The sequence below is a fragment of the Pinus tabuliformis genome, chromosome 4_2 (assembly GCF_031772625.1).
Source record: "Pinus tabuliformis cultivar Carrire ecotype Pingquan chromosome 4_2, CPIR1, whole genome shotgun sequence".
NCBI lineage: Eukaryota > Viridiplantae > Streptophyta > Pinopsida > Pinales > Pinaceae > Pinus > Pinus tabuliformis.
In genome coordinates this window covers 679,681,192-679,969,549 of record NC_142304.1, presented here as the reverse complement: position 1 = coordinate 679,969,549, position 288,358 = coordinate 679,681,192, and positions in this window count along the sequence as shown.

The following is a 288,358-nucleotide window of genomic DNA, read 5'->3' as shown; positions in this document are numbered from 1 at the left end:
CTCTACTTTGACAAGTTTCACTCTCTTCCCAATGAAGCCAAAAGGTATGTGATCTCTCCTCTCAAGTTTAACTAGGAAGTCTCAATTCCAAGAGCATTTACCCTAAAAAATGTTCAGCTTCTAACCTCCCTAGCAACCAGGCCAATGCCTTAATTTATAGTGCAATGGAGGGAAGTTACTAGGTCCTCCTTCAAAGGGATAAAGCCCTCCTTCAAAGGGCTAAGCTCCTCTCATCAAGGGATTAGCTCCTTCACTTTTGGGATGCATGAACCACCTAGGAGCGAACCACCCATGTTGTAGGGAAAAGTATCCAATTCGGATGACCATATCCCACTCTAAGGGTGATAGTACCTCAGCAACAACTATAAAGAAAACTACTTAAGGTTTACTTCTTTATGAAAGCAAGAGAGAATGAAGAAATGCACTAATCGTCGCCTTGCGCTTAATGTCGAATCCAAACTCTTCTCTTTGCTTGCTTGCTCCCAGCTCCTTGCTCTTTTGCTGGCCCAGCTACAATGAGATCCTGCAAAATAACAAAGAAGGAAACTACAAGAAGCATGCAATCATAACTGATTCAAGGATTAGCATAAATCAAATATACAATTATCACAACACATCATTGAAACAAGTGCATATAGAAGAACCTCAATAGCTTTTATTAATGAAGAAGTAAAGTTCTGAGAGAGTTACAACCATTGAAGGCCCCAATCCAGCAACACCTCCCAGCAGAAAGAATTTCTCCTCTTCACCTCCTTCAAGCAATCACCCAATAGCTCTATAGTGAAACCAACAGCATATCATTACTTTACACAAAATTCCAGCCCCCTGAGCTCATAGGAGAGAGCTCAATATATAGATGAATTGAGAAAGGATGAGTCAGCTTGCAACTGATGTGTAGCTGCCTTGTGTCCTCTCTCTCTTCAGTTGATCTTCAGTTCTTGAGTCCACTTGGAGAACCTTGCTTCCACTTGGAGAAACAGAGCCTCTGACTCATCACAAAGCGAAATCCCTGATCCAAGTGTCATTTTTGGAAGATTCCAGAGCAATGACTCAGTGTGCCACTTGTCCCATCTCGCTCAGCGCAGGTGGCCTTTGTTCCACTTGCTTTGCAACGCAGGTACACCATGGAGGAGTTGAGTTTCAGCGCAGAAGCCTAGTGGAGCACCTGCTTTGATTTCAGGATTGCTTGTTTTTGAGTGTTTTCAGGTGGAGAACTGATCTGAGAGCTATTGGTTTGCTGACCTTGCTCCTCTAGGGGTAGGAACATCATGTTTAGGGAATTTGGATCCCTTGGATTATTGACAATTCATGCCTGATGCTGCAAGGCACAAAATTGTCTATAACAGATGCCCCCTAAAGTATGAGGTCATTTATCGGGTGAAATGCTTTATTAGGAGGATCCGAAGTTCATTCAATCTGCTGAGAAGTGTCCTGTAATAAGATACAATACAATACATTATTTTTCATTCTTTTTCATGATCTAGCTGAGGCGGGCATTCCCATGCTCAGCTTTATAAATACATTTTGGTACATAGAACAGACGATCGTCTGATGATAGACTGATAATTCTCTGCTGTAATTATCATCCTTTGAGAAGGATGATCATCTGCTGCAATGATGTACATATCAAATGTCTTTATATCCTGAATATATATCGCAGCCCGGATGGATGAAACTAGATCCGAGGTCTTCAATCTCTTCCAATCTTCACTCGATGTACAAGTCAATCCACGTGAGAATTTCTTGAAGTCGAACATGGAAAGACATCGCTTGATTACCGGTCAATGATGTAAACCGTTAACAAGCGCGAGAGGAATCACCGATAAGGATGATGACCCTCAAGGTACGGCAGTACAATTCACATGGTGGGAATAAAGGACTTGGCGTCGACCACCATGCAAAATCCTCTGGTCGAAGGTCATTGATGTATACCTGTCGCCGGAAGTGAGAAACTTGCCATTGAGGCATGCAAGCTTCAAAGTACTGAAGGGGTTGTTCCTAGATCAACTCCTTGGATAATGAGTTGATGTCGACAAGGAGCGATCCGTCAAAGGAGGGCCTTAATGAATCCCACATCAGTGACACGGAACGGAGCTAGTGATTGTGATGAGGTGAAAACAAACTGTGACGTATGATTCAGGGTGGCGGTCATGAAATGGATGAAGGACAATGTATGGCAGTGGATGGGACTCGGTTGACTCTTTCCAGAACAACATCTCTTGAACATATAACGACACTGATGTGATGGATTGGTAGCATTACCCCAAATTTGGATGGTGTGGCGAGGACCATGGTGATGAGACCGGTGAATGAAACAACCCAACTCGATGTGATACGGAGGACAAAGTGTCATGTTCAAGAGTGACTTGCTACCATTAAAGCTGTGAGGTTCTCCCAATTTTTCCCTAGTCATTGCTGACCAGTACCTCTTTATTTTTATCAAGCTTGAGGAGGATAACATATGCTTGTTCTATAACCTGCCCTTCGGGCAAGCCCATCGCTATGTTTTAACGAGCCTAGCGATAGGGAAACTCATTCTCGTCTAAAGACAAGTTTGTCGCTATTTAATGAATTTAAAGAGTCTAACGACAAGGATAACTCGGTCCTTTTCATTTTTAGAGAGTCTGAAAAGGTACATAAAGTCAACTCCAAAATTCCTTTTTCGTCATCTAATCCCTTAAGTCCGAAAAAGTATAAAACAATACAGAAGGGATGAATTTTCGATTGCTTTAACGAGCCGAACAAAACAAGCGCTCGATCTTTTTGTGCAATAATCCCTCAGGTCCAAAAAGATTAAAATCTAGAGGAGGGATAGCTCTTCCGGTCGTTTAACGAGCTGGAAGGCCAAAACTCGGCAAACTTTTCATATTTTACGAGTCAAGAGAAAAGAGCTCAAAGAAGACTTGTCTTTTGAGGAACGAGTGATAAACAGGGATAGCAGCAGATTCCAGGTACAGGTTGGAATTTTCCAATCACGGCAGTGTCACAAGGATGGCTAAGTGAAATCACTCTTCGCAACTGTTCCTCAAAATGGGTAAACAAACATATGGAGATGAACGATTGGCCAAATGAACGGATGGAGGTGAGACTGCAAGAACACGACCAAGGGCTTTAAAATGGCTGTCAAAGGTTACATTTACCAAGGTTATTTACCGGTTCAAATTTTCTGAGTGAGCTTGAACTCTAGGGGAAGATTGCTCACAACTTATGTTTATTTTTTAACGAGCATGAACTATGTGCTAAAACTGCTCGGATCTTGCGTTTATTTTTTAACGAGCATGAACATTGCTAAAACTGCTCGAATATACCAGTCTTAATACAAGGAACGCCTCAGGTGAGGTAGTCATATTTAAGGAGCTATACCTCACTAGTTACTCCAATTTGGCAAGTTTTAACTTTTTCCCCACATCCTTTCTTTATGCAAGCTGGAAACGGCTAATCCTACGAGCTTAACGGGTTAGACCTACAGGTTTAAAGGGAGGACCTAAAAATTTAAAAAATAAATAGTCGTCCCGTGCTTGCACTCCAAAAGGTTCGCATGCCCCCAGGTATAAAGTATAATTTCTAGGATCTTCCTCTTACTTATTATCCGAAAAATGGTTTTGTTCGCTGCCGCAAACTAAACTCCTTTTCGGGCGATGTCTATTACTAGGTTGCTAAGGATGGTGACTACTTGTTGCAGCAATTTCATCTCTTTCTTTGGAGGCTTCCCCTACTTATCCTTCAAAACATATGTTTTAATGGGTGAGGCTTGCCTTCAAAGATGGTGGCTACTTGCCGCCACAAATGGATCTCCTCCCAAAGGAGAGCCTAATTTTTAGACAAAGGGAGCCGATTATTTCGCTCACATAACTTTGACAAAAGAACTTTATCCTAGAACAACCCTCTCTTCCTTCCTTCGGACGGGGTACGGACTAGTCCCATTCTTCTGCGGAAATTAACTTTATACCCAAGGTTTTCTCTGCCCAAGGCAGGCCAGGGTGCATGCCCCCTGGGTCCCAGTTCTTTCTTCCGAATCACTCGCATTCATCGGGAAGTAGAACCGGGGGTGGAGGCATTCCTTGAGTGAATAAACCGTTAAGGGATGGTATTTGACTATTTGCGATGCGTGATCCTGGAAATGAAAGTTGGTCTACGAGCTTGACCATTCTTCCTTCGTGCGGAAAACACATAACTCTAAAGAGTGAGGACACTATCGCCTCCATGCAATATATATAGTCTCGTCCAAGGAGTAAGTTATAAACCAAGGGTCCCTGGACGACCATGACGTTCATATGAACTGTCTTCCCCTTCAATGTAACTGGAACATTGGGGAGAATCCCTAACGGGCGACTGGTTCCTTTATCAAAACCCGATAGATTTCTCATCTCAGGTAAAAGCGCTGGGGAACCCAGTGCTTTCCAAGCAATAGAGGAAAGGATACTCACAGATGCCCTTTCATCAATGATAGTTCTAGCCATCACCATTCTGTAGATTTGGACGATGATTCTGAATGGGATACTGGCTGGTAACCGGGGTCTGCCTAGTTGATTCCAATCAAAGGATACAATTAGGTTGCTTGGTGGTGGGACCGAATACACGGCCGAATACGACCCTGACGATGTTCCTTCCTGCGATAAAGGAATGGGCGCATTGCCCTGATGCTCATCAGAGTCTGTGTTGATGAAAAGAATATGGACGGTGTCATCCTTATCCTCTTCAGTGAGGGTGTCATTTGAAGATGGGTCTTCAATGACAGAGTCATTTGAGGATGAAACCTCTGAAGGAAGAACCGGGTCAACTGCCGTTTCGACCTTTAGACTTTCGTCTGGTCTGGATTCAGTAGGTTCATTCTCAATGACTGACACTTCAGCTGACCACTTGAGCGGGCCAGCTGGATTTTCAACTATCGAGGGATTAGGCACGAGTTTTTGGTATCCAGGAGGAAGTCGTAACGGTGATACCGGACGATCTTCCAAAACTCTCTTCGCCTCATCTAAGAATGGACATCGGTGGATGGCGTGATCGCCTTCACACAGCATACAGGGTGATCTTGGTCTCCCTTTTCGTCCTTCACTCTCGCTAGTTGACGGACTGCAATCAACATGACTACCAGAGGTTGATGCTACCGGATTGTGCAACCTGGGGGACCAGTCCCTTAGTATCCGGGGAATACAAGGAAAATCACGATGGAAGTGGGTCCCTTTGCAAATGACACATGGCGATTTAGGCCCGGTCGGTGCAGTGTGTGGATTTTTGTCAGATGTCTTTTGCTTGCCCCCAGTCGCCTTCGCCATAGGCCCCTTCTGCTTCTTTTCTCTCTTCTTCTTTTCCTTCTTCTCCATGGGAGGCTGACTTTTGCCGGCTCTACCTTGCGAAGATGAAGGATCAGAGGAAGAATTATAAGAAGTGGAAGGCTGGTGGGTAGCTCTAGACTGGTCTGACTGTTGATTCGACTGCTCAGGATTAGTGGTGATCTGAACTACATTAGTTGAAAAGAGCCATACAGGTAGGCCAATTGTCAATCCTGGAAGTGACAATGTGGCCATATGGGGCGCACCAACATCTCCCCAAGAGGAGAAGGGACTGGGACTTCCACCAAGGTGACTTCCTTGGTTGGTGGGCTCCATACTTTTCAACTGAAAGATCAACGTGGGAATAACAGGTGATTATGTTTCCGATTAAAATAAATTTTATTAACGACGCTTTAGACACAACTTTGCTTTTTCATGTTTTAAGAGTCGAGAAAAAGCTAAAGATGACTCTAGTCCCCTTCGATGTTTTAACGAGCCCGAAGTGACAAATGCTCGGATGGACTTTTTCAGTTATAGAGTTTGAAAAAGGCCAAAAGAAACTGCTCTGGAGTTCTAGGCAGAGGGTGTGCCAAACTTTTCGCGAAACCACAGAATACGTTTTACGGTACGGGTGGTCGATCTTCGTGAATGCTGTGTTCACTGCATCGCGATCAGTAGGGCGGCCGACACGGCTTCCTATGGATAAAGGCTTTGTTCCTATAGGGGTCTCCCAATATATACGCGACGGTACGTGGGAGCACAAGTCCGTATTAGTGCCACCGACTCTCAGGAGGAATCACCCACCTTCGTAGAGATCGACAGTCACTACGTTTAACGACGCCGGAACACGTCTCTACCTAGACCTCTATGTGTTTGCGTTATTTTACAAAGCGTTGTTATGTAAATTGAATTTATTTTAATGTTGATCTTGCTTAGCAGTTTGCCTTTAAGGATCACCACGAGATGTATGTAACAAATTCCTGAATGCAGTCTAAGATGAGAAGCAAACTTTTCAATCTTTCAACTTTGAAAATCTTAACTACTGAGGAGAAGAAAGGAAAATCTTTTCACACAGATCATAGAGCACACACTAATGCAAAATTTCCTAAATCAGCATGCAAACAGTCAAATGCAAAATGCACAATGCATGTATTTTCTTTTCCCTTTCTTAATGTTGATGTATTACAAAAAGAAAGTTGTTATATAACTTTGATTTCGTTTTAAAGTGAAAATAAACAAGCTTGTCCAAAATCAAAAGACACCTTAAGATTTACTTGTTTAATCACTGGAAATACATGAAATCAAACCATAATGACGAAAGTAAAAAGACTAATCAGCTATGGACAGCAAACAAGCTAACTCTTTAGACCAGCAAAAATGCCTAACACAGGTTCAGATCTAAGAGGCCAAAGCGAGACTAGTTCACTTTCGTTATGGGAAATTGTAAATGACGTAAGAAATACAAAAGAACAAGTACAATTTCGTTATATAACAGAGGCGGAATGATGGCAAGTAAGGTTGGTTTCAGAACAGGTACAAGACTGGTAACTGGCTGCAAAATCTATAGTGAAAACAGGCAAGAAAAAGGGAGGAAACCCCACATGCACAAGGCAAAATTGGGCCAACGCAGGTGCTGCACAGCCAGTCTGGCTCTCAGCGCAAGTAGCCCCTTCGGGACCTGCGTTGCAAAGCAGGTAGCCTGTGTACTACCTGCTTTGGAAAACAAAAGTTGCGTTTTCTCAGTTTCCGGGTCACAATTTTCTCAAAAATGCATAGTTTTTGCTCAAATCAGAAGCAATCAGTCAAGCACACACTAAGGGATGACAAGGAAGGTGAAAAGCTATCACTAAGAGCTTACAAGGATCCTTGTAGATCATCTCTTCAAATCATGAACAAGCTCAAAAATGAGCTAGAGTAGCTGCCCTCTACTTCGCTTTTGATATAGTCAAAAGCTTTTCGATTTGGTACTCTTTTGTTCAGGAAATGAATAGCAAAATACTACAAACAATCAAGCAGATACGATCCCCAGCGGAGTCGCCAGTTTGTTGTAGGGAAAAGTATCCGATTCGGATGACCCTATCCCACTCTAAGGGTGATAGTACCTCAGCAACAACTATAAAGAAAACTACTTAAGGTTTACTTCTTTATGAAAGCAAGAGAGAATGAAGAAATGCACTAACCGTTGCCTTGCGCTTAATGTCGAATCCAAACTCTTCTCTTTGCTTGCTTGCTCCCAGCTCCTTGCTCTTTTGCTGGCCCAGCTACAATGAGATCCTGCAAAATAACAAAGAAGGAAACTACAAGAAGCATGCAATCATAACTGATTCAAGGATTAGCATAAATCAAATATACAATTATCACAACACATCATTGAAACAAGTGCATATAGAAGAACCTCAATAGCTTTTATTAATGAAGAAGTAAAGTTCTGAGAGAGTTACAACCATTGAAGGCCCCAATCCAGCAACACCTCCCAGCAGAAAGAATTTCTCCTCTTCACCTCCTTCAAGCAATCACCCAATAGCTCTATAGTGAAACCAACAGCATATCATTACTTTACACAAAATTCCAGCCCCCTGAGCTCATAGGAGAGAGCTCAATATATAGATGAATTGAGAAAGGATGAGTCAGCTTGCAACTGATGTGTAGCTGCCTTGTGTCCTCTCTCTCTTCAGTTGATCTTCAGTTCTTGAGTCCACTTGGAGAACCTTGCTTCCACTTGGAGAAACAGAGCCTCTGACTCATCACAAGGCGAAATCCCTGATCCAAGTGTCATTTTTGGAAGATTCCAGAGCAATGACTCAGTGTGCCACTTGTCCCATCTCGCTCAGCGCAGGTGGCCTTTGTTCCACTTGCTTTGCAACGCAGGTACACCATGGAGGAGTTGAGTTTCAGCGCAGAAGCCTAGTGGAGCACCTGCTTTGATTTCAGGATTGCTTGTTTTTTAGTGTTTTCAGGTGGAGAACTGATCTGAGAGCTGTTGGTTTGCTGACCTTGCTCCTCTAGGGGTAGGAACATCATGTTTAGGGACTTTGGATCCCTTAGATTATTGACAATTCATGCCTGATGCTGCAAGGCACAAAATTGTCTATAACAACCCATGCCAAGATTCCTTCTAGAATCATTTAGAATTAACCCAAAGTGAGTTTTTAAGAATAAACTTGCGCCTTTTTGACTTTCACAGGGGTCCTCACCCACTCCTTTAGAGACAGAGCGGCCAGGTCCGCAGGTAACATGAACAGGGGGTGCGAGACCACAAGCAACAATGAGAGAAAGTGCGAAACCAGAGCTTTATTGATTTCTAAGGTCTTTCTCTCATTTTCAAAGCTTGACATGAAGAGCTAAGGTTTAGGACGTGCTAAGGTGGACAGTATGAATGATGATAGACCCATACTAACTGCAAATAATCATGGTGACAATATTTTGTGTAACATGTAGCCTTGCCCAACTCACCGTTTCATCCTGAATACTGTCTTCGTGTGGAGTCACCCGTCGTGCGGGTTCATGACCTGTGGCTACCATAGTCACCTTTGCCCTTCACACTTGCTACAACTCCCCAACTCTCTCGCACTTCACTTTGAATGATTGTTCGTTGGTTTTTTGTTGATGCCTTTCCATCCACCGCACTGCGTATACATATGGTTTGGTGGTGGGTCATGCCACCCGGCCGACCTATGTTATACCACCCGCTTCACTCTCCACTTATGTTATGTGTTCGGTTGGCCCGCCCAACTGGTGGGTGGCCGCACCCTTTCATCGTACTTTGGTTCAAGTCAGCCAGCGGGTTGAGCCCAGCTCGCCCGCTATAAGTCCAAAACCATACTTGCTTGCACATCACTTTCACCGTGTGTGTCGCCCGTTTTGACCACAGCTCATCCATTTCTTCAACTCGTCCGTTCAGTGGGTGTGCCCGCCCGTCGCATGGACCGTAGGGCCTTACATCCTCTCCCACCTGAAATCATTGTCGTCCTTGACAATATCTCATCCCAGTAACCATCTGCCACCAAGATAACAACCAATCTTTGATCCATGATCTAAACCATTCCATACACTGCAAACATCCCTGCAACATATGAAAAACGACCATCTCCACCATGTGTCGTCCCATCATGAACTGTGGTCAAGATACTCCAACATAATGTTGACACATCTCTGCACACTGTTGACCCCCATGACTCAAACTAGTTGGGTGATCAGTCCAACTGTCACACTCAAATCATAAGAATGTACATCCTTATTCCTACACCAGTCTTTTCTCAGACTTTGCCACATCCTGGACTCACCAAGAATCTCCCCATGCTCAGGTCCATGGAAACTCCATCCCATCTGCAACATGTCATGATGCTAATGCCAAGCCACTCCTGCATCATCCATATGCCATACCTGCTCAACCTGTTTAAAGGACTCACTGCCATGAGCAGCTAACAATGAGCCCCATATTCTATGTCATCGAAGAAGATGTGTAGGGAGTAGGGCCTGAAGGCTCACCCTCACTAATCAGCTCAATCCACCTGTCTAGATCTTCTATCTCCATCCTATATAGATATGCAACCCGATCCTCCTCCTGGACATTTGGTCTCACATAAACATCATCGTCATCGTCATCCTCAACTTCCTCCGGCCTCCTAGACAAATCCAAGATACTATCAGATAGTGTCATGATAACCTGTGACTGTTCCGTAAGCTTTGCCTCAGTAGTAGACAATCGCTTACACACCTCATTCGTCTGCTTCTCGTCCTCCATCTGCATCATTGCTAGCTTACACTCATGTCTTGTCACACCAATGGTTGGAACACCAATGGCTACATCTTCCCTTCCATTGTAAATGTATAGCTTCTTCAAATGTGTAACAATCATTGCATCATATTGTCTCAAGAATTTCATTGTCAGCATAGCTTCATAGTCATCAATCCGCACTATAGTGAAGTCAACTTTCCCGGTCCACTCACCTAGTGTTGTGTCCACTCTTTCAGCTACACCAATCATGAAATTAGGAGGAGAATTCACTGTCTTCGTTTGTGCCTTCACTGGTACAAACTTCGGCCCAATCCTTCTTGCAACATCCTCACTCATGAAGTTGTGAGTAGCCCCAGTATCCACCATAGTGAGCACATCCACACTCCCAACCTTCATACGAACATACTCCAAGCTATTCCTTTCTGGATCTCTTCAAGATACCGCTTCCGTAGCAGCTGTATCTCCAAATATCTGCATCAACCCCACAGAAGTTCCTTCTCTCTTCGCATTAGACTATGCCATCGTAGCCACTTTCGGTCTGGAAGGACAATTGTTCACTGTATGTGGTTACACACATATCCAACACTTCAATGGTTTCTTCATCTTCGACTTATCATCTGATTTCAAAGAATCATCTTTCTTCTCTTTCAGCTTATTGAGCTTCTTATTTTTCTCATCAAAAGTTTCATCATAATGCTCCACCAAACGATCCACATCAGCAAAAACCTCCCCAAGTGTCTTAATCTTCTTCCTCTTCACTTCATTTCATGCCCAAGGTTTCAGCCCAATAATGAAGTTGAACACCTTGTCGCTCTCTGCCATGTCTAGAAGTTCCAGAACTACACTTGCAAACTCCGGCTGATATGTCTGCAGACTTCCCGTTTTCTTAATATACTTTATCTTCATCCTTGCTTCCCATTTCTCATCCTGAGGACTGAGGTGGGTCTGCAAAGCCTTTTTCATGTCATCCCACGAAGTTATGTCATCAGAAATACCACTGGTAATCTAATCCATCCTCCTTTGCCACCACATGTTAACATCCTTTGTCAGGAATTGAGTAGCCACCTTCACTTTGGTCTCCTCATTTGGTAAACTCAAGCGTTCCAAGTATTGATCTAACCCATAGAAAGTTACCAAGAGTCTTCACACTTCTTGTACCATAATAAGATTCTAGCTCCTTGACTTTCACATGAGGCACTCCTCTACCTGAGTTATGTCTCACGGCCTTCTTCAACACCACTATCTCATCCTTTGCTTTGTCAAGAGATTTTTGTAGGTTCAAGATTTCTGCCAAACCTTGGTCTCTTGACTTCCTAATCTCCTTGAATTCTTCTTAAAGTTCTGTATACTTAAAGTTAGTATAATCATATCAGTCTCGGAGTTCATCGAATTCCTCTCTCATCTTTTCATTGCCTTCTTGATCTTCGATGACCTCGGCCACTCTCGAAGTCCAAAAAGAATCCAATTCTTCCATCCTTTCCAATACCTTATTTATGAAAGCCGCGGTTGCATTGTGGCTAGATTCACACATAACATGAGATTCACCTACCATCTCTACCATCAGCTTCCCTCTTTGTGAGCTAGTATAAACCATCCACCATTCAACAGATTCCCTTCAAACTGAACCAGCTCTTTATCAATGATTAGCTTCTTTCACCTGTAACTTTCGAATCAGTTTCGACACCACTGTTACTTCACCAAGTTTCCTGTAAAACCTGAACCAACTCCGATACCACCTATCACACCCCTACACTGCCATTATTCTTCCAACCGCACTATAGCGAGGTGCGACACCACCGAACACTTTCTTTTCATTAATACTTATGTTCACTAATATTTGTTCTTTATACAGATGAAAACCCATACACATTCATCATCAACATCATTATACAAGAGAAATGCACAACAGTATAAAGGGAGGGGCAACTCCCTACAATATGAGTCTACCCAAATCAATATATATAATTTTCACTTTTACAAAGTATAAGATAAATCTTGGGAAACCCCAAATTTACACTTAGCCAAATTTCCAACTTCGTCGTGTCATTTTCCCAACTTGGGCGCACCTCGTTGTAATCGTGTCACCTCACCCAGGCACCCTCCCCATGAGTCACACCTTCGTTTCACCAAACTGGCACTCCTTGGTTTCGTCGTGCACAACACACCCCACTTGGGTAGCCCATCGACATGTTCACCATGTCAACCGTTTCGTCGTGCACGGCTACCCACCGCACACGTTCACCCAACGTTCACTCGCTCAATTCATCGGCGGTGCACCCATTGTGTAGCCCTGCCCAGCTCGCCGAACTGCCCACCCAAACGCCTTCACCGAATGCCTTCACTGAATGCCCTCACCGAATGCCTTCGTTCCACCGTTCCACTGTTCCACTCGTCTACCAACTCGTCGTGCAAGCGCACCCACCGTGCAGCCTTGCTCGACTCATCGTTTCATCCTTAATGTTGTCTTCATTTGGAGTCACCCATCGTGCGGGTTCATGAACTGTGGCTACCGCAGTCACCTTCACCCTTCGCACTTGCCACGACTCCCCAACTCCAATACACTTCACCTTGAATGCTTGTTCGTTGGTTTTTTGTTGATGCCTTTCCATCCACCGCATCGCCTGTACATATGGTTTGGTGGTGGATCGTGCCATCTAGCTGACCTACGTTATACCGCCCAGCTGACTCTCCACTTATGTTATGTGTTTGGTTGTCCCGCCCAATTCGTGGGTGGCTGCACCCCTCCATCGCACTTTGGTTCAAGTCGGCCAGCGGGTCGAGCCTAGCTCACCCGCTATATGTCCGCAACCATACTTGCTCGCACATCACTTTCACCATGTGTCTCGCCTGTTTTGACCGTAGCTCGTCCATTTCTTCAACTCATCCATTCGGTGGGTGCACCTGTCCATTGCATAGACCACAGGGCCTTACAATGTTGGTGGTGGGGTGATTCTGGGAATCACCCATCCACCTTGATGAGTCGTTTCGTCGCCAGGGTGGGGAAGAGGCTCGGGGTGGCGGGGTGATTCCATGGAGTCACCCCACCACCCTCGCAGGTCGTTGGGCCAATGGGGTGGGCAGAGGCTACCCACCCCATCATCCCAATGGCCCGCTGGCACCCTCCGCCCCACCCCGGTGGCCCAACAGCCCACAGGGGTGACGAGGTGATTCCGGGAATCACCCCGCCCTTCGCCCATGCTGGCAGCCCAATGCCTTGCGGCAGTGGTGGGTTGATTCCGAGAATCACCCCGCCCTCCTCCCCACCCTGGTGGCCCAACGGTGGGCAGGGTTGGCGGCCTGATTCCGAGAATCACCCTGCCCTCTGCCCCACCCTGGTGGCCCAACGGTGGGCAGGGTTGGCGGCCTGATTCCGAGAATCACCCTGCCCTCTGCCCCACCCTGGCAGCCCAACGCCCAACGGGGGTGGCGCGGTGATTCCAAGAATCACCCCGCCCAGAATGATCCCACCCTCCGCCCCACCCTAGCAGCTCAACGGCCCGCATGGTGGAGGGATGCTTACGGGAATCACCCCCCGATCCACCCCACCCGAGCAGCACAACGCCCCGCGGGGGTGGTAGGGTTATTCCGATAATCAAATAAAATAGTTTAAATCTAAAACAAATCGTTTATTACTTTCCTAGTTAGGTATTTAGAGGATTAATTAATTATATTTAATTTCTTAATATCTTAATTTCTTAATTAATTAATTAATTTTTTATTATTATTTTTTTCAGTAAAAATTAATTCGACTTATTATTTATTTTATATATAAAAGTTTAGTAATCCATATTAGGTTAAAATAAAAATATGAAATAAAAATTGAATAGTATATGTAGTTTAGTTTTTAAATTAGTTCGCTTCTATTGAATTTATCATCCATTATGTATTTATTTATCTGTTCTGGTCAGTAGATTCTTCTCTCACTCTATCATTCATTTTTTGTCCTGAGGATGGATCCCCATTGGGGTTTGAAATGTCGACATAATGAACACAGTATTGTGGATAATCCGGATCTTATTTTTCCAACATAACGTATGATCACAACAATAATACATTCAAATTTGTTGCGGTAGGCATACCATTCAAATCAAATACGAAAGCTCTTACCTAATGATGAACTCGCTTCTTTGTACCTGTAGCCAACTACACTAATAAAGATTTCACATGCAATTCCTTTTTCAAACCACACTTATCCACCAAGTCAGGAATAACATAGCTATAGTTAGATCAAGGGTCAATCAAAATAGAAATAACTTGATCACAAAGTCCATCTCAATGATACATTTGTGTTCTAATAATGAGTACAGCCCTCGAGGCAAGGCACCGAGGCTGCTTAATGATGAATTGCAAAGCTGGAATAACGTGAAGTCGTGGGAGTCTACAATTATTGCTTATAATGTCGCACAAAGACGTTTCGCATATTCGAGGAATTAGGGGTCCTGCCCATTGTAAACCTTGGTTGTGTAGTGTCGCATCAAGTGTTTGAGACAATTGAGAACAGAAGAGACACAAGGCATATTTTGTTTGACATTTTTTCTCCATCGACTCAATTCTCCGAGTTTGATCACTTGCAAAAGGCATGAATTTCCAGGGCAAGGATTTTACTCTTGGCTCTGTATACAAATAAATTTTACCCTCATTCTGAGGGAACTCGTGCAAATACTACTCTCCTCACGTTTTCTGGACTTTGGTCTAAATTAGTTTGTGCGTGGTGATAATGTTACTAAGTTCACGATAGGACACCATAAAATTTGAATGCAAACATTTCAATTCTGAATTTTTTTTTACAATATATATCTTAAAAATTTATATATATATGTGTGTGTGCGTGTGTGTTTGTGTGTGTGTGTGCGTGTGTGTTTGTGTGTGTGTGTGCGTGCGTGTGTGTGTGTTTCATGTAACCTCAATACTTTTTAACTTCTTCCCATTCATTTTCAAATTTAAATAATTAAAAAAAAAATTAAAACTACAATTTTGCTACCCAAGATAATAACCACACCTATATATTATCTTCAAAATATGTCTTCTTTTCAAAACTCTAAACTAAATCTTTTTGTGTTCAAATTTTATCTAAAATCATTTAGTAATTAACATGTAATTAAAACTTAAATGATGATGATGATAGTGGTTAACGTCCACTGTGACCAAATTGGTCTATTGGACGTATAATTTTCTTAGTTTTTAATTGTCTGGCTCCTCGTCTTTCTTGGCGAGATTGATGTTGTAGCTTTCCTTTTTTTTGTCTTCCAACTGCCTTTATCTTGCATCTCCTTCATCTCTTCTGGTTCTTGGGACATTGGTGTCTTAGCTTCGCGATCTATTGTGTTCATCCTATTGAAGATAGACAGAGAAGAAGTTTGGTATAGGAGATCTGCTTTGCTGTTAAATGAAGATTTATTTTGTGCAGTATTCGAATCCTCAAAACTGTTGATGCTTGAGGGGTTGTCGAGTTCACTTTTTTGTTGCTAGTCGGGGCTTTCTCCACGCTTGTCTTGAGAGTCTTGAGAGTTGTTTCTTTCTTTCCCGATTTCTTATGATTCAGAGTATTCTTCTTTGATGACTCAAAACTACATGCTCACTGAATTTTGATCATATATATATATATATATATATATATATATATCTATATTCAAAACTATATCTCTCTTTAATTTGAGATCTTGTTTTCGTAATTAATACATATTTAAAAATTGAATATTCAAAATTTATTTTTATGAGATTCTTATTAACATAAATATATATAAAAAATAATTTCTTACCATAAGTATATATAAAAGAGATAATTATTGTTATAAAATTTGTTCAACTTCAAGATGCTTTTCTTTCCTTGTTATCTCAATTTTTTTATCCATTAAAAGCTATACTGAAATTGAAAATTAGGAAAATATCTCCGCTCACCATTATTACCCATTTTACCTACATATTTCTGTTTAGGAATTACATTTTATAAAACTTGTTCAACTTCAAGATGTTTTTTTCTTGCTTTGTTATCTCAACTTTTTAAACCATTAAAAGCTACAGTGAAATTGAAAACTATGAAAATTTCTCTGCTCATCGTTAGTGTCCATTTTACCTGCTATCTCACAACCATTTCCATATTTTTGTTTAGGAATGATCCCATTTACCATTCCAAACATGCAAATTAACAAATCCCTGTCATAAACTATAAACCATGAATTTCCATTTATCCACGCAGCCTACCATGAATCTAATTGAATTTGTATCAAATTATTAGGCATACAAATAGAGCTCTCTAATTTTTGTATTTGTTTCCTTGATTCTGGTGTATTTAACTATACCTTTCAATGGTAAGGCCTATATCATGGACTATTGATCAAATGTAAAGTCGAAAAATATCTCACTAATTAGATTATGGCAATTATATAATCTAATGGGTGACATACACTGTCGTCGTGCATTAAGAAGCTAGTAGCCCAAAATATATTGGTTACCCTTACGATATGGTCACTCAGCACATGTCTCTACCTTCTTTTAATGTTTGTACTTTCTTTTAATGTAGAAAGCGTTATCGTTGTTAGAATCTCATCACATATCTGAACTATCCTTTAATGTAGAAAGTGTTACCATTGTTGGATGTAAACATGACTGACACAGAAATAATTAACCACTAACACAACCACACTGACAATACCAACTTCATTGCTATATCCTTCACCACTCCGACTTTTACAACATAATTAACCAGGCTTAAAAAAAAAAGTCCATGATAAAATTAGATATAAATCTTTCTCTATATATAAGAAGGATAATTACGCTTCACTCATTTGATTTCACCAAGTAATCCTACTTGAATTATCAACCACCTAACTGTCAACCACTAAAATTTTAGTCGATTTCTTTATTTCCACGGTATGCCTTCCTTCTGCTTGAACTAGGAGTTCATTGATCATCCTCATCAAGCTTGGCATGCAGGTGGACGAGATAGTCTCCACGCTCTTCGACTACATGAAGACTATCGATTGCATTGTCGACCGGGGGCAACACATGTCATTGGAAGGAGTTCCTAGTGCCCAATTCCTAAAGTTTGTCTCTTATTATAATGAATATTTTATTTTGTTTTCTCATCTCTTACTGTGATGAACAATTTATTTTATGCCTAAGCATTCGTCTCAATTTTGGGGGATTTATGCTCTTCATTACAGCTCTGCCATTCTCCACCCATTGTCGTGTTTAGATCACCTAACGATTGAGTCAGTATGTGGACTCGAAACAATGGTTAAGGGACCTCGTTTCCCTCTGAAAACAATTCCCTTCCTATGCCACTGTGTATAAACATGGGCCATTAGATCATTGTGTTAGACAATCAAACTAACATGATCCATTGGATTATTATTATCTTAACCACTACTACACAATATTTTCTATTATGAAATTGATTGCTAACCTAAAAAGTAGAGGGTCGTCGAGTTAATTTGGCGTGAATGGTAGCGCCGTCAAATTAGAGGTGCTACTACACGATATTTTCTATTATGCGGTTGAGTGCTAACTTAAAAAGAGTAGGGTCTTTAATTTAATGCGGCGAGACTGGTAGCCACTTCAGATTAGATGATGAATAAAACCAGGTGCCAAGGAAATGGCCATGAGGGTTAACCCGATCTTGATGTATCTAATTAGTTTCTTTTGTATTTTTGTAAACGGATCTGCGATTCCAAAGTCATACAGTTTTGGCACTTCAGGAAGTTACAGAGGCCTATCTAGGATACAAGCTTGTGCACCATTCATGCAAAGAGGGTCAGTATCATGCCTAAAGGGTACATGTATGTTAAAGCAGGGAACCTCTATTCGAAGTCACATACACAGGTCAGATATATACGGTTTTAACAATTTATGAATATTCTAAATATTTCTACCTGTCAAGCATTTCTGCTAAAGTTGTATTGGAGGCTTTGCTTTGGGATTTAGTGAGAATGGTAAAAGGAACAGAAGGCAAGACTAAGAGATGAATATCATAGGTCTGCCATAGATTTTCTTGAGCTCCACCCCCGTAAACTGGAAGTTGGGCTCCTTTCATAACATAAGTTCGGTTGGGGTGAGGTAGTAACAGGAAATAGGTGGTGTCCACCATACACTACGGTGATCATCATATGCATTTGTATAATAATGTTTACTAAACTAGAGGCTGCAGTAAAAATGGGAAGTTACAGATGAATTGACATCACTTTCTATCCCATTTCTGTGCATTTCATTGGTGTCTATTTCTATAAATGAGCACTACAACTATGTGTTGGTTTTCAATAATATCCAAAACTAGAAGTTTGATTGTGTATATGGGCATTGTCCATGATATTATGAAATGAAATTTGTTGTTTCTCAGAAGTGTCTTACTCATAGTTGCTTTTGGGAAATAAAAAAAACAAAATCTTTCTTAAGGTTAGTCAATTGATAAGGGTTGATAATTCATGATTAATAAAATTTATGCCTAAAGGAATGGTTTATATCGCGTATTAAGCACTCCTTCATTCCATATCTTCAACTATAACATAATACACCTTTAGTCGAAAATATATCCTCTACTTTGTATTTGGTTAGATATTTTAACTCTTATATCAGTTCATTGGACTAGGGTCATGTAATGGCGACTTATTTAATGATCATAGTAACTCATTTCATCATGTTTTCATTTATTTGGAATATTTTCCCTACTTTGTATTTGGTTAGATATTTTAACTCTTATATCAGTTCATTGGACTAGGGTCATGTAATGGCGACTTATTTAATGATCATAGTAACTCATTTCATCATGTTTTCATTTATTTGGAATATTTTCCCTCCATAATTGAGATTCGAGAATTTTATTACACTATCACAATTTTTTTAAATGTAAGAAAAAGTGGGTTAGCTTAACCGATCAAGTCGGGTGATTAAAGTATTTTTTTCTTGCCACTCTTGGGTTTAGGCTTTATCTAAGTGATCTCTTGTAAGGAGGCATCTGCTTGGTTCGTATATATCTGAAATGCACTATAAATATTAGTAGATATCTCTCCGTATTTAGGCTCTATGGTCTATTTTATATGTTAGATGGTTTTTGGGTTGATTTGGTGGGAGATTTGAAGCCTGGAGCTGTAGAAAATCACTTCAAAGATGTATAAGAATCACGCACAAAAGAGTTTCTTTAACCTCCCATCATATAGGTGTATCCAAGAAGGGCCAGACCATGCCTTGAGAATCAAAGCCACTGTAAACTATAATCAGGATATCTTTGAATTTCCCAACTATTGTTATACTCCAAGACAGTCCCGGCTTAGAGGGATAGAGGTTCTATTGTTTTAGCATATTCTCAGTAGTATGTGCACTCAGAATTAGTTCCGAGATTTCTGTCCCATCAGTCCCTACTCCACCTTATGCTTCCAAATTCTTGGCTATTTGTATGTCCCGGGATTACTTCAACATGACCGTCACCAATCCCCATGGGGTCCTATAATGTGATTAACAAGAAGACCGAAGTTTCCATTTTTCCAACTATCCCATGAATAATAATACTGCAATCACGAAAGTCTGCCAACTTCCTACAGCTAGGTTGCCAATCACTAGAAGTGAAAGAAGGGATATTCCAATTCCTTTGGAGGAACACCGTTGAGATAAAGATGAATGGCTTCACGACACTGTCACTTCAAGCAGCGATCAAATTGTTCTAATCCAAGGCTACGAATTGATTGATTGGAGAAATGCCGCATTTGGGTCTGGAAATACTTCATCTAGATTGTCTTATTCTATCCAAACTCTCCACAATTTTAGTTATAGAAATCCAAATCTCAATGACCTCCAACAAGAGGAATCAAAAACCTATAGAAATAGCCCCACTTCTTCTCTATCTCTAGTATTTATATCTTAATTAACAACTTTGAAATATCCTATTCCCAATCAATATGTCTCACCCTCTTCTCTCAGATCCAGTGAACAGATGATTGAAGTCAGTAGGTTGTCCTCTCTCTCTCGAGCCCTCAACCTCTTCCAATCCAATCAATGGGTCGAGGTTGATACCATAGGGCGCATAACAGTCCTTGTCCTGAAGGCTAGATCAATCCATGGACGGATTTGAGACCTGCTCACTTCGCTTTTAAGGAATCCATTTTATAAAACTTACAAAAATTTTAGTAGTTAAGAAATGCACTGTACATCAAGATGCTTTGAATCTTAGAAAGATTTATCATAGCTATTAGATAGTTAGTAATAATATTTTATCATAGTTGTTGCTTTGAATCTTAGAAGGCTTTATCATAGCTATTAGATAGTTAGTAATAATATTTTATCATAGTTGTTAGATAGTTAGTAATAATATTCACTATGATGGTTGGAAAATTTGTATAAGTCATTTCCTTAGTTCTAACTTAATAAAATTCTAATTATTTTGCAGAAAAATGGATAAAACTCAATGACATTATTAATAGAGTTAAGCTTATTAACACTTTAAATGCACACACATTTGTTCAAATGTGGGAAGAGATATATGTGATGTGTCTAAAACTCCCAACAAAACTAACACATTGTATGTGATATCTCTCTAAAAAGGACAAAAAAACTAACACATTATAATAGAAGAAAAGACAACTATTATGGAACCATCACAATCATAAATTAACAAAAACCACAGACCCTCTATTTTGAATTAGGAATATTAATAGTTATTAAGTAATTTCATATAGTATTTCAGTGACCTAGGATAAAGTCCAACAAAGAAGAGGAAACTCGTGACAAAGAAAGAAATATGAGCCTTACAACTTTTTCATTGTAACATGTGATGCAATTGCTAGTATAAGTTCAACTAGAAGAGCTCTAATTCTCAAAGGAATCATAACCAAAGAATTTTAATGATTTTAGACTCATTGCTCTTTGCATTTCTTTATATAATATGATTAAAAAACTTAGCTAACAAAATCAAGGAAGGTTTATCAAAAAACATGTATCCACCTCACATTGGATTCCCTAATAATATATTCATTCATGATGTTGTTGGAATCCCTAAAGAGGTGATGCATTCCATTAAATCATGGAAGTTTCCTCAATCTATTTGAATACACTGAATATACCCAACATTTCATGAGATACAAAATTTTTGGTTCGGTTATGCAATCTTTAATAATAAGTTTCACTTGAATAAAATTATTTTCAAATTAAAGAAATTGTATTTTTTTTATTATTTGATATAAAATAACAAAAATAAATTATTTCTTTTGAAACACATATTAATATTTTAATGTTTAATTTATTTATATATTAATCAAACTATTTATTTTCTTATTTTTAATTATAAGAGTGCACAATAAAAACCAATTCTTAGACAATAATGAAAAACCATAAAGAAATAATACCATGAAAAAACATCCATGGTCAGTATTACATGATACAACTTTCCTCAATTGAACTAATTTAACAAACAAACAAACAAAAATTGGTATACAAATTACTTTAAGGAAAATATTTTTTCTTGGATAGTTATTAAATAAAAAATTAATTGATGATAAAACAAAACATTGTGATTTCTTATTTTGAATTTCTATTCCATTTCTACCTATATAACTTATAATTGGAAAAAGGCAAGAAGTTTAACACTAAAGTGACCTAGCCACAGTCTCTGCATCACCCACACTATTTAACATTCACCTTTCACTATAAAAAAAAATCTTGATGTTTGATAGAAAAATAAAATTAGAAAAGAAATATCAATCATCACTATTAAAATTAGAAAAGAAATATCAACCATCCCTACTACTGTTGAAATTATATGGGGTAGATGGCACAGGTGTTGGCCACTATCCTCTATTGGGCAATACAATATTTGTTGAAATTCTATGGGGTAGATGGCACAGGTGTTGGCCACTATCATCCATTGGGCAATACAATTTTCGTGCAATACGTGACAGCGACCGGTGACCTAGTGCAGTTGAAAATCTTCATGGAAACTTATGCACTAAAAATTAATTCTATTTATGTCAACATGTGAAGTAAACTTCCCTCTACTATAGGATCTTCATCTTCATGGCAAAATGGGCACTAAAAATTAATTCTATTTATGTCAATATGTGAAGTACACTACCCTCTACTATAGGATCTGCATTTTAGACACTTTCAAAAGAAGGATAATAAAATTCAAATGATTTGAAAAAAATGTATCTTATCTCACTTTCATCTTGGTGTGAATGAACATAATCTTTATTAGGATCTTCCTCATAGACATGATCTTTTTTTTTCATTAGAATTTCCCCTAGAATCATGATCTTCAATATGATATCCATCAATATCCTCAGCATGATCTTTAATTTGAATCAGGACTTCTCCTTACTCTCAGTAGCTTACTTCATGAGTTTATTCTTCTATAAATACTTTTATATCTTGAGAATAAAGATCACCATCAAATTTCAAGAGATGCCCTCCCTATCTTTATACATGTATACACACATTGTTTGAAAAACATAACAAATTAAATTTTGCATTATTGTAACTAAATCATTTATATATATGTGAAATAACAATTTCTTAATTGGTGTCTTTCTATAATTATGATTTTTTTTTCTTAATCTTATTTTTATGTGAATATTTACATACAATATATGTAAATTAAATGATATAGGGACACATCAAATTGTTATGTTGCAGCAATTAGTCATGGTGGAGAATGATTTGATAATTTCATTTTAAAAATTATAATAATAAAATTAAGAAATTAAACTGGTTTACAAATGTGAAAGTAAAGGCCAATAACTATATCTTAATGAAAAACAATATCATGGAGAATGACACTCAAGCAAAGAAATATTATTTTAATACAATGATATGTATATAGATAGTTGATTTATTTATATTTACAAGAATGATTTAAGTGCATCTAAATATTTATTTTAAAAAAATTGTTTAACTATTTTTATGTGTTTAATTACGTTAATTTAAAATTTATATTTAAATTTTATTTTTATTTTTTTAATTAATTATTTATTTATTTTTTCCGAAGAAAAAGCGAACTTTTTATTAAGAAAAAATAAAAAGTTACATTGCATATGCTGAGCATTACCAGAAGCAAAAATGCATTCCGTAAACTGCCACAAGGGCTCAAGTGCTTTCGCACCCCACGCAACGTTATAGGACTAACGTGCACAAAAGAATAAGAAAAATAGAAAGAAGAGGGAGGGGGCAGGGACGCATCAGGTTTTCCTCCCCTTTTTCTTTTCAACCTTGCGCCACTCTCCCACAGTGGGCTCGGTCGAGGCAATGACTAACTGGGTTGATACATTTTGTTGCCCTGTTTCTTTGTCTGAATCTGAAGTATCTGAGTGATGATGCCGTTTGATGCCTCCAATGCCTTGATCCACGCTTGTCATCTCTGCCTGATTTTGCTGGGTCTCTGCCTGATTTGAGTGTGACTGTGAATCCTTGTTGACTGTTATATTTTCCTTCTGGTTCTCTATTTCAGCCTCCTCAATGGTGGTGTCTTCCTCCTCTGCTTCTGTTTCTTCGTCTTCTGATACTGGGGGGGCTTTCTTTCCCGCTGTTCTCTTCTTCATGACAGAGTCTATGTTCTGCCATCCTTTGTGCTTCCTTTGTTGTGGCTTGCTCTTGTTTAGACTTTTACATGCATTGAACAGGTGACCTGTTTGTTGACATCCCCTGCATCTGAATGCTGTATTCTCATAATCCAGAGATTGTTTCCACTGTGTGTTGTTGAAATTCAGGATGATGCTTTCTGGTAACCCTTGGCTGAGATCTACCTCTACACATATTCTAGCAAAGGTAAAAATTCCTTTTAAGTGTCTTTCTGTATCGATCTTTAACATTTTTCCAAGAGTATTCCCTATAACTGATAAGGTCTTGAAGTGCCAGAAATGTATCGGAAGGTTGTGCATCCTTACCCATACCGGCATCCTTGATACCACCATGGTATTTGGATCAAATTCCAGAAACCAAGGGGTGAGAAATAATCCCGCACTGCCCCAGAACCATGGTCCTTCAGTGAAAACTTTTTCCCTTTCTTCTTCAGCGCGAAAAATTACTATGAAGAAACCCTTCGAGCATAGGTGGATCTGGCAGTTTGTTGTCCAAGCTGTATGGATCCATTGATACAGAGCATCTGTTCTAGGCCAGAAGCCGTTAAATCTACAAATAACGGCTTTTTTTTGTAGATCTGTGAATATGCATTCTACCTCTGGGATATCCAGCGGAATGGAGGGGCTCTCTGGTACTTCATCCACAATATACTGCCCTGGAGGTATATTAACAGCTGCATGTTCTTTCCCCTTTGCTGCGTCGTGGTGGGGTCCTGTAGATTTTGACTTCCCTTTGACAGCATCTTTAAAGGAATTTATGCCTTTAGGCCCTGGGCCAGAGCTTCCCCCTCTCAGCCTTGTGCTTACAGTGATGGTTGAGTCTCGACCAATACCATAATGCTGTACTGTTAAATTATCCTGCAGGATTTTGCCTGCATGTATCAAGCTTAGCAGATTTGATGGGATGCCTGTATCTGCCTGTATTTCTTCCTTTATATTTTTTATCAAAGCTCCTGTCCAGAAATGCTTACAAATAGATTTTCTTGACAGGATTCTGATGAAAATTTGAATGCGGTCCTGTTCTGGGTTCTGCAGGGCTGGATTAGATTTTTTATCCACTGAAACTACTGCTATTTGGAGCTCTGTCCCTCCAGTCGTTGATTCCCAGATCGGTCGTTTGATGTCGTCCCTCGTTGAGGCGATGGGAGGCTTAAGATCTGTATTCACACGAAGGCGCATCTTATGATTGATGGCCAGATCTGTTAGATAAAGGCCCGAACTGCAATCATGGTGATAAAGGGGGAGCGGATCCGTTCCATTCCGCCCCTGAAATCCAAGAAGGGGCAGAGGGTTTGGCCTTCGACTCTTTTTCCCCTTTCCGCGGCCAGGGCAAAAAGACCAGGGTAAATCACCCGTTAAGGAGGCCGAAACACTCAATGGCTGTGTGTGGATCGAAAGATGTAATGCATAAAAACCCGGCCAGTGAAGGGGGATGACCAGAGTCGCCCTGAGGATTACGAAACATGCCGTGAAAGGGGAGAAAAAATCAAATACCTGTTTCATAAGGTTCGAGACCTGTTGTTTCTTTCCGTTAAAGATTCCAGACCACGTCTTAAGGAGATCTTCCAGCGCAGAGGGTCTCGCAGCCAGTCCCCAGTCCGTTCCTGCAGCAGCCAAAACTGTGGAGGCGTCGATGGCGGCAGAAAACCTTGCTGGAACCCTAATCGCACCGAACCCTGCCATCGCTCCCCTTCCTCTCTTTCTTCTTTTACTTGTAACATAATATATCGAGTGCATCATATTAATTATTTATTTTTAGTAAATATTAAAGTATTTTTCTAAATCTTTTCACATATTTTAGGAAAGAATATTAGATTAAATCCTAGGAAATTTCACATGTTAGCAATAGAAGAGGGAGATGTTCAATGGAGAAGCACTTTATTCTAGAAACAACAAATTTAGCTAAAAGAACAATAAATGTATTCTCAATTTTTTTTTGTAGGTGTGAGTTTTACATGGTTTAATGTGAATGCATTACCAATTATCTTATAATCTGAAAAAAGAGATATCTATGGGTCCTTTAAGGAATATTGAAAACAATACATATGATTTTCCACATAAGAGGGTGAAAGGGGAAATATTGAAAGAACAAGAACTTTACTAGGAAATAAAGGGTAGAGAAAATTGGCTATCATATGAAGGAAGTGAAATTTCTTTACAAAGTGGTCAATTATATATGGGAAATTCTTTCGTCTAATCCATCAAGCCTAATTTCTACTCATAATCACATCTCTTGTGAAGTAGTAGATATTTTTAGAGATTATTATGAGTTGAGATTTATTAGAATTTATCCTATATTCCTTTTAGATGAGGAATCAAAGTTGATTGCCTCATACACTAGTGAGGAAGATATTATATAAATTATTAAAATGATTTTGAAAGGCAAAAGGCGAAGTCGTAATGGATGGACTTTTGTGTTGTAATTTTTGTATTTTTTGTTTTGTTAAAGTTGATGAGGTTATACATTTTAGAAGCGATGAAAAATTCAAGGAGAAAGTGCTCTCTTTTGAGTAATATAAATTCAACTCTCATAGATCTTATTGGTAATGTATGATAACACAAGAATTTTAATGATTTGAGACTGGTTACTCTTTTCAATTCTTTATATAATATGATTTAAAAAAAAATAGCTAATAAAAGTTGATGCATTCCATTAAATCATGAAAGTTAACTTAATTGTCTCTATTCTTGAATTATGTCTTCTAGTCTATGGTCAATGTATTTGAGTATACCAAACTTTTCATGAAACACAAAATTTTTGGTTTTGTAATGTAATGTTTAATAGTAAGTTTCATACGTGTGAATAAAACTATTTGTAAATTAAAGAAATTGTAACTTTTATTTGATATAAAATTATATATATATAAATATAATATAAAATAGAACGCTGCATAATAAAAACCAATTCTAAAATGGTAAAGAAAAACCATTAAGCAACATTGAGCACAACAAAGCAATAATACAATGGAAAAACATGAACGGTCAATATTACATGATACCACTTTCATGAATTTAACAAAAATTAATTCATCTACAATTAAATTACTTTAGTTAAAACAAATTTTCTTGAATAATGACTGCAGGGGAAAAAAATAAAACACTGCTTAATAAAAACCAATTATAAGATGGTAAAGAAAAACCATTAAGCGGACATTGACCACTGTGAAGCAATAATACAATGGAAAAACATGAATGGTCAATAGTCAATATTACATGATACCACTTTCATGATTTTAACAAAAATTAATTTATCTACAAAATTACTTTAGCTAAAAACAAATTTTCTTCGATAGTGACTACAGAGAAAAAATAATCGATGATAAAATAACACAATGTGATTTCTAATTTTGCATTTCTATATAGGTGGGAAAAAAGCAAGCTGAATACTGAGAGGTTGGTCCCAAACTCGATAGACAAATAAAATTAAAGAAGAAATGTCAACCATCGCTAGTAACGTTAGAATTCTATCACTACTACCACGTTGAAAATCCTCATTGCAAATTGGGCACGAAGAAGTAATGTTATTGCTGTCACGAATATGTTCGCCTGTTAGTATCATTAATGATTGGGGAAACACATGATCTACATGCACTGGAAACATTCACGGTTCCTCGTTTATGTGTGCTCCGCATAATGGACAATTTGGCTGCGCTGCCGCCGATCGGAAGATGCATGTCTGGTGGAACCTGTGGCCGCACCGAAGATCACGTGCCACTTCACCAAACAGAAAATTTTCTTGACAAATTATGCAAAAATCATTATTGGTATTCCCCTCTGGAATCGTTATTGGAGGTAGCTGTAATAGCGGGACGGCTACATCCTGTAACCACCTGAACGATGGAGTAATTTCTATTTCTACCAGTTCTACCAGTTCTGGTACCTCGTATATATTTACTCGGCATAATGGACAATTTCGTTGCACTGCCGCCCATTGGAAGATGCATGTCTGGTGGTACCTGTGGCCGCACCGAAGATCACGTGCCACTTCTCCAAACAGAAAATTTTCATGACAAATTATGCAAAAATCATCATTGGTATTCCCCTCTGGAATCGTTATGCGAGGTAGCTGCAATAGCGGGGCGGCAACCTCCTGTAACCACCTGAACGATGGAGGTTGCTCAGGAAAACGTTGAGATCGCTCGCTCAATTCTACCATTCTTTGCTCTAACTCCAACTGCATTTCTTCTGAGCGAAAACGAAGCCAACGTTCGATAAATTGAAGTATTCTCTCATTTACTCCCTCAGTTTGTGCGCTTCTATCTTCAGGTTGATGATTAAGAGTCTGACATCGTTCCTCAATCTCCCCCAGTGATTTTATAATCTCCGCTATTTCAGCTGATAATTCTCTATATTCTCTTTCTTCGCTGCGTTGTTGTTCTGGTCGCTGTTCTTCCATTTCGCCGAATTCTGAATATCCAACTCAAACTGCAAGGTAATTACTCTGCCCAATTCACTCAAAGTCAATCGAGACTAATTAATAGTGGAAAATGCAAGCAAATTGTTTGCTTGTGTCGGCCGCCTGGGCGTCCGTCATGATGACTTCATGATAATTGCGTTGGTGTGTGTCCGCTAAGATGGTGTTGGAGGAACATTCATCCAATCAAAAGTAATCAAATTTCTAAACATTATTTTGAGTGTAACTGAATACGTCTACGTCTCCCATTTGGACGTTTGATAGTGAACAGCTAAAAGGTACTTAGGCTGGATTTGATATATTGTTAAAAAATAAAAATTAGATAAAGGAATTCGTTTTCAAAATATATAATTTTTATTATGTTTGTATAGAAAATATGTTAGGGAAATATTTTTACTGAGTTTAAAAAAAAAATATATTATAGAAAAGTTTTATCATGAAATATGGATTGGACATGTTTCTAAAACTGTCTATAATTATGGGAATTTTGTTAAGAGAGAATTTTAGAATAAATTGTGTGGATATTTGAAAGTTCTATGTTTTGAGTGGACACTTTACCCATTCTTAAATATTAAAAAAATTATAAAGATATTTGGAAAAAAAAAATTCTTGCAAAACTTTAAATTTGTAGTTTACTTTCTATCACTATTTTAAAAGTAGAAATGGATTCAACTTCATCAAAAACCCATGGGGAAAAAATGAAATGAAGATTATGAATGCTGACAATGTTGATCAAGTTGATAGAGGAGATTCTAAGATTACCTAACTCTATAATCATCTTCCCATTAAAAGTGTTCATGATGAAACTCAATTTCAAAAGCTTCATGAATACTGGAGTCATAAGGTGTTTAAACAAGTGTTTGAAATTGGAAATTTTGGAAATGTAGTAGTATTTTGTGTCTCTTATATCTTCTTTGAGACAAACATTGAACATTGAAATAAACTCACGAGATGTATGACTTACAATAGGAGAAAGGAGTTTAATAAGTTGATATAGTCATAATACCAGGCATATCCTAGGCATAATCAAATAAGTATTTGAGTGTTTTGTGAGGTTTAAATAAGGGTTTAATATTCTTTTTAACTAAGAATTCAGAAATAAGGTTAATATTTCCTTGGATGTAGGGAAGTGAAATGAGAGCCTATGGAAGAAAGCTATAGTTTTAGGGTTCATAGCCCCATACTAAGCTTTGTTAATTTAGAGAATGGAGTGGCCATTGGACATTAGGGTTTTCATAAGGTGACTTTTTCTAATGGTATTTCATTTTTCATTACCAAGCAAGATTCTGCATGCACTTCTTTTCTCAAACCACACTTATCCACCAGGTTGGGATTAATATAAGTATAGTTAGATCCACGATCAATCAAAATAGAAACAACTTGATCAAAAAGCTTACCATCCATCCTAATGATCTATGTCTGATGATCTGCGTGCCTATTCTCCATAGATCCATAAATCCGAAGAATGCTATGATTAACATCTCCAACTGTATGCGCCTCATGAGCACTATAGATATGTGGTCTACCACCACTACGATACCACACACAATACCTCTTACAATGATCCTTACCACATATCCAACAATGTAATGGTTCCCTACCACTACTTCTAGCCTGCTGCTGCACTCCATGTCCCTTCTCAGTTGTATTGAATCTCTTCTAAGGAACTGCAATATCTTTCTCCCTTGCATCATGAGGTCTTCCTCTCTTAGGTGGTTGTTTTCCTTTAGATTTCTCGTTTCTCTTCAAGTCATGCTTCAGCTCAACTTTGCGCTTTGAATGCTCATAACAACGCTTCAACTTTCAGATGGCCTCGTCCATTGATCCAAGCTCATCAAACTCAATTTGATCTATGTATGCAACTGGAAATCCACATATGAATATATGAATCTTGACCTTCTCTTATCTGAGGTAAGGCACATATCTCAACGACTCCAAAAATATGCTAGTATACTCCTCATCTGTCATAGAACCCATCCGCAAATCGTAGAACTCCTTAGCTATGTCATCCTAATACCTCTGAAACAAGGAATTCTTCTTGAAGAGCCTTTCAAATGCATGCCATGTGAAATCATCCTCATGTATGTCCTTGACATTCCTCACATCTTCCACCAAATATCTCCTTTAGATTTGAGACTGAAAAGTGTTATCCTTTCTTTCATGTTTTATGAGTAATGCAATCTAAAGAATTTCCTCATGATAAGCAACCAAGCCTTCGCATCTTGTGGTTTATTCATCTCTCCATCAAATGTAGGTGGCTTTCTCTTCTTGAACTCATATGGAAAGTATCCCCTATCATTCCTCCTGGATGGATGATAATGCTGACGACGATGATGTCTATGAGAAGCAGAACTAGAGTAATACCAGTGTCTGTCACCCCTCCTATTCGAAGTGTACAGCATCTTTCCATCCCTGACAGTGTTAGATCTATCTGACCTATGTCTACTACGAGACCTATTGCAATATGCCCCATTGGTTATGTCCTCATGTCTATGGCTGATCCGAAGAGGACCTTGTTGCTACAAATCTGAAAATCTCTAAAGTAATATTGCATTCACCTCCATTTGTTTCTCTTGTGTCTGCATGATTTTGTCATTGTCTGCTTTGCAACTCCTTATTTCTTCCTTTAGGCTTCTTAATGTGTCTACCAAGTCAGAAGAGTGCCCCACATCTGATGCATAGGGATATTCTATGTAGTCTACCACCTTTCTAGCCATATGATCTGTTTCCTGCCTGTCATCCTATGCCACGTAACTCAGGGAGGATATTGTGTCTGCAAGATCATCAAATCACCGTGATGCATGTACAACATAACCATAATAACATATAAACATATATCAATAAGTGCATCAAAGCATAACCATCATACTAACTAGTGTATAATCATCAACACAAATTCTTATCAACAGTGCATGTTATGACCTCGTGCATGACAACAACTAATACTCGAGTATATTGATGACCACTTGTATTGCAGCAAGGATGTTGCAACTCCCGGGCTACCAGTTTTACTTGTCAACCTGGGGTTCGTACAAACTTAAAGGAGATAGTGCTATATGCACACGTAAAAGTGAAGGTCCTGCCTGTTGTCATTGTTCATGCTACGAGAGATCCCAAGGCTGCCAAGCCAAACTTCTATATAGTAAGAAGAAACTTAATTCTTTGATGGAAGAAGAGAAAATCTATTCTAATAAAGCTACTCTACTGCAGTAATGAGGAAAATAACATGTAATCCTATGTCACACTATATCCTAATTAACCATTTAAACAACTATGCTAAGCAGAATTGCTAAACAAACACTAACCTAATGCTACTATCTAAGTTATAGAAGTAAAGAGCATCAAACCATACTAATGTGTGAGCAAGAAAACTAAACTAAATCTGTTTTCACTTTTTTGTTTTTTTTGGTAAAATCAAGCATGCAATTTAATTGTTCTTGTGGATGTGACAAGTGAATGGAAGGTGGCTGAGGATGCTAAAAGGATTATACAGTGATTGGATGGGGTGGAAGGGTCGTAGGATGATTTTTGTGACTTCCTAGAGGTTCCCCATCAACTCGGCCTCAAAACAAGTTGTTTCAGGAAAAGCTACAACATGTACTAGAAACTAGCCGAGAGTTAATTGTGAGATGTTGGAGGTGTTGGGGAGCTGGAAAAAGGTGTGTGATGAGTGACAGAAGGTGTTAGAAAGTCTAGGAACACTCAGGAGTCCACATCCAAGAGAAGAGATGGCTAGACTCACTCAATGTGTCTAGGGGGATTTCAATGAAAAAGGACAAAAAAACTAGTGAGGGTGATGGTGGAACAAGAGATGGTTAAGGTTGATGAGGTGGAAGATGGATGCTGGTGATGAAGTATGGAACCCTCTTGAAGTACCTGTAGTGCCTAAAACATGTGTGTCTTTCAAGAACTATGCAACAAGATACATCTTCATAAACTGAAGAAACATGAATCAATTTCCCATATTATGCATGAAGAAAGTGTTGAAGGAAATGACAACATGAGTGAGATCTTATAGCAAAAGTAGAGTAATGGAAAAAGATGACAATGAAATGAACCAACTCTTTAATCAAGACAACAAACTCCAAATCTCATGCAAGAACTAGAAATCTATGTTTTTGGGGGTACTGAAGGGTCTCTTCCTCATGTCATGGTCCCAAAGGGAGGAAGTGAGGCCGAGGCACCTGCTGACAACCTTGTGGTGATCCTTTTTATTCTTACTAGCCTGCTAACTAAAAGAAGGCTCAAATGGAAGAAAACTAACATACAACCAATCTAATCTATACTTCTCAAATGGAAATGCAACTACTTAAGCAAATGAACAATCAAACTATGAATCTATCCTAGCATACATGTACAATAAAGAGGAGCTTTGGCTACTAGGATTGTTCACTAACCCAAGAGCTTCAGCTCTTTGAGCTAACTCAATAATGGCTCAAAATGAAACTCATTCTTATTATCAAAACAATGGATTACACCAAAAACTGTCACAACTGTTCCAGCTTGATAATAGAGTAGAGTTTTACAATCAAAAATTTGAATCCTACTGACGTCCTAGGCCTATCTACTTATATATCTAAAGTCTCCAATGACTTCCTTAAAATTAGGGGGGCTTGGTTTCCAAACTCAAGATAAACTAGTGCTTTGTCTTTCACTTTCTCAATTGCCTTCTAGTCTTCATGATTTCATTGTTTTCACTTCGAGTTGATGGAGGAATATTCGAATGGAGGGGTAGTAAATGAGGATGATTTACCTCCTATAATTCCTCTCCCTTGTCCCATTCATGTTTTGACCAAGGTCTTTGCCAAAATTCCTTGCTTGTATACTTTAATCCTGCATTAAATTTACATTAGACTACAAAGAAAAATATCCAACTCTAACTCATCTCATAAAAAAAAATGATCAAAAGTATGCAATAAGTTGTGAGAATAGTTGGTTTGACTAGGCTAGGAGGTGAATTAAGGCCCATATAATTACGCATTGATGAGGCTCATCATCACTCCCCTACTGAAAGTGTTACGCATCCTCTGAGCAACTTAGACAATGTCCATGTCATTCATGGCTCTGGTAGCCTCTCTGACATCCCATGCATGCACTATGGTCTCTTCTTCTTGTTCTTAGAAGCATGCTTTCGTTTCTACTTATTCCCACTTCCTCTTTTCCTCTTCTTGTTTTCTCCCTTCTAGCATCCCTAGGAGTAGTGGTGGACTGAGTTTTAGGCCTATCCAATTGATCTTCAACCTTTGCATTGATTTCTAATACATAGGTTTTATATTGAGTGCCTCTCTCAACCTTTCAGGGGAGTGATATTCCCTGATATTCAAGTTGTGTGGCAGTATGTTCCATCTCCTTAGGCAACCATGTATATTGTCATCTTCTAGCAGCCTAAACATATCCTAAAAATTCGAAATTGCTTTATCTTGGGCAGCAAGATATCTAGGTGCCAATTGATGATCATTTGCAATCAAATTATGGGTGTTGATTCTGGCCATGGGATTTGATTGTTCAACTCTGATGAAAAGAGGTTCATTTTACTCTCTGGCCAATATTATTTTCATCTTTGCAGCCCTTGACTCCTCATGGTTCATCCATGATGCCAAAGCCATTTATTGTAGATCTCCTACCTTGGCAATAGGATCCCAAACATTCATGTCTGTGAGTGCCCTGTTGTGCAAATAAAACCCAGCCATGTTGGCCATATCCTCTAGTGTACTTTGATCAAATATATCAATAAACTTCATGTAGTCCTCAAATGGCATGGTGCCCCTTTGTGCTAGTCTGTTAATCTGAAACTATAGCAACTATTATTTGAGGTAAAAAGCATAGGAATTAGCTGGCACCCTACAATGGATGGCCTCGAAGGAGAGGCTAGCAATACATGCTGGTTGGTTCTCCCATTCCCATAGTTGTCCCCTCAGCCACACATTTTCCCTTTCAAGTTGATCTCTCATTATTACTTCTCTGTGCCTTAAGCCACTTATCTCCTTTCCCATTTGTTTGAGCTTCTATTCCACGTGTTCAATGTCTTCCACCCCTTTTGACTTGGCGATTTGAATCCATCGGTGGGTTCTGGCCCTCCCCTTCTGAAGTTCGAAAAACAATAGGATGGAAAATTAGGTATCACCCTACCTCCTTCAATAAACCAGTAGTAGGAGTCTAGGCTAGGATGGGGGATTCGTTCCTTTCTTTCAGGGCCTTCTTCTTTTGTTTCTTGCTACTCCCCTACCTTGCCTTCCAATTATTGAGCTTCCTATAGGTTTTGCAGAGTATCTAGTAGGACTATTTTTGCTTCCCGTAGGTTTTTCTGTGGATCCTGTAGGAGGGACTTACCCTTTAAGGAAGTTGATTTGGTACTAGGCCTCCTTACATAGGTTATTGGTGACTTAGGGGAAGGAATTTTGTCAATTGGTGTAGGGTAATTCTCAATCCTAATTAGAATTTTTGTTGATACTTGTGGCTTCCATTCTTTGATTCTTGTGCTCTTGATTGTTCTGAAATATAGTGGGGATTGCCTCCTTCTTTTCCCTTTTTGCTTGACTGGGGTGCTGAGAGAAGTGAGGGTAGTTGTTTCCTCCCTCTCAGTAGCCTCTGGGGCACCCTGGCTGACTCCTCTTTGTGTTCTTCCCTTTCTGTTTCAATGCCTTCTTCCTCTCTGTTTTTCTTATCTCCTTCCTCTTGTTGTTCTTCCTCATCTCCATCCGTTTCTTCCTTAGTTTCCTCCTTTGTTCCATCCTCCTCCTCCTTCTCTTCTCCCTCTTCTTCTTTTGGTTCATCATGTTCCTTTGTATCAGTTTCTTCTTCATCCATCTTATCCCTATCTAGCTCTGTATCTTCTTCTTCTTTTTTTGCCTCCTGCTCACTGACAGAGGGACTAACATCATAAGTGAGGGTTTCGATGTCATCTCTAGTAGCAAGTCTCTAAATACTGACCATGTTATAGGGATTCCGAGGTTTTTGAGCGCATCACCAATGAGGACCTTGATCAACCCATGGTGAGTCAATTGTTGGGAATTCCCTTCCTTTACTTTGTTTTTGGAGTCTATGAGTGATTGCATCAAGAAATAGGTTATGTTGAGTCTTTGGTGAACTAGTGTTTCTACTTCAATTCTTAATTATTCAAGGATCCTAAAATGGTAGCCATAAACAACACTATATCTACCCTCACATGAGATATATTTGATGAGTTGGTAGCCTACTTCACTCCATGGGTATGCCAGACTGTCCCCCATTACTCCATTTTTTTCCTCTGTGGGTTCTTCACCTTCTAAAAAGAATTTCCTTTTAGCACCTGACTGCCTCCTTTGTCTTCTTTTCACCATGGTATTCCTAGGGGAGGTGTGGTGACCCTACTGATGACATCTGCGGTGACATCTATAGTGAGGCCTCTACCTAAAACAGTGGCATGGATTCTTCTATGTGAAGTGAGGGAATGAGGAAATTCTTGAGCCACCTCATCATCATACCCTGTGAATTTTTTGAGAAACCCCATCCAATTGTGTCTTGTAAAGATTTCAAGCACTTGGGGGTGTTGTTATATCCTCTCAATGTTTGTGGGTTCTCTCCTATTAAACCCCCCTGTCATTTTACTCATGAGGCTTCAGGAGAAAAGGAGAGGGATGACACACAAATTTTAAATTCAAGAGGAAAACAGAGTTTACTATGTATGTAATTCACCTCCCACGATTGCTAAATTCACTAGATTTTAGGGAATTTCTAGTTCATTTGCCTGTAAATGGGGATGGATTTTGATAGCCTACCTCTTTAGAATGGTGGCAATGGAAAATTCCCGTGATATCCCCTCTTGAAATCTTCTCTCCCTATCCTGTAGACTACCTGTGTGTATCCTGTAGACTGTATCTTATAGACTCTTCCTCTAGGAACTCCTGTGGATGCTCCTATAGAAATTCTCTTGCAGAACGATGGATCCTTGATTTTGGTGTGTGGCGAGAGTTATGAGAGCGACTTGAGTGAGGGAGTTTCGAGAAGGTGAAATGCATGAATGCATGGAAATGATGTTTTATTTCCATTTATGGTGTTTCGGGGTGAGGTGGTGTGCTGGCAGCAGAGGTACGTTTCCATTTTTGGACCGTTGGTCCCCACTACTCCCTCATCATTACCCACTCCTCGTAATCAGCTCCCACCTCATAGATTTGCAGTTAACCACTTCTTTTCCTGCTCCTCCTCCGCCTTTGAGTTGATTGCAGCCACGTGTGAAAGGACACCCAATTTTGCATGTGATGACTGAACGAAGGTGGCCAAGTTAACTGGCCACATTTTCACTTATAAACCAACTATTTGTAACTTCTATAACTTTTGATTAAATGATTCATATGAGTGAGTGAGTGAGATACTTACCTGTGGTGTTGATGTCATGTTTCAATTGTCGAAGATCAGAGGTGTTGTGTTGTTTATTTGCTGCATAGTTATTCTTCTTCCTCCTCTTCTTGTCTGTTGATGGTTTCTGGGATTTTGCAGGTACTTCTGACTAAAGATCTCATGTTTCTTCTTTTAAGGAGATCCTAGATCATCCTAGTGAAGACGTCTAGCTGATGATTGACATTATGTATGATAGGCTGCTACAGGATTTGCTGCAGGATGTCCTGTAGCTAGTTCTCCCTCAGAATTCCTTAATCATGTCACTGGCTGTGGCTGTGAGGATGGTGAAATGAATGGATAAAAGGAGTAGGAGTATGTGTGGAGCAAGGGACACTCAGGTAATTCTCTTACTCTCCTCTATTTTTCCTTTTTTTTTCTTTTTTCATAACTCACTGAAATTGATCTCTTTTTGTTTTGAATGGTGAGTGTAGGGATGACAATAATGGAGAAGGTGAGGTGTTAGATCATGTTTAGGATGAATTTTAGGGACCTGGAATAAATAACATGTGCCCTCAGATTGCTTCCTATAGGTTTTCTGGGCCACTGTAATTCCTACATGATCATCCTGTAGGTTTTGAGGGGATCCTGTAGGAATACAGGGGATCCTGTAGAAAACACAATATTTGCATAAAGTGAATCAATGGAGTGGAAAAATGATAGGAATCATGGAGGGATGCATGGTAGGGAGTGTAGGAGATGGATATGTGTGAGGCAAGGTTTACTTTGGATCCTCTTTTTTCTCCTTCACTGTCTTTCTCGCCCACCTGCAATTAACATGTATATCTTTTCCTCTCCTTTTCTTTTTGAAAAACACATAGGTTGCCTCAGAGACGTTTTCACCCTAGATGTTTGCCCTAGCTACCTCAAGGAAGGATTTCACCTTGGGAACTTCTTATTATTTTACTTCTTTCATCATTGGGCCGCCTCCCGAGGTTTTCAACCCAAAGATGGGACTCAGGTGCCTCATGGAGGTTTTCACCTGAGTCCTTATTTTTTTTTCTTTTTTCAGTGACCTAATGAGGGAGGAAATCGAACTTGCTCTACCATCATCATTGTTTTATTGATATTGTCAATGAACTCTTGCTTTGATAAAGGCCTCTTTTAGATTTTCAATCAGTGTCCATTGATAAGCAATAGAAGTGCTCCTTCATCTATAGTTCTGATTTGCACTGAACCATTGTCATGACATCTCTCCACCACATATGGTCTGAGCCACCTTGTCCATAGCTTGCCTTTGAAGTCTTCATACCTAGAATCATATAACAATGTGGAATCACCCTCTTGAAATTGCTTCTCCTTAATTTATGTTTATCATGCCAGATCTTCCTCTGAAGCTTAATTATCTCTATATGTAGGAGGACCTGCATTCTGAATTCATCCAAGCCATTCAATTGGAACAATCTTTCTTTCTGTGCATGATTGAGATCCAAATTTAGTTGTGCTAACATCCTCAATGTGTTATATTCAAACTCAATGGACAATAAAGCCTTTTTCCCATAGACCAACTCATAGGGTGTAAATCCAGTGGTGGTCTTCCATGTGGTATTATAGGCCCAAATGGCCTCAACTGGTCTCTCTACCCAATCCTTCTTGCTGCTTCTCACTACCTTGGTTAAGATTCCCTCCAGTGCCCTGTTGGTCACCTCCACTTTCCCATCAGCTTGTGGAAGATAACGAGTGGAGGTCTTATGCTTGATTTTGTGATGGGCGAGTAGTTCTTCAATCATGTTGGAGGTAAATTGGCTGCCTTGGTCTCTGAGTAGCTCTCTAGGGTACCCAAATTTGTAGAATACATTCTCCCTTAGGAACTCAGCCACCTTCTCTTCTGTTTCTGCCTTAATTTCCTTAGTTTTAGACCACTTAGTCAAATAATTAGTGCACACAATAATGTACTATTTTTTCTTTGAAGGGGGTTGATAGGCCCGATGAAGTCCATGCCCCACTTGTCAAATTGCTCAAAAGTCACTTAAAGCTGTAGGGTTATTTCATCTCTTGGAGTAGGCTTTCCCATCCTATGGCAGCGATCACACTCACTAGTGTACTTTTTCACATCATGATGAAAAGTGGGCCAATAATAGCCTGCTTGTAACACTTTGAATGTTTTCCTCTTTGCTGCAAAGTGACCTCCACAAGGCTTATCATGACAGGTCAGAAGGATGTCAAAAACTTCCTCTTCCCTTACACACCTTCGCAAGACTTGATCTGGGCCAATTTTGAAAATATTGCCTCCAATCCAGGTGAAGGGGGCACATTTCCTAACTATCCTGCTCTTTTATTTGGAGGGCAAGTTTGGTGGGAAATTTGTTAATACCAAATAGTTTCCTATATCATCAAACCATGGAGAGAGAACTAGAACAGGAAACAAGTCCTTGTTTGGTAATTGATCATCCACCATTCCTTCTTCACCTGCAGGAAGATTCACCCTAGATAAAAAGTACAGAACAACATTTTCTTTGCAGGGTTATCAACAATGGTTAGAACAAACTACTGTAATGAAAGCAACCACCTTATAATTTGAGCATTCACATCTAGTTTTTCCATTAAATATTTGATTGTAGCATGGTTAGTATGTACAAATGTTTGATAAAATGTAATGTAATGCCTAAATTTGTTTAACGAATGCACAACAGCTGGGAGTTCCTTTTCGGTCACTGTATAATTTAGCTCAACCTTTAACAAGTTCTTATTGATAAAATAGATGGCACAAGACAGTTTCTCCTCTATTTGACCTAAGGTTTCTCCTATGGCTTTTTTTGAGGCATCAACATAAATATCAAAAGGGAGGGCCCAGTTTGGGCCTTAGAGAATTGGTGGAGTGGTTAACTTACCCTTTAGAATGTTAAGGCCTCTTGACAACTTTTTGACCATAAAACTCAGAATCTCTGGCCAACAAATAAAATAAAGGAGAGGCCAACTTGCTAAAGTCCTTTATGAACCTTCAGTAGTATCCAACTAACCCCAAGAAACTCCTGAAATCTCTCTACTTTTGCGGAAGTGGGACCCTTTGGATAATTGTTATTTTGTTTGGGTCCACCTATAGTCCTTGTTGAGATTTTGAATGACCTAGCACGATCCCTTTAGTCATTAAGCATTCACATTTTTCTGGAGTGAGAGATAGGTTCATTTCAATTCATTTGTGCAATATTTTCCTAGGTTAGTGAGGGCTTCTTGGAAATGACAGCCATAAGGTGTAAAATCGTCCATATAAATTTCCACTGCATCATGCACTAATTTGGCAAAAATACTCAAGACTTGTCTATGGAAAGTGGCAGGAACATTGCATAAGAAAAAGCAAACGAACGTATAGGCAAAAGTACCCCAAGGATAGGTGAATGTGGCCTTATATTTCTCTTCTGGGAAGATTTGGAATTGGTTGTACCCACTCAATCCATCTAGGAAAGAAAAAAAATATTTCCCTGCTAGGTCGTCTAACACTTGGTTGATGAAGTGTAGGGGAAAATGATCCTTCTTTGTGTTTTTTTTCAACTCCCTATAATTGACAAAAATCCTCCACTTACCATTTTTTTTGGGAACTAACACTAAAGGAGAGGCCCACTCACTATCGGAGACAGGGTAAATGAATCTTGCATCTAGTAGTTTTTGCAGTTCTTCTTTGACTATATCTTTAAGAGTTGGATTCATCCTCCTTTGTGGTTGTCAGACTGGCTTGCAACCTTCTTTGATGTATATGTGGTAAGTACACACTGAGGGGTGTACTCCCTTCATTTCCTTGGAACTCCAAGCAAAGGCTTCTAGGTTTTCTCTCAACATGTTGCATAGCTTTTCCTCTTCGAGAGTAGAAAGAGATAGATTAATTTTCAAGGTTTTCTCTGGGCCAAATTATATGGTTTTGACACGGAGTGGGTTGGAATCGGCCAAGCATAACTCAATTGGATGATTGTTCTTGGTTTCCCTTACCTCTTCTTCTAATGGTAACAAACTAGGAGTTGGACTTTGGAGCAGGTGTTTAATTAAGTCATCCTCATCTTGTTGTCCTCCTCCTATGGGTTCCTCCAAATCATAAAGTTGGCTAGAATAAACCTCATCTTATTCCTCCTCCTCCAACCATAAAGTTAAATCATGCTCTAGAGAAGGTTGAGCAGGAGGGTATACGACTAGCTATTTGGACATATGGCCATTCTTGATGGTCATATTCCTAGCTCTGCAGCTAATGTAAGCATCATCTGTGGCCAACCGTGGTCTCCCATGGATGAGAGGATAAGCAGTAATTTTAGCCTTATGTTGGAGAACTAGAAAATCTATAGGGTAATCCCAGGAGTCAATGCATACCATCACATCCTCCATAATTCCCTCAGCGGTGACTATGGAACGGTCTGCAAGTTGCAAAACTGTTGTTATCTTTCTTAATGACCCTTGGAGGTTGAGCTTGAGAATGGTGTCCTTGGTCATCACATTAATGGCAGCCCCAACATCGATCAGAGTGTGTGGGGCGATGGTGTCATTGGTGTGCACATCTAGGGCTTCCACAGTCCAATATTTCAGACATATTACCTGCCCTAGCATTAAGTCGGAGAGCTTCCCAATGACAATAATTATAGGGCATCCCTTTTTCTTATTCTTGGATGCTTGAAGCATTTATCCTTAATCAACTTATTGTAAATGGGAACATATTTTATTGCATGGAGAAGGGGGATCTTTACACATAGATTTTTCAATTCTCCCAGAAGTTTAGTTTCTTCTGGGGTAGGTTGGAGTAGTTGGGCTAATATCTAAGGAAAGGGTGGATTTAATTTAATGTTTCTTTCCTATCTTTCTTCCTCAACCTCCCTATGTGGAGGGGGAGGTTGGTTATTCAGGAGAATTCTCCCATATCTTTGGTTGATCTCCTAGAACTTATATACCATAAGTTATATATGATGTCTCTCCATTGTATACTTGTTGAGCATACCTATTGTTCAGGTTCAGATTTTGCTATGTAGGCATCTAGGGTTGCTTGGGTGGGGAAAATTGTGGGATTTGTGGTTGTGTAGGTGGTGGAGGCAATAGGGTTGGACCATTGTTGTATTGGGGCCTCCACCCCAAGGGTGGTGTATTCCATTGAGGTTGTGGTGGAGCGCAAGGTTGAAATGGCTAGCTGGTTGGCTGGGAATGATACTAAGATGCATAGGACCAAGGTGAGCCCATATACCAGGAAGGATGAGAACGGGGTCCCTATGAACGTATAACTGTGGTTTGGTTGGGATTGTAATATGCATGGGACGACCCTTGCATGCCCTGCTGGTATGGTCTAGGCCCAGGAGGTCCCTTTTGGTTGATGTAGAAAACTTGCTCAGTGACCTATTCAGTTCCTTGATATACCAGCTTTGAATTCGGGTAAAGAAGGGCAATTATCTATGGAGTGGTTTTCTTCACAGACCAAGAAAATCTCAATATAGTTCAATGGACATTCATTCCTAGGATGCCTCCTAGTGCATCTAGGGAAAAAGATGGCCAAGGCTCTCTCTGCTTCCTCTTGCTCCCTTTTAATGTTCATGGTGTCTAATTACAAAGCAAATTTTTGCAACATCTCACTTTTGAAATCTTCCAGCATATTTCCAATTTCACCCATGATGGATGAGTTGGAAGATGATGTAATCGCTATATGTTAACTACCCCTACCCTTTTTCATGGTTGCCCTAGAATGGTTTCTAAAGGCAGTCTTGATATCCTCATAGGGTAATTGATAGATATCTCTTCCTGCTAACAAATGTAAGGTATCCAAAAGATCTTCCCTTACTCCTATGAGGAGGACCAGCTTTAGTGACTCTGTGTCAAGTGTGCACCTGGCCCTTTTGTAACTGAGTTGGAATCATTCTTCATAGTCTTCTAAGGATTCATCATGGACTATGGTCATCCTAAAATTTCTTCTTTAGTATCCTTTGAGCTATAGTAGTCCCGATACTTTTTTTTAAAGTCCTACTCCATATGAGCCCAAGTTGTGATGCTATCTCTAGGTAAACCCAAGAACTAGCGTAATGCTGCACATCCTTGACGGTAGATGGAAATAGTTTTAATTTTTCTTCATCATTTGTATATTCATAGGTTTAACATATAACAACAAACTCAAATAGGAAAGTGTTGGGGTCATCTGTGGTTAGACCATGGAAATGAGGTAGGGAATAGGGGCTTATATTCTTCATCTTAGTGTCCCCATTGGTTTTCTTGATGGGGAAGGCACCCTCAACTCTCTCTCTATTCCCTCTTTCATTTTGGTTTTAATCCATTGGTTCAGTAAGAATGGGTTCTTCTTCTTCCTCTACAGGTTCTTCAAATATATTAGGTTTCTCACCTAAAGGTTCCTCGAGTTCACAACCACTGAAGAAGGGAGAAGGTTGGATGTTGGATGCACTGGGGGTATTTGGCAAGAATTTCCCTAAATTGTCCAGTTTCCTATGAGGCATGAAACAAAATTTTTATGGGTTGGTTTTTGTAAGATTTTTTAAGATGGAAAGTACTTTGTAGAAATGAAATTGTTGATTGAATGAAAAAACACTAACATAATGAATAAGCTACTTGATGAATTGAAATTCTACTTGCAAAATGGAAGCGAAAGCAGATAATGAAAGGTGAAAGGAAGGAAGCTACAAGATTAGTTTTCCTAAAGTAAACTAATGGAAGAAAATTGAAGACAAGAAGTAGAAGAAAAGAAAGCAATAACCACATTCTACTGAGACACCTCCCTGGAAACGACGCCAAAAAGTGATGAGCGCCAGTATTGTAGAAAGGATGTTGCAACTGTTGGGCTACTAGCTTTACTTATCAACCCAGGGTTCGTACAAACTTGGAGGTGACAGTGCTATATGCACAAGTAAAAGGGAAGGTCCTGCTTATTGTCATTGTTCATCTGGAGAGAGACCCCAGGGGTTCCAAGCCAGACTTCTATAGTCAGAATAATCTTGATTATTTGATGGAAGAAGATGAAATACATTCTAAGAGAGATACTCTACTGTGGTAATGAGGGCAACATGTAATGCTAAATCACAACATATCCTAATTAACCATTTAAACAACTATTCTTGATAAATAAGCACTAAACTAATCCTGCTATCTAAGTTATAGAAGTAAAGATCATCAAACCATACTAATGTGTGAGCAAGAAAACTCAACTAAATATGTTTTCACTTTTTTTTTTTCCGTTTTTTGGTAAAATCAAGCATGCAATTTAGTTGTTCTTGTGGATGTAACAGGTGGATGGAAGGTGGTTGAGGATGGATAAAAGGCTTATGGAGTGATTGGATGGGGTGGAAGGGTCCTAGGAGGCTTTTGTGACTTCATATAGGTTCCCCATCAATTCGGCCTCAAAACAGTCCATTTTAGGAAAACCTATAGGATGTACTAGAAACCTACATGATGATCCTGTAGGAATTACAGGAAACCTACTGGATACAACCGAGAGCTAATTGTGAGGTGTTGGAGGTGTTGTGAATATAGAAAAAGGTATGTGATGAGTGGGATAAGGTGTTAGAAGGTCTAGGAACACTAAGTAGTCGACATCCAAGAGAAGAGATGGCTAGATTCACTCAATGTGTTTAGGGGGATTTCAATGGAAAAGGACAAAAAAAACTAGTGAGAGTGATGGTGGAACAAGAGATGGTTACGATTGATGAGGTGGAAGATGGATGTTAGTGATGAGGTCTAGACCTCCTCTTGATGTACCTACAGTGCTTAAAACATGTGTGTCTTTCAAGAACTATGCAACAAGATACATCTTCATAAACTAAAACAACATGAATCAATTTCCAATATTATGCATGAAGAAAGTGCTAAAGGAAATGAGAACATGAGTGAGATCTTACTGAAAAAGTAGAGTAATGGAAAAAGATGACAATGAAATGAACCAAATGCTGAATCAAGACAACAAACTCAAAAGCTCATGAAAGAACCAGAAATCTATGCTTTTAGGGCTGCTAAAGGATCTCTTCCTGAAGTCATGGTCCGAGCTGGAGGAAGTGAGGCCAAGGCACTTGCTGAAAACCTTGTGGTGATCCTTTTTCTCCTTTCTAACCTTCTAACTGAAAGAAGGCACAAATCGAATCAAACTAACATACAACCAATCTAATCTATACTATTGTAATGTAAATGTAGCTACTTAAGGAAATGAACAATCAAGCTATGAATCTATGCTAACATACATGTACAATAAAGAGGAGACTTCGCTACTAGGGTTGGGTCCTAACCCAAGAGCTTCAGCCCTCTGAGCTAACTTAATACTGGCTCAAAACAAAACTCATTCTTATTATCAAAACTATGGATGACACCAAAAATTGTCACAAATCTTGCAACTCGAAAATAGAGTAGAGTTTTAAAATAAAAAATATGAATCCTACTAAGGTCCTAGGCCTCTCTACTTTTACATCTGATGTCTCCAAGGACTTCCTTAAGATTGGGGGGGGCTCCCAAACTCAAGATAAACTGGCACTTTTTCTTTCACTTGCCCGACTGCCCTCTTGTCCTCATGATTTGGTTGTTTGCACTCCGAGCTGACGGAGGAATATTCAAATGGAGGGGTAGTAAATGAGGAGGAATTACCTCCTGTAATTCCCCTCCCTTGTACCATTCAAATTTTGACCAAGGTATTTGCCAAAATTCCTTGCTTTTATCCTTTAATATTGCTTTAAATGCACATTAGACCACAAAGAAAAATATCCAACTCTAATTTATTTGGTAAACAAAATATAATCAAAAGTATGCAATAAGTTGTGAGAATAGTCAGTTTGACTAGGCTAGGAGGTGAACTAAGGCCCATATAATTACCCAATTATGAGGCTCATCATATACGCATCAGCTCATGCAATTATCCATCTGTATAAGGAAACCCAATCAACTACGCATACACATAACCACATGTAGTTGAGCATAAGCGATCAATTATTGTAATCAACCTACAAGACTAGTGCATGTAATCAAATAACCAAGAATGCAACCCAACATATAAGGATGTAATCAAGCTGCGTATATTTGTATAACTTGTCATATACCCATGATGATGCATTCCATAAATTGACATCAAGTTCCTCATGATAACCTCACTACTACCATGATCAATATGATGCAGTGCAAAGATAACATGGAACACAAGTGTAAGAGCCCCACACACAACTAACATGCATGCATGACAAACACGTTCACCCATATCTATAGCCCTAGATATGACCCAAAGAGAGCGTAACCATGATCCGATACGAATGTGTAAAACCCCCTCCCAGGTATACCCAAAGTAACCATTCCGATTGGGTTAAACATGAGGAGAGATGCTACTACATTCAAATTTGACCTCCTATGTAACCTTAAGGATGTGGAATCAACAAAACATCACATACACTCATCCAACAACATCAACAAAACCCTCAGGAGACATGTCGGCCACTCAAATAGCCTATCACTAGGTCCCACTGCAACTCTGCAACTCTTTTTCCGTAGTCGCTCGCATCCTATAGGCAAGGGAGCATGCAACAACCTAAAGTTGCTTTGATAGGCCTACCTATCAGTGACTGTGGACCATAATTTCCAGTTATGTGCTAACAACGCTGGGATTCAAGCCACATTTCTAACCCACAATATTGTCCTCTCCCCAAAACTTGTTGTAGCTTCCCAAATTCATTAACAAAATTATAACAATGTTGATCAATCAAAAATAACCCTCAGGACTATGATTGAGTATCCCCAACTTGGACTAACATTCAGTGAAACACTGGGCATCAATGTAACCTACAGGTCTAGGATACAAGACAACAAAAACGACTTAGACAACATATCAAACATAACCAGAAGAATCACATCCTTCTCCATTGAACTCCTCCATCATCAATTAGGTCTTTCATCTATCCATTTAAAATTTACAAGTAAATACATGAAATAACCATGAAATGAACAAGTCATTCAACCATGCATATAACCAACATAAAACCATATAAATATAAGAGGTATGGAAGCCATTAAATCCACATATAAATTAGTGCAAAAGTAAGAGAACTTAGGTTCTATTGATCATAGGTAAATCTGACGAGGTTCGACACTTCCACGTAACACCCGACCATAGACATAGCTAAACCAAATCTCTCTTTCATCCAATCAGCCCCATGCCATATTTCAAGCATGAATATGGGATTTCATAGAACAACTAATCCAAGAACAACCAAGGGAATCCATACGTTAAACCACCTCCACCCTCACCAAATCGTGATCACACCAAAATTGGTGCTTCGATCACAACTGAACAAAACTTGGAATGCCATCTAGAATCCATCACTATCCTTGAGGAATTTTCCATCTCCTTACCTCTCAGGCTTTTCTACAATCCAAACCCAAGTCACTAGGCCCTAAACTAAGACTTTTCCCTCAGGCTTTACAATGTATCCCGCAAAAATGGGTGAAGGGATTCTTAGGCCTTTGGGAATGAACATTGAGATGACATCCACCACAGATTCCGAAATCCATCTGACAATTGCAAATTTCTAGAACTGAAATAAACATCCCAACATACCATGGTATTCATAAAAAGGTTACGTTAGGATAAAATCCATTGTCATAATCTGAAAAAAACATGCCACCAACATTAATAGAACCATATATGAACATGCAAAGCCATGCATCTCCAGACTAGATAGGAAATTAGACATGCAAAAGGTTTCCTGCAAGTATTCCTGCTAAAGTTGCTTGATCCTTCTTTTCTTTCCTTCCTTGTTCCTCACTTGCTTTTCCTTTCCTTTGCTACAAAGTAGATTGCTCCAAGAAAACTCTAAGTGAACAAGAGTGAGAGAGAGAGAGAGAGAGAGAATAATGAGAGAGCTCCAAACTTGAACTTGAAAAAAACCATGAATTGATCCTTAGATGACCTTTTATGCATGAGGCCTCTAATTTCTTTTTTTTTGCTAATGCAAGAGTCGTACCTTCTATTCAAATTAACCAAAAATGATTAATTACATAAATTACAACCAAAAGTTGTGCCATGGGTTGACACCCCTAACTAAAAATCCATCACAAATCAGATGTAGATTTATCCATTACAATAGAGCGAAAAAAGGCCTACAAGTTGGAACTAAACCAAAACCCGAAAAGAAATTATACACCAAACTATTCAGATTACAGGTCTGAAAAGGGGAATAAACATTGCGTATGTGGTTCACCTGAAATTCCTTGATACATGCCATGAAGCTGAACGAGCACAGAGGATAACAATGAGGCATGAGTCTGACCCAGACTCACCAATATGCATAATGCATCTGAGCCGTTGATCCAGATCGCAAGATCCAACAGTTGATGACCATATCAGAAGGAAAAGAACCCCAGAGAATACCCATCCGATGAGGGCGTTATTCTCTCTCCTACTAAAGCCACGTGTTGCATGTTGAATGGCATTGAGCTCAAATCTGCGAAACCACTTTCGGTGTTGAGAGATTCGGATGAGCCGAAAACCACCTTGAGGGCATATTGAAACCAAAGGTTGTCATGAGGAAGGTTTCAAGTCCGCCGAGGAAGCAAAGACTCTGACCTGAACCTGTCAATCTTCCATTTGAATCTCCATCCTTGATCCTCAGTCATTTGATCCAATGGATGAGAGGATTCTCCATTTGAATAAAACTAGGAGGGATTCCCACCGTCTGAGCACCCAAAAAACTGTAGACCAAACACGCTAGTTAACTATATCCCTTGCCAACAGTTATATATCTATGGTGGGATTCTGTTGTACCTTCTAACTGAAGACTCTTCACCCCCTCTTCCCACTGAGAAAAACTGAGTTGATCTGTGTTAGGAGAAAGTTTTGAAAAAATCCTCAAGTTGCAGATCATCTCCCAGTCAAGAACTCTATGTCTGAGCTGTTTTGGAATGATAAAGCTAACAAAGGCCTGTGTGTCGCTTTCAAAATTACCTCTGCAAAACCACTTCATGTTGATTGTGTATCTACAAAACCCATCCTCTACTAATAGTAACATTCCCTATTCTGATGTATCTCTTGGTCCTCATTCACCTGGTTGAGACAATCATCCCTCAATCTACCCTCTGGAACCTCTTGCCATCTGTACTTATTGCTACTTCTAGTGCAGAGAGCACCTTTATTGGCAAGTATGTCCACCAATTTATTGGTCGTCCTGTGCACATGTGTGAAACTTATGGTTCTCATGTTCTGAAGGTGGAGATGGATTCTTTGATAGACTTGAAGAAGCCTCTAGTGTCTCGATACCTTTTTCGAAGCCGAACCACAATAGATTCTCTTGACTGAATTGATCATCAGCTCAGAATATGCTTCAATTATGATATTCTGAAGATTGTTTTGCTTCAAGATTTTTAAACATTGCTATAGTGCCATTAGCTCCACCACATTGTTTGTAGCAAATTGAAATGAAAAATGTATTGTATGCAACCCTTTTCATCCCTTAACACATCACCATAACTAGCTATACCCAGATTTCCTTTTGAGGCCCCATCTATGTTCCATTTCATAAATCCCTAAGGGGGAGGATCCCAGAAATCTTTATCAGTGACCGATTGCTTTACCAACCTATTCTTGCCCTGACGAATAAGCCCCTGCATAACAAACTTAAGAAGTATCTGCACATCAGCATTTGAAGGGAGATTTTTAGGGGGTGTTTGCATTAAAGTTCCAACCGTCTCCTTAAGATGTCTTAAAATTCGTTCCATGATTCTCTGGGAAGAACTTTTTTTATTTTTGAAAATTATATTGTTGCGCTCTTTCCAGAAGTTCCAAATTAAGAAGCTTGGAGTTAAAGCCCAATATTTTTTTATCATTTCACAATTAGCGGAGTTACTCCTGCACTTTCTTAGGGTATTGGTAATTATTCCTTTGTCCCTATTTGTTTGTTTGAATATTAAGGTGACACCATCCAACAATTTGGAGGTAAATATGCAGGTGTTGAGAAGGTGCTCTATTGTCTCCTCTTCTGACTCACACAACTAGCATTTGGATGGGCCCAAAACGACCCTTTTCCGGATATTCTCCCAAGTCAGAATCTTCTTATCATGTACCAGTTGCATGAACGGTTTGGTTTTCATCCATCCTTGGTTCTTCAAGAGATTCTTCCAAACCCATTCTGGTTTAGTAGAATCAAGCTCAAGGGCTATGCATTTTTCCTCTTTAAGGTAAAAGGTGCCTTCATTGTTATTTCCCCATCTGATTTGGTCATGATCAGCTGATATCAATATCTTTCTTTGATCTAGAATGGCTATTAGAGCATCAACCTTTGCTTTCAAGGGGCTATTATCTCGGTATTCCATTTTATTCCAGGTTCTCCATTTTCCTCTGCTATTCGTTTGATCCCAAAAATCACTTACCCAGAGTAACCCTTTGGTATCGGTATCATTCTTGAGATCCGCAAAGTCCTCTCTCAACAGCTTAGGTTCTTGTTGCCATTTATCCTCCCAAAACCATGCCAAGTCTCCCACTCTAATTTCCCAAAAGAATTATTTTGAACTATGCCTCTATTCTCCCAAGCTTTATTCTAGATGTGGGAGCCTTTTATGATGCCAGACATCCTTATGTGGTCCCTGTTTTTTGAACTACTTGCCTATTTCGGGTTCCAAATTTTAGCCCAAGGAGCATTTGAATATTTTATCCATCTCCACCATAATTTTCCCCCAAAACTTTATTTAGCACCTGAGGATCATCCACTCCTAAACCTCTGTGGCTTTTAGGTTTACAAATTTTCTCCCAAGCTACCAAGGCCCATTTCTTCCTTTCTTCCCATTTACCCCAAGGAAAATCTCTTTGGATATTTCTGAATTGTTGCATAACTCCTTTTGGAGCTAGAAGGGCTGAAAACATGAAGATGGGGATTGTTTGAAGGACAACTTTTGTAAGCACTAGTCGGCCTGCCAAGTTCAAAGGTCTATTTGTCCATACTCGAGTCTTGTCCCATAGCTTATTAATCATAGATTCCCAAATAGTCTTGTTCAGAGGTTTTTCTGTGAGTGGTACTCCCAAATATTTGGAAGGTAGCATATCTCTTTGAAAGCCCAGAATTCTGTAGATATTCCGTTGAATATCAATGTGAGTATTGAGGAAGAAAATCTTTGATTTGAAGAGGCTTACCTCTGCACCTGTCGCCATACCAAAGTCACTCAGGATTTGTTTGTAAGCTAGTTCTTATTTGACTATGGGAATGCCCTGTAGCATGTTATCATCTACAAATTGTTGATGGGTCAATGCTTACCCATTCCCAGATAGTTTGAGACCCTAGATCTTACCTGCTTATTTAGAAAACTTGATGGCTCGTCCTAGTCCTTCCATCATAAGAATAAAGGGAAAACTAGAGAGAGGATCTCCCTACCTAAGGCCTCTTGAAGGTTTGGAGGTCTTAGAGGGAGAACCATTTACCAAAATTGAAAAACTAGAGGAAGTCACCAGGGCCATTACCCATCTTACCCAGTTATGGTCAAAATTAAAGGCTAGAAGGACCTTCCTGATATAGGTCCAATTTAGCTTATCATAAGGCTTTTCTAGGTCTAATTGCATAATCATTCACGTCTACCTTTTACTCATCAATGAATGACCCACCTCATGCGCTTGAATGATATTATTGAGAATTTTTCTGCCCTCCACATATCCCATTTTCTCCACAGAAACCAGAGTAGGAAGAAGGGGTTTAAGTCTATTGGCAATTATTTTTGATATTATCTTATACACCACATTGCATAAAGCTATAGGTCTGAATCTGTCTGGAGTCATAGCATTGTCCTGTTTGGGAATCAAGGAGATGAAGGATGTATTGAGTGCTTTCAATATAGTTCTATTATTCCTAGAGTCTTCCACCACATTCAGAATATCTTGCTTCAAAATACTCCAACAAGCTTTAAAGAAATCTGCATTGAAACCATCCGGGCCTGGTGCTTTTCCATTCTACATTTCTTTGATGACTTCACTAACCTCCTCTTTAGTCATCGACATATTAAGATTATAATTATCTTCTCTTGCTACTAGTTTATGAATGTTCTCTATGAAGTCCCTGATAAATTGTGATCTATCTAAGAGACGTTCCTCTGCTATGTTTTGAAAATGTTGAACCAACACATCTTATATTTCTTTATGGGCATTGAGATGTTGGCCTCTGGAGTCCTTGATAGTTGAGATCCTATTGTGAGACCTGCGCTCCATTATAAATCTATGGAAAAACGTTGTGTTTCTCTCCCCTTCTTTTAGCCATTATACTCTTGATTTTTGTCTCTAGAATATTTCATCTTGTTTGCGTAAGTCCTTCCAATCCTTTTGATGCTTGTTGGCTTGTTCATTTCTTTCCCCATCAAAGCCATCTGTGATAAGGGCTTGATTAATCTCCTGCATTTTTCTTTCAACAACTTTTTTGGCTTCAAAAATATTGCCAAACTCATTCTTATTCCAATCTTTGAGCCCGAGTTTGATGTGTTTTAAACTTTTGTGTAATAGAAACATTCTCGTTCCCTGAATCTACAAATCTTACTTCCACTATTTTTCAATGTTGGTATGCTTCCTTTTGCTTTGTAGACCTCTAATATTCCAAGATGTGAGCTTCATTAAGAAATATTTGTAAAGGAATACCTGGTTAGATCTTTAATCTTACCTAAATCTATCATTAGTTTTCCACATTCTATCAGTAACTCACTTTGTTTTTTTCTACCCCTCTTCCTTCCTGGGTTTCTGGGAGTGAATCTTGATGTGGTTTTCAAGGTTTTCACCCCTTAGTTGTCCTGCCTTTTGAGGTTTCTTTTCCCTCATAGCCCTTTAGCCTAAGTTCTCCACAGAAAAATCTGCTGCACTCTATTAAACTCCTCTTGAGGTAGTGAATCCATACCTTCCGTGGTCCCTTGTTTCAGGAATCTTTCCAAATCTAGGTGTTCTATTTCAAGAATATCCTGGAGTTAATGATCCTCCATTCCCACCTAACTCGGGGTTATTTCTTGGTCCATTTCAGGTTCCATATTGCTCAACTTTGTCTCATTTTGTTGGCTAATTTCCTGTGTCTTCTCCCTACTTTCTTCCTTTTCTTTCTCCCCTGGGTTGTCCTCCATGGATTGATCTGCTATTGTTACCTCTTCCTCTTCTTCTAGTATTTTGTACCTGTTCTGACTTGCATGTTTCTCCTCGCTTTGGTTTTTTTTTTTTTATAACATTTTCCCTCCTTTTCCTCTATTTCCCACTTATGAAAGCTCTTATTTTCTTTCCCTCCTATAACTTTACTTCTACTCTTTGTGTAGTTGAGAGGGTAGTCTTTGAATAGATGTCCATGTTCATGGCATTTACGACATATAAGAGGAACATGTTCATAATCCACTGTTTGGACCCATTCTTCATCAAAAACTTCCAGGATCACCTCATCTAGTATAGCTCCAGAGAGATCCATCTGCACAATATACGTGCAAAAGAGGTGTACTTTCCCCTTCTAATTTCCTCAAATATTTTAACAAAGCACCATAATTTATTTCCTATTGCTGATAAAGGTTTTGGTTGCCAATAATCTAGAGGTGAGGAATAGATTCGTACCCAAACCAGGACTGAAGTGAAAGTCTTGCGCTCTAGGACAAAATTCATTATCCAAGGCCACATATAGAGGCCTGCAGCTGCATAGAAGTAGTGCCCTCTTTCAAATACCCTGTCTTTATCCTCGATGTTAGTAAAGACTATAGTAAAGAAACCCTTCGACCCAAGATGCAGGTCTATATCCCCTTTAGGTTTCCAGTGATATTTAATCCATGCTTGTAGCGCCTTCTCTATCGGCCATAACCCCATGAATTTACAAATGATAGCATAAGTTCTCATGTGATCCCTATGTGCCTGTAGTGCTGGATCACTTAAGACCACTCTAGGAATGACAGTGGTTTTAGGCTTACATGGACCATTTTGTTTTGTGTTTTCCATTTTTTGTTTCTTGTCCTCTTCTTCTTCTTCTTCTTTTTTTTTATGTCTTCCTCCCTTCTATGATTCTGCTCCTATGTATTGTCAATGTCCTGTTTCCCTCCTCCTGAAAGACCTTTTTCAGCCTCTAGTGGTTTCTTGCCTCGGCTGGAGACTGCCTGACTATAGGAGGGAGTGGAGCTCCCCCCTTTACGCCCCTCCATGGTGTTCAACGTTTGAATAATATTTGTAAACCCTAGCTCTTACCAGTCATTGCTGAGGCCTCTAATTTCTTCACTTTCCATTATATTCCTTTAATTTCCTCCTCACATGAAACTTGTGACCTTTCACCTTACTTTTCTCCTAATTTCCTTTATTTTCATAAATAAATGTGCCAGAATGCCTTTATTGACTTTTATTACATGAAATTTTCATTACGTTTGTTACATAATGTACCTTAGTTTGAAAGAAACTTCCCTTGTTGAGTGTAGCATACAACTGATGCTCCATCAACAACCTACACACTGCGACTAAATGCCTAGCATGCTCTTCCTCATTTTTAGAGTACACCAATATGTCATCAATGAACACAATAACAAACTTATCCAAATACGGATGCAAAACACTATTCATCAAGCACATAAATGTAGCTAGAGAATTAGTCAAATCTGGTGGTATCCCAATCTCAGATAAATCTTCGAGACCAATACTACTCCCTTTAACTTATCGAACAAGTCATCAATCCTCAGTAATGGCTACTTGTTCTTGATGTTCACTTTTCTCAACTGCCTATAGTCAATGCATAATCTGAGAGTACCATCTTTCTTCTTGACAAACATTACTGGTGCACCCCCAGGTGGTACACTTGGCCAAATGTATCACTTGTCTAACATTTCCTTCAACTGCAACTTAAACTCTGCCAATTTAGGTGTGCTCCTCCTGTAAGTTTCTTTTTATGCTAGAGCCGCCCCTAACACTAACTAAATAGAAAAGTCTACCTCACTGTGAGGTGGAAATTTTAAAATTTCCTTAGGAAACACATATTGAAACCATTGTATGACCGGTTGCCTTCTCAAAACATCTACATCCTTATCTCCCTTACCATTCTCAGTAGAAATATGTACGACAAATAACAAAAACCATTTCCTGCGACTGTGCTTTGTCTGCATAGTTGTCACCATCCGAACTAATGTGGCTTTATTCTTTCCTTATAAGACTCTTCATTCCCCATTATCATCCACACAATCAATAGCTTTGTCATAAAAATCCACCGTGGTTCTATGAAGATACAAACAATTCATGCACAACAACATAATGTATGTTAGACTTGAAGCTTATGTGGTCATTTTTTGGAAAATTATGATCTGGATTATCCACAGTAATATGTTCATTATGTCGACGTTTCAAACACCAAAGGGGATCCATCATTAGGACAGAAATGAATGATAGATTGAGAGAAGAATCTAGCGACCAGAATAGATAAATAATAACCTGATGGATGATAAATTCAAGTAGAAGTTGAGTAATTTAAAAACTAAACTACATATACTATTAAATTTTTATTACTTTAGTTTCAATTTTAATTTAGAGACTTAATTATTTTATTTCATTTTTTATTTCATATTTTTATTTTAACCTAATATGGATTACTAAATTTATGCATATAAAATAAATAATAAGTTTAATTAATTTTTCTAAAATAATTAACTAATTAATTAATTAACTAATTAGTTAATTAATCATAATTAATTAATCCACTAAATACCTAAATAGGAAAGTAATAAATGATTTGTTTTATATTTAAATTATTTTATTATTATTATTATTATTATTTATAAAAATTTATAGATAAATCTTATTTAATAAATAATTAATTCCTAAGTATCTAACTAAAAAAGTAATAAATTATTTATAGATTAATGTTAACGTTAAAATCTATTGTCACTAGAATTTTTTTTGTTTTTTTGTTTTATTAGTTACTTAATTTATTTATTAGTTAATAAATTTTCCTGAATTATGAAGTTTCCTCATAATCTCAACAGTGATAATGGAAATGAGACTAGTGGAAAGTGGCTTCCCTTGATTAGACATATCAATCCCTCGAGATCTTTCGAGGTGTAGTATCATTGTTATCTTCCTCCCCCTTCCGTAATTAATAGCATTTGTCTTAGGGGTAATTTTTATTTATCTTTTTTTTTAAGAGTTAATAATTACTTACTTGACATAATAACCATTTATTTGTAAATAGATAAATAAATGATTATTATTATTAATAAATAATTATTAAGATTATTTTAATTTAATATAGACGAATATTTATAAAAATTTATTAACTAATAAATAAATTAACAAATAAAAGAAAATAAAAAATTAATTCTAGTGACAATAGATTTTAACATTAAAATTAATCTATAAATAACTTATTACTTTTATGAGAGTAGTCTTTAGCGAAAATCACATCATATTTTATTTGTCGACGCGTTTTGAACACAAAACACGTTGACAAATAAAATATGATGTGATTTTCGTTGAAGACTACTCTCATAAACCTGATAGGGATGGCAGAAGCCTCAATTCAATAATTTATAAATTATTATAAATAATAATAATAAAAATAAAATAATTTAAATCTTTAACAAATCATTTATTACTTTCCTAGTTAGGTATTTAGTGGATTAATTAATTATATTTAATTAATTTATTTATTTATTTGAGTAAAAATTAATTAGACTTATTATTTATTTTATATATAAAAATTTAGTAATCCATATTAGGTTAAATTAAAAATATGAAATAAAAATTGAAATAAAATAATTAGTTTTCTAAATCAAAATAAAAACTAATTAAAATTAAAAACTAATTACACAAATAAACTTATTACATTTAATCTATTTATTTATTTGTTATTTGAACTGAATTAATTAGCTTATTATTTACTAATTCATATTAGGGTAGTTAAAATAAGAATTAAATTAAAATAAGTAAATAAAAATTGAAACTAAAATAATAAAAGTTGAATAGTGTATGTGGTTCAGTTTTTAAATTAGCCGGCTTCTACTTGAATTTATCATCCATTAGGTATTTATATATCTATTCTGGTCGATAGATTCTTCTCTCACTCTATCATTCATTTTTTGTCCTCATGATGGATCCCCTTTGGGGTTCGAAATATCGACATAATGAACACAGTATTGTGGATAATCCAGATCGTATTTTTCCAACATAATATATGATCACAACAGTAATACATTCAAATGTGTTGTTGTAGGCATACCACTCAAATGTGTTGCGATATGCATACCATTCAAATCAAATATACAAGCTCTTACCTAATGATGAACTCGCTTCTTTGTACCTTTAGCCAACTGTACTAATAAAGATTCCACACGCAATTCCTTTCTCAAACCACACTTATCCACCAAGTTAGGAATAACATAGCTATAGTTAGATCCAGGGTCAATCAAAATAGAAATAAGATGATAAAAAAGATTACTGTCCATCTTAATGATACATGCGTGGTTGTCTACCTATTTTTTATCCAATGCTGCATAAATATGAGGAACTCTCTAACCAACATCCCCAATAGTCTATGCATCCTAAGCACTATATATGTGAGGCCTACCACCCTAATTCTATGGACAATATCTCTTAAGGTGATCCTTTCCACATGTACAACACTCAAACCGATTAGTACGATCACATCTATGCTGTTGTTGTGACCCATGTGCCTATCTAGATGCATTGAACCTCTTTTGTGATGCCACATTTTCTTTCTTGTCTACATTCTGAGGCCTTTCTCTTTTCATCTGCCATTTACGTTTAGCTTTTTCTTTCCCTTTACCTAATTGCTTAGATCCATTCTTACTCTTTGATTGTTCATAGAGATGCTTCGATTTCCCAATAACTTCATCAAGTGACTAAGGCTCATCATACTCAATATGATCTCTAAATGCTAATAGAAAACAATTGACAAATCATTGAACTTTAGCCTTCTATATTTAAGATATTGTGCATACCTCAATAGCTCCAGGAACTTGTTCATGTACTCTTCATTTATCGTTGATCCCATCTTTAGCCCATAGAATTCTTTGGCCTTACTTCCATAGTACCTTTCTAACAAGTACTTCTTCTTGAAAAGCCTCAGGATCTCAGGCCAAGTCAAATAATTTATCTTGTTGTCTCTGACCCACTTCACATCTTCCCACCAGATGTTTTCTTTGCCTCTCATATTAAAGATAGCTATTACAACCTTCTTATTATATGTGTACTCATGCAACTAAAAGAAATTATTCATCGAATGTATCCAAGCCTCTGCATCATCCATATTGTTTAGATCTCCATCAAAAGTATGTGACTTTTCTTCTTAAACTCATGAAGTAAGTATCCATATCACTCCTCTTGTAAGGATGATAATGATAATGATCATGATTTTGATCAGAACCAGAACTAGAATAGTATTTGTATCCATCATCTCTCATATCCGGAGTATCAAAAACCCGTCCATCTCTAACCATGTCATGTCTATCTGAAATGTGAACACCATGAGACTTACTACCACATTCCCTACTAGTTTTTTCCTGCTTTCCATGGCCAATCCAAATATTCCCTTACTGTTTTAATTCTGACAAACTTTGAATAAGTATACTATTCACTTGTGCTCGTTTCTCATGTGCCTATATGATTTGTCATTGTCTTCCTTACAACTCCTTATCTCTTCCTTCAATCCTCTCAATGTGTGTTCCAAATTATAAGAGTGTGCCACAAAACTCTTCTCATATGATTCAAAGGGAGAGTATTTGTGGTATACCATCTTGCTATTCATTTTGATCTCTTTTCTATAGGGCATACCATGTCAGCTAAACCAAATCACAATAATTGAACGTACCTTAGCATAATTCGGGGAGGATATCTCATCCACAAGAACAACCAATCAGTGTAATACATGTATAACATAATCATAATAACATATATACGTATAATAAATAATCACAGAACCATGTAACCATCAGTCTAGCTAGAGTCAAGTAATCAATGCATGACCATATCAACTACACATGCCATGACCTCATGCATGAAAAAATAACCATAATAATGTACACTAATAATACATAAGCATAAACAACATGTAACCAATCATACAGTCATTGTGATATACTTCATAACAAAAACATCCTCTTTCACATGGCGACATCACTACAATTACGACTAGCACCATGCATATGCAACAAGCATATAGAACACAAGCATGGTTAACACGCATGTAAATAACATGAACACAAGACCAACGCACTGCCCATGTAGTACGAGCGATGAGACATCCTCTCACACCACTCTGTAACCCCCTCCTCCCACATCTGCCCAAGTAACCAACCATCTGGAGTAAACATGTGATGAGAGGCTAATATGATTGGATTCAACATCCTATGTGACCTTAAGAAAGTAGAAGCAATAGAAACACAACTTACAGATCCACTAGAGGAATCTCAGGAACCATCCTAACCACTTAGGTAGATAGCCCATGGGTCTCAAAAAGGTTTTAGACGACTTGACCTCTAGACGCTCGTATGGTATGGGCCTGACATCATCCAGGAGGACTTGGATGCTCTCATCCCAAGGCTTGCCAATGTCCAGGGACTATTGTTTTGAGTGTTGTGCCAAGGTCCTAGGGATTTGAGGCACTTTTTTAGGCGTGGAGCCTAGGTCACTGCCCATAATTGCATGACACCTTTAGAATAGAAGGATAATATGGAAACAATGATGTGAATGTAAATACTTGAATAATCCCTTAACTAGACTCCTACCAGCCATGACAAGAATTTCGTCAAACATATCATGAATATGTAATCTATAGGTGTAAACAACAGATTTAAGCATAGGGGTCACATACTTATTTGACAATCACTATGAAGCATTTTTCCCTTATATCATTTGCTACATTATCGTCTATTAGTTGATAGATACATTATTCATTCATTTTCAAGTGAAAACATGATCAAAGCAATACATAGCTATTGTCAAAAAGCATATACATCACCAACATAATAGCAACAAAAATACCAAGGAAATCACAACCATATGATCCACATATAAACCAATATAATACTCATAGAAATATAAGGAGAAAGACCCTCATATTGATGATGAAAAATCCAAATCTGGGATGGGACTACCACATTCCACCCAACTATAGATTAGCTGAGCCAAATCTCTCTTTAACCATTGACCCCTGAGCCATATGTCAAGCATGAATGTGGGAATCAAACAAGAAGAACCAACCAGATAATCCTCAAGCTAAACCACCTCACCCTCATTAATAGAAATCATGATTTATTGTAATCCATCAAGGATCATTAGGCCAGCATAATAAACATGTAATAACAGGATTTACCATTGTTTCCACCTAATCACTAGGTCAAACAAGCATGGATGCCACCCAATTTGTCCACCTACAACGCGAGGAATCTTCTTGTATCCTAGTCTCTTAGGATTTACAGTAATCGACACTCGATCACTAGGACCTAAATCGATACCCACTCTCCAGGCTTTACTGCATATTCAAACATTGGATTACTATGCCCAATGGAGAGAAATACACCTCTCCACTTTACCATATATCCTATCATTCACTGGTAAGGATTCGTAGGCCCACTGAGCCAAGAAACTCTTGGCTTTACAATAAACCATAGTCTAGAAAAGGAGTTCCTAGCCCTGTGGCTTTAACTTGATCCATGGTTCGGTTTAGGGACCACTAGGAAATGTCTACTATCATTAAAAAATCCACCTCACTTAGCTTCGAATCCATCTGGCAATCGATATCATCCAAAACATGATAAACTTATCACACCATGGTAATCCACAAATGGCAAGGTAGGCTGAAAACACTATCACACATGGCAAAGCACATGCCTTAATAGCAAAAGAACCATATGCAATAACATGCATGCCATATCTAGCAAGGAAAATACACATTTTTTTTTTTTTGTTAATGGAAAAACCTGTGAGCAATTTAAGAAACCGACGTTTCGGACTAGCTAGGTGAGTCCATCATCAGGGCAATGATCCTAGGTGATTGTTGTCGCTACTTGATCCTAGACTTCCTTACTGACTCCTTCCTTCCTCTCAACTTCTTTTCCTTTCTTGATCCAATGCCAAAGTGCTCCAAGAAAAATATATGTCCAAGAGTGAGAGAGAGGGAGAGAATAATGCAAGAGCTCTAAAACTAAACTGATAAAAGGTTACAAGTTGATCCTGAGAAGCCTTTTTATCAACTAGGCCTCTATTTTCTTCTTTTCCATTACTTTCCTTCATTTTCCTTCTCACATGCAACATGTGACCTTTACCCTTCATTTTTAGCTAATTCCCATTATTTTCATAAATAAATGTGCCAAAAATGCCATTTTTCCTTTCCAAAGAATTTTCCTTTGCGTTCGCCAATTTACTTGACCATAATAAATGAAATCAACACCCACTAGGATGTTTTTCCCAAAATTAAGCTTCGACTAAGTGTCCCATCAACTGTGGTTATTATTTTTTCCCGTATTAACTTTTATTACATGGAATTTTTATGAGGGCTATTACATGTAGGCTTTTTCTTACCCTGTAAGATTCTCTTCTCTTTATCATCATCTAAGCACTTAATAGCATTATCAGAGCAATTTGCCTAAGTCCTATGAATGTGAAACCAATCCATACCTAACAACATATTATATGATCCCAACGGAAGAACATTTATATGTGATGATATAAACATGTCATTCCACTGAAATATACAAGACCTTACCCAATGATGAACTATTTTTCTGGTACCTATAGCGAACTGCACCAACTAAGAATCTGCATGAAATTGTTTATTCAAACACCACTTATTCATTCGGCTAGGGCTGATATAGCTGTAGTTAGATCCATGGTCAATCAAAATATAAAAAACTTAATGAAAAATCTTACCTTCCCTCTTGATAATAGATGTTTCATGATCAACCTTCCTATTATCCAATGCTCCATAAATCCGAGGAATACTCTATCCAACATCCCAAACTATGTCTGCCTCCTGAGCACTATAAATTAGAGGTTAACCACCCTAATCTTGTGGACAACATCTCCTGCGATGATCCTTGCCACAAGTCCAATGTTAGAAAGGATTATTTCCATCACGCTTGTTCTACTCCTCAAACTGAAATCCTTGTCCTTTGTCAATTGTATTGAATTTCTTATACGATGTTTCATTTCCCTTGTCATTTGTATCATGAGTTTTTCATCTCTTATTATCCCACTATCCTTTATTATTCTCATTACCTTTCCAATCCTATGTAGACTCAGACTTACACTTCGATTTCTCATAACAATTCTTCAAATGTTTTGATGCCTTCCTCCAGTGATCAAGGCTCATCAAACTCAATCCTATACATGAATGATATTGACAACCCACTAATGGGTCTCTAAAAAATTTATTTCGCCTCCTTAAGGTAAGGCACCTATCTCAATAAGTCCATGATCCTACTAGTATAATCATCATTGTTCATTGATCCCATCTTCATCTCATAGAACACCTTTTTCCTATCATCACAATATCTTTCACATAGATACTTCTTCCTGAAAAGTCTCCCAAAATCAATTGCAGTCACTTCCTATTCTCTAATTCCTCTGAAATTCTTCACATCTTCCCATCAAATTTCTACTTTTCCTTTAAGATTGAAATTAGCTATTCTGTCTTTCATACTTTCTAAATAATCAAGTAATCTAGAAAACTTATTCATCCTAAGAAACCAATCTTCTTCACCTTGTTAATTTGCAAAATTCACCTTATATAATCTATCACATGATTTTACTTTCCTTTGATGTGCCTAATTTAAAATTCAAATTCATCATTTAGGGCTAGCCACCTAGCTTTCCTAGCATTCAATCAAGGTTTTTCAAATAAATCCTTCAATCCGCTATGATATGACATCAAAATAAATATATTTCTATGTAGATAATGTCACCACATTTTGAGTGCATGAGCAATGGTTTCTAGCTTTAAATAATGATTCACATAATTCCTCTCATGCTCCTTTAATTAACAACATTCATAACATATCACATACCCATATTGCATGAGAACTCCACTAAGTCCTTCCTTGCAAGCATTAGTGAATACGAAGAATTGTTTTCTTGGGTTTGGAATTCTTACCACACATGCATTTCTAAGAAAGTATTTCCTCTACTAAAACATTTCTTCACATTTCCTACACCAAGCAAAATTCACTCCCTTTATCTACAATGAAGTAATTAGATGACGAATTTGAGAGAATCATTTGATAAATATCTAGTAGTACCATCAAATCCCTTGAATGATCTCACTTCTGTGACATTTATTGGGGCAGGCCAATCTATAATGGCCTTTATCTTATCAATATCCAAAGCAAATCCTTCATATGAAACTATATGTCCTAAATAACATTTTTTTTGTAAAACGTGGCATATATCTTTTACTATCTTAGCTCTGGTAATGCCATTTGAAGATTATCCTCGTTCCCTCCTTTTGTATCTGAATAAATAAGGATATCGTGAATGAAAAAAAAAAACAAATACTTGTTTAAGATGGTGTTTATCAAATACGTGAATGTATTCGGTGCATTAGTTAAATGAAAAGGAACCATATAAAACTAATAATGAACATCTCGAATCTACAAGGTTTTTTTATGAATATCTTCATCTTTGATTCAAACTTGGTGATTCACATACCTTAATTCTATCTTCACAAATATTGTATCTCCTATAAAGTTGTCAAACAAAAATCAATTTTGGGTGAAGGATAATTTTATGAATGGTTACTTTTCTTATCTTCCTATAATATATACATAACCTGAGAGTGTCAACTTTATTCTTCTCAAATAAAGCTAGTGCGTCCCAAGGATATACATTTGGTTTTAAATACCATTTGTCCAATATTTCTGTCAAATACAAATTTAACTCTATCAATTTAGTAGTACTTATCCTATAATACTACTTCTGGGATAATATCGATGGAAAAATATATATCTCTTTTAGTTTACAATCCTAGTATTTCTTTTGGAAATATATCTTGCATTTCTTGCAAAAAATTGAAGTCTTTAATATTTTCTTTTGTAGTACCTACTAATTCCAAAATTTGTATAACATGCAATTGCCATCATTTTCTATAACATTTCTTCAATTTCATTGTTTATATTTCTCTTATATTAACAGGTTTGGATATGCGTTTTAGAGTTTTGGGTTGCCAATTCATATCCACATCTTCTAATGTCTTATGCTAACAATCCAACTTAACTTTCCATGCCTCTAGCTAATCCATGACAATGAAAACATCACGTGATACTAAAGGAAGCATATTCAAAGTTACTTGAGTTTGATCCTCATTAATGGTAATTAGACATGCTTCCAACATTTTAGTTACCTTCCTCTTTGTGCATGTAGCTATTCGTGCTAGGCATGATTTCTTATGCTTACTTCTCCAAAGAATACATTCATCAACAACTTGATGTGCAACATAGTTAGTGTCAACTCTAGAATGAATCAAAATGGAAGTATAATAATGAGTAATTGTACCTTCTACTTCAACCACAAATCTTTGATGATCTACTTATCAATTTTCCAAGGCCACATAAATCCTCAAAATCACTCTTTCTACATCATTAATTTCTATAGCATTTTTTACCTGGTACACCTTTCTCTTGTTGTACTCTTTTATAAGGGGAAATGTCATAGTAAATTCTCTTGTCCAAAGCCCCAACATTTCAAAGTTCACTCTTTCTAATCCCCTGCCTATTCTTACACACATGTTATTTGCTTCATCTCGCTTAGCATAAGAGAGTTTTGTTGAAGCTTAGTGCTTACTGGAAAACACTTATTTGGAATACTTCCATTAGCTTTACGGTATTGAAATCTTGACTTCCTTTCATCTTCCAAGACTTTTTCTATTCTTCTCTATTATTTGACTATTCATAATATCAATTAGCCTTTCTTATGCTATCATCCAAATTCTTTAGCTCACCACACTTTATCCTCTCTTGGTAAGATTGAGTTATAACATACATGAAGTCATTTGGGAAGGTGTATTTATTATATTCCTTGGAGAGGAAGTAGGGAAGGATCCTCGAACAAACTATTGAAGCCAAAAAAATCCTTTATAGAGATAAATTCCCTCTATCACTTGTAACTGTTTTGCAATTTCTCAAGTGTACCTCTCAACATCATTGAATTAGAGGCCTTAATGACCACCATTGAAATATCGTGACTGTACCAATGGTAGGTGATAAGCTATGCGACTTAGGTACGTTAGGGGTACCTATTCTTGTGCCCTAATGAAAGGTGTAAATAAAAAAAATAAAATAAGAAACATGACTGAGAAGAAACAATTTGTCTTAGATCATCCATTATAGTAGCTTCTCTTTCTTTTTTGAGCCACATATGAGACATTAAGACCACCTCTTCACTTCTTATGATTAGGAATAAGGAACAATGGATGAATTTGGTTGATGTTTAACATCACTACACAAGGCGTGAGTGAGGTGGAGGGTGGAACAATCATGCCTTCCCCATAAGTTAAGCTAGGTGGCATGATCCCACTAAGTTAAGCTAGGTAATGGCCCTAGGCCTGATCACCATTCAAACTCTTCCTCATATCAGCCCCCCTCACCTCAAATTAGCATTTACAACATTTCTCACCCCATCCTCTAGGAATAAGTACCATATTAAAATTGGTATATGTTAATTTATTATGGTGAGAGGCACTCTACAACCCAGTATGGAGTAGATCACAACCTATTATGGGGTAGATCTCATGTAAAAAGGTAAACATGTAAACATAAACATAAATGTAAACGTAAATGTAAACATAAACGTAAATGTAAATGTAATGTTTAACATTTAACATTTAACATGTTTAATCCCTATTTAAAAATTGATATAATTATTATCATGTATAAACACAATATAACTTTAAAATATAAAAATGTTTAAGAACACTAGAAAAAAAGGTACCATAAATAAATAAAAATATAAATAAACTAGAGGTATGGTAAATAAATATTTATTTTTGTTTTTTATATTTACTCAAGAGGTATGGTAAACAAATAAAACTATAAATGAACGAGAGGCATGGTAAATAAATAAAACCTCTTTTTATATTTACTCCATAAACCTCTCAAAAAAGAGGTTTTATTTAGGTGAGGCCTATGGGACAAATACCATGGAACAAATAATTATTAATACCATGGGCCAAATACCATATTTATAAAAGAGGTATAAATAGATATGGTAAATAACTAAAACTATATCAAATAGGATTAGAAATCAGCATCTAATTATATACCATGCTGTTATTGGGAAAACTAGTGTCTATTCAGAACTGCTAGTCCCACTAAGATGGTTGCTATCTTAGAAACAAACAAACTAAAGTTACTTGTGTCTTCCTTTACAAGAGATAGACGAGAGAGAAGCAGAGAGTACCAACCTCAGTCTTTTGCTTGGCTCCTTACTTGTTCCCTTCCCCTTTGACAGAATCTTATTGCTCCTTCCTCACTTGTCCCACTTCAAAGAGCACCTGTAGAGTAAAAGAAGCATAATGCCATCAAAGCATAGAGATCCATCACTATAAACAACATAGGATCAGATATATATTTACCATACAAATGCATATATCAACAAAATATTCAAAGATATACAAGAATATGGAGGAAAACTCAAATAGCTTTATTGATAGAAGTAGTAGAAGAGAGAATTACAACCACTTGGTCTGACTCAGTGCCATCCTCCGAGCATGAAAGCCCTATTCACCTCATATAAAGCAAGATCACCAAACAATGTCTTCAAAGAGAAACCAACATCACTTCCTTGCTAATTACAAAATTCTAGCCCCTTGGATCTCTTGGATGAGGGATCCATATATAGATGTTTATAAGAGAGTGAGTCAGCTTCTGGGATTTTGATTAGTGTCATTTCACTGATAGTTCTTGTTTCCACATGGAGATTTTAGATCTCTTACTCATCCCTGGGCGGACTCAAAGAGGCAAGTGTCAAATGAGCAGTTTCTAGAAGATTCTCAGGGTCTCCACCTAGCAAACTACTTGTGCCATTGGTCTGCTCTTGCTCACCGCACCCTATAGAAGGGCTTCCTAGTATGCATCATACTTTTTGCATGTGGCAGGTGAGATGCATCACACCCTTAGCACTGGGAGATCTGTATGGTCCTACTTTGACCAGTTCTGAGCATTTTTTCACGGAGAACTTCTGGGAGATGATGTAATCCACTGACCTTGCTCCTTTAGGTTATGAAACAAAACTTTTAGGGACCTAGAAGCCCTTGGTTTATGGACATATGTGATTGGGGTTGAAGTGCCAAAATATGTCTATAACAGTTGCCCCCTAAAGCTTGAGGTCATAAATCCTTTTGATGTCGGGTGAAATGCTTTATAATGAGGATCCAAGTTTTTTCGAACTGGAAGGTGACCTGTAATAAGAAACAATACAATAAAATACATTATCTTTATAATATTTTCATGATCTAGCTGAGGCAGGCATTCCCATGCTGAGCTTCGATAAATTCATTTTCATGTACATAGGACAGATAACCGTTTGTGTGTAGACTGATGATTCTGGTACAGCTATCATCCCTTAGTTTGGATGATTATCTGTGAAGCAATGATGTACATTTGATGTATTTATTTTCCTAAATATATCGCAGCCCGAATAGATGAAACTAGATCCAGGGTCTTCAAAACTCATTCAATCTTCGCTCGAAAGTACAAGTCGGTCCATGTGAAAGATGTCTTGATGTCGAACATGGAAAGACAACACCTCATTACCAGCCAATGATGTAAGATGTTAACAGGCACGAGAGGAATCACCAATGATGATGATGATGACCCTCAAGGTATTGTAGTACAATTCACATTGTGTGAATACATGAGTTGATGTCAAACACCACACAAAATATTTCGATCGAAGGCCAATAATGTAAACCTGTCACCGGAAGTGAGAAACTTGCCATTGAGGCATGCAAGCTTCAAAGTACTGAAAGGGTTGTTCCTAGGTCAGCTTCTTGGATAATGAGCTGATGTTGACAAGAAGTGACCCATCATAGGAGGGAATTAATGAATCCCACATCTACGACATGCAATGGAGCAAATGATTTTGTAGAGGTGAAAACGATCTGATGATACAAGCTTCAGGGTGGTGGTCATGAAAGAATGAAGCGCGAAGGTATTGTAGCGGATGAGACACAAGCTAGGTAGGTGAATTCTCTGAGCGACTTCTCTTGAACATATCGGCAACATTGAAATGGATTGGTAGTGTTAACCCCAAAAGTGGATGGTACGGTGGACCAATGGTGATGTGACTAGTGAACAGAATAACCCAGCCTGACTCAATCATGGCGATGGAGTGAAAGTGTCATGTTCAAGAGCGACTTGCTACGAATAGTTTTTTTTCAAGTTTTCTTCCCAATTTTCCCCTGCCATTTCTTACTAGTACCTATTTATTTTTGTCAAGGTTGAGGAGGATAACATATGCTTGTTCTATAATTTTCTCTTTGGGAAAACCCATTGCTATGTTTTAATGAGCCTAGCGACAGTGAAACTCGCTCTTGTCTGAATGGACAAGTTTGTCACTATTGTTTTAATGAGTTTAACGACAAGGATAACTCAGTTCTGTTTAATTTTAGAGAGTCTGGAAAGAGATAGAAAGGAGACTCCAATATTCCTTTTTCGTAATATAATCCCTTAAGTCTGAAAAAGTATAAAACAATGCGAAAGGGATGACTTTTCAATAGTTTTAACGAGCCAAACAAGACAAATGATTGATCTTTTTGTGTAATAATCCCTCAGGTCCAAAAAGATTAAAATCTAGAGCAGGGATGGCACTTTCAATCGCTTTAATGAGCTGGAGAGGCCAATTTCTTGGCAATCTTTTCATATTTTATGAGTCAGATGAAAAGAGCTTAAAGGACACTCTTTTTTTGAGGAACGAGTGATGTTTTCGGATAGCAGTTGGTTCCAGGTAATGTTTGGAACTTTTCAAACACAATAGTGTAAAGAAGGTGGCTAATAGGATCACTTGTCGCAGTTGTTCCTCAAAATGGGTAAACAATCAAATGGAGGCATATGATCGGCTAAAAAAGAGTGGAGGTGATGGTAAGAAAATGACCAAGGCTCAAAAGATGATAATAATTTGATCTCAATGGTTATTTACCGGAGGTGGGTTCATTTTTTAATGAGCTTAAACTCTGGTGGAGCATATGCTCATTGTTAGGTTTATTTTTTAACGAGCTTGAACTTCACATAAAACTACTCGTGCCAGTCGTATAATAAGGATGTCTCATCAATAGGCTCATTTTTTAGGGAGCTTGCACCATTCGAAATTTTGGTCTGACTAATTTTATTATGTAAGCTAGGAACGACCAATCCTATGAGTTTAAAGGGTTAAGAACCTACAAACTAAGGAAACAAATGGTCACTTTACACTTTCACACAAAATGGTTTCTATGCCCCCAGGTATAGTGAAGTATAGTATCCCAGGTTACCCTTCAATTTGCGGACAAAACATTTATTATGTCGGGAAAGGAATACCTTCTGACAGAGGTATCTTATTCCGGTCTAATCCCATTTTCCTAAATGGATGGGTGTGTCAGAATAGTCATATATCCTCCGTGGAAACCTACCCTATACCTGAAGTTTTTCTATCGAAGCAGACTAGGGTGCATGCCCCCTAGGTTTCAATCACAACCACCGAATCACTCGCGCTTAGCAGGTGGACGGAATGGATATTGATGAGACATTCCTTGCACAAAAATACCTATTAGGGATGGCATTTGACGATTAGCTATGTGTGAATCGGGGAATGAAAGTTGGTCTATGAGCTAGACCACTCTACCTTCATGTGGAAAACACATCACCCGGAAGAGTGAGGAAACAATAGCTCCCATGCTATAAATGTAGTCGCGCCCAAGGAGTAGATTATAATCTAAAGGTACTTGGACTACCATTATGTTTAGATAAATGGTTTTCCTTGTCAAAGTTATAGCCAAATTCGGAAGGATCCCTAATGGTCGACTGGTTCCTTTTTTGAAGCCTGTTAGATTTCACATCTCAGGAAAAAGCGATGGAAAACCAAGCGCTTTCCAAGAAATTGAGGAAAGGATACTCACAGAAGCCCCTTCATCTATGATGGTACCAACCATGACCATTCTGTAAGTTTTCACTATAATTCGGAATGGTACATTAAACGGTATACGGGGTCGACCTAGTAGATTCCAATCGAAGGAGATGACTAGGTTGCTTGGAGGTGGGACCGAATAAATGGTCGGATACATCTCTGATGAACTTCCTTCCTACGGTAAAGGAACGAGTAGATTGCCCTCGTGTTCATCGGAGTCTGTGCTTATGAAAAGAATTTGAACGGTGTCGTTCTCATTCTCTATGGTGACTATATCATTTGAAGGTAAATCCTTTGAAGACCGGATGGGGTGGACTGCCATCTCGACATGTTGACTTTGGTCCAATGTGGACTCAGAGGGTTCATCTTCAGTGATAGGTGCTTCAATCGACCAAAGGTGTGTCCATCGGATTTTCATCTAGAAATGGACTTTGCACGAGTTTCTTGTATCCAGGAGGAAGTTACTGCAGTGATGCAGGAAGATTTTCCAAGATTCTTTTAGCTTCATCCAGGAAGGGAAAACGGTGGAGGGCATGATCACCCTCACATAGTCTATAAGGAAATTTAGATTTTCCTTTCTGTCCGGTGACTTCATTTTCACTAGTTGACGATGTACTCCCAACATTATCATCGGAGGTTGATGACATCGAATTGTGCAAGCACGGAGACCAGTCCCTTAAGATCCATTGTGTGAGGACCTCTGGTTGCGGGTGCAACGGGCGCCGGTGAAGTCGTGCATGAGGGCACGCGGGCGGGCGCGCGGGCACATGGGCAAGCGCGTTGGGAAAGGAAAATGAAAAAGTGACGTTCTAACGAGCTGAAATGCGACGAAAGAGGAAACGACATGTGACACTTAGAAATGCAACTAAGTGTTGGGAAAAACTTATACGATGGCTAAGGGGGCTTACAAGCCGACTTGTAAAGGAAGCTTTGTGGGTGCGTTGTGTATGGTTTGGGGGTTGGCCAAGGGGCTGCACACCCCATGTAAACTAAGTTAAGAAGCGTATATATGTGTGAGCCTTAGAGCTCATTTCATCATCACATTCTCTCATCTCTTCTACGCATAAGAGTCAAGGGGTAAACTAAAGTGCGCAAAAATAAGGGGAGCTGCGCATATCTCATGCGCTCCACTTGAAGGTGCACTTGGAGGTTGTCTTGAGTCGGTCGAAGAGTGGGCAAGGTGTGCCTGAGGTTCAGTGGATGTGCAGATTTGTGTAGGACTTGGTAAGGGTATCTAGGTGGCTCGGGTGAGCACCACCCTTCGTGCAAGAGGTGCACATGTATTGTAAAGGCTAGTTGCCTGTTTTGTAAAAGAAACTAAGTATTGGCTTAGAGCTTGCCAAGCATTACTTGTATTGTATTATTGAAGAAAGACTGGTTATAATATATTGTCGGGCAGACTTGTTCGGGAGTTGCCCCTCCCCTTTATACTTGTTGAAATTGTTGATGTTCTTGTTATAATTGCTATGGATAATGAACGAGTATGGGCTTCATTAAGTATAAAGCATAATTGTATGTTTACTTGGTTGCGAAACACAAGCTAAGTAATGTTAATGTGGAAGTAGGCGTAGTCCATGAATGTTAGTATTGGTGAAAAGAAAGCGTTCGGTGGTGCCGCACCTCGCTATAAGCAGTTGAAAGACTACCGTAGGTGTAGGGGCGTGACATTTGGTATCAGAGCAAGGTTTGCTCGTGATAGGTTGAAGCTTGTGAACAGGTTCAGGTGTTGAAGCATTGAAGCTGGTATACACTTGAAAAGTGAGAACAAGACTTCGGTTTGAAGCTGTTGAGCAGGGTTGCTCGTGACAGGTGCTTGCAGGTGAAGGAAACTGTTTCACACAAGTGGAACAAGGGTTGGTTCTAATCGCAGGTGACTTGGTAAAGCTGTTGGGTGGTCGAAACTAAATTGCAGAGAAGGAAGAAGCTGTTAGAGATGGCAGTTGAATCTCACGCTGGGTCTAGTCACGTTGTGAAGGATACTACTATTGGGTTCATTGAAAAAGTGTTGGAAAAGATGGAGGATATGGAGACTTCTTGGGATAAGAAGATGGACTTGTTCGCTAAAGAGCAAGAGGCCAATTTGAAGATGAAAGAAGAGCTCGATGAACTCCGAACACAACATGATGAACTCCGGTCACAATACGAGTACACGGATCTTATGTGTACACAACTTGAAGTAAGGGTCAAGGAGGTTGAAGAAGCAAGGGATCAGGGTCTTGCAGAGATCGTGAACTTGAAGAAAACTCTTGACGAAGCCAAGGATGAGATCACTGTGTTGAAGAAGGCCATGAGGCATAACTCAGGTGGAGGAGTGCCTCATGTGAAGGTCAAGGAACCAGAATCTTATGATGGCACAAGGAATGCAAAGACTCTTGGCAACTTTCTATGGGAAATCGGGCAATACTTGGAACGATTGGGTCTATCTGATGATGAGACAAAGGTCAAGGTAGCTACTCAGTTCTTAACAAAGGATGCTAAGATGTGGTGGTGAAGGAGGTTAGATCAGATTGCCAATGGTAGTGCTGATGACATTACTGTGTGGGATGACATGAAAAAGGCTTTGCAGACTCATTTCAGTCCTCAGGATGAAACATGGGAAGCAAGGACGAAGATTAAGTACATAAAGCAGACCAGAAGCCTACAAGCATATCAGCGGGAGTTTGCAAGTGCAGCTCTAGAACTTCCTGACATGGCGGAGAGGGACAAGGTGTTCAACTTCATTATTGGGTTGAAGCCTTGGGCACGCAATGAAGTGAAGAGGCAGAAGATCAGGACACTTGAGGAAGCTTTTGCTACTGTTGACAGGTTGGTGGAGCATTATGATGAGACTTCTGATGATAGGAAGAAGAAGTCTGATAAACCAAAAGATAAGAAGAAGGAAGATGCTTCGAAATCAGATGATAGTTTGAAGACAAAGAAAGCCTTGAAGTGTTGGATATGTGCTGGACCACACACAGTGAAGAATTGTCCTTCGAAACTAAAGGTGGCTGTTATTGCACAATCTGATGTGAGGAATGAAGGTGCTTCTGTGGGGATGATGCAGATACTTGGTGCTTCTGCTACTACGGAAGTGGTCTCTAGGAGGGATCTTGAAAGGAACAAGTTGGAGTATGTTCGAATGAAGGTTGGAGGTGTTGATGTGCTCACTATGGTGGATAGTGGGGCCTCTCACAACTTCATGGGTCAAGATACTACGAGAAGGATTGGGCTGAAATTTGTACCAGCTGGTGGGCTCCAGTATTATAGCAATAATGCTACAACTCCTGGGGCTTTCTTCTCTAATTTTATCAACCCGGTAGTTTGTAACAAACTTGGAAGCGACGGTGCTATATGCACAAGTACTAGCTCTTGTCACAGCTGTCACTTGGTCATCTGGTACAAGTCCGCTAGGGCTCAAGCCAACTTCTATATGTTCTCAGAAGAAGCTTTTTAAGTGACGAACGAAAGCTATCTCAAAGGAAATTAACCTACTTTTTAAGAATGAACTGAAAGCCAACAAAACATGGAAACCCTAGTAAACCCTAATTTTACCAGCTTAATTCTTACGATGCAATGGTGGGAATGCAACTTCTAAAAGTGATGTCATTACTTCTATTGAGATGAGATGCATGTGTCTAAACTAATTTCATCTGAAGAGAACATGTTTTTGTATTTTTGCTCAAGTGGTTGGAGTTATTATGACTGTGCAGGGGTAGATCAAGGGGAGGAAGGCTTGGAAAAGGTCAGGAGGACTTCTGAGAGGGTCCAGGGGATCCCTAACATCATTCCTTAGAAGTTCACAAAGTTCTGATGCCTGGCAACCGTGTTTGAAAGCTTCTACAGGATGTCTGCAGGGGATTCTACAAGAAGTTCAGGATTTCTACAGGAAGTCTGCTAATTTCTATAGGATGTTCTGCAATCGGAGTTTTGGGTGATGGATGAGTGAATGAGCTGTGTGGGTGGATAGGGAGGATGAGAGGGGAGCTTGTGATGGCTTATGGACAGATAGATGAGATGGAGAGGGGGTGTGCAAAGCCGGTTGGTCGATAGGAGGGTAGAGGCAATGGAAGGTCGAAAAGATAAAACAACATGGATAACAGAAGAGTTGGGAGGCAAATGATCTAGCTGGGAGATAAGTAGATGGCTTGGGTACGGCTTAGAAGGATAAGGAAATGATGGAGTGGTGCTGCGCAGTGTAAATGAAACAAATCACCTCTGTCTTGCGTATAACCGAAATGTCATCAACCTACTCTAATTGTTTTATTGGAAACCAAAGAAAAGCAATGTAGTTTAAAGGGAAATCGTGCATGGTGTTGAAACAGAGAGTTATTCCACAAGATCTAAATGCATGGAAATTTCTACAACCGAAAACATTACCTCAAGACTTGCATGAATATGTAAAACAATGTTTTTGGTAGTTGGCACGGTCTGCACTTCTGGTCCCGAAACAGAGGTGAAAGTGAGTGTGCATTCAACCTTTTTTTGAACTCTGATTAACTCCAATCCTCTTACTCTAATCTAAACTACTGAAGAAATTGTGTTCATAAACCTAACTTACCTAATCACATCAAAACAGTCAACTCAGCAAACTGTGTTTCCAAGTGCATGTAAAGGAAAAGAAATATAATGCTGAAAGAAAGACAAGTAATAATACAAAGAAAGGAGGCCTATTGCTCTCAGGTTGGGCCCAACCCTGAGAGCTATAGCTCCTCTAAGAACTCAGAACTGAACTCGAATCTGTCTGCCTTTTATTAAAAGATCATAGTCAAAAGTCTAACAACATGCCAAAAATGGCTTACAAAAATCAAAACAGAGCTATAGCTCGTAAATTAGAATCTGCAACAAAGGTTCAAAAGTTCCCATCGAAGGCTACAACCTCAATATTTATACATTATGAGGGTCAAGCTGGCCTCCTAAATTAGTGGGGCTTGGCTGACCAACTAAAAGTAAACTGATGTTTCCTTAGAATCCATTGGCTGCCTTATAGCTCGGTGGTGATAGCTGTTGGAGCTCGGAGTTGGGGTGGAGATCACGAGGAAGGTCATTCAAGGTTGTGGACAACCTTCCTACAAAACCGCAATGCCACCTTGGCTATCTCCTTGCCTTCATCTACGTGGTTTTACTCCATTTAATGTCAGAAAAACCTGAAATAAACATGTATTAGCCACCTAGGAATAGTGACTGCCCTCCTTCCTACAAATAACATGAATATACTAAGAAATGATGCATAAGTGCTGAAAAATGAAGGGTTGAGCAAGGGTAAGTAGGCCAAATGAGCCCAAAATTTACCAAAATTGGGGCTCATCATCACCCCCCAGCTAAAATATTTGCTCATCCTTGAGAAACTAGTCCAACTCCTAATCCTTCATTGCCTTTACTGCCACCCTTACATCCCAAGCCTCTGTAGTAGTGTCCTCCTTGCTGATGTGAAACCCAGCCTTTCTGTTCACCTCTTCCCACTGTTCATTATCATCCTTCTCTGTGCTGCCTTCCATTAATCCTAGCAGCAATGGTGGGCTTAGTTTGAGGCCAATCCAGCTGGCCTGGAGGTTTTGCATGGATTTCTTATAGAGGGCCACCCGTACTAGAGCTTCCCTCATCCGAGTTTGGGTATGGTACTCTCTGGTTTTCAGACTGTGGGCCAACGTATTCCATTGGCGGGTGCAAGCTTGGACAGAGTTGTCTCCTAACAGTCTCTCCATGTCCTCAAAATGCGCTATGGCTTGGGCCTGCTGATCCATATATCTCAATGAAGCTTGAGGGTCAGTGGACAAGTGTTGGTGTGCTGAGATTAGTGCAACTGGATCCCTTGGTTTTTCTCGAATTAGCAATGGCTCATTCAGCTCTCGATTCATGACCGCTTTGGCTTCTACTGCTCTTTTGTCCTCATGGTTCAACCATGAGGCAAATGCCATTAATTGCATATCTCCTAAGGCCGTATTGCGATCCCATGAAATTACATTAGGCAGGGCCAAATTATGGAGGTAGAACTCCGCTAATTTGGCCTTATCCTCTGATGAACTAGTACTGCATACTTCAGTGAATTGTTGTGGGTCTTGGAGCTGAGAGATACCTCTTTGCACCAAGGTATTGATTTGAAATTGCAGCCATTGGTCTTTTAGGTACAGGCCATAGGATTTGGCCGGCTGTCTGCATTGTATAGCATCCATGGCCCAACTAGCCATGTAGGCCAATTGTGCCTCTTTCTGCTGCAGCTCTTGTCTGAGAGCTTGCACCTCAATTTGTGCTTGCTGTTCTGCTTCCTGTAGATGTGCGGTTGGCTCCCCAAGACCACTATGCAATTCCTTTTTGCCTTGCTGTTCTGCTGTGGTGTCATTGGAGGGTGTACCTTTTCCTGTCCTCACCTCCTGCAGCTGCAATCTAAGCTTTTCGTTTTCTTCCTATAGGAACACTCTTTGGCAATTTGCCACGTGTTTAGCCATGGCTAATTCACTTCTGGCCTCCTTAAGTTGCTCTTGCAAGGGGCCTATGTCCGCCACACCCTTTGACTTGGCTATTTTCATCCACGTGTGCATACGTACTCTCTCTTCCTCCAATGCAAAGAACAGTGGCACAGTGAATTTCTGAGGTATAATTTTTCCAGCTTCTAAGAAGTTGTAATATGAACTCAGGCTTGGCTGAGGGCTAGGCTCTGGAATATGCTATTTCTCCACTTCTTTTGGTGGCTCTACTTCGCCCTCCCTCGGTGGTGATGAGGGTGCTTCTCCTTCCATTCTCTCCGTTTCCTTAAGTCGGGCTAAGGTTTCCTGTAGAGCATCCTCAGTATCCTGTAGACGAGCTTTTGAAGCCAGTTGGTCTAACCTTTCTTTCCAAGTACTTTTCTTCGGGCTCCCCTCTCATAGGTGACTGATATCCTTGAGGGGGACCTCTCCTTGGGCAAATTAGGGGCATCATCTATAGTGATTGGGTTGCTGGATGGAGGCTGTGGCTTGCTTGTCTTTATTCTCACACTTCTCCTAGCTTTAAAATATAGAGGGATCTCCCTCTTTCTCTTCTCCTTGGGCTTAGGAGGTGTACTGAGGTCGGCCAGCACAGCTGCTGCCTCCCTTGCAAGAATGTCAGCTTTCTTCTCCTTGGGTTTCGCTTTATCAGGGCTTCCTGTAGAAGAACCTTTTTCAGTTGATTTCTGGCTTCCTGTAGAAGGCCCTTTTTCAGCGGATTTCGGGCTTCCTGTAGAAGCCGGTTTCGGTTTTCCTGTAGAGACAGGTGGCACCACTTTAGTTTGCTTTGCTGAGGGTATTTTACTTTTTGACTTGGTTGCAGATGCTGACAAGGTGCCTTTGTTGATGTGGACCTTCTCAGCCTTGTCCACTCTACTTTGTAATCTTTTCTCTCTGGCCATCAACATGGGTGTGTCATCCTTCTCTTTGGCACCCTTTTTCTCTTGTTTCTTCTCTTGCTTTTTCTTTTGCTCCGTGGTCGTGGTCTTTTGGCCTTTTTCTTTCTTCCCTGCGGGCACTGACTCCTTCTCCTCACTGCTAGATGAACCGAGCTCTTCGGTCAACATCTTTATATCACCATCCTTGGTCAAATTTCTGAAGGCTTCCCATGAGAGAGGAACCTTGTATGTGTCGAGCGCATCCTCCATGAAGAGTTTAATGAGTCCATGGTGGGCTACCTGGTCTGGTGTGCCTTCTTTTAACTTGGTGGCACATTCAATCATAGACTGTAGTAGAAAGTAGGGGATACTCAGTTTGGTTTCTATAGGTAGGTCCATCTGGTGCCTTAATTCCGTGAGTAACCGAAAATGGTACCCATATACAATGCTAAAACGACCTTCGTAGGTGATGTACTTCATAATCTGGAGGCTAACTTCACTCCACAGTGGCAGTAAGCTGGTTCTACGAACCCCATTTTTATCTTCTGAGAATTCCTCCTCTGGTGGAAAGAATTATTTCTTACCCTTCTGGCCCAGTTTCCTTTCTTCTTTATCCCATGGTAATCCCATTGGGAGCTCAGTAACTCGGCTAATGAATTGTGGGGTGAGTCTGAGACTCAAACCCCTGAAGTTAACGGTGGCCAATGTTTTGGATTTCGGTTTCAGAGCTTGCAAAAACTCCTCTGCCACCTCATCATCATAGCCCTGCAATTTGTCACAGAACGACATCCATTGCGCTTGCGTGCACAACTCCACCACCTCAGGATTTTCTCTTAGCTTGGTTGAGTCGGTTGGTTCCCTTCTGATGAACCCACCTGGCATGGTGAAAAACTACTGCGTTAGCTGGAGGTGGTGAGTGCGGAAGAAAATTGGCCTACTGGGACAGAGCGTAGAATTACGCCTTTGTCACTCATACAATTCACGAAAACTTATCTCCCGATGACCTTAACACAACTTAATTATACTCACATCCTGTAGGACGACAATTCATGCAAACAACAGACAATACTTGCAATTGTTTTACGACCAGATTGTAGACGTCGACTCTGCCACCCTCAAAACCAATTGCATGGAAGGTTCAGGCTTACCTTTTTAATCCGCCACCTTTTGATGTGAGAAACCCAATTTCCTGTAGAAGCAGCTTTCCTGTAGAAGCAGCGCACGAATTCTAGAGGATACTGCAGTGGGTCTACGATCTCTGTGCTACTTAACAGGCATTCGAACGACCGAATACTTGGAGTGTCGAGCTTCAGAGGAATCCGGATGCTCACTCTACTTTCAAACGGCGAATGATAAATGTGTGGGGTGGCAATCTAGCCGATTAGATTTGAATCCGGCGGAGTCCGTGGCGCGGGGGTGAGCTGTCCCTGCCGGACCGTTGGACGACGTCACTCCATCATTCTTCTGCAAGTTCCCTTACTGCCGCATCATTCCCCGCAGATCCGCCGCCGTCATTTTTGTTACAACTCGTTTCTCCCCGACTGGATGGCTCTCACGTGTGCACTGCCCGTTCCTTTTGCCACGACCACCGTTTACCATCCGACTAGACCATCTGACTGGTTGACGTGGCCATTCGATTGGCCATACAACCACTCAACCCATTCACTTCACACTTGCAAACATTTTCAAAGTAAAATTCATGCAATTCGACGGAAGAAAGGGTGGAGGCACTTACCTGTGCGGCCGCGACGCGATTTTTCAGGCTCTTGGACGACGATGAGTAGATTTGTTTGCTGCTGATGGATTGCACAAGCCCAGAGGTTCCTCTTCACAGGCCGCTGACGATGAATCTTATGATTCGGCTGCATGTGCCTGCGTTATCCTTGCATGTTGCAAGCGATGGAATGGTGTACACTCTAGTTGGCTTAACTGCTACGGGACTCCTGCAGGATGTCCTGTAGCAGTTTTTCCTCCTCGGGTGCATGTTGCACAACGAAGACAGTGGCCTCACAATCACGCTCACAGAGCTCATGGATGGCTGGGATGGGTATGGCATGGCATCTCAGCGTCTTTTTCATTTAAAAATTGCTTTCTCTTGATAACTCAATGATCTGGTTTGATGGTGCAGGTATCTTCATTGCATGTCGACAGGGGTGGTAGAAAGAGGTGACAGAAGTGTGTGAGGGAGAAAATGGTAGCTTGCATGCGTCCATACCGGACCTTGGTCATTAGATCTCCTCATATAATCAGTTCTGGGCTGTCCCAAACTTCTACAGGAAGTTTCCTTTAGAAATACAGAACTTCCTGTAGAAAGTCTGTAACTTCCTGTAGAAGACTAAGCTGTGATGAAATCGTGCCCATACCTTGGAGAAGATGAGTATTCTTGGAGGAGGTGCTGGTGAGGTCTCCTGGTAGCATGATAAAGATCCTTGACTTTGAGTTGAGAGACCTCCTCTCCTTCATAGAACACCGGCAACCTGCATGCATTTCAACATTATAAACTTGTTGTCCCTGTCTTTCTTGCTTATTGTTTTTTTCTTTCTTTTCTCTTTTTTTTTTTTTTTTTGAAAGATAGCAGGGGTGCCTCAATGAGGTTTTCACCCTTGCCATCTGCCTTAAGCGCCTCAGAGAGGTTTTCACTCAAGGATCTTTTTTCAAATCTTTTTTTTTTTTTTTTGAAAGACAATAGGGGCGCCTCAATGAGGTTTTCACCCCTACCACCTGCCTTGGGAGCCTCAGAAAGGTTTTCACCCAAGGATCTTTATTATTTTATTTTTTATTTTTTATTTTTAGATCTTTCAGGGTATGCCCAAAGCAGAGGCAGAACCCTTCTCTATGACCAGCACTGACTTCTCCACAGTTTTGATGAACTCTTGTCTTGAGAGAGGTTTCCTATAGATCTTCAGTCGATGCCCATTGACAAGCATGGGGATGGCCTCCTCATCAATGGTCCGAATAAGAACAGATCCATTGTCATGACATTTTTCTACTCCATATGGTCCCAGCCATCTGGTTCTCAGCTTCCCCTTGAAATCTTTGTGCCTGGAGTCATACAACAGCGCCCAATCTCCTGGCTGGAATTGCTTGTCATTGAGGTGTTGGTCATGCCACACCTTTCTCTGAAGTTGAACCACTTCTGAGTGAAGTAGGGCCTGCATTCGGTGCTCGTCCAGTCCATTCAGCTGCAATAACCTTTCTTTTTGTGCATGGCTGAGATGTAGGTCCAGCTGAGCTGCCATCCTCAAAGTGTTTTATTCAAATTCAATGGACAGCAAAGCTTTCTTCCCATAGACCAGCACATAAGGTGTGAAGCCGGTTGTGGTCTTCCAGGTGGTGTTGTAAGACCATGTGGCTTCAACCAGGCGATCTGCCCAATCTTTCCTACTGCTGCTCACCACCTTAGTCAAAATCCCTTCCAATGCTCTGTTGGTGAGTTCCACTTGCCCATTTGCCTGTGGATGATAGGGGGTGGAAGTCCTATGCTTGATTTTGTGATGAGCTAGTAGGTCTTCAATTAAGTTGGATGTGAACTGGCTTCCTTGATCGGTGACTAGCTCTCTTGGGTAGCCAAATTTGTAGAAGATGTTCTCTCTTAAGAACTCAGCCACCTTTTCTTCTGTTGTTGCTTTGATTGCCTTAGTTTCTACCCACTTTGTCAGGTAGTCAGTGCACACAATGATGTAAGACCTTTGCCTTGAAGGAGGGTTGATTGGACCCACAAAGTCCATACCCCACTTCTCAAATGGCTCAAGAGTCACTTGAGGTTGGAGAGGCATCTCATCCCTTTGAGTGGGTTTCCCCATTCTTTGGCATCGGTCACATTGGCTGATATACCTTCTGACATCTTGATGAAGTGTGGGCCAATAGTAGCCTGCCTACAAGATTTTGAAGGTAGTCCTCTTTGCTGCAAAATGTCCTCCACAAGGCCCATCATGACAGGTGAGGAGGATATCAAAGACTTCCTCCTCCCTTACACAACGCCTTAAGATCTGATCAGGGCCAAGCTTGAACAGGTTGCCCACGATCCAAGTAAATGAGGCACTTTTTCTGATGATTCTGCTCTTCTCTCTTGAAGATAGGTGTGGAGGGAACTGTGCTGAAACAAGGTAGTTCCCTATATCAGCAAACCATGGAAAGAGTATTGAGATAGCAAACAGATGTTCATCGGGCATCTGGTCATCCACTAATCAGTCCTCATCTGCAGACAAGTCCAATCTAGATAAAAAGTTAGCAACAACATTTTCTTTACATGGTTTGTCAACAATGGTCAAATCAAACTGCTGCAACAAAAGTAACCATCTAATAATACGAGCATTCACATCTGGTTTATTCATTAAATATCTAATTGCAGCATGATCAGTATGTACAAATGTTTGATAGCCAGTGATATAATGTCGGAACTTGTTCAGTGCATGGACCACATCCAAGAATTCTTTCTCGGTTACAGTGTAATTCAGTTCAGCTTTGGATAAGTTTTTGCTAACAAAGTAAATGGCATATGGAAGTTTTTGTTCAACTTGTCCTAAAGCTGCCCCTATGGCTTTGTTCGATTCATCAGTGTGGATGTGGAAAGGTAGGGCCCAGTTTGGACCTCTCAAGATTGGGGCAGACACCAACTTGTCCATTAATTCATTCAAAGCCCTTTGACAATCGTCAGTCCATTTAAACTCCACATCTTTTTCCAACAAGCCAAACAATGGCGACGCTAGCTTGCTGAACTCTTTAATGAATCTCCTGTAATACCCTGCTAATCCTAAGAAACTCTGAACATCCCTTACCTTTTGGGGAGGTGGAACCTTCTTGGTGACAACAATTTTGTCAGGATCCACTTGTAACCCTTGGCAAGAAATGGTATGGCCTAGCACGGTCCCTTCAGTCATCAAGAATTCACATTTTTCAGGACTAAGGGACAGGTTCATCTCAATGCATCTGGTTAGGACTTTTCCCAGGTTGGACAATGCTTCCTGGAAGTTGGACCCATAAGGAGCGAATTCATCCATATAGATTTCCACCGCATCATGGACCAGCTCCGAGAAGATGCTCAAGACAGCTCTCTCGAAGGTAGCAGGAGCATTGCATAGCCCAAAGGGAAGAACTCGGTAGGAAAAGGTACCCCAAGGACAAGTGAAGGTGGTCTTATCTTGGTCTTCCGGGATGATTTGGATTTGGTTGTACCCGCTAAACCCATCTAGGAAAGAGAAGAACTTCTTTCCTGCCAATCCATCCAACACTTGATCTATGAAAGGTAGAGGGAAATGGTCTTTCTTGGTAGCTTTGCTCAGTTCTCGGTAGTCCACACAGATTCTCCACTTTCCATTTTTCTTGGGAACCAACACCAGAGGGGACACCCATTCGCTATCTGAGATGGGGTAAATGAATCCGGCATCCAACAGTTTTTGCAATTCTTCCTTCACAATGTCCTTAAGGGCTGGATTCATCCTCCTCCGGGGTTGCCTAACTGGTTTACAATCCTCTCTGATGTAGATGTGATGGGTACAGACCGAAGGATGGACTCCTTTCATCTCCTTATAGCTCCGAGCAAAAGCATCTAGATGATTGGCCAATAGGCTACACAGCTCCTTTTCCTGAGAAGGAGATAGGGAGGAGCTGATCTTTAACGTCCTCTCAGGGCCGAACTCCACATTTTTTATTGTGGGAGTGACAGGGTTAGTTGCACAAAGGTCCACTAAGGTGCTGGCTTGGGCATCCTCCACCAATTTCTCTAAGGATAGTGCACTGGGAGGTGGATTCTGGATCAAGGTCTCAATCAAGTCATCCTCGGTTGGGGGGTCTCTTCTAGTGGTGTCTAGGGTGCACACAGGTGCTGAGTACACCTCATCCTCTTCTCCTTCCTCCAACCAAAGTGGTAAGTCATGCTCTAAGGAGGGTTGGGCGGGAGGGTATAGGACTAGCTGCTTGGCCATAGGACGATTTTTTATGGTCATGTTTCCTGCACGACAACTTATGTAAGCATCTGCAGTGGCTAACCAAGGCCTTCCCAAAATAAGAGGATATCCAATAAGCTTTGCCTTTGGTTGCAGAACCAAGAAATCTGCAGGGTATTCCCAAGAGTCGACAGAGACCAAGACATCCTCCACAATCCCTTCGGGAGTCACGGAGGAGCGATCTGCTAGTTGCAGGACTGTCGAGGTCTTCCTCAGGGAACCCTGAAGATTGAGTTTGAGCATGGTATCCCTGGTCATCACATTAATGGCAGCCCCCAGATCAATCAAGGTGTGAGGTATGATGGTGCCATTGATGTGGACATCTACTACAGGACTCCCAGGATCTAGGTACTTTGGGCAGATGACTTGTCCTAACATAAGGTCAGACAGTTGTCCTAAGACATTGATGGTTGAAGCATCTCTCTTTCGCCTGTCTGGGTGTCTGAAACACTTTTCCTTAACCAGTTTGTTGTATATCGGTACATCTTTGATGGCTTGGAGAAGTGGTATTTTCACACACAACTGCTTGAGCTCTCCCAGAAGCTCGTCCTCCTCTGGGTTGGTTTGTGTGGTGGTTGTTAGTCTCTTAGGAAAGGGTGGAATGGCCTTTGGTTCACTTTCCTGTTTGTCTTCCTCGTCCTCTGGGGGAGGAGGTTGGCGATCCGGAAGAGTCTTTCCAGATCGAAGATTGATCTCCTGGATCTCCACAGCATAGGTAGGGCATGATGTTTCCCCAGTGTATACCTGCTGGGCCTGTCTGTTGTTGGGGTTCGGGTTCGGTTGAGTAGGCATTTGAGGTTACCTTGGAGGAGCAGGAGGTAATGGTTGAGGTTGAACTGGTGGTGGAGGCAAAATGGCGGGAGGAGTGTTGTACTGGGGCCTCCACCCAGATTGAGGTGCATTCCACTGAGGCATGGCTCGGCATGTGAGTGATATGAATGAGTAGTGGGTTGAGTATGGTACTGAGGTGGATAAGACCATGGAGGGGGTGCAGACCAGGAAGGATGAGCAGGGGGACCCCAGGAAGGCATAGTAGTGGAGTGGTTGGGGCTGTAATAAGCTTGGGGTGCCCCTTGCATCCCCTACTGGTAAGGTCTAGGTCCTTGTGGCCTCCTTTGGTTGAGGAAATAGAGAGGTTCAATGGGGGCTTCTGTCCCTTGGTACATGGCTTTAAGCCTAAGTAAGGTTGGACATTGATTTGTGGGATGGTCCTCCTCACAAACGAAACATACCTCAACTGAATGTAATGGGCATTCGTTCTTAGGGTGTCTCCTTGTACATCTAGGGCAGAAGTTAGCCAAGGCCCTCTCAGCTTCTTCCTTCTTCTGCTGGATCCGGAATGTATCAAGTTGCATGGAAATGGTCTGTCTCACCTCACTTTTGAGATCCTCTAATTGATTTGCAAACTCATGTGTGGAGAAAGGAATACCAACTGAGAGGAGGTTTCCTTTACCTCGTTTCCGGGCTGCCCTAGAGTGGTTTCTAAACATAGTCTTTATGTCCTCATAAGTCAGTTGGTAAATATCTCCTCCAGCTAACATGTGAAGGGTATCTAAGAGGTCTTCAGGGACTCCTCGGAGAAGGGCCAACTTGATGGATTCAGGGTCAAGTGTGCACCTAGCCCGTTTATAGCTAAGTTGGAACCTTTCCTCATAATCTTCTAAGGACTCATCATTTCCCATGGTCATCCGAAATATTTCTCCCTTGGTTTCCTTGGACCTACAGTAGTCTTGGTACTTGGTATTGAAAGCTTGCTGCATCTGAGCCCAAGTGGTGATACTGTTCCCAGGTAAGCCCATGAACCAGCGTAATGCTGCATCCTTAAGAGTTGAAGGGAAGAGTTTCAGCTTCTGCTCATCTTCAGTATAGTCATAGGTTCGACAAAGGACAGCAAACTCAAACAGGAAGGTATCAGGATCTTCAGTAGTCAGTCCATGGAAGTGAGGTAAAGCGGAGGGGCTAATGTTCTTCATTTTCATGTCTCCATTGGTCTCTCGGATGGGGAAGACACCTTCTATTCTCTCATCTTCTCCTCTATTGTTAGCCATAGCTTCAGATGGGATGGTCTCTAATTCTTCTTCTGCTATAGGATCTTCGTATATCTCAGGAGGTTCACCTATAGGTTCTTCTGGATCACTGTCACTGAAGAAGAGAGAAGGGTGACTCAGTGATGCGGTGGGGGTGTTGGGTAAGAATTTGCCTGTTTTATCTCGATTCCTACGAGGCATGAAATGGAAAGACTTTTTTGATTGCTTTTTTTTTTTTTTTTTTTTTTTTCTGGTACCTGCAAAAACTGAAACAGATTGATCTAGAACTAACTATCTTGCTGAAGTGAAAATGCAAAATTGAAATGAAAGCAGGAAAGAACTAATCTACTTTGCTCAAATGGAATTGCAGGAATGGAAATGCTAGTCTACGCTTGCAGAATTGAAATGCTAATCTATGCTTGCAAAATTGAAATTTCGGAATTGAAATGCTAATCTATGAAAGCAGGAAATGTCTATGCTACTTTTGCATAATGGAAATGAAATAAACTACTTGGCAAAAGGCAAGAGTAGGAAAATAGAAGAAAAGCCACAATTACTAATACTCTGACGCTTCCCCGGCAACGGCGCCAAAAAGATGGTGGGCTCCAGTATTGTAGCAATAATTCTACAACTCCTGGGGCTTCCTTCTCTAATTTTATCAACCCGGTAGTTCGTAACAAACTTGGAAGCGACGATGCTGTATGCACAAGTACTAGCTCTTGTCACAGCTGTCACTTGGTCAGCTGGCACAAGTCCGCTAGGGCTCAAGCCAACTTCTATATGTTCTCAGAAGAAGCTTTTTAAGTGATGAACGAAAGCTATCTCAAAGGAAATTAACCTACTTTGCAAGAATGAACTGAAAGCCAACAAAACATGGAAACCCTAGTAAACCCTAATTTTACCAGCTTAATTCCTACGATGCAATGGTGGGAATGCAACTTGAAAAAGTGATGTCATTACTTCTATTGAAATGAGATGCATGTGTCTAAACTACTTTCATCTGAAGAGAACATGTTTTTGTATTTTTGCTCAAGTGGTTGGAATTATTATGACTGTGCTTCTTACTAGGTCTTGACTGTGCAGGGGTAGATCAAGGGTAGGAAGGCTTGGAAAAGGTCAGGAGGACTTCTGAGAGGGTCCAGGGGATCCTTAACATCATTCCTCAAAAGTTCACAAAGTTCAGATGCATGGCAACCGTGTTTGCAAGCTTCTACAGAATGTCTCCAGGGGATTCTACAGGAAGTTCAGGATTTCTACAGGAAGTCTGCTAATTTCTACAGGATGTTCTGCAATCGGAGTTTTGGGTGATGGATGAGTGAATGAGCTGTATGGGTGGATAGGGAGGATGAGAGGGGAGCTTGTGATGGCTTATGGATAGAGAGATGAGATGGATAGGGGGTGTGCAAAGCTGGTTGGTCGATAGGAGGGTAGAGGCAATGGAAGGCCGAAAAGATAAAACAACATGGATAACAGAAGAGTTGGGAGGCAAATGATCTAGCTGGGAGATAAGTAGATGGCTTGGGTATGGCTTAGAAGGATAAGGAAATGATGGAGTGGTGCTGCGCAGTGTAAATGAAACAAATCACCTCTGTCTTGCGTATAACCGAAATGTCATCAACCTACTCTAATTGTTTTATTGGAAACCAAAGAACAACAATGTAGTTTAAAGGGAAATCGTGCATGTTACTAAAACAAAGAGTTATTCCACAAGATCTAAATGCATGGACATTTCTACAACCGAAAAAATTACCTCAAGACTTGCATGAATATGTAAAACAATGTTTTTGGTAGTTGGCACGGTCTGCAATTCCGGTCCCGAAACAGAGGTGAAAGTGAGTGTGCATTCAACCTTTTTTTGAACTCTGATTAACTCCAATCCTCTTACTCTAATCTAAACTACCGAAGCAATTGTGTTCATAAACCTAACTTACCTAATCACATCAAAACAGTCAACTCAGCAAACTGTGTTTCCAAGTGCAAGTAAAGGAAAATAAATATAATGCTGAAAGAAAGACAAGTAATAATACAAAGAAAGGAGGCCTATTGCTCTCAGGTTGGGCCCAACCCTGAGAGCTATAGCTCCTCTAAGAACTCAGAACTGAACTCGAATCTGTCTGCCTTTTATTAAAAGATCATAGTCAAAAGTCTAACAACATGCCAAAAATGGCTTACAAAAAGCAAAACAGAGCTATAGCTCGTAACTCAGAATTTGCAACAAAGGTTCAAAAGTTCGCATCGAAGGCTACAGCCTCAATATTTATACATTATGAGGGTCAGGTTGGCCTCCTAAATTAGTGGGGCTTGGCTGACCAACTAAAAGTAAACTACTATTCCCTTAGAATCCGTTGGCTGCCTTCTAGCTTGGTGGTGATAGTTGTTGTGGCTCGGAGTTGGGGTGGAGATCATGAGGAAGGTCATTCAAGCCTGTGGAAAACCTTCCACGTTGGCTGTCTCCTTGCCTTCATCTGCGTGGTTTTGCTACATTTAATGTCAAAAAAACCTGAAATAAACATGTATTAGCCACCTAGGAATAGTGACTGCCCTCCTTCCTACAAATAACATGAATATACTAAGAAATGATGCATAAGTGATGAAAAATGAAGGATTGAGCAAGGGTAAGTAGGCCAAATGAGCCCAAAATGTTATCAAAATTGTGGCTCATCACTAGCAAAGGCACAAATGAAGACAGTGAATTCTCCTCCTATTGAGATTTTTGGTATAGCTGAAAGGGTGGACACTACACTTGGTGAATGGACCGGGAAGGTGGAGTTCACTATAGTGCGGATTGATGACTATGAAGCTGTATTAGGGATGGAATTCATGAAACAATTTTTATGATATGATTGTTCCACATTTGAAGATGCTCTACATTTATGATGGAAGGGAAGATGTACCCATTGGTGTTCCAACCATTGGTGTGACAAGGCCTAATTGTAAACAAGGAGTGATGCAAATGGAGGATGAGAAAAGAATGGGAAACATGAGTAAGCGATTGTCTACTATTGAGGCAAAGCTTACTGAGTAGTCATTGGTCATTAGGTCACTTTCATATAGCATCTTGGATTTTTCAAGAAGGCTAGAGTTGGTTGAGGATGATGATGATGATGAGGAGGTGTATGTGAGGCCGGATGTCTAGAAGGAAGACCGGGTTACTTATCTACAAAGGATGGAGATTGAGGATCCTGACAGATGGATGGAGTTGATTAGTGAGGGAGAGCCTTCAGGCTCTACTCCCTCTACATCTTCTTAGATGGATGGAGAAGATGGGGCTCATTGTTAGCTGCTCATGGTAGTGAGTCCTTAAGACATGTTCGAGCAGGTATGACTGATGGTGCAGGGATGGCTTGGTGTCAAGCATCATGGCATGTTGCAGATGGATGGAGTTTCCATGGACCTAAGCATGGATATGGAGGTAGATTCTTGATGAGTCAAGGATGTGGCAGAATGTTTTGAGGAACAACTGATGATGGCATGAGGATGTTCACTCTCATAGTTTGAGCATGACAGTTGGATTAGCTACCCAACTAGTTCAGACATGGGATCACGAAGTGTGCAGAGATGTGTTAGCATTTTGTTGGAATATCATGACAGAGGTCCACATGGTGACACATGATGAGGTCAACATGAGATGTTGTAGTCGAGATTGTGGCAGAGGGGTCGATGATCATGGATCGAGATGATATCTGATGGAGAGCATACCATTGAGGTGCATACCTTGCTATGGTGAGCTTGGTGGTAGTTGGTCACTAAGTCGAGATATGATGGAGATGAGACTCTACATATGTTGCAGGGATGTTTGCCTTATGTGGAGAGATCGACATCATGGACGATGATGATCTTGGTCGATGGCTACCGAGATGGGATGTTGTCGAGGACGACAACGATTTCAGGTGGAGAAGGATGTGAGGACCTACGGTTGCGGGTGCGACGGGCGCCAGTGAAGTCATGCACGAGGTCAGGCGGGCGGGCGCGCAGGCGCATGGGCGAGTGCACGAGCGAAGGCAAACGACAAAGCGATGTTCCGACGAGCTGAAATGTGACGAAAGAGGAAATGACATGCGACACTTGGAAATGTGACAAAGTGTTGGGAAAAACTTATACGATGGCTAAGGGGGCTTACAAGCTGACTTGTAAAGGAAGCTTTGTGGGCATGTTGTGTATGGTTTGGGGGTCGGCCAAGGAGCTGCACACCCCATGTAAACTAAGTTAATAAGCGTATATATGTGTGAGCCTTAGAGCTCATTTCATCATCACATTCTCTCATCTCTTCTACGCATAAGAATCAAGGGGTAAACTAAAGTGAGCAAAAATAAGGGGAGCTACACATATCTCATGCGCTCCACTTGAAGGTGCACTTGGAGGTTGTCTTGAGTCGGTCGAAGAGTGGGCAAGGTGTGCCCAAGGTTCTGTGGATGTGCAGATTTGTGCAGGACTTGGTAAGGGTATCCAGGTGGCTCCGGTGAGCACCACCCTTCGTGCAAGAGGTGCACATGTATTGTAAAGGCTGGTTGTCTATTTTGTAAAATTGACTAAGTATTGGCTTGGAGCTTGCCAAGCATTACTTGTATTGTATTATTGAAGAAATACTGGTTATAATATATTTTCGGGCAGACTTGTCCGGAGTTGCCCCTCCCCTTTATACTTGTTGCAATTGTTGATGTTCTTATTATAATTGCTATGGATAATGAATGAGAATGGGCTTCATTAAGTATAAAGGATAATTGTATGTTTACTTGGTTGTGAAACACAAGCTAGGTAATGTTAATGTGGAAGTAGGCGTAGTCCATGAATGTTAGTATTGGTGAAAAGAAAGCGTTCGGTGGTGCCGCACCTCGCTATAAGCGGTTGAAAGACTACCGCAGGTGTAGGGGCGTGACACATTGGATGCAAGGAAAATATTGATGATAGTGATCCCATTTCCAGATGACACATGGGGATTTAGGTTTGGATGGTGCAGTGTGTGGATTTTCACTAGATGATGTACGGTTGCCCCTTTTCGCCATTGGCTTCTTCTTCTTCTTCTTCTCCTTCCCTTTCTTCTTCTTCTTAGCTACTTGGTTTTCAGTTTAACTAGCTTCACCAAGCGAAGAGGAAGAAGGAGAGGGAGAAACAAATGAAGTAGAAGGTTGGGGGTAACTCTAGTATCACCTAGTTGTTGATTTGATTGCTCAGGAATCATGGTGCTTTGAATGACAGAGGTCGAGAAAAGCCATATTGGCAGGCCAATTGTCAATCCTGGGAGGGACAATGTGGCCATATGAGGTGCACCAACATATCCCCAAGAGGAGAAAGGACTAGGATTTCCCCCAAGGGGAAATCCTTGGTTGGTGGACTCCATTTTCTCAACCCAAGATCAATGAGGGAACATTGAAGTTATTTCATCTAAAATAAATTTTAGATGCTTTGACACAACTTTCTTTTTCACTTTTTAAGAGTCGAGAAAAAGCTAAAGATGACTCTAGTCGCCTTCAATTTTTACTGAGCCTGAAGTGACAAGTGCTCAGATGGACCTATTCTTTTAAGGAGTCTGAAAAGGAATGAGAGAGACTACTCTGGAAATCTAGGCAAAGGGATTACCAAACCAATCAAAAAAATGCATAATACCTTTTATGGTACAACAGTCAATCTTCTGAATGCCGTGTTCAGTGCATTGCAATCGATAGGGCGGCAAACACGACTTCCTAGCGATAAAGGATATAGCCTATTGTGGTCTCCCAATATATACTTGACAATACATGGGAGCACAAGTCCATACTGGCACTTGTCGCCTCAAAGAGGAGGAATCACCCAACCTACGATGAAAGTGACAATTACCAGGCTTTACGACGCCAGAATATGTCTCTAGCATAGACTTCTAGATGTTCTGCATTAGGTTCCAAAGCGTTTTTATGTTCATTGAATTTATTTTACAGTTGATCTTTCTTAAGAAGTTTGGCTTTAAGGTTCACGACGTGATGTGGATATACAACTCCTAAATATGCAATCTAAGATGATAAACAATCATTTACTCTTCTTTTTTGCAATGAAAATCCTAGCTACTAAGGAAAGAGAAATGAAATCCTTTCAACATAGAGCAGAGAGCACACAGTAGATGCATTGTCCTAAATCAAAATCAAAAAGCAGTCTAAATGCAAATGCACATGCATGTATTTGTCTTCCGCTTTCTTAATGTGTGAATGACAAAAAGAATGCTACATACAAATCTTAATTATCTCTTATTTCAAAGTGACAGTACTAATGATTTTCTTTTCGAAAAATGACAAGAAGGCAAGACGACACTTTGCGAATTTGAATTGAAAACTGCTTTCGACACTTGAAATACAATAAATTCAGATCAAATACAAGAGTAATAGTGTAATCGACTATCAAAAAGAGAAGGATTCTTTTCTTTGGCTGAAAACAACACTTGTGACACTTTCAAATCAAAAGACGATAGTTCGATTAAGCTACTATTTTGTAAATGAGAACTGTGAATGGTGAAAAATACATAAAAACATTCACAAGTCTTTATACAGTGGAGGCTGAATGATGCAAAGGAAGGCGGTTTCAACAATGGTCTACTAATCATAGACAACAAAAATCCTAAATAAAACTAAATACAGTGACGAAAAACCAAAATCTAGAGGCAGAAACAGTCTTAACTGATAATCGCACCTATAACATAGGGAAATAGGGATGCATCTCACCTACTACACATGGGAGAGTCTGCCTAAAGGAGAGGGTGTGATGCACCAGGAACGAGACTTTAACTTGGTTTTTGGTCATAGTTTGCAGTTTAGTTTAGGGATTTAGGCCGAGCTAATGATAATCAGTAAATACAAAGTATAGCAGTAATCTAATGAGGTGACTTGAGCTACCTCTAAGACCTTTAAGATGTTTTCAAGTCAGTTGTTCAGTTCATAAAAAAACCCGGAGGTTGACTGAGGAAACATTGATATACTTTGCAATTGGATAGCAAATGCATTTTGAAGGCTAGCTAGCTTGACTTCAGGCTCCGTCTGTGGTTTATGAATAAAAAAAATAGAGACAAGCAATCAAACTAATCGCTCCCCAGTGGAGTCACCATTTTGTTATCGGGAAAACTAGTGTCTATTTAGAACTGCTAGTCCCACTAAGATGGGTAGCTATCTTAGAAACAAACAAACTAAAGTTACTTGTGTTTTCCTTTACGAGAGATAGATGAGAAAGAAGAAGAGAGTACCAACCTCAGTCTTTATCTTGGTTCCTTGCTTGTTCCCTTTCCCCTTTGACAGAAACTCGCTGCTCTTTCCTTACTTGTCCCACTTCAGAGAGCACCTGTAGAGTCGAAGCAGCATAATACCATCAAATCATAGAGATCTATCACTATAAACAACACAGGATCAGATATATATTGACCATACAAATGCATATACCAACACAATATTCAGAGATATACAAGAATATGGAGGAAAACTCAAATGGCTTTATTGATAGAAGTAGTAGAAGAGAGAATTACAACCACTTGGTTTGACCCAGCGCCATCCTCCCAGCACGAAAGCCCTCTTCACATCATATAAAGCAAGATCACCCAATAATGTCTTCAAAGAAAAACCAACAACACTTCCTTGCTAATTATAAAATTCCAGCCCCTTGGATCTCTTGGATGATGGATCCATATATAGATGTTTACAAGAGAGTGATTCAGCTTCTGGGATTTTTATTAGTGTCATTTCACTAATATTTCTTCGTTCCAAATGGATATTTTAGATCTCTTACTCATCCCTGGGTGGACTCAGAGAGGTAAGTGTCAAATGAGCAATTTCTAGAAGAATCTCAGGGTCTCCACCTAGAAAACTACTTGTGCCATTTGTTTTCTCTCGCTCATTGCACCCTACAGAAGGGATTTCTAGTACGCATTGCACTTTTTTCATGTGGCAGGTAAGATGCATCACACCCTTAGCACTGGGCAGTCTGTATGGTCTTGCTTTGACCAGTTCTAAGTAGTTTTTCATGGAGAACTTCTAGGAGATTATGTAATCAACTGACCTTGCTCCTTTAGGTTATGAAACAACACTTTTAGGGACTTAGAAGCCCTTCGTTTATGGACATATGTGATTGGGGTTGCAGTGGCCAAATATGTCTATAACACAAGCCTATGGGCCAAATTATTATTAATACCATGGAAAAAATATTATTAACACTAATATTAATATTAAAAGATTATTATTATTGTTACATTATTAAATATAATATTCATATTAATATATTATATTATTAATATGACTATCTTTAATAACTTTGGATTAATACAATATTAATTTTTTTATATCATAGTATATATTAATATATCATGATATATATTAACTCTAGATATATATGGGAGGGAAGAAAAAACACATAGAGTAATAGAGGTGGAGAGATGGGGGGGTGAAAACGGAGATATGGAGATAAACTAAAGGTGAGGGGAGAGGAGGAATGAAGAGAGAGAGGGAGAGGGAGGCACAAAGATAGAGAGGGGAGAGAGAGAAGGAGAGAGGGAGGGAGATAGTGAGAGGGTTTGAGGGCAGAGAGAGAGAGAGAGAGAGAGAGAGAGAGAGAGAGAGGACTTGCAAGAGATGAGGTGAGAGGGAGGGAAGAAGAAAGACGTAGATATAAAAGTGGAGAGAGAGAGGGAGTGACAAGGGAGAGATGGAGAGAGATAATGTATATTTAGGGGTGAGATAAAGAGAAAAATACGGAGAGATAGATAGAAGGGGCAAGAGAAGGAGTGAGAAGGAGAGAGGGAGGGATATAGTAACATAGTTGGGTAGATAGAGAGATGGGGGAGAGAGAGAGAGAGAGAGAGAGAGAGAGAGAGAGAGAGAGATGGTGGAAGAGATAGGATTGGATGGAAAAGGGAGGGAGAGGATTTGAGGGTGATCACATATTGATCCACGACCTAAATGGTAGCTCATATTTCAAAGTGTTCAAAAGAGTGTCGAACCTGAGCGACTGGATAGATCTCGTCTTCCTGATTCCGACGATGGAAATGGTTTGAGAAACCAATATCGTATGAAGGATTTATCACAATCTGAAAAGTCCATTAAACTACAACTTTTGGACATTTGACTAAGATTAATTTGGTTTTGAAAATATTAAAAAAATATATATTCCTTGGAATATTCCCTATAATATTCCCTTTTGGGGTAAGCACTAAACCTTTCCTCAAATGTATTTCTTTAAGCTCAGTATTGAGCACGTGGGTAGTATTTGGAAAGTGGGAAATGTATCTCATTCATACAAAAAGATTTAAATGGTATTCTATGAGTTCACGTGATTAACCTTAGTGGTCGACATGTAGCATGGGAAATCTACTTTTCTTGTGTGCTCTTGACCTGATATTGGTCATGCAAGAATCTGTGTGAGATTACGTGATAGCCATTCGGTTAGATGAGTCACATCAATGGTGGAGATCATCTAGGTTAGTTGGTGAGCGGATGACGTGATATCCGTTGGATCCAGTGGGATAGGTCAATGGTTGCAAACGGTTGACACGCAGTTGCATGACCACCAGCTCTATGGAGGATTATCCTAAACCGTCGATATTATACCACCTGATATGCATGCCCTAACAATTATTGTAAAGACTCACCTCTAATGGTCATCTTGGCTGAGTAACTAAACTTAGAAGGATATGCCAAGTTTAACTGGAGTTAGGTGCAGTTCACCAAACTAGGTGGAGTATCCCTAGGGGATATTGACTAAATGCACTCCAAGAGCAGTCTTCGACCAAAGAGAGTGAAACAAGAGGCTAGCTAGGCTAATGGGAGCCTTTTGAAGCCAATGTAATAGTCCAAAGAAGCTGAAGAAGTCATCTTCATAGAGATTTTCATCCAGGGAGATTTTGGAGCTCAAGGCCACTAGGGGTTGGAAGCAGTTGTAAGTGATACTAGTACTCGTTCTTAGTGAACCAACAGTCATTCCTAATTGTAATGAGACCTCTTATTGACAGAGCAATAGGTTTCTTGATTGTCAGAGTAATTGTTATGAAACCAACTCAGAAAAAGATAGAAAAGATTGATCAATGCCTTAGAATTCAGCCTCTTCAAGGGGGAAACCTCCTTTACATTACAGAAATGAACAATTATTGGATGATACAAATGACAAGACCTACTTTCCATATATAGGATTCTAATGGTTCATAACATAATCAGAGCCGACATAATAATAATAATGTAAGGGAACAATAATAACAATAGAGGGTTTCTATGGGGCACACTAATAACAATATGGGGACTACATGGGCACAACAATATAATAAGGGGGTTGTACTAATAACAATAAGGAGTTACACTAGTACTATAGCGACCTAACATGCCCCTCTCCTTCAAAAAGTGTTGTCCTTAATGCTTGAGTAGTCCTTTATGCTTTTATATAAAATTCTTGTCCTTCCATGTGGAATCTTGAGCATGTAAGTTATTCGACTTGATGAGATACTCTAAAATTGATCGATTTTGTAGCTCTTGGGTGCTTGTTTCTATGACTGCTCCAAGCTCCAATATGATTTTTCCTTCTTTGTTAAGTTCTTGCAATATTGTTGGAACTTTGATATTTTGTAACTTTCGAATGAGTGGCCACACTTCTTCATCCTTCTTCCATTCGTCCCTTGCTTCACTTATCCAATTAGGTTGGATAGTAGAAATAGCACAAAACAATGCTTCGACATCCTCATCCTTTCTTGAGAGTGCATTTGCAACAACATTTTACTTCCCGTTTTTGTAGATGATTTCAAAGTCATAACCCAACATATTTGTGACCCTTTTTTTTTGTTCTTCTAAAGATAATATTTTTTCTAGAAAGTATTTAAGACTATCATGATCCATTTTTACCTTCAAGTATCTTCCCATTAGTTAAGGTTGCCATTTCCTAAGTGCATATAGTATTGCCAACATTTCCTTCTCATAAATAACTTGCTTGAGATGTAGCCATAAAAATACCCAATCATCTACATCAAAACTTATTTCACTGCAATGTTGATCTGCTTGTTGTTTCATTCTGTTCTGCACGAAAGTTGTGTTATCCTTTAAAAGTTAGAGAACTTGTTGTTGATGCTCGATGTGATCTTTCAATGCTTGAATCTTTATCTTCTTGATATGTCCTTCTATATTTAGAGTTTGAGGAGTGGTAAATTCTTCCAATGCATTACAAGATATGGCCTGATTCATTTCTTGATGCGCGATGTCATCTTTCACTTCTTGAACATTTTTCTTTTTCATATGTCCTTCTATCTTGATAGTTTGAGGAGTGGTAATTCCATCCAATGCATTTTAAGATATGGTTGGATTCATTTCTTCTTTCTCTAGGGTTGGTTCGTGGTGTATATCCTCTTCTTTTGATGCTTCTTGATCCTTTTCTTCCTCCTCCTCACAATCAATGTAAAATAATTTTTTCTTAGCACACTTATGACCTAAAATGTATTTGTTATCACAATTGTAACAAATCCCTTTTGCTCTTTTCTCTTCCAATTATTGTGGTGTCACCCTTATATGTTTTGGAAGGCTAGGAGAAACAACACTTCCATATTTATAGTTGTGAGGGATAGACTTCCTTGTTTCCATAATTTTTCTCTACCATTGAACACTTTTGTTTGAGATTTATCAATTGGCTAAAGAAGGTCTTTCCCTTTGTATCATCATAAAACAATGTGAACTTTGAAATAGGAACTATAAACTCAAAACGGGAACACTAGCCCAAAAACCATGAAAAAAACATAAAAAACAGTGCTGAAAACGAAAAGTTTGTATACACGAACGATGCTTTTTTTTTTACGGTCAATTTTGAACATGTTTTTAGAATGGCAGTGAAAACGAAATTTTCGTGCAAAAAACACCCTGAAAATGAAAAGTGTTGATACTGGAATGAAGCTTTTTTTTAGGGTCAATTTTCAACATTTTAAAAAAATGTTAGTAAAACCGAATTTTTATGTGCAGAAAAAGAATTGTTTATGAGGAAAAAAAAACTAAAGCTTTTGGTAGAATAACATTTTTCTTTCCTAGGTATAAATTCAACATGTTTTAGTAATGACCATAAAGATAAAATAATGTGATCCGAAATACATTAAAATTCTATTGCCTCGGAATCACCCTGCCACCCCTGCAGGCCATTGGGTCATTGAGGTGGGGTCAAGGGCTATCTGGAATCACCCTGCCACCCCCACAGGCCATTGGGCTGCCGGGGTGGGGCAGATGGCTACAAACAGCCTCTACCCCACCCTGGTGGCCCAACATCCCCGAGGGTGGGGTGGAGGGCTGCAGATAGCGTCCGACCCACCCTGGTGTCCCAACGACCTGCGAGGGTGGCTTGGTGATTCCAGGAATCACACCGGCCTCTGCCCCACTTGAGCAGTCGAACAGCCGATGGGGTTGGTGAGATGATTCCAGGAATCACCCTCCCAGCCTCACGGGCCGTTTGGCTATTGGGGTGGGGTGAAGGGTTACGTATAGCCTCTGCCCCACCCGAGTAGCTCGACAGGCCCACGGGGGTGGCGAGGTGATTCTCACCCTGGTGGACCAATGACCAACAAGGGTGGTAGGAAGATTTTGGGAATCACCCCGCCACCCTCATAGGGTGTTGGGCCACTAGGGTGGAGCGCAGGGCTGTGGATAGCCTCCTTGGCACCTTGATGGACCAACGGCCTGCGAGGGTGACAGGGTGATTCCGAGAATCACCTCTCCATCCCCGGGAGCCTTTGGGCCACCGGGGTTGGGCGGAGGGCTACAGACAGCTTCCACCCCATCCCAACAACCCAACGACCCACGGGGGTGGCAGGGTGATTCTAGGGATCACCCGGCCCTTCGCCCCACCTCGGCGGCCCAAAAACCCACCGTGGTGGTAGTGTGTTCCCAGGAATTGCCCCGCCACCCCTGTCACAACCTCTTTAACACATTATATGAAACAATAAAATTAAAAAATTTTAATGGTAATGGTGGTCAATTCATGAACCCACCCTTCTAACTAATAAGGAACATAACTTAGTTATGAACCAAGTTTAAGTGCTGCATGCATATACCTAACCTTTATAATATGCCTACCCCACCGAATTTATGTTATCACCTGCACATATACACATGGGCGTTGGCAACCTTGGTGACATGTTAACCTTAAACGTTTGACCCAACACGCATCATTTGATTTACGCCAGATGGTGAATGGAGATTATCCCAGCTCATTCCCTCCGTAGCCAAGTGGCATGTGATCACGTGAAACCATGTGGTTGACCCACTGTGGTTTCCGCGCCAGGTTTTCCCGCTCTGATGGACGATGGAGATCTTTCGGACCCATCGTGTGGCTCAGATCTGTTCGAGGGTTCAACAGCCAATACATAATGTGCCGGGTTCTTCGGATCAGCTCATTTGTTCACTACGCCTCAGCTGAGCGCTTCCTCAGCTTGTCAAACCCTCCTGCATCACCTGCCGTTCAGGTATTAATCATTTGCATCCCGCACCTGGTATTCATTCACAGTCTTGTATTACAAACCCTTGAAGTTATTTGGTTTTTCGACTATTCCAGTTACATATCGTGATTTTTCAATGTGCAGGTGGGTCGGCCGGTTGCAGTCTCCTTCTGCCTGCAGGGGTTTTGCCGCCTTCGCTCCACAGGTATGCTCATTCGTTCTTATAGTCTCTGCGTTAAAAGGCGAAGTATATTTGAGAAATGGAATGCTTGTTCTCTGGTCTGAGGCATGGCTCATGACCCTTTTCCTTCATGTCTCAGGTCGGGTTATTGTTTTCTCAAAACCCTGGTTACATTTGCAGATGACCTCCTCTTGCCGGGACCTATACTGCGTTGATAGTTAGGGTTTAGCTAGGGTTTAATCATGGCTTCCATGCCGTCCATAAGATGTATATTTGGTCTTGACTTTGGTCTACAGACATGATATGAATGTATTGAAGTTTGTATATTCTATGTTAAGCTTCCTCTGAGCTATCTACAGTTTCATATAGCTGCAATGACTCAATACAGTTGTTTATCTCATTTTGGTTATAAGAGTTCTTTAATCCTCTACAGAACTCCTTAATACTGTGTTATCAGTTTACCTTTGATTAAAATGAATGTGTCACTCCGCGTTCACGGGTTTTATTCATATATTTAATGGCCGTCTTTGCTATGAACGATTTACTATTCCAATGTTATTATTGTTATGTCGTTTCCCTTTTACTTACTGTACATTACTACCCTAGAGGGTTTATGAGGCGGTCATGCCTTTATTTACAGCAGCTATTATATTTTACAGGTTTGGTTTAGTCTTCGCATGCATTCGAATCGACTGTACCCTTATACGTTTCTTATGGTTTAGTGCGGCCTTAAGGGTATGTCTTGCATTCGGTAAATGAATGTATTGGCAACCCTTCTTCGCGTATACTGTCATTCATAACCGGGATTCACCGGAGTCTGATATACATATATATATTGTTTATTTCATGGTTCTGTTAATGTTACTCTCTTCTTCTGGTAAACCGAGGATAGATTTCTGTAAGTTTAACCTGTATGTTTATATGCTGGCTACTTACTTCGGGTTTGTCTACCTATGAGGTAAACCTTTGATGGCGTTTTGCTAATATGTGCTGGCTTACGCCGTGTTCATTTCTTTATCAATCTCTCGTTTACAGCATCGTTTTCATGATATTCACTTGGTTCACACAGTATTAGTTTCTGGTAATATTTCTTAACTTCGCACTGCATTATTATTTAATGACCTTGCTGGGGTTTACATAGTGTTACAGCTATGCCATATCTCTATGATTTATACAGTGTTTTAGCTATGCTATATCTCTATGTTTATTCAGCATTTCGGTTTATATATAAGCGCGGGTTTTAGCGCTGGTTCTTGACTGTGCTTTCATTAGGATCAGGTGCTTGTCTAACATTTCCAGAATGCCTAGCTCGGCACCATCTCGTAGCCGAGGCTCTGACTATTTTATTTCCTTCCTAATAATTAATAAACTACTGCGGTCTCTCCTACCGCCAAACCGCCCCTTAGGGTCTGGTTCTATCATAAAAAGTTATATCCCACAACCAGATTTTTATTGCAGATGAAAAATGACACTGATACAACATTAATCTTTTATAACGACTACCATTAATCAATGGAAAGAACACAGATTTAGTCTGTTCACCTTCAGTATCTGCTCTTCATTCTATAACTCGGTTAGAAAGTGCATACCTGAGTAGCCTGCTACCGATATTTCTATTTCCAGAAGTCACCTGCAACTGGTTTGCTCTTATCCTCCCAACCTTGCAGCCCTCAACAAGACACATGCACTACTGTGCTGGGTTATCTGGTCTCTACCAGACTTAACCCCCTTTTCTCTATCTGCTCTCCTCACTGGAAATCTTCTCTTTGTCTGTTCCTCAACAGCCCAGAGGTTTTCCTTCCCAGGACTTTTCCTTGGGTGAGAAGCAGTTTTTTCAGTTTTCTAACTGATCTTCTTAAAATAGAAAATCCTCCACCAGGAGGCTGCCAGCATTTCAAGAACATACACATGTAAAAATAATCTAATATAACAACTTCCTCATTAATAGTGTCATTCAAAAATAATGAGTAACCACTCATACAGTTTCTTACCACAGTAAGTATTTCAGAATTACAAGTTACCGGGGTCATTACATCTCCCCCCCCTGGGATTGGACATCGTCCCGATGTCTATCCCCATTAAATAAATTTGGATAAGCTTTTCTAATGAGTTCCTCGTCCTCCCATGTAGCCTCCTCAGGCCCATAGTGCTGCCACAGCACTTTAACTTGGGTAATAACCCGTTTCCGCAGCCGCACTTCTCTCCGGTCGAGAATGCTCTGTGGTTCGACCAGGACCTCGCCTTCCGGTTCGACCTGCAGACAACCATACCTTTAATCAGTTTCCTATTGAGTATACCTGCATAATCAAAACAACCGGATTAATTCTTACCCACACATCTGGCCATCGGATAACATGTTTAGGGTCATATACATATTTCTTTAGGACAGAAACATGAAACACATTGTGAATCCTAATATGACTTGGCAAGGCGAGTTGGTAGGCCACTGGCCCCATTCTAGCCAAGATCTGAAAAGGTCCAAAATATCAAGGTGCCAGTTTGGCGCACCCACTCCACTGCAGTGTGCTCCTTCTGGTTTGAATCCTCACAAACACATGGTCACCCACCTTATACTCTGTGAATCTTCTTTTCCTATCCGCAAAGCTTTTCTGTCTGTCTTGTGCAGCCTTTAAGTTTGCACGCACTCTTTTCACCATATCCTCCATGTATTTAAGCATTTCTGGACCCAAACTCAGCTTGTCTTCAGGTCCACCCCAACTTGAGGGTGTGCGGCACTTTTGTCCATACAGGACTTCAAAAGGACTTAGCTGGGTTGAAGTGTGATAACCATTGTTATATGCAAATTCGACCAGATGTAAAAACTCTTCCCATTGGCCTGGTTTCAGCATCACATACGCCCTCAACATGTCTTCCAACACTTGGTTAACTCGCTCAGTTTGACCGTCGGTCTGCGGGTGGTAGGCCGTGCTAAAGTTCAGCTGAGTACCCAACTCAGCAAACAGTGTCCTCCAAAAAGTGGAAGTGAATTTCACATCTCGGTCCGATATAATTACCTTTGGCAGCCCATGCAATCGGAACACATTTTGCATAAAGAGGTGAGCAATTTGTACCGCCTTGTAAGTGGACTGCATAGGTATAAAGTGTGTTGCCTTAATCAATTTGTCAACCACTACCATGATAGAGTCATTACCCTTCTTTGTTCGTGGCAACCCAGTTATGAAATCCATGGAAATGGTTTCCCATTTCCACTCCAGAATAGGCAAAGGCTGTAGCAGTCCGGCTGGATGCTGATGTTCTGCCTTAATTTGCTGGCATTCTAAACACCGCGCCAGGTACTCAACTACCTGTTTCTTTATTCCTGGCCAATAATACTCCTTCTTGAGTGCTGTGACCATCTTTTGGTACCCTGGGTGGCCAGTGTAGTGGTTGATATGGAACTCATCTAAAATCAGCCTTTTAAGGTCATTTGAATCAGGTACATATAATTTCTTATTGAAACACAGCATTCCATCGCTATCTAGTGTATATCCTTGCTGTAATCTTTCCTTAACAGCTTGCTGTACCTGCTGTTTTAAGTGCTGGTATTCAGAATCACGACTTGCTGCTGTTTTTATTTGTTCAACCAGCGAATTCCACCACTTGCTGACTGATAGTTCACATAAACAATGAATCTTTCGACTTAGCGCATCAGCCACTCGGTTTTCTTTGCCCTTTAAATGCTTTATTTCAAAATCAAACCCACTTAGGAAATCTGCCCAATGGCCTTGTCTTGCATTCAAGGTAGGTTGGCTGAAATAATGTGTCAAACTGTGATGATCAGTTAACAACAGGAATTTCCTCCCTAGGGGGTAATGTCTCCACATTTTCAGCGCATGAATAACAGCTGTTAATTCCAGATCATAAGCAGAGTATCTTTGCTCATGCTCCTTTAGCTTCCTTGATTCATAGGCTATTACTTTTCCTTCCTGCATTAATACTCCTCCCACACCCTCCTTGCTTGCATCGGTGCACACCACATAATCCTTATTAGGATCAGCTATACTCAGGATGGGCGCAGTGGTGAGTAAATGCTTCAATCGGTCAAAGCTCTGCTGACATTCTGATGTCCACCTAAATATCTTCCCCTTTTTCTGCAATGAGGTGATAGGATAGGCTATCCTAGAAAAGCCTTCCACAAACCTCCGGTAATAGCCAGCTAACCCCATAAAAGATCTGATATCAGCAACATCTTTGGGTATGGGCCATTCCATAATAGTTTTTATTTTCTCAGGGTCTACTGCAATTCCTTCTTTAGTGATCACGTGGCCCAAATACTGGATTTCTTCCTTGATGAAATCACATTTACTGAACTTAGCGTATAGCTGGTGTTCTCGAAGAGTTTATAACACCATCCTCAGGTGTTCTTCGTGTTCTTCTTGAGAACAAGAATATATCAGAATATCATCTATAAATATCAGCACAAACTTGTCCAAAAATCGGTGGAACACGCTGTTCATCATACACATGAAGGTGGTAGGTGCATTGGTCAAACCGAAAGGTAGCACTACAAATTCGTAGTGCCCATAGCGTGTCCTGAAGGCGGTTTTAGCGATGTCCTCATCTTTAATCCTGATCTGATGATAACCAGATCGCAGATCGATCTTGGAAAATACTTTTGCCACTTTCACTTGATCAAAGAGTTCATCTATCCTGGGTAAGGGATACTTGTTTTTGACCGTGAGCTTATTCAGCTGTCGATAGTCTATACACATACGTAGGGTGCCATCTTTCTTTTTCACAAATAATACTGGAGCTCCCCATGGTGATACACTGGGACGTATGTACTGTTTATCCAACAGCTCTTGTAGTTGCATCTTCAACTCTGTTAACTCTGGTACGCTCATTCGGTATGGTGCCCGTGATACTGGTGCTGCTCCCGGTATTAACTCTATAGTAAAGTCTATGTCCCTCTTTGGGGGCAGCCCTGGTACCTCTTCAGGAAAAACATCTACGAATTCCTGCACCACCGGGATATTGCCTAATGCAGACATCTTATCTTTCTGGTTTGCATAACCAACTTGAATGGCGTAGATCTGACATTTCTTTCTAAGGCACTTAGCTAACTGAGAAGCAGTGATAGGCCGAATCTGGACAGGGTGTTTAATCCCCTGCAATTCTTGTTGCTGCCCCAAATCATCCTTGTAATAAATGGTTTTGGTTTTGCAGTTTACTAGGGACCAATACTTTTCCAGCCAATCCATACCAATCAGGATGTCATAAGATCCTAATGGAAGTACATTCAGGTCTGCTGTTATTGGCTGTCCAGCTATGCTTAAGGAACAATTATTAATTTTAGCTAGAACCCGTCTCTTGGCACCCGTAGCTAACTGTACCAACCATGGGTTTTTGAACCTTTCCGAAGATAGCTTACAATGTTCCACTACTTTTGGGCTAACATAACTTAAGGTAGCTCCTGGATCAATAAGAACAGCTATAGAAAGGTTTGAAATCTTACCTTCAAACTCCACCATAGTCGGTTGGTATTCTGCTTGCCGGTCCTCCAAGGCTGCGTTAATTCTTGGTACGCTGTGTGCCACATCCCCAATGGTTGAGGCTTCGTGGATCTGAGATATTTGGTCGACTCCTTTACGCTGCGGGTAGTTTTTAACATAATGCGGTCCTCCACATCCCCAACACTGGACTGGAGGTCTGGTTCCTTCAATCTCTGATCTGGCAGGCGGTTCACTAACTCTGCTTTCACTTGGCTTGGCTCGGAAGGTACCCTTAGTTGTATTTCTGTTAAACTGCCCCTTTCCAGCACTCTTACCACCATTTCCACGACTTCCTTTGTTATTACTAGCAACTCTGTTGCTTTTTCTGTCATTCCATTTTTTTCTTGAAATATCTCCTTTCTGTTTATTCTGCTGGTAACAAATTCTTGCCTTACGAATTGCCTCGTCCATGGTTCGGGGATTGTCAAACTCTATTCGTTCCCTTATATAGGCTGGTAGGCTGCTCACAAATCTCTGCACTTTAGCCTTTTCTTCTTTGATATATGGCACATAGCAAAGCAGGGAAGTAAAGCGGTTAATGAATTCATCCATGGACTGTTGTCCCAGTCGTAAATCATGGAATTCTCGTGCCTTCTCATCATAAAAACGCTCGGTTAGATATCTCTCCTTAAAGTATTTCTGGAACTTTTCCCAAGTGATGTTCTGCTCACTCACTCCTTTTACAATTTTAATCTCTTCCCACCACAAGGTTGCTTTACCCTGTAGCTGGAAAATGGCCAGCCGCGCCTTCAGATTTTGATCATATTCATACAGTTGGAAATACTTGTTAATGTTTATTAACCAAGCCTCTGCCGCTTCTTCCTGCTCTCCATCGAAAAGTGGAGGTTTGATTTTCCGGAATTCTCCCTATAATTCCATTTTCTGTCTCTTTGAGGTCTGCTGCTCTAGTACATTGTCAGAATGGTCTACCTTCTCCTCTGAAATCTCAGGTGCGTAATCCCGCTCTTCAGTTCCCCTTTTCTGTTCCGCACTGGGATTGGCTAGTGGTGGATTTTGTTTATCTGACAGACTCTTTAATATTCTTTCTTGCTTCACTGTTAATCGCGCGTTGTCTTCTCGCAGACGCGCCATCTCACTTTTCAGTTCTTGAACAGTCTGCAATATCGCCAGATTGGTACTGCGTGTCTCAGCACCAAGCTGTATCCACAGCTCTGGATTTTCCTGAGGGACGCTGCCTGCTCCCTGCATTTCCTCCATCTTACTTGTTGACTGCTAGCAGATTGTTGTTTCTGTATTGATTTCCTAATTGATAAACAAGAAATCAATTTAGTTACCTTTGTTACTTCCTCATATATGCACTATATAATTTTTTTTCTACAGATGGGCTTCACTACTCCAGAGGCCACAGTTTTGAAACCTCTGCTCTGATACCACATTGTCACGACCTCTTTAACACATTATATGAAACAGTAAAATTAAAAAAATTTAATGGTAATGGTGGTCAATTCATGAACCCACCCTTCTAACTAATAAGGAACATAACTTAGTTATGAACCAAGTTTAAGCGCTGCATGCATATACCTAACCTTTATAATATGCCTACCCCACCGAATTTGTATTATCACCTGCACATATACACATGGGCGTTGGCAACCTTGGTGACATGTTAACCTTAAACGTTTGACCCAACACGCATCATTTGATTTACGCCAGATGGTGAATGGAGATTATCCCAGCTCATTCCCTCCGTAGCCAAGTGGCATGTGATCACGTGAAACCATGTGGTTGACCCACTGTGGTTTCCGCGCCAGGTTTTCCCGCTCTGATGGACGATGGAGATCTTTCGGACCCATCGTGTGGCTCAGATCTGTTCGAGGGTTCAACAGCCAATACATAATGTGCCGGGTTCTTCGGATCAGCTCATTTGTTCACTATGCCTCAGCCGAGCGCTTCCTCAGCTTGTCAAACCCTCCTGCATCACCTGCCATTCAGGTATTAATCATTTGCATCCCGCACCTGGTATTCATTCACAGTCTTGTATTACGAACCCTTGAAGTTATTTGGTTTTTCGACTGTTCCAGTTACTTATCGTGAGTTTTCAATGTGCAGGTGGGTCGGCCGGTTGCAGTCTCCTTCTGCCTGCAGGGGTTTTGCCGCCTTCGCTCCACAGGTATGCTCATTCGTTCTTATAGTCTCTGCGTTAAAAGGCGAAGTATATTTGAGAAATGGAATGCTTGTTCTCTGGTCTGAGGCGTGGCTCATGACCCTTTTCCTTCATGTCTCAGGTCGGGTTATTGTTTTCTCAAAACCCTGGTTACATTTGCAGACGGCCTCCTCTTGCCGGGACCTGTACTGCGTTGATAGTTAGGGTTTAGCTAGGGTTTAATCATGGCTTCCATGCCGTCCATAAGATGTATATTTGGTCTTGACTTTGGTCTACAGACATGATATGAATGTATTGAAGTTTGTATATTCTCTGTTAAGCTTCCTCTGAGCTATCTACAGTTTCATATAGCTGCAATGACTCAGTACAGTTGTTTATCTCGTTTTGGTTATAAGAGTTCTTTAATCCTCTACAGAACTCCTTAATACTGTGTTATCAGTTTACCTTTGATTAAAATGAATGTGTTACTCCGCGTTCACGGATTTTATTCATATATTTAATGGCCGTCTTTGCTATGAACGATTTACTATTCCAATGTTATTATTGTTATGTCGTTTCCCTTTTACTTACTGTACATTACTACCCTAGAGGGTTTATGAGGCGGTCATGCCTTTATTTACAGCAGCTATTATATTTTATAGGTTTGGTTTAGTCTTTGCATGCATTCGAATCGACTGTACCCTTATACGTTTCTTATGGTTTAGTGCGGCCTTAAGGGTATGTCTTGCATTCGGTAAATGAATGTATTGGAAACCCTTCTCCGCGTATATTGTCATTCATAACCGGGATTCACCGGAGTCTGATATACATATATATATTGTTTAGTTCATGGTTCTGTTAATGTTACTCTCTTCTTTTGGTAAACCGAGGATAGATTTCTGTAAGTTTAACCTGTATGTTTATATGCTGGCTACTTACTTCGGGTTTGTCTACCTATGAGGTAAACCTTTGATGGCGTTCTGCTAATATGTGCTGGCTTACGCCGTGTTCATTTCTTTATCAATCTCTCGTTTACAGCATCGTTTTCATGATATTCACTTGGTTCACACAGTATTAGTTTCTGGTAATATTTCTTAACTTCGCACAGCATTATTATTTAATGACCTTGCTGGGGTTTACACAGTGTTACAGCTATGCCATATCTCTGTGATTTATACAGTGTTTTAGCTATGCTATATCTCTATGTTTATTCAGCATTTCGGTTTATATATAAGCGCGGGTTTTAGCGCTGGTTCTTGACTGTGCTTTCATTAGGATCAGGTGCTTGTCTAACATTTCCAGAATGCCTAGCTCGGCACCATCTCGTAGCCGAGGCTCTGACTATTTTATTTCCTTCCTAATAATTAATAAACTACTGCGGTCTCTCCTACCGCCAAACCGCCCTTTAGGGTTTGGTTCTATCATAAAAAGTTATATCCCACAACCAGATTTTTATTGCAGATGAAAAATGACACTGATACAACATTAATCTTTTATAATGACTACCATTAATCAATGGAAAGAACACAGATTTAGTCTGTTCACCTTCAGTATCTACTCTTCATTCTATAACTCGATTAGAAAGTGCATACCTGAGTAGCCTGCTACCGATATTTCTATTTCCAGAAGTCACCTGCAACTGGTTTGCTCTTATCCTCCCAACCTTGAGATCCAGTTTACGCTGGATTCTCCCCCCGAGCCGTCTTGCAGGCCTGCAGCCCTCAACAAGACACATGCACTACTGTGCTGGGTTATCTGGTCTCTACCAGACTTAACCCCCTTTTCTCTATCTGCTCTCCTCACTGGAAATCTTCTCTCTGTCTGTTCGTCAACAGCCCAGAGGTTTTCCTTCCCAGGACTTTTCCTTGGGTGAGAAGCAGTTTTTTCAGTTTTCTAACTGATCTTCTTAAAATAGAAAATCCTCCACCAGGAGGCTGCCAGCATTTCAAGAACATACACATGTAAAAATAATCTAATATAACAACTTCCTCATTAATAGTGTCATTCAAAAATAATGAGTAACCACTCATACAGTTTCTTACCACAGTAAGTATTTTAGAATTACAAGTTACCGGGGTCATTACAACCCCCGTGGTCCATTCGGCTATCGAGGTGGGGCATAGGTTGTCCACAACCCTCCGCCCCACCCCGGCGGGCCAACGGCTTACGAGGCTAGCAGGGTGATTCCTGGAATCACCCCACCACCCTCGTGGGCCATTGGGCCACAGGGGTGCTACGGAGGCTGCCAACCCCGATAGCCCAATGGCCCGTGGGGGTGGAGGGATGATTCTAGGAATCACCCATCCACCCTCGCAAGCCATTTGGCCTTCAAGGTGTGGCGGAGGCTGGAGGTGGCGGGCTGATTTCCCGAAATCACCCTTCCACCCCCGCGGGTCGTTGGGCCAAAAGGGTGGGCAACCAATCATCCCAACGACCTGTGGAGTGGCAGGGTGATTTCGGGGAATCATCCCGGCCTCCGCCCCACCCCGGTAGCCACACGACCCAGAGGGGTGATGGGGTGATTCTGGGAACCACCCCACCCTCTACCCACCCTAACGGCCTAATGGCTTGAGGCCGTGGTGGGTTGATTCCGGGAATCATCCCACCCTGTACCCCACCCCGGTCGCCCAACGGCTCGCGGGGGTGGCGAGGTGATTCTAGGAATCACCTAGCCCTCTGCCCCACCCCAACAGCCCAATGGCCCACGGGGGTGTCAAGGTGATTTCAAAAATCACCATGCCCTCTGCCCCACCCCGGAGGCCCAGCGGCTGGCGGGGGTGGTAGGGTGATTCACATAAATATGTAAACGTAAACATAAATGTAAAGGTAAATGTAAACATAAAATTAAATGCAAATGTAATGTTTAACATTTAACATTTAACATTTAACATTTAACATTTTTAATCCCTATTTAAAAATGAATATAATTATTATTATGTATAAACACAATATAAATTTAAACTAGAAAGGGGTTTAAGAACACTCGAAAGAGAGGTATGGTAAATAAATAAAAATATAAATAAACTAGAGGTATGGTAAATAAATAATCTTTTTTGTTCTTTATATTTACTTGAGGTATGGTAAACAAATAAAAATATAAATAAACTACAGACATGGTAAACAAATAAATCTTGTTTTTATATTTACTCCCAAAACCTCTCAAAAAAGATGTTTTTCTTAGGTGAAGCCTATGGGACAAATACCATGGAAAAATAATTATGAATACCATCGACGAAATACGATCTTTATAAAAGAGGTATAAATAGATATGGGAAATAAATAAAAATATATCAAATAGGATTAAAAATCAACATCTAATTATATACCAAGCCTATGGGCCAAATACAATGGGCCAATTTATTATTGATACCATGCAAAAGAAATATTACTAACCGTAATATTAATATTAAAAGATTATTATTATTATTAAATATAATATTCATATTAATATATTATAATATTAATTTTATTGACTTTAATAACTTTGGATTAATACAATATTAATTTTTTTATATTCTAGTATATATTAATATATCATGATATATATTATCTTAGATATATATGGGAGGGAATAACAAACACATAGAGTGATAGAGGTGGAGAGATAGGGGGAGTGACAAGGGAGAGATGGAGAGGATTAATGAAGGTGAGGGGAGAGGATTAATGAAGAGAGATAGGGAGAGGAGTGAGAGAGGTAGGGAAGTATGAGAGAGGGAGAGGGAGACACAAAGATGGAGGGGGGAGAGAGAGGGAGAGAGGGAGAGGGAGACACAAAGATGTAGGGGGGAGAGAGAGAAGCAGAGAGAGAGAGGGAGATAGAAATATGGAGGGTGGAGAGATTGAAGGAGAGATGGAGGGAGATAGTGAGAGGATTTGAGGGGAGAGAGAGAGAGAGAGAGAGAGAGAGAGAGAGAGAGAGAGAGAGAGAGAGAGATGGGGGAAAATAGAGGAAGGTAGGAGAGGAAGGATGAGAGAGAGGACTTGCGAGAGAGGAGGTGAGAGGGAGGGAAGAAGAAAGACTAGACAAAGAAGTGGAGAGAGAGAGGGAGTGACAAGGAAGAGATGGAGAGAGATAATGTATATTTAGGGGTGAGATAAATAGAAAAACAAGGATAGATAGAGATAAGCAGGGAGAAAAGGAGGAAGAAGGAGAGAGGGAGGGATATAGTAACAAGTTGGAGAGAGAGAGAGAGAGAGAGAGAGAGAGAGAGAGGGAGGGGGGAAGAGAGAGAGAGAGAGAGAGAGAGAGAGAGAGAGAGAGAGAGAGAGAGAGAGAGAGAGGTAGTAGAGAAAGGGAGAGAGGAATAATGAGATACGTGACTTGAGAGAGAGGAGGGGCGTGATGGGGGAAGAGAGACAATTGGAGGGAAAAAAGAGAGAGGGAGAGAGATGGGGGAAGAGAGAGGGAGGTAGGAGAGAAAGGGAGAGATAGGATGTACAAGAGAGTGGATTTGAGAGATAGGAGGAGAGAGGAATGGAGAGAGGTGGAGAAAGGGAGAGAGGGAGGGATGAAGAAATACATAGAGAGTGAGAAGTGGAGGTAGAGAAGGAGTGACAAGGGAGAGATGGAGAGATAATTTGTATGTTTGGGGTGAGATAAAGATATAAAGAAGGATATATGGAGAGAATGGGGTAGGGAAGGAGAGAAGGATGGATATAGTTGTAGAATTGGAGGGTAAATAAAGAGAAAGAGAGAGAGAGGTGGGAGAGAAAGGGAGAGTGAGGAAGGAAGAGAGAGCAGATGTGAGAGAGTGAAGAGAGAAGGGAAAGAGAGATGTAGTTGGAGGGGGGGAGAGATGGAGGTAAGAAAAAATAAATGAGAGAAAGGTGGAGAGAGAGAGAGTGTGTGTGTGAGAGAGAGAGTGGTAAAGTAGATGGAGAGAGAAGGAGAGAGGGAAACACAATGGAAGAGAGATAGGAGCAGGGGAAAGGGAGAGAAGGTGAAGAAAAAGATAGAGAGGGAGAGGAGGGAGGGATAGATAGATAGATTTGAGAAAGAGAGTGTATGTTTTGGGGGTGATATAGAGAGACAAAAGGATATAGAGATATAGATAGAAAGTGAAGAGAGGGAATAAGAGATATGTGGAGAGAGGGAGGGAGGGACGAAGAGATTGATAGATATAGAGTGAGAGAGCATGAGTGTTTAGCGGGTTGATATAGACAGGCAAATAAGGAGATATGGAGGGGAATATAGAGATATATGGAGGGGGGAGAGAGGGAAGAATATTTCTTGCACTCGATGCATTGATTTTAGTGTAGATGGTGACTATTTGATTGTTTGCACTAGATGCATTGATTTTAGTGTAGATGTTGACTTCTAAGGATATTTGATTGCTTGCACTAGATGCATTGGTTTCAATGTAGATGATTTCTAATAATATTTGATTTCTTGGACTAAATGAATTTATTTCAATGTATATGGCGATTTATAATCCTCTTTGATTGATTGCACTAGATGTACTGATTTCAAAGTAGATGTTGATTTCTAATAATATTTGATTTCTTGCATTAGATGAACTGATTTTAATGTGGATGATTTCTAACCCTATTTTATTTCTTGCACTAGATGCATTGATTTCAGTGTAGATGGTGATTTCTAATCATTTTCCATTGCTTGCACTAGATGCATTGATTTTAGTGTAGATGTTGGTTTATAGTCATATTTTCTTACTTGCACTAGATGCATTGATTTCAGCGTAGATGTTGGTTTATAATCCTATTTTCTTACTTGCATTAGATGCATTGATTTGAGTGTAAATGCTGATTTATAATCCTATTTGATTGCTTTTCAGTGTAAATTCATATTTATTTTTGTGTTATAGTAATTCAAGTTGTTAATATCATAGAGAAATAGAGACAAGGTATTATTTTTACTACAACAACTCAAGGTAAAAATTTAAATGGTTTACAATTTAACCTATCCTTTTCATATAATCGATATGAAAAAATGACTAAAGTAACAAGGGTGACAAAAAGAGAATAGTAGAAGAAACTATTTTTAGATTAATTACAATGAAGACTATTTGCAATTGACTATACTCTTATTATTCACATTTTCTATCATTCAAGACTATTACATTATCTTTAACAATATTTATCATCTCAAGAAAGTGAGGTAACTAAGCAAATTTAAAATTAAAATGACCAAATTAATGTGAGACATATTTAGCATATTCAAAATGATTATATTAATATTATATGAATTTACATATTATTGAGAAAATACATCATATGTTTGTGACATTTTCTTTGGCCACACATGATTGAAACCAACCCTGATCCATCTTAACTTTGGATCTATTAAGCATGGAGAGGGATGCAATCTCTCAAGGTGCAAAACTTTCCTCATGTTTTTCACTCAGAAAAGAGGTTTTCTCCTTGAGGGATTTGATCCCTCTCAAGTTTTGCACTCAAAAATGAGGTTTTCTCCTTGAGATACTTGTTCCCTTTCAGTGCTTGATAGGTCCGAAGTTATGATGGATCTAGGTTGGTTTATTGTAATTTGACATATTTAACTTCCTTTTTATAGAAATTCTCTCCCAACTTATAGGGCATTTATTGGAAAGTATAATTCTATTTGTGTGAAATTTAAGTATGCAAAATTGATTTTTAATATTTTATTTACTTTAAGATGAAGTAAATTATTAAGTTGGAAAAAAAAGGGAAAAAAAGAAAACAAAAACTAGTTTAACTATTATTATTTTGGAAAAAGAAAAGGAAAAAAGGAAAAGAAAAACTAGTTTAACTATTTATTAACTCATTGTTAAATAAAAATGAAATGTATCTAATATAAAGGTACATTCATCATAGAGTTATTTAAATAAATTTTGACTTAGCAAGATTTGAGACACACCATAAAATCATATTACTTAGAGAATTGAAATACCACTAAGGTGCCTCACACCAAATCATTTTTCTACAACTATACCATTAAGACTATATCCAATAGTCTCTAAACCAGATATACCAATAAATAATATCTAAAAACCAAATTTATTATATTGAGCTCATTTTCTATTGTGGGACAAAGATATTCCTCTCCACAACTATTTAACTACTAAAATTTAGAGAAATATAAATACCTCATGTTTAAAACCTTAAATTTGTTAGAGATATACTTACCTTACCCTTCCCACTAAGTTACATATTTATATAAGTATGATTAGAAATCCTATAAATACTTAATTAATTTCTAACCTCACAAAATTTCAAATCCTACAAATATTGGATTAATTTGTTACCTCATTTTACTTGATTTGGATTTTTTTTTAAACTTAAATTTTTTTCTTCGAAATTATACTTTAATATTTTCAAACAATGTAAAAGAATACTTGGAAGTTATATTTCTACTTATGGGTGCTTGAACATATTTTTTTTCCTTCCAAAATTCAAATTTATAATTAAAAAAAAAAATCATATTTATTAATTTACTTTTCTATAAAAAGAAAATTCATCATAAAAAAAATACCAATCTCATATGAAAAATAATCATAAAACAATTTTTATGAAGTTTTTATGATTTTTAAAATAACCTAATAAAAAAAATTTTAAATATCGAATTAATAGAAACATTAATTCTAATTTGTATAATAAATAAAAATATACCATTGTCATTTTAGTATTTCATCATAATCATTAAAATATAGTGGTTTTTAACTCATTAACCATAATTTGTTTATCTAAATATATAAATATTTATCTTCTCTAAAATTAATTTAAAAAATTATAATAATAAAAATAATATTAATAATTTTAAAATTATATATAAAAATAGTTAGGAGGGGTGAAAAACAATATCGGGTCAAATATGGCTTCAATAAACTAGGGGCATTTAAGCTATAGAAATGGCCTTGGGACCACACCTTGCTTAGGTAGCACAAGCCTTTTTCATGGCTGGAATATCCCCCTAGAGTTTCCATTGCATGAACTCATTCCATTTATTCTCATTTATTTATTATAATTTAAACACTTTAACTTCCTTTTTATAGAACTTATTTTCAACCTTCATTCGGAAGTCATTGGGAATTTGTTGGAAAGTATAGTTTTATTTGTGTGAACTTTAAGTATAGAACATTTTTTTTGTATTTTTTATGTACTTTAAGATGACACAAATTATTAAGTTGGACAAAAAATGAAAAAAACAAACTAGAATATTTTAACTATTTATTAGTTCCTTACACACACATATCCAATATAAAGGTACATTCATCACAAAGTTATTTTAACAATTTGTGACTTGGCAAGAGTTGACACACAACATATTACTTTTTAAGAGAATATAAAATTGATTAATCTGAGCTCAGCCTAAGATGAAATCATTTTGCTACTAATATAACACTAAGGCTATATTCAATAAGCCACATGTCAAATATACCAATAACTTATGACTAAACACCAAATTTCAATATATGAAATTCATTTTCTTATTGTGGGACAAAAAACTTCCTCTCCACAACTATTTAGATACTAAAATTTAAAGAAATACAAATATATTATTTAACTACTATTAGGTGATAAATATAGTATAAATATGATTTGAAACATTAGATTAATTTTTCACCATTTTAATTGATTTCTATATATTTTTTTTCTAAATTGTTTTTAAAAAGTGATTGGAAATTATACTTTAATATTTTTCAACCTTTCTAACAATGTTGTATAATGTCTTATTTCTATTGTACCGGAACATAAAACCTTTTTTAAACCAAAAAATAAAATAAAACTAATTTGACCATTTATTAATTACTCTCGTATAAAATAAAAATATTATTAAAAACGCTAATCTCATATGAACAATATATGAAACAACGTCTTCTCACAAGGTATATAGAATGCATTGTAAATTAATTTTTATAATGTTTTAATCAATTTAAAATATCTACTTAATAAAACCATTAATTCCAATTTGTATGATAGGAAAACAATGTCCATATAACTAGTCCATCTGAATCATTAACTTATAAATTATAACATTTTCTAATTTAAGTATAACAAAATATATAAATATGTAATTTATTTTTTTTAAATAAGCTCAGATACGGTAATAATAATAATTTTAAATTATATATTAGAATAGTTTGGAGTGGGGTAAAAATAAATATTGATTAACATGTGGTTTGAGTAAGTTATCAAAATCATGGAGGGAACTCATCTAGCCTAGGCCACACCAACTACTTTTTTTTCATAGACTAATTTTTACTCAAATGAATTTCTTAGCAAACCCCAAGCATGAAACTGGATAAATTTAAGCTAGTCCCTAGATGAAATCAATATCTTACCACTATAACACTAACACTATATCCAATAGTCAACAAGATAAATATACCAATAAATTATGACTAAATACCAATTTTTAATATATGAAATTCTTTTTTTTAATAGTGGGATAAGACTTCCTTCTCCACAACTATTTGACTAGTAAATTTTAAGGAAATCTTAAAAACATATTTTGATATCTTAAATATGTAAGAGATGTATCTACTTACCATACCCACTACCATTAGATACCACATAAACCTACATCTATTTGATTAATTTCTTCATTTTAATTGATTTGGAAAGTATTTTTTCTAAATTAAAAAAAAAAACAAAGTGTTGAATGTTATATCTAATATTTTTCGAATTTTATAAAGAAAATTGATAAAACTTTTATTTCTAATTATTGATACTTAAGATAAAAACTTTGTTTTAAATTTTTTATTTATTTTAAAATAAATTTAATTTTATAATTAAAAAAAACAAAATAAAACTAATTTGATGATTTATTAATCTAAAACAAATTTGATGTTTTATTAATCTATTTATGTAAAATCTAAAACTAATTTGATGTTTTATTAGTCTATTTATGTAAAATAATTATGAGAGAAAACACTAATCTCATATGAAGAATATTTTGGAGCACGATTTTCTCATAATGTAATGTAAAACTATTTTTATAAAAAATTTAGCAAAATTTTAAAATAACGCACAAAAAAATTAAATTCCCGAAACATTAATTCTCATAAATTATACTATTATAATTTAACTAATCCATCAGAGTTATTAACATATAAAATATAATGTTTTTTAAATTTATTAATCATAATATGTTTAATTAAATACAGAAATATTCATTTTCTTTAAAAATAATTTAAAACATTATAATAATAAATATATCAATAATAATTTTAATATCATATATGAACATGGTTGGGTTGGGAAAAAAATATTATGTAATATGTGGCTTATCTAGCCATGATTTAAGGGCATTTAAGCAGCTAAAAATAATGAAGACCTTCACCATGTTGGAATTTTGTCTTTAGAATTTCAAACTATTGACCTTTACAACATGGAGTGTCACTATTATTATAAATTATGAATAACCAATATATGAGTTAAACATATATACATTAAGAAAAACATCATGGACATTCATTTCCACTTTACAATAAAGATTTATCCACACTTTAAATATGATTACTTTAAATAGAGTTTATTACAATATTATGGGATAATATCATGACTTATTAATACCTTTGATTTATGGATAATACTAAGAATATTTTAAAATATTTGGTGAAGATTAAGTTTCACAATAGACACCCTTATTGGGGTAATTTTTGTATTGAGTAAATTACCTAGTATGGATGGGGTGAATCATATATTGGATATATTTGTCCAATGTTTTACTTCACCCCTAATTTACAAAAATTTTGTCCAGCCACACCTCAAGTGGACCCTTGTTGTCACATGCATTTTCTATGTATGTCTAAAGAGGGAAACTCCACAATTCAAGACTGCTATTCCGTTGCGACGCCACTAGTAATTTTAACTGCCCCCTATGTCATATAATTTTGGTAGTTGTCTTAGAACTCCTAATTACCAAGGCCACAAGCACATTATCTTGTTGTACTATTGAGTCTTCTAATGCCTTCATTCTCTATTTTGTTTTTGAAAGGCCTTCTTTTATTTCTTCTTTAGTATGGTTGTCCCTTGGAAGTTGTGAAGGTGATATCTCTAAAGTGGCTCTTTCATCCTCACTTCTGAGGGCATCCTTACAAATCTCTTCATCATTTTCCTTCGCTTTCATCATTTCCTTGTCAAACAAGTGAATTTTCAGTTTCCTTGCTTGTACCAAGTTGTTTGTGTGACAATAAGTTGTACTAAATTGTAAGGAGCTATTGAAATAATCTATTTTTATTTTAGTACAAAGACATAATAGGATACGAAATCAAATAACTCTCATTAATAATAGTAATCATGATAGCTTTTATGTGATCTTGAATGGCTATACCACAAACTTCACTAATCGTATCATTAAAGTGATAAAACATTTGTAAAATAAGATCATGAAAGTATACATTATTTTTCCATTGCCATAACTGTAAACCCCTAGTCCTCTTATTAAATGAAGGCTTTCTATGTAACTTAGCCCACAAAAAAATTTGTAGATAACATGCAAGACCTCCCACAATTTATCACCCCTAAATGGCGATTTTTGTGTGGTCGCCCTTAGAAGCACACTTATACATTGAGAAACAATTATTCTTACATCCTTATCTTCATCTTTTAGCAATATGTGTTCACTTGAGCTATCACTCAAACCATAGTTTCTTGCATTAACTAAGAAGGTGAATGTACCATTTGTAATCAGTTTGCCAAATCCCCCAATGAGGTAAATAAGGTGTATTTTCATGGAAATCATTGACCCAAATTTGGTTATAACCCTATTTACCACTCCATTATAGTGAAGGAAACCCAATCTCAACTTACCTTAGTTGTTAGGCTAAAATGCATCCCTTTTCACTGTTCCTTTTACTTATGTGATATTTGTCCCATGATAAAGTGTGGAATTACATGATTGAGTTATTTATCATAACTAATTTGCCAAAATATTATAATTATGACATAATATTTATTTCATAATTGGAAAATTTAGAAAAAACTCATATTTGTGGAAAGTATTTCTAGAGTTTGTCATTCCCAAGGAGATCAACTCAACCCACTTTTATATGAGTTGGCTAGGGGTCCATTATTGTAGAATTTTCCTAACTTCTCAAGCCCCTATGTGTCTAGATATATTCTCCTCGGGGATAGAATGAGCCTATATAATCCCACCAAGATGAAAGGGAGTAAGGGAGAGTATCAAAACTATAGTGTGAGAGATATGCAACACACGAGACCATACTAGAAGTTTGAGGAGAGGATATTATTTGTTGAAGGTATACATTTTATGTACTTTCATTTATATGATTAATAAAAATATATGTTCCCTTCCTTACATGAATTTATGTTTAGTATGTTATATGTTGGTATCTATTGCTTTTGATCTAACAATCATCCAAGGAAGAACAACTCTTGTCCTTGTTGGGTGCAGGAATTACACTTAAGAAAACTCCACAACACTTAATTTGTCAACCTGGGGGATTCATAAATTTAGAGACAAAGCACAGGCAATGCCAGAGATGGTATGAATCTTTCTAATATAAATGCCTACTTTCTTTAGAGGAAAGATTACAGAATCAAATTAAAAAGAGAAAAAGGAAACTTGAACCATCAAAATAATCGAAGACTAGAACAAGGAAGAATGCATTTGCAGAAGGGAATTAAAGAAAAAGGGCAATCGATCTAGCTAATTATTGTTTAAATAATGAGTGTGTGCTTTTCTTTAGCAGAGACACTTAGCAGTCTCAGAAGATGGGCCCTTAAACCTGCTCCTTTAGAGATTTCCTTCTTGCACTAATATGTCCTATACTATCACAGTCTGCTTGCACTAGTGCAGGAATAGAGACTTATGCAGAAGGTATAAATGGTGTCTTTACTAAATGCTTTTTGCTTCTTGCAAGGGCTTGAACTTTTGCAGGTTAAAAGCTCTTAGATCTTGTGGCAAGAAACTAGTTCTTGCACTCGATCAGAGCTCCCTGCACTTAGCATTTAATTCTTAAAATGAGTTCTTAATTATTGCAAGTGCTATTATACTATTAAATCAAATTTCACACATAATAGTGAATGTTTCGTATCTTGAAAGAGTGTAGGAATAAAGAAATAATCAATATACATTTATCCTGTCATAAGAATTTAATGAAAGAAAGAAGATTGTGGGAAGTAGACTAAGACGACTTGCTGCATCACACCAACGTGCAATGGTGCAGGTTCATTTCTCCTTCTTGGACCAGGCAGGGAAACCCAATCAAACAGAATTGCAGAAAAGGAGATATCACACCAACATGCACTGGTGTAGGGTTATTTCTCCTCCTTGGACCAGGTGGAGGAAAACCAATCTGAAATGAAGTGTAGGAAATTGAATCTATATACTTCACACAATAGATCCGCTTTCACTTAGATACAAATGAATGTGCTTAAAATAAAATCACACTTGACAATGTAAACACAAATTACAAGAAAATGGGAAACGGGGTAAACGGGTTGGGTTGGCAGGGCCCTAGCCAACCAGCATGTTTCCCCTTTAAATAAAAACGTTACTCAATACTTCAATCAATTCATCAGCTCAAATACCAAAACGTGATTTGTGAAACATGAGGCAGAGCTCCCTTTTATTAATTCACTAAGGCAAGTACATATGTTAATACATCGTCCAACCCAGATTCGGGCGATCACAAAATAGAGCACTCTGTTACCGCCTCTATGGCTATGTCTCTGTTTTATCCAAAAACTTCCTCTTTTCCTATTTACATTCTACATTATATATATCTTTTCCCATAGGTCAAGATATGTCATTCAACTAATTACATAACCAAACACAAAATTTAGCTTTTTGGCATTTAAAATTAGATAGTTAGCAAAACTGCCATAGCCAATCTCCATATTTCGTTCTTCACGGAATCGATTCAGATGCCTTTCGATTGATCTTGCTGTCGTGGTTGAAGCTATCAAAATGAGGTGGTGATCAAGGAGGTTTGGATTTGCTGCAAGGATTTGTTGTGCTGGTAGTGGTGCAAGAACCAATCTTGCACTAGGTTCAACGGTCACAGTAAGTACTCTAACTACCAAATAAACATTGGAGATATCGATAAGTTATAGAGTGATTAAAAGTAACAAATCATGTAATAAATGATTAATTAATGCTAAGTTAAATTAAAATTATGAAAAATAAAGTTTATACGAAATATGTCACTGTGCTTGGACTGGTGCAAGATGAGGGTGTATAAAAGAGGTAAAACAATGGTAAATGGTTATGATTTAGTAAGGGGAAAATGGAAAAAAGAGAGAAAATTAGAGGGGTAACATCCTCCCATCCATAATTTGTTGTGTGTCCTTACACAACTCTTTACCTTTGCGAAAATACCATAAAAAATTTGAGCATTCCAGCTCAATCCTGCTCTGGCATACCGACATCAACCTGCAATGTTTCAGACTTCTTCTTTCTGAAGTTATTTAATTTCTTTATCATCTTTTTAAGTTTCTTGAAACATTGCACAACTTGGTACTTCCAAACACTAACTTCTCCTTTCTTTTTTTGGATTTCCATAGTTAATTCTTCCTTACTCTATCCTTTATCCACCTGTGCTTTACCCATGAGTTGTTCTAGGTTCTCCACTTGAAGCTCTAGTTCAACTATCCGAGTAGCAGGAGTTATCAAATCTTCTTTTTTTTTGTCTCAGCAGGGGTTGTGTCTTCCTCAGGGACCTCAATATCCCTCATGGTTACATTAGGAAATTCTTCTTCTTCTGGTTCTTCTTCTTGCACTGGTACAAAAGGGGATTCAACGTCCTGTTGGGATTGTGGTTCTTTGCCTGCACCAAATTCTTCATTCTTTTTCCTGAGCCTTTTAATGAAATTTTCCAACAGAGTGTCACCTTCGACCTCTGCAAATTTTTCTACGTCTACAATGACTGACAGGTTATCTTCTTCAGGGGTTTGTGCCTGTATTAGTGGTGTAGAAGGAGTCTCCTCAACAGGTGCATAAGCTGTCTTATTTGGAGATGGGTCCCTTTCTTCTTTTGATTTTTCAGGTCGCTTACTTTTTGCACTGGTGCAAGAAGGATTCCCCTTTTCATTCTTACTCAGACCCTTGCTTGTGCTGGTGGGGTCCTTTGTCTCCTTTCCAACAACTATTTTTTCATGTAGTTGTTTTAACAATGCCTCCCAGGTCATGCCTTTAACTTCTAATTGTTTCTAGACCAAAATATTTATCAGGTCATGGTGATATAACTTCTTGTCGACCTAGTCTGTTAGTCAGTCCTGCACACCCTTAGCCATTTTTTCCAAGCTCTTAAGAAAAAAATAGGGGAAATTCCTCCTCCACCGTATGTGCCAAGCAACTTTCAAATGCTGCAACATCCTAAAATGGTACACAAAAGTGTAGGAGTACCTTCCCTCACAGGTTATGAATTTCTGTACGATGAAAAGGAGGTCCTGCTACTGTCCCAGTAGGGCACTGTGCGGAACTCCTTCTTTCCAATCTACCTTCATCTTCTTGTTGACAACGAAACACTGCCATCACTTCCTTTCTATTTTATTATTTTTAAACCACTGCTCAGCAGTATTTTCCAAGCATGTCACTACTGCTATAAACTCTTTCGTAACCTTAAATTTTAGAGGCCCAATTTTTACTCGGCGAATTTTGAAACTTTGGGCAAACTGTAAGGTCACTTCACTGTCATTCCTGTCAAACTTTTGTGAGAACTGAAGAAAGCCCAAGTGGCAAAATAGTGCAAGACTATTGCGATACTCAACAGTCTGCTCTACCCTACTGAGAGTTGAAGGTTCGCTTCGAACAGGTAGCATCGCTGCTTAACAGTTATGAACAGTCGAGAATTTACGTGCAACACTGGGAAAATTGGTTCTTATAGATAGGGATCCAATCGTCTACCATCCCTTCCTTGTTATCACCCATTCATTCCACTAAAATAGTCATGGATGCGTGACATCTTTGAGATCATGCTGGATTGGTACTTGCGGCTGCATTTAAATAGCTAGGTGAGGTAATCATTACAAGTGAAGGACATCTACGATTATGGAGGAAAGGGGAAATTATATCCAAGCAACAGTTAAACACTTCCGCACTCCTTCATAATTCAAAAAAAGAACATAGCATTCATTACAAAATTATCATGATTCTTAACTTAAAAGCACCTTGTACTTTAAATAATTTTCTCCTAGTTAATATGATAGCACAAGTATTCATTGACTAAGTGAAAGAACTTCTTATAAACTTTCATGATGACCACTTTCCTATGATGTATGCTATGAAAAGAACAAATTGTACTATGTTTTTGACAGGGTGCATGCTTGCACCGGTCTGCTTGCACCGCTTAAACTATGCTATTCTACTGGTACCATTTTGCTTGCATTATTATATAGGACGACACGCTTGCACTAGTGCAAGCATAATATCTAAAAAACAAAAACATGGAATTTAAGTAAAATATAGGTTGGACTTCCAACACTTCCTCAACTTATACTGGAAATTTGCCTCGCACTTTCTTGATGCTTCATAGCATATCCTTTTGCTCTTTGTGCACAAGATCCTGCAATGAATTCATGATGGAACAAAGAAGTGGGAAAAGGTAAATTTCAGAATGGGAAGGAATTTTGTTACAAGGATTCGAGGAATAGTATCATAAGAGGGGATAAACAGAAGTGGGATAGGGAAAAAAATTCAAGGGTAAAGTGGCTTTTTACGAAACGGACAGGGTAAATTCAAAAGAATATGGGAAGGTTAATAATTTTGGGATTGAAGAAGAAAACTGAGGGAATATTATGAAAGTGGAATATGAAGAAAGGTAGACAATTTTCTGGAAGGTCTGCCTGCACTGGTGCAAGAAAAATAATTGCAAACGTTACTTGAATAAAAATATCCATGCTAATTACCCCAATTGTATAAAGGTTGGCTCTGCTGATCCTTCTTTTACTTGGTGGTCACTATCATATCTATAGATCAAGCAACATTCTCTTTTTATTAGAAATTTTTGATCTTCCTGTGAGCAAGTTGGATTTTAGGTTGATCCTTCTGCAATCATGTCAGCGAACTGACTTTCATAATTACAGCAAAATGTTTTTTTCTTTATTTTTTATTTTTTATTTTTTTTGTATTATTTCTTTTAAGAAGAATAAGAATTCATGTTTTCAAAAGGTTGGTATTACCATTCACCACTACCTCCCAAATTGTTGTTGGACTTGCTGTGTAAAATCTTTCCTGGCAAGTGGCTGAAAATACTTCTTTAATCTTTGTCCATTTACCAAGAATACTGAATTTTGTCCATCAATAGTTTTAACTTATATTTCTCCATTCTCGAACACTCGGATGACTTCATAAGGTCCCATGCAATGTGTATGGAATTTCCCTTTAAAAATTTTAAATCTGGAATCATAAAGGATCACCCAATCACTTGGTTGGAATTTCTTTTTCTGAATAGACTTGTCATGCCACCTTCTGCATTGCTGCTGAATTAGTATGTTCTATTGAACAACATCCCTACGAAATTCATATCATTCATCTAGTTGGAGAAGACAATATTGTTGTACCTCAAAGAGATGTAGTCCTAACTGACTTGCAGTTCTGAAAGTTTTGATCTGGAATTCAATTGGTAATAGAACCTATTTTCCATATACCAGCTCATATGGTGTATGTCCCATGCTATTTCTCCAAGTGGTTCTGTATGCCCACAAAGATTTTGGTAACCTTTCAGCCCAATCTTTCCGATGCATATTTATTGTCTTTGTAAGAATGGAGTCAATCACTTTGATTGTGGATTCCACCTGGCCATTTTCTTGCAAGTGATACGGCGTGGATTTCCTATGCTGGATCTTATATTTCTCCATCAGACCCTGTACCAAATTAGAAATAAATTTTGGACCATTGTAACAATTTCTCTATGCACACCAAATCTAGTAAATATTTTAGTGAAATGAAAATCAACAACAACTATTTTTGTAGCAAAGGAAATAACTTTAGCTTCTACCCATTTTGTAACAAAATCTGTACAAACCAAAATATGCTTTTACTTAATGACGTTGGATTTATTGGCCCTATAAAATCAATAGCCCATTTTTCAAATAGCTCAATCATAACTTGGGGGCATAAAGGAATTTCATTGGTTTGATTAGGCTGGCCCATTCGTTGATAGCTATCACATCGCCTGACAAATTGTTTGGCATCCTTAAACAAGGAAGTCCAAAAGTAACCAGTACACAATATTTTATATGCAATCTGCTTATCAACGAAGTGGCCTCCACAAGGTTCATCATGAGAAAATTTCAATATGTCAAACACTTCCTCCTCTCTTACACACTTACAGATAATTAGATCTAGACCAATGTAAAATACATCTCCTTGAATCCAAGAGTATGCAACACTTTTCTGAATAATATTCCGCTTTTCACGAGTAAACAAGTGGGGTGGTGTTTTCCAAGTAAGCAAGTAATTAGCAATGTTAGAAAACCATGGAGAATCTGTTTACATAGAAAAAAGATGTTCATCCACAAAATAATCATTAACGGGAGTTGCTTCACCAATATTATCTAATCTAGAAAGAAAATCTACTACAACATTAGAACTTCCTGGTCTATCAACAATAGTTATATTAAATTCCTGCAACAATAGTAACCACCTAGTCACTCTACCACTAGTCAATGGTTTTTTCATAAAATATTTAATCGCGGAATGATCAATATGTACAAATACTCCATATCCTGTAATATAGTGCTTGAACTTATTAATTGCAAAAATTACAGCTAAAAAATCTTTCTCTATAACTATATAATTTAATTCAATAGAAGATAAATTCATACTAATATAATAAATAGCACGAGATTTCTTATTTTCCTCTTGTCCTAAAGCTGTGCCAATAGCCAAATCTAAAGCATAAGAGGAAATGTGAAAAGACAAGGACCAGTTAGGACCTCTCAAAATTGGTGCATGTACTAACTTTTCCTTCAATGTTTCAAAAGACTGTTGGCAAGTTGTGGTCTAAGAAAATTCACTATCCTTAGCTAGAAGTCGGAAAAGAGGGGCAACTATCTTAGACAAACTTTCAATGAATCTTCTATAGTAATGAGCATGTCCTAAAAAACCTCTTACTTCCCTTTGAGTTTTGGGTGCAGGAAGATGCAAAATGATTTCAATATTTGCTGGATCAACCTAGATACCTTCATTAAAAATCAAATGGCCAAGTACCACTCTCACTTTGCACATTAATCTACATTTATTGCCACTCAAGGCGAGATGGGATTCCTAACAATGAAGAAGTACTTTCTCTAGATTTTTGAGAGCTTCCTTAAAAGAATCACCAAACATAGAAAAGCCATCCATATAAATTTCTACAAATTCTAGATCAGCGAAAATGGCCAGGACTGCCCTTTGAAAGGTAGCCAGGGCATTACATAAACCAAAGGGAAGCACTCTATAATAACATTTACCCCATGGAAATGTAAAAGTAGTTTTATCCTGATCTTCGGGTGCAATCTGTATCTGGTTATAGCCACTAAAGCCATCCAAAAAGGAAAAATATTTATTTCCTGTAAGGGTATCAAGAACCTGGTCAATGAAAGGGAGAGGGAAATAATCCTTGAGAGTGGCTTTGTTTAATTCTCGATAATCAATACAAATAAACCAACTTCCATCTTTCATAGGTACTAGCACTAATGGAAAGATGCACCGACTGTCAGAAATAGGATAGATAAAACTCGCATCCAAGAATTTATGTACTTCTTCCTTCACAATATCTCTTAGAGCTGGATTCCTACACCTTTGGGGTTCTGGGAAAGGTCGGGTTCCTTCTTGAATATAGATATGATGTGTACAAGTTTCAGGAGGAATACCCTTCATATCTTCATAGCCCCAAGCAAAGGCACTAAGATGGTTTTGCAACAAATTCACAAGCTCCTCCTGCTGAGATGACTCCAAATCTAAACTAATATGCAATGATTTACCAGGGCTAATCTCAACAGGAGTAGTATCAGGCTTTGGAGTACTCAAGGGAGTGGTCAAATACAGTGGTATAGAAGAATGTGAATCATGATTATCTTGAAAATCTAGGCTAAAAATCTAGCTCAATGGCTCAAAATTAGGCATAGTGTGTAGATTATTCACGAAATCTTGAATCTCATCTTCATGTGAAGACCCAGAATAATGATGGATAAGGGAAATGGGCTGAGTCTCCTCATCACCACTTTGATCCAACCATAAAGTATCTCTAAGTTCCTGAATGGATCTTGTAGGGGGGTATAAGGTAACTTTCTTCCTAAAATCTCCATACAAAATATACATATAACCGGAACGATATCCAATATATGCATCGACTGTAGCAAGCCATGGTCGACCCAAGCTCAAGGGATGTCCTCCTACTAGGTTCTTTGGCTGAATCACAATGAAATCAATAGGATATACCAAAGAATCTAATGAGATGATCACATCATTCAATACTCCTTCTGCCGTAATTTTAGATCTATCTGCTAATTCAAGCACAACGGGAGTAGGGAAAAGAAGAGATAACCGAAGTTGATCCATGGTTTGCTTAGTCATGACACTAATGGCTTCCCCCAAGTCTATAACAACATTAGAGACAAGGAAATTACCAATCTGAACTGAGACAACATGGTTTCTGGGATCAGTATATTTTTCCATAGGCACACATCCCATCATCAACTCTGCTACCCTACCAACAAATTCAATGGTTTGGGGTTCCAATCTCTTCCTCCTGGGTTTCTTGAGACAGAGTTCCTTAATAATCTTTCTAAAAATGGAGATCTCTTTGATGGCTTGAAGCAAAGCTATCTTAATGAAAATATTCTGATGCCAAGCTAGTCTCAGAAATAGGCTCACTTCTTTCCATTACTAGCCTCTCTAGGAAGGGAGGCTGGTTGGAAGAAGATGGAAAGGATCCAGAGGGTAAGGGTTTCTTAGTGACAGATTTCAGAGAATGGTTAAGAGTTTCCTCTTCTCCTTTCTCTTCAAGAATCACTGTAGGCTGCTTCTAATTTTCTGATGTTATAGTCCTTCCCGATCATAATTGAATATCATGAACCCTGACCGGAATAGACTAGTACTTGAATGGAAAAGGTGGGTTTGTTACATAGATCATTTGAGCTACTTTATTATTCTTAGGATTCGGCATAGGTTAAGCAGGAAACTGAGGAGGTCGAAAGGGTGTAGGTAAAGGCAATGGTGGAGTATATTGACTCGGAAGTTGAGGCATTGAATAAGGTGTATGCGTAGATGGATATGACTGCATAGGTGGCTAGTAGGAATATTGAGAATGAGTTGGCCCTCTTCAACCTTGTTGCCATGGCTGAGAAGGTTTCCCATGCTGATATTGAATCCCATACTACCACTATTGATTAGTGTTAGGATAAGAATACGCATGTGAATTATAATCAAAATAGTCTGGAGAAATTTCAGGAGCCATACCTGCACCTACCTGAGGCCAATTCCTTCTTGCTCCCATAGAATACAATTATTCAAGTTCAGGATGCCCCCCTGTAAATATAGCTTTAAGTCCTGTTATAGAGGGACATTTTTCTGTGACATGGTCTTCTGCACAAATAACACACTTATTAGTTTCTTCCAAATTAAGAGGACATTCTTTACGAGGATGCTTGTCTCTACTTTTAGGAAAGAAAATACATAATGACTCTTGTTCCTTCATGAGTTTTTGCTGAAATTTTAAAGAGTCCAACTGTTTGGTAACAATATTCATTATATCAATTTTCATTTTTTCCATTTTATTTTCTAGTCCAATAATCATAGCATTAGTAGATTCAGTTTTTCTATTTCTATTTCGAGTTTCTCTACTGGATCTATACTGATTTCTTGAAAATTTCCTACATAATTCACAAATTTTTCAAAAGTTTGCTGAGAAATATCACCTTTTCCTAACATATTTAAATTATTTCTAGCATTATCAGTAAGTCCTCTTAAGAACAAGGTTTTAATAGTATTTGGATCAAGCTTAAGTTTCAACCTTTCTAGAATATACAGAAATATTTCTAGGTAATCTTCAAGAGTTTCATCATCATCCCGTATGATTGTAAAAATCTCATCCTGCATGTCTCGAGTTTTGCAATATTCTTGATATTTAGACAAGAACACTCCCTTCATCTGATCCCAAGAGGTTATAGTGTTTCCTCCTAACCCCATAAACTAGCGTAGAGCTGATTCCTTGGGAGTAACAGGAAATAATCTAATCTTCTGAGCGTGAGTTGAATAATCATAGCTTCTACATAGAATATCAAACTCGAATAGGAAAGAGTCAGGATCTTCATGAAATTTACCATGGAAATGAGGGAAAGCTGATGGTGGAATATTCTTCATTTGTGCCACAGTATCAGGATCCACAATTGGAAACACAAAAGTGGATTGTTTTCCACTTACCTAGTTTTCACCAGTCCCTTTCACATGATCTTCATGGTCCACCATTGTTTCCCTTTTACTTGAACCGCTCTAAATAGGCTGAACCACACCTAAGCTATTGTCACCAAAATCCAGGACAATTGTTCCTGTGTGATGGATTTGAATTGGATTGGGCTTCCTGCTTACAAAAGGAGATTGAATATGAGAATTGTTTTCAGAATTCTTTCGGCCCTTAGTGGGATTCAAACCCTTACCTTTTCTAGGCATTCATTTCAAGAAATAAAGAAAAATAACAAACAAACTCTAATGAAAAATGTTGTCGTAATCAATTAACACCAGTAAAATTCCTTCAAAGAAGCTTTTCCAAACAATACTATAAAAATAAAGAGAAAATTACCTATATCGTAAAATCAGAAAAGTTCTTACCAAATCAAATAGCCTCCTTGGCAACGGTGCCAAAATGTTGGGTGTAGGAATTACACTTAAGCAAACTCCTCAACACTTAATTTGTCAACCCGGGGGATCCGTAAACTTAGAGACGAAGCACAAGAAATGCCAGGGATGGTATGAATCTTTCTAATATAAATCCCTACTTTCTTTGAAGGAAATATTGCATAATCAAATTAAAAAGAGAAAAAGGCAACTTGAACCATAAAAACAATCAAAGACTGGAACAAGGAAGAATGCATTTGAAAGAGAGAATTAAAGACAAAGGGAAATCGCTCTAGCTAATTATTGTTTAACTACCGAGTGTTTTCTTTTCCTTAGGAGAGACACTTAGCAGTCTCATCAGATGGGCCCTTAAACCTGCTCCTTTATAGATTTCCTTCTTGCACTAATCTGTCCTGTACTATCACAGTCTGCTCGCACTAGTGCAGGAACAGAGATTTATGCAGAAGGTATAAATGGTGTCCTTACTAAAGGCTTTTTACTTCCTACAAGGACTTGAACTTTTCCAGGTTTAAAGCACTTAGATCCCATGGCAAGAAACTAGTTCTTGCACTCGATCAAAACTCCCTGCTCTTAGCATTTAATTCTTAATATGAGTGCTTAATTATTGGAAGTGTTATTATACTGTTAAATCAAATTGCACACATAAAAATTGAATGTTTCTGATCTTGATAGAGTGCATGAATAAAGAAACAATCAATATAAATGTATCTTGTCATAAGCATTTAATGAAAGAAAGAAGATTGTTGGAAGTAGACTAAGAAGGCTTGCTGCATCACACCAACATGTAATGGTGTAGGTTCATTTCTCCTGCTTGGACTAGGCGGGGAAAACCAATCAAACAGAATTGCAGAAAAGGTGATATCACACCAACGTGCACTGGTGCAAGGTTATTTCTCCTGCTTGGACCAGGCAGAGGAAAACCAATCTGAAATCAAGTGGAGGAAAGGGAATTTATCTACTTCACACAAGGGCTCCTCTTTCACTCAGACATGAATGCATGTGCTTAAAATTAAACCACACTTGACAATGTAAAGACAAATTATAGGAAAATGGGAAAAGGGGTAAATGTGTTGGGTTGGTTGGGCCCTAGCCAACCAGTGCGTTTACCCTTTAAATAAAAACGTTGCTTAGTACCTTAATCAATTCATCAGCTCAAATACAGAAATGCGATTTATGAAACATGAGGTGGAGCTCCCTTTTATTAATTCACTGAGGAAAGTACATACATTAATAGATCATCCAGCCCAAATTTGGGGTATAACAAAATACTGCACCCTGTTATTGCCTCTCTGGATGTGTCTCTGTTCTATCCAAAAACTTCCTCTTTTCCTATTTAAATTCTACATTATATAGGTCTTTGGCCAAAGGCAAAAATAGATCATTGAACTGATTACATAACCAAACGTAGAATTTAGATTTTTGGCCTTTAAAATTAGACAGTTAGCAAAACTAGCCGTAGCCAATCTCTAGCTTCTGTTCCTCACAAATTCGATCTTGACTGCCTTTTCATCAATCTTGTTGTCATGGTTGAAGCTGTCAAAACAAGGCGGTGATCAAGGAGGTTCAGATCTGGTGCAAGGATTTGTTGTGCTGGCAACAGTGCAAGATCCGATCCTACACTAGGATCAACGGTCACGGTAAGTACTCTAACTACCAAATAGACATTGGAGATATTGATAAGTTACAAAGAGTGATTAGAAGTAAGAAATCATGTAATAAATGATTAATTAATGCTAAGTTAAATTAAAAGTATGAAAAATAAAGTTTATATGAAATATGTCATCGTGCTTGGATTGGTGCAAGATCTGGGTGTATCAAAGAGGTAAAACAGTGGTAAATTCTTATGATTTAGGAAGGGGGAAATGGAAAAAAGAGAGCAAATTAGATGGCTAATAGTCCTTGTTGAGTTGTGTTTGTGTGCAGGGATAGATATCTGGTGCAGACGTGCTGGATCGTTGAAGTGGAGCACAAGATCTACATCTAACTAAAAACCATTCCATGACATGCAAGGATTCTTGGTGCGATCTCTTACCTTTATAACATAGATCTGACTGCTTGTTTCATGCATGACCATATGGATTCAGGATCATTATTAGATTATATTAGCCATATATTTTGCTATTTGGTGATTTTAATTGGTCATGAGACCATGGAGAAATAGATCGTTGCATAATTCAATGTAACAATTTTCTTTTGCAATGAAAATCTATGGAGAAAACCTCCATATTCCTAAAGTACTCATCAACATATCCCACTTATATTCTTCTCCTAAATCACTACTTATTTGAGCTCTCAAAAATAAAGAAATCAATATTTGGAAAATGAAAATGCATCCAAAAGTAGACCCTACTCAACCTCTTTGAATATGGAACTTATTCTCTTAAATAGGAGACACCAACAACAATTTTAATATCCCCTTATTTAAAGAGAAAAGTTTCACAAACAAAGATTCTAAAACCCACAACATTTCAACAACAAAATTTTGGAAACCCATAGATGAATATTACAACTCTAATACTATTTTTTATTTTAGGAATTCTTGGAAGGGATTTACAAAATATCCCAAAAAATTGTCTGTGAAATGTGTTGAATTGAGATACCCCTCTCATTGGAAATTTGGTCAGGAAGCATCACCAATGATTTAATCTCCTTTGGCTACTAATTTGGCCTTTGACATAACTCAAAATCCATCCAAATTTGGTTAGGTAGTGTGGCTAACGAATGCATCTCTTATGTCCACTAATTCATCATCTGATATCCCATAAAGTTTGCCCACATTTAGCCAAGCAATGTGTCCAATGAGAAAATTCTCCTTCTCCCACCCTTAGATGCACTTCAGTCTTATCCGATTGTTATGAAACCAACCCTCTAACTTAGTTGTTGTAAATTCATTTATTTTATCCCTTTTCACTGATGAAATCAATCCCCAACAATACCCGAGGTGTGGGTATTGAAACTAAGCTTTTTCCACACTAGGCTTGGGTGTGGCCTCACTCATTAACTAGGATACTTTGAGAAACTTAGTTCCTCAACAAGGGTAAACTTATAACCTACTAATTTAGTCTAGTTAGAATGTATACCATAGCTCCAAAGGAGAAAATGGACATGGATTTCAAATATCAAGATGAAGTTTAATGGTTCATGTGCAAAAAATGCTCTCCGGACTACCTAAGCTAGAGCATTTTTGCCTGCACATATTTTTATTTTTTGTAAGAAATATTATCCTAACTTTGTTTCTTATCCATTCATTACCATTATTGTTTAATGATTTTGGTAAGAAATCTTATCTTAGCTTTGTTTCTCCTTCATTCATTACCATTATTTTTTAATGCCTATTTTTCTTGGATAATAAAAAAATTCTCTCTTTCATTATAAAATAAATTCACGTATATATGATTTTCTTCACTTCATGTTGTACAAAAAATAATTACATAAACTTGTTGCCTATTACATAACTTTTTGACAATATCTATCTCTCCATACTATCCTACATCTATCTCTATGAAGACAACTTATATTTTTCCCATTACATATAAAGGTAACTACCTCTAATTAGACATCAAAAAAAAAAATACAATATATGTATATGACGATTATATACCCGAAATAACAATTGATATCACATGAAACTATAGTTTGATAATATCCCATCATATAATGATATATGCAATCCCCTTAAGGCATCCATTTTCAAAATCCTAGAAGTTGATCTTCCTTGTTTTTACATCGCATCGTTCTTTTGACAACATTTTTTCCTTGCTATTTTGCTGTCTATAGATACGGGAAATATAAACCATTTTGAATTCATTAATGAACACCCTAATCCTTCTCTTCTAGTTAGAAAGCTCATGAGTCTCCAATTTATATCTCTTCCTTTCCCTTTCAACAACTACCTTAGAGTCTTTCAATATGATGATATCCTCAATTCCAAGACATTTGGAACAATATGAGATTCCCCACAATGCAAGAAGGTTTTCCTTGGTGTTGGATTCCTTACCACTAGACCTAACGAAATGTTAAAAGTCTCTAGGCCCCAAATGTATGTCCATATCGATACCATAGGACTTGAAAGATGTGACACTATCGAAAAAAATGGTTGGATAGTAGGCAAATAGGTTCCTTGGACACTAACTAGATTGTGGTTTCTTGTCCACATGGAAGCCATATTCCTTAAAATATGTCAAAAAATTAATGCAATTATTCCTCACATCTTGTTTCGCTTGCTAAAGAATGAGGGTGTTAATTTCCATCCATAATCCCCATAGGACAAAAAACAAAAAATGTATGTGAGACATGAAGTCAACAAAACACTTCCTTAGACATGTCCTAGGGTCTATCCTATCCTAGCCTGCTCTAAAGTTCAGAATGTTGAGCACTTGAAACCAAGCTAAAATTGAAAAGTGAAACTGTAGGAAAAAATGATTAACATATTCTACTTAAGTGAAACATAGATTGAACCTATGTCAGCCCTAAAATCCCCTCCCAATGAGGATATACCACGCTGAAATTCCATTGTGAACCACTAAACATACAAAGAAATTGAGTTTTTATGGCTTATTCCACCTCCATGACCTATTGAAATAGTTGCAGTGAACATCTATAGATGAAACCTATTATGGAGTACGCTTCATTTACCTTAATTTGACCTTTATGAAATCCACCACAGTAAGTCTATTTGTCTTCCTTTGGAGTTAGCTTTATCCCTACAAACTTCAACTATAATATATATTATTTCCATTCTTTAGAAAAATGTCTCGTTAGACCTAATTCGCAGGTTCTTTCCAAGAGGTTGAATGCAATAATGTATTGAGTGTACTAGCTATTCCTTCAGAATATATATATCAAATTCATCTAAAAATTAAATCAAGGATAAATATTGAATATGATTACCTTCAAACTCCAATGAATTCATACATTCTGATTTCCGGAAGAGAACTTGAGTTGATCTCCCATATTAGGTTCCCAAGGAACCATTATTTTTTGTAACAAGCTTCTCCAAGATCGTGAAAGCACCTGAGGATCAGGAGATCGAATTCAAACTGAACAGAGATGTAATCTCCTTCATCGATTCCCCCTCAGGCCATGTCTATCTTAGCATCAACTTAATATAGTTCATAAATGGACCAAAAAGCTCTCAGAAATATCTTATAATCTCTAATAAATCCTTCCATTTGTTGAGCACTTCCTTCCCAATCGCAAGAACATCATCCATGAACATCAAGTGTGTAAGGATAATGGCATATGACAACCTACATCCTATAATTATACCCCTTTTGCATGCATATGAAATCCTTCTGCTTAGTCTCTCAACCAACTACGAGAACATGAGAGGAGATAGGACACATCCATGTCTAATGCCCCAAGATGCCTTGAAATTTTTTTTTGGGGAGACCATTCATGATGAAAGAAAAACTAATGGAAAATATACAAGCCATGATCCACTCCACCATATGTGCACCAAGAGCTATCTTAATTAGGATCTGTTACATTCTGGTAATTACTTAAATATTTCATATAGCCCATTTATAAATTTGTTTCTATTGAGAATCACATAAATCATCACCATATTGACAGTAATTGAAGAAATAACACAAACAATAAATGAAGAAAGCAAACCAAGATAAGTGAACACAAGGGTATGGCACAAGCAAGGGAAGAACTCAATTATCTGGAAAACCCTTCATCAATTACTCTTATTATTAATATCAAATGACCAATAGAAAGAGAGTACAATAATTCAAGGTCAAAATTGACTTTCCAATTTTGAAGATTAATATAATTATTTCTTAGATAAATATATGGTGAAAATATGGAGCATACAAATAGTACCCTCTAGTGATCATGTCATACAGTTGTAGAGGCTTCTTCTTTCTAGTTATCTCGTTAGGGCTTGTTGATAAGTTACTACAATCCTCTTTGACAACACTTGAATGCCCTCTCTGGCTGTGACCTCCCTTTATGCTAGTCTGCCCCCATTCCTATGTCATCCAAGGATATTTCCAACCCTCTAATATTCCTCACAACATCAAAGAAGAAGGAATATAAGGCATGTGACCCTCCCGGAAGTGCTCCTAAATAATGCAGTTTTCTTCTAGGAGAAAGACTCCACCTCAAATAGTCCCAAACCATCATAAAAAAAAACCTCAACAAATATAACTCCTCCCCACTGAAACTAAGATTTGTAATCAAGATAAAAGAGACCAAAACAATTCACAAATGTGGCTAGACCAATCTTGACCCTCAGCCTAACGAACTCTGGCCTTAGAGATGACTAAAATGAAGCCAACCTTGCCCTCATCTCCTTCATTTGAGATATTATTCTTTTGTAGCTATTTCAAATAGGAGAAGACTCTGATATCGATTTTCCTTTAATAGACTACTTATATCCTTCATGTGTAGGCCAACCTGGTCACTTTAAGAGGAAAATTCAAATTTAAAATTTACAATTTTTCCCACCTTGATAAGGTCATGCCTTATGAAATTTATTTTGAATGAATAAATATTTTGCCTTATCTAAATTTAGTATCTTTAGGTTGACTTTGGTACTTTCAAAAAGAGGAATTCAATTCAATCATCAAATCGATCAAATGAGCTGTCCAAAGTGGAATTTTGGTATGAATTTCCAATTTTAACACTCACTCTCAACTAGGGCGATCTCCACCTACCAAGCAATACATCATCATGCTAGCTTGAGATCATATTCCATTCCTACATCTCGTCTCAACTCTATTGAAAAATGATATAGGTAATGAAGAAGAATTGATCAAGAGTGAGTCAGAAAACCTTGCCACTCTCTACTGACAAAGGTCAATCTTCCTAACTAGGGACATAACCCCAATCAAGCTTGATCCCAGATCGAGTAGATGACCATCATGCATCCTAGACATAGCGAGTACAGCAATACACAATGCATCCATCGATAGTTCTATGGTCCATAACCACATTTCCAAACTCATTGGACATATGAGAGGTACTTCCCATGTGTCCTAGACTAGATGGGTAGGATGATGTAGGAACGCAAATAGGGAACGAATATATCACATCCTTCTCAGAACCACATGTAGGGAAAGGAGAAACCACATCATAGAAACACATGTCATAACCACACGTAGGGAAAGGAGAAACCACATCCTACAAACACATGTCATAACTACATGTAGGAAAAGGATGAATAACATCCTACAGTCACTTGTCCCAACCATCATAGAGAAAGGATAAACCATGTTCTATGCGCACACAAACCACCAATGGTAGCGAAAGGACAAACCATGTCCTACATTTATGCTAACCATCAATGGTAGGAAGGATCCTACATGTGGGGAAATGATGAACCACGTCCCACTGACATGCAAACTATCGATCATAGGTAAGAGCATACTACATGGGGAAACAATGAACCACATCCCAGTGACATGTCCACATGTGACAACCAACAAATGCTTATTTTCATCTCTGAGTAGGGTGTCTGTGGGAGAAGGTGAACCACTAACCCTGCTTATATGCCATATGAGGAGGTGAACCACTCATCCTGTGTATATTTCATCAATAGTAGGGGAAGGTGAACCACTCACCCTACATACATGTGTCATTAATCATAGTGGAAGGTGAACCACTCACCCTACATACATGTTTCATTAATCATAGGGGAAGGTGTACCACTCACCCTACATACAAGTCAACCGTTATGGGGTACCATAGGCAAAGGTGAAGCACTCACCCTATGATCGCTCATAACTCCAAGAAATAGCTCAATCCTCCAGGAACTCTGAGAGCTTCATGTTCAATCGAGACCCTCCTAGTAGGGTGTATCCATGACTCCTAACCTCTCTCGATAGAAGGATAATATTGACCTTACCAAGACAATACATAAGGATGATAATAATCTTCTCATCCAACCAAGAATGATGGATTTTGGTAACTATCACATAGCATATCGAAATAAATTGTACCCAATACTTGTAGCTATCATGGAACATAGATTCTGTGAAAACATGAATCCCACTCAAGAATATCACAATATACAACGATGTTACTAGCACATGATGAAATGGAACTAGAGTATTGTTCTTCATAGTAAGCCATAGTTGTTGTTATATACATTCAACCTCAATAGTGCTTCTACAGAAACTAAATCATGAGATATAACACTAGATGTGCTCTTCCCATCCATCATAAGAATAAAAAAAGAAACTAAACCATATAATGAGATCAACATGATATAAAGCAAGGAACGATTCAAAATATAGATGCATGACACATAATCCTACCTTCTTGATGTTAATATAAAAATAAAGGATTAAATATAATCATACATCAAATAAAACCATAATAGCATATTATTATAAAAATAAACCCTACCCTTGTGCTTAATTATTAGATAAAAGAGTCATATATGGAGGTGGTGATCATAAGTGGGGATTAATATTAGGCAATGAAAAAATATATGATTGAACTCGTGGAAAGGAATGATACAATCACACTCAGATTGAAATGTTTTTTGTATCAATTTTTTAGTACTACTTCAATTAGTAAAAAAAGGCCTATCCTAGGTCCAAGAAGGATTCTTATGCTGCAACCTTTGAATTCTACAGGGATGATTTACAAATTTCAAGAAATCACCCTTTTGGATTCCATTAACACAATCCTCTAACTACTAAGATGGGGTCATAATAAGTATGAGCAATAAGTTATGCTTGCGCGATAGTAATGAGGATGAAAAGAGAAGGACGGATTTAGATCATTAAAAGAGACATTGGCCCTAATTTTAGAGCTTTTTGTGCATTCTGGTATTATTTAATCTTTTTTTGCAAGAACTAATCAGTTGGAAACATTCCTATACCATTGTTATGTCAACAAATAAAAAATGCACTTTATAGATGCATTTTTAGTTATAGGTTGATGATGTTAAAAAATAGATGTTTGGATATCATCACGAGAGAGAGATATTAAGTCATCCTTTCTTGGTTGAATCTTTTTTGTGAATATATCCTCTTCATTTTTCCAAAAACCTTGATCATCACTACATATGTGTGGTTATAAGTGGTCATAAAATTCCCCCCAACATGTTCTTATAAAGGATTGTTTCCACAAAGGAAATTATTTTATACCCTCTACTATAGAATCATCATCAATGTCATAAATTAAATGTCAAAGAAAACTATAACAACTAAAATAAAAATTTTCAATCCCCACACCACATGTAGAAAATAATCAATATTATTCTATATCTCTAATGTATTAATAGTATCTTCATTTCAGATGTTTTGAGAAGAAGTATAATAAAACTTAAATGCTTTGAAAAAATGGATCTTATCTCATCCTCGTATTCCTAGGAATGAGCATCATCTTTATTATGATGTTCTTCGTAGACATGACCTTCATGATTCATTAGAATCTCCCCTAGAATCATGATCTTCAATATGATATTAATCAATATGCCCCTCATGATATTTAATTTGAATGAGGAATTCTTTTTATTATGGGTAGCTTTCTTCATAAGCGTATTGTTTTATAAATACTTCTATATCTTGAGAATAAGGACCATCATCAAATTTCAAGACATTTAATTTTTTACAAACACCATTACCTTTCTACATTAGCTCGCTCCATTATCTCGCTTGTCAAGGTTTCTTGGTTGTACATATTAACAAATCACACTAGTTATGACCCTTAAATCTATTTTCTTTATGGAGGAATATTTCATACCTTGGTGAAATAATATAAACTATCCACGAGTCTATGATGCCATCCCAAATTCAAAATATCTAGCACCTCTCAACCTTCATAAATTTATGAATATTGTAAAATTCCATTATATTTGGTTGTGGGTCCTTCATTATTTCAATTTCTAAAGAATATTGAAGCATTCTCCTTATTTTGAAAATGCATGTCTTTTTCTATCAAGAGTTGAAACAAAAGTCTAACAAACTTTATATTAAGCATATTTAGGAAGAGATAGGAAATATACCTAAATGAAACCTATGATGTTTAAGAACATATGGATTTTATACCAAAATTCTAAAAAATGATTTTTAGTGATTTATCTAAAAGAAATTTACAAGTGTAATGAAAAGTAAACATTGAAATCTAATTACAATTAGTTTTTTCTATTGATTTTTATATGCGTCATACATATTCCTTTATGTAACCCACTGACACTCTTCCTTATGTTATGTCTAACACCAATGCAGGTAATGCTCAAGCTACAAATAACACTACAAAAAAAAGGTCATTAGTGAGGGTCATGCATGTGACAAACCTTTAAGGTTTGTCACCAATGTCGCATATGGCGACAATCTTTAAAAAAGTGTTGTTGTAAGTGTATATAGTGATGGTCCTTTAAGTTTTTTCACCAAAGCCATTTTCAATGACACTTTTGGTGAGGGTAAGTAAAGGCCCGTCACTAATTCTCTCTTTGGTGACACTTTTGGTGAGGGTAGTTAGAGGCCCCTCACTAATTCTCTCTTTAGTGACATTTCTAGTCACGATCTTTTATTAACCCTCACCAATGCTCTTTTTGGTTACTTTTGGTGACAGTCAAAGAATATTCATCATCATTTATCATTCCAATGATTTTTTGTTGATGCTTCATGCCTGTGACACACCTTTAAGGTCCATCACCAATGTCACATATGGTGATGGTCTTTAGAAAAACATTGTTGTAAGTGTATATAGTAATGGTCCTTTAAGGATTGTCACCAAATCCATTTTCAATGAAACTTTTGTTGGGGATCATTAAAGCCCCATCACTAATTCTCTGTTTGGTGACACTTTTGGTGAGGGTCACTAAAGTCCTATCACTAAATCTCTCTTTAGTGACACTTCTAGTGACGATCTTTTATTGACCCTCACAAATGTTTTTTTTGGTTACTTTTGGTGACAATCAAAAAATGTTCATCATCATTGATCATTCCAATAAGTTTTTGATGACGCTATGTACCTGTTACTATATTTTTTGTCGAAAGAAAAATATTTAAGACCATTGTTGTTGATTCTTTTTTATTATGTGTCCAAGGTTATAGTGGTTATAATCAGTCAATTTGTTAAGAAGTAAGTAGTGTGGATCATTTCCCTCATAAGAATATAGTTTTCCTATGAGTCAACTCATGAACTAGGAAAAATAGTGTTATGCAAAGCGGACAATAAAAATAACACCATAAAATTAAATCAAACCATCAGACCACAAAACTATCTGGCATGTGTTAGCATGCTTTTTCATTCCTTAGCACATCTTAGCACTCCTTAACTATCATGCCCTCACAACTACCCTTACATTTTTTGCAACATGGGAACCCAAAAAAATCCTACCTCAACTATAACAACAACTTCACCAAGTTACAATTACTACAACTATTCTATGCCTTGTTCAGCTAAGAGCTTCCTATAACTCATCTTAGGCTACTCATGTATAATTTCAACTTATCCAACTTAACAAGTTATGAAGACAAGGCTCACATCCACCTGTGGTCATAAAATTAAATAAATAAGCAACAAATTTTACATATTGACATGCCATAACATCTGGTACGCCTAATAAGCTCTTGTCACTATGTAGCACATGTTAGCATCCTCTGCATGTCATGGCATGCTTTGGAACTCCCTAACACTCCCTAACACTTAGCACACCTTGTACTTGTTAGATAACACTCTATGTCACACTCTTATTCATTCATTTCTAGGCATTTGAAACTACTTCTACCTTGTGTTTCCCTAAAACATGGCCCTAACACTCCCTAGCATGTGTTGGCGCCACACCTTGGTGCCTGGAACTTATTGGCATGCCTTAGCACTTGGCATGTCTTTCCATGACTAAAATGCCTTGGAACTATCTCGCATGTGTTAGTACTTCCTGGCATTCCCTAGAACACCTTGGAACTCCCTAGCTTTCATGCCCTCATAGATAACCTTACCTTTTTTGCAACTTGGTAACCCAACCAGGTCATTGACAAAACAATGTTTTGCCCAACCCAAGTTCTCCCTTTGCCTGAAACTGCCTTTTACACACCTTATCACAATCATAGGCTTGCCTCCTTCAAGTACTATTCTAAGCTTATCCTAACAATTGTCCTTCTGACACCTGGAATTCGCTGACACTCCTTCGCACGCTACACTCTTATTTGTTCATTTCCAAGCATTTTGACCTAGTTCTACCTTGTGATCCCTTGGCATTGGTTGTTAGAAAATTATATATTACAGAGCAATGGAACACATAAAATATTGCAGAAATATAAACACAAAAAATGCATAAAACATGAGAGACATAGATATACATGGTTCACCCAGTTTGGGCTACATCTGAAGAAACAAGCAGTCCTTCTCTTATTATATTATCCAGCAAACTGAAGAGATACAACCTACAACAAATCCTCTGTAACACCCTCTTTGCTCTAAATCTCCTCTCTCTTTCTCACTTAGAATACAGATCTACATAGACACAATACAATTCCCTCGTACATAGTGAGGGGTTTCCTTTTAAGGAAAAAACCCTAAATTAAACATAACATCTACCGTCAGATCATCTGCCTAGTGAATGGCCCAGATTGACTAGAAATTATTAGACTTTTACAAGGCAATTTTACATCTATTTTTGGCTTCAGGGGTGCTTCCCCCGAACCCCCGTCGAGGGACTGCTGGCCCCTGGACCCCCCAGCCAGGGGGGATTTACCACTCCGGACCCCCGCCGGGGAGGGGGGAAGTCCCCACCTCACCCCACCATTTGGAGGGGTGTATAGTCTTCCTGGGGTATACATCCGGCTGAAATCTTTGAATACAGAAGATAATCAAGCTCCACACCCAACACTGGCTAGTATACTTTTTATCTTCCTCCTTTGCATAACTGGAATTCACTGAAAGATAATTTCCATGCATTTGAAATCAGTTATCCCTTGTGTTTCCTTGGAACTTGGCCCTCACACTCCCTAACATGCATGGATATTTTTTTTGCAAACTTTTCCCATATCCTACTATCTAGGGTTTGGTTTTTGACTAACTAAAAATGTGATAGTTGAAGATATGATGATGGGATATGATAGAAAAATCCTCAAAATTCATTATCCAAATAGATTTCAGGTCAACCATGCCAAGTTGGAGGTCCACCAAGTCGAATTTCAAAAATTTCTAGAACCCTACCAGGAATCCTCACCTGGAGAAACTATGAAAAATGGGTCTCAAAGTGCCACCTATAACTCCAAGACAGTAACTTCTCTGTTAACAATGAGAGAGGATTTTTTTTTAGATGTGTTATGAACAAAAAACTCCTCCCATTTTCAAAAATACTTTCCCATTTGTTCAAAATCTAAGCTTGAAGTTGGTCACACGAAAACGCAACAAATCCCGGAAGAAGCGCAACAAATAGTTGACTTGAAATTTTGATTACTTAAATGAGGTTTTGAGTGTTTTTGAAGATGTATGAAGGAAATTCGAGATTTCCACTACACCTTGGAGCCTTTAAACCATGAAAAAACAACATTTTAGCCTCTTCAAACTTGATTCCAAAACTGATCATACAGATGCGCAGCGAAAAGAGAGGCAAGGAAGAGAAATTCATATCTATTTAACCATAACACCTGCGAAAAATTGAAGGCGGTTAATTTGCTTGGCTCCATGCTTAAATAAAACCTCCTTTTTTTTTTTCCAAAATTCATCTCCATTTTGTCATACATATCTTTCGAAAATGATGATAAAAATAGAGTGAAAAGCACAAAAACTCTTGTGTAGCAATTGTATTTTGGGAATATATCCCAAATGATAAATCCAAATGGGCTGGAATTTAAAAGAGAAGAAGTTAATATCATCATAATGAACCTCGACAAAACATTTCAGCCGAGTTAGAGTCACAAATTTCAAGAAAATCCCAAAAAAGTTATAGATGACGATGGCTCATTTCTCGAAAACATGTATCATTTTGAGTTGAAATTGAGTAGGTGTTTTCATTTCATCCCCATGCATCTCCTGTAACAATTTCATGGAAAATGCATGTGAGGTTTAATAGATATGATGAGAACATGGTGACTATGTAAAAGGGAAATGTAAAAGAGCAGAAAATTAGGGGAAGGGAATGAGAGGGAAGGGAGGTAGCAAAAATTATGGGGAAAATATGGGGGATAGATATGGGTGTTATGAAAATACTAGAAGTGTAATTTATCAAAAATAGTGAGAAAAAGGGGGGGGGTAATGTCAGAACACAGACCTAGGGTAAAAGCGCAACAAATTTCTTTGGTTTTTGGTAAAATAAGGAAATGAAAATATTTTGATGAGCGGAATGATGGTTAATGGTTAGTGAAGGATGATGAAGGAGGTATAAGCTTAAACAAAGGCCTTTGAATCCTAAATGAAGCTAGGAACCATGGAAAAGGGAAAGCACATAAAAAACCCTAGTAGCAGAATTTTGACTCAATCTCTGAGGAAAGAGGGTGAAAGTATGATTGATAGGGTTTGACTAACCATGATTAATTAAAAGACTCATGAAATATGGAGATGACCTACCATGATGAAATGATATTCATTTTTTGAGTGGGATTAGCAATGATATCTATACAGTGACTCATACTCTTTTCTTTATAACTTGGAAAAATTTGCTAGTATAGACCAAAATTTGACTTTTCACCTTGATATACTTGAAAGATTAACAAATCCTGATTACTATGGAACATAGGACCCTAACAGAGACCGTATTGAATTTTTATCAATATCACCACATTTTAGGCACAACTGTCATGCTTCTACACATTGAGTACACATATGTAAGAGTCGTTATTTAATCTAGTATTTAAGAAAGACACACCATGCACATTATTCCAAATATATTTCTACATCTAACTCTTACTACCGTATTTCTGAATACATGAATTCTACTTTCTAAAGAAGAGCTCTTATCTAAATATGTGCATACCTCTTTCCTTCATTTTTTCATCTAGTCAACCTCTTTCATGAACTGCCCCTTTCTTTGAAGAAAATTTCTATGATGAGGCTTCTTTCTAAAGATGATAAAATACTTCAATTATGCCTTCATGCTACAAATAAACTAGTAAACTTCTTTGATAATTGCTTCCATAATATGCTAGACTACATCCACAAAATTCTAGTGGAATATACACTTTCCAAAATTCTTCCATATATTGAAGAACCTTCTCATCAAGGATCCTTGTGATCCTTTCCTGCTAGAAGACTATTTCTATAACATGCCATGTCTGCAAGAGGACATCTCTGAGGTAAAAAATATTTGTCAATGTTTCATCAGTGAGAAATTAGGCTTGTTGCAAACAAGGCAACGTCCTTGTCCCTGCTATAGTGATATGAAACACAAATAAGGATCCTCAAGGTCTATTTTCAAGATAACACTTTGTCAAGTATGCGAATTCCAAATAGATTCCTCAAATAGTGCTGGCCTTAGAAATTTATATCATAAGTTAAGCATCAAAAGACTTGAGAGAAACATTGTCATGATAGAGGAATTCACAAGAAAGGAACTAGTGTTCTCAAGATCGTTCAGAAGTATATGAGTTATGGAATAGATATTGAATACATATGTTAGCACTCAAATCTACAAATTAGTGTGTATGAAAAACAATTTTCGAAGTTAGCAGTATTAACATAGATTCTAGTAAATTAGTGTTGCATTATATACAGGCCAACTTCTAGAAATTAAGCTATCTTTGTGTAGTACACTTCCCTGGATAAGGGGTGAAGCCATAGCATAGAGAACATAGAAGTGCGTGTGTAGAATTTTGAAACATCCCATCGAGTAAACCAGATCGAACCAAAGAAAAAAATAAACCCAAAACAATTATTAACACTTCAGCTTGTCCACTTCAGAATTGCATTGAAATTTTAGAACAAGTGAATATCTATGTCAACAAGGCCACAATGATTGAATACTTGATAGAGATGCCTCACGTGTAGTGTAGTCTTTTAGTGGGGCCAGAAACTCTATCTCTGGGATGATTACATGGCTGTAGAGTCTTTTCATAATTACGCTCAATGCTTCTTGGCATTGTCCTCAACTTGGCTCTGATACCATGTTAAAGTTAGGATCACATGTTCTTTGCTGAAGACAAAAGCTTCAATATCTCATTAGGCCAATTATAAACTCACTAGCTGAGAGATCCCTGTAACTTTTCTATAGAACATAACCTTTGAAAGGATGAAAATCAAGCATTCCATAGTTCACATTTGTCTTGTTCAAAACTTCGATTGTGAACAAGACTGTAACGTTGTCATCAATTTATAGGAATTGCAACATATCACCATTACTACTAAGTAGTATCGATTTCATAGTTAATGTTGGACCATAAATAATGGTGAGCTTGAGGTGACATACATAGAATAGTACCATGTACATATAACTATGAGGGAACCAAGAAAGATCGTTGCTCAGAATTCTATTTTTTTTACTTTTATGATAGCTTTAGATCTTGCAAACTTCCAAGAGGACTACATCTTCTTGAGAGATAACTTCAATAAAATTCCTATTCTACTACTTGATGCTGGGTATAGAAGATTTCACGGAGACTAATTATCCTCAAATTGGGAGAGGATTGTCTTTGCAAAAATCAAATGCTTCCATTGCTTGTGACCAAACATTTATTGAGGTCTATTTCTGGGATCACAATGAACCTACTGTATTTCAACATCTCCATTGATTGACTCACCTAATATAAGCAGTTTGAATTATGAATATATATATGTGTGTCGATCAGGTGACTGTAGGAAGTGAAAGATTCATACTGTCAGCACATATTCTTATCACTGCATTAGTCTCCATATATGTTATTTCCCTCATCTAGGAAAGTCACTGACATTAAAATTTATGAGGTTAAAATAGATTATTGTCGAGAATTTAAGTCACTGTTATGATTTTTCCTTAGTGTTACTGTCCATATGACATATACATCGCTAATAACTTATTGACCGTGTCATGGATAATATAGGACGACCAATAATTGCCATTAACAAAGTCTAGAGTGCAGGTCTGGAGGATAAACACAAGACTTAGATAAGCCATACCTTATAAAAATACAAGCCTTAAATAATAACATCTACATTTGAACGAACTTCTTGAGAAGGTGCATATAGAGGCGATATGTCGTCATAGTGAGTTACTGCCACACCATTATAGATCCACTTTGATGAACCATAGAATATAGAAGAATGAATATGTTGAATCTATCATGGATAGTGGTATAATGAGGCATTGCTAATATAGTGATGCCAAATAGAGTGATGCATGTAGCTTGATTTTGAGGAAATAAATACTGCCTGAAGTGAACCCATAATTTCTAAGGTTAAGTGTCAATGCCAATTCCTCTCTCAAGTCCATTACCACAATTAAACAATGCCCTTTCAATGTTCACCTTCATTCAAATTATTACATACTTTTCCTCAAGACCACACATTCGGGGAGCTATTCATTCACTTTTATAGGCAAATCTGTGCAAAATCAATTTTAGTAGAGAGTCTTGACAAGTTGGAAAACCATATTGTGGAGACATTCTGCTTTCTTGAAAAGTACTTCTTCATTCTTGGATATAATGTTGCATTTGAATGTAAATTTGGTACGTGAGCTTCGATATTGTGGCCTGGTTGCATAAAGATGGATGTAGCCCTTTGAGGGGTACGCGAAACTTTACTTTTTATCAAGCACAAAAACAAGATGATTTCTTTTTTAAGCTTTTGACATTACTTAATTCTATTTTGTTGTTTTTGTAGGAACATAAAAGTATATAAGAGTTATGTTAAGAACAAAAATAGGCCTGAAGGATGCATTGTTGAAAGCTATACTGTGTAGGAATCAATAAAGTTTGTGGAGTTTACTTGAAAGGTATGGAAGCTATTGGATCCACACATGGTCGAAGTGAAGTGTGGGATGAGGAAGTTGAAGAAGTTATCCTTGATGGAAAGAGATTATATTCTCCAGTTCCTTCAGAATTGGATGACATTAGTTGGGAAAAGCCCATAGATGGGTTGTATTTCAAAGAAACGAAGTTGATCGATGGATAGAGTAAGTAACATATTTGGCTTGTAATTTTTTGTTTGTTTGTTTATGGTTTAACAAAAAATAGATCCATGCATAGATTAACATATTTTACCTTTAAAAATATTTTATTCATATTTTATCAAAACACATTAACCACCATATCTATTTCCCATAATTGTTGAATTAGGATGCACAAAATGGAGATTGCCAATTCAATTACCCAAATGAAAAATGATGAAGCTCTATTGCAGAAACTCCAAACCCATAATTTTACTAGTTGGTTAGAACAACACGTAACAATATTATTTATATTATAAGTGTACTTAAAAATTAGTATAGGGGAATATTTTCATGTAGGAAATTAAATATTTTTTCAGAGGTTGAATGTATGAATTCTAACTACATTTAAAAATCTAAAACTATACAGGCGGAAGGAGATGGAAAGGTGTGTCATACACTTAAATGGATAGTGTGTGGCCCCAAGAAATTCGTGAATAATTACAAGGGATTCCTAATCAATGGTTATAGATTCCATACAAAAAACATAGAGAATGAGAGAACAATCATTGTGGAAGCTCAAAGAATGATGAGGTCAAGTTCCAAAGATACAAACCCTGTACTTCGAAAAACAACATTTATGGAGTGGAGAGCTAAGTATCAGTTTCCAACTGAGATACATGCATCTATATGTAACTCATGGATGTATCATTTGTTTGATGACACCTTTCCTTGGCTATCTAGGACCCTAGGTGTAGGAAGAGGTTGCTTTAGCTACCACATTTAGCTTGATATATATGATCCATGTGTATATGGCGTCTTCAATGTGTATTTTTTTTATTGGATCATTTAAGAACTCTATTCTAACTCTTAATGATTTAGTTATACATTATAAGCTCTATTTTTCAATGTTGTTTCATAATTTTACTCAAGAAGCATGTCATTTTTATGGTCTGGGAATATACTTGGTGAATTGAGTAAGTGCTAGACATCGATCTTACTGTACCCCTAATTTCCTCTAGTCAAACTTTATCCCATGTCATTCCAAAGGATGTTCATTCATTTTTGTGAGATGACAATTTTACGATTAAGCATTCATAGATTTTTGACAAATTATTTCCATTTTTGTCATTTGTGATGAAAGAAAAGAAAAAATCGAAATCGAAAATCATTAAAGATACACTAGAATGTTGTATCTAAGTCTAAACCCAAAGGTTGAAGTGGAAATTCATGTCAATGTTATATATATGAGTTGTTCCATACTAATAAAAACATCATTCCCTGAGTCCTAGATATAAGAAAAAAGAGGAAGGAAAATAAGGCCCAAGGAATGGTAACCCATGATAATGAAATAGAAGATCTCAAAATGACAATTGCAAATATTGCTAATTGTTTCCTTTGAACACTAAATGAGTGCAATGGTGAAGGAAGTATCTCAAGTAGAAATAAACTAGCCTCAAATGAATTCTAAATTCTTGAAATATAATAAAGAGAAAGGGTGGATGTTGGGTAATATCTTGGTTGATAATTCACATTCTATAGTTCAACAAAACATCCTTGAATCCCATTTATTTTTATTGCCACCAACATCAATCTAATAGAACAAGGGTAAAAACATAGTGTTGATGATATAAAATAAGTTTGGGTTGGAGAGCCATGTTGAATGCATGGAGGGTTGAAATGCGAAATGGAATAGAAGTGGGCAAATGTTGCATTTTTCTTCAATGTTTATGTAATAAAATCTTGTTGTGAGGAATATAACACAAAGTAAAGGTGAGAGGATTGGAGTGGAGTTGAATAACAAATGAAGCACATAGATATTGAGAAGAATACATTGGAGTGAGGAGCTTCCTCTTTGTTGATAATGATTATGTTTACAAAGTTCATCAAATAAATGGATGAGGGTTGCATGCTAAGTTTTTTGGGGGAGGGAAAGTAATTTGAACCCTTGGGTGGTTGTAATGAAAAGGGTTAGACATAATCCACATTAGATGTGAGTGTGGATTTGACACAATATCACTAATTTACTATTCCATTAATTATTCTCCAAAGATGGGCTAGGTGTCTAATAGTCCAGAGGGTTAGTTTAAGTAGCCATGAGTAAGGTGTGATATCTGTCTCCTCATTTTGGTGAGGTCACAAGTTTAATTTTCTTGGTCCTTTAAGTGCAAGATGCTTGGAAATTATGCATTGATGGTCAACCTAAGTTACCATCCATCAAAGGTGGTGAAATCTATGGAATTTTCCCATGCATATATGTATGTAGAAGAAGGCCACACATAAAGTGGGTGCTCTCCTTGTTCTTGGACCCCATTAACACAAGCATTTATGCCACACAAGGCCTACCCTGCTTTGTTTGAATATTATTGTTGAAGGCGAAACATAGAAACTTGGTGGAGAAGAAGCAAAGGTCCTTCTCATTGGAGGGTTGTATTTTGATCACATGAAGGACAACCAATTCTTGTGGTAGTAATTGGCCTTAGGATGCAATGTTAAAGGTATCATGTCTATTAGAGTTCGATGGAATTTTGTAGAGAGAAGGGATTTATTAAATAGTGTAGGCATGATATAAACACAACCAAATCACTTAATTGTGAAAACTCTAAGATGTTATGTAATACACACCCTTTATAAACAAAAAAACAAATAATTATTATCGTCAACATAAATAGATTATTATTCTAATTAGATTTTAATTAAATCCTTAAATTTATCCACACATATTACTAATTACACCAAACACGTTTTTTTTTTGTAGCTAGGTGGAGCCTAAGTCAGGGCCAACATGCTTATTGGTTGAAAGAAGACTGATCTACCGACAATGGGATGTTTATCACCAAGATTGTGTGAGGCTTTGGTCAAGCTTGGATTCCCCTTAGAAAGTTTAATTCCCCCAAAGCGATTTCCACTCCTCAACCCCTCCCCATGACGTTTGACCTTGTGACGGGGATTAAACCCCACATAAACAAGATTGTGTGAGGCCTTGGTCAAGCTTGGATGCTCCTTGATAAGTTTAATTTCCGCAAAGTGATTTCCACTCCTCAGCCCCTCGCCATGAGGTTTGACCTGGGGATTAAGCCCCACATAAACTAATTGGTCTACTCCTTATGAATACACTACACATTTTAAAATAAAATAAATTATCATCTATGACTACAAGAAATTTTTCCTCAAAAAAATTTAAAAAATAAAAATAAATATTATTTACCACTTAACACCAAATTATAAAAAATCTAGTTAGACTCCTCCCTATTTACAAAATTTCACACCCATTACCTAACCACGTGATACCTCCACGCACAATGTCTAATGGTGGAAAACAAAACATTTGAAAACCACTACCTGACACCCGCTACCTTTGTGCACAATAGTCTAAGGGTGGGAAACAAAGAGGTTTCATGTCTAAAACCTGACTTTTCTATCAGACCATTGATTTCGAGTCCATTAAGAAAAAAAAAACATTTTTAGTAGTCTAACAGAGTTTTGGGTTCGGCCGATTACCCACAACTAGCTTCTGAAATCAAACCCTGATCCCATCTCCCATATCTACCATTGTTTCACTCAATACATGACCCAAGCATAAAATAATTTTACTAGTCTATCAGCGTTTTGGGTTCAGCTCGTTACCCATAACTAGCTTCTGAAATCAAACCCTGATACCATCTCCTATATCTACAGGTGCTTAACTCAATACATGACCTAAGAATAGGGCTTCTATGTATGTCTACATCTACCTATTTGAACTTGTACTCATGAGAATGAGAGTGTGATTTAGGAGTCAGGGTTTAAATTTTCTTCTCTACATGTAGGGACAAGACAAAATTACCGATCTTCTACCATCTCGAAGTGTTGGAAAATGACCCAAGCATAGGGCTTCTATGTATGTCTACATCTAACTATTTGGACTTGTATTCAGGAGAATGCAAGCATGCTTTAGAAGTCAGGGTTTAATTTTTCTTATCTATATGCAGGAACAAGACAAAATTACCGATCTTCTATGATCTCGAAGTGTTGGAAAACGTGAATCCACATAGAGAATATGTGGGAAATGTTAATTGTATTTCAAAAACTGAGAAGAAAATTCCAATTTTTTGGGATTTTGAGATCCCCCTCCCTCTTTCAGGGAAATACCATGGGCATCTGAAGAATCGAACCTTTGACATTTCCATTCCTGTGTTGGCTCAGAGCCACCAAATCTTCTTATTTTGAGTTTTTAACAGAAAATAAATGTATAGTTTTTCTTTCTGGCATGTAGTGTGTTAGCACCTAAATCTGCCTTAGGCTGAAGGAAGGAAAAAATTAGGGTAACCAAAAACCATGCTCAGTCAGGTAGATAGCCCTACTAGAGAAGGAGAGGGCTCTCTTCGAGTCACGTTCAGTGAATAGATAATCGAAAATGGTTTGAGATGACTTACAATGAAATTTTACCTTAGGCGAGTAAGTGGATGGGGATTCTGGAAGCAAATTTATGAATGACCAAGCTTCTGGGATGTTATGGGACCGACGCTCAGCAAAGAACAGAGAATTTAATACAAAGGCACAGATTATTCCGTGAGGCAAGGTAGGCGGAAAATGTAACAATTTAGTTTCAGGTACCACGTCATGAATAGATTGCTGAAGAAAGTGAAAAGGGCATAGTGACATTAATCCTTTTCAACAGAAGAATAACACTGAACATGAAATTTTCCCACACGTAGAGCAATAAAATTGAATTCTACCTAATCTCACTCAGAAAATTTCACTGGAAATGAACATGAATCGAATTATGAAACATAACGAAATACATATGAAAACATAAGAGACACATTTTCTACACTCACAAGCACAAGAATCTCATGAAACAGAGCTGCTACCTTTCATTAATTCTCTGTAAAAAATACACAGTGAAGAAACAAAGTTTCTTTCCCACAGTCTCCCAGAAGATACAAGCCAACCAACCTTTTGCAAATAACTTACATACAATATATAGAATGTGTGAGGAAGAGATAGAATGCCCAAGGGTTGGGGAGTTACTTGAATCATTGCAAAATGGAGATGGAGAGCCAACCATCAGCTACAGGTGCAGCGCTGCAAACATGACATTTGGCTTGGGGTGACCGTTTGACTTCCTTTGCCACTTGGATAGAAGCCAATTTCGAGAAAAAAGCACTTTAAATGCCGCCTTTGGTGCCAAAAACCGAAGTGTAGATGAGTGGGCCCACTTGGAGAAGTCGCGAACCGAAATTTTACGAAACAAAAGCAAATTGGCAATTTTTCCTTTGTGCGCCGCGCCATTTTCTCTGTGCATCGCGCTACTTTGGGGCCTGTTTTGGAGCACTTGTAGGTGTCCAAAATGTGCCAGAGTGGGCTTGTTGGAAATATTTTCCTGTCTACTTTCTAGCCCCACTAGATATTTTGAATTTGGTGCTCATTTGCCTCTCCAAATTTTCATTCTCCCAAGACTGCTTTCTATGTGTCAAAAAAGTGGCAGAGAGGCCATTTTTGGGTGTTTTTTGACCTTTAGGAGACTCAGATCTTGTCAAAATTTCTTGCCCAGACACCATTAGTCGTTATTTTCCATGCTAAATCCAAAAATTCAAGCCATTACTCATTTGGATCTCTATAATTTTAGGTAAGCGCCAGTGGCGCGACGCACAAGGAGAAAATCCCTGTTTTTTCCCAAAAAATTTCCATGTGACCCAAAATTCCCCAAATTTCTTGAAATTTTGGCTGGAGGCTCCCTATGGGGTGTCATGCTGAGCTAAGAAAGCCTCAGCCAAGATTCTAAGCCTATCTTTCTCTTTTGCCTCTTTTTCCCTCCTTGTTGCTTTCCTCAATTTTGCTTTTAAACTCTTTATTCGGGCCTTGGCGCTCATGTTTCGTTCCCTCTAATGAGATTCCATGTGTCTCAACAGAGCAAGGTCTTTTTCGGCCTTGTCTATCAGCCTCTTCAAATGCATGTTGACCCTCTCAAGATTGGCCTGCCTATCCTCATTGATTTCTTGCTCCAAAGATGTGAACTCAACCCTTCTTCTTTGAGCAGCTTGGCAATGCTCTCGAATGTTTGCAGCTCCATGATCGCCTGCTGGTCCTCAAACTGCTTGTTTCTCTGCTCCAGGTACTTCATGTTCCACTTGGACCTCTCCAAGTTAGGGGACGAGGCCTCAATCTATGATTGTTGTTCCTAGATGACCTCTCTAATATCTGCATTTGTTGGCTTTGTATCGCTCTCATCATTGTGAAGGAGAAAAAACTCGGTCTCTCGTTCACCTGATGGCTCTCCTAAAAGCCCCTCATCATGCATTGGCTCCTCATCTCTGTTTTAGGAGAAAACACAATCCTTCTGCCTCTTTGATATGTATTGGTCACCTCAGTACTAGGTGCCTTGCAACCTCATCATTCTTTCTTGATGACCCAACCTCCATTGACTGTGTTGACATAGTTTGGTGCTGGCTTGGTGAAGTAGTTATATGCATGTTCAAAGCTGCCCCAATGAAAGTGTCCGATGTCATGTTATTTTTTGTCAACTGATGGAGAACCATAACCTTTATCAAGATATTATTAAAGAGACTAGGATAATGCACTTGTCCTTTCAATTTCACCTTTTTAGACATCTTGGTTAAGCTCCTATACAAGTAACTACTCAAATTGAGCGACTTGGTTGCTGTAAAGTGCATGAGCAGCCTGATGTGATATTGATGCAACCTAGAAAATTTTCCCTCACACGTGAAGAATTTCATGACAACCTTCATTAATGGTGCATATATCTCGAAAAAATATCTGAATGGGAAAACATTTGAGTGAGTTTCTTTATATTATGATTTCAGTTAGGGTTTGTACTCTTCTAGGTCCAGGTTCATGTCTTTGAACCAATTTTCACCATGGTTTGGTATGCCTGTAGCTTGAGAGATGGAATCTACTAAAAACATGAAATCATTCCCTGCAATGGTGATTTTGTCTTCCATCAAGGTGAGGGAAATATACATCTGAGATGCTCATGGTGAAAAACTTGTTCTTGGCCTTTTCTTGCCACATGTTCTTCATGGTGCTCAATGTTATCATGGTCCACCAATTCCTTTCCCTTCATCTCTTGTTCCTTGAATTTGAATTGTTCTTTCTCCATAGGTAGATTTTGTGCTTTAAGCTGACTATTTTCTTCATCAATGCATGAAATGATAAATTTGGCCCTTATCACATTGTCCTCGACCTACATGATCGGAGAATACTTCTCTTTGATGACTTGTTGTATGGATTTATGCTCATCTTGTGCCTCCAAGTCAACTAGGTCAAAATCATGCTCAGTGAGCTCCTCATCATGCAAAGAAGCCTCATGATGTGATGATGAACCCTGTTCTTGTTTTCTTTTTCCAACAGTTTGTCTAAGTGGATGTGGATCCTCTCGAGTCAAATCTCTCAATCAGCCTCTATCTCCTGCCGAATAGTTGTTTTCTTGTGGTTGTCTTGCAATTTGATGGGATTCACAAGAAATTTGAGGCAAAATGGCACAATTTTAGGCATTCTTTTCCCTGTTCGCCGCACTTTCTATGTGCGCTGTGCCAGTGTAAATTTACACTAGAAATTTCCTCCGAGTTCACCGCGCTCCCTCTGTGCGCCGTGCATTTTTCTAGGTGACTTTTGGAGGCCTTCTCGGTGTCAAAATTGGGTGCAGGATAGCTCATTGGAAAGGTGATTGAGTCTAATTTCCAACCCAACTAGAATTTTTCAATTTGGAGTTCATTTTCAATGTCAAACGTAGAATCTCCCAAGACTGTTCAAAATGTGCCCAGTGAGGCTTCCTCAAGGCAGAGTGTTGTTATAGTCAACCTTTGAATCCCTTCATCAACTCCAAAGTGAGTTCATGATAGCTCATTAGAAATATCCTGGTGTCTAGTTATCATTTTACTCATCAAGAAAGTCATTTGGCCAATGTAGCTAGGAGAAAACTTGATTTTACCAAGGTCACTTCAGAGGTGTATCAATTCTCCTGGGGCAACTATATTTTTGACATTTCTCCAAAACCATGACACCTGTGTAAAAAGTGAAGGAGGTTTTTCTTTCCTAGCATGTGTTGGACAAAAACCTCTCTAAATTTTCCCAAATTCATCATTTATTCCTCAAAAAACTCATTTGAGTGAAACCTATCCCGATGTGTGGAACAAGCGATTTGTCAAAATAAAGCGAAATGAAGAGGATAGGGAGTTTCTAAATTCTTGAGGAAATTTTGGGAAGTAGGGAGGGATGTTAGGAAGTAGGAGAAAGTGTAATCTCAGGGATTGAGTGAGGGGAAGGGGTCCAAAAAGGAAAAACACAGGTCCAACCTAGAAAATTGCCAGGTTGTAGCAAGAAACTCGGGTTTGTGCGAAAATGAGGAATTTGGGGGATCTCAGTGATGGGAAGTGTTTGATAAGGTACTTTAAGGATAGGGGAAGGTGTATGAACATTAGATACAAGTTTTGCCGATGATTTGGCCGTCCAAGAGAAATTGCCTTCAAAACCCTAGGAGAGGGAAATGACCTTACCTAGGCGCAACTAAAGCATGAACAAGGTGTAAAATGACCCAGTGGGACTTTGACATGATAATGACAACTCTCTGAATGATGCTACACTCATCTGAACAGTGACATGGACCGACATTTGGACAACTTTGACAAGGGTAAAATCAAACACTAGACCTAATGCCTAGTGATCGAATTTTACTTGAAGACTCACTGAAATGACAAAATTTGACCTTGACACCTTAAAATCACTTTGTAAGAGCATGTTTGATCACTGGAGGAAGGCTGCAAAGACTGACACTAACATTGGCTCCAATAGGGATGGTAGCTCCTTGGAGGTGCCAAGAACTGCATATCTTTGGGTGAGTAGACAGTGCCTTCGTCCATTGGGCTATGGAGTCCATTATTCCGACAAACCAACATGACTCAATTTATTGACTGAAAATTGACTCAAACTGACTCAATGCAAACTGAAATGACTAAAAAACTTGACTCTATGCAAAATCAAATGACTCATGACTGAATTAACTGAAACAAGAACTGACAAAACTTTTTCAATGGCAACAGTTCATCAAGATTCGAGGGTTTCAAATCATGATGATAGCCACCTGCGTACTAATGCAATATGTACAATCATGTGTAATGTGTCTTCCAATGTAACCAATCAAGTAGATGCCTCCTTGATTGATTCTCCAGACCAGGTCTTCTGGTCAACAACAGATACTGGTAACTGGGCTTCCAAAAACATAAATGACCATGATCTCCTTCATCACTGAATACTGCAATAATCACCTTCACTACTGACTGCAACAAATCTTCCATTGGATCCTGAAAAGGATGAATATTCTCCTCCTGCTGAAGAAACAAGGTGTATATTTCTTGTGATGCTGATCTCTTTTCACAAATAAGGGTATGTTCTTGGTCCTTAAAAAATTTGGAACAAGTAGTTGAGCATCTCTCCGTTTCAAAGAACATTTCAAAACATGAGACATATGAAAAAGAATTTGAAAGGGAATCCTAAATGATCTGATTTTCTGTGGTCTGAATATACTGTAGGTCATCTTCATATGATATGACAGCCATATTATCATGTTCCTCATTACATTGATCACTCAAGAGAAAAGAAACTTCAAATGATTCTTGAAACCCAACATAATCCTTTACATCATCTACCACAAATTCATCTAGAGGAATGTTTTCACTTACTTGAGCAAAGATCTGAGCTGACTGGATTATTTCTTCATGAAGACTGTGTTCTGATGACATAAGAACATTTGGATCCATAACCCTACCTTCTTCATCCCAGATGATTTTAATAGCAGAGTTCTCTTTCATGGGACTTAGTACAAGGTTTTCTTGGTCATCACAATTTGAATCTAAATCTGAAATGGGTGACTTAACATTATCACATTCTGGAATTAGAACTAGACTTCCTTGCATGATGTCTTCTTCTATGGAAAGATCTGAACCAACACTTTTTCTTTCATCACTTTCAGCCATATGGAACTCTCAAACATGCTGATCTATTTCATGTAATTCATGTTGACTGTCAAGATGCAAAATTCCTTCCTCTTCCACCGTACTACAATCTTGATCATGCTGCAAATTTTCATGATCGTCTTTACGCTGCTGAAAGGGATTTTCATCCAAGGCTTCCATGATCTCATCATCCATAAAATTATCATCCTCATAGTATTTTTCAAGGCTTTCAATAAAAGTAGAAGCATGTTTGCAATAGTCATGGACTACATTTAATGATGGATAAGAGTCTTCATATCTTTCAATGAGCATGGCATGAAAATCCTTTAAGCAGTCAATACAAGCAGGCAACAAAATTTCATACCAAGATTGGGCTTCACCTTCTAGAGTGGCCATGAATATCTTCACTAAGCAATCTTAAGGAAAATCAACCTTCAACTTGCGAATATGCATGTGAAATCGAACTAGATGTAAAGCAACGTCCTTCTTACCATCATCTTTAAACGTAGGAAAATTCCTTGACCAATCTACTTTCGGAATCTTATTTGGAAATCCCGGAATGTGATCTTGGCTTATGGGAGCGTATCTTCTTGCAACCCGATCCATCTTGAAAATCTAAAAACTACTGACCTCTTTGCAGTGGAGTCACCATGAAGCACTGATTGCTGGATTCTTCAGTGAGTGGAGTCGCCAGGTGAATGATTTCAGCCGTCTTCTTATGTCTGATCGTTGTCCACCATCAACAATCATCTTTGAACTTGAGAAATGTATTGGGGCAAAACAATCTTCAAGAAAACTATTTTCGTTCCCCAGTGGAGTCGCCACTATGTTAGAACCTAAATCTGCCTTAGGCTGAAGGAAGGCAAAAATTAGGGTAACCACAAACTATGCTCAATCTGGTAGCTAGCCCTACCAGAGCAGGAGAGGGCTCTCTCCAAGTCACACTCAGTGAATAGATTATTGAAAACGGCCTGAGATGACTTACAATGAAATATTTACATTAGGCTAGTAAGTGGATGCGGATTCTGGAAGCAATTTTATGAATGACTGAGCTTCTGGGATGTTATGGGACCAGCGCTCAGCAAAGAACAGAGAATTTAATACAAAGGCACAGATTATTCCATGAGGCAAGGTAGGCATAAAATGTAACAATTTAGTTTCAGGTACCGCGGCATGAATAGATTGCTGAAGAAAGTGAAAAGGGTGAAAAGGGCATAGTGACATGAATCCTTTTCAATAGAAGAATAACACTGAACATGAAATTTTCCCACAGGCAAAGCAATAAAATTGAATTCTACCTAATCTCACTCAGAAAATTTCACTGGAAATGAACATGAATCGAATTATGAAACATAACTAAATACATATGAAAACATAAGAGACACATTTTATACACTCACAACCACAAGAATCTCATGAAACAGAGCGGATGCCTTTCACTAATTCTCTGTAAAAAATACACAGTGAAGAAACAAAGTTTCTTTCCCACAGTCTCCCAAAAGTTACAAGCCAGCCAATCTTTTGCAAATAACTTGCATACAATATATAGAATGTGTGAGGAAGAGATAGAATGCCCAAAGGTTGGGGAGTTACTAGAATCATTGCAAAATGGAGATGGAGAGTGAACCATCAGCTACAGGTGCAGCGCTGCAAACATGACATTTGGCTTGGGGTGACCATTTGCCTTCCTTCGCCACTTGGATAGAAGCCAATTTGGAGAAAAAACACTTTAAATGCCACCTTTGGTGCCAAAAAAATGAAGTGTAGATGAGCGGGCCCACTTGGAGAAGTCGCGAACCGAAATTTCACGAAACGGAAGCAAATTGGCAATTTTTCCTCTATGCGCCGCGCCATTTTCTCTGTGTGTCACGCTACTTTGGGGCCTATTTTGGGGCACTTGAAGGTGTCCAAAATGTTCCCAAGTGGGCTTGTTGGGAAGCTGTCCTGTCTACTTTCCAACCCCACTGTAATTTTTGAATTTGGTGCTCATTTGCCCCTCCAAATTTTCATTCTCCCAAAACTACTTTCTGTGTGTCAAAAAAGTGGCACAAAGGCCATTTTTGGGTGTTTTTTGACCTTTAGGAGACTCAGATCTTGTCAAAATTTCTTGCTCGGACACCAGTAGTCGTGATTTTCCATGTTGAATCCAAAAATGAAAGCCATTCCTCATTTGGAGCTCTAGAATTTTAGGGTCACGCCAGTGGCACGACGCACAGGGAGAAAATCCTCGTTTTTTGCCCAAAAACTTTCCATGTGACCAAAAATTCCCCAAATTTCTTGAAATTTGGGCTAGAGGTTCTCTATGGGGTGCCATGTTGAGCCAAGGAAGCCTCAACCAAGATTCTAAGCCTATCTTTCTCTTTTGCCTCTTTTTCCCTCCTTGTTGCTTTCCTCAATTTTTCTTTTAAACTCTTTATTCGGGCCTTGGCGCTCATGTTTCGTGCCCTGTAATGAAATGCCATGTGTGTCAAAAGAGCAAGGTCTTTGTCGGCCTTGTCTAGCTGCCTCTCCAAATGCATGTTAACCCTCTCAAGGTTTGCCTCCCTATCCTCATTTATTTCTTGCTCCAAAGATGTGAGCTCAACCCTTCTTCTTTGAGCAGCTTGGCAATGCTCTCGAATGTTTTGCAGCTCAATGATTGCCTGCTGGTCCTCAATCTGCTTCTTTCTCTACACCAGGTACTTCATGCTCCACTTGGCCCTCTCCAAGTCAAGGGGCAAGGCCTCAATCTCTGATTGATGTTCCTGGATGACCTCTCTAAGCTCGGAATTTGTTGGCTCTGTATCAGTCTCATCATTATGAAGGAGAACGAACTCGGTCTCTCATTCACCTGATGGCTCTCCTAAAGGCCCCTCATCATGTACTGGCTTCTTACCTCTGTTTTATGAGAAAACAAAATCCTTTTGCCTCTTTGATATGTATTGGTTACCTCAGTCCTAGGTGCCTTGGAACCTCATCATTCTTTCTTGATGACCCAACCTCCATTGACTATTCTGACATAGTTTGGTGCTGGCTTGGTGAAGTAGTTATATGCATGTTCAAAGCTGCCTCAATGAAAGTGTCCCATGTCATGTTATTTTTTTTCAACTGATGGAGAACCATAACCTTTATCAAGCTATGATTAAAGATACTGGGATAATGCACTTTTCCTTTCAGTTTCACCTTTTTAGACATCTTGGTTAAGCTCCTATACAAGTAACTACTCAAATTGAACGACTTGGTTGCTGTAAAGTGCATGAGCAGGCTTATGTGATATTGATGGAAACTAGAAAATTTTCCCTCACATGTGAATAATTTCATGACAACCTGCATTAATGGTGCATATATTTCAAAAAAATATCTGAATGGGAAAACATGTGAGTGAGTTTATTTATATTATGATTTCAGTTAGGGTTTGTACTCTTGTAGGTCTAGGTCATGTCTTTGAACCAATTTTCACAATGTTTTGGTATGCTTGTAGCTTGAGAGATGGAATCTACTGAAAACATGAAATTGTTCCCTGCAATGGTGATTTTGTCTTCCATCAAGGTGAGGGAAATATACATGTGAGATGCTCATGGTGAAAAACTTGTTCTTGGCCTTTTTCTTGCCACATGTTCTTCATGGTGCTCAATGTTATCATGGTCCAACAATTCCTTTCCCTTCATCTCCTCTTCCTTTGAATTTGAATTGTTCTTTCTCCATAGGTGGATGTTTTGCTTTAAGCTGACTGTTTTCTTGATCAAGGCATGAAATGATAAATTTGGCCCTTGTCGAATTGTCCTCGACCTACATGATCTGTGAATACTTCTCTTTGATGACTTGTTGTATGGATTTATGCTCATCTTGTGCCTCCAAGTCAACTAGGTCAAAATCATGCTCAATGAGCTCATCATCATGCAAAGAAGCCTCATGATGTGTTAGTGATCCCTGTTCTTGTTTTTTTTCGCCAACAACTTCTATAAGTGGATGTGGATCCTCTCGAGCCAAATCTCTCAATCCACCTCTATCTCCTGCTGAAATAGGTGCCTTCCTGTGGTTGTCTTCCAATTTGATGGGATTCACAAGAAATTTGAGGCAAAATGGCACAATTTCAGGCCTTTTTTCCCTGTGCGTCGCACTCTCTATGTGCGTCGCGCCAGTGTAAAGTTACACTGGAAATTTCCTCCCAGTGCGCCGCGCTCTTTTCTAGGCGACTTTAGGAGGCCTTCACGATGTAAAAATTGGGTACAGGATAGCTCGTTGGAAAGGTATTTGAGTCTACTTTCCAACCCAACCAGAATTTGTCAATTTTGAGATCATTTTCCTAGTCAAAAGTCAAATCTCCCAAGACTGGTCAAAATGTACCCAGTGAGGCGGCCTCAAGGAAGAGTGCTATTACAGTCAACGTTTCAATGCCTTCCTCAACTCCAAATTGAGCTCATGATAGCTAATTGGAAATATCTTTGTGTATAGTTATCATTCGACTCATTAGGAAAGTCATTTGGCGAACTTATCTAGGAGAAAACGTGATTTTCCCAAGGTCACTTCAGAGGTGCATCAATTCTCCCAAGGCAGCTATATTTTTGACATTTCTCCAAAACCAGGACACCTGTTTAAAAAGGAAAGGCAGTTTTTCTTCCTTGGAATGTTGTGGAAAAAAACCTCTCTAAATTTTCCCAAATTCATCTTTTATTTCTCAAAAACCTCATTTGAGTGAAACCTATCCCGAATCATGGAACAAGAGATTTGTCAAAATGAAGCGAAATGAAGGGGATAGGGAGTTTCTAGATTCTTGAGGAAATTTTGGGAAGTAGGGAGGGATGTTAGGAAGTAGGGGAAAGAGTAATCTCAGGGATTGAGTGAGGGGAAGGGGTCCAAAAAGGCAAAACACAGGTCCAACCCAGAAAATTGCCACGTTGTAGCAAGAAACTAGGGTTTGTGCGAAAATGAGGAATTTGGGGGATCTCAGTGATGGGAAATGTTTGATAAGGTACTTTAAGGATAGGGGAAGGTGTATGAACATCAGGATACAAGTTTTACCGATGATTTGGTTGTCCAAGAAAAATTGCCTTCAAAACCCTAGGAGAGGGAAATGACCTTACCTAGGCGCAACTGAAGCATGAACAAGGTGTAAAATGACCGAGTGGGACTTGAGATGATAATGAAAACTCTCTGAATGATGGTACACTCAGCTAAATGGTGACATGGACCAACATTTGGACAACTTTGACAAGGGTAAAATCAAACCCTAGACCTAATGCCTAGTGATCAAATTTTACTTGAAGACTCACTGAAATGACAAAATTTGACCTTGACACCTTAAAATCACTTTGTAAGAGCATGTTTGATCACTGGAGGAAGGCTGCAAAGACTGACACTAACACGATGAACCCCTACTCTACACTGCTTCCAAGGATCCAAGACCCTGTTTGAAGAGGGGAAGGAAGGGTTATGGAATTTGTCAATAAAAGAATGAATTCAGGGTCCAATCACCAGTTTGAAGAGGGGAAGGAAATGTTCTGGTACTTGTTAATTATAATACATGTGTGGAGAACGAGGCTCTTTTCCCTCGAAAATGTTCATGATATAAAATGAATAATATCGATAGCCTGTGTTTATTCCTAGAAAAAGAGAATACATGTATGGGACAATGGGGCTTTTGGCACTCAAAAATGGTGATGGCAGAAATGAAATAAAATCACCAGCATGTGCTTACTCCTAGAAGTTGCAAGGTTCGTATCCCAAGATAACTTTTATTAATAAATCTTTAATTTCTGTTAGTCGACTTACAAATTTCCTTTCTGAATGTGACAGAGGTTGTTTAGTTGTTTCTCTACCATGAGCACGGTGCACTTTGATTTATGGCATATAGGTCATAGTGCTATCTCAAAGGATCTTTTTACTACGAATCAAATTAAAAAACTGCTAACCCATTTTGTTCACAAAAATCATTACCAGCACTGGTTCCATTATCCACAAAATTTTGATGTAATTACCTTCTCATTGAGCCCCTATTTTCACCAATGTTCGAAAGATCTGCCCCCACCGGGCTTGAAGATTTTTTTTGCATTTCTTCCACTAATATAAGATTACCTACATGAAATTTAAGTTTCATCTAGGATCCATTTCAATGGATATAACCAGCCATATTAGATTTATTCAAAGCCTCAGATGAACCCATTTTTCTTCGGCTGGCCTTCGCCTCAAAATCTAAGATACCTGTTACTGACTGCAATCTAAGTGTATTGGAAACATACAAAACCTCTGTGAACTTTCTACCAAAAGAGGCTCCTCACCAACAATCGCCATTGCTGGTCTCATTTTCATACTAATGGAGAGATTCTATACTATAGTTGGTGAACAAGATTTCTTTATAAGTATATAGGTTTATGCAACCCGTTAAAATGTAGGTCAATCTGATCCCAATATAATTTGCATCTCTCCAAAGATTCAACAAGCACATCTAAGCACAATGCAACCGATATTGTCAATTCCATGATTTCTCTTCGAAGGATATTTTTAGGCCCAATCACCAACTTACCATTAAGTTCTTCAATGATCTCATCAATTTCTACCACTACAGGTGAGATGGACATCTTATGTTGCAAGACCCTTGTGCTATCTTTTATATTGTCTTTAATTCATTTTGATATTTTTTTTTTCATACTCAGGGAAAAAATTAGCTGAGTTGGAATGAGAATTAGCTCAAATTTAGGTAGAAAGACAATCAATGAAGCCTCTAACTTAAGCATTAGAGCGTAAAATGAAGTAGTTGTAGCAAAAAAATTTGGTCCTAAATAAACAACAATCTAATTTGCAGACTGAAGTGTGAAATCTCTAAGATAAGATTACCATGAATAAGAAACAATATGATTTGTAGGTTGAAGTGTGGAATCTCGAAGAGAATATTAGTGAGTATAATAATAAGGTATGATCTTGGAGTTTATGGGCTCTTTTCTTTTTGGAGTATTACTTGTGTAGAACTTGGAAAATCTAACTTGGATTCAATTTCAGGTTAATTTTATTTTTGAAACCTTTAAATCTATCATCTTTTGTTTAAATGTTATCACCCAATACTTATGAGGTTTTGAGGTTTTGGATCATTACCTTGACTATATTGTATCATTTTTCTGCTAGACTTTCCATGGCTTGAAATACCTCTCATTTATACTAGGTAGAAATCAAGTAGATATTGCTTCTTGCCTTGCAGTTCTTGGTGTTTGAAAAACAAGATATGTTCACACAAGTTGAATACCTTAAGGAAAATGTATCACTATCTATCTAGAAATTTATCGCAAATTTTCTTCAAAGTCTTGTATTTTCTTTAAGCAAGCATTGGAAGGCCTTCGTTGGTATACCTACACATGGTTACCACTATAATGACCCTAAAAAGGAGTCAACGAAACATTTTTAATGTAACTGCTAATCTAAAAGAAGGTTTTTTCTAACATCCCATCTTCATTCTTCTCAATTAAAACACTATGGACATCACATTTTATCAAACTTTAAGAGGTTTAGGCTTTCGATATATATATGAAATGATTGTCAATGCCACAAGTTTAACTACCTAGCTTTTAAGCTTCAGATTTTCCTTCCTTATTACTCGTGGTTGTTAAACGATCACCTTGTAGCCAATAATACATCATTAAAGAGAGAAACTAACTAGATCTAGAGTAAAGGGAATCGACATCCATATTTGAAGTGCAACCATTTCTATGAATTCCCTCATTTCCAACGAACTTAGTATCACTTGTTCTAGTTCAATGAGTTTCTTAAGGAAATATAGTTCAATGACTTTAGTAATGCAAGAAGTCTATTTTATTTGCAACCATGATTCACAGTTTTGTACCTTGAACATAAAACTCAGCATAAGTTAGACTACATGCAAGGTTTTGCAAGTTTACAGGTTGAATATCTACTTAAGGTTCATTTCTCAATATAATCTACATTACCATCATGAATGGAGCACATAAAATATATTGGTAAAACAACTTGGTGATGATGACTCAAGGACTTTGGACTTGGAAAACTAGATCAAGACTTTTCAGTTTCATGATGCATTGACTATTGAAAGTTCATTAATCCTACACTTTCCTCTCAAAAGAGGCCCCAAAAACATTACATACATATTATATTTAGAAACAATTCACTAAACTAAATCCAAAGCTTAAAGACTAAAGTAAAAGGTTTGTTTCCATAGAAACACGGGACAAGGTTTGAGAAATGTAACTACTTATGAATTGTTTAGTCCCCAACAATTGCTGAACAAAATTCTGAGAAAAATAATTAAGCGTGGGTTGGTTCTCATTGGCTTAGAGGGCATAATTCTCTCAGAAATATCTAGGATTCATTACAAAGATTTTACAAGGGTAAAATATCATCAAGAATGGCACATAAGTTCATTAAAAGAGGCACATTCTCTTAGATGTATTGATTGTTGTCACTAAGAATAAATTGTGGGTCATGTTGACCCTCTAAGAAAGGTGTATTAGTCAAGTTTTAGAGGGTGAATATCTATGTGTTGTTTATTGAGTGTTAACAAGGTGTATACTTGCTATATTGGTCAAGTTGTTATGCCAAAAGGGCACTCTTACAGGTTGTAGTTGTCCCTAATTAATAATAGATAGTTAGAGGGCCTTCATTAGCATAAAAAGGGGATCAATTTGAAGAAATGATATGGTTGCACCAACTGGTATCATTAATATTTCATGAGATAAGGGTGAAAGAAGATTTTTTAGGGTCATCGGAGTCTGAAATATAGTGGAAATCAGCCCATACTTCTCATTATTTGCAAATAGAACTAAGGTACCTATTATGGGAGGTACATACTTGTGTTTTAGAGATGGAAAGTGACAAAGAATAGAGGAACACAACTTTAGTTTAAGCTTGGGGGTGATTTGGACCAATAATAGTAATCTAAAATAGCCATATTTCCATATCCATAAAAACAAAAAGGGGACAACTGTTAATGCATTGGTTTATAACAAACACTTGGCCATTATCTATATGCAAATTATTGTTGTGTTGGTGTATTATTATTAGATTTAATTTATCTTGTATTTTTAATTCCATACCAAAATTTAAGTTGACACCCATAACAAAAAAGAGAGAAATAGTCAAATTGTTTGATGAAATTCGAAAACCAACAATTTTGTGAAAATAGTGAGAAATTTCCAAACCTTGGAGGGATAAGGGGTTGGTGCACTGTAACAATCTAAGTTCCTAGAGTATTCTAGAGTGCTGAATCCATTTATGCATTGAAAAATGTATTTCAAACAATGAAAAATCCCAATTTTGATCAAAATTCTATAGTTGAATTCCAATAAAAAAAAGTCAAAATGTAGAACAATTAGACTTCACCATTATTAAGCCACCCACAAATTTCCATACATTTGGTCCAGGCAACCAGAATGGCATGTCAAAAAGGGATGGGTGAAGTGAAAGCATTGGGTGATGTTCACAAAGTACTTACATCTCAAACTTGGCATATAAATTGCAGGAACTCTATTACGTGGTGCAGACTGCCATCAAATAAGTGTGTTTCTCAAAATAATTTATAAAATGGAAACATTGAGCTCTAGAAATTATCGACACTTATGTATCATAAGAGATATCACTTTGTTATAAATTCTATGAAAGTCTTAATACCAAGGGAGAGAAAATATTTCAAAGTGATAGGTTCAAATTGATGGATGATATGGAAGGTCCGTTGTTGGTTGTCAAGGTCATGTGTTTATTGTAAGCGACAAAGTAAATGGATTGATTGCTATGTTTTCTAGTGGATGCACTAGATCTTGGTGCTAGTTGAATGGTTGGTTTCCCCTTGCTTTTGCCTTTGTGAAGCCAACTCTATTGTTTCAGGTTCCTAAGATAGTTAAATTCCCCAACCATTTTTCTTATGTCCCTTAAAGAATCTATATTAATGATGTGGTCTATGAATCTAAATGTTCATTAAAATTTATTCAAACGACAAAAGGAAAATGAAACAGTCAAAGACAAAAATTCACCACGGCTTCAAATAAAAATCAAAATAATCTCATTCCTTCTGCTCCAAAAATGTTTTTCGAATTAAATGGAGCTGCAGTTGTACAGGTGGCTGCCAAATACTCAGGGGTGGGCACGTCTTCTCCTCCAGTTCACTGATAAGAGATTCCAGCTTGTCCACGACTTGACAATTGGCGTGGAGTTTGATGCTCGCATGTTTACCATTGATAACAAATCAAATAAAACTTCAAATCTGGGACACAGCTGGATAGGTGTCATTCCGAGGAGCAGTTGGAGCATTACAGAGGAGTAGCTGGAGCGTTACTGGTTTATGACATCACAAGGAGAGAAGTCCAATGATGCAATGGTTTCTGGGCCTAAGAAAGTTGAGTTTCCCAAGCTGCCCAGATACATCGATACTCGTGTTGCTGATATTTATCCTGTTACCAAGCCTGGTGATAGGCTTAAAATACTTAGCTCTAGAGACAAGTTTAAGGATGCTCCTTTGCTTCATAAACAGATAAAAGAGACCAACCAAGGTTCCGCACCATTTGATGTGAAGCTTTCATCAAAATTTATTTAGAGAAGGAATGGAAATCACACTTCATCTGGTAATCCAGATACCCCCATAAATAGTGCATATACAAATAAGAACGTTGAACTGAAGGCTGAGTGTCAAAAATATAACAACTTTCATAATGTTGTTGAGCTCTCTTCGAGTTCTCCTACTTTGTCTTCAAGAACGACTGTTGATATGGCCAAGGCATTTAAGGGATTAGCAAATAATAAGGCCTCAACTGTTGTCACTCAACCTCATGACCCTCCAGGTTTATTGAGAAATTTATGATCATCCTTGCATGCTAACAGTTTTGGACATGATTTTCAAATAGCTGGAGATAGAGTACCTTTGGATTTGAGCCTGAAAGTTAATATGCACCTAATTTCTTCCTCTTCACTTAACTGGTGCCATATGTTGAATAATACTAGTAAGTACATGGGATAAAATAATTCATGTTTCGGTTTGATTGTTCACATGATAAAGTACATGCAAACTATAATTGTTGCTCACAGTTCTCCCAACAGAAGGAGATTTCCTTTTGGAAAGCGTTGCACTCATGGGTGTACCCATAATCTATGTTACCACCATCTCTTATTTCTACTATGGCATTATCTGCTGCTCGTGTCAATGTTGTAGAGAGTGAGTTCCTATCAAAACGACAATCAGCTTGGGTAGATTCATTTCGTTCCATCTATCACAGGTTTAGGAAAAAGACGTGATATCTTTTATTTTTGCATTCAACAAATTATAGTCATGTTTGTGGGAGGTAGTTTAAATGCGAAAATGGAGAATACATGTGCTGCATATCTCACAAGATCCACTCGTGGGCTTCGAGCTTTTCTAAAGAAGCATGATGTAAGCTTCTCTATGCCTCTCTGTAGCATGGAAGTGGAGCAAGTTACAACAGAGGATTTGCAGGAGCTAAACCACTTACTCTATGAGAAGTTAGAAGGTAAAATGAAGGGCACAGTTGTTGAGGATACAATAAAGCATCTATTTGAAGGACATCATATGAACTACACCGAGTGCATAAATGTGGATTATGAATCTACAAGGAAGGAATAATTTTACGATATACAGCTTGATGTTAAAGGCTGTCGAGATGTCTATGCTTCATTTGATAAGTATCTTGAAGTTGAAAAAACTTGATGGTGATAACAAATATCATGCCGAGCAGTATGGACGTCAGAAGGCAAGAAAAGGTGTTCTTTTCCTTGGTTTTCCTCCCGTACTACAACTTCGGTTGAAGTGTTGAATATGATTTCATGAGAGACACAATGGTCAAGATAGATGATTGATATGAATTTCTACTTCACTTGACATAGACAGAGACAATGGCAAATATCTCTCTCCAGATGCAGATAGAAGTGTGCGCAATTTATATATACTCTTCATAGTGTTTTGGTTCACAGTGGAGGTGTGCAGGGTGATCATTGTTACGCTTTCATTAGACAAGCTCTCTCAGACCAGTGACATAAGTAATTTCTGCAAAATAGAGACACGTGTTGAGCTTAGCAAATTGCAGTTGGGTGCGTTCATTAAAGGCAAATTTTAGTGGAAAACCGCTTTTATTGAAAAATTAGTTTTTGATTCAAAGGGCCAGCGTAAGGTGAAAAGTCACCGCAGCAGAAAGATAGGAAACGATGGTCTATTTTTAACTACAGCTGCAATTCAAATGGTCCAAGCTCCAGATTCTGTCTTTTAATTAGACATCAACAAACAAAATGTAACGCTGCTCCTTTTTAGAGCAGACTTTTCCTATTCTCATGATTTTAGGTGAAACGGCCCCTATTCTCATCGATCTATTTTCCCATTCTTGAGTCTATTTATTGTATGAAAATTTATGTGTAAAGGGTTCTGAGTTCTGAGAAAAGTGTGGGAAGAAAAAACCCAGCACTATCACTGTACAGTTTTGACAGAGAAATAATTAAATGGTGCAGCTCTGATTTATAAGATTCTTGCGGTATGATTTTTGGCATGTGTTTTTTCTTTCTGTTTCATATGTATCCTGTGGTTTTTTGCAGTTCATTCATGATCGTTTCCAGCTGAATACTTTTAAGTGAGAAAGGTAGAAATCAGTCATTGCTCTGCCTTGAGGAAGTGTTCAGTCTTTATGTGTTTTCTTCTACCTGGAAAGGATTCATATATTAATGCCCTTTTCAGCTTTCTTAAACAGTCTTTTCACCCCATTTAATTTCAATTCAATTGCTAAAATCTCATGCTTATCTCGCCTTTCGAAATATCCTGTGCCTTTGGTTAAATCTCTGCTCATGCTGTCCTTGTCCCATACAGCCCAGCAACTTAGTCATTAAATCAAATATCGCTCATTCAAATTCATTTACTAGCCTAAAATCAGTTCCCATTTTAAGTCATCTCGCACCCTATTGCTCATTTCATCGAGATAGATCCGGAGAGAGCCCTCTCCTGTCCTCGTAGGGCTAGCTACGAGGCTGAGCTTGGTTTGATGTTGCATTGAACCTTGCCTTCCTTCAGCCTGAGGCAGATTCGAGCACTAACACTATGACCTCATGCATGATAACAACCAATACAATACTCCAGTATACTCATTTCCTCATGCAACTATCCATGTGCATAAGCAATGCCTGATCAACTAGACATACGCATAACCGCATGTAGTCGAGCATAAGAGATCAATTCTTGTAATCAACCTACAAGACTCATGCATGTAATCAAATAACCAAGAATGCAACCCATCATACAAGGATTTAATCAAGTTTCATATAATTGTATAACTATTCATATACCAATGACGATGCATTCCATAAAACTGACATCAAGTTCCTTGTGATAACCTTACTACTACCATGATCAATATGATGCAATGCAACAAGCACATGGAACTTAAGTGTAAGAACCACACACACAACTGACATGCATGCATGAACAACACCTTAACACATATCTGTAGCACTAGATATGACCCAAAGAGAGTGTGACCATGCTCCGATAGAAATCTGTAGAAACCCCTCCCAACTATACCCAAAGTAAGAATGCCAACTGAGGTAAACATGAGGAGATATGCTACTACATTAAGATTCGAACTGCTATGTCACCTTAAGGAGGTGGAATCAATGGAAAATCACATACACTCATCCAACATCATCCCAATATCCCTCAGGAGACAAGACTGCTACTCAGAGAGCCTGTCCCTGGGTTCCACTACTATTCTACAACACTTAAGCCATAGTTTCTCTCATGCTATAGGCAAGGGAGCAGCTAGCAACCTAAAGTCACTCTCACAGGTCTGTTTGCCAATGAATGTGGACCAAAATTACCAGTTCTATGCCATCAACCCCGGAATTTAAGCCACTTTTCTAGCCCAGAATCCTGGCCTCTGCCAAAAACTTGTTGTATCTTCCAGAATCCTTTAAAAATATTATAAAAATGTTTATTAGTCAACAATCACCCTTAGGAATAGGCCTGAGAATCTCTAACTAGGACCAACATTCTGTCAAATACTTGGTATCAGTGCAAACTGCATGTATAGGATATAAGACAGGGCATAAATGACTGAAACAAATTATGAAACACAATGAGAAAGATAACCTCCTTCTCCATTGAACTACTACATCATCGATTAGCTCTTGCATCTATCCATTTAACATTACAAGTAAATACATGAAATAGCTATGACAAGAACGAGTCATTCAACCCCAACATAAATCCATATAAATATAAGAGATATGGCAGTCATTAAATCCACATATAAATTAGTACAAAGTAAGAGAACTTAGTTTTTATTAATCATAAGCAAATCCCAACAGGTTCAAGACTTCCAAGTACCACCTGACCATAGACATAGCTTAACCAAATCTCTCTTTCATCTAGGCACCCCTATGCCATATTCCAAGCATGAATGTGGGATCTCATAAAAAACCCAATCCAAGAACAACTAATGGAATCTGGAGGTTAAACCACCTCCACCCTCACCAAATCTTGATCGCACCAAAATCGGCACTCCAATCGCCACCGAACAGAATGTGGAACTCCCTTTGGAATCCATCACTATCCTTGAGGAATTTTTCGTCTCCTTGTCTCTCAGGTTTTACCGAAATCCAAACCCAGATCACTAGGCCCTAAACAAAGACCTCTCCCTCAAGATTTACTGTGTATCTCACCAAAACTAGTTAAGGTATTCCTATGCCTTTGAGAATGAACCTTCGGACCACCTCCGCCCCATATTCCCAACTCCATTCAGAAATTCCAAATTTTTGAAACCAAAATAAACATTCCAACATACCATGGAATCTAGAAAAAGGCTAGTCTAGGCTGACGTCCACTGTCAAAATCTGGAAAAACTATGACACCAACAACAATAGAACCATACACCAACATGAAAAACCATGCATGTCCAAACTATCTAGGAAATCACACATGCAAAAGGTTACCTGCAAGCATTCCTATTGAAGCTACTTTATCATGCTTTCCTTTCCTTGTTCCTTGCCTGCTTTTCCTTTCCTCTACTCCAAACTAGAGTGTTCTAAGAAAAATCTAAGTGACCAAGAGAGTGAGAGAGAGAGAGAGAATAATGAGAGAGCTCCAAACTTGAACTTGACAAAAGCCATGAACTGATCCTCCGAAGCCTTTTTATGCATGAGGCCTCTAATTTCTTCATTTTCCATTATTTTCCTTTAATTTCTTCCTCACACACAATCTGGGACATTTCACCTTGCTTTTCTCCTAATTTCCTCCATTTTCATAAATAAATGTGCCAAAATTCCTTTTGCCTTTCAATGTCTTTGCCTTACCCTTTGCCAAATTTCCTTAGTGAAAACACACATCAAGTGATGCCCACTAGGATATATTTGCCCAATATTCACCTTGGAATAAGTGTCCCTTACCCATGGTCTTATTCTTCCTTTATTAACTTTTATTACATGAACATTTCACCATGGTTGTTACATAATGTTCCTGAGCCTGAAAGAAGCTACACTTGTTGAGCTTAGCATACAATTGATGCTCTCTTAACAACTGCAATAGTTCTACTAAATGCTCAGCATCCCCTTCCTAATGTTTAGAATACACGAATATGTCATCAATGAACATAGTAAAAAAATTATCCAAATAAGGACGCAAAACACTATTCATCAAGCACATAAATGTAGCTAGAGGATTAGTCAAACTGAATGTAACTACAACAAACTCCTAATTCCCATACCTGATCTGGAAAATTGTCTTGTAAATGTACTCCTCTTTAATGCATTGATGAGCCTCATCATTGGGTAACTATAAGGACGTTAATACACCTCCTAGCTTATTCAAATCAACTCTTCTCATAATTTCTTACATATTTTGATTGTAATTTTTTTAATGAGATGAGTCAAAGTGAGATATTATGCTTAGTGGACTAATATGCATTGATTGTAGTTTTTTGAGAGAAAATCATTGAAATTTTTGCTAATTAAGGGCTGAAACTCGAATGAGACAAGGAGGAGAGATTGTAGGAGATATATCCTCCTCATTTAATCCTCACTCATTTGAATATTCATCCATCAATCACACTAGCTCGAAGTTACAAGAAGCCAAGTCATGGAGATCAAAAGGCATCCAAGCCAGTGATAGTTAAAGAGCTAGTTTATCTTGAGTTTGGGAACCGAGCCTCCCTAGATTTAAGGAATTCATTGGAGACTTCATTTGTATAAATAAGGAGTCTTAGACCGTCATTAGGATTCAAATTTTTGATGTAAAAATACTAGTCGTTTTCGAGTTCAAGACTTGTGGAAGATATTGTTATGTAATTTTCTAATTTGATAATGAGAATGAGCATTTCCTTGGTCCAACACTGAGTTGACTCAGAGGGCTGAAGCTCTTGGGTTAGGTCACAACCCTAGTAGCAAACACTCCTCTTCTTGTATTTGTATGCTTAGTTGATTTCATAAATTAATGGTTGAATTGTCTCTAGCATTATTTCATTGCAAGAAGTTGTGGATTTGATTACCTTGCTTCCATTTGTGCATTACTTCAACAATAGCTTAGGAATATAAAGGAATATCAAAAAGTTGTTAGTAGGTGGATTTGGCCTCACTCCTTCCTTTAGGTATAATAGTTTGAGGAAAGAACTCCTATGCAGCCCCAAAAAGATAGAATTCTGATTTCTCATGGAATTTAGGGTTTTCTGTTACATAGGTCAGCATTTTGCTAGTTTTCAAGAATAGGATTTAATTTTCATTTCTTCTATCTCAAGTCTTACTCTAGATCTCATCAAGATTTCATATTAATCTACAAGTTTTCCCATGCATGAAATAGGCATTTAGCTCATGAAATTATGTTTTCCTTAGTTAATTGAAATCCTTCTTGTTTACATGATTTATGGATAAATGTCAATGATTGATACAATGCAGGAGTTTCAGCAGTACAAAGAGATTTCATTATCAACAACCTCATCCTAACCTCATCCATCCATCGTTATCACTTTCTTTCACTAAATCGCTCACCAAATTCATCATTCCATAAGAATAATTCTTCAAGCTTGTTGAGCAAATCCACCATCTCACAACATTGTTTGAGCTCTGAAGGAGCCCTAGTCACTCCCTTGCCTCATTCCACCCACCATTCACCTTCCCTAAGCCTTACATCACCTTCCAAATCCCTCCTCTTGCTCTCGGCTGCATCCTGTAGGAATACAGGGGATCTTGTAGGAATACATGACATCATGTAGGACGCCTTAGAACATCTTGTAGGTTGAGTTGTAGTCACCATTTTTGAGGCTAAATTCTGGAAAAAGCACACAGGAAGCTAGAAAAGGACCCCTAATTTCCTCCCAAGCCATCCGACCATCCACCATCATCCCTAATCCCCCTGCAGCATCACCAAAAGAAGTTAGCATTCACACTTTCACTCACAAAAAAGGACAAAAAAAATTAGTTATTATGTTCATTTACATGCACAACAGTAGAATGTTTGATGTTTCACTCTGCATGACTAGGAGATTAAAAATAAAATTAATAATTTATTGTCGGTTGTTGAGAAAATTTATTATGAAATTGTAGAAAACATGGATTTGGACATATTTTTAAAATTTTCTACAATGATGGGAATTTTGTTAAGAGGGAATTTTAGAATAAATTGTGTGGATATTTGAATGTTCTATGTTTTGAGTGGACACTTCAGCCATTCTTAAATACTAAAAAGTTTATAGAGACAAGGCGTTCACAATTTCCTTGAATTTTTTTTTAATTGCAAAACCTTAAATTTGTAGTTTACTTTTTCTATCGCTATTTTAAAAGTAGAAATGGATTCAACCTCATCAAAAAGCCATGGGGCAACTGAAATTCCACAAGTGAACAACTATAACCAGGTTTTTCTAATTCCAACCATATTTAACTAAAACTTTTCCACAAAAGTTTTCCCTAGTTAAACATAAACAAGTTTACACCACAAAAAAAAATTGAGTGGCCTCAACTTGCCCCAGAGGGAAACCAAGTGTATTGGCCACCAGCCTGCATTGTAAGCCATCCAAAAATAATATTGTCTTAGTCTTTCCAGCCAGGCTAGATATGCCTCTATTTCATGACCAAACACTACATAACTATATAAACTCATATTTGCAACATGGAAATTAAAAGCTATTCGCATAATACAAAATTATGCATGGATAGGAATCTAATCTTTCTGTTCCTCTAAGAAAAATGCAACTGGTGTCAGGTCCTTGGCGGATGCTCCTGGCATATCTTACAACTCCAGGATGGAAGGGATATGGAAGCCAATTCTATCCAGCCTAATATCCTATTTATGCAGCTAAAAGAGGATTTTATCCATATCCTTCTTGTAGTTCGACATTCCCTGTAGTTTCATTGTCATTCCCATTGAGATCTGCTCCATTTCCTTGCATAGTAAACTCTTCATTAGCCAATACAAGTACAGAGTTTGCTTGAATGAAGTGATTCTCCCATGGGTGTTTCTCGGTCCCGGGACTAAGTTCCTCCAGTTGTCCATCTCTTCCTCTGTCTCGCTTCCTTCTTTCACTTCCTCTTCCCATTCTTCCAGCAATTTCTGGATGCCAACATTTGTCCTGTCTCGGTAAGCCTCTGCCGGATCTATTATGAGATGTTCTACTGATTTTCTGCCCTTGCGTGGCTCTGACGTGCTCAACCCTGTATCTTTCCTAGGTGTCGGGCCTCTCCTACCACGCGCATGGCCTTACGCAGCACAAGCCATAACTTGTTGTCTTGAGCACTAATGACATCCACAATAAGTTAGATTAAAACACAAAATTAAAATTATGCACCACCTCACCCATTCATTGTTACTTGCAACGGGGTCCCTATTCTCCCCACACTCATGCTGGGATGGGTCGGAGCCCGCTACCCCCAATGGAAAAGGCCATGACCCCAACCCCTTGAAGCACCCTTTTCTCCCCCTCCATTTCTCTCATTTGTATGTACATCTACCAACCCATGCCCATGCCAAGCTCGCAGACCCCCTTTGCGTCTGGTTATATTCCTGCTGTAGTTTAGGTACCTTTCCCCCTCTGCCTTAGACTTAGTGCTTTTGCCTCCTAGTTCCCCGCAGCTGGGTCTCCACCCATAGTTTATGACCTTTCCATCACTCCAGCATGGGTTCTAGGTAGCCCAACACTCACTTTTGGACATTTGATAGAGAACAGCTAAAAGGTACTTAGGTTGTATTTGATATTGTTAAAAAATAAAACGTAGATAAAGGAACTGGTTTTCAAAATACATAATTTTCACTATGTTTGTATAGAAGATATGTCAAAATGTTATGGAATATTTTTATTGAGTTAAAATAAAAATAAAAATAAAAATAATAATTTATTGTCGGTTGTTTAGAAAATTTATTACGAAATTGTAGAAAACATGGATTTGGACATGTTTTTAAAATTGTCTATAATGATGGGAATTTTGTTAAGAGAGAATTTTAGAATAAATTGTGTGGATATTTGAAATTTGTATGTTTTTATTGGACACTTCACCCATTCTTAAATACTAAATTTTTTATAAAGATAAGGCGTTCACAATTTCTTCGACAATTTTTTTAATTGCAAAACTTTAAATTTATAGTTTACCTTTTCTATCGCTATTTTAAAAGTAGAAATGGATTCAACGTCATCAAAAACCCATGGGGCAACCCAAATTCCACAAGTGAACAACTATAACTGGGTTTTTCTAATTCCAACCATATTGAACCAAAAATTTGCCATAAAAGTTTTTCCTAGTGAAAATAGCCCAAAATATTGACTATCACATAAAACTATCAATTAAAAAAATAAAAAGAAGAAATTGTTTAAATAAAAAGGAATAACAATAAACTAGTGAGAAATTAATGCAGAGTAATAAGAAACAAATAGGCTAAGGCCTAGTAGATTATAAGAGAAAAAAAAATGAGGGGGTGAGCTGGGAAATAAAATGGGGTGGAAAAAATGAGAATAGAAAAACGAGATAGAGAGAAGGAGTGACAATTTTAGACGAGGATAGAAAGGGAAAAAACGAAATGAAGATTGGGAATGTTGACGATGTTGATCAAGTTGATAGAGGAGATTCTAAGATTACCTAAGTCTATAATCATCTTCCCATTTAAATTTTTCATGATGAAACTCAAGTTAAAAAGCTTCACGAATACTGGAGTCATAAGGTGTTTAAGCAAGTGTTTGAAAATGGAAATTTTGGAAATATAGTAGTAGTTTGTGTGTGTTATATCTTCTTTGAGATGAACATTGAACATTGAAATAAACGCACGAGATGTATGACTTACCATAGGAGAAAAGAGTTTAATAAGTTGATGTAGTCATAGGATTAGGCATGTCCTAGGCATAATAAAATAATTATTTGAGTGTTTTGTGAGGTTTAAATAAGGGTTTAATATTCTTTTTGACTAAGAATTCGGAAATAAGGTTAATGTTTCCTTGGATATAAGGAAGTGAAATGAGAGCCTATGGAAGAGAGCTATAGTTTTAGGGTTCATAGCCCCACACTAAGCTTTGTTGATTTATGAAATGGAGTGGCCATTAGACATTAGGGATTTCATAAGGTGATTTTTTCTAATCGTATTTCATTTTTCATTACCAAGCAAGATTTTGCATGCACTTATTTTCTCAAACCACACTAATCCACCAGGTCAGGATTAGTATAAGTATAGTTAGATCTAGGATCAATCAAAATAGAAACAACTTGATCAAAAATCTTACCGTCCATATTAATGATCAACGCGTGATGATCCGCCTGCCTATTGTCCATAAATCCATAAATTCAAGGAATTCTATGACTAACATCACCAATTGTATGCGCCTCCTGAGCACTATAGATCTACGGTCTACCACGACTATGATACCGTGGATGATCCCTCTTACGATGATCCTTACCACATGTCCAACAATGTAATGGTTCCCTACCACCACGTCTAGCCTGCTTCTCTCCATGTCCCTTCTCAGTTGTATTAAATCTCTTGTAAGGAACTGCATTATATTTCTCACTTGCATCTTAAGGTCTTCCTTGCTTTAGTGGTTGTTTTCCTTTAGCTTTGTTGTTTCTCTTCAAGTCATGCTTCAACTCAATTTTGCGCTTCGACTGCTCATAACAATGCTTCAACTTTTAGATGGCCTCCTCCAACGATCTAAGCTCATCGAACTCAATGTCATATATGTATGCAACTGGAAATCCACAGATGAATGTATGAACCTTGGCCTTCTCTTCTCTGAGGTAAGGCACATATCTCAACATCTTCAAAAATATGCTAGTATACTCCTCATCTGTCATAGAACCCATCCACAAATCATCAAACTCCTTGGCTATGTCATTATAATACCTCTCAGAAAATGAATTCTTCTTGAAGAGCCTTTCAAATGCATGCCAAGTCGAATCATCCTCATTTATGTCCTTGACATTCTTCACGTCTTCCACCAAATATATTCTTTAGCTTTGAGACCAAAAAGTGTTATCCTTTCTTTCATGTTTTCTGAGTAATCATGCAATCTAAAGAATTTCGTCATGATACGCAACCAAGCCTCCACATCTTGCATTTTCTTCATCTCTCCATCAAAGGTAGGTGGTTTTCCCTTCTTGAACTCATCTAGAAAGTATCCCCTATCATTCCTCCTGTACGTATGATAATAATGACGATCATGATGTCTATCAGAAGCAGAACTAGAGTAATACCATTGTCTATCACCCCTCCTATCCAGAGTGTCCAACATCCTGCCATCCCTAATAGTGTCAAATCTATCTGACCTATGTCTACTATGAGACCTACTGCAATATGCCCCATTAGTTATGTCCTCATGTACATGGCTGATCCAAATAGCTCCGTGTCGCTACAAATCTGAAAAACTCTGAAGTAATATTGGATTCACCTCCACTTGTTTCTCTTGTGCCCGTATGATTTTTCCATTCTCCATTTTTCCGCTCCTTGTTTCTTCGTTTAGGCTTCTCAATGTGTCTGCCAAGTCAGAACAGTGCCCCACACCATGATTCCCATCTGATGCATACAAATATTCTATGTAGTATACCACCTTGTCAGCTAAACCAAATCACCATAAATCAATGTACCTTAACATAACTCAGGGAGGATAGCTTATCTGCAAGATCATCAAATCAACATGATGCATGTACAACATAAGCATAATAACATATAGACATATATCAATAAGTGCATCAATACATAAACATCATACTAACTAGGGTCAAGTCATCAATGCAAGGTCATATCAATAATGCATGCTATGACCTCATGCATGACAACAACCAATACTTGGGTATACACATTGCCTCATGCAATTATACACCTGCATAATCAATGCCTAATCAACTACACATATGCATAACCGCATGTAGTCGAGCATAAGCGATCAATTCTTGTAATCAACCTACAAGACTGATGCATGTAATCAAATAACCAAGAATGCAACCCAACATACAAGGATGTAATTGAGTTGCCTATATTTTTATAACTAGCCATATACCCATGACGATGCATGCCATAAATCGACATCAATTCCCTCATGATAACCTCACTACTACCATGATCAATATGATGCAGTGATAAAATCACATGGAACGCAAGTCTAAGAGCTCCACACACAACTGACATGCATGCATGACCAACACATTGGCCCATATCTATAGCACTAAATATGACTCAAAGAGAGCATAACCATGATCCGATACCAATCTATAACACCCCCACCCAGTGTCGTGGCGGAAAAAGTCGTTTGTGCGGACACAACTGACCTCCCTAGGAGACTAAACTCTCTAGCGACAAACAAGACAAAATGGAGTGATCTTTCTCTAAATATACCTTTTAAAACATGAAAACTACAAGTGTTTAGGCTTACCTTATTCCAAAACGCGGTTGTTGTAGTCCGTCCTTGCCGATCCGGATGAGCTCCTCCTTCAAGTCAATTCCTGCAACCACAAACAATCAAACAATTACCAAGCACTTGCATTTCATATAATAAAACATATATTCAACATGCAGACCAAGGAACACATGAAATAACTCATTAACACAAGCTATTGAGAAAAATAAACCAGTTTGTATTAATAACGAAACAAAGAAACTCTTACAACCTGGCCTTGGTTTTGTGCAAGTTCCTCCCAGGGTCCATCAAGGGTTTTCCTCTACTTTGACAAAGCTCACCCACTTCCAAGTAGAATCAAGCAAAGACAATCTCTCCTCACAAGGTTCTAAATGGGAGTCCTAATTCCTGCAGCATTTACCCAAAGAAAATGTATAGCTCCAACCTCTCCTCCCTCTGGCTCAATGCCTTTATTTATAGTGCTGTAAAGAGGTTATTCAGGTCCACCATCAATGGGATAATCCCCCTCTTTGGGTGGGATAGCTCCCTTATTGATGGGATAAGTTCCTCCTTAATAGGGATACATGAACCAACTGGAGGCGCATCCATTTCATCAAACCGACCTCTAGAAAGTTCTAGAAGTAACCACAAGTAACTTTTTTAAGATGAAACTTGCGCATTTTGCCTTTTACAGAAGGACGCACCTGTCCCTTAACATACAGAGCGTCCAAGGACGCACCTTTTGTGAACATGGTCAGCGTCCCCGCAGGTAAGGCTAGAGAGAACCTGCGACCCCAGAGATAAACATATTTTTTACAAGACTTTCTCTCTTCTTTGAGTTTGAGATGGATAGCAGAGGTATAAGACTTGCCTAAGAGGGTAGCATGACTATTGATTTGAGCCATACTAACTGTAAGTGGTCATGGTGACATTTTTTAGTGTAACAGATTGCCCCCTAAAGTGCGAAGCCTGGAATAGATTAGGGTTTTGTAATTCTAGGAAGGGTGAAGCGCTTTATCATTTCAAGGATTGTCTTGTGGATGACCTAGTTGGAACCTGCAATTTTCAACACAAAATACATGTATAAGATTATATCATCACTGAGGTAGGCATTCCCATACTCAGATTCAAAACTTTAACTAATGGACTAACTATTCTGATACAGGAATGATCTTGCAGTACATCATTTTTTATAGACTTTTGTAGATACAGTATGGACGCAACCATCTGTTTATGATTAGTCTACATAGATAATGAATACAAAACTCCTCGCAGCCTAGATGGTAGAAACTAGATACAGGGTCTTCACTTCTACTTCCCGAATTGGTACGATTCTAGCCATGTGATTTAAATGATTTGATGTCGAACATGTTAGAAACCACTTGATTACCAGTCGATGATGTAAACTGTTAACAAGCGTGAGAGAGACCACCAGTAATGTCAATGGTTCTCAAAGTTCCAAGCACAACCCGTGAAATGTGAATAGATGTTTTGAACACTTCACGGAATCCTTTGATCGAAAGTCAATGATGTAAACTGACGTCAAAGGCGAGAAACCTGCCATTGATGCATGCAGACTTCAAGGTACTGTCGATTCCTAAGTCATCTTTCTAGATAATGTGCTGATGTCGATAGAAAGCGACCCGTTGCAGGCAAGCCCGCAACACGAAATCATTGTTCAAGTTGAAGAAATGTTGCTGTAAGGACTGACTCAGGGATGGTCAAATGGATGACAAGTATTTTTCAGATGAAAGTTTTGCTTGCAGACCTCTTGAACACATAACGACACGACAGATGGCTTGGTGACGAATAACTCAAAGTTAATCCCCGGAACCCGGTTAAAGACTTTCAAAGTGGTTTGATCAACTGTGAGGTAAAAGATTTCCCAACCCAGGTGAATGAAAAAGTGTCGTGTTCAAGAGTGGTAATAAAGTTTCTTTTGAGACAAAAGGTAACAAACAGGTTCATTCTTCTCTCTTTTCCCCCACCATTTCTGGCAAGTACCTCTTTATTTTTAACAAGCTTGAGGAGGATAACATATGCTTGATTATAAGCTCATCCTTCGGACGAGTCCAACCTAGTTTAAATTCGAACCCTAGGAAGGAGTGGTTCATTCCTGTTTGTAATTGAACAGGTCCTCTACTGTAAAAGTTTAACGAGCCCAGTATAGGAGAAACTCGGCGTTTTTCAATTTTAGAGAGTCTGAAAAAACAAAAGGAGACTCCACGTTGAACTTTTTCGTACATTTGTGTCCCTCAAGCCCGAAAAAGTATAAAATAATACCTGGGGGAACCGCTTGATCTTGCGACCAAGGAGTACTTTCATAATAGTGTCGTTGACCTGAAAAGTAAAAAGTGATCAAGGACACGTCGTTTTATTTCCTTATCGAGTTTGAAACGACAAAAACCCGACAATGTTTTCCTGATTTTGCGGTCAGAAAAGAGCTAAAAGGGGACCGTCTTTTAATTCCGTTTTAACGAGTGTAAAAGAAACGCTCGGCGATCTTTTCATGTTTTAGGAGTCAGAAAAGGGCTTAAAAGAGAACTCCAAGGTTTCACTTTTTCGTAAGTTTTAACGAGTTCGAAAAAATGATAAAAATGTACTCATATAGCCGACTTTCAATTTAATTTACGAGCAGGAAAAGACGGAAAGAACTCGGCATTTTCATTTTTTTTACGAGAATGAAAGATAGCAAAATAATCTCGATATTTTCATGAGTTTAACGAGTCTTGAAAATAACTGAAATTGACTCGAGATAGGTTTCATTTTTACAAAAGCTTGAAACAGATAAAAACTATGCTTCAAATTAGTTTCATTTTTACACAAGCTTGAAACAGAGATAAAACTGTGCTTGATGCCCCCTAAGCATAACTTGTTAGAGCGCATGCCCCCCCCCAGCTTCATTTCATTCAACTAGTTGGATGAAATGAAGGTTCATGAACGAGATCATTTGAAAAACTCGACCTAAAACTGTAAGAAAATTATGCAAAAACTGAAATAACTAACCTAAACGTACAACCTAACATCTATGAGGTCTAGTCAAACTCTCGACTCAATTAGAGGAGGATTTGTTTCATTTTTTAACGAGCTTGACACAGAAAAAGAACTATGCTCGGATTCGGTTTCATGTTTACACAAGCTTGAAACGAAAAACTATGCTTGTTATAAGTTCACATGCCCCCAGCATAATGATGCAAAACTAGGTACATGCCCCCCAAGCTTTATTGCATTCAATGAGGTGGATGGAATGAAGCTTTACTTTCAAGATCGTGGAAAGACTTGTGGGAGTTGTTTCATTTTTTAAACGAGCTTGACACAAGATAAGGAACTATGCTCGTAACTATTCTCTACAATCTACCTAACAAAAGCTCTACTCTAAAAACCTTGATTCATTTTTTAACGAGCTTGACACAAGACAAGGAACTGTGCTCTAAAATCCTTGATTCATTTTTTAACGAGCTTGACACAAGACAAGGAACTATGCTCTAAAATCCTTGATTCATTTTTTAACGAGCTTGACACAAGATAAGGAACTATGCTCATGACTATGCTCTACAATCTACCTACTTAACCTACCCTTGTTTCATTTTTTAACGAGCTTGACACAAGACAAGGAACTATGCTCAAAAAGTTCGCATGCCCCCAGCATAATGATGCAAAATGAGGTACATGCCCCCCAGGCTTCATTGCATTCAACCGGCTGGATGAAATGAAGGTTTACTTTCAATATTTAACTTGAAAAGGGAGTGGTTTCATTTTTAAGGAGGTTGACACAAGAAAAGAACTATCCTCAATCCTGATTCATTTTTTAACGAGGTCGACTCAGTAACAGGAACTTTCCTCGAACCATCCAGTTTCATTTTTTAACGAGGTTGAGAGAGGAACAAACTATCCTCGTAACATTGATCATGGCTTTCAACTGGAGGAAAGACATGTCAATGGACACACCTTGATCATGGCTTCCAAGAGGTCTTCATCCGAAGGAAGAATACTTCTTGGGAAGGAACACATGTCAAGGGACTCAAAAGGGATAAGAACATCGTGTTCAAGTAATCCCATAGAGTTTTCCATGTCAATTACCGGAGCTAAATCAAAGGAAGATGAGCAAACAGTGAGAGGCTCACTTACATCGGTAACTGAAATCATGGGACCGGTTGCCACATAATTAACCCGTGGCAGGGTAGATACCACTTTAGAATCAGGAACATTTAGGGGTGTCATATTATTGGTAGTTGAGATAAGACTAGGTAACGAAAGCTGGTCTACAGTCACAATACTGCCATTGTGAGGGAAAGACATCACGCGAAAGAGTGTCGATACGACAGCTTTCATTGCATAAACATAATCTCGCCCAAGGAGTAAATTGAAATCTAAGGGACCTCGAACTACCATAAGATCAACACAAACAGTTTTACCTTCCAAGGTAATAGAAAACTTAGGAAGGATCCCTAAAGGTTCACTAATTGTTCTGTTAAAAGCTTTCAGATTCTGCGTAATAGGCGCAAGCTGAGGGGAACCCAAAGCTTTCCAAACAGTTGAGGATAAAATACTAACAGAAGCACCCTCATCTACCTGAGTACGATGTATGTCCCTACCACCAGCCTTGACAATGATTTGGAAAGGGATGGAGGAAGGAAGACGAGGTTCTGTCAGTCTATTCCAATCAAAGGAAAAGACCTCAGTACTTGGAGGGGGTTCTGTAGAAACAGGTGAAATGCCCCCCGGCGTAGAAGAATCTGATGTAACAAAAAGAACCTCAGCGGTATGAAGTTCACTCTCCAAAGGGAAAGTGTGATCGATCGAATGTGAAATTGAATCGACCACTTGATCAACTAATGGATCATCAACCTGAGTGACATGAGTTCCACTCTCCAATGGGAGAGTGTGATCGACTGTACTTGAATTTGAATCAATCACTCCGTCATTTGACGGTAGGTTGGGAGAAAGTTTATGGTAACCAGTTGGAAATTCTTGTTGTGGAACAGTAAGGCTTTCCAACAAAGTTGAGGCTTCATCCATGTGAGGGCAAATGTGAGTTTGATGACTCCCTTTGCATAACTTACAAGGAAACCTAACTTTACCCTTTTTCCCAGGAACCTGACTATCACTAGTTGATGGATCAACGGAAAGTTGATGAGATTTTTCTGACCATACTTCCAAGACCTTTGGAATGCCAGGACAATTGACAAGGAAGTGGTCACCCTTACAAAGCCTGCAAGGGTATTTGGGTTTACGATGCATGTCGGAATTTTCATCAACACAACTAACACTTACAGCCATGGTTGGTTGGTTGACTTCTTTCTTATCTTGCTTCTTCTTCTTCTTCTTCTTCTTCCCTTTCTTCTTCTTCTTAGCCTCCTGGTTACTAACATCAAGGCTTTTACCAGGCGAAGAGGAAGAAATGGAGGAAGAAAAATTAGGCGAAGAAGGTAAAGGGTCAACAGAAGGTTGGTGATGTTGAGATGGTGAACTCTGTTGAGGTGAAGCATCCGGTTGAGGTGGAACAATTGGAGTACTTTGGGCCAACGAAGTTGAAAATAACCATATCGGTAATCCTATTGTAAATCCAGGTAATGACAAAGTAGCCATATAAGGAGGACCAACATTTCCAAAGTAAGGAAAAGTACTAGGATTCTCATTAGGAGGGGTTCCTAGGTTGATAAATTCCGGAACATTTGCCATTATATTCAACTTCAGTGAATTTTATTAACAATTTAAAACTAAAATTAACAATTCACAATTCACACTTAACAACTAAAATTCACAATTCACACCTATGGTCGCTAAAAGTAAAAACAAACAAATTAACACGCGCTATCAAATCTAGGAGTCAAACCACACACAAACAGTAAGCTCTCCGGACCGAAAACACTAGTTGGTGATGAAGCCCAACCTCGCAGAATTCAGTACAGAAATGGCGGGTGGAACAGTTACCCCGGCAACCTGCTTAATGAATAGACTGGACCAAGTTCCTCCACTTTAACCGTCTCGAGTGAAGTGAAACCCCCAGAAAATCCAAGTGAGTATAGCCGACGTCTGCTCCAGGTACAGTGGGACCTTCCCTCCACCGTCACCTCGGTAGAACCCTAAAGATTATGGTCACTAAGGTCACCAACAGTAACAAATACACCTGGGGGAACAGTCTAAACTCCGACAGCACGCAAGGGCAGAGTAGCAAGCTCAATCCCCTTACCGGCTCCTTGACAACAATCCAAGGTTTACCGATAAGTGACCCCTGGCTCCTCGACAATGGTTAATCCGAGGTTTACCGTTTGTAATACGTACTGTCTGGCGTCGTTCCCAACGAGGGGGGAATGATCCCCTCACTGGTTCGGACACGAGCTCGTGCTTCTCCTTTAAGAGGAGCTTTCCCAGAGTGCAATTGAAACAATTGGATTTATTCTACTCAAGATAAACTCTCTGTTTGGTTTTGTAGTCTTGGAGAGTTAAGTACTCACCTACTCCAAGACCCTAGCCTAAGCTATGTTGGTGTTTCAGAGCCCTAGAAATGTAAAAATTACTAGATGAATTTTAATTAAGCGCTGTGTTATTAAGGCTGTTATTACTGAAATGGGTAAATGGAGATGAAACCAATGGTGTTATGACCTGACTCAACTGAATGCAATCGAATATGATAATGCAATCCTTTCAATTCGATGAATCCTAACTAGAGTAAGGAGAGAGTTTCCATTCACTTCCAACAATGCAAAAAATTGATCATTAAGAGAAAATTTAACAAATTCTCTAATGCACTAATTTCATCAAGAAAAACTAATGCAAATCAATTCCAAACCAATTTTTATTTTTATTTTTGTGTAAATTCAAATCAAAGAAAGCTGATCTAAATCTACGATTGATTTTTCAGAATGTAAACTATGCAATTGTAATCTATGCACAATTCACATGAAAAGTATGCAAATGTAATCTATGCACATTTTTCATTCATATTCTGAAACTGAGAACTCTAATTATGCAAATGTGATCTATGCAAGAGAATTCTCAAACACAAGATGATTCTAATGTAATCTAAGAACCAATCAAGTGCAAGTCGAGAAAATTGGGTGAGAGTTCCAAAGATCAAAACATAAAAACACTCAAAGGCGATTAACACTCATACACAATTTAGCAAAATTGTGAAAAGACTGAGAGAAACCTCCAAGTAATGACCAAAGGAAATCAAATTAAGAATTTCTCAAAAAAGAGACTCAAAACACCCAATTGATGAAAGCTAAAAGCAGGAATGCTAATGAAACAAGTTCAGGTGAAAATTTTTGACAGGGTACTAAAGGATCTGGGCAGAAAACACTAAGAAAAACCAAAATCTAAAAGCAATTAAAGCAAAAATGGAGTTTTCCTAAATTTTTACAGGAAGACGCAGGCAACCCGTTAGAACAGGCGCGGGCCCGCTCTGTGCAAACGGCAACAACGCGTCCAAAGACGCACTGTGCAGTACTCAGAGGGTGCGTCCTTCTGGAAAAGTTAAGAAAAACCAAATCTAACTAAATCTAAAGCTAAGCCACCCAAATACTAATTCTCACAGTCAAAAACCAGAAAATAAAAATGATTTTCTCAGAGAAAAGTTCACATAAAGAAAAAGACTTTCACATTAATGGATTCCCCAGCGGAGTCGCCAATTTGTCGTGGCGGAAAAAGTCGTTTGTGCGGACACAACTGACCTCCCTAGGAGTCTAAACTCTCTAGCGACAAACAAGACAAAATGGAGTGATCTTTCTCTAAATATACCTTTTAAAACATGAAAACTACAAGTGTTTAGGCTTACCTTATTCCAAAACGCGGTTGTTGTAGTCCGTCCTTGCCGATCCGGATGAGCTCCTCCTTCAAGTCAATTCCTGCAACCACAAACAATCAAACAATTACCAAGCACTTGCATTTCATATAATAAAACATATATTCAACATGCAGACCAAGGAACACATGAAATAACTCATTAACACAAGCTATTGAGAAAAATAAACCAGTTTGTATTAATAACGAAACAAAGAAACTCTTACAACCTGGCCTTGGTGTTGTGCAAGTTCCTCCCAGGGTCCATCAAGGGTTTTCCTCTACTTTGACAAAGCTCACCCACTTCCAAGTAGAATCAAGCAAAGACAATCTCTCCTCATAAGGTTCTAAATGGGAGTCCTAATTCCTGTAGCATTTACCCAAAGAAAATGTATAGCTCCAACCTCTCCTCCCTCTGGCTCAATGCCTTTATTTATAGTGCTGTAAAGAGGTTATTCAGGTCCACCATCAATGGGATAATCCCCCTCTTTGGGTGGGATAGCTCCCTTATTGATGGGATAAGTTCCTCCTTAATAGGGATACATGAACCAACTGGAGGCGCATCCATTTCATCAAACCGACCTCTAGAAAGTTCTAGAAGTAACCACAAGTAACTTTTTTAAGATGAAACTTGCGAATTTTGCCTTTTACAGAAGGACGCACCTGTCCCTTAACATACAGAGCGTCCAAGGACGCACCTTTTGTGAACATGGTCAGCGTCCCCGTAGGTAAGGCTAGAGAGAACCTGCGACCCCAGAGATAAACATATTTTTTACAAGACTTTCTCTCTTCTTTGAGTTTGAGATGGATAGCAGAGGTATAAGACTTGCCTAAGAGGGTAGCATGACTGTTGATTTGAGCCATACTAACTGTAAGTGGTCATGGTGACATTTTTTAGTGTAACACCCATGTCTACCCAAAGTAACCATTCCAATTGGATTAAACATGAGGAGAGATGCTACTACATTCAGATTTCACCCCCTATGTCACCTTAAGGAAGTGGAATCGACAGACCATCGCATACACTCATCCAACATCATCAACAAAACCCTCAGGAGGCAAGTCAGCCACTCATATAGCCTGTAACTGGGTCCCACTGCTATTCTGTAGCTCTTTGGCCATAGCTTCTCTCATCCTATAGGCAAGGGAACACGTAGCAACCTAAAGTCACTTTGACAGGCCTGCCTATCAGCAACTTTGGACCAGAATTTCCAGTTATCTACTAGTGACGTCGAGATTTCAGCCACATTTCTAGCCCAGAATCTTGGTCAATGGTCTCTCCCCAAAACTTCTTGTAGCTTCTATAATTCATTAAAAACATTATAACAATGTTGATCAATTAAAAATCACCCTTAGGACTTGATCCAAATGGATCCAAGAAATGCTCTCTAAGTCTTGAAATCTTCTTAAAAATCATTTCGAAGGTCAAACCGATTGCATGAAAACGACCCTTGGAATGGCAGAAGACACTATCGGGAAGCAAAAAGACTGAGAAAACAACAGAAAAAGGCATATCAGCAATTTAAAGTAGTGTTGAATCAGAGTTGTCTGCTCTGGCCGATCAACGGTCCAGATCTAATCGGCGAATCACAATTGGCAACGATGGACAACGAGTATTGCCGCAGACCACATGACACATGCGATGGCGATTAGCAAAGTTAATCTGATCCGTCAATCAAGCGCGTAGATCGACAGCCCATATTACATCGCAGGATCGATATCGGAGGTTGCAGGAGCACTTACAATGGCCAATGGATTATTGCGATGAGCGATTGCGATATCGTAATCGAAGCAGCCTAACGGAGCAGGGCTGATACAAGCATAACTCACGATCACCGGACCCGATGGAAAAATAGGTGATTGCATATATTTTTTTAAGTCTGGTATGCGGGATTTTATAGTGTTTTAATGTATTTTCATATTAAACAAAACACAAAGGGATAGAGCCATTGCAATAAGAGACAAAAACCAATAGGCGGACCCGATGGGAGAATAGGGTGCAATTATGAAAGTTTGAAGTCCATTTTGGTGGATTTTCATAGTTTTGAAAGGCATTTCTCTGTGTGACAGTCAGCGGCTGTTACAGGGATATCAACAACCTGATGCACTCATCTGTTAGGAAATAGGTGGCCACCTCCCCAAAAGGCATTATGCCATGCTTGCTAATGCTTAGCAGGGGGATTCAAGTGGATAGAGGGGCCGGGAGATGAAAGGCTAAGAAGGTGAAGGCGAACAGGCAACCCCGAATGGCTTTAAAGCCACAGGATGACAGGGAAAGAGATAGAGATGGAGTGCTGAGGTAGAACTACGATAGAAACCACGAGTGAGAGAGTCTGTGTACTCAGGAGGCTTGAGGGGTTCAAGCTGGAGCTCTTGTTGTTCTTATTTGGTGTTTAGGCTCAAGTTGAGCTCACACAGTTGTAAACTCTGCACTGGAAGACATAATAGAACAGCCACCACTGAGGCTAGACTGGGAGACATAGCCCAAGGGTTGGGTGAACTCCATATTAATTTCTCTATGTCATGAATATTGTCTGTTATGTTTTCTCCCTCACTACTTAACTACTTATATTTACTCCCAATCTAAATGACCCATTGCATAGGTAATATAAGCCGATTCATGCACATAAGTCTGCAAAACCTTAGCAATTGTTAAAGAATTCATATATGATATCAAGTGGTATCAAAGCTTTTGGTTTTGATTTGTTAAGGTTAGAAAATCTTTTGCTGGACTTGTTTTATGCTGGCCAGGTCGAAGCTCAAATTTGGGGAAGGAGAACTTGTCGAAGCTAACCCTGAATTTGGAAGAGTCCATCAACGGAGAAGCATGGAAGATGAGATTTCAATGGAGTCTGAATCACAATTCATGGATAACTTTATGACCATGAAAGCCATGGTAGAAGAGATGTACCAAGAGTTCAAGAAAGGTTGAGGCGAAAGTACTTCAACCTCCAAACAAGATAAATACGCAGAAGAATCTTCCCTAGATGTCACGGGTGGCAAAGGGAAAGGAGAAAGGCCTCCTCTATCAACACCTCCTTCTAGACTTGAAAATAAAAAGAAAAAAACATCTATGATTAAATCAGATGTTAAATTTTTTTTTCCTGTTTATGATGGAGATTTAAATGCAGAGAAGCTAGATAACTGGATTAGATAGATTGATGTGTATTTCAGAGTGTAGAGCATTGATTCAGATAGGAGTAAAATTTAGCTGGACAGCCTACACCTTGGAGGAACTGCCTTGGTATGGTAGGAAGGCAGGACACAAGCTCACTTGAAGAAGCATGGCAAAATTATTTGTGTCTAGAGTGAATTTGTTTCTGCACTTAAAAAACAAATCTATCCACTAGCTTATATGCAGTAAGCTACGATGACCTGGCAAACTCTTCGCCAATTAAAAGGGAAAAGTGTATAAAGCTAACCCAAGAATTTAGAAAAAGAGCTTTGATTCACAGTCATGCTGGGATGGGTTGGAGCCCGCAACCCCCAATGGGAAAGGCCATGAGCCCAGATCCTTCAAGTGCCCTTTCCCCTTCTTCATTTCTCTCGTTTGTATGTAGGTCTACCAAACCGTGCCCATGTCAATCTCGCAGACCCCCTTGCATCTGGTTATATACATGTTGTAGTTCAGGTGCCTTTCCCCCTCTGCCTCAGAATTAGTTCTTTTACCTCTCAGTTCCCCCAGCTAGGTCTCCACCTAGAGTTTATGGCCTTGCCATCACTCCGGCATGGATTCCAAGTAGCTCAGTATTCACATTGCGAGTCATGGGTAAAACTACATCCCAAGCCTCCTACGAGCTACTTTCCCCTACCCCCATCTATGATCAATTGCCCCTCTTGCATTACCTTGTGACAGTCAAGCTTCCCCCTATCCTTATTTGTTGAGTGTGAAGCTTCCCATCCTAAGAACAAGCAATTGCTCCCCCAGCAGTCATGGGTTTCACCCATTTGACAGAACATATAAACACATAACAAGGCCATGGCAAGTAGTTTCCTGCCCCAATGCCACAAACAATTTCCTATCCCCCAAATAGAACCCCTTGCACCCCTTTTAAACCCCAACAAGACCATAATTATAGTTATGAGGTGGATCCAAACAACATACCCGAAGTCTACAGGTGTTTGTCAACAACCCTGGTTCTTCATGTTCTGATGTTCTCCTCTAGCCCTATGATACCACCCTTCTCCACAAGCTACTGCAATAAGACTGCACATCAAATTTCCTTGCCATTCTTTATACCCTACCTTGCCTCTATTCCCACCACCTTGCCCACCTCCCTAGCATGCAATCATGCCAAGGGTTACCGAACCCCCTTCCATGGGAGAAGGAGTGAAAATCTTAGAGGGAGATATAAAGGGGAAAATGAAATGAATATTAAAAATGTTGACTATGATTTATCAAGTTGATAGAGGAGATTCCAAGATTACCTAAGTCTATAGTCATCTTCCCATTTAATTTTTTCATGATGAAACTCAATGTAAAAAGCTTAATGAATGCGGGAGTCATAAGGTGATTAAAGAAGTGTTTGAAAATGGAAAATTTGGAAATGTGGTAGTAGTTTGTGTCTGTTATGTGTTCTTTGAGATGAACATTGAACATTGAAATAAACTCACGACATGTATGACTTACCATACAAGAACGGACTTTAATAAGTTGATGTAGTCATAGGATTAGTCTTATCCTAGCATAATCATATAATTATTTGAGTGTTTTGTGAGGTTTAAATAAGGGTTTAATATTATTTTTTACTAAGAATTCGGAAATAAGGTTAATGTTTCCTTGGGTGTAAGGAAGCGAAATAAGAGCCTATGGAAGAGAGATATAGCTTTAGGGTTCATAGCCCCACACTAAGCTTTGTTGATTGATGAAATGGAGTGGCCATTGGACATTAGGCCTTCCATAAGGTGATTTTTTCTAATTGTATTTTATTTTTCATTACCAATCAAGATTCTACATGCACTTCTTTTCTCAAACCACATTTATCCACATGGTCAAGATTAATATAACTATAGTAAGATCTAGGATAAATAAAAATAGAAACAACTTGATCACAAAGCTTACCATCCATCTCAATGATCGATCCCTTATAATCTACCTACTTGTTGTCCATACCTCCATAAATCGGGGCAATGTTATGAATAACATCAGCAATTGTATGTGCCTCCTGGTCACTGTAGATCTCGGGTCTACCACTAGTCTGGTATAGTGGGAAATCCCTCTTATGATGGTCCTTACCAAATATCCAACACTGTAATGACTCCCTACCACCGTCGCTAGCCTACTGCTCTCCATGTCCCTTCTTTGCTATATTGAATCCCTTGTAAGGAACTGCATTATCTTTCCCACTTGCTTCTTGAGGTCTTCCTCACTTCAGTGTCCATTTTCCTTTAGAATTCTTGTTTCTCTTCAAGTCATGCCTCACCTCAACTTTGCGGTTTGAATGATCATAATGACTTTTCAAATTCCGGATGGCCTCCTCCAACAATCTAGGCTCATCTAACTCAATCCGGTCTTTGTATGCTACTTGAAATCCACTAATGAATCTCGGAACCTTGGCCTTCTCTTCTCTCAGGTAACGCACATATCTCAACAACTTAAAAAATATGCTAGTATACTCCTCATCTGTCACAGAACCCATCTGCAAATCATAAAACCCCTTAGCTATGTCATCATAATATCTCTGAGACAAGTAATTCTTCTTGAAGAGCCTTTCAAATGCATGCCAATTCAAATCATCCTCATGTATGTCCTTGACATTCTTCATGTATTCCACCAAATATCCACTTTGCCTTTGAGACTGAAAAGTGTTATCCTTACTTTCATGCTTTCTGAGTAATCGTACAATCTAAAGAATTTCCTCATGCCAAGCAACCAAGCCTCCGCATCTTGCGATTTCTTCCACTCTCCATCAAAGGTAGGATTTTTTTCCTTCTTGAACTCATCTAGAAACTATCGCCTATCATTCCTCATGTGAGAATGATAATGATCATGATCATGATGTCTATCAGAACAAAAACTATAGTAATACCTATGTCTGTCCCCCCTCCTATCCATAGTTTCGAACATCTTCACATTCATGATAGTGCTAGATCTATCTGACCTATTTCCACTATGAGACCTACTGTAATATGACCCATTAGTTTTGTCCTCGCATCCATGGTTGATCTGAAGAGGTCCCTGTCGTTACAGATCTAACAAACTATGAAGCAATATTGCATTCACCTCGGCTTGTTTCTCTTGTGCCTGCATGATTTTGTCATTATCTACTTTGAAAATCCTTATTTTTTCCTTTGGTCTTCTCAATGTGTCTGTCAAGTCAGAGGAGTGCCCCACACCATCTTTTCCATATGATGCATAGGGATATTCTATGTATTCTACCACTTTGCTAGCCATTTGGTCTCTTTCCTGCGAGGCATACTATATGAGCTAAACCAAATCACCATAAATCAATGTACCTTAGCATAACTCGGGGACGATAATTTGTTTGCAAGATCATCAAATCAATTGTGATGCATGTACAACACAACCATAATCGCAGATAGACATATATCAATAAGTGCATCAACGCATAATCATCATACTAACTAGGGTCCAATCATCAATGCAAGGCCATATCAATAATGCATGCTATGACCTCATGCATGATAACAACCAATACAATACTCCAGTATACACATTGCCTCATGCAACTATCCATGTGCATAAGCAATGCCTAATCAACTAGACATACGCACAACCGCATGTAGTCGAACATAAGAGATCAATTCCTTTAATCAACCTACAAGACTCATGCATGTAATCCAATAAGAAAGAATGCAACCCATCATACAAGGATTTAATCAAGTTGCATATAATTGTATAACTATTCATATACCAATGACGATGCATTCCATAAAACCGACATAAAGTTCCTCATGATAACCTTACTACTACCATTATCAATATGATGCAGTGCAACAAGCACATGGAACTTAAGTGTAGGAGCCACACACACAAATGACATGCATGCATGAGCAACACCTTCACACATATCTGTAGCACTAGATATGACCAAGGAGAGCGTAACCATGCTCTGATACCAGTCTGTAGAAACCCCTCCCAAGTCTACCCAAAGTAACAATCCCAACTAAGGCAAACATGAGGATATATTCTACTACATTAAGATTCAAACTCCTATGTCACCTTAAGGAAGTGTTATCAACAGAACATCACATACACTCATCCAACATCATCCAAATATCCCTCAGGAGATAAGTCAACCACTCAAAGAGCCTGTCCCTGGGTGCCACTAGTATTCTACAATGCTTAAGCCATAGTCTCTCTCATGCTATAGGAAAGGGAGCAGTTAGCAACCTAAAGTCGCTCTCACGGGTCTACCTGCCAATGAATGTGGACCAGAATTACCAGTTCTATTCCATCGACCCCGAAATTTATGCCACTTTTCTAGCCCAGAATCTTGGCCTCTGCCCAACACTTGTTGTATCTTCCAGAATCCATTGAAAACATTATAAAAATGTTGAATAATCAAAATTCACCCTCAGAACTAGGCCTGAGAATCACTAACTAGGACCAACATTCTATCAAAAACTTGGTATTAATGCAACCTGCATGTATAGGATACAAGAGAGGGCATAAATGATTGAAAGAAATTATGAAACATAATGAGAAGGATAACCTCCTCCTCCATTGAACTAGCACATCATTGATTAGCTCTTGCATCTATCCATTTAACATTACAATTAAATACATGAAATAACCATGACATGAATGAGTCATTCAACCCCTAAATAAATCCATATAAATATAAGATATAAGGCAACCAGTAAATCCACATATAAATCAATATAAAAATAAGAGAAATTAGTTTTTATTAATTATAGGCAAATCCAAACAGGTTCGAGACTTCCACATACCACCTAACCATAGACATAGCTTAACTAAATATCTCTTTCATCCAGGCAACCTCGTGCCATATTCTAAGCATGAATGTGGGATCTCATAAAAAACCAATCCAAGAACAACCAAGGGAATCTGGAGGTTAAACCACCTCCACCCTCACCAAATCGTGATCACATCAAAATCGTCACTCCAATCACCACCAAATAGAACTCGGAATTCCCTTCGGAATCCATCATTATCCTTGAGTAATTTTTCGTCTCCTTGTCTCTCAGGTTTTACTGCAATCAAAACCCAGATCACTAGGCCCTAAACCGAGACTTCTCCCTCAGGATTTACCTTGTATCTCGCCAAAACTGGTCAAGGTATTCCTATGCCTTTGAGAATGAATCTTTAGACCACCTCCGCCCCATATTCTCAATTCCATTTGGCAATTCTAAATTTCTGAAACCCAAATAAACATTCCAATATACCATGGAATCCAGAAAAAGGCTAGGCTAGGTTGACATCCACTGTCAGAATCTGGAAAAACCATGAAACCGACAATAATAGAACCATTCTCCAACATGCAATGCCATGCATGTCCAAACCATCTAGGAAATCACACATACAAAAGGTTACCTGCAAGTATTCTTGTTGAAGATGCTTTATCATGCTTTCCTTTCCTTGTTCCTCACCTGTTTTTCCTTTCCTTTGCTCCAAACTAGAGTGCTCTAAGAAAACACTATGTGACCAAGAGAGCAAGAGAGAGAGAGAGAATAATGAGAGAGATCCAAGCTTGAACATAATAAAAGCCATGAACTAATCCTCAGAAGACTTTTTATGCATGAGGCCTCTAAGTTCTTCATTTTCTATTATTTTCCTTTAATTTCTTCCTCACACGCAATCTGGAACCTTGCACCTTACTTTTCTCCTAATTTCCTTCATTTTCATGAATAAATGTGCCAAAATTCCTTTTTCGTTTCAATGTTTTTACCTTAGCCTCTACCAAATTTCCCTAGTGAAAAAATACATCCAGTGATGCCCACTAGAATATATTTTCCCAATACTCACCTTGGAATAAGTGTCCCTTACCCGTGGTCTTATTTTTCCTTTATTAACTTTTATGACACGAACTTTTCACCAGGGTTGTTACATAATGTGCCTGAGCCTGAAAGAAGCTACACTTGTTGAGCTTAGCATACAATTGATGCTCTCTTAACAACATCAATATTTCTACTAAATGCTCAACATCCACTTCCTAATTTTTAGAATACACCAATATTTCATCAATGAACATAGTAACAAAATTATCCAAATACGGACGCAGAACACTATTCATCAAGCACATAAATGTAGCTAGAGCATTAGTCAAACTGAATGTAACTACAACAAACTCATAATTCCCATACCTGATTTGGAAAGTTGTCTTGTAAATGTACTCCTCTTTGATGCATTGATTAGGCTCATCATTGGGTAGCTATAAGGACCTTAATACACCTCCTAGCTTATTCAAATAAACTCTTCATATAATTTCTTACATATTTTGATTGTATTTTTCTAAATGAGATGAGTCAAAGTGAGATATTATGCTTAGTGGACTAATGTGCATTGATTATAGGTTTTTTAGAGAAAATCATGGAAATTTTAGTTAATTAAGGGCTGAAACTCGAGTGAGACAAGGAGGAGAGATTGTAGCAGATAGATCCTACTCATTTACTCCTCACTCATTTGAATTTTCATCCATCAATCACACTATCTCGGAGTTACAAGTAGCCAAGTCATGGAGATCAAAAGGCAGTCAAGCCAGTCATAGTTAAAGAGCCAGTTTATCTTGAGTTTGGGAACCGAGCCTCGCTGGATTTAAGGAATTCATTGGAGACTTCAGTTGTATAAATAAGGAGTCCTAGACCCTCATTAGGATTAAAATTTTTGATGTAAAAACACTAGCCATTTTTGAGTTCAAGACTTGTGGAAGACATTGTTATGTAATTTTCTGATTTGATAATGAGAATCAGCATTTCCTTGGTCCAGCATTGAGTTGACTTAGAGGGCTAAATATCTTGGGTTAGGTCACAACCCTAGAAGAAAATACTCCTCTTCTTGTATTTTAATGCTTAGTTGATTTCATAGATTAATGGTTGAATTGTCTCTAGCATTATTTCATTGCAAGAAGTTGTGGATTTGATTAGTTTACTTCCATGTTTGCATTACTTCAACAGTATCTTAGGAATATAAAGGAATACGAAAAAGTTTTTAGTAGGTGGATTTGGCCACACTCCTTCCTTTAGGGATAATGGTTTGAGGAAATAACTCCTATGCAACCCCAAAAAGATATAATTCTCATTTCTCATGGAATTTAAGGTTTTCTGTTACATAGGCCAGCATTTTGCTAGTTATCAAGAATAGGATTTAATTTTCATTTCTTATATATCCAATATTACTCTAGATCTCATCAACGTTCTGCAATTTTTCGCATGCATGAAATAGGCAGTTAGCTCATGAAATTATGTTTTCCTTAGTTAATTGAAATCCTTCTTGTTTACATGATTTATGGATAAATGTCAATGATTAATGCAATGCAAGAGTTCAGTAGTACAAATAGGTTTCATTATCAACAACCTCATCCTAACCTCATCCATCCATGGTTAGCATTTTCTTTCACTAAATCCCTCATCAAATTCATCATTCCATAAGAATACTTCTTCAAGCTTGCTGAGCAAATCCACCATCTCACAACTTTGTTTTCAGCTCTGAAGGAGCCCTAGACACTCCCTTGCCTCATTTCACCCACCATTCACCTTCCCTAAGTCTTACATCACCTTCCAAATCCCTCCTCTTGCTCTCGGTTGTATACTGTAGGAATACAGGGGATCCTGTAGGAATACATGACATCTTGTCAGTTGAGTTGTAGTTGCCTGTTTTGAGGCTAAATTCCGGAAAAATCACATAGGAAGCTATAAAAGGACCCCTAACTTCCTCCCAAGCCATCTGACCATCCACCGTCATCCCTAATTCCCCTACCACATCACCAAAAGAAGTTCGCATTCACACTTTCACACACAAAAAAGGACAGAAAGAAAAAAAATAGTTTTCATTTACATGAACAACAGTAGAATGTTTGATGTTTCAATTTTCATGCCTAGGAGATTAAAAATAAAATTAATAATCTATTGTCAGTTGTTGAGAAAAATTATTATGAAATTGTAGAAAACATGGATTTGGATGTAGGTCTACCAAACCATGCCCATGCCAAGCTCATAGACCCCCCTTGTGTCTGGTTACATGCCTGATGTAGTTCAAGTACCTTTCCCCCTCTGCCTCAGACTTAGTTCTTTTGCCTCTCAGTTCCCCCCAGCTAGGTCTCCACCCATATTTTATGGCCTTGCCATCACACTGGCATGGGCTCTAGGTAGCCCACAACTCACTTTTGGACATTTGATAGAGAACATTTAAAAGGTACTTAGGTTGTATTTGATATATTGTTAAAAAATAAAACGTAGATAAATGAATTGGTTTTCAAAATATATAATTTTTATTATGTTTGTATAGAAGATATGTTAAAATGTTATGAAATATTTTACTGAGTTAAAATACAAATATATAAAAATATAATAATTTATTGTTGGTTGTTCAGAAAACTTATTATGAAATTGTAGAAAACATGGGTTTGGACATGTTCTTAAAATTGTCTATAATGATGGGAATTTTGTTAAGAGAGAATTTTAGAATAAATTTTGTGGATATTTGAAAGTTCTATGTTTTTATTGGACACTTCACCCATTCTTAAATACTAATTTTTTTATAAATATAAGGCATTCACAGTTTCCTCGACAATTATTTTAATTGCAAAACCTTAAATTTGTAGTTTACTTTTTCTATCGCTATTTTAAAAGTAGAAATGGATTCAACGTCATCAAAAACCCATGGGGCAACCCAAATTCTACAAGTGAACAACTATAACCATGTTTTTCTAATTCCAACCATATTTAACCAAAAATTTCGCAAAAAAGTTTTTCCTAGTGAAAATAGCCCAAAATATTGACTATCACATAAAACTATTAATTAAAAAATAAAAAGAAAAAATTGTTTAAATAAAAAGGAACAACAATAAACTAGGGAGAAATTAATGGAGAGTAATAACAAACAAATAGACTAAGGCCTATTATATTATAAGAGGAAAAAAAATGAGGGGGTGAGCTTGGAAAGAAAATATGGTGGAAAAATGAGAATAGAAGAACGAGATAGAGAGAAGGAGTGACAATCTTAGAGGGGGATAGAAAGGGAGAAAATGAAACGAAGATTGGGAATTTTCATGATGTTGATCAAGTTGATGGAGGATATTCTTAGATTACATAAGTCTATAATCATCTTCCCATTTAAATTTTTCATGATGAAACTCAATTTCAAAATCTTCACAAATACTGGAGTCATAAGGTGTTTAAATAAGTGTTTGAAAATGGAAATTTTGGAAATGTAGTAGTATTTGGTGTCTGTTATGCCTTCTTTGAGATGACCATTGAACACCAAAATAAACGCACAAGATGTATGACTTACCATAGGAGAAAGGAGTTTAATAAGTTGATGTAGTCATAGGATTAGGCATATCCTAGGCATAATCAAATAATTATTTGACTATTTTGTGAGGTTTAAATAAGGGTTTAATATTCTTTTTGAATAAGAATTCGGAAATAAGGTTAATTTTTCCTTGGATATAAGGAAGTGAAATGATAGCCTATGGAAGAGAGCTATAGTTTTAGGGTTCATAGCCCCGCACTAAGATTTGTTGATTTAGGAAATGGAGTGGCCATTGGACATTAGGGGTTTCATAAGGTGATTTTCTCTAATGGTGTTTCATTTTTCATTACCAAGCAAGATTATTCATGCACTTATTTTGTCAAACCACACTTATCCACCAGGTCAGGATTAATATAAGTATAGTTATATCCAGGATCAATCAAAATAGAAACAACTTGATCAAAAATCTTACCATCCATCTTAATGATCGATGCGTCATGATCCGCCTGCCTATTGTCCATAAATCCATAAATTCAAGGAATGCTATGACTAACATCACCAATTGTATGTGCCTCTTGACCATTGTAAATTTGTGGTCTACCATCACTATGATATCATGGATGATCCCTCTTAGGATGATCCTTACCACATATCCAACAATGTAATGGTTCCCTACCACCGCGTCTAGCCTCCTTCTCTCCATGTCCCTTCTCAGCTGTATTTTATCTCTTGTAAGGAACTGCATTATCTTTCTCACTTGCATCTTGAGGTCTTCCTCGCTTTAGTGGTTGTTTCCTTTAGCTTTGTTGTTTCTCTTCAAGTCATGAGACATCTCAAATTTGCGCTTCGACTGCTCATAACAATGCTTCAACTTTCAGATGGCCTCCTCCAATGATATAAGCTCATCGAACTCAATGTGATCTATGTATGCAACTAGAAATCCACAGATGAATGTATGAAACTTGGCCTTCTCTTCTCTGAGGTAAAGCACATATCTCAACAGCTCCAAAAATATGCTAGAGTCCTCATCTGTCATAAAACTGTTCCACAAATCATAAAACTCCTTAGCTATTTCATCATAATACCTCTCAGAAAAGTAATTCTTCTTGAAGAGCCTTTCAAATGCATGCCAAGTCAAATCATCCTCATGTATGTCCTTGAAATTCTTCACGTCTTCCACCAAATATCTTCTTTGGCTTTGAGACCGAAAATTGTTATCCTTTCTTTCATGTTTTTTGAGTAATCATGCAATCTAAAGAATTTCCTTGTGATAAGCAACCATGCCTCTGCATCTTGTGGTTTCTACATCTCTCCATCAAAGGTAGGTGGTTTTCGCTTCTTGAACTCATATGGAAAGTATCCCCTATCATTCCTCCTATACGGATGATAATGATGACGATTATGATGTCTATCAAAAGTAGAACTAGAGTAATATCGGTGTTTTTCATCCCTCCTATACAGAGTGTCCAACATCCTGTGATCCCTGATAGTGTCAGATCTATCTGACCTATGTCTACTATGAGACCTTCTACAATATGTCCCATTAGTTATGTACTCATGTCCATCACTGATCCAAAGAGGTCCCTGTCGCTACAAATATGAAAAACTCTGAAGTAATACTAGATTCACCTCCACTTGTTTCTCTTGTGCCTACATGATTTTTTCATGCTCTATTTTGCCACTCCTTAGTTCTTCCTTTAGGCTTCTCAATGTGTCTGCCAAGTCAGAAGAGTGCCCCACACCATGATGCCCATCTGATGCATAGGGATATTCTATGTAGTCTACCACCTTGCTAGCCATCTGATCTCTTTCTTGCATGGCATACTATGTCAGCTAAACCAAATCACCATAAATCAATGTACCTTAACATAACTCAGGGAGGATACCTTGTTTGCAAGATCATCAAATTAGCATGATGCATGTAAAACATAACCATAATAACATATAGACATATATCAATTAGTGCATCAATGCATAAACATCATAATAACTAGGGTCCAGTCATCAACGGAAGGTCATATCAATAATGCATGCTATGACCTCAAGCATGACAACAACCAATACTTGAGCATACACATTGCCTCATGCAATTATCCACCTGCATAAGCAATGCCAAATCAACTACACATACACATAACCCCATGTAGCCGAGCATAAGAGAACAACTCTTGTAATCAACCTACAAGACTGTTGCATGTAATCAAATAACCAAGAATTCAACCCAACATACAAGGATGTAATCAAGCTACCTATATTTTTATAACTATTCATATACCCATGACGATGCATGCCATAAATCGATAACAATTTCCTCCTGATAACCTCACTACTACCATGATCAATATGATGCAGTGAAAAAATCACATGGAACGCAAGTGTAAGACCCCCACACACAACTGACATGCATGCATGACCAACACATTCACCCATATCTATAGCACTAGATATGACCCAAAGAGACTGTAACCATGATCTGATACCAATCTGTAACACCCCCTCCGAGGTCTACCAAAAGGAACCATTCAAATTGTGTTAAACATGAGGAGAGATGCTACTACATTCATATTTGACCCCCTATGTCACGTTAAGGAAGTGGAATTGATAGAACATCGCATACACTCATCCAATATCATCAACAGAACCCTCAAGAGATAAGTCAGTCACTCATATAGCCTGTCACTGTGTCCCACTTTTGTTTTGCAGCTCTTTGGCCATAGTTTCTCTCATGATATAGGCAAGGTAACACGTAACAACCTAAAATTGGTTTGACAGGTCTGCCTGTTAGCAACTGTGGACCAGAATTTCTAGTTATGTGCCAGCGACATTGGGATTTCAATCACATTTCTAGCCTAGAATCCTGGCCTCTCTCCAAAAATTGTTGTAGCTTCTAGAATTCATTAAAAACATTATAACAATTTTGATCAAATAAAAGTCACCCTCAGGATTAGGCCTGAGCATCCCTAACCGGGACTTATATTCAGTCAAACACTTGGCATCAATGCAACCTACAGTCTAGGATACAAGACAGAGCATAAACTACTGAAACAACATATGAAACATAACCAGAAGAATCACGTCATTCTCCACTGATCTCCTCCATCATCAATTAGGTATTTCATCTATCCATTTAATAGTTACAAGAAAATACATGAAATAACCATGACATGAACAAGTCATTCAATCTTGGTTATAACCAACATAAAACCATATAAATATAAGAGATATGGAATCCATTAAATCCACATATAAATCAGTGTAAAAGTAAGAGAACTTAGGTTTTATTAATCATAGTCAAATCCGATGACGTTCGACACTGCACGTAGCACCCGACCATAGACATAGCTAAACCAAATATCTATTTCATCCAGTTAGCCTCGTGCCATATTTCAACCATGAATGTGCAATCTCATGCAACAACTAATCCAAGAACAACCAAGGGAATCCCGATGCTAAAAAAACTCCACCCTCACCAAACCGTGACCATACCAAAACCAACGCTTTGATCACAACCGAAGAAAACTTGGAATGCCATCTGGAATCCATCACTATCCTTGAGGAATTTTCCATCTCCTTGCCTCTCAGGATTTTCTACAATTAAAACCTAGATCACTAGGCCCTAAACCAAGACTTCACCCTCAACCTTTACCATGTATCCTACCAAAACTGGTCAAGGGATTCCTAGGCCTTTGGTAATGAAACTTGAGATCACCTTCGCCCTTGATTCCGAAATCCATTTAACAATTCAAAATTTCTAAAACTGAAATAAACATCCAAACTTACCATGGTATTTAGAAAAAGGCTACGTTAGGCTGAAATCCATTGTCATAATCTAACAAAAGCATGCCACCGATAGTAATAGAACCATGTACCAACATGCAAAGCCATGCATGTCCAAACCAGATAGAAAATCAGACATGCAGAAGGTTACCTACAAGTATTCCTCCTGAAGTTGTTTGATCCTTCTTTCCTTTCCTTGTTTCTCACTTTCTTTTCCTTTCCTTTCCTCCAAAGTAGAGTGCTCCAAGAAAACTCTAAGTGACCAAGAGTGATAGAGACAGAGAATAATAAGATAGCTCCAAACATGAACTTGAAAAAAACCATGAACTGATCCTTAGATGCCTTTTTATGCATGAGGCCTGTGATTTCTTCACTTTCCATTATTTTCCTTTAATTTCCTCCTCACATGCAACTTGTGACCTTTCACCTTACTTTTCTCCTAATTTCCTTTATTTTCATAAATAAATGTGCCAAAATTCCTTTTTCCTTTTAAGGCATTTGCCTTAGCCTTTGCCAATTTTCCTTAGCCAAAACAAAAATCCAGTGATGCCCACTAGGATATATTTTCCCAACATTCCCCTTGTGATAAATGTCCCTTACCCATGGTCTTATTTTTCTTTTATTAAGTTTTATTACATGAAATTTTCACTAGGGTCATTACATAATGTACCTCAGTCTGAAAGAAACTACTCTTGTTGAGTGTAGCATACAACTGATGCTCTCTCAACAACCTCAACAATGCTACTAAATTCTTGGCATTCTCTTCCTCATTTTTAGAATACACCAATATGTCATCAATGAACACAATAACAAACTTATCCAAATACGGACGCAAAACACTATTCACCAAGAACATAAATGTAGCTAGAGAATTAGTCATACCTGCTGGTATCCCGATCTCAGATAAATATTTGAAACCAATACTACTCCCTTTAACAAATGGAACAAGTCATCAATCCTCAGTAATGGATACTTGTTCTTGACGGTCAGTTTTCTCAACTGCCTATAGTCAATGCATAATATGAGATACCATCCTTCTTCTTCACAAAGAGTATTGGTGTGCCCCAAGGCTATACACTTGGCCTAATGTATCCCTTGTCCAACATTTCCTTCAACTAAAACTTAAACTCTACCAATTCAGGTGCTCTTGTAAGGTGCTTTTTATGTTAGAGCTGCCCTTGACACTAACTCAATAGAAAAGTCTACCTCCCTATGAGGTAGAAATTTTAAAATTTCCTTAGGAAATACATCTTGAAACCACTGTATGACTCGTTACCTCCTCAGAACATCAGCATCCTTATCTTCCTTACCATTCACATTAGAAATATGTCTGACAAATAACAAAAACTTTTTCCTGCGACTACGCTTTTCCTTCATAGTTTTCACCATCCGAACTAATGTGGCTTTACTCTTTCCTCATAAGACTCTTCATTCCCCATTATCATCCACACATTAAATAGCTTTTTCATAAAAATCCACCTTGGTTCTATGAAGATACAAACAATCCATGAACAACAACATAATGTATGATCGCAACAGTAATACATTCAAATGTGTTGCAATAGGCATACCATTCAAATAAATGATGAAGCTCTTACCCAATGATGAACTCGCTTCTTTGTACCTGTAGCCAATTGCACTAGTAAAGATTCCACATGCAATTCCTTTATCAAACCACACTTAATCACCAAGACAGGAATAACACAGCTATAGTTAGATCCATAGTTAATCAAAATAGAAATAACATTATCACAAATCTTACCATCCATATCAATGATAGATGCCTGGTTGCCTGCCAATTTGTTATCCAATGCTACATAAATATGAGGAACTCTTTGACCAACATCCCCAATAGTCTATGCCTCCGAAGCACTATATATCTGAGGCATACCACCCTGATTCTATGGAAAATATCTCTTAAGGTGCTCCTTTCGAAATGTCCAACACTCAAACTGACTAGTACCATCGCCTCTAGGCTGTTGTTGTGACCCACGTGCCTATCTAGATGCATTGAACTTCTTTTGTGATGCCACATTTTCTTTCTCGTCTGCATTCTGATGCCTTTCTCTTTTCGGCTTCCATTTACCTTTAACCTTATCTTTCCCTTTCCATCGTTGCTGAGATCCATTCTTACTCTTTGATTGTTCATATAAATGCTTCGATTTCCCAATAACTTCCTCAAGTGATCGAGGCTCATCATACTCAATCTGATCTCTAAATGCTAATGGAAAACAATTGACGAATAGTTGAACTTTATATTTCTATCTTTAAGATACTATGCATACCTCAATAGCTCTAGGAACTTGGTCATGTACTCTTCATCTGTAATTGATCCCATCTTTAGCTGATAGAATTCTTTAGCCTTACTCTCATAGTACCTTTCTAACAAGTACTTCTTCTTGAAAAGCCACTGGAACTCAGGCTAAGTCAAATCATCCATCCTGATGTCTCTAACCCACTTCATATCTTCCCACCATATGTTTTCTTTAATTCTCATACTGAAGATAGCTATTACAACCTTCATATTGTCTCTGTACTCATGCAACTCAAAGAAATTATTCATCCCAAGTATCGAAGACTCTTTATCTTCCATCTTCTTCACATCTCCATCAAAAGTATGTGACTTTTATTTCTTAAACTCATCAGGAAAGTATCCCTATCACTCCTCTTGTAAGGATGATAACGATAATGATCATGATTCCGATCGGAACCAGAACTAGAATAGTATCTGTATCCATCATCTCTCCTATCCGAAGTGTCCAACAACCTTCCATATCTAACCATGTCATATCTTTCTGAAATGTGACCACCATGAGACGTACTGCCATATGCCCTATTAGTTTTTCCACCTATCCAAGGCCAATCCAAAATCGCCCTTGTCATTGTAATTCTAACAAACCTTGAAGAAGTATAAATTAACCTCTTCTCGTCTCTCTTGTGCCTATATGATTTTTTCATTGTCTTCCTTACAACTCCTTATTTTTTCCTTCAATATTCTCAATGTGTCTTCCAAATCAGAAGAGTTGACAACAACACGCTACTCATCTTATTCAAAGGGAGAGTATTTGTAGTATACCATCTTGCTAGTCATTTTGATCTCTTTCCTACAAGGCATAACATGTTAGCTAAACCAAATCACAATAACCGAATGTACCTTAGCATAATACCTAGAGGATATCTCAAATACAAGAACAACCAATCAGCGTACAACATGTATAACATAATCATAACAACATATATACATATAATAAATAAGCACATATCCATGTAAGCATTAGTCTAGCTAGAGTCCAGTCATCAATGCATGACCATATCAACTACACATACCATGACCCCATGCATGAAAACACAACCATAGCAATGTAAATTAACAATACACAAGAATAAAAGACATGTAACCAATCATACACTCATGGTGACATACTTCATAACAACAATATCCTCTTTCACATGGCAACATCACTATAATCACGACTAACACCATGCATATGAAACAAGAATATAGACCACAAGGATGATTAACACACATGTAAATGAATGCATGACCAACACATCGCCCATCCAATCCGAGGGATGAACCATGCTCTGACACCACTTTGTAACCCCCTTCTCCCACATCTACCCAAGTAACTGGCCAACCGAGGTGAACATGTGAATAGAGGCTACTATGATTGGATTCAACATCCTATGTGACCTTAAGAAAGTAGAATCAATGGTAACACAACTTACATACATTCCACATCCACTAGAGGAATCTCAAGAACCATCCCACCCACTCAGGTAGATAACCCATGGGTCCCACTAAGGTTTTAGACCACTTGACCTGTAGACACTCCTATGGTATGGACCTGACATCGTCCAAGAGGCTCTCGATGCTCTCATGCCAAAGAATTTCAGTGTCCAAGGACTATTTTCTCGAGTCTTGTGCAAGCATCGTTGGGATTTGAGCTACATTTTTAGGCCCGGAGCCTAGATCACCACCCAGAATTGAATGACACCTTCCGAATAGAAGGATAATATGGAAACAATGATGTAAATGTGAATACGTGAACAAGCCCTTAACTGGACCCCTTCTAGCCATGACAGACATTTCATCAAACATATCATGAATATGTAACCTAAAGGTGTAAACAACATATTTAAGCATACAAGTCTCATACTTATCTAAGAATCACTATGAAGAGTTATTCCCTTATATAATTTACTACATTATCATCTATTACCTCATAGATACATTATTCATTTTTTTACAAGTAAGAACATCATCAGAGCCATACATAGCCACTGTCGTAAAACATATACATCACCAACATAATAGCAACAAAAATACCAAGGAAATCACAACCATATGATCCACATATAAACCAACATAATACTGATAGAAATATAAGGAGAAAGAACCTCATATTGATAATGAAAAATCCAAACCCGAGATGGGACTACCACATTCCACCCAACTATAGATTGGTTGAGCCAAATTCTCTTGAAACATTCGACCCTGTGTCATATGTCAAGCATGAATGTGGGAATCAAACCAAAAGATCCAACCAGGGCATCCCGAGGCTAAACCACCTCATCGTCATCGATAGAAACTAGGATTTACTGTAATCCATCCCAGATCACTAGGCCACCATAATAAACATGTAATAACAGGCTTTAACGTCATCTCGACCTGATCACTAGGGCAAAGAAGCATGGATTCCATCCGATTTTTCCACCTACATTGTGAGGAATTTTCTTGTCTCATAGTATCTTAGGCTTTATGGTAATCCACACCCGATCACTAGGCCCTAAATAGATACCCACTCTCTAGGGTTTAATACATATTCGAACCTAGCATTACTAGGCCCAATCGAGAGAAATCCATGTCTTCGCTTTACCATATATCCTTTAATTCACCAGCAAGGATTCCTAGCCCCACTGAGGCAACACAATCCTAGCTTTACAACAATCTGTTACACTAAAATTTGTCACCATGACTATTTTCAGTCAGTATGGCTCCATCAATAACCATATTGTCCTCCTTGGCAAGTCTTATACCTCTGCTCCTCATGTCAAACTCCAAAAAAGAGAGAAAGCCTTTAAAAATCAATATAACTCTCGTTCCGCACCTTCTCTTACTCTTACCTGCGGGCCCGCACCTCAAGTACATAATACCTGCGTACTTGTGCACTCTGTCTGTAAAGGGGTGGGTGCCTACCCCCGTAAAATTCAAAAGGCGCAAGTTTTACTTCAAAAAACTTACTTGTGGTCGATTCTAGAGCATTCTAGAAGATGGTTTGACGTGGATTGAGCACCTCCAAATGGTTCATGCATCCCAATGAAAGAGGAACTTATCCCATGAAGAGGGGAGCTATCCCTTTGAAAGAGGGACTTATCCCATTGATGGTGGACCTGTTTAACTTCCTCCAAAGCATTATAAATACAGGCATTGGACCAGAGGCAAGGGAGGTTGAAAGCTGAACATTCCTAAGGGTAGATGCTGCTGAAATTAGGACTCCCTTATAGAGCTTGAGAGGATAGATCACATTCCTTTCTTAGCTTCATTTGGAAGTGGGTGAGTTGATCAAAGTAGAGGAGAACTCTTGCTGGACCCTGGAAGGGACCTGCACAACACCAAGGCACTGGTTGTAAGGTTTCTTTTGTTTCCAATTAATACAATTAAGTTCATTTTTCTCAACAAGTTGTTATATATAATTTGTTTCATAAACTCCTTGGTCTTTATGATGAATATGTTTTATTATATGAGTTATTCAGGTGCTATGTAATCGTTTGCTTGTTAGTGTATGCAGGCTTCAAGGAGAAGGAGCTCATCTGGATCAAAGAGGCTTAGCTGCTACAAACAGCGTTGGACTAAAGGTAAGCCTTAAACACCTGGTTGCTTTTATTTTAAATGCATATTTAGGGAAAGATAGTGCTTGATTGTTTTGTTTGTCACTAGAAACACCTTAGTTTCTAGGGAGGTCGGTTTTGTCCGCAAAATTGACTCTTTCCGCATGACAAAATGGCGACTCCACTGGGGAATCCATGGATTTGATTGATTTCTCTTTTGATTGATACTTTGATTTGAGAAACGTTGATTTCTTTCTAGTTTTTGACTGATTGACTGTGAATTTGGGTAGAATAGCTTAGGATTGAGTTAGTTTTTTATTTTTCTTGTTTTTGAGAGAAGTACGCACCCTCTGAGTTAAGCACAGTGCGTACCTGTACGCACTTCTGCTTTGCGCACAGAGCGGGGCCGCACCTGTGCAAACGGGCTGCCTGCGTACCCTGTCAAAAGTTTAGAAAATTTCAATTTTTTCCTTTTTTACCTATTAGATTTTGTTTATAGTTTATTTATTGCTGCCCAGATCCACTGGTTACCTGTCAGAAGTTCTCATCTAGGCTTGTTTCATTAGCATCAAGGGTTTTAGTGAAGTTCATAGAAATTCTAGCCCTAGGTTTGATTTTTGTATTGGTCTTGTAGTGACTCTGGCTTTAGAAGTTGCAAAAAACTTGGATATCCCTGGTCTTTTCAGTCTTCTTAGGAGTTAGACCATTCGTAAAATCCACCTTTGTTTGAGAAACCTACCGTTGTGTTGTCTCTTTGCGGAATTTCGAGAAGGCTTGTTTGTTAAGCTGTGAATTTCATTCTTAAGAAAAAGAACAAGAGCTTTTTATTTTTGTTTTTGACTGATTTATGATTCTGCATGAATTAGTCCTTGGTTGAATTGCAACTGAGTAAAACAACCTGGAATTATATTTTGTAGGCTTTTACCTCATTAGATTTACTTTTAGGTAAATTTCTCTTAGATTTTCATAGATCTTAAAATTGATTTTTGTTAAGTAGTTTTACATGCTTTGTTAAAATAGGGAAAATACAAAATCTCTTTTGAAGAAAGTTTGTTTTAGTAGCGTTTGAAGTCTTTGAAAAGAGAAAGGAAGTTTTCGTGAAATAATTAGTGGTCTTGTGTTGTGTGCTTTGGAAAAGATAAAGAGATTTTTTCTTTGATTTTCATTGTTAAGAAAGTTGTCTTTATAAATTTTGCATTCTCCAACTCTCTTAGCTAGGGAATTCATTGAAAAGGAAAGATTGTTTTTTCATCCTAGGTGCATCTTTTTAGTGGATTTGAGTCGAGTCTACACATCATAAGTTTCATCTCCGCTACCTTTTGTCCTAAAGAAAAGCCATAAAAAATAACGCTTAAAGTAAAATTAACTTAGTAACTTTTTATTTACTAAGGCTCTGATACACCAACATAGATCAGGCTAGTGTCTTGGAGTAGGAGAGTAATTAACTCTCCAAGACAGTAAAAACAAACAAGTAGCTCATCTTGCGGTAGGATAAATCCAATTGTTACATTTATGCTCTGGGAAAGCTCCTCTTAAAGGAGAAGCACGAGATCGTGTCCGAACCAGTGAGGGAATCAATCCTCCTTCATTGGGAACGATGCCAGATATGCACGTACTACAAACGGTAAACCTCGGATTAACCATTGTCGAGGAGCCTGGGGTCACTTGTCGGTAAACCTTGGATTATTGTCAAGGAGCCGGCAAGGGGATTGAGCTTGTTACTCTGCCCTTGCGTGCGTATCGGATCGTAGACTGTTCCCCCAGGTATATTTGTTGCTGTTGGTGACCTTAGTGACTATTATCTTTAGGATTCTTCCTAAGGTGACGGTGGAGGGAAGATCCCACTGTACCTGGAGCAGACGTCGGCTAGACTCACTTGGATTTTCTGGGGGGTTCACTTCACTCGAGACGGTTAAAGTGGAGGAACTTGGTCCAGTCTATTCATTAAGCAGGTTGTCGGGGTAACTGTTCCACCTGCCATTTTTGTACTGAATTCTGCGATGTTGGATTTCATCACCAACTAGTGTTTTTGGTCCGGAAAGTTACTGTTTGTGTGTGGTTTGACGCCTTAGATTCTTTAGGCGTGTGATTCGAATTTGTTTGGTTCTTTAGAGACTTTAGGCGGTTTGCTTTGAGATTTTACTTTGTTTGCGTGTGCAGTAGTTAAAAGTTTTTAGCTGTGGCTGAATTACCAAGACAGTCCCGTAGACTTCGGGGCCAGTCTCCTGAGGTTGTAACCGTGGCTGATTTGTTGAGGAAGTCCCGTAGACTTCGGGGCCAACCTCCTGAAGAAGTCCCGGGCCATTACGAAGGTTTGAAAGTCCTCGTAACTCCTAGTGGCAGTAAAGTTGGATCACCTGAAGAAGGAGAGTCTTCGTTGGTTGTTCATCCTGATTACCAAACTCTAGAAACAGGTTATAATCCTGAAGCTATTTCGGTTTCCGAACTTGCTGGTAGCTTTTCATCTACTAGTGATATAGGCAAAGAACCTGAGATATCTGAACCTGTTACTCCAACATCGGGGTTTGTCTCTCCAACTTCTAGTGCTCCTAATTCACCTAGGGTAGAAAGAGTAATCACCGAAAATCTTCCTTCTGGTTTGATAGCTATTGAAGAACTTGCTCCGGAAGAAGAAATAGGCATCCCTATCCCTGAAAATCAACCTACTATTGATCTAAGGGAGCGTGAATCAATTTTTTACAGTCCACCAAGGAGTACTACTTGGTATCTTTCTTTAACTAATTATTTGGACAACTCGGTGTTAAGTTTTTCACCACCTCGTGCTCCTTATCCACCTAGGGGTTTTTATACTCCCGTAAATATGTCAGGTCAGTCGTCCATGTTTACTCAATCGCCTGAATCTTTTTTGTACGGCGGTCCTTCTGTTCCCTCTGGGTATCAGTCACTTTCTGGTACTTTTTCGGGAGCATCTCCTCAACCCATTGAACAAGGGTTATTCACTGGAAGCAATGGTGCAAAGCCGTTGAGCGTAGAAGACATTCTTATGATGTCAGGTTCTATTCCCCATTCTCAACCTCAAGGTGGCCAGGCAGCCTCAATTAATGCCTGGGGGGCAACCTCAAGGTACACAATTTGCATCTGGGGGGCAACCTCAAGGACAGTACGTGCCTACGGTGCATTACGTTCCTCAAGGTCAACCCCAGACTCAATATGTACCCCAAGGTCAACCCCAATATCAATTTATGCCTCAAGGTCAAACCCAGTATCAGTACATGCCTCAAGGGTATCTACCCCAAGGTCACTACTCGAATCAAGGTTTCCAACCACCCCAAGGTCAATATTATGTTCAAGGAACGGGCAATGTACCTTTCAATTATCAATCCTACCCTGAACCCGGTTTTGGATCTCAATATTCTCAACCTGTTATGGGTCAGTACCCCAGAATAAACATAGTGTGGGATCCATCGCAAACTCAACAGGTGTTGCAGCCAAATGTACAGTTGTCATCTCAAACTGGACAACCCTTAGTTTCTGGTTCACCCCAGCAACCAGTCCAGTCTAATATTCAAACTTCTGTACCTTCGGTAGTTTCTCAGTCTGGGCCTACTTCGCCTCGTACTCCATCTCAAACGACTGCTGCAACTGCCTCAACATCTGTTCAATCTACCCCACCTACTTCTGGAGTATCGACAGCTCCGGTTTCTACTGTTCCTGTATCTACTCCTCAGACATCTTTACCACCGTCTGGATCCACGATTCAAACTACGGTTCAGATGCCTGTAGGACAACCTGGTTTAAGTACGGTTGTCACAAGTCAACCACAATTTACTTATCAACCGTACCAGGGAGAGTATCAATTCGGTCCTGCTGTCCAGCAGCCAGTTTATCAGTATCAACCGTATCCTGGGTACACTTATCAACAACCACAACAACCCCAGTACGGTTCGGTTAATCCTGGTTTTCCAGGAGGATACAATGTCCCGAACGCGATTCCTATTCCTAGTTATCCTGGATATCCTCCTCCTGGGGCTGGTCTCATGACCCCGAGTTTTAGAGATCCTAATCGGCAGCTACCGTTTATCGCAACTTTGGACTTACCAGACTTGTCGCGCCTAACGAACGATCCAATTAATTATCTTCCGTTTTGGCCGCCAATGCCGAATAAGTTGCCCAGTGATATTCCCAAGTTCGAGGGTAAATCTGGAGAGGACCCGTCAAACCATGTGATGACTTACCACCTCTGGTGTGCCTCTAATTCCATCTTCGATGATTCAATCCGCTTACGTCTTTTCCAGCGCACTCTCATTGGTCTTGCGGCCAAGTGGTATGAGTTACCACGGGCCTCTTTTTATAATTTTAGCCAGTTAGCTACCTCGTTTTTAACTCATTTTCAGTTTCTGGTCAGATATGATAATGGCACAGAGTTACTAACTTCATTAGAGCAATCGAATTCCACTTATATTTTCGATCATATTCATGAATGGAGACGTCGAAGGCGGTTAGTGAAAGTTTTTATCCCAGACCAGATCTTAGCTGAATGGTTTTTTAAATCATTGTTACCGAAGATTACTGAAGACGTAGCTAAGGCCAGAGTAGTTACTGAGGAGCAAGTGATTGCTCAAGCACAGTACCTTGACTTATTTTATACTCAGTCAGGTACGTTACACGAAAAGATCCCCGATCTTCCCAAGTCAAATCAAATCGCTGCAGCTCCTTCAGGGTCTCATGCTGCTGATGGCATGATTGGTACGGTGAATACTAAAAGCAAGAAGAAGTCTTCCAAGAATTCTTCTCCTATTATAACCTTACCAGATTCCCCGACAGGAGATTCTTCCGTTAAACTCTCCGCCGATATTCATGTTGTAGAGTCATCTACAGCTAAATCAAAATCCGGTGGGAAGAAGAAAGGGAAGAAGAAGAATAAAGCAGACAAGACTCCAAAGGAGAAAACTAAAAAATTGGAAACCAATGACGAAAAACGCAAACCTCGATATCCTTGTCTTATTTGTGAAGAGGAACACTTTACAAGAGACTGCCCTCATCGAGCAGAGGTTGCGAAGATTGTCAAAGGTTCCCAAATTCCTGCTGTCTTGAAGGATCCTTTTCCAGCTCAAGATAGTAAAATGAAGCAAAAGTCCTGTTGATGGCAAAGAAGCAGAATCTTCTCATCCGAATCCATCAAGCTCAGCTCCCGGTTCCGATCCACTACAAATTGAGAAACCTAATCCAGACTTCGTAATCAAGCCACCCGCCAAGGGTGTACTTCGAAAGTCTGCTTTCAATCCACATGCGAGAGCAGCTCAGAATTATAACATTGTTGAGGACTTAGCTGTTTCACCCTCAGCAATGTCGGCTTTGGAAGTGCTGCAATCATGTCCAGCACAACGCAAATTACTCTTGTCGGCTATAGGAGCTGTTGACGTTCAGGACCCGAACCTAATAATATTTGATCTAGAAAATAGTACACCGCGCTTACCTCAAAAAATGGCTTTCCAGATTCTAGTGATAGTAAAAAACAGGCGTATTCATCGGACTATAATTGATGAGGGAGCTTCAACGTGTATTTTGTCGATATAGTGTTGGAGATCGCTTGGTTCTCCTTCACTAAATCAATCCTCGAAAATTCTTAAGGCCTTTGATGACCGTGGGTTTCATCCTTTTGGCATTCTACAGGATTTGCCTATAGGGGTTGAAGGAAAAACAGTTAGTCTAGATGTGGAGGTGGTTGATGCCCCTCTAGACTACAACCTTCTCTTGGGTCGAAGTTGGTCTTACGCTATGACAGTGGTCGTTTCATCGGTCTTTCCAGTAATAAAGTTCCCACATAATGGAAAGATCGTAACAATAGACCAGCTGGCTTACTTTTCATCCGACCCAGCCTCTTCAGAGAGTATTCAGCATGTCGGTAAAACGACTATTCCATATAAGGATGTTGGAGTAGGATTAGTTAAAGATGTCGGTTTACTAGGAACTTTTCCTTTTCCTCCACTCAACGCATCATCTTCATTTGCAACCATTCATATGATTACATCAGACACTATTTATTATGACGATCCTTGGATCGTTCCTTCTGAATCTGAAATAGACTCATTTGGTAATTTTATGCCTTTGAGTCCATATGAAATTGCCTATGAAGCCGTGCAGTCTTTTACCGACCCGTGTTCAACCAAAATCGATCTAATGAATGTGGTCCGTGAGGAATCACTTTTCACATCAACCTCGGAGTTAATAGCGTTTCCTGAAGTTGTTTCATCTGATGAGCAACTTTGTGAAATCCCGTGTATAGATGATTTACCATGGGACGATCTCCATCATAGATCTTCGTTTTTACCCAAGGATGATCATTTTGAAAATGATTTCTCATCAATATTTACAGCTGAATATGTCAAGGAAGCTCAGAATCCTATGAAACATCTTGATTCAGAGCTGAATTTGGGAAACATCTCTCGAACTATTCCCATTGACATTTTGGTTAAGCCTGGAATTGTTGAGAACATTCATATAGGTGCCTCGTGTACAGATGACGAAATTCAGACATACAAGGCCTTATTTCAAGAATTCCGTGATGTGTTTTCCTGGTCCTATGAGGAAATGCCAGGAATTGATCCCGCGATTGTTGTTCATGAGATCAAGACTTACCCGGACGCTAAACCCGTCCGGCAACGTTTGCGTCAGATTCACCCACAAAAAGCTGCTGCAATTAAAGCAGAAGTTGAAAAACTGTTGAAAGCAGGTTTCATTTATCCGATCCCGTTAACGGATTGGGTATCGAATATTGTTCCGGTTAACAAAAAACAGGGAACAATAAGAATATGCATCGATTATAGGGACATTAATCGAGCTTGTCCAAAGGACAACTACCCAACACCCTATATCGATCAAATCATTGATGATTGTGCCGGCAACGAAATATTTTCCTTTATGGACGGTTTTTCCGGATACAATCAAATCAATATTCTACCTGCCGATCAACCGAAAACGGCTTTCATTTGTCCATGAGGGACATTTTCTTATTGCAAATTGCCTTTTGGGCTCAAGAATGCCGGAGCAACGTTTCAACGGGCCATGTCTTATGCATTTCATGACATCAAGCACATTGTGCAACCATATCTCGATGATTTTCCTGCTCATTCATTACATCGAGCTGATCACCTTGTCCATTTACGAGCAATCTTTATGAGGTGTAGGCATTATCATATTCAGTTGAACCCACACAAATGTGTCTTTTGTATAGAAGCGGGTCGATTACTAGGATTTGTAGTTTCGAAAGCTGGCATTTGCGTCGATCCCTCGAAGGTCGAAGCTATCATCAAATTGCCTCCTCCTTCGAGTCTTTGCCAACTCCAAAGTTTGCAGGGGAAAGAAAACTTTTTACGACGATTCATTCTTAACTACGCCAAGGTTACAAAGGGTTTTATACGGTTGTTGAAACATAACGCTCAATTCTCTTGGGATGAGATAGCTCAGAAATCTTTTGTGCACCCAAACACGCGTTGACCCATGCGCCATTATTACATCCTCCCAACTACAACCAGGATTACATCTTGTACCTTGCTGCCGCACATTCCACCATTGCGATGGTCTTAGTTCAGGAAGATGAATTCGGAACGGAACATGTGATATATTACCTTAGTCGAACGTTAAATCCAACTGAGCTAAAATACTCACATGTGGAGAAATTGGCATTGGCAACCGTTCAAGCTGTCCAACGTTTTCGTCACTACATTTTACTACGTAAAACTACAGTCATTCCGGATTGCAACCCTATGATCTACATTTTGACCAAACAATTGCTAGGGGGCAAGTACTCTAAATGGATTGTTATCCTGCAGGAGTTCGACTTGGAGTTTGAGAAATCTAAGTCTAAGAAATCTTTAGTTTTTGCAGAGTTAATGTGTGACTTCCCACGTGCTGACATAGAAACTGTGGCAGAGGAGCCCATTGCGGATGAATCTTTGTTTCTAATCAGCACTTTAGATCCGTGGTATGGAGATATCATTGTCTATCTCCAGACCCAATCCTTTCGGCCCGAAGTTTCAAAGTCGGAACGTCGGAAAATTCGATTCTAGTCCCAACAGTACAAAATTATTGGAGATACTCTTTATCGCCATGGGGCGGACTCTATTTTTCGACGTTGCTTAACTCACGAAGAGGCTAAAAGGGTTCTAAATGACTGTCACTCTGGAGTGTGTGGCGGTCATATGTCTCGGTATGCCACAGCCCAAAAGATATTGCGCGTTGGCTACTTCTAGCCGTCCTTGTTTAAAGATTGTATTACTGCGGTCCGAAAATGCCACAACTCTCAAGTGTTTGATCGAAAGATGCGCGCTCCACCTGCTCCTCTCCACCCTATAATTTCCGTTGGTCCTTTTGCCAAATGGGGTATCGATTTTATTACATGTAACCCTCACTCGACCGGGGGGCATGTGTATATCATCCTTGCGGTAGATTATTTTACTAAGTGGGCCGAGGCGATGCCTACATTCGAGGCAGACGGTAAGACAACTGCAATTTTCGTGTTCAATCATATAATTGCTAGGTTTGGTGTCCCACAAGCGATAACCACTAACCATGGGCGCCATTTTCGAAACGTTATGATAACAGAACTTACAGGCCAGCTTGGTTTGCGTCATGATAGTTCAACTCCTTATTATCCACAAGCGAATGGTCTAGTTGAGTCCATCAACAAAGTTTTAGTTATCATGATCCGACGAATCATTGGTATTCATCGGTCGAATTGGCACAACATGTTATTTTCAGTGCTTTGGGCGTACCGAACCTCAGTGAAAACATCAACAGGGTTCACTCCTTTCCAACTAGTTTATGGTTTGGAAGTTGTGCTACCCATTGAATGCGAAATCCCGTCTCTGCAAATGGGAATCGAGTTACTTCCAACTACTTCCAAAGACGAAAAGCGTTTATTATACTTAGCTCAATTAGATGAGAATCGACGTGATGTTGCATTGGCGATCGAGACTCACGCAAAACGTATGAAAGCTCAGTATGATCGAAATGTGACCCCTCGAAATTTTTCGAAAGGAGACCTAGTGTTATTATATGATCAAGCTAATGATAAACTAGGTGATGGAAAATTCATTCCTATGTGGCATGGGCCCTATATTTTCAAGCGAAATCTAGCAAAAGGGGCCTATGAGTTGGTAGACTTTGACGGGGACTCTTTGGGTAAACCCAGAAATGGACTTTACCTAAAGAGGTATTATGCTTAAAAGATGGGTATGGAGAATTTTTAGTTAAGATAGTTTTTCTTTCTAGCTAGTGTGTTTGTTAGTTTAGACAGTGTGCTTAGCTTAGAGAGTGTGTTTTTGTCGTTATTTCTGCTTATCTTGGTTTTACTCTTGATGATGCAGATGTCGATGCCTCTCCAAACATACATTGGTTTCGTTGATGGTGCTTGTCATAGTACACGGAATATCTCTTCCGCGGCTTGGGTTATCTATTCGCCCTCTGACGAGTTAGTTTCTATACATGGGGTAAGCCTCGGTTAAACAACAAACAACATTGCCAAGTACAGTGCAGTGATTGAGTTATTGTCTGAATCTATTTCATTTGGGATTCGGAGTTTGATAGTGAGGTTAGATTCTAAACTCGTTGTATTACAACTTAATGGAGTGTATGCCATTAGAAATCTAGTGTTATTAAGGATATTTTTGAGAGTGCGTCTCTTCGAACGTGAGTTTGATTACATTGAATATCAACATATTCCAAGGTCTTTAAATACATTAGCAGATGCAATTGCTTCTTGAATGTTAAATAGTCATTCGCAATAATCATACATGTAAATTTAAAAACATTCCATAACATGATTTACAAGATAAGCCGGTAATAATGATATATATATATATATATATATATATATATAGGAGAGTGTCAAAAAAGACATTGTCTTCGATCATAGTTTGAAAACACCTTATGATCGGCAAAAATGATAAGTACAAAAAACCAAAATGTCACATGTGTCTACAAAACGACCATCCAATCACTCGTGATGATCTCTATACGACACCACTGCACGGGCCACCCTACACAAGAACCTCCTAAAAGGTCCTAGGACCCAGACTACATAGCGCTGAAGCCTGATTGGAATATCATCTATGGTAGTCTCTGGTATGTCTGCTGTAAGATGCTCTAGGTCACTTTCCAACTCAACCAAAGTCTCTGTGGCCTCGTCCTGTGGGGCCGGTGCCGCTGCAACTGGTAGTCTTCTCTCATAAGGCCAGAGATTGGCTGGACGTCGTGGGCCTACATCTTCATTTTGAAAATTATTACTATCAGTTTTGAGACGATATAAAACAAACAAAAATAATAGATAGTTTAAAAAACTTGTGGAAAATGAAGTTACCTGTATCATCCCATTGTTCTCTCGGTGAAAGAACCATGTCCGGATCTCCACGAAAATCAACTCTGGCATAATGAAATTCCTGTATAGCAAAGACCTGGATTTCTAACCAGTGAAAGTACTCCGGTGTATATCGGACGACCTCCGTTCCCTCGTCAGGATGACGGGCCATAACCGCAACCCATCGCATCAATTTGGGCTCTCGAGGAAGCCCAATCTCAATAGTGAGCTGCTGTGGGATCAGCATCGGAACCCTCTCTAAGCCAAAACTCACAACTAAAGCCCCATAACCAAAGGTCTTTAGCTGACCATTTTTGGCTCTAGTCAGTTGGCCTTTTACATTGGCCAACACAGCATCACACCAGTTGAAAATGGTACCTCGATAGCAATCAATTGCCATCCGCATCTGGGATCCATTGGCAATGTGTAAAGTGGCAATCACCATAAGTTTAGGATGAGATATAGTTTTGATCTCTATCCCCTTCTCCTAAGACTGAGTGTTACACCACTCTAGTCGGAGACTAGCGATAGAATGGCCACCTGGCCTAGTCCCGAACAGAGTCAAGTGTTCACCTCTCTTGGGAAAACCAGTGAGAAAGTAGATATCCACTAGCTCCATCTCAAGCTGGTGCCCTCCAATATAAAAACACTAGTCCTGAACGTTCCATCTTTCTACCAGCCACTCTAGAAATCTCACTTGGGTCCTCATGCCAGGTATGGCCCAGTATCTATAAAGGCCGCATGCCTTCAAAGCATCAATTGACGGTTGATGATTAATGGCAGCCAAATCAACATCTTCGTGCTCTCCCTCGCACCAATCGAGCATGGTGAACAATCTACATACCATAAAACATCCATTAGATACCATAAAATAAAAAAAAATTGGTCCATTTTGGAGAATTTAAGTTTTAAAAACTCGTTGCGCGGGGTACGCACCCCGCCTTTAGGAACAGAGCGTAGGTACGCAGGGTCCCTGAAGGAAAGGTGCGTACCCCTGACATTTTTCCAACTGAGAAAATGTTGGGGTACGTGGGTCCCTAGTGTGGTGCCTACGTACCCCGAGAGGCGGTTTTTGAAACCACAAAACCTCCCAAAAATGAAATCTGGGGCCTAAAAAAGAATTCTAAGTGGATGAAATTGAAGAGGACGATGTTGTAAAATACCTGGAAGAGACGGTGTTTGATTTCGACGGTCGGATTCTCCGCAATGTCCACGGGAAGTTTCTTGCCAAAAGCCCTTTTTCTCTTCTCAAATAGTAAAATGGTAAAAATGAAATGGTAAAAGCCCTTTTTATTGGTTTTTGGGGTAAATAAATGGTAAATTTGTTTCTTTTTCACCATGAAAAGGTATTTTTCAAAGTATTTTTATCTATCTTCAACAGATATGAGTAATGTGTTGCTTTTGTGCAGGATAAAGGATTTTCAGGGAAAATTGTCATTTTTTACAAACAAAAACATCAGAGTCATCTTTAAGCCCTTTTCTGACTCCTAAAACATGAAAAGATTGCTGAGCGTTTCTTTTACACTCATTAAAACGGAATTAAAAGACGGTCCTCTTACAACCCTTTTCTGACCGTAAAAACATGAAAAGATTTCCGGATTTTTGTCGTTTCAAATTCGATATTGGAAATAAAACGACATGTCCTTGATCGCTTTCTACTTTTCAGATCAGAGACACTAATCATGAAAGTACTCCTTGGTCGTAAAGATCAAGCAGTTCTCTCAAGTATTAGGGTTCGAATCTAAACTAAGTTGGACTCATCCGAAGGATGAGCTTATAATCAAGCAAATGTGATCCTCCTCAAGCTTGTAAAAAATAAAGAGGTACTTGCCAGAAATGGTGGGGGAAAAGAGAGGAAAATGAGCCTATTTGTTATACTTTGTCTCGGAAAAACCTTATCACCACTCTTGAACACGACACTTTTCATTCACCTGGGTTGGGAAATCCTTTGCCTAATAGTTGATCAAACCAAATTGAAAGTCTTCAGCCCGTTTCTGGGTATTAACTTTGGGTCACTTGTCACCAAGCCATCTGTTGTGTCGTTATGTCAAGAGGTCACTGCAAATAAACCATTCATCTGCAAAATGTCTGTCATCCATCTTGGCCATCCCTGAGTCAGTCCTTACAGCTACATTTCTTCAACTTGATCTATGATTTTGTGTTGTGGGCTTGCCTACGACGGATCGCTTTCTATCGACATCAGCACATTATCTAGAAAGATGATCTAGGAATCATCAGTACCTTGAAATCTACATGCCTCAATGGCAGGTTTCTCGCCTTTGACGACAGGTTACATCAATGACCTTTGATCAAGGGATTCTGTGACATGTTCGACAGCAACACATTCATTCACATCTCATGGTTGTACTGGGTACTTTGAGAACCATTGAAATCACTGGTGGTCTCTCTCACACTTGTTAACAGTTTACATCATTCACTGGTAATCAAGTGGTTTCTACCATGTTCGACATCAACTCATTTATTCGCATGGATAGAATCGTACTATTTCGAGAAGCAGGAATGAAGACCTTGGATCTAGTTTCCGCCATCCAGGCTGCGAGGAGTTTTGTATTCATTATACAGTAGACTAATTATAAACAGATGGCTACGTCCATACTGTGTCTACATATGTCTATGATTATGATGTATTGCGAAATCATTCATATATCAGAGCAGTAGTTAGTTTGTTAGTTAAGTTTTTGATCTGAGTATGGGAATGCCTACCTCAGCTATGATATGATCTCATATATCTATTTTGTGTTGAATATTTGCAGGTTCCGACTGGGCTCTCCACAAGATAATCCTCGAAATGATAAAATGCTTCACCCTTCCTAGATGATATACAAACCCTAATCTACTACAGACTTCGCACTTTAGGGGGCAATCTGTTACACAAAAATTTGTCACCATGACTATTTGCAGTCAGTATGGCTCCATCAATAACCATATTGTCCTCCTTGGCAAGTCTTATACCTCTACTCCTCATGTCAAACTCCAAAAAAGAGAGAAAGCCTTTAAAAATCAATATAACTCTGGTTCCGCACCTTCTCTTACTCTTACCTGCGGGCCCGCACCTCAAGTACATAATACCTGCGTACTTGTACGCTCTGTCTGTAAAGGGGTGGGTGCATACCCCTGTAAAAGTCAAAAGGCACAAGTTTTACTTCAAAAAACTTACTTGTGTTCGATTCTAGAGCATTCTAGAAGATGGTTTGACGTGGATTGAGTGCCTCCAGATGGTTCATGCATCCCAATGAAAGAAGAACTTATCCCATGAAGAGGGGAGTTGTCCCTTTGAAAGAGGGACTTATCCCATTGATGGTGGACCTGTTTAGCTTCCTCCAAAGCATTATAAATACAGGCATTGGACCAGAGGCAAGGGAGGTTGAAAGCTGAACATTCCTAAGGGTAGATGCTGCTGAAATTAGGACTCCCTTATAGAGCTTGAGAGGATAGATCACATTCATATCTTAGCTTCATTTGGAAGTGGGTGAGTTGATCAAAGTAGAGGAGAACTCTTGCTGGACCCTGGAAGGGACCTGCACAACACCAAGGCACTGGTTGTAAGGTTTCTTTTGTTTCCAATTAATACAATTAAGTTCACTTTTCTCAACAAGTTGTTATATATAATTTGTTTCATAAACTCCTTGGTCTTTATGATAAATATGTTTTATTATATGAGTTATTCAGGTGATATGTAATCGTTTGGTTGTTAGTGTATGCAGGCTTCAAGGAGAAGGAGCTCATCCGGATCGAAGAGGCTTAGCTGCTACAAACAGCGTTGGACTAAAGGTAAGCCTTAAACACCTGGTTGCTTTTATTTTAAATTCATATTTAGGGAAAGATAGTGCTTGATTGTTTTGTTTGTCACTAGAGACACCTTAGTTTCTAGGGAGGTCGGTTTTGTCCACAAAATTGACTCTTTCCGCATGACACAATCCATAGTCTAGATTAGGGGTTACTAGGCCTGTGGATTTAACTTGATCGACACTTTGGTTCAGGGACCACTAAGCAATGTCCTCTATCATTCAAAATCCACCTCACTTAGCTTCGAATCCAAAAACATGAGAACCCTATCACACCATGGTTATCCGAAAATGGCAAGGCTAGGCTGGAAACACTATCACACATGCCAAAACACATGCCATAACATCGAAATAACCATATGAAATAACATATGGTAACTCCATGAATAATAAATTCTATTAGGAAAATAGGTATTATATACAAGGAGAGGGAGACTATTGGAATTCATATTCTAATGTATTTTTGTCTTATTTTTTCTCATATTTATAACGTTTACAATATTTTCTTAATTCCTAAAGTTTAAGTCTCAACACATTAGTATCACTTATTCGCTCAACAAGAGTAACACTAAGATTTAACTATTTTATCCATTGTTGTAGCTTTTTATGCTCAATAAAATAGACTACATGAAGAGAATTCAATCATGGTATTGTATGAATTACATAATATTATTCTTGAAGGAAATGATATTCCTAGAAACCTTTGTAGAATAGGGTAACCATGTCACACAACCAATCCCCTAATCCATCATTAGGCTTGTGGGGCATCCATGAAATTATAACAAACCAGGATTGTAAACTTCTACCACAGTTTACGAGGTAGAGGGCAAACAAGATAAAGTGTATTGGTTGAGGAATGCTCTTTATTGGCTAAAGCAAGCACCACGTGCATGGTACAGGAGAATACATGCGTAATCTCTACATCAAAGAGAGTCATGGTAAGATTCTCATTGTTGTCTTATATGTAGATGATTTAATTTTTATAGGAAGTGATGATTTCCTCATTGGTAATTTCAAACAAGTAATGAATAATGAATTTGAAATCACTGGCTTGGGGTTGTTCAGATATTTTTTGGGCATAGAAGTGAAGAAACAGAAAATGGAATTTTTTTTTTTCTTTGAATATACTGAACACATTTCATGAGATACAATTTTTTTGGTTTGGTTATGCAATCTTTAATACTAATTTTCACTTGAATAAAATTATTTGTAAATTAAAGAAATTGTATTTTTTTATTATTTGATATAAAATAACAAAAATATATTATTTATTTTCAAACAAATATTAATTAATTAATTTATATATTAACGAAATAATTTATTTTCTTATTTTCATATATATATATATATATATATATATATATATATATATATATATATATATATATATATATATATATATATATATATATATATATATATATATATATATATATATATAAGAGTGCACAATAAACACCAATTGTTAGATGGTAATGAAAAACCATTGTGCAGGCTAAAGAAATAATACCATGAAAAACAAACAAACAACACATTGGATGACAATTTAAATTTTGCATTATTGTAATTAAATAACTTATAAACATGTGAAATAACAGTTTTTTAATTGGTGATTTTCTATAATTATGATTCTTTTTACTTTATCTGATTTTTATGTGAATATTTACATAAATAAATACAAACTAAATGATACAGTGACACATCAAATTATTATGTTGCAGCAAGCACTCATGTTGGAGTATGATTTGATAATTTCATTTTATAAAAATAAAGTTAAGAGATTAAACTAGTTTACAAATGTAAAAAGAAAGGCCAATAACTATATCTTAATTAAAAACAATATCATGGAGAAAGACACTCAACTAAACAAATATCACTTTAATAAGCGATCAATTCTTGTAATCAACCTACAAGACTGATGCATGTAATCAAATAACTAAGGATGCAACCCAACATACAAGGATGTAGTCAAGCTGCCTATATTTTTATAACAAATGATATACCCATGACGATGCATTCCATAAACCGACATCAAGTTCCTCATGATAACCTCACTACTATCATGATCAATATGATGCAGTGAAAAAAGAACATGGAACGTAAGTGTAGGAGCCCCATACACAACTGACATGCATGCATGACCAACAAATTCACCCATATCTATAGCACTAGATATGACCGAAAGAGAGCGTAACCATTATCTGATACCAATCTGTAACACCCCCTCCTAGGTCTACCCAAAGTAACCATTCTAGTTGGGTTAAACATGTGGAGAGATGCTACTACATTCATATTTGACCTCCTATGTCACCTTAAGGAAGTGGAATTGATAGAACATCACATACACACATCCAACATCATCAACAGAATCCTTAGGAGACAAGTCAGCCATTCATATAGCCTGTCACTGGGTCCCATTGCTATTCTGTAGCTCTTTGGCCATAGTTGCTCTTATGCTATAGGCAAGGGAGCACACTGCAACCTAAAGTCATTTTGACAAGCCTTCCTGTCAGCAGCTGTGGACCGAGATTTCCAGTTATGTGCCAGTGACGCCGTGATTTCTGCCACATTTCTAGCCTAGAATTATGGCCTCTCGCCAAAACTTGTTGTAACTTCCAAAACTTATTAAAAAAAATTATAACAATGTTGATCAATTAAAAGTCACCCTTAAGACTAGGTCTGAGCATCCCCAACCAGGATTGACATTTAGTCAAACACTTGGCATCAATTTAACCTACAGGTCTAGGATACAAGACAAAGCATAAACGGCTGAAACAACAAATGAAACATAACCAGAAGAATCACATCCTTCTCCATTGAACTCCTCCATCATCAATTAGGAATTTCATCTATCCATTTAATAGTTACAAGTAAATACATGAAATAACCATGACATGAACAAGTCGTTGAACCTTGCTTATAACCAACATAAAACCATATAAACATAAGAGATATGGCAGCCATTAAATCCACATATAAACTAGGGGAAAAGTAAGAGAACTTAGTTTTTATTAATGATAGGAAAATCCGACAAGTTTTGACACTTCACGTACCACCTGACCATAGACATAGCTAAACCAAAACTCTCTTTCATTGAGTTGGCCCCGTGCCATATTTCAGGCATGAATGTGGGATCTCATGGAATGACTAATCTAAGAACAACCAAGTGAATCCAGACGTTAGACCACCTCCACCTTCACCAAATCATGATCACACCAAAATCAGTGCTTCTATCACAACCAAACAAATCTTGGAATGCCATCCAGAATCCATCACTATCCTTGAGGAATTTTCGATCTCCTTGTCTATCGGGCCTTTCTACAATCAAAACCCAAATCACTAGGCCCTAAACCGAGACTTATACCTCAACCTTTACCATGTGTCCCACCAAAATTGGTCAAGGGATTCCTAGGCCTTTGGGAATGAACCTTGAGCCCACCTTCGCTCCAAATTCTGAAATCCATCTGAAAATTCCAAATTTCTAAAACTGAAATAAACATCCAAACGTACCATGGTATTCAAAAAAAGGTTATGTTAGGCTAAAATCCATTGTCATAATCTAACAAAACCATGCCACTGAGAGTAATAGAACCATATACCAACATCCAAAGCCATGCATGTCCAAACCAGATAGGAAATCATTCTCCACATTTCACTAGTTTCAATCCCACTTCTTCACCCCTGTGAGCATCACCCGATGCAATGAGTGCTAAGTGAACTATTCAAAAATCATGAGAAATTAGTCAGTTACGACTACCTCTCATGGAAATGGTCATACGTTTGAATGACTTACTTAACACAGTTGAATCCCAAAAATGATATCTAATGCAAAAGGTTACTTGCAAGTATTCCTCCTCAAGCTGCTTGATCCTTCCTTCCTTTCCTTGTTTCTCGCCTGCTTTTCCTTTGCTTTGCTCCAAAGTAGAGTGCTCCAAGAAAGCCCTAAGTGAACAAGAGTGAGAGAGAGAATAATGAGAAAGCTCCAATCTTGAACTTGAGAAAAGCCATGAACTAATTCTTAGACGCCTTTTTATGCATGAGGCCTGTAGTTTCTTCACTTTCCATTATTTTCCTTTAATTTCCTCCTCACATGCAACATGTGACCTTTCACCTTACTTTTCTCCTAATTTCCTTTATTTTCATAAATAAATGTGCCAAAATGCCTTTTTCCTTTTGATGCCTTTGGCTTATGCTTTGCCAATTTTCCTTAGCCAAAACACACATCCAATGGTGCCCACTAGGATATATTTTCCCAACATTCACCTTGTAATAAATGTCCCTTACCTGTGGTCTTATTTTTCCTTTATTAACTTTTATTACATGAAATTTTCACCAGGGTCGTTACATAATGTACCTCAGTCTCAAAGAAACTGCCCTTGTTGTGAGTAGCATCCAACTGATGCTCTCTCAACAACTTTAGCAATGCTACTAAATTCTTGGCATTCTCTTCCTCATGTTTAGAATACACCAATATGTCATAAATGAACACAATAACACACTTATCCAAATATGGACACAAAACATTATTCATGAAGAACATAAATGTAGCTGGAGCATTAGTCAAACCTGGTGGTATCCAAATCTCAGATAAATCTTCGAGACCAAAAATACTCCCTTTAACTAATGGAACAAGTCATCAATCATCAGTAATGGATAATTGTTTTTGATGGTTAGTCTTCTCAAATGCCTATAGTCAATGTACAATCTGAGACTACCATCCTTCTTCTTCAGAAAGAGTACTGGTGCGCCCCAAGGTTATACACTTGGCCTAATGTATCCCTTATCCAACATTTCCTTCAACTACAACTTAAACTCTACCAAATTAGGTGTGCTCCTCTTGTAGGGTGCTTTTTATGCTAGAGCTAACCCTAACACTAAATCAATAGAAAAGTATACCTCCATATGAGGTAGCAATATTAAAATTTCCTTAGGAAATACACCTTCAAAACGTTGTATGACTTGTTACCTCCACAAAATATCAGCATCCTTATCTTCCTTACCATTCATATTACAAATATGTACGACAAATAACAAAAACCCTTTCCTACAACTGCGCTTGGCCTGCATAGCTGTCACCATCTGAGGTAATGTGGCTTTATTATTTCTCTATAAGACTCTTCATTCCCCATTATCATCCACACACTCAATATCTTTTTCATAAAAATCCACATTGGTTCCACGAAGATACAAACAATCCATGCACAACAACATAATGTATGATCACAACAGTAATACATTCAAATGTGTTGCGGTAGGCATACCATTCAAATCAAATGAACAAGCTTTTACCCAATGATGAACTTGCTTCTTTGTACTTGTAGCCAACTGCACTAATAAACATTCCACATGAAATTCCTTTCTCAAACCACAGTTATCCACCAACTTAGGAATAACATAGCTGTAGTTAGATCCACAGTCAAACAAAGTTGAAATAACTTGATCACAAAGTTGACCATCCATATCAATGAAAGATGCCTAGTTATCTACCAATTTTTTATCCAATGTTGCTTAAATATGACGAACTCTTTGACCAACATCCCCAATAGTTTATGCCTCCTAAGAACTATATATCTGAGGCCTACCACCCTGATTCTATGGACAATGTCTCTTAAGGTGCTCCTTTCCACATGTCCAACACTCAAACTAACTAGTACCATCACCTCTATGCTTCTGTTGTGACCTATGTGCATATCTGGATACATTGAACCTCTTTTGTGATGCCACATTTTCTTTCTCGTCTGCATTCTGAGGCATTTCTCTTATCGTCTGCCATTTACCTTTAACCTTATCTTTCCCTTTCCATCCTTGCTAAGATCCATTCTCACTCTTTGATTGTTCATATAAATTATTTGATTTCGCAACAACTTCCTCAAGTCACTAAGTCTCATCATACTCAATATGATCTCTAAATGCTAATGGAAAACAATTGACAAATAGTTTAACTTTAGATTTCTATCTTTAATATACTGTCCATAACTCAATAGTGTCAGGAACTTAGTCATGTACTCTGCATCTGTCATTGATCCTATCTTTAGCTCATAGAATTCGTTGGCATTACTCTCATAATACCTTTCTAGCAAGTACTTCTTCTTGAAAAGCCTCTGGAACTCAGGCCATGTCAAATCATCCATCCTGATGTCTCTAACCCACTTCACATCTTCCAACCAGATGTTTTCCTTATCTCTCATACTGAAGATAGCTATTACGACCTTCATATAATTTGTATACTCGTGCAACTCAAAGAAATTATTCATCCCAAGTATCCAAGCCTCTGCATCTTCCATCTTCTTCACATCCCCATCAAAAGTGTGTACCTTTTATTTCTTAAACTCATTAAGCAAGTATTCCTATCACTCCTATTGTAAGCATGATAATGATAATGATCATGATTCTGATCGGAACCATAACTGGAATAATATCTATATCCATCATCTCTCCTATTCAGAGTATCCAACAACCTTCTATCTCTAACCATGTCATATCTATCTGAAATGTGACCACCATGAGACCTACTGCCATATGCCCTATTAGTTTTTTCCACTTGTCATTGTTATTCTCACAAAATTTGAGGAAGTATAGCATTAACCTCTAGTCATTTCTCTTGTTCCTATATGATTTTTTCATTATCTTCCTTACAACTCCTTATTTCTTCCTTCAATTTTCTCAATGTGTCTTCCAAATCAGAAGAGTGCCCAATGACACACTGCTCATCTCATTCAAAGGGAGAGTCTTTGTAGTATACCATCTTGTTAGTCATTTTGATCTCTTTCCTACAAGGCATACCATGTTAGCTAAACCAAATCACAATAAACGAATGTACCTTAGGATAATTTGAGGAGGATATTTGATCTACAAGAACAACCAATCATCGTACTACATGTATAACATAATCATAACAACATATATACATATAATAAATAAACACATATCCATGTAAGCATTAGTCTAGCTAGAGTCCAATGATCAATGCATGACCATATCAACTACACATACCGTGACCTCACGCATGAAAACATAATCATCACAATGTAACCTAACAATACACAACCATAAACAGCATGTAACCAATCATACGCTGATGGTGGCATACTTCATAACAACAACATCTTATTTCACAGGGCGACATCACTACAATCACGACTGAGACCATGCATATTCAACAATAATATAGACCACAAGGATGATTAAAACGCGTGTCAATGAGATGAATGCATGACCAACACACCACCCATCCAACTTGGCAAATGAACTATGCTCTAACACCACTCTGTAACCCCCTCCTCCCACATCTACCCAAGTAACTAGCCAACAAGGGTAAGCATGTGAAGAGAGGCTATTATGATTGGATTCAACATCCTATGTGACCTTAAGAAAGTAGAATTGACGGTAACACAACTTACATACATTGCACATCTGCTAGAGGACTCTCAGGAACCATCCCACCCACTCAGGTAGATATGACATGGGTCCCAGTAAGGTTTTAGACCACTTGACCTCTTGACGCTCCTATGGTATGGACTTGATATCGTCTAGGGAGCTCTGGATACTCTCATTCTAAGGAATGTCAGTGCCTAGGGACTATTTTTTCGAGTGTTGTGCAAGCATCCCTGGGATTTGAGCTACTTTTTCATGCCTGGAGCCTAGGTCACTACCCAGAATTGAATGACACCTTCAAAATAGAAGGATACTATGGAAACAATGATGTAAATGTAAATACTTGAAAAAGCCCTTAATCGGACCCCTAATAGCCATGATAGGCATTTTGTCAAACATATCATGAATATGTAATCTACAAGTGTAAACAATAGATTTAAGCATACAAATCTCATACTTATATGAGAATCACTATGAAGCATTGTTCCCTTATATCATTTTCTACATTATCATCGATTACTTCATAGATACATTATTCATTCATTTACAAGTAAAAACATGAGCAGAGCGATACATAGCCACTGTCATAAAAAAATATACGTGACCAACATAATAGCAAGAAAAATACCAACGAAATCACAACCATATGATCCACATATAAACCGATATAATACTCATAGAAATATATGGAGAAAGAACCTCATATTAATAATGAAAAATCCAAACTCAGGATGGCACTACCAAATTCCACCCAGCTATAGATTGGCTGAGCCAGATCTCTCTTGAAACATTCACGCCTATGCCATATGTCACGCATGAATGTGGGAATCAAACCAGAAGATCCAACTAGGGCATCCACTAGCTTATATGCAGTAAGCTACGATGACCTGGCAAACTCTTCGCCAATTAAAAGGGAAAAGTGTATAAAGCTAACCCAAGAATTTAGAAAAAGAGCTTTGATTCACAGTCATGTTGGGATGGGTTGGAGCCCGCAACCCCCAATGGGAAAGGCCATGAGCCCAGATCCTTCAAGTGCCCTTTCCCCATCTTCATTTCTCTTGTTTGTATGTAGGTCTACCAAACCATGCCCATGTCAAGCTCGCAGACCCCCTTGCATCTGGTTATATACATGTTGTAGTTCAGGTGCCTTTCCCCCTCTGCCTCAGACTTAGTGCTTTTACCTCTCAGTTCCCCCAGCTAGGTCTCCACCTAGAGTTTATGGCCTTGCCATCACTCCAGCATGGATTCCAAGTAGCTCAGTATTCACATTGCGAGTCATGGGTAAAACTACATCCCAAGCCTCCTACGAGCTACTTTCCCCTACCCCCATCTATGATCAATTGCCCCTCTTCCATTACCTTGTGACAGTCAAGCTTCCCCTATCCTTATTTGTTGAGTGTGAAGCTTCCCATCCTAAGAACAAGCAATTTCTCCCCCAGAAGTCATGGGTTTCACCCATTTGACAGAACATATAAACACATAACAAGGCCATGGCAAGTAGTTTCCTGCCCCAATGCCACAAACAATTTCCTATCCCCCAAACAGAACCCCTTGCACCCCTTTTAAACCCCAACAAGGCCATAATTATAGTTATGAGGTGGATCCAAACAACATACCTGAAGTCTACAGGTGTTTGTCAACAACCCTGGTTCTTCATGTTCTGATGTTCTCCTCTAGCCCTATGATACCACCCTTCTCCACAAGCTACTGCAATAAGACTGCACATCAAATTTCCTTGCCATTCTTTATACCCTACCTTGCCTCTATTCCCACCACCTTGCCCACCTCCATAGCATGCAATCATGCCAAGGGTTACCGCACCCCCTTCCATGGGAGAAGGACTGAAAATCTTAGAGGGAGATAGAAAGGGAAAAATGAAATGAATATTAACAATGTTGACTATGATTTATCAAGTTGATAGAGGAGATTCCAAGATTACCTAAGTCTATAGTCATCTTCCCATTTAATGTTTTCATGATGAAACTCAATGTTAAAAGCTTAATGAATGCGGGAGTCATAAGGTGATTAAAGAAGTGTTTGAAAATGGAAAATTTGGAAATGTGGTAGTAGTTTGTGTCTATTATGTGTTCTTTGAGATGAACATTGAACATTGAAATAAACTCACGACATGTATGACTTACCATACAAGAACGAACTTTAATAAGTTGATGTAGTCATAGGATTAGTCTTATCCTAGCATAATCATATAATTATTTGAGTGTTTTGTGAGGTTTAAATAAGGGTTTAATATTATTTTTGACTAAGAATTCGGAAATAAGGTTAATGTTTCCTTGGGTGTAAGGAAGCGAAATAAGAGCCTATGGAAGAGAGATATAGCTTTAGGGTTCATAGCCCCACACTAAGCTTTGTTGATTGATGAAATGGAGTGGCCATTGGACATTAGGCCTTCCATAAGGTGATTTTTTCTAATTGTATTTTATTTTTCATTACCAATCAAGATTCCACATGCACTTCTTTTCTCAAACCACATTTATCCACGTGGTCAAGATTAATATAACTATAGTAAGATCTAGGATAAATAAAAATAGAAACAACTTGATCACAAAGCTTACCATCCATCTCAATGATCGATCGCTTATAATCTACCTACTTGTTGTCCATACCTCCATAAATCGGGGGAATGTTATGAATAACATCAGCAATTGTATGTGCCTCCTGATCACTGTAGATCTGGGGTCTACCACCACTCTGGTATAGTGGGAAATCCCTCTTATGATGGTCCTTACCAAATATCCAACACTGTAATGACTCCCTACCACCGTCGCTAGCCTACTGCTCTCCATGTCCCTTCTCTGCTGTATTGAATCCCTTGTAAGGAACTGCATTATCTTTCCCACTTGCATCTTGAGGTCTTCCTCACTTCGGTGTCCATTTTCCTTTAGAATTCTTGTTTCTCTTCAAGTCATGCCTCACCTCAACTTTGCGGTTTGAATGATCATAATGACTTTTCAAATTCCGGATGGCCTCCTCCAACAATCTAGGCTCATCTAACTCAATCCGGTCTTTGTATGCTACTTGAAATCCACTAATGAATCTCTGAACCTTGGCCTTCTCTTCTCTCAGGTAACGCACATATCTCAACAACTTAAAAAATATGCTAGTATACTCCTCATCTGTCACAGAACCCATCTGCAAATCATAAAACCCCTTAGCTATGTCATCATAATATCTCCGAGACAAGTAATTCTTCTTGAAGAGCCTTTCAAATGCATGCCAAGTCAAATCATCCTCATGTATGTCCTTGACATTCTTCATGTCTTCCACCAAATATCCACTTTGCCTTTGAGACTGAAAAGTGTTATCCTTACTTTCATGCTTTCTGAGTAATCGTACAATCTAAAGAATTTCCTCATGCCAAGCAACCAAGCCTCCGCATCTTGCGATTTCTTCCACTCTCCATCAAAGGTAGGATTCTTTTCCTTCTTGAACTCATCTAGAAAATATTGCCTATCATTCCTCATGTGAGAATGATAATGATCATGATCATGATGTCTATCAGAACAAAAACTATAGTAATACCTGTGTCTGTCCCCCCTCCTATCCATAGTTTCCAACATCCTCACATTCATGATAGTGCTAGATCTATCTGACCTATGTCCACTATGAGACCTACTGTAATATGACCCATTAGTTTTGTCCTTGCATCCATGGTTGATCTGAAGAGGTCCCTATTGTTACAGATCTAACAAACTATGAAGCAATATTGCATTCACCTCTGCTTGTTTCTCTTGTGCTTGCATGATTTTGTCATTATCTACTTTGCAAATCCTTATTTCTTCCTTTGGTCTTCTCAATGTGTCTGTCAAGTCAGAGGAGTGCCCCACACCATCTTATCCATATGATGCATAGGGATATTCTATGTATTCTACCACTTTGTTAGCCATTTGGTCTCTTTCCTGCGAGGCATACTATATGAGCTAAACCAAATCACCATAAATCAATGTACCTTAGCATAACTTGGGGACGATAATTTGTTTGCAAGATCATCAAATCAATTGTGATGCATGTACAACACAACCATAATCGCAGATAGACATATATCAATAAGTGCGTCAACGCATAATCATCATACTAACTAGGGTCCAATCATCAATGCAAGGCCATATCAATAATGCATGTTATGACCTCATGCATGATAACAACCAACATAATACTCCAGTATACACATTGCCTCATGCAACTATCCATGTTCATAAGCAATGCCTGATCAACTAGACATACGCACAACCGCATGTAGTCGAACATAAGAGATCAATTCCTGTAATCAACCTACAAGACTCATGCATGTAATCAAATAAGCAAGAATGCAACCCATCATACAAGGATTTAATCAAGTTGCATATAATTTTATAACTAGTCATATACCAATGACGATGCATTCCATAAAACCGACATAAAGTTCCTCATGATAACCTTACTACTACCATGATCAATATGATGCAGTGCAACAAGCACATGGAACTTAAGTGTAGGAGCCACACACACAACTGACATGCATGCATGAACAACACCTTCACACATATCTGTAGCACTAGATATGACCAAGGAGAGCGTAACCATGCTCTGATACCAATCTGTAGAAACCCCTCCCAAGTCTACCCAAAGTAACAATCCCAACTAAGGCAAACATGAGGATATATTCTACTACATTAAGATTCAAACTCCTATGTCACCTTAAGGAAGGGGAATCAACAGAACATCACATACACTCATCCAACATCATCCAAATATCCCTCAGGAGACAAGTCAACCACTCAAAGAGCCTGTCCCTGGGTGCCACTGCTATTCTACAATGCTTAAGCCATAGTCTCTCTCATGCTATAGGAAAGGGAGCAGTTAGAAACCTAAAGTCGCTCTCACAGGTCTGCCTGCCAATGAATGTGGACCAGAATTACCAGTTCTATTCCATCGACCCCAAAATTTAAGCCACTTTTCTAGCCCAGAATCTTGGCCTCTGCCCAACACTTGTTGTATCTTCCAGAATCCATTGAAAACATTATAAAAATGTTGAATAATAAAAAATCACCCTCAGAACTAGGCCTGAGAATCACTAACTAGGACCAACATTCTATCAAAAACTTGGTATTAATGCAACCTGGATGTATAGGATACAAGAGAGGGCATAAATGATTGAAACAACTTATGAAACATAACGATAAGGATAACCTCCTCCTCCATTGAACTACCACATCATTGATTAGCTCTTGCATCTATCCATTTAACATTACAAGTAAATACATGAAATAAACATGACATGAATGACTCATTCAACCCCTAAATAAATCCATATAAATATAAGATATAAGGCAGCCAGTAAATCCACATATAAATCAATATAAAAATAAGAGAAATTAGTTTTTATTAATTATAGGCAAATCCAAACAGGTTCGAGACTTCCACATACCACCTAACCACAGACATAGCTTAACTAAATATCTCTTTCATCCAGGCAACCCCGTGCCATATTCTAAGCATGAATGTGGGATCTCATAAAAAACCAATCCAAGAACAACCAAGGGAATCTGGAGGTTAAACCACCTCCACCCTCACCAAATCGTGATCACACCAAAATCGTCACTCCAATCACCACCGAATAGAACTTGGAATTCCCTTCGGAATCCATCATTATCCTTGAGTAATTTTTCTTCTCCTTGTCTCTCAGGTTTTACTGCAATCAAAACCCAGATCACTAGGCCCTAAACCGAGACTTCTCCCTCAGGATTTACCTTATATCTCGCCAAAACTGGTCAAGGTATTCCTATGCCTTTGAGAATGAATCTTCAGACCACCTCCGCCCCATTTCTCAATTCCATTTGGCAATTCTAAATTTCTGAAACCGAAATAAACATTCCAACATACCATGGAATCCAGAAAAAGGCTAGGCTAGGCTGACATCCACTGTCAGAATCTGGAAAAACCATGAAACCGACAATAATAGAACCATTCTCCAACATGCAATGCCATGCATGTCCAAACCATCTAGGAAATCACACATGCAAAAGGTTACCTGCAAGTATTCTTGTTGAAGATGCTTTATCATGCTTTCCTTTCCTTGTTCCTCACCTGTTTTTCCTTTCCTTTGCTCCAAACTAGAGTGCTCTAAGAAAACTCTATGTGACCAAGAGAGCAAGAGAGAGAGAGAGAATAATGAGAGAGATCCAAGCTTGAACTTAATAAAAGCCATGAACTAATCCTCAGAAGACTTTTTATGCATGAGGCCTCTAAGTTCTTCATTTTCCATTATTTTCCTTTAATTTCTTCCTCACACGCAATCTGGGACCTTGCACCTTACTTTTCTCCTAATTTCCTTCATTTTCATAAATAAATGTGCCAAAATTCCTTTTGCCTTTCAATGTTTTTGCCTTAGCCTTTACCAAATTTCCCTAGTGAAAAAAGACATCCAGTGATGCCCACTAGAATATATTTGCCCAATACTCACCTTGGAATAAGTGTCCCTTACCCGTGGTCTTATTTTTCCTTTATTAACTTTTATGACACGAACTTTTCACCAGGGTTGTTACATAATGTGCCTGAGCCTGAAAGAAGCTACACTTGTTGAGCTTAGCATACAATTGATGCTCTCTTAAAAACCTCAATAGTTCTACTAAATGCTCAGCATCCACTTCCTAATTTTTAGAATACACCAATATTTCATCAATGAACATAGTAACAAAATTATCCAAATACGGACGCAGAACACTATTCATCAAGCACATAAATGTAGCTAGAGCATTAGTCAAACTGAATGTAACTACAACAAACTCATAATTCCCATACCTGATTTGGAAAGTTGTCTTGTAAATGTACTCCTCTTTGATGCATTGATGAGCCTCATCATTGGGTAGCTATAAGGACCTTAATACACCTCCTAGCTTATTCAAATCAACTCTTCATATAATTTCTTACATATTTTGATTGTATTTTTCTTAATGAGATGAGTCAAAGTGAGATATTATGCTTAGTGGACTAATGTGCATTGATTATAGTTTTTTTAGAGCAAATCATGGAAATTTTAGTTAATTAAGGGCTGAAACTCGAGTGAGACAAGGAGGAGAGATTGTAGCAGATAGATCCTACTCATTTACTCCTCACTCATTTGAATTTTCATTCATCAATCACACTATCTCGGAGTTACAAGTAGCCAAGTCATGGAGATCAAAAGGCAGTCAAGCCAGTCATAGTTAAAGAGCCAGTTTATCTTGAGTTTGGGAACCGAGCCTCGCTGGATTTAAGGAATTCATTGGAGACTGTATAAATAAGGAGTCCTAGACCCTCATTAGGATTCAAATTTTTGATGTAAAAACACTAGCCATTTTTGAGTTCAAGACTTGTGGAAGACATTGTTATGTAATTTTCTGATTTGATAATGAGAATCAACATTTCCTTGGTCCAGCACTGAGTTGACTTAGAGGGCTAAAGATCTTGGGTTAGGTCACAACCCTAGCAGAAAATACTCCTCTTCTTGTATTTAAATGCTTAGTTGATTTCATAGATTAATGGTTGAATTGTCTCTAGCATTATTTCATTGCAAGAAGTTGTGGATTTGATTAGTTTACTTCCATGTTTGCATTACTTCAACAGTATCTTAGGAATATAAAGGAATACGAAAAAGTTTTTAGTAGGTGGATTTGGCCACACTCCTTCCTTTAGGGATAATGGTTTGAGGAAATAACTCCTATGCAACCCCAAAAAGATATAATTCTCATTTCTCATGGAATTTAAGGTTTTCTATTACTTAGGCCCGCATTTTGCTAGTTATCAAGAATAGGATTTAATTTTCATTTCTTATATATCCAATATTACTCTAGATCTCATCAACGTTCTGCAAGTTCTCCCATGCATGAAATAGGCAGTTAGCTCATGAAATTATGTTTTCCTTAGTTAATTGAAATCCTTCTTGTTTACATGATTTATGGATAAATGTCAATGATTAATGCAATGCAGGAGTTTCAGCAGTACAAATAGGTTTCATTATCAACAACCTCATCCTAACCTCATCCATCCATGGTTAGAATTTTCTTTCACTAAATCCCTCATCAAATTCATCATTCCATAAGAATACTTCTTCAAGCTTGCTGAGCAAATCCACCATCTCACAACTTTGTTTTCAGCTCTGAAGGAGCCCTAGACACTCCCTTGCCTCATTTCACCCACCATTCACCTTCCCTAAGCCTTACATCACCTTCCAAATCCCTCCTCTTGCTCTCGGTTGTATGTTGTAAGAATACAGGGGATCCTGTAGGAATACATGACATCTTGTCGGTTGAGTTGTAGTTGCTTGTTTTGAGGCTAAATTCTGGAAAAATCACATAGGAAGCTATAGAAGGACCCCTAACTTCCTCCCAAGCCATCTGACCATCCACCATCATCCCTAATTCCCCTACCACATCACCAAAAGAAGTTAGCATTCACACTTTCACACACAAAAAAGGACAGAAAGAAAAAAAATAGTTATTTTGTTCATTTACATGCACAACAGTAGAATGTTTGATGTTTCAATTTGCATGCCTAGGAGATTAAAAATAAAATTAATAATTTATTGTCGGTTGTTGAGAAAAATTATTATGAAATTGTAGAAAACATGGATTTGGATGTAGGTCTACCAAACCATGCCCATGCCAAGCTCACAGACCCCCCTTGTGTCTGGTTACATGCCTGATGTAGTTCAGGTACCTTTCCCCCTCTGCCTCAGACTTAGTTCTTTTGCCTCTCAGTTCCCCCCAGCTAGGTCTCCACCCATATTTTATGTCCTTTCCATCACTCTGGCATGGGCTCTAGGTAGCCCACCACTCACTTTTGGACATTTGATAGAGAACATTTAAAAGGTACTTAGGTTGTATTTGATATATTGTTAAAAAATAAAACGTAGATAAAGGAATTGGTTTTCAAAATATATAATTTTTATTATGTTTGTATAGAAGATATGTTAAAATGTTATGAAATATTTTACTGAGTTAAAATAAAAATATATAAAAATATAATAATTTATTGTTGGTTGTTCATAAAACTTATTATGAAATTGTGGAAAACATGGGTTTGGACATGTTCTTAAAATTGTCTATAATGATGGGAATTTTGTTAAGAGAGAATTTTAGAATAAATTTTGTGGATATTTGAAAGTTCTATGTTTTTATTGGACACTTCACCCATTCTTAAATACTAATTTTTTTATAAATATAAGGCATTCACAGTGTCCTCGACAATTATTTTAATTGCAAAACCTTAAATTTGTAGTTTACTTTTTCTATCGCTATTTTAAAAGTAGAAATGGATTCAACGTCATCAAAAACCCATGGGGCAACCCAAATTCTACAAGTGAACAACTATAACCATGTTTTTCTAATTCCAACCATATTTAACCAAAAATTTCCCAGAAAAGTTTTTCCTAGTGAAAATAGCCCAAAATATTGACTATCACATAAAACTATTAATTAAAAAATAAAAAGAAAAAATTGTTTAAATAAAAAGGAACAACAATAAACTAGGGAGAAATTAATGGAGAGTAATAACAAACAAATAGACTAAGGCCTATTATATTATAAGAGGAAAAAAAATGAGGGGGTGAGCTTGGAAAGAAAATATGGTGGAAAAATGAGAATAGAAGAACGAGATAGAGAGAAGGAGTGACAATCTTAGAGGGGGATAGAAAGGGAGAAAACGAAACGAAGATTGGGAATTTTCATGATGTTGATCAAGTTGATGGAGGAGATTCTAAGATTACCTAAGTCTATAATCATCTTCCCATTTAAATTTTTCATGATGAAACTCAATTTCAAAATCTTCACGAATACTGGAGTCATAAGGTGTTTAAATAAGTGTTTGAAAATGGAAATTTTGGAAATGTAGTAGTATTTGGTGTCTGTTATGCCTTCTTTGAGATGACCATTGAACACCAAAATAAACGCACAAGATGTATGACTTACCATAGGAGAAAGGAGTTTAATAAGTTGATGTAGTCATAGGATTAGGCATATCCTAGGCATAATCAAATAGTTATTTGACTGTTTTGTGAGGTTTAAATAAGGGTTTAATATTCTTTTTGAATAAGAATTCGGAAATAAGGTTAATTTTTCCTTGGATATAAGGAAGTGAAATGATAGCCTATGGAAGAGAGCTATAGTTTTAGGGTTCATAGCCCCACACTAAGATTTGTTGATTTAGGAAATGGAGTGGCCATTGGACATTAGGGGTTTCATAAGGTGATTTTCTCTAATGGTGTTTCATTTTTCATTACCAAGCAAGATTATTCATGCACTTATTTTGTCAAACCACACTTATCCACCAGGTCAGGATTAATATAAGTATAGTTATATCCAGGATCAATCAAAATAGGAACAACTTGATCAAAAATCTTACCATCCATCTTAATGATCGATGCGTCATGATCCGCCTGCCTATTGTCCATAAATCCATAAATTCAAGGAATGCTATGACTAACATCACCAATTGTATGCGCCTCTTGACCATTGTAAATTTGTGGTCTACCATCACTATGATATCGTGGATGATCCCTCTTAGGATGATCCTTACCACATATCCAACAATGTAATGGTTCCCTACCACCGCGTCTAGCCTCCTTCTCTCCATGTCCCTTCTCAGCTGTATTTTAACTCTTGTAAGGAACTGCATTATCTTTCTCACTTGCATCTTGAGGTCTTCCTTGCTTTAGTCATTGTTTTCCTTTAGCTTTGTTGTTTCTATTCAAGTCATGAGACATCTCAAATTTGCGCTTCGACTGCTCATAACAATGCTTCAACTTTCAGATGGCCTCCTCCAATGATATAAGCTCATTGAACTCAATGTAATCTATGTATGCAACTAGAAATCCACAGATGAATGCATGAACCTTGGCCTTCTCTTCTCTGAGGTAAAGCACATATCTCAACAGCTCCAAAAATATGCTAGTATCCTCATCTGTCATAAAACTGTTCCACAAATCATAAAACTCCTTAGCTATGTCATCATAATACCTCTCAGAAAAGTAATTCTTCTTGAAGAGCCTTTCAAATGCATGCCAAGTCAAATCATCCTCATGTATGTCCTTGAAATTCTTCACGTCTTCCACCAAATATCTTCTTTGGCTTTGAGACCGAAAATTGTTATCCTTTCTTTCATGTTTTTTGAGTAATCATGCAATCTAAAGAATTTACTTGTGATAAGCAACCATGCCTCTGCATCTTGTGGTTTCTACATCTCTCCATCAAAGGTAGGTGGTTTTCCCTTCTTGAACTCATATGGAAAGTATCCCCTATCATTCCTCCTATACGGATGATAATGATGACGATCATGATATCTATCAGAAGTAGAACTAGAGTAATATCGGTGTTTTTCACCCCTCCTACAGAGTGTCCAACATCCTGTGATCCCTGATAGTGTCAAATCTATCTGACCTATGTCTACTGTGAGACCTTCTACAATATGTCCCATTAGTTATGTACTCATGTCCATCACTGATCCAAAGAGGTCCCTGTCGCTACAAATCTGAAAAACTCTGAAGTAATACTAGATTCACCTCCACTTGTTTCTCTTGTGCCTACATGATTTTTTCATGCTCTATTTTGCCACTCCTTAGTTCTTCCTTTAGGCTTCTCAATGTGTCTGCCAAGTCAGAAGAGTGCCCCACACCATGATGCCCATCTGATGCATAGGGATATTCTATGTAGTCTACCACCTTGCTAGTCATCTGATCTCTTTCTTGCATGGCATACTATGTCCGCTAAACCAAATCACCATAAATCAATGTACCTTAACATAACTCAGGGAGGATACCTTGTTTGCAAGATCATCAAATCAGCATGATGCATGTAAAACATAACCATAATAACATATATACATATATCAATAAGTGCATCAATGCATAAACATCATAATAACTAGGGTCCAGTCATCAACGGAAGGTCATATCAACAATGAATGCTATGACCTCAAGCATGACAACAACCAATACTTGAGCATACACATTGCCTCATGCAATTATCCACCTGCATAAGCAATGCCAAATCAACTACACATACACATAACCCCATGTAGCCAAGCATAAGAGAACAACTCTTGTAATCAACCTACAAGACTGTTGCATGTAATCAAATAACCAAGAATGCAACCCAACATACAAGGATGTAATCAAGCTACCTATATTTTTATAACTATTCGTATACCCATGACGATGCATGCCATAAATCGACAACAATTTCCTCATGATAACCTCACTACTACCATGATCAATATGATGCAGTGAAAAAATCACGTGGAACGCAAGTGTAAGACCCCCACACACAACTGACATGCATGCATGACCAACACATTCACCCATATCTATAGCACTAGATATGACCCAAAGAGAGTGTAACCATGATCTGATACCAATCTGTAACACCCCCTCCGAGGTCTACCCAAAGGAACCATTCAAATTGGGTTAAACATGAGGAGAGATGCTACTACATTCATATTTGACCCCCTATGTCACGTTAAGGAAGTGGAATTGATAGAACATCGCATACACTCATCCAATATCATCAACAGAACCCTCAGGAGACAAGTCAGTCACTCATATAGCCTGTCACTGTGTCCCACTTTTATTTTGCAGCTCTTTGGCCATAGTTTCTCTCATGATATAGGAAAGGTAACACGTAACAACCTAAAATTTGTTTGAGAGGCCTGCCTGTTAGCAACTGTGGACCAGAATTTCTAGTTATGTGCCAGCGACATTGGGATTTCAATCACATTTCTAGCCTAGAATCCTGGCCTCTCTCCAAAACTTGTTGTAGCTTCTAGAATTCATTAAAAACATTATAACAATTTTGATCAAATAAACGTCACCCTCAGGATTAGGCTTGAGCATCCCTAACCGGGACTTATATTCAGTCAAACACTTGGCATCAATGCAACCTACAGTCTAGGACACAAGACAGAGCATAAACTACCGAAACAACATATGAAACATAACCAGAAGAATCACGTCGTTCTCCACTGATCTCCTCCATCATCAATTAGGTATTTCATCTATCCATTTAATAGTTACAAGAAAATACATGAAATAACCATGACATGAACAAGTCATTCAATCTTGCTTATAACCAACATAAAACCATATAAATATAAGAGATATGGAATCCATTAAATCCACATATAAATCAGTGTAAAAGTAAGAGAACTTAGGTTTTATTAATCATAGGCAAATCCGACGACGTTCGACACTGCACGTAGCACCCGACCATAGACATAGCTAAACCAAATATCTATTTCATCCAGTTAGCCTCGTGCCATATTTCAACCATGAATGTGCGATCTCATATGACAACTAATCCAAGAACAACCAAGGGAATGTCGATGCTAAAAAAACTCCACCCTCACCAAACCGTGATCATACCAAAACCAACGCTTTGATCACAACCGAAGAAAACTTCGAATGCCATCTGGAATCCATCACTATCCTTGAGGAATTTTCCATCTCCTTGCCTCTCAGGATTTTCTACAATTAAAACCTAGATCACTAGGCCCTAAACCAAGACTTCACCCTCAACCTTTACCATGTATCCTACCAAAACTGGTCAAGGGATTCCTAGGCCTTTGGTAATGAAACTTGAGATCACCTTCGCCCCAGATTCTGAAATCCATTAAACAATTCAAAATTTCTAAAACTGAAATAAACATCCAAACTTACCATGGTATTTAGAAAAAGGCTACGTTAGGCTGAAATCCATTGTCATAATCTGACAAAAGCATGCCACAGATAGTAATAGAACCATGTACCAACATGCAAAGCCATGCATGTCCAAACCAGATAGAAAATCAGACATGCAGAAGGTTACCTGCAAGTATTCCTCCTGAAGTTGTTTGATCCTTCTTTCCTTTCCTTGTTCCTCACTTTCTTTTCCTTTCCTTTCCTCCAAAGTAGAGTGCTCCAAGAAAACTCTAAGTGACCAAGAGTGACAGATACAGAGAATAATAAGATAGATCCAAACATGAACTTGAAAAAAGCCATGAACTGATCCTTAGATGCCTTTTTATGCATGAGGCCTGTGATTTCTTCACTTTCCATTATTTTCCTTTAATTTCCTCTTCACATGCAACTTGTGACCTTTCACCTTACTTTTCTCCTAATTTCCTTTATTTTCATAAATAAATGTGCCAAAATTCATTTTTCCTTTTAAGGCATTTGCCTTAGCCTTTGCCAATTTTCCTTAGCCAAAACAAAAATCCAGTGATGCCCACTAGGATATATTTTCCCAACATTCCCCTTGTGATAAATGTCCCTTACCCATGGTCTTATTTTTCTTTTATTAAGTTTTATTACATGAAATTTTCACTAGGGTCATTACATAATGTACCTCAGTCTGAAAGAAACTACTCTTGTTGAGTGTAGCATACAACTGATGCTCTCTCAACAACCTCAATAATGCTACTAAATTCTTGGCATTCTCTTCCTCATTTTTAAAATACACCAATATGTCATCAATGAACACAATAACAAACTTATCCAAATACGGACGCAAAACACTATTCACCAAGAACATAAATGTAGCTAGAGAATTAGTCATACCTGTTGGTATCCCGATCTCAGATAAATATTTGAAACCAATACTACTCCCTTTAACAAATGGAACAAGTCATCAATCCTCAGTAATGGATACTTTTTCTTGACGGTCAGTTTTATCAACTGCCTATAGTCAATGCATAATATGAGATACCATCCTTCTTCTTCACAAAGAGTATTGGTGTGCCCCAAGGCTATACACTTGGCCTAATGTATCCCTTGTCCAACATTTCCTTCAACTAAAACTTAAACTCTACCAATTCAGGTGCTCTTGTAAGGTGCTTTTTATGTTAGAGCTACCCTTGACACTAACTCAAAAGAAAAGTCTACCTCCCTATGAGGTAGAAATTTTAAAATTTCCTTAGGAAATACATCTTGAAACCACTGTATGACTCGTTACCTCCTCAGAACATCAGCATCCTTATCTTCCTTACCATTCACATTAGAAATATGTCTGACAAATAACAAAAGCTTTTTCCTGCGACTACGCTTTTCCTTCATAGTTTTCACCATCTGAACTAATGTGGCTTTACTCTTTCCTCATAAGACTCTTCATTCCCCATTATCATCCACACATTAAATAGCTTTTTCATAAAAATCCACCTTGGTTCTATGAAGATACAAACAATCCATGAACAACAACATAATGTATGATCGCAACAGTAATACATTCAAATGTGTTGCAATAGGCATACCATTCAATTAAATGATGAAGCTCTTACCCAATGATGAACTCGCTTTTGTGTACCTGTAGCCAATTGCACTAGTAAAGATTCCACATGCAATTCCTTTATCAAACCACACTTAATCACCAAGACAGGAATAACACAGCTATAGTTAGATCCATAGTTAATCAAAATAGAAATAACATTATCACAAATCTTACCATCCATATCAATGATAGATGCCTGGTTGCCTGCCAATTTGTTATCCAATGCTACATAAATATGAGGAACTCTTTGACCAACATCCCCAATATTCTATGCCTCCGAAGCACTATATATCTTAGGCATACCACCCTGATTCTATGGACAATATCTCTTAAGGTGCTCCTTTCGAAATGTCCAACACTCAAACCGACTAGTACCATCGCCTCTAGGTTGTTGTTGTGACCCACGTGCCTATCTAGATGTATTGAACTTCTTTTGTGATGCCACATTTTCTTTCTCGTCTGCATTTTGATGCCTTTCTCTTTTCGGCTTCCATTTACCTTTAACCTTATCTTTCCCTTTCCATCGTTGCTGAGATCCATTCTTAATCTTTGATTGTTCATATAAATGCTTCGATTTCCCAATAAGTTCCTAAAGTGATCGAGGCTTATCATACTCAATCTGATATCTAAATGCTAATGGAAAACAATTGATGAATAGTTGAACTTTATATTTCTATCTTTAAGATACTATGCATACCTCAATAGCTCTAGGAACTTGGTCATGTACTCTTCATCTGTAATTGATCCCATCTTTAGCTGATAGAATTCTTTAGCCTTACTCTCATAGTACCTTTCTAACAAGTAATTCTTCTTGAAAAGCCACTGGAACTCAGGCTAAGTCAAAGCATCCATCCTGATGTCTCTAACCCACTTCATATCTTCCCACCATATGTTTTCTTTAATTCTCATACTGAAGATAGCTATTACAACCTTCATATTGTCTTTGTACTCATGCAACTCAAAGAAATTATTCATGCCAAGTATCGAAGACTCTTTATCTTCCATCTTCTTCACATCTCCATCAAAAGTATGCGACTTTTATTTCTTAAACTCATCAGGAAAGTATCCCTATCACTCCTCTTGTAAGGATGATAACGATAATGATCATGATTCCGATCGGAACCAGAACTAGAATAGTATCTGTATCCATCATCTCTCCTATCTGAAGTGTCCAACAACCTTCCATATCTAAGCATGTCATAACTTTCTCAAATGTGACCACCATGAGACGTACTGCCATATTCCCTATTAGTTTTTCCACCTATCCAAGGCCAATCCAAAATCGCCCTTGTTATTGTAATTCTAACAAACCTTGAAGAAGTATAAATTAACCTCTTCTCGTCTCTCTTGTGCCTATATGATTTTTTCATTGTCTTCCTTACAACTCCTTATTTTTTCCTTCAATATTCTCAATGTGTCTTCCAAATTAGAAGAGTTGACAACAACACGTTACTCATCTTATTCAAAGGGAGAGTATTTGTAGTATACCATCTTGCTAGTCATTTTGATCTCTTTCCTACAAGGCATAACATGTTAGCTAAACCAAATCACAATAACCGAATGTACCTTAGCATAATACCTAGAGGATATCTCAAATACAAGAACAACCAATCAGCGTACAACATGTATAACATAATCATAACAACATATATACATATAACAAATAAGCACATATCCATGTAAGCATTAGTCTAGCTAGAGTACAGTCATCAATGCATGACCATATCAACTATACATACCATGACCCCATGCATGAAAACACAACCATAGCAATGTACATTAACAATACACAAGAATAAAAGACATGTAACCAATCATACACTCATGGTGACATACTTCATAACAACAATATCCTCTTTCACATGGCAACATCACTATAATCACGACTAACACCATGAATATGAAACAAGAATATAGACCACAAGGATGATTAACACACGTGTAAATGAATGCATGACCAACACATCGCCCATCCAATCCGAGGGATGAACCATGCTCTGACACCACTTTTTAACCCCCTTCTCCCACATCTACCCAAGTAACTGGCCAACCGAGGTGAACATGAAAATAGAGGCTACTATGTTATGAAACCAGCTCACAAAAAGATAGAAAAGAGAGATTCACGCCTTAGAATTCAGCCTCTTCGAGGGGGCAACCTCCTTTACATTACATAAATGAACAATTCTTGGATGATACAAATGACAAAACCTCCTTTCTATATATAGGAGTCTAAGGAGTCACAATATAATCCAGCCGACCTAACAATAATAATATAAAGCCACAAAAATAACAATAGAGGGATTCTATGGGGCACAAAAATAACAATATGGGGGTAATAGGGGCACAACAATATAAATAGGGGGTATAACTACAATAGTAATGGGGTAATCACTAGTATTATAGGGACCCAACATGCCCCTCTCCTTCAAAAAATGTTGTCCTCAACGCTTGAGCAGTTCTGGATACTTCTGCATAAAATTCTCATCCTCCCATGTGGAATCTTCAGCGGATAAGTTCTTCCACTTGATAAGATACTCTGAAATTGATCGATTTCGTAGCTGTCGAGTTCTTGTTTCTGTGACTGCTTCCGGTTCCAATATAATTTTTCCTTCCTCATCAAGTTCTGGCAATATTGTTTGAATTGGGAGCTTGTCACCTATAACCTTCTTTAAACATGAAACATGGAAAACTGGGTGCAATCGAGAAGCTGCAGGAAGCTCCAATTTGTATGCCATAGTACCAATCTTTTCCAACACCTTGTACGGACCATAATACTTTGGTGATAATTTATTATCCTTCTTAGCTTGCTTTAGGGACATTTGCTTATATGGTTGTAGCCGTAGGAATACCCAATCACCTACATCAAAACTTCTTTCACTGCGATGTTGATCTGCCTGTTGTTTCATTCTATTTTGTGCCAACACGAGGTTATCCTTTAAGAGTTGGAGGACTTGTTGTTGATGTTCGATGTGATGTTCCACTGCCTGAACCTTAGAATTTTCTCTTAAATATGATGTGATGGATGGTGGTTGATACCCATAAAGTGCCATAAATGGGGTCATTTTTGTTGCTGTATGGAAGGAAGTGTTATACCACCATTCAGCCAGAGGCAACCATTTGACCCATTGTGTCTGTTTATCAGATACAAAGCAACGAAGATATCCTTCCAAACATTTGTTTACTATCTCAGTTTGCCCATCAGATTGAGGATGATAAGATGAGCTATGAGCTAACTGAGTACCAAGACAAGAAAATAATTCTGTCCAAAAATTTCCAGTGAAAATGGGATCTCTGTCACTTACAATAATCTTTGGGTTTCCATGTAGCTTTTGAACTGTTTCCATAAATGCAGTAGAAACTGTACTGGCTTTAAATGGATGTGATAATGCACAAAAGTGTGCATACTTGGTAAGTCTGTCAACTACCACCATGATGACACTCTTTCCCTCAGACTTGGGTAAACCTGTGATAAAATCCATTGAAACCTCCTCCCAACGTTGGCTTGGAATGGATAAAGGTTGTAATAGACCCGGTGTCTTAATTGTTTCAACTTTATTTTGCTGGCAAACCAAACATTCCGCCACAAACTTTTGAATATCTGATTTAAGGCCATCCCAAAAAAATTCCTTCTTAACCCTGTGGTAAGTTTTTAAAAATCCTGAGTGCCCTCCTAAGGGAGAAGTGTGCAATTCCATAAGAATCTTTTGTTTTAGCTGGGAATTCTTACAGAGGTATAAGCGATCTTTGTACCATAACGAATCATTTTGCCAGCTAAATGTATCAGAAGTACTGGAATCTTGTTGTAGCTTTCGAATAAGTGCCCACACTTCTTCGTCATTCTTCCATTCCTCCCTTGCTTCGTTTATCCAATCTGGTTGGATAATAGAAATGGCACACAACAATGCTTCCACATCCTCATCCTTTCTTGAGAGTGCATCTGCCACCACATTTTGCTTCCCTTTTTTGTAGATGATTTCAAAGTCATAACCCAACATCTTTGTGACCCACTTTTGTTGCTCTTCAGAGGATAATCTTTGTTCTAAAAAGTATTTAAGGCTATCATGATCCGTTTTTACCTTGAAGTGTCTTCCCATTAGGTAGGGTCGCCATTTCTTAAGTGCATGGAGTATTGCCAACATTTCCTTCTCATAAATAGCTTTGCTTAAAAACTTTCCCTTGATTGGACGACTTTCAAAAGCAATGGGTCTTTCATCTTGCATTAGAACAGCACCAATTCCATTTCCTGAAGCATCACATTCCACAATAAAGGTTTTTGTGAAGTCCGGTGTAGCTAAGACCGGTGCTTGGCACATTGCCTCTTTAAGATGTTCAAAGGCCTTTGTTGCTTCCGAAGTCCATGAAAATGAATCTTTCTTCAATAATGTTGTTAGAGGTGCTGCTATTCTCCCATAATTCTTAACAAACTTGCGATAATACCCTGTCAACCCAAGAAATCCTCGCAGATGCTTTATGGATGTGGGGATTTTCCATTCCTTAATGGCTTTAATTTTGCTAGGGTCTACCTTAACTCCTTCATGAGATACAATATGACCCAAATATTCCACCTCCTGGACTCCAAAGAAACATTTGGATCTTTTTGCATATAATTGTTTCTCCTCCAATAGTTGTAGCACCCTGTCAACATGTTCAACATGATCCTTCCAAGACTTGCTGTAGATTAGTATATCATCAAAAAATACTAACACAAATTTTCTAAGGAATGGTTTGAAAATTGAATTCATCAAACCTTGAAATGTTGAAGGTGCATTGGTAAGGCCAAAAGGCATGACCAAAAATTCATAATGACCCTCATGAGTTCTAAATGCTGTTTTCGGAATGTCTTCAATCTTCATTCTGATTTGATGATATCCCGAACGAAGATCCAACTTGGTGAAGTAAATTGATCCATGCAATTCATCCAGTAATTCATCAATAACAGGAATGGGGAACTTATCTTTAATAGTGAGCTTGTTGAGCTCCCTATAATCTGGACACATGCGCCATGATCCATCCTTCTTGTGCACCAATACTACTGGAGCTGAGAAAGAACTTTGACTCGGTTGAATTATACCAGCCTCTAGCATTTCTGCAACCATACGTTCAATTTCACTTTTTTGGACATATGGATATCTGTACGGCCTGATGTTTGGAGGAACACTTCCTGGAATCAGATGAATAGCATGATCATGATCACGCATAGGTGGGAGACCTTTGGGAGTCTCAAATACCTTGGAATGATTGTCCAGGACTTTTTGGAGATCTGGAGAAATAGATGATTCCAATGTGGAAACATCTAGCGAACATAATTGTGCAATTACACCTCTTTGCTCCTTTTTTAGAAGCTTTGTCATTCCATTAGAGCTGATTATCTTTCCTGGTTTCCCTGCAATACCCCTTAATTCAACTTCCTTTCCTTCCACAGAAAATTTCATGAAAAGTTCTTGAAAATTAAAAGCTATTGTACCCAAGGATTGTAGCCATTGGACTCCTAGTACAACATCAGCACCTCCCATTGGAATGGAAAGCATTGGGCTAGTCAATACATATTCTCCCATGGATAGCTTGATATTATGGCACTTTCCAGAACAATTTATTGTTCCTCCATTTGCAATCATCACTTGACACTCTGGTGCTGGATATAGGAAGCAATTCAATTCTTTTGCTACCCTACAATGAATAAAATTGTGGGTGCTTCCTGAATCAATCAACACTATTACCTTTTTCTTCTTGATTTGTCCTTCTATCTTGATGGTTTGAGGAGTGGTAATTCCCGCCAATGCATTACAAGATATGGTCGGATTTATTTGTTCTTCATCTAGGCTTTGTTCCTGGAATATATCCTCTTCTTTTGACCTTTCTTGCTCCTTTTCTTCTTCCTCTTCACAATCTATGTAGAATAATTTCTTCTCAGCACACTTATGACCTTTTGTGTATTTGCTATCACAATTGTAACAAAGCCCTTTTGCTCTTTTTTCTTCCAATTGTTGTGGTGTCAACCTTGTAGGTTGTGGAAGACTATGGGCAACAACACTTCCGTCTTTATAGTTGTGAATGGTATGCTTCCTAGTTGCCATAATTTTGCTTTCCATTTTTCTTGCTAACCTGAATGCCTTCTCTAATGAATCAGGTTCCCAAAGGCGCACATCATGTTGGATATTATCCTTTAAAGACCCTATGAACACATCAATCCTATGCTCCTCTGGAATATCTTTTACCCTTATGTTCAATTTTTGGAACTCCTCAATGTGCTCCATTATTGAACCCTTTTGTTTGAGACTTATCAATTGGCTAAAAAAAGTGTTGCTTTTTGTATCCTCATAATGTGCTATCAATTCTTCCGTAAAAATTGCCCAAGTGATAAATTGTTTACGAGAACAAAGCCATTGATACCATACAAACTGATTTGGTTCCAAATATAAAGTTGCCATACGTACCTTTTGTGTGTTTTGCACATTATTGAGATCGAAGAATTGCTCCATCTGTAATATCCATGTGGCGGGATCCTTGCCATCAAACTTCCTCATATCGATTTTTGGAACATGGTGAGTCTTCGATCCAACATTAGAGTCTATGGAATCATGATTAACATTTCTTTTGTTCTCATCATGAGTTTCCTTTACTACCTTTTCACCATTAGTGACCCTTTCTTGTAGCAACTTCTTCAATTCTTCCATGTTTGTATTCAAATCTATCTTCAAATTTTCCATCGAATCCTCCATCTTAGCTTCCATTCCCTTTATCTTAGATTCCATGCCATTTACCTTAGATTCCACGCCACTTATCTTAGCTTCTGTTAGCTTTTGTGAGCGTGACATTTGTTGCACTTGTTCTTGTAATTTTGATATATCATGTAGCATTTCTTCCTCTTCTTCATGAGTCATGCTAGAGCTTTCAGGTTCCTTACTAGGTGTTTGCATTTTCTTTCCTCGGGGCATCAGTTACCGATAATAATGCTTTACTATGCCCTTTGAATTCCGTTAAACCAAGCTTACACAAAAATTAAAAAAAAACTACACACCTTTTTTCACTTTATAGAAGCCTGATATTGAATCTGATGTATCTCTGTAATTTCGGATCATCCAGTTCTAAAATTTCTACCTGTAGTAGCCTTCTGCGTCCTCTTTCCAATGCCACAAGTCTGAGCCAAATTGGATTCTCCAAGGAAGAGTTATGTGAAATCTCCCACAGTGACTTGCTTTTAGACTTGTTCAGTAGAGCGAACTTGTACGACGTGCCACGAGTCACTGTTTCAACCTTTGAATCTAAAACACACATACAAGAAACTACAGTCCGTCCTCTTTCTGTACCTTCTTACGAAATTTCAATCCGATCCTCAGAGAGAAAGTTATGACGATTTTCCCCAGGTCACCTGTTTTGAATGTAATTCAGGAGTCTGCAAAAAGACCAACTTCCTCAGATCATATCTCCGCAAATATCGCACGAAAAGCTCTGAAATTCGGACCCAAGGTTCAGCGCGATTTCTTCTCAAATGGGTTTTTTTGTGACTTCTGAAACGTCACAGAAAAAAAGTTATAGCGAAAATGCCACGATGACCTGTTTGGAGCAGCGAAACCCTAGAATCCAAAGCTCTGATACCAAATGTTATGAAACCAGCTCACAAAAGATAGAAAAGAGAGATCACGCCTTAGAATTCAGCCTCTTCGAGGGGGCAACCTCCTTTACATTACATAAATGAACAATTCTTGGATGATACAAATGACAAAACCTCCTTTCTATATATAGGAGTCTAAGGAGTCACAATATAATCCAGCCGACCTAACAATAATAATATAAAGCCACAAAAATAACAATAGAGGGATTCTAAGGGGCACAGAAATAACAATATGGGGGTAATAGGGGCACAACAATATAAATAGGGGGTATAGCTACAATAGTAATGGGGTAATCACTAGTATTATAGGGACCCAACATACTATGATTGGATTCAACATCCTATGTGACCTTAAGAAAGTAGAATCAATGGTAACACAAGCTACATACATTCCACATCCACTAGAGGAATCTCAAGAACCATCCCACCCACTCAGGTAGATAACCCATGGGTCCCACTAAGGTTTTAGACCACTTGACCTGTAGACACTCTTATGGTATGGACCTGACATCGTCCAAGAGGCTCTCGATGCTCTCATGCCAAAGAATGTCAGTGTCCAAGGACTATTTTCTCGAGTCTTGTGCAAGTGTCATTGGGATTTGAGCTACTTTTTTAGGCCCGAAGCCTAGATCACCACCCAGAATTGAATGACACCTTCCGAATAGAAGGAGAATATGGAAACAATGATGTAATTGTGAATACGTGAACAAGCCCTTAACTGGACCCCTTCTAGCCATGATAGACATTTCATCAAACATATCATGAATATGTAACCTAAAGGTGTAAAAAACATATTTAAGCATACAAGTCTCATACTTATCTAAGAATCATTATGAAGAGTTATTCCCTTATATAATTTACTACATTATCATCTATTACCTCATAGATACATTATTCATTTTTTTACAAGTAAGAACATCATCAGAGGCATACATAGCCACTGTCGTAAAACATATACATCACCAACATAATAGCAACAAAAATACCAAGGAAATCACAACCATATGATCCACATATAAACCAACATAATACTGATAGAAATATAAGGAGAAAGAACCTCATATTGATAATGAAAAATCCAAACCCGAGATGGGACTACCACATTCCACCCAACTATAGATTGGCTGAGCAAAATTCTCTTGAAACATTCACCCCTGTGTCATATGTCAAGCATGAATGTGGGAATCAAACCAAAAGATCCAACCAGGGCATCCCGAGGCTAAACCACCTCATTGTCATCGATAGAAACTAGGATTTACTGCAATCCATCCCAGATCACTAGGCCACCATAATAAACATGTAATAACAGGCTTTAGCGTCATCTCCACCTGATCACTAGGGCAAAGAGGCATGGATTCCATCCGATTTTTCCACCTACATTGTGAGGAATTTTCTTGTCTCATAGTATCTTAGGCTTTATGGTAATCCACACCTGATCAATAGGCCCTAAATAGATACCCACTCTCTAGGGTTTAATACATATTCAAACCTAGCATTACTAGGCCCAATCGAGAGAAATCCATGTCTTTTCTTTACCATATATCCTTGAATTCACCAGCAAGGATTCCTAGCCCCACTGAGGCAACACAATCCTAGCTTTACAACAATCTGTTACACTAAAATTTGTCACCATGACTATTTTCAGTCAGTATGGCTCCATCAATAACCATATTGTCCTCCTTGGCAAGTCTTATACCTCTGCTCCTCATGTCAAACTCCAAAAAAGAGAGAAAGCCTTTAAAAATCAATATAACTCTCGTTCCGCACCTTCTCTTACTCTTACCTGTGGGCCCGCACCTCAAGTACATAATACCTGCGTACTTGTGCGCTCTTTCTGTAAAGGGGTGGGTGCGTACCCCTGTAAAAGTCAGAAGGCGCAATTTTTACTTCAAAAAACTTACTTGTGGTCGATTCTAGAGCATTCTAGAAGATGGTTTGACGTGGATTGAGCGCCTCCAGATGGTTCATGCATCCCAATGAAAGAGGAACTTATCCCATGAAGAGTGGAGCTATCCCTTTGAAAGAGGGACTTATCCCATTGATGGTGGACCTGTTTAACTTCCTCCAAAGCATTATAAATACAGGCATTGGACCATAGGCAAGGGAGGTTGAAAGTTGAACATTCCTAAGGGTAGATGCTGCTGAAATTAGGACTCCCTTATAGAGCTTGAGAGGATAGATCACATTCCTTTCTTAGCTTCATTTGGAAGTGGGTGAGTTGATCAAAGTAGAGGAGAACTCTTGGTGGACCCTGGAAGGGACCTGCACAACACCAAGGCACTGGTTGTAAGGTTTCTTTTGTTTCCAATTAATACAATTAAGTTCATTTTTCTCAACAAGTTGTTATATATAATTTGTTTCATAAACTCCTTGGTCTTTATGATGAATATGTTATATTATATGAGTTATTCAGGTTCTATGTAATCGTTTGCTTGTTAGTGTATGCAGGCTTCAAGGAGAAGGAGATCATCCGGATCGAAGAGGCTTAGCTGCTACAAATAGCGTTGGACTAAAGGTAAGCCTTAAACACCTGGTTGCTTTTATTTTAAATGCATATTTAGGGAAAGATAGTGCTTGATTGTTTTGTTTGTCACTAGAAACACCTTAGTTTCTAGGGAGTTCGGTTTTGTCCCCAAAATTGACTCTTTCCACATGACAAAATGGCGACTCCACTAGGGAATCCATGGATTTGATTGATTTCTCTTTTGATTGATACTTTGATTTGAGAAACGTTGATTTCTTTCTAGTTTTTGACTGATTGACTATGAATTTGGGTAGAATAGCTTAGGATTGAGTTAGTTTTATTTTTCTTGTTTTTGAGAGAAGTACGCACCCTCTCAGTTAAGCACAGTGCGTACCTGTACGCACTTCTGCTTTGCGCATAGAGCGGGGCCGCACCTGTGTAAACGGGCTGCCTGCGTACCCTGTCAAAAGTTTAGAAAATTTCAATTTTTTCCTATTTACCTATTAGATTTTGTTTATAGTTTATTTATTGCTGCCCAGGTCCACTAGTTACCTGTCAAAAGTTCTCATCTAGGCTTGCTTCATTAGCATCAAGGGTTTGAGTGAAGTTCATAGAAATTCTAGCCCTAGGTTTGATTTTTGTATTGGTCTTGTAGTGACTCTGGCTTTAGAAGTTGCAAAAACCTCGGATATCCCTGGTCTTTTCAGTCTTCTTAGGAGTTAGACCATTCGTAAAATCCACCTTTGTTTGAGAAACCTACCGTTGTGTTGTCTCTTTGCGGAATTTCGAGAAGGCTTGTTTGTTAAGCTGTGAATTTCATTCTTAAGAAAAAGAACAAGAGCTTTTTATTTTTGTTTTTGACTGATTTATGATTCTGCATGAATTAGTCCTTGGTTGAATTGCAACTGAGTAAAACAACCTGGAATTATATTTTGTAGGCTTTTACCTCATTAGATTTACTTTTAGGTAAATTTCTCTTAGATTTTCATAGATCTTAAAATTGATTTTTGTTAAGTAGTTTTACATGCTTTGTTAAAATAGGGAAAATACAAAATCTCTTTTGAAGAAAGTTTGTTTTAGTAGCGTTTGAAGTCTTTGAAAAGAGAAAGGAAGTTTTTGTGAAATAATTAGTGGTCTTGTGTTGTGTGCTTTGCAAAAGATAAAGAGATTTTTTCTTTGATTTTCATTGTTAAGAAAGTTGTCTTTATAAATTTTGCATTCTCCAACTCTCTTAGCTAGGGAATTCATTGAAAAGGAAAGATTGCTTTTTCATCCTAGGTGCATCTTTTTAGTGGATTTGAGTCGAGTCTACACATCATAAGTTTCATCTCCGCTACCTTTTGTCCTAAAGAAAAGCCATAAAAAATAACGCTTAAAGTAAAATTAACTTAGTAACTTTTTATTTACTAGGGCTCTGATACACCAACATAGATCAGGCTAGTGTCTTGGAGTAGGAGAGTAATTAACTCTCCAAGACAGTAAAAACAAACAAGTAGCTCATCTTATAGTAGGATAAATCCAATTGTTACATTTATGCTCTGGGAAAGCTCCTCTTAAAGGAGAAGCACGAGATCGTGTCCGAACCAGTGAGGGAATCAATCCTCCTTCATTGGGAACGATGCCAGATATGCACGTACTACAAACGGTAAACCTCAGATTAACCATTGTCGAGGAGCCTGGGGTCACTTGTCGGTAAACCTTGGATTATTGTCAGGGAGCCGGCAAGGGGATTGAGCTTGTTACTCTGCCCTTGCGTGCGTATCGGATCGTAGACTGTTCCCCCAGGTATATTTGCTGCTGTTGGTGACCTAGTGACTATTATCTTTAGGATTCTTCCTAAGGTGACGGTGGAGGGAAGATCCCACTGTACCTGGAGCAGACGTCGGCTAGACTCACTTGGATTTTCTGGGGGGTTTACTTCACTCGAGATGGTTAAAGTGGAGGAACTTGGTCCAGTCTATTGATTAAGCAGGTTTCCGGGGTAACTGTTCCACCTGCCATTTCTGTACTGAATTCTGCGATGTTGGATTTCATCACCAACTAGTGTTTTCGGTCCGAAAAGTTACTATTTGTGTGTGGTTTGACGCCCTAGATTCTTTAGGCGTGTGATTCGAATTTGTTTGGTTCTTTAGAGACTTTAGGCAGTTTGCTTTGAGATTTTACTTTGTTTGCGTGTGCAGTAGTTAAAAGTTTTTAGCTGTGGCTGAATTACCAAGACAGTCCCGTAGACTTCGGGGCCAGTCTCCTGAGGTTGTAACCATGGTTGATTTGTTGAGGAAGTCCCGTAGACTTCGGGGCCAACCTCTTGAAGAAGTCTCGGGCCATTACGAAGGTTTGAAAGTCCTCGTAACTCCTAGTGGCAGTAAAGTTGGATCACCTGAAGAAGGAGAGTCTTCGTTGGTTGTTCATCCTGATTACCAAACTCTAGATACAGGTTATAATCCTGAAGCTATTTCGGTTTTCGAACTTGCTGGTAGCTTTTCATCTATTAGTGATATAGGCGAAGAACCTGAGATATCTGAACCTATTACTCCAACATCGGGGTTTATCTCTCCAACTTCTAGTGCTCCTGATTCACCTAGGGTAGAAAGAGTAATCACCAAAAATCTTCCTTTTGGTTTGATAGCTATTGAAGAACTTGCTCGGGAAGAAGAAATAGGCATCCCTATCCCTGAAAATCAACCTACTATTGATCTAAGGGAGCCTGAATCAATTTTTTACAGTCCACCAAGGAGTACTACTTGGTATCTTTCTTTAACTAATTATTTGGACAACTCGGTGTTAAGTTTTTCACCACCTCGTGCTCCTTATCCACCTAGGGGTTTTTATACTCCCGTAAATATGTCAGGCCAGTCGTCCATGTTTACTCAATCGCCTGAATCTTTTTTGTACGACGGTCGTTCTGTTCCCTCTGGGTATCAGTCACTTTCTGGTACTTTTTCGGGAGCATCTCCTCAACCCATTGAACAAGGGTTATTCACTGGAAGCAATGGTGCATAGCCGTTGAGCGTAGAAGACATTCTTATGATGTCAGGTTCTATTCCCCATTCTCAACCTCAAGGTGGCCAGTTACCGCCTGGGGGGCAGCCTCAATTAACGCCTGGGGGGCAACCTCAAGGTACACAATTTGCATCTAGGGGGCAACCTCAAGGACAGTACATGCCTACGGTGCATTACGTTCCTCAAGGTCAACCCCAGACGCAATATGTACCCCAAGGTCAACCCTAGTATCAATTTATGCCTCAAGGTCAACCCCAATATCAGTACATGCCTCAAGGGTATCTACCCCAAGGTCAGTACTCGAATCAAGGTTTCTAACCACCCCAAGGTCAATATTATGTTCAAGGAACGGGCAATGTACCTTTCAATTATCAATCCTACCCTGAACCCCATTTTGGATCTCAATATTCTCAACCTGTTATGGGTCAGTACCCCGGAATAAACATAGTGTGGGATCCATCGCAAACTCAACAGGTGTTGCAGCCAAATGTACAGTTGTCATCTCAAACTGGACAACCCTTAGTTTCTGGTTCACCCCAGCAACCAGTCCAGTCTAATATTCAAACTTTTGTACCTTCGGTAGTTTCTCAGTCTGGGCCTACTGCGCCTCGTACTCCATCTCAAATGACTGCTGCAACTGCCACAACATCTGTTCAATCTACCCCACCTACTTCTGGAGTATTGACAACTTCGGTTTCTACTGTTCCTGTATCTACTCCTCAGACATCTTTACCACCGTCTGGATCCACGATTCAAACTACGGTTCAGATGCCTGTAGGACAACCTGGTTTAATTACGGTTGTCACAAGTCAACCACAATTTACTTATCAACCGTACCAGGGACAATATCAATTCGGTCCTGCTGTCCAGCAGCCAGTTTATCAGTATCAACCGTATCCTAGGTACACTTATCAACAACCACAACAACCCCAGTACGGTCCGGTTAATCCTGGTTTTCCAGGAGGATACAATGTCCCGAACGCGATTCCTATTCCTAGTTATCCTGGATATCCTCCTCCTGGGGCTGGTCTCATGACCCCGAGTTTTAGAGATCCTAATCGGCAGCTACCGTTTATCGCAACTTTGGACTTACCAGACTTGTCGCGCCTAATGAACGATCCAATTAATTATCTTCCGTTTTGGCCGCCAATGCCGAATAAGTTGCCCAGTGATATTCCCAAGTTCGAGGGTAAATCTGGAGAGGACCCGTCAAACCATGTGATGACTTACCACCTCTGGTGTGCCTCTAATTCCATCTCAGATGATTCAATCCACTTACGTCTTTTCCAGTGCACTCTCATTGGTCTTGTGGCCAAGTGGTATATTGAGTTACCACGGGCCTCTTTTTATAATTTTAGCCAGTTAGCTACCTCGTTTTTAACTCATTTTTAGTTGGCGGTCAGATATGATAATGGCACGGAGTTACTAACTTCATCAAATCAATCGACGTCCACTTATATTTCCGATCATATTCATGAATGGAGACGTCGAAGGTGGTTAGTGAAAGTTTTTATCCTGGACCAGATCTTAGCTGAATGGTTTGTTAAATCATTGTTACCGAAGATTACTGAAGACGTAGCTAAGGCCGGAGTAGTTACTGAGGAGAAAGTGATTGCTCAAGCACAGTACCTTGACTTAGTTTATACTCAGTCAGGTACGTTACACGAAAAGATCCCCGATCTTCCCAGGTCAAATCAAATCGCTGCAGCTCCTTTAGGGTCTCATGCTGCTGATGGCATGATTGGTACGGTGAATACTAAAAGCAAGAAGAAGTCTTCCAAGAATTCTTCTCCTATTATAACCTTACCAGATTCCCCGACAGGAGATTCTTTTGTTGAACTCTCCGCCGATATTCATGTTGTAGAGTCATCTACAGCTAAATCAAAATCCGGTGGGAATAAGAAAGGGAAGAAGAAGAATAAAGCAGAAAAGACTCCAAAGGAGAAAACTGAAAAATCAGAAACCAATGACGAAAAACGCAAACCTCGATATCCTTGTCTTATTTGTGAAGAGGAACACTTTACAAGAGACTGCCCTCATCGAGCAGAGGTTGCGAAGATTGTCAAAGGTTCCCAAATTCCTGCTGTCTTGAAGGATCCTTTTCCAGCTCAAGACAGTAAAATGATAGGTTCTTCCTCAAATGCCAATGAAGAACCCATATTGATGATGTCACATGTTAGGATTGCGACTCGATCACATGATTATGGTAGTAAGAGTCCTGTTGATGGCAAAGAAGCAGAATCTTCTCATCCGAATCCATCAACCTCAGCTCCCGGTCCCAATCCACTACAGATCGAGAAACCTAATCCAGACTTGGTAATCAAGCCGCCCGCCAAGGGTGTACTTCGAAAGTCCGCTTTCAATCCACATGCGAGAGCGGCTCAGTATTATAACATTGTTGAGGACTTAGCTGTTTCACCCTCAGCAATGTCGGCTTTGGAAGTGCTGCAATCGTGTCCAGCACAACGCAAATTACTCTTGTCGGCTATAGGATCTGTTGACGTTCAGGACCCGAACCTAATAATCTTTGATCTAGAAAATAGTACACTACGCTTACCTCATGAAATGGCTTTCCAGATTCCAGTGATAGTAAAAAACAGGCCTATTCATCGGACTGTAATTGATGAGGGAGCTTCAACGTGTATTATGTCGATACAGTGTTGGAGATCGCTTGGTTCTCCTTCACTAAATCAATCCCCGACAATTCTTAAGGCCTTTGATGGCCGTGGGTTTCATCCTTTTGGCATTCTACAGGATTTGCCTATAGGGGTTGAAGGAAAAATAGTTAGTCTACATGTGGAGGTGGTTGATGCCCCTCTAGACTACAACCTTCTCTTGGGTCGAAGTTGGTCTTACGCTATGACAACGGTCGTTTCATCGGTCTTTCCAGTAATAAAGTTCCCACATAATGGAAAGATCGTAACAATAGACCAGCTGGCTTACTTTTCATCCGACCCAGCCTCTTCAGAGAGTATTCAGCATGTCGGTAAAACGACTATTCCATATAAGGATGTTGGAGTAGGATTAGTTAAAGATGCCGATTTACTGGGAAATTTTCCTTTTCCTCCACTCAACGCATCATCTTCATTTGCAACCATTCATATGATTACATTAGACACTATTTATTATGACGATCCTTGGATCGTTCCTTCTGAATCTGAAATAGACTCATTTGGTAATTTTATGCCTTTGAGTCCATATGAAATTGCCTATGAAGCCGTGCAGTATTTTACCGACCCGTGTTCAACTAAAATCGACCTAATGAATGTGGTCCGTGAGGAATCACTTTTCACATCAACCTCGGAGTTAATAGCGTTTCCCGAAGTTGTTTCATCTGACGAGCAACTTCGTGAAATCCTGTGTATAGATGATTTACCATGGGACGATCTCCATCATAGATCTTCGTTTTTACCCGAGGATGATCATTTTGAAAATGATTTCTCATCAATCTTTACAGCTGAATATGTCAAGGAAGCTCAGAATCCCATGAAACATCCTGATTCAGAGCTGAATTTGGGAAGCATCTCTCGAACTATTCCCATTGACATTTCGGTTAAGCCTGGAATTGTTGAGAACATTCATATAGGTGCCTCGTGTACAGATGACGAAATTCAGACATACAAGGCCCTATTTCAAGAATTCCGCGACATGTTTGCCTGGTCCTATGAGGAAATGCCAGGAATTGATCCCGCGATTGTTGTTCATGAGATCAAGACTTACCCGGACGCTAAACCCGTCCGGCAACGTTTGCGTCAGATTCACCCACGAAACGCTGCTGCAATTAAAGCAGAAGTTGAAAAACTGTTGAAAGCAGGTTTCATTTATCCGATCCCATTAACGGATTGGGTATCGAATATTGTTCCGGTTAACAAAAAATAGGGAAAAATAAGAATATGCATCGATTATAGGGACATTAATCGAGCTTGTCCAAAGGACAACTACCCAACACCCTATATCGATCAAATCATTGATGATTGTGCCGGCAGCGAAATATTTTCCTTTATGGACGATTTTTCCGGATACAATCAAATCAATATTCTACCTGCCGATCAACCGAAAACGGCTTTCATTTGTCCATGGGGGACATTTGCTTATTGCAAATTGCCTTTTGGGCTCAAGAATGCCGGAGCAACGTTTCAACGGGCCATGTCTTATGCATTTCATGACATCAAGCACATTGTGCAAGCGTATCTCGATGATTTGCCTGCTCATTCATTACATCGAGCTGATCACCTTGTCCATTTACGAGCAATCTTTATGAGCTGTAGGCATTATCGTATTCGGTTGAACCCACACAAATGTGTCTTCTGTATAGAAGCGGGTCGATTACTGGGATTTGTAGTTTTGAAAGCCGGCATTCGCGTCGATCCCTCGAAGGTCGAAGCTATCATCAAATTGCCTCCTCCTTCGAGTCTTCCCCAACTCCAAAGTTTGCAGGGGAAAGCAAACTTTTTACGACGATTCATTCCTAACTACGCTGAGGTTACAAAGGGTTTTACACGGTTGTTGAAACAGAATGCTCAATTCTCTTGGGATGAGATAGCTCAGAAATCTTTTGATGCACCCAAACACGCGTTGACCCATGCGCCGTTAGTGCATCCTCCCAACTACAACCAGGATTACATCTTGTACCTCGCTGCCGCACATTCCACCATTGCGATGGTCTTAGTTCAGGAAGATGAATTCGGAACGGAACATGTGATATATTACCTTAGTCAAACGTTAAATCCAACTGAGCTAAAATACTCACATGTGGAGAAATTGGCATTGGCAGCCGTTCAAGCTGTCCAACGTTTTCGTCACTACATTTTACTACGTAAAACTACAGTCATTTCGGATTGCAACCCTATGATCTACATTTTGATCAAACAATTGCTAGGGGGCAAGTACTCTAAATGGATTGTTATCTTGCAGGAGTTCGACTTGGAGTTTGAGAAATCTAAGTCTAAGAAATCTTTAGTTTTTGCAGAGTTAATGTGTGACTTCCCGCGTGCTGACACAGAAACTGTGGCAGAGGAGCCCATTGAGGACGAATCTTTGTTTCTAATCAGCACTTTAGATCCGTGGTATGGAGATATCATTGTCTATCTCCAGACCCAATCCATTCGGCCCGAAGTTTCAAAGTTGGAACGTCGGAAAATTCGATTCCAGTCCCAACAGTACAAAATTATTGGAGATACTCTTTATCGACGTGGGGCGGACTCTATTTTTCGACGTTGCTTAACTCACGAAGAGGCAGAAAGGGTTCTAAATGACTGTCACTCTGGAGTGTGTGGCGGTCATATGTCTGGGTATGCCACAGCCCAAAAGATATTGCGCGCTGGCTACTTCTGGCCGTCCTTATTTAAAGATTGTATTACTGCGGTCCGAAAATGCCACAACTGTCAAGTGTTTGATCGAAAGATGCGCGCTCCACCTGCTCCTCTCCACCCTATAATTGCCGTTGGTCCTTTTGCCAAATGGGGTATCGATTTTATTACATGTAACCCTCACTCGGCCGAGGGCATGCGTATATCATCCTTGCGGTAGATTATTTTACTAAGTGGGCTGAGGCGATGCCTACATTCGAGGTAGATGGCAAGACAGCTGCAATTTTCATGTTCAATCATATAATTGCTAGGTTTGGTGTCCCACAAGCGATAATCACTGACCATGGGCACCATTTTCGAAACGTTATGATGACAGAACTTACAGGCTAGCTTGGTTTGTGTCACGATAGTTCAACTCCTTGATGATGATGATGATGATGATGGTTAACGTCCACTGAGACCAAATTGGTCTATCGGACCTACAATTTTCTTAATTTTTACTTGTCTGGCTCCTCGTCTTTCTTGGCGAGATTGGTGTTGTAGCTTTCTTTCTTTTCTCTACGGTCTTCCAACTTCCTTTGTCTTGCATCTCCTTCATCTCTTCTGGTTCTTGGGACATTGGTGTCTTAGCTTCGCGATCTATAGTCGGAGAAGTTTGGTTTAGGAGATCTGCTTTGCTGTTAAATGAAGATTTATTTTCTGCGGTATTCAAATCCTCATAACTGTTGATTTGTTGGGGCGGGCTTTCTCCTTGCTTGCTTTGAGAGTTGTTTCCTTCTTCCTTGATTTCTTGTGACTCAGAGTTTTCTCTAGAATATTCTTCTTTGATGACAGTGTAGTGTTCTTTTTGTGCTCCTTCCCACCATGTAGATCTGTGGTGGTTTTTTCTAGCAAAATTTTTCTCAGAGGCTTTTGGGCAATTTTTTGCTAGATGCCCCGTCTCAAAGCACGATCGACATCTGAAGAGGACACTTTCATAATCAAGCTTCTGGTTCCACACATAGTCTTTACTTGTTAGGTTTATTTCAGCTGGGAATCCGGCGCTGAAATCCATTTCCACACAGATGCGTGCATAGGTGGTTTTGGCATATTCCTCTGTTTCTGGGCACCTGCAGTAAAATTTCCCAATTGCATTTCTGATGGCTTTTAGCGAGGAGAGATTCCAGAGATGCAAGGGTAGGCTTGGCAATCTCACCCAAACTGGTGCTGAGGTTATCACTGTTGTAGAGGGATCGAATGATGGGTTCCATGGCTTCATGAATAGGCCTGATTTTTCCCAAAACCAAGGGCCGGAATCTAGAATACATTGTCTGCTTTCAGGATTTTCAAAATCTACTATAAAGAAACCTCTAGCACAGGGGTAGATATCCACAAGCGAATGGTCTGGTTGAGTCCATCAACAAAGTTTTAGTTATCATGATCCGACGAATCATTGGTATTCATCGGTCGAATTGGCACAACATGTTATTTTCAGCGCTTTGGGCATACCGAACCTCAGTGAAAACATCAACAGGGTTCACTCCTTTCCAACTAGTTTATGGTTTGGAAGCTGTGCTACCCATTGAATGCGAAATCCCGTCACTGAAAATGGCCATCGAGTTACTTCCAGCTACTTCCGAAGAGGAAAAGTGTTTATTATACTTAGCTCAATTAGATGAGAATCGACGTGATGCTGCATTGGCGATCGAGACTCACGCAAAACGTATGAAAGCTCAGTATGATCGAAATGTGACCCCTCGAAATTTTTCGGAAGGAGACCTAGTGTTATCATATGATCAAGCTAATGATAAATTAGGTGCTGGAAAATTCGTTCCTATGTGGCATGGGCCCTATATTGTCAAGCGAAAGCTAGCAAAAGGGGCCTATGAGTTGGTAGACTTTGACGGGGACTCTTTGGGTAAACCCAGAAATGGACTTTACCTAAAGAGGTATTATGCTTAAAATATGGGTATGGAGAATTTTTAGTTAGGATATTTTTTCTTTCTAGCTAGTGTGTTTGTTAGTTTAGACAGTGTGCTTAGCTTAGAGAGTGTGTTTTCGTCGTTATTTCTGCTTATCTTGGTTTTACTCTTGATGATGCAGATGTCGATGCCTCTCCAAACATACATTGGTTTCGCTGATGGTGCTTGTCGTAGTACACGGAATATCTCTTCCGCAGCTTGGGTTATCTATTCGCCCTCTGACGAGTTAGTTTCTATACATGGGGTAAGCCTCGGTTAAACAACAAACAACATTGCCAAGTACAGTGCAGTGATTGAGTTATTGTCTGAATCTATTTCATTTGGGATTCGGAGTTTGATAGTGAGGTTAGATTCTAAACTCGTTGTATTACAACTTAATGGAGTGTATGCCATTAGAAATCCAGTGTTATTAAGGTTATTTTTGAGAGTGCGTCTCTTGGAACGTGAGTTTGATTACATTGAATATCAACATATTCCAAGGTCTTTAAATACATTAGCAGATGCAATTGCTTCTCGAATGTTAAATAGACATTTGCAATAATCATACATGTAAATTTAAAAACATTCCATAACATGATTTACAAGATAAGCTGGTAATAATGATATATATATATATATATAGGAGTGTGTCAAAAAAGACATCGTCTTCGATCATAGGTTGAAAACACCTTATGATCGGCAAAAATGATAAGTACAAAAAACCAAAATGTCACATGTGTCTACAAAACGACCATCCAATCAATGGTGATGATCTCTATACGACACCACTGCACGAGCCACCCTACACAAGAACCTCCTAAAAGGTCCTGGGACCCCGACTACATAGCGCTGAAGCCTGATTGGAATATCATCTATGGTAGTCTCCGGTATGTCTGTTGTAAGACGCTCTAGGTCACTTTCCAACTCAGCCAAAGTCTCTGTGGCCTCGTCCTGTGGGGCCGGTGCCGCTGCAACTGGTAGTCTTCTCTTGTAAGGCCGGAGATTGGCTGGACGTCGTGGGCCTACATCTGCATTTTGAAAATTATTACTATCAGTTTTGAGATGATATAAAATAAACAAAAATAATAGATAGACTAAAAAACTTGTGGAAAATGAAGTTACCTGTATCATCCCATTGTTCTCTCGGTGGAAGAACCATGTCTGGATCTCCACGAAAATCAACTCCGGCATAAGGAAAATCCTGTATAGCAAAGACCTGGTTTTCTAACCAGTGAAAGTACTCCGGAGTAAATCGGACGACCTCCGTCCCCTCGTCAGGATGACGGGCCATAACCGCAACCCATCGCATCAATTTGGGCTCTCGAGGAAGCCCAATCTCAACAGTGAGCTGCTATGGGATCAGCATCGGAACCCTTTCTAAGCCAAAACTCACAACTAAAGCCCCATAACCAAAGGTCTTTAGCTGACCGTTTTTGGCTCTAGTCAGTTGGCCTTTTACATTGGCCAACACAGCATCACACCAGTTGAAAATGGTACCTCGATAGCAATCAACTGCCATCCGCATCTGGGATCCAGTGGCAATGTGTAAAGCGGAAATCACCATAAGTTCAGGACGGGATATAGTTTTGATCTCTATCCCCTTCTCCTGAGACTGAGTGTTACACCACTCTAGTCGGAGACTAGTGATAGACTGGCTACCTGGCCTAGTCCCAAACAGAGTCAAGTGTTCGCCTCTCTTGGGAAAACCAGTGAGAAAGTAGATATCCACCGGCTCCATCTCAAGCTGGTGCCCTCCAATATAAAAACACTGGTCCTGAACGTTCCATCTTTCTACCAGCCACTCTAGAAAGCTCACTTGGGCCCTCATGCCAGGTATGGCCCAGTATCTATAAAGGCCGCATGCCTTCAAAGCATCAATTGACGGTTGATGATTAATTGCGGCCAAATAAACATCTTCGTGCTCTCTCTCGCGCCAATCGAGCATGGTGAACAATCTACATACCATAAAACATCCATTAGATACCATAAAATCAAAAAAAATTGGTCCATTTTGGAGAATTTAAGTTTTAAAAACTCGTTGCGCGGGGTACACACCCCGCCTTTAGGAACAGAGCGTAGGTACGCAGGGTCCCTGAAGGCAAGGTGCGTACCCCTGACATTTTTCCAACTGAGAAAATTTCGGGGTATGCGGGTCCCTAGTGTGGTGCCTGCGTACCCCGAGAGGCGGTTTTTGAAACCACAAAACCTCCCAAAAATGAAATCTGGGGCCTAAAAAAGAATTCTAAATGGATGAAATTGAAGAGGAGGATGTTGTAAAATACCTGGAAGAGACGACGTTTGATTTCGACGGTCGGATTCTCCGCAATTTCCACGGGAAGTTTCTTGCCAAAAGCCCTTTTTCTCTCCTCAAATAGTAAAATGGTAAAAATGAATTGGTAAAAGCCCTTTTTATTGGTTTTTTGGGTAAATAAATGGTAAATTTGTTTATTTTTCACCATGAAAAGGTATTTTTCAAAGTATTTTTATCTATCTTCAACAGGTATGAGTAATGTGTTGGTTTTTGTGCAGGATAAAGGATTTTCAGGGAAAATTGTCATTTTTTACAAACAAAAACATCAGAGTCATCTTTAAGCCCTTTTTTGACTCCTAAAACATGAAAATATTGCCGAGTGTTTCTTTTACACTCGTTAAAATGGAATTAAAATACGGTCCTCTTACAGCCCTTTTCTGACCGTAAAAACATGAAAAGATTGTCGGATTTTTGTCGTTTCAAATTCGATATTGGAAATAAAACGACATGTCCTTGATCGCTTTCTACTTTTTAGATCAGAGACACTAATCATGAAAGTACTCCTTGGTCGTAAAGATCAAGCGGTTCTCTCAAGTATTATTTTATACTTTTTCGGGCTTGGGAGACACAAATTTATGAAAAAGGTCAACCCTGGAGTCTTCTTAAGTTTTTCAAACTCTCTAAAATTGAAAAACGCCGAGTTTCTCCTATACTGGACTCATTAAAATTTCACAGTAAAGGACCTATTTGATTACAAACAGGAACAGACCACTCCTTCTTAGGGTTCGAATCTAAACTAAGTTGGACTCATCCGAGGGATGAGCTTATAATCAAGCAAATGTTATCCTCCTCAAGCTTGTAAAAAATAAAGAGGTACTTGCCAGAAATGGTGGGGGAAAAGAGAGGAAAATGAGCCTATTTGTTATACTTTGTCTCGGAAAAACCTTATCACCACTCTTGAACATGACACTTTTCATTCACCTTGGTTGGGAAATCCTTTTCCTAATAGTTGATCAAACCACATTGAAAGTCTTCAGCCGGTTTCTGGTATTAACTTTGGGTCACTTGTCACCAAGCCATCTGTTGTGTCGTTATGTCAAGAGGTCACTGCAAATAAACCATTCATCTGCAAAATATCTGTCATCCATCTTGGCCATCCCTGAGTCAGTCCTTACAGCTACATTTCTTCAACTTGATCTATGATTTCGTGTTGTGGGATTGCCTACGACGGATCGCTTTCTATCGACATCAGCACATTATCTAGAAAGATGATCTAGGAATCATCAGTACCTTGAAATCTGCATGCCTCAATGGCAGGTTTCTCGCCTTTGACGACAGGTTACATCAATGACCTTCTATCAAGGGATTCTGTGACATGTTCGACATCAACACATTCATTCACATCTCATGGATTGTACTGGGTACTTTGAGAACCATTGACATCACTGGTGGTCTCTCTCACACTTGTTAACAGTTTACATCATTGACTGGTAATCAAGTGGTTTCTACCATGTTCGACATCAACTCATTTATTCGCATGGATAGAATCGTACTATTTCGAGAAGCAGGAATGAAAACCTTGGATCTAGTTTCCGCCATCCAGGCTGCGAGGAGTTTTGTATTCATTATACAGTAGACTAATTATAAACAGATGGCTGCATCCATAGTGTGTCTACATATGTCTATGATTATGATGTATTGCGAAATCATTCCTATATCAGAGTAGTAGTTAGTTTGTTAGTTAAGTTTTTGATCTGAGTATGGGAATGCCTACCTCAGCAATGATATGATCTCATATATGTATTTTGTGTTGAATATTTGCAGGTTCCGACTGGGCTCTCCACAAGATAATCCTCGAAATGATAAAATGCTTCACCCTTCCTAGATGATATAAAAACCCTAATCTACTACAGACTTCGCACTTTAGGGGGCAATCTGTTACACTAAAATTTGTCACCATGACTATTTGCAGTCAGTATGGCTCCATCAATAACCATACTGTCCTCCTTGGCAAGTCTTATACCTCTACTCCTCATGTCAAACTCCAAAAAAGAGAGAAAGCCTTTAAAAATCAATATAACTCTGGTTCCGCACCTTCTCTTACTCTTACCTGCGGGCCCGCACCTCAAGTACATAATACCTGCGTACTTGTACGCTCTGTCTGTAAAGGGGTGGGTGCGTACCCCTGTAAAAGTCAAAAGGTGTAAGTTTTACTTCAAAAAACTTACTTGTGGTCGATTCTAGAGCATTCTAGAAGATGGTTTGACGTGGATTGAGCGCCTCCAGATGGTTCATGCATCCCAATGAAAGAGGAACTTATCCCATGAAGAGGGGAGCTATCCCTTTGAAAGAGGGACTTATCCCATTGATGGTGGACCTATTTAACTTCCTCCAAAGCATTATAAATACAGGCATTGGACCAGAGGCAAGGGAGGTTGAAAGCTGAACATTCCTAAGGGTAGATGCTGCTGAAATTAGGACTCCCTTATAGAGCTTGAGAGGATAGATCACATTCCTTTCTTAGCTTCATTTGGAAGTGGGTGAGTTGATCAAAGTAGAGGAGAACTCTTGCTGGACCCTGGAAGGGACCTGCACAACACCAAGGCACTGGTTGTAAGGTTTCTTTTGTTTCCAATTAATACAATTAAGTTCATTTTTCTCAACAAGTTGTTATATATAATTTGTTTCATAAACTACTTGGTCTTTATGATGAATATGTTTTATTATATGAGTTATTCAGGTGCTATGTAATCGTTTTCTTGTTAGTGTATGCAGGCTTCAAGGAGAAGGAGCTCATCCGGATCGAAGAGGCTTAGCTGCTACAAACAGCGTTGGACTAAAGGTAAGCCTTAAACACCTGGTTGCTTTTATTTTAAATGCATATTTAGGGAAAGATAGTGCTTGATTGTTTTGTTTGTCACTAGAAACACCTTAGTTTCTAGGGAGGTCGGTTTTGTCCGCAAAATTGACTCTTTCCGCATGACACAATCCATAGTCTAGATCAGGGGTTACTAGGCCTGTGGATTTAACTTGATCGACACTTTGGTTTAGGGACCACTAAGCAATGTCCTCTATCATTCAAAATCCACCTCACTTAGCTTCGAATCCAAAAACATGAGAACCCTATCACACCATGGTTATCCGAAAATGGCAAGGCTAGGCTGGAAACACTATCACACATGCCAAAACACATGCCATAACATCAAAAGAACCATATGAAATAACATATGGTAACTCCATGAATAATAAATTCTATTAGGAAAATAGGTATTATATACAAGGAGAGGGAGACTATTGGAATTCATATTCTAATGTATTTTTGTCTTATTTTTTCTCATATTTATAACGTTTACAATATTTTCTTAATTCCTAAATTTTAAGTCTCAACACATTAGTATCACTTATTCGCTCAACAAGAGTAACACTAAGATTTAACTATTTTATCCATTGTTGTAGCTTTTTATGCTCAATAAAATAGAATACATGAAGGGAATTCAATCATAGTACTGTATGAATTACATAATATTATTCTTGAAGGAAATGATATTCCTAGAAACCTTTGTAGAATAGGGTAACCATGTCACACAACCAACCCCCTAATCCATCATTAGGCTTGTTGGGCATCCATGAAATTATAACAAACCAGGATTGTAAACTTCTACCACAGTTTACGAGGTAGAAGGCAAACAAGATAAAGTGTATTGGTTGAGGAATGCTCTTTATTGGCTAAAGCAAGTACCACGTGCATGGTACAGGAGAATACATGCGTAATCTCTACATCAAAGAGAATCATGGTAAGATTCTCATTGTTGTCTTATATGTAGATGATTTAATTTTTATAGGAAGTGATGATTTCCTCATTGGTAATTTCAAACAAGTAATGAATAATGAATTTGAAATGACTGGCTTGGGGTTGTTCAGATATTTTTGGGGCATAGAAGTGAAGAAACAGAAAATGGCATTTTTATTTCTCTTTGAATATACTGAACACATTTCATGAGATACAATTTTTTTGGTTTGGTTATGCAATCTTTAATAGTAATTTTCACTTGAATAAAATTATTTGTAAATTAAAGAAATTGTATTTTTTTATTATTTGATATAAAATAACAAAAATATATTATTTATTTTCAAACAAATATTAATTAATTAATTTATATATTAACGAAATAATTTATTTTCTTATTTTCATATATATATATATATATATATATATATATATATATATAGTGCACAATAAACACCAATTGTTAGATAGTAATGAAAAACCATTTGTGCAGGCTAAAGAAATAATACCATGAAAAACAAACAAACAACAAATTGGATAACAATATAAATTTTGCATTATTGTAATTAAATAATTTATAAACATGTGAAATAACAGTTTTTTAATTGGTGATTTTCTATAATTATGATTCTTTTTACTTTATCTGATTTTTATGTGAATATTACATAAATAAATACAAACTAAATGATACAGTGACACATCAAATTATTATGTTGCAGCAAGCACTCATGTTGGAGTACGATTTGATAATTTCATTTTATAAAAATATAAAAATAAAGTTAAGAGATTAAACTAGTTTACAAATGTAAAAAGAAAGGCCAATAACTATATCTTAATTAAAAACAATATCATGGAGAAAGACACTCAACTAAAGAAATATCATTTTAATAAGCGATCAATTCTTGTAATCAACCTACAAGACTGATGCATGTAATCAAATAACTAAGGATGCAACCCAACATACAAGGATGTAGTCAAGCTGCCTATATTTTTATAGCTAATGATATACCCATGACGATGCATTCCATAAACCGACATCAAGTTCCTCATGATAACCTCACTACTACCATGATCAATATGATGCAGTGAAAAAAGCACATGGAACGTAAGTGTAAGAGCCCCATACACAACTGACATGCATGCATGACCAACAAATTCACCCATATCTATAGCACTATATATGACCGAAAGAGAGCGTAACCATGATCTGATACCAATCTGTAACACCCCCTCCTAGGTCTACCCAAAGTAACCATTCTAGTTGGGTTAAACATGTGGAGAGATGCTACTACATTCAGATTTGACCTCCTATGTCACCTTAAGGAAGTGGAATTGATAGAACATCACATACACACATCCAACATCATCAACAGAATCCTCAGGAGACAAGTCAGCCATTCATATAGCCTGTCACTGGGTCCCACTGCTATTCTGTAGCTCTTTGGCCATAGTTGCTCTCATGCTATAGGCAAGGGAGCACACTGCAACCTAAAGTCACTTTGACAAGCCTTCCTGTCAGTAGTTATGGACCGAGATTTCCAGTTATGTGCCAGCGACGCCGTGATTTATGCCACATTTCTAGCCTAGAATTATGGCCTCTCGCCAAAACTTGTTGTAACTTCCAGAATTCATTAAAAAAATTATAACAATGTTGGTCAATTAAAAGTCACCCTTAAGACTAGGTCTGAGCATCCCCAACCAGGATTGACATTTAGTCAAACACTTGGCATCAATTTAACCTACAGGTCTAGGATACAAGACAAAGCATAAACGACTGAAACAACATATGAAACATAACCAAAAGAATCACATCCTTCTCCATTGAACTCCTCCATCATCAATTAGGCATTTCATCTATCCATTTAATAGTTACAAGTAAATACATGAAATAACCATGACATGAACAAGTCGTTGAACCTTGCTTATAACCAACATAAAACCATATAAACATAAGAGATATGGCAGCCATTAAATCCACATATAAACTAGGGGAAAAGTAAGAGAACTTAGGTTTTATTAATGATAGGAAAATCCGACAAGTTTTGACACTTCACGTACCACCCGACCATAGACATAGCTAAACCAAAACTCTCTTTCATCGAGTTGGCCCCGTGCCATATTTCAGGCATGAATGTGGGATCTCATGGAATGACTAATCTAAGAACAACCAAGTGAATCCAGACGTTAGACCACCTCCACCTTCACCAAACCATGATCACACCAAAATCAGTGCTTCTATCACAACCAAACAAATCTTGGAATGCCATCCGGAATCCATCACTATCCTTGAGGAATTTTCGATCTCCTTGTCTATCAGGCCTTTCTACAATCAAAACCCAAATCACTAGGCCCTAAACCGAGACTTATACCTCAACCTTTACCATGTGTCCCACCAAAATTGGTCAAGGGATTCCTAGGCCTTTGGGAATGAACCTTGAGCCCACCTTCGCTCCAAATTCTGAAATCCATCTGAAAATTCCAAATTTCTAAAACTGAAATAAACATCCAAACGTACCATGGTATTCAAAAAAAGGCTATTTTAGGCTAAAATCCATTGTCATAATCTAACAAAACCATGCCACTGAGAGTAATAGAACCATATATCAACATCCAAAGCCATGCATGTCCAAACTAGATAGGAAATCAGACATGCGAAAGGTTACCTACAAGTATTCCTCCTCAAGCTGCTTGATCCTTCTTTCCTTTCCTTGTTCCTCACCTACTTTTCCTTTGCTTTGCTCCAAAGTAGAGTGCTCCAAGAAAGCCCTAAGTGAACAAGAGTGAGAGAGAGAGAGAATAATGAGAAAGCTCCAATCTTGAACTTGAGAAAAGCCATGAACTAATTCTTAGATGCCTTTTTATGCATGAGGCCTGTAGTTTCTTCACTTTCCATTATTTTCCTTTAATTTCCTCCTCACATGCAACATGTGACCTTTCACCTTACTTTTCTCCTAATTTCCTTTATTTTCATAAATAAATGTGCCAAAATGCCTTTTTCCTTTTGATGCCTTTGGCTTAGCCTTTGCCAATTTTCCTTAGCCAAAACACACATCCAATGGTGCCCACTAGGATATATTTTCCCAACATTCACCTTGTAATAAATGTCCCTTACCTGTGGTCTTATTTTTCCTTTATTAACTTTTATTACATGAAATTTTCACCAGGGTCGTTACATAATGTACCTCAGTCTGAAAGAAACTGCCCTTGTTGTGAGTAGCATCCAATTGATGCTCTCTCAACAAGCTCAGCAATGCTACTAAATTCTTGGCATTCTCTTCCTCATGTTTAGAATACACCAAGATGTCATAAATGAACACAATAACAAACTTATCCAAATATGGACACAAAACATTATTCATGAAGAACATAAATGTAGCTAGAGCATTAGTCAAACCTGGTGGTATCCCAATCTCAGATAAATCTTCGAGACCAAAAATACTCCCTTTAACTAATGGAACAAGTCATCAATCATCAGTAATGGATAGTTGTTTTTGATGGTTAGTCTTCTCAAATGCCTATAGTCAATGCACAATCTGAGACTACCATCCTTCTTCTTCAGAAAGAGTACTGGTGCGCCCCAAGGTTATACACTTGGCCTAATGTATCCCTTATCCGACATTTCCTTCAACTACAACTTAAACTCTACCAATTCAGGTGTGCTCCTCCTGTAGGGTGCTTTTTATGCTAGAGCTAACCCTAACACTAAATCAATAGAAAAGTATACCTCCATATGAGGTAGCAATATTAAAATTTCCTTAGGAAATACACCTTCAAAACGTTGTATGACTTGTTACCTCCACAAAATATCAGCATCCTTATCTTCCTTACCATTCATATTACAAATATGTACGACAAATAACAAAAACCCTTTCCTACAACTGCGCTTGGCCTGCATAGTTGTCACCATCTGAGGTAATGTGGCTTTATTGTTTCTCTATAAGACTCTTCATTCCCCATTATCATCCACACACTCAATAGCTTTTTCATAAAAATCCACATTGGTTCCACGAAGATACAAACAATCCATGCACAAAAACATAATGTATGATCGCAATAGTAATACATTCAAATGTGTTGCGGTAGGCATACCATTCAAATCAAATGAACAAGCTCTTACCCAATGATGAACTTGCTTCTTTGTACCTGTAGCCAACTGCACTAATAAACATTCCACATGAAATTCCTTTCTCAAACCACAGTTATCCACCAACTCAGGAATAACATAGCTGTAGTTAGATCCACAGTCAAACAAAGTAGAAATAACTTGATCACAAAGTTGACCATCCATATCAATGAAAGATGCCTAGTTATCTACCAATTTTTTATCCAATGTTGCTTAAATATGAGGAACTCTTTGACCAACATCCCCAATAGTCTATGCCTCCTAAGAACTATATATCTGAGGCCTACCACCCTGATTCTATGGACAATATCTCTTAAGGTGCTCCTTTCCACATGTCCAACACTCAAACTAACTAGTACCATCACCTCTATGCTTCTGTTGTGACCTATGTGCATATCTGGATACATTGAACCTCTTTTGTGATGCCACATTTTCTTTCTCGTCTGCATTCTGAGGCCTTTCTCTTATCGGCTGCCATTTACCTTTAACCTTATCTTTCCCTTTCCATCCTTGGTAAGATCCATTCTCACTCTTTGATTGTTCATAGAAATTATTTGATTTCGCAACAACTTCCTCAAGTGACTAAGGCTCATCATACTCAATATGATCTCTAAATGCTAATGGAAAACAATTGACAAATAGTTTAACTTTAGATTTCTATCTTTAATATACTGTCCATAACTCAATAGTGTCAGGAACTTGGTCATGTACTCTGCATCTGTCATTGATCCTATCTTTAGCTCATAGAATTCGTTGGCATTACTCTCATAATACCTTTCTAACAAGTACTTCTTCTTGAAAAGCCTCTGGAACTCAGGCCATTTCAAATAATCCATCCTGATGTCTCTAACCCACTTCACATCTTCCAACCAGATGTTTTCCTTATCTCTCATACTGAAGATAGCTATTACGACCTTCATATAATTTGTATACTCATGCAACTCAAAGAAATTATTCATCCCAAGTATCCAAGCCTCTGCATCTTCCATCTTCTTCACATCTCCATCAAAAGTGTGTACCTTTTCTTTCTTAAACTCATTAAGAAAGTATTCCTATCACTCCTATTGTAAGCATGATAATGATAATGATCATGATTCTGATCGGAACCATAACTGGAATAATATCTATATCCATCATCTCTCCTATTCAGAGTATCCAACAACCTTCTATCTCTAACCATGTCATATCTATATGAAATGTGACCACCATGAGACCTACTGCCATATGCCCTATTAGTTTTTTCCACTTGTCCATGGCTGATCCGAAGTCACCCTTGTCATTGTTATTCTCACAAAATTTGAAGAAGTATAGCATTAACCTCTAGTCATTTCTCTTGTTCCTATATGATTTTTTCATTATCTTCCTTACAACTCCTTATTTCTTCCTTCAATTTTCTCAATGTGTCTTCCAAATCAGAAGAGTGCCCAATGACACACTGCTCATCTCATTCAAAGGGAGAGTCTTTGTAGTATACCATCTTGCTAGTCATTTTGATCTCTTTCCTACAAGGCATACCATGTTAGCTAAACCAAATCACAATAACCCAATGTACCTTAGAATAATTCGAGGAGGATATCTGATCTACAAGAACAACCAATCATCGTACTACATGTATAACATAATCATAACAACATATATACATATAATAAATAAGCACATAGCCATGTAAGCATCAGTCTAGCTAGAGTCCAGTGATCAATGCATGACGATATCAACTACACATACAATGACCTCATGCATGAAAACACAATCATCACAATGTAACCTAACAATACACAACCATAAACAACATGTAACCAATAATACGCTGATGGTGGCATACTTCATAACAACAACATCTTATTTCACAGGGTGACATCACTACAATCACGACTGAGACCATGCATATGCAACAATAATATAGACCACAAGGATGATTAAAACGTGTGTCAATGAGATGAATGCATGACCAACACACCGCCCATCCAACTTGACAAATGAACTATGCTTTAACACCACTCTGTAACCCCCTCCTCCCACATCTACCCAAGTAACTAGCCAACAAGGGTAAGCATGTGAAGAGAGGCTATTATGATTGGATTTAACATCCTATGTGACCTTAAGAAAGTAGAATTGACGGTAACACAACTTACATACATTGCACATCTGCTAGAGGACTCTCAGGAACCATCCCACCCACTCAGGTAGATAAGACATGGGTCCTAGTAAGGTTTTAGACCACTTGACCTCTAGACGCTCCTATGGTATGGACTTGATATCGTCTAGGGAGCTCTGGATGCTCTCATTCTAAGGAATGTCAGTACCTAGGGACTATTTTTTCGAGTGTTGTGCAAGCATCCCTGGGATTTGAGCTACTTTTTCATGCCTGGAGCCTAGGTCACTACCCAGAATTGAATGACACCTTCAAAATAGAAGGATACTATGGAAACAATGATGTAAATGTAAATACTTGAAAAAGCCCTTAATCGGACCCCTACTAGCCATGACAGGCATTTTGTCAAACATATCATGAATATGTAATCTACAAGTGTAAACAATAGATTTAAGCATACATGTCTCATACTTATATGAGAATCGCTATGAAGAATTGTTCCCTTACATCATTTTCTACATTATCATCGATTACTTCATAGATACATTATTCATTCATTTACAAGTAAAAACATGAGCAGAGCGATACATAGCGACTGTTATAAAAAAATATACATGACCAACATAATAGCAAGAAAAATACCAATGAAATCACAACCATATGATCCACATATAAACCGATATAATACTCATAGAAATATATGGAGAAAGAACCTCATATTAATAATGAAAAATCCAAACTGAGGATGGGACTACCAAATTCCACCCAGCTATATATTGGCTGAGCCAGATCTCTCTTGAAACATTCACCCCTATGCCATATGTCACGCATGAATGTGGGAATCAAACCAGAAGATCCAACCAGGGCATCCCGAGGCTAAACCACCTCACCGTCCTCGATAGAAACCAAGATTTACCGTAATCCATCCCAGATCACTAGGCCAACATAATCAGCATGTAATAACAGGCTTTACCATCATCTCCACCTGATCACTAGGCCAGAGAAGCATGGATTCCACCCGATTTGTCCACATACACCGTGAGGAATGTTCTTGTCTCCTAGTCTCTCAGGATTTACGGTAATCACACCCGATCACTAGGCCCTATATCGATACCCACTCTCTAGTCCTTACTACATATTCGAACCTGGAATTACTAGACCCAATGGAGGGAAATCCATCCCTTCACTTTATTGTATATCCTGCCATTCACCAGCAAGGATTCCTAGCCCCACCGAGGCAACATAATCTTGGATTTATGACAATCCGTAGTCTAGATCGGGGGTTACTAGGCCTGTGGATTTAACTTAATCCACATTTTGGTTCGAGGACCACTAAGCAATGTCCTCTATCATTCAAAAATCCACCTCACTCAGCTTCGAATCCAAAAACATGAGAACCCTATCACACCATGGTTATCCGAAAATGGCAAGGCTAGGCTAAAAACACTATCACACATGCCAAAACACATGCCATAATAGCAAAAGAACCATATGAAGTAACATGCATGCCATATCTAGCAAGGAAAATACACATGCAAATGATACCTACAAAGAATATTGTTGTAGCTGCTTGATCCTACTCTTCCTTACTAACTCCTTCATTACTCTTAACTTCTTTTCCTTTCTTGATCCAATGTCAAAGTGCTCCAAGAAAAGTAAGTGTCCAAGAGTGAGACAGAGAGAGAGAGAATAATGAGAGAGCTCCAAGACTGAATTGAGAAAAGGTTACAAACTGATCCCAGAAGCCTTTTTATCAATTAGGCCTCTATTTTCTTCATTTTCCATTATTTTCCTTCATTTTCCTCCTCACATGGAACCTGTGACCTTTATCCATCCTTTTCAGCTAATTTCCATTATTTTCATAAATAAATGTGCCAAAAATGCCATTTTTCCTTCCCAAAGGCTTTGCCTTTGCATTTGCCAATTTCCTTAGCCATAATAAACAAAATAAACACCCACTAGGATGGTTTTCCCAACATTAAAATCGGAATAAGTTTCCCATCAACCATGGTTATTATTTTTTCCCGCATTAACTTTTATTACATGGAATTTTTACCAGGGATATTACATGTAGGCTTTTTGTTACCCTGTAAGATTGTCTTCTCTCTATCATCATCTAAGCACTTAATAGCGTTATCATAGCAATCTACCTAAGTCATGTGAATGTGAAACCAATTCATACACAACATATTGTATGATCTCAATGGAAGCACATTTATATGTGATGATATAAACATCTCATTCAACTCAAATACACAAGACCTTACCCAATGATGAACTCTTTTCTTGGTACCTATAGCCAACTGCACCAACTAAGAATTTGCATGAAATTATTTATTAAAACACCACTTATTCATTTGGTCAGGGCTTATGTAACTATATTTAGATCCAGGGTCAATCAAAATATAAACAACTTAATCAAAAATCCTACCTTCCATCTCAATAATAGATGTTTGATTATCAACCTTCATACTATCCAATGCTTCATAAATCCAAGGAATACTCTGTCCAACATCCCCAACTATTTGTGCCTCTTGAGCACTATAAATTTTAGGTTAACCACCCTAATGTTATGGACAACATCTTCTGCAATGATCCTTGCCACATGTCCAACACTACAAAGGCTTACTGTCATCACCCTTGTTCTACTTCTTACACTGAAATCCCTGTCCTCTGTCAACTGCATTGAATTTCTTATATGATGTTGCACTTTCCTTGTCATCTGCATCATGAGGTTTTCCTCTCTACTTATCCCACTTTCCTTTATTCTTCTCATTACCTTTCCAATCCTACGTAGACTCAGACTTATACTTCGATTGATCATAACAATGCTTCAAATATTCAATGCCTTTCTCTAGTGATCTAGGTTCATCAAACCCAATCCTATCCTTAAATGATATCGACAACCCGTTGATGGATCTCTAAATATTTTCTTTCTCCTCCTTAAGATAAAGCACATATCTCAACACGTACAAGATCCTACTAGTATACTCCTCATGAGTCATCAATCCCATCTTCATCTCATAGAACCCCTTTTTCCTATCATTGTAGTTTCTTTCACATAGATACTTCTTCCTGAAAAGTCTCTCAAAATCACTTCAAGTCAACTCCTCTTCTGTAGTTCCTCTGAAATTCTTCACATCTCACCGCCAAATTTCTACTTTTCCTTTAAGACTAAAAGTATCTATTTTGGATTTCAAATTTTCTAAATAATCATGCAATCTAAAAAACTTATTCATCCTAAGAAACCAATCTTCTTCACCTAGTTACTTCTTCATTTTTCCATCAAATGTAGGAGGCTTTGCTTTCATGAACTCCTCTCAAAAGTACCACTTCTCACTCATAAAATACAGATGGTGGCAGTGATGATGGTGATGTCTCTCTGACCCAAAACTAGAGTAGAACCTCTAGTATTTACCCATCCTATCAGGTGTATCTAAGAACCTACCATCCTTGTCTGTTTCATCCCTATCAAACTTGTTTACTAATTGAGATCTGCTACCATAGGCCCCATTGGTCCTTTACTCTTATCCATGATCGATCCTAAGTGGTCCCTGTCTCTACAGATCTGATAGACTCCTAAGGACGAATGCATTAAATTTTCTTTATTTTCTTCTACCTTGGCAAGTATTTCCTATGACTGAATGATCCTATAATTATATGCCTTACAAATTCTTATTTCTATCTAAACTTCTACATGGATCGGGTATGTCAAGGGAGTACTCATTGCCATGTTGTTCTTCTAATCTGTACAGAGAATCATGTGAACTGTAGTCCACCATTCTGATAGTCATCTTGATATTCTTCTTCCTCCAAACATACCATGTTAGATAAACCAATTATAAACATGATCGAGCATACCTCAATGAGGTTTATGGGAGGCTATCTCATCTTCGCAATCAATCTGGTCTAGCACAACATATGTAATACATAAGGAAATCAACATATCAATCCTCTCCACATCAACTTTAGGATGAAACAAGAACACAACAATAACCATCACAATGCATTCATAACAACACATAGACAATTGACATGCATGCATGACAAACACATTCCTCTCATCCAGTCCAAGTGTTTGAACTTGAGAGCTCTGACACCAATCTGTAACCACCCCTGACACATTTACCCAATTTCACTGGATTTCTAGGGTAAACATGAGACAAAGAGTTACTATAATATGACTTAACCTCCCAACTCTAGTTAAGGAAGAGGGGTATATGACTAACCACAAAATGATAACTCGCAACATCCCTCAGGGCTATAGGAACACTTAGTGGCCAAAGAACCACTCCAGGCAACCAAACGTTGAGTTAATGCTCCTTTTCACTGACCGAGGCTCCCAACCACGTGCATGAAAAGACTTGGGTGTAGTTGAGGGCCTCAAACTACATGTACAACATTTCATGAGCATGGTGTGACCCAACTTGCCCAGTTCAGAGGGTGTAGTCCCAAGATCTGAGCCACAATTCCAAGTCAACGTCTAGACCGCTGCCTATTAATTCTTGAGACATTCCAAGATGATACATGGCATGACAACAAGGCTAAAAATTCAGACTCAATTCATAAAATTGACCTAGATTAACCAAAACAAGCTAAGAATTCTAGGCATGAATGTCAGATCTCATGGAATAAACCAAACAAAAAATTCCAAGGCTTCGATAGGCCAACCCACATCAACCCTGATCCACAATGTTTCCACCTCCATGGTCAGACATCACTAACACCAACTAGATCGTTCTCTACCCAAGTTTTGCAAGGCTCCAGGAACTAGTAACTCAACCCACAACCTTCCAAGAATCTAGAGAATTTGTCCAACCCCCCTCTAGGGACTAGTAACTCAACCCACCAAGGGATCCAAAGTGTTTGTCTCAACCTAGGATTTAGGACTAGTAACTCAAAGGCTTCGAGAGCATTTATTCCAACACACAACCATAAGGAATTATGAGCACCAATCATGAAAACATCGAGTGGAAAATCCACAACATTATGGCTATCCAAGAAATGGCAAGGAAAGGCTAAAAACACTATCAATCTAGGAAATATTCCATGCCAATGACAACACATAACCATAAAATCACATGCATATATTACACATCCATAAATCGGAAAGGAAGTTACACAGGCAACTTGTTACCTGCAAAACAATCCATATATAGGTACTAATCCAATTGTTCACATGCACTTTCCTAATCTACTTTTCCTTCTTTTTCCAATCCAAGTGAAACATACCCTAAGAATGCTCTAAGTGTGCAAGATTATGAGAGTATGAGAGAATAGAAGAGTGATAAAAAAATGAACTGACAAATGGTTAAACTGTCAAAAGTTGTGAATTAAACCTTAAAAGCCATTTTATTTTTGAGGCCTCTATTTTCTTCAGCTTCCCTTCAAGTTCCCTTCTATGAAATATGTGCCTCTTGATCTCTCCTTTCTCCTATTTTCATTTATTTTCATAAATAAAATGTCAATTAATGCCACTTTTCCTTTTTGAATTTCAATAACCATTTATTGATCACCAGTGATACCCATCACTACATTCCTTCCCAACATTTAGCTCGGAATATGTGTCCCATGACCATGGTCTTATTTTTTTTACATAGAAAATCAACCAGGGATTGTTAAAAATGACTTCGCTTCATAACTCTACTCTCAAAACCAGTGTAATTAATATAGAAAACAACTCTATTAAGCTACCAATGTACACACAAGACTTCAATGAATGCGCAAAATTTTAAACACAATCCAGGACATTCAAAGCTCAAAATAGAGAATGGATGAAACGCATAGTGCACGACCTTTGAAACTAAACAGAGAGTATAGAGAGGCATTATGTCAAGTTTCAATGTAGATAATACTTCACACTTTTTCAACATCCAACTTTATTCAGCATAGAGATTACACTTCGTTCCAAGGCACAAACGTTAATAAGAGAATTAATGCTCCAAATTTTCATTGGATAAATAGGAAATTGTTATAAAGGACAAAGTAGGAACAACTCTATGTGGGAGAAGAAAACTAGTAGAAGACAAGAGTTACAAGATAAAATGGGACTTGTGCTTTGATACCATGTTAGGCCTAGCATTGGTAACTCCATGAATAATAAATTATATTAGGAAAATAAGTATTATATACAAGGAGAGGGAGAATATTGGAATTCATATTCTAATGTCTTTTTTTCTTATTTTTTCTCATATTTATAGTATTTACAATATTTTCCTAATTCCTAAAGTTTAAGTCTCAACACATTAGTATCCATTATTCCCTCAACAAGGGTAACACTAAGATTTAACTATTTTATCCATCGTTGCACCATTTTATGCTGAATAATTAGAATACTTGAAGGGCATTCAATCATGGCACCCTATGAATTACATAATATGATTCTTGAAGGACACAATATTCCTAAAAAGCTTTGTATAATAGGGTAACCATGTTGGGATTGACGGTGAATCAATGCACTGTTAAGGCACTCCTTTCGATAGGTCACTGGTTTAAATCCCCCGTGGGTGCTTACCTACCAAAACAAATATTTTTTTTTCAATAAAGGAATTGTAGGGGGGAGCCATGGATAGGATTTCCGAAGGAAAAATTTACGCCTCCGCCTCATTCCAAACCAGAGATCGATTCCTCAAGCCAAAGGGGTGCTCTCCTTCCCATCAACCAAATCAATTAGAAGACAAATAGGATGGGGCTATGCACAACCGGATATGGACAATGCGGCCTGCTAAGTCCCGGTCTTCTTTTGGATTGGCGACAGTTTATACCACCAAGCGAAAGACGAGGATAGTTGCTGTAGTGTCGGAAGGTGAGGATCGATCATGCCGCAATAGAAAATTAAGATCCTTGAAAATAGCTAGTACCCTAGGGGAGGCTGGCATGCAAGATAGGGCTACACATGTAGGGTTGAGGGCCATCATGATCACTACACCCCCACCATCACTTTGACTAATGGGGATTAAAGCCATCAAGGGGAAGATGACACTCATGGGAGGGGCTTCCGAGGAAAAAACCGACATGCATCTGGAGGACCAGGGTTCCTTGATAAAAGTAGCTACTAAGAGCATTAAGATTGGGCCTTTGGAAAATAACCCCGGTGCTCCTGGGAAGACAGAGAAGGTAGATCGAATAGATCGAGACCTAGACAAGGTTGATCCGCCAACTACGGAGGAAGATCTGATGCAAATCTTTATCAGTTCGATAGGAGGTAGACATGACGGAGCCTGGCCAAGAACCACACTATCCGCAAAGGACTCCTGACAGGGACTGATACAAATCTTTATCAGATCCCTGTCAGGAAGAATGATATGCAAGCGAATCTAGAAGGAGAGGCTGATAGAAGATATAAAGTATGAAATACAAGCACATACAGGCATATCAGCAAACATGCAAGGCTTGATATATGCAGGACAAATCTTAAAAGATCAATATATAGTGTAGGACTATGGAATTATGCCAGACTCAACCATCATCCCAAACACGAGGCTGAGAGGCGGAAGCTTTGGATCTAGCTCAAAGGGAACATGTTCTTTCAAGGATGCCGCCAAAGGGAAGGGGGAAGCCATCAACAAGCCCCCACCACCATAAGATCTACCTTGACCTTATATTGTGGAGCAAAAAGCACAGACTCCAATACTGACAATCTTTCTGCCTGAAGGAAATATAGTTTACACTGAATTTTATACACAGGTTATCATATGCAGATTCAATGGCTTTTGGCCCAAAACAGATGCATTACAACAATGGATCTTCTCCACATGGACAACAAATTGTGACATCCATTTATGCTCCAAAGGTTTTTTTATTGTCAAATTCGAAACTGTCAAAGAAAAGGAAATGTCCTCCATGAGGGACCATGGTTCTAGGGTAATGCAGGACTCTTCATGACTCCCTGGTTCCCAGGTTTTGACGCCAATACATGGTGGTTTCCAAAATGTCAGTATGGGTCAGGATACAAAACCTCTCGCTACACTTCTGGCTACCGGAAGTCTTCAAAGGAATGGGGAATGCGATAGGAAAATACCTCAAGTTAGGCATGGAAAGAGTTTCAAGATGCATACATACTTTTGCAAAAATTTGTGTAGAGGTAGATCTTAGTCAAGGCTTATCGGACAGCATAATTCTGATCCATAACAACACACAGTGGAAAACGATATCAACTTCATTGCATTATCGACCTGGGGCAATGCAAGTCATTGGGAAGGACTCTCTAGTGCCCGATTCCTAACGTATGTTTCATACCGTAATGAATAATTTCTTTTATTTGTTTGTCTCTTACTGTGATGAACAATTTATTTTATGCCTAAGCATTCATCTGTGTTTTGGGGCGTTTGTGCTCTTCATTCCAGCTCTGCCATTCTCCGCCCATTATCATGTTTAGATCACCTAACGATCTAGTTAGGTTGTGGACTCACAAAAATGGTTAAGGGACCTCGTTTCACTTTGAAAAATACTCCCTCCATTTTCTATTATGCAGTTGATTGCTAGCGTAAAAAGTGGAGGGTCATTGATTCAATTTGGCGTGAGTGGCAGGGCCGTCAGATAAGAGGAGCTAATACACAATATTTTCTATTATGCGATTGAGTGCTAACGTAAAAGGAGGAGGGTCGTTGACGGTTATTGAATCTTGATTAAATAATTTATAAATATGTGAAATAACAATTTCTTAATTGGTGATTTTTTATAATTATGATTTTTTATTTTATCTTATTTTTATGTGAATATTAACATATAATAAATACAAACTAAATGATATAGTGGCACATCAAATTATTATCTTGCAACAAGCACTCATGGTGGAGAGTGATTTGATAATTTTATTTTATAAAAATATAATAATAAAATTAAGAGATTAAAGTAGTTTACAAATGTAAAAAGAAGGGCCAATAACTATATCTTTATATAATATGATTTAAAAGTGGGCCAAATGGGGATATACAATTTAGAAGTGGTTGAAACTGGTTACTCTTTTCAATTCTTTATATAATATGATTTAAAAAAATAGCTAACAAAATCAAGGAAGAGTTATCACAACTCATGTCTCCACCTCACATTGGATTCCTAAATAGTAGATTGATTTATGATGTTGTTGAAATCCCTAAAGAGGTGATGCATTCCATTAAATCATGAAAGTTAACTTAGTTGTCTCTATTTTTGAATTATGTTTTCTAATCTATCCTGAATGTATTTGAGTATACAAAACCTTTCATGAGATACAAATTTTTTGGTTTTGTAATGTAACCTTTAATAATAAGTTTCATACTTGAATAAAATTATTTGTAAATTAAAGAGATTGTAACTTTTATAATATATATATATGTATATAATCTATTTATTTATATATTAAAATAAAACTATCAGTTTTATTATTTTTATATTATTATATATATATATAATGCACAATAAAATTATATTCTAAAATGACAAAGTAAAACCATTAAGCAATATTGAGCAAGGTGAAAAAACATAAATATTACAAGATATCACTTTCATAAATTTAATAAAACAAATTCATTTACAATTAAATTACTTTAATTAAAACAAATTTTCTTGAATAGTGACTGCAAGAAGGAAAGAGAGAAAAAAAAAAAAAAAACACTGTGACATATAATTCATAGAATTAGAAAAAAGCAAGAAGTTCAATACTAAGAGAGGTTGATCCCAAACTCGAACCACCACCCACACTATGTGACATTCACCTTTCACTATTAAAAAAAAAAAAGAAATGTAAACCATCACTACTACCATTGAAATTCTATCACTACTAAGGCGTCCTCCCGGAGTTGAAAATCCTCATGGCAAATTGGACACGAAGTAATGTTATTGCTGTCACGAATATGTTCGCCTGTCAGTAATTGGAGCAAAGGGAAGCACAACTCCCCGCACTGGTATCATTAATGGTTGGGGATATACAGGATCTACATGGACTGGAAACAATAACGGTTCCAGGGCCCGGCGTGGTTCCAGGGCCCGGCGTCGT